Genomic DNA, 288,358 nt, shown 5'->3' with positions numbered 1-288,358 from the left:
TATATGGGCATAGTGACACAGATAACACTTATTTTAACAAATAAACATCACTTACTGCACCTTTCAAATGTTTCAAAAATAGTGAAAATAGCAGATCTACAAGCTCACAAAGCATGCAACGTGTTGTGAGCTTGTAGATCGGCTATTAGTATAACATAGGGCTTAAAGGGAGATTAAACCCTAGGCTGATTTAGTAGTTTCTTTTCCAGTTCAGGTTGAAAAAAATAGCAGGGTAAAAAAACATGTCAGGCTGTATTCAAGGCAGCTGCAGCTAATCAAAGCTCTACTATTTAACTTTGTTTTAGTGATTACTAATTATTTTGTCCAATATGTATGGTAGAGTATATTAATACCATATAATATTGTACAATTGGGGTGGTTGCATTTGGTCTCCCTGCTCTTCTATTGAGACATTTAGATCCCGTGTCTGGTTTGACACAACTGGTTGACTAGTGATACTTCCTGAAGGTCCAAATTCTATTTCTCCCCTGAGCAAGCAGGCTTTAGTAGCTCAGTGGTCAAAATTTCAGCACTTGCGCAGCAAAGTTATAGAAAGTAGCTTTAAATAAGGGTGTGTTGGCGACTGTCTATGTGCGCACATTGGCTCTGGGCACAACTAAATCTAACGCACACATTATTCATTTTATTAGCTGCAGCTGTGTTGCTTACTGTTATACACACCCTTTTCTTATATACCTCTATTGAGTTTTTTTTTATCATTCTTATGCACTGTAATTTTTCTGTTGTGTTTCTGCTTTTCATTTTTATTTTGGACGTTTTCAAAGGTCCTAGTATGATGTGTTTATTATTATACTCTCTCTCTCTTGATGTCTTCATGCTTGATGTTTTATGTAAAGCAGTGAGCACTACGAATTGATTTGTTGAAATGTGGTACACTAATAAATGTGCCTTGCTTTACTAGCCCGCCATGTTTTTAAGCTGCTGAACTGGAAAACGAACTACAAAATCAGCCTGGAGCTTCATCCCCTTTAAAGTGGTTATGGGTCAGTCTCCCAAGTTGGTTTGTTCGCCAACTTGTGGCCAGACAGGGAACTGAATCTGCATTCAGGTTGTGTTTCATTCCCCTGCGAGTGTGAGGGCAATCAAAGTACATCAAAACAAGCCAGGCTGGGCCTTTACTTGCTTGCCACATGTGTGTTTTGACATTCAATACTCTGGTGTGCCATGATGGATTAGCTTGTGTGTGCACTGTATAAAAGGTTGTTAATTGATTAACACAGTGAAGTGCGGATCCAGCGGTGCTGGTACCTGAGATGGGGATGCCTCCCAGTCCTGTGCTGTGCTGAGGGGGCAGATTTAGGTCCAGGAAATTACTGTGTGAAGAGGCGCTGGACGAGTGGTTCAAGTGCGTGAGGTTATTGCATGAGGGGATCGCCATCCAGGGGTGTCTGGACCCCTGCTGCTGCTGCTGCTGCTGATGATGATGACTGCCCTGGCTGTTGTGACTGCCGGGGAAGCTGAAGGAGCTATAGACTCTGTGGTGAAGGGGGAGGCGTGGGGGGCCACGCAAGTTGAAGGCGCCGTTGGGGTTCATGTTGGGGGGCAGCAGGCTGGGGCCGAGGTGGTGGAACCCTGGAGACAGAGGGCTCTGGTCCTGCACCGACAGCTCCTTCTCGATCAGATCGGCCAGCGCCTTGCGGGTGACGTCGAAGGGGTCGAAACCCAGGTCGTCGTCCTGCTGTTTGGTGGAGGAGCCGAAGCCAAAGGCCGCCTGCCAGTCTGTGGAGGATGCCACTGGTATTGTGTCTGAGAGGAGAGAGGAGGCCTTAAGCATTATTTCAGTACAATAAGTCCAACAACAGAATAAGCATCCTCAGTATAAATGCTGTGCCCACATCAAAAGCTACCGATGGCAGTGGTTAAAAGCCACAGTCCTGGGACGATGGTAATCAATCAACAAATATACCGCTGATACCAGAATGAAGATATCACATTTTAGCCTGCTTGACACGAGAGCAGTGTTTTCCAAACTTTCTGTGTCATAGATACACCAAAAGGGAAAGTCAAAATCTCATAACACGTGTTATCACACTTGTCACTCTGTACATGTTAATGTTAATTTGCTAATGCCAAATAAAGTTTGACCACTTACCATGTGACGCATTGATAACTTGTAGGTGCAAACTTTGGAAGTCAATCATAGCCAATCGGAATGGAATATAAAAAGAATCTGACTGATACATCTTGATCACTTGACTCCGGAGATAATGTATACCGATTTGTGTGAGTTTTTATTACAAAATCTGTAGTAGTAAAAAGTGTGAGAAGAAAATGCTAAATGGCAGAAAATCTAGTCTGGCACAAATGACGAGGGCCTACATTGCATCATGATCCAAAGACTCCAGGAGGAAAGGAATCGATTGAATAACCTACTGTTTCAGGACAAAATTAGAAGTGACCTCTTATAGCACCACCATGAGGCCAATTTGACAAATTTGTTGACGGTTCTTCCTTGGCCTACTGGGAGTGTGCAAAATTTGAGGGAGTGTGCAAAATTTCACACCGGTCGGTCCAGGATGCCGCAGATTAGCTGTTCACAGGCTGACAGACAGATACGGCGAACTTAGGCTGTCCAGCCTGGCGAAGATAATACGTTAAAATTGTTACATTTTCACCAGTAACGACATACCCAAAATAGGGATGCCAGCTTGTAAGTGGTTAAAATGTATTTTTAGGGTAAAAAATGTGGTTCTGTATTGGGAAATGAGTGTGCACAAAGTATTGATATATGAAGAAATAAGTCTTAACTTTTTTTTATAGTTTGTATAGTATATTGCAATAATAATGTGTGGTTGTCACAAAAAAAGGCACACCTGGACCCGTCTCTCGTCGCTTGGGAACCACTGCACTTTTTCAGAGCACAGAAAAGAGGACTATCGTAACACGATGAAGAGATTTACAACAAAATCCCCCCCCCCCGTGCGTTAACAAGCACCAACATGGACACACCTGACGTGAAGAGGCTCTGTGGTTCGGGGGTCATGGGCCAGTCTGAGCTGCCGCCGCGGGGGGAGCTGGGGAAGGGGGGCAGGCCGGCAGGTAGCGGGTTGGGGTGTCTGAAGTTACTGTTGTCGGAGAAGAGCGACTGGGATTCCGCCGCCGCGCCCTCAAAGGGCGAGCGGGCGGTGAGGTCTGACACACTGATGGGGACCACCAGGCTGGGCTTGGTCAAGCCCGGAGGAGGGGATGGGGAGTCACTGTTCGATATCTGCATGGGAGGGATTGACAGAAGAGGAAAGAAAGAGAGAGCATGAAACCTTCATGAGAATCTTTCTCTTGACCACTTAAGATAAGGATAAGGATAATTCCTTTTAACAGGTCGTTCATGAAAGTCCTTGCGGTCTTGTTTCCAATGAGAACCTGTGAGCAATTAGGGGTTAAGAGTCTTGCTCAGGGACAAATTTCAATTCATCGACACATATGCTGACCTGGCCTGGAATCGAACCTGGGGCAACCAGGGCCTCTGGCTCCCTAGGTGGGCTCACTAACCACTCAGCTATGGCCGCCCCTAAGACCTACTTTACTTAATACTTTACATAAAATATGAATAAAAACATGACAAATTAACCCATTTAGATCTGAGACCGATTCTACACATGTCTTCTAAATCCTAACAGTTTTCTGAAAAACTATTGTTGCTATATCAGTGGTGCTCAAACTTTTTTCATGCAAGGACCCCCAAAATTAGGCCTATATGTATTTGGCCGCCAACCCCATCTCAAAATATTTTGTTCCAGAAGCAAAGAAAATGTAGATCTACAAGCTCATAGCGCAACACTCGGTGCCACGCTATGAGCTTGTATATCTGCTAATTTTTAATAGCCAAAGTATAACATTTGGATAAAGTGCGTTCCCGGTTTGAATGGGTTAACAAGGGAAGAAAATAAAAGGCCATTTGAGGCCTTCTTCCACTCCACTGAAGGACTTGTGCAATGGCAAGATGCCATTGTCTGAGAAGAGAGTCTAGTGTCCTAGTTAACTCTTATCTTGCATCAATTATTTCTGTCCATTTCTGTTATCCTCCGAAGATCTCAGATGCTACTAAATTCCTTTGGCAAAGCTTTTAGAAGAGTATTTTTTTTATTCTGTTCTGCTTGTACACCATTTAACAAACCCACCCACGATCACCTCTTAAGTTAGATTAAATCACAAAGACAAGTTAGTAGGTTTAGATATTATTTCTGTTACCTGTTGTAAAGTCTCTAACCCGTTCACCATACTGTGTGATTCTGGAGGTTTATCACTGGGACTGGAGAGACAAAGAAACAAACACGCATGCACACACAGTTAAGTATAAAGTGAGGAAAAATGCTATGAGAAATGATACCTTCAGAACGCTTCATGCACAGTTGTGGTTTGCAGTACCTGTTACTGTCACAGTTGGAGGAGAAGGGGGACAAGGCAGTACTCTGTCCCATCCCCAGCTCTGTATCCAGGCCATCTGAAGTAATGCCTTCCTGGTCTAGATAGCAGTCTAGCAGCAGAGGGGACTTGCGGTCGTCTGAAAGCCCGTTGGCCAATTTACCATGCCCCGACAGTGTCGGCCACCCGTCTTTACTGGTGCCGTTGTTGGTTCTGTAGCACAACGCAAGTTTCGTTCATAATTTGCATCGTGACAAAAACATCGAAACATAATTCATTTAGAAAACGATTGCAGATATGATGACCAAATTATTTACCAACCACAATGTGGTTGTGGAAAAACGGTTTGTGCTACCTACAGGAGAGACAATGGCGGCGGTGTGACAACAAAATGTGACTGTTCAGCTTCAGTTATGCGAGGAAGGAAACAAGACACAATCGTTTTATACCAAATTCAGTAAGTCATCTGATCTGATATCCCAAAATATAGTGTTCCTCTGCAGTGCTATATTTTTGAACGAATGATTGTAAAAGCATATTTCAATCATATCTCAAATAAAGCACTTCTACCGTCTATCGCCGCTCATTTAAAACCAAACCATGGGAGCAGTAGATCTTATAAATCAGGTCATGACTAAGCACTGTTTTTTTTAAATATATCTGCATCCAGCATCTTTAAAGTGTAACAGATGTAAGGTAAACCCCACTGGTGGAAACTTGCATTGCAATATCAGTAACAGTATCGATATCCGTCAATAAGACCACAGAAATAATTGGTTATTGGCCAAGATTTAAATTAATTAATAACGTGTGTAGGTTAGATAAAACAAAAACAAAAAATAAGCAGGAATTAAAGAAAGAAGAGTAACATACCTCTGTGTAGCGTTGGATTTACTCTTTGACTTCTCTGTTGCACATGTTGGGGGTTGTAGAAAGCTAGGGTTCATCTTATAGAGGTCTTGGAGAAGCTTCTGTTCGTACTCTTGGTGTTTCCCCGCCTAAACAGTACAAACGGTACATGGTCACTGACCATATTCACATGGTGGCCATTTTGTTCCCATGTTATACTTGAAAGGTGGCAAACCCCAACACCAAGGTTTTTTAAGAATGGCGATCAGTTTAAATATCTTTATTGTTCATTCATTTCAATTAATAAAGAATGAATAAAACCACACCGCTAAATGCCCAGGTGGAGTGAAGCTGCTTTTAATTCATTTAGACCTGAGGCCGATTTTAAAAACACCTTCTAAATCCTGACCTAAGTGTTCTGAAAAACTTGAAATATTTATTAAAAAATAGAAGATAAATGTATGTTGCTATATAATGTACATAGCAACAACAACACCCAAAAGTGGTTCCCAGATTGAAAGGTATAGTTACGTATAGGGGGTTCCCGGGCTGAATGGGTTAAATAGGAGTGGAGGAAAAATCTCATTAGGATGACAATCTGTATCGATTCTTTAATGCCAAGAATCACAATTCTTTTGACATTCTGGTAGCCTAAGCTACCTGAACTTTGATTGGTTGATGAAAGTTTTATAAATATCACAAGGAATCGCAACAAAAATCGCGGTCAAACCGAATCGGGAGGTCCCTGGTGATAACCTTCCCTACAAAATAAGAGAAGGAACAACCAACAGTGAAGAAGATGGCCTAAATGTATTACCTGCATTTCCTCTTTAGTAAAACTAGCTGCCTCGTCCCCCAACTCGTGTAGATACATACAATCTGGTTTGGGACACTGCATACTTTTGAGAAAGTAACTGCAGTATTTTGTTGTCCCTAAAGAAGCCTGTAAGACAGAATACAGAGATAATGGGTAAGTGAAAAAATGGCTTGATGTACTTTGTTGCGCGCAATGTCACTTAACTGAAACAGCCAATCGACAAGCTCACAACGTGTCGCAGCGCAACACGCTCTGAGCTTATAGATCTGCCATCTCTGGTGTGCGACACAACGCGCAAACAATTATAAGTATTAAGCAGTGTGGCTCATAACCAGATAATCCTGTGTCCTAAAAAAACATATTGAGACAAGCTTTCAAATGCAATCAGTCTGATTCTACGATGAATAAATCCTAACATTTGAATCAATAATTGACCTTCTTGAGCCATCAAATTGTATCATAAATTGCACGGCGCACCACATGTCAGTTCTTGAGTTAGAGCTGTAATACGGTATATGAAGTTTCATGGCCTTCTGTTGTGATTTGACAATGATACAGTGCATTGTTACTGTGTGGAAAGTGATACACACACACACACACACACACACAGAAGACAGCCTCATCACAATAGTTTTACATTCACTTCACGGCTCAAGTAACAAAAAGGAAACAAGCAAGGCAAAGTTACCAATAACCTCTGCTGCTGACAATATACAAAAGAACCACATCATCAAATATATACAAAGACAGGAAATCAAGCAAAAAGTAGTATGTTAAAACTCACCTTGAGTGTTCTACCATCAACAACCACATTGTTCACACACTGTATTGCTCGTAGGGCGTCTTCAGAGCGGATGTAAGTAACATAAGCACTTGCACTAGGCCCCTGTGAACGACAGAAAAAAAAATGATTCATCTAAGTGTACCCAGCAGCCAATATGATTTTCAGCCCTCAGCTAACACAGGACGCCTGTCCATCCCTTTTATTCCCCACGGCACTCTGGCCAACGCCCCAAGCGTCCTAGACCAGGGTCTTCAACAAGGGGTCCTCAGAGTTACTACATTAACCACTTGAACCCTAGCATCCCTATTCTGAGGGGAACGTTAGGCAAAAATAGCAGACTTCTTTGGCTGTTCAAAAATAGCAGATCTACAAGCTCACAGCACAGCATTGAGTGCTGCGCTATGAGCTTGTAGATCTGCAATTTGTTTTTTTAAATCGTGGAAAATGTGTGCAAATCTTTGAATATATACATTTCTTACAGCAAACATGTTTTATGTTATCTTTGCTTCTGGGGGGGTCCCTGGAACAAAATATTTTGAGGTGGGGGGGGGGGGGGGTCCGTGGCCAAATACATATCATTTGGGGGGTCATTGACATGGAAAAGTTGGAGCACCACTGATATAGCAACATACTGTTAGGATTTAGAAAACATTTTTAGATATGCATTTGTCCGCGGCCAAGTATTTGGCTGCGGACCCCCCCCATCTCAAAAATATTTTGTGCCGCGTTTTGAGCTTGCATATCTGCTATTTTTGAATAGCCAAAATATGAAATTTGGTTAGAGGTTAAAATGACTGTGATGCCCCTGGGGCGCAGCGTGGCGGTCCAGGCACCCTAGGCTGCAATGCCAGCATGACAGCGTGTTGCGAGTTCGAGTCCCGATCCCGACGACCTTTGTTGCGTGTCACTCCCCATCTCTCTCCCCATTTCCTGTCAGTCTACTGTACTATAAATAAAGGCATAACCCCCCCCCCCCCCCCAAAAAAAAAAGACTGACGCTATATTAATTAATTTTGCTGGGGACCACCTGGTACCCCCCCAGAGGCCCCCTGGGGGTCCCTGGACCCCACTTTGATAACCAATGGTTTAGACAGATGCTAGGTCTGATGTTTACCTGGTATCCTAGTTACTTTGTAGCACTTTTTCCTTTGCACTCTACTTACAAGACCATTTACCCTGCCGTTTGTTGACTCCTGCCATTTACTCTGATTACTTTGTAAGCCACTCTGGATAAGTGCATCTGCATAAATGCCTAAATGTTAAATTCTAGTCATATACTGGAAGACTGCAAACATCTTACCTGTGAACCAGCATATGATGTGCTGTTGTTAATGACCACTTTATGGATTTTCCCAAACTTCCCAAAGTACTCTGGCCTTTTTAGAACCTGTGTAGTGTGGGAAAAAAAGAGATACAATTTGTATTATAACAAAGTCTGTAAGTATGTATGTATCCTGACTGGATAGTCAGGATACACTGTGTATTCTTATAATCCTCCACACAAACAAACTTTATGCTTGAGGCCGACTGAAGGCTCCAGTGAAATGTTGACACTAATAGATTTTTACACATGCATTGCAAGTCATTTACTATTGAAGTGCTAAATGCTTTTACATCATATGTGGCTGTCAGATGAGGCTGATGATACCGACAACAAACAGCTTGCCAATGTCCCAATCACACACACTAGCAACAAAACGACGAGAGATAATACATGTCCAAATGTAAACGAAACCAGCAACAGATTCTCGCATGCTACTGTCAGTCAATTGTCAAACCGCCTTGGCTCTTGACTCACCTCGGGGTCTGCGAGCCGTTGCGAAAGACCCACGACAAACACCAGGTTCTTCTGGACCACTCTCACGCTGGCCAGGTGCTTGCGGTTCTCCGTCACCTTCTGCTTCTTCTCGTTCTGCTTCTGCTTCTTCTCGTTCTTTATCCTCTGGATCTCCTCCTGTGTCAGGGGCTTGTACACAGCAGGGTCCTCCGGGTACGGCTGGACAGAGCACAAACAACATTGGGAATCAAGGACATGGCACCCCCTTACCCTCGGGACTTGATCCACCCCTACACGCCTTCCCAAACAACATGGGAATCAAGGACATGACACCCCCTTACCTTCGGGACTTGATCCACCCCTACATGCCTTCCCAAACAACACGGGAATCAAGGACATGGCACCCCCTTAACTTCAGGACGCGATCCACCCCTACATCCCTTCCCACTTCCCTGAGTGAACTTATATCAGTTCACTCAGGCGATTGTTGCTCCCCTCCCTACGATACCCTGGCAAAAGTTCCAAGTGCCCTAGACTCTTGTTCTCCCTCCTGGCCTCAGACCAGGAGAGAGAAGTGGACAATGATGGGGGAGACTTCACATCGCCCCCTAGCACTCCTCATTCCTTTCATAATTTCTTGTCGCCTATTATTTTATTGTTTTAAGATGGTAGTTTACCAGCTGTTATACTATACAGATATATACATATTATTTAGATGGACAGTGCTTGACCACACATGCTAAGAACGTTATATAGATACATTTTCTAGGTTTTATGTTTACCTGGTTTCCTTATTTCCTACTTATTTCGTAGCATTTGTTTTCTTTTGCACTCTAGTCTATGTGACCATTTACCTCGTCATAATGTTGACTAGATTTCAGGCCCTTTACTTCTGTGACTCCGCCATCCACTGTGGGAGGGGGAAAACAACAAGGTGGTGGTACTCCACCATAGCTGGTAAACTCATCTAGATACACGAACATCTCCGTGATAACTTGTGTTGCTTTGCCCGCTACCATTGCCCTGAAATCATAACCACCCTTCAGAAGACCTGCAGGTCTCCTCATAACTTCTGCTCCTCACCTTTCTGCATGCAGGGCAGAGGCCGTTCTCGTCTGTGCGGATGCGGTGCCAGCAGAAGCGGCAGATCTGGTAGCCGCAGGTGCAGGGGAAGAAGTTGACGTCATCTATCTCCAGCGGCTCCATGCACAACGGGCACTCCATGGGGTCATCCTTCATCTCGGGGCTGTTGGACATCCTATGGCACGGCAAAGTGTGGATTCTGAAGCCGATCACAGAGCTACGGGCTGGAAACAAAAGTACAGGCAACACTGAAGCAGAGTAACGAAGGCCTAGCACAGAACAATCAAATATAAATCTGCTGTTGTCGAATAAAATCCCCTTAATTTATTTTCTTTATCCACATGAACCTTAATTTCCTTGTAAGCGAATAAAAATATTCGGCAAAATAGCAGCTAACAAAGAATAAACGGTTTAAGTGGTTAATTGGCTGGGTGGAATTTAAAGCCTTTGGGGAGAAAATGCATTAGAGCATCAAGGTCAACAATGTGACAATAAACTGTCAACAGAGACAAATGCAGTTCTCTCATGGGTCGTATACCTACATTCCAGACATATCAGTGATGCAACCCTCAATTAGACATAAAGGGGTGATGGCCAATAGCGATGCTGAAGCACGCAGGAGTTATCATCATCATGAATGCTCTGAGTAACAGAATCCATGGGGTTACCCGAGGATAAGCTGGCACAGACAACAATGCGAGCCGTGTCGATGCAACACTCACACAAAAAAATATGAGCTGCTGTGAGGTGAACACTAGGCTGGTGACTGATGACAGACTGATTTTTATGTGATGGCAGCAAAACTCCATGACAGTCAGTTAAGCCACACAATAACATCAACTACTGTAGACTATCATAGACATATTTTATCGAGTCTGACTTAAAAGTCAGACTCAGATAAAATACATCTATGATAGTCTTGATCCAAGGCTACAACTACTGTATGATGACAACAACAAGGAACTGTCAATAGCCCCCCAAACAGCTGTCAACATGAGCTAATAAACTAAGAAACCAGCCATGAAAGATGGCTTTGAGCCTCTCTGGGTTCTTTAACACGATGGATCTCTTGTCAAAGTGGTGTCTGGATCCCAGTAGATCCCAGTATGCTGGTAGCTGCTCTACAACACAATCTGACGGCAGATCATGACAGATGTCAGTGAAGCTGTGGTGGGGTTTAGCTAAGTGATAGAAGCCGGCTCTAAGTACCCAAAACACAAGTGCAACATCCATCCACCGTTAGAAAAACGCACACAGATTCATTATTAGATGTTACCGTATCAATCAGAAACACGTACCTCGCATGACAGCCGTTCTCGTCTGAATAATAACAAGTGACAGCTTGATTTGAGGCTAAACGGTTAGCATTTGGGAGGCATAGGCTTAACGCTAGCTGCTGCGGCCTAGTAGTACACAAGCTAACCTACAGTATAGTAAAGTAGTTAGCATGTTAGCTACCGGGTTCACTGTATAAACCACTGACATCAACGCTACTGATACAGCTGTGTTGGCTGGTGTACATTGATCACAGAGACACAGGCCACTTTCTCTACTTATCGCGGGCAGTTAAAAGCTACGTAGATATTAGCCCATATTAGCATTTTGTGCTAACGTTAACGTTACTTACCCTTAGCTTAGAGGATTCCACACCAAAGGGAGTCACACCAAACTGGGTGGGGACTGCTCTGCTTTAAGCCCAGTGCTGTCTGTTAATGTCCAAAGATTATAATATGAGTATAGTCCCTTAAGATGAAGTTAGGTTTATTGATTATGATGTGATTATTAAGAGCTCCAGGGATGTTTTTTCTTGTCTTGGTTATTGAGGAGACAGTTGACGCTCAAACCACCATCTTAGCTAGCTTTAAAGTAGGGAGGAGGGAATGGGGCAACTAGTCAATCATGTAACTGAGGCTGCGCCAAAAACGACCCGGTGCCTTGTGGGAAATGGAGTTTCTAGTTAAATATAAATGTAGGGGTTATTACCATAGACTAGAGTTATAAGGTTATTACAGTTACAGAGTTGCATGGGGTTCTAAATTTACTACAGTAAAAGTACAAAGGTATTGGTATCAAAATGTAACAAAAAGTACCGAAAGTAAAAGTAGGCCTACTCATTGTGCAGAATGTCCCATTTCACAAGTTAATAATGTATAAAAAAAATATTCTGCACACTGATGCGACGCATTGTGAGTTTGTAGATCTGCAATTTTCAAATGGCCAAAATATAAGGGCTGAATTGGTTAGTGTGTTTTGTATCGAAATCTACAAAGTAACTAGTAAATTAAGTTTTCATATAATTGTAGTGGAGTAAAAGTACAATATTTTGAGATGTAGAGGGGTAGAAGTATTGAAATTTGTAAATACTGAAGAAATACCTCAAGATTTTAAGTACATGTACTTACTTTACAACACTGCATATCATAACATACGCGCCTTTCCACGCGCCTTTCCACTTAAAGCGATAATCCGTGACTCACTTTAATGAATAAAACGGTATTTGAACTAATTACGTACGTATGGTATTGTTATTGCGTATGTTATAATATTACAATATAACTAAATAGCACGTGCAGTGGTTGAGGTGGCCTCCCTCCCTACTCTTCCATTGAGAAAGTTCTAGACCCTGGTGTCAGGAGGAGTCAGGACCCCGACTGGTTGATAATGTAAATAAATAAAGTTATTTGAAACAGATGGTGCACCGGATTGAACACTGGATCCCCCACATCTTTATTGAAGTGTGGACTTGTCAATCCCCTCCAGAAGCATTCCACTGACCCAGTGTCCTTTCCAAATCAGTGCTTTCCAAATAACTCTAAATTGAGATGTAAGCTTTACATACCATCATTGGTATCCAGACCTGAAAATGTATTTTCTGTTTACAAGAGCTGGAGAGACAGGCAGACCCCTGTTACTGAATAAACATTCTATAGCATTCTAAACATTCTAATTACTATAAGAATATAGAGATGTTTAAAACTAATTAAAAAAACTAAATCACTTACACCACATAGCAACAACATGGCTCAAGCTTCCCCATTGCATTTTATTTCTCATAGTTATTACATTTTCAATTATAGATTAAAATAATCTTGATAGAACTGAAATTGTTTTGGTTGCTTATGTTTATATGGTTCTGAAAATTGTTTTTCCTATATTCACTCAATCACTTGCCATCCTGGTGACAAATTTGAAGGCCAATATTTGTAACATTAGAAATATATAAAAAATGCATTACAAAGTAATTGTCAAAAAGTATTTTCCATTCAAGAAAGTTTCATTAAGTACATTAAGTTCTATTATTAATCCATCCACATGAAGCTGGGCTCAGGCCAGGGTTGATTATGGGCCTTACTGGGATCCACAGTGTCAAAGGTGAGAATGGGGGAAATGGGATGTGGTGATGCTAGGGACAGTCGTGCAGCCAGGAGACCCGTTCGAACACAGCGGTTGGTATCTCCACCCCGGAGAATCCCAGCCATCATACCACCGGCAAGACTGAGGACACAGAAGAATGACGGCTCGTCTTACTTTACAGGAAATTCATTGACAGAGGAAATGTAACCGCTTGGTATGTCATAATAAGGGGGACATTCGGCGAAAATAGGCGAAGATTCCCCCCTCTTCCCTTTTTTTTCTATGGATATAACAAAAACAATAGAACATCGCACAAAATTTCACGAAACGAAGTAGGCTACACAGACAACCCAGGTCTAGAGTCTAGGGTTTCAAGTGGTTACAACCACCAATTATGGTATATGAGCTGTTTGAACTTGTGTGAGATGTGTGTCATTGATTTAGTACCAAAAATAAAGAACAAAGTGTGTTCCTCATCAGTTCAATACGGGACACGTCTTTTAGTTTCCAAATAAGGGACGATGCCTTATCTCAAGGGCTGGCAACCCTACCCCCGGGGGACCCCGTTCAACGAAGTATATAGGGTTTAAGTGGTTAAAGAGAGCTTAAATTGATGTGGAGAAAGGAAGGTGATGGTGAGGCAAATAGCAGCACCTGTCACCGGCTCCCGAGACGTTCACGGTTTCTTCTGTGTTCACATGCAACGATGGGTAATGCACCGCACAAAGTCGACCCCTCTGGAAACACACATCATACATCTTCATCAGGCATAAATGTGTGTAAATGAATGAATATGAAGCAACATGTAACTGAGAAACTGTATACTTATCTCTGTCTCACTCTCTTTCTCACTCTCTATATAAAGTAAATTCTCCATCTATATAGTAAATACTGGATATACTAAATACTGTATATTATATTTATATATAGATACAGTATATATAAATAACACACACACACACACACACACACACACACACACACACACACACACACACACACACACACACACACACACACACACACACACACACACACACACACACACACACACACACACACATCTTATCATTCACAAACGTACTTTAACCCTTACCTTGTTGTGTTTCCTTGGCTGTAGATTGACAGATCCAGTGTCATGCTCCCCACACACCAACACTCCCTGGGCCCCCAGTGTGACCACCAGACAATGTAGATGCTCCAGCAGGGGGCGGGAGAGAGCCAGAGCACAGCTCAGTACTTCCTTCAAGGAGCTTGGCAGCACTGCCACCCCCAAAGCAAGAACACATCCTCATCGAGAGTATATAACTATAAAGTAACTATTTAACAGTGAATAAATAGCATGGTATATGTGTGTGCGCGCGCGTGCGTGCGTTCGTGCGACTAGTGAGTGTTAAACCACGATCAACTAGCTTTCTGATTACATCTTGAGTATTATTTACCTTCAGGGGTTGGGAGCCCCAGGGTCTTGTTCATTGTACACAACTCCGCAAGGTTAGGGGATGTGTATGACAGAGACTTCCAGGCCTCTGAAAGGAAAGGCTTGCAGGCCTTATCACTATCAGTAGGCTCATACCAAACTGTGAAACACACAAATGACATCGCATCAAAAAAACGGTATCAGTGAAAACTACTGTTCAGCATTCGGGCGTTCTGCTTTTTCACGATTACCATTGATTCCATGCTTCTTGGCAATGGAACAAACATAGTCAATAGTGGAGACGGGGATGTTCCCGTCCAGACACACGAGAAAGGCTGACGAAAGCTGCGACTCAAACTGGGACACCTGGAGGAAGACATGTTAACGGTACACGTTAAAGAAATAAATTGTACAGTTCAGAGATTGAGAGTATGGTATATCCAGAACTAAAAGTAGCATTTCAAACATGAGAGCATGTATTTCTATGATATTCCATTTAATTGGTAAAATATTTGAAGGTTTGTATTTAGGACTGAGTTTGACCTTTGGTCAAATAATGTAAGCCAGAGAGAGATTTCACCCAACTTTGTGTGGGCTCAGCTGTAATGCAATCAGTTCAGAGTTCCTGGCCATTGTAGAGTCCAGGTAAGAGGTGAGAGGCACAACAGTAATTTTGATAAACCTTTTGTTCCTTGGTTCAGAGGCATTGACAACCTCTGTCTTGTCTTGATTATCAGAAGAAGTCTTTTGTATTCATTTAAACTAATCAGAGCAATCATTACTCCTTCCTGGGCATAGGTCACAGGCAGCAAATGTGTAGTGATGGGAGCCAGGTCAAGATGGCTAAACAGTAAAATATATACACTTTTATTATTCTTCAGTCTTAGGTCTGCAGTGTGTAGTTAAAATGATTAAAGTCTTGATAACTATTACCTGTGTTGTTAACAAAGAGAAATGTAATTTAAGGAAAATATTATGTCTTAAAGTAACTGTTGTCTTTGTTGAATCATTGTATTTCTAACTGCTGTTTGCAATTGTGAATGTATAATGTGTGTGGACTTAATTTGAAGCTAATAAGATGTTAAACAAAGATTTCATAATATGAGCGTGTGTAAAAGTATAGTTTTATAGATAAGGGTTAAAGTAAATTGTCACATGTTTAAATCTAGGCGGATGCTAATTCCTTGTGATGACTGAGAAAGGCTGGCCAAGAAGCCTTTTGTTTCTAAAAGCTTGTTTATGAGTGGTCGAGAAGGAGGACTGGGAGGAGGTCCTAAGTCAAATGTCTGTTTGTATAAAGTACAATGTTTTGGTGATTCAGATACACTGACACTCTGTGATTGGCAATGCAGGTGTCAACTTCTATAGAAATAAATACATTTCTGTGGACAAACCCTCTTTTAAACTGGATCCTTGTTCTTCTTGCACTCAGGGAATAGTTATGGAATAGTGTTTTTCCTGTCTGATCAATGGACCAATATACGACAAGAGCTATTGAAACACAAATATAGGTTGCCTTTTCCTTATCACTATACTCACATACTGCTCTGTGATACGCTGATGAATGTCCATGTCACCCAGGCCGAGACTCAGCTCACCACTCTCAGTGATAACAGCACAGTACGTGGCAGTCCGTTGCTCCTGAAGTCTGGCCACGCCATCAGTGTTCTTACACAAATAAGATATTAATACAGTTTAACACAAAATAATAAGTTAAAGGGATTGATAATGTTGCTTGGTTACAATAAAAAACGGATTACGCTCACATACCATGTGTTTACAGTGGTTCAGAACAGCATCACTATGAGAGTCAGTCCCAATGGCAGAGATGAACAGGGGTTTGTGGCCTAGTCGGCTCAGTGAGTCTTGAAGTAAAATAGTATCATGGGAATGAACATGAAATGATCTAAATTTATATCACCTTATTGATAGGAAAAATGCCACAGATATAATCAGATCAGGTCTTACCAGCAATGTTACGTCCTACGCCACCAAATGACTGACAGACACTTCCTGGATTAGTCTGCCCAAACTGCAAACAAATAATTTGGATCAACTTGGCCTATATGATCCGTTTGTATTGTAGATAATTTACTGTTGTGTGGCTAACAGGTAAGGAACCTTGTATCTCCATATTTCATCTTTATGCCCTATTTTATACTTTTTCTTATGCCAGTGAGTAAAGTAATGAAAATAGCCAATCTACAAGCTCACAATGCGATGTGGTTGTGAGGTTATTAGCTATTTTTGAAAATGTTTGATATGTTTCACCTATAATGACATGCCCAAAACAGGGATGCCAGATTGAAAGTGTGTCTGTGGGTTATGGAAATATTTAACCAATGAAAAGTGTTAACCAGAGCTTGTGACCAAATAATAACTACATTGGATCCATTGGAACACAGGTCATTTTTTCTGTTTTCCTGAAAAGAAAAGTATTTGGACATACAAGGTTTCTGCCTGACAGTGACGATATGTACACGTACCACAAGCTTCTCTGTTTTTCCTTTGGCAAGGAAATCCACATTTACTCCTCCGATGACGACCTGTGACAATTCATAACAGGTGTCGTCTTGTACAATACAGTAGGCAAAATATACATGGATGTACATAAGATGTACACATCTTTTGATTGTGAACGTGCGTCTTACGCCATGCAACAAAGCATTCATTGTTCATGTGGATTATTCATACTTACAATATTTGAATGGGAGTCTGAAGCATGCCTTTGGCGGGAGGGAGCAGCGTGCCTTAGCTTTTCGTCATTCATTCGTTTTGATAGCGCACAGGCTATCTGGCTGCCCACCTTTGCGTTATTATGAATAAGTGCTATGTCTTTGAACGTGACAGGTTATGGTTAAATTCATCAGTTGCAAGTTAGGTCAATGTTAGTCACACAGGCATCTCCAGAGGCCGTCAGGATCTAACATTGTCAGCCCTCCTCTCACAATGTGTAATGTTACACACAAAACTGCTGTTTTATTATTATATAGTTTGGGTATTGGGTCTAAGTGTTTACTTAGATGATAGGATAGAAGAGACACAGGAAATAGAGGCAGAGAAGAACATGCAACACAGGTCCTCAGAATAATACCGGGGATTTAGTGATTATGTGGTCAACACACTGTCTGCTCAGCTACCTGCTGTTACTTCAGAACACAGGCTGTTTATGACTGCTATAATACTTTTCTCTGATCATCAAGATGTAAGAAGGATACTGGCATGAAGGGACTTTCCTTCAGTAAGCTCATTGACCTTTTGAAGAATGAATGGCGTCACATCTCTTCCTGTAATACCTTTAACACTGGAGGAAATGAATGAGAAATATTTTGAGAAGAAGAACAGTCCAAATGGTCTACAGTGCTTGGTTAATTTCTTTGTAACCACGTGATCTCTTCTCAAGCTGTTATCTCTAAAACTTCAGACGATCTTCCCTGAATTGCCTCACCTGGCCTCTGCAACAGCAGTTTGTATGGCTTCCTCTATCTGCTGGCCAGTGGCTGCATGCTGCTCTGGGATGGGCACCGCAAGCAAGAGACCACTCTGGAGACCCAGAGACAGAGAGCCAGCTGAACGACACAACACAGAGACATTGAATAAAGTAGCTTCACAGAGAGGGCACGTTTAATTATTTATGTCTATGCAATGAGAACCAGAAGCAGCCCTGTGATTTCATTTTGAGGTAAACAAATGAATCACCCTGCCTTCAGCAATGTGCGGCAGCAGGGTAATCATAGTATTCTCATGATGGGTTTTACCACACAGTATTGCTCAATGCCACAGCTCATTGGACGTGATAGTTGTCATTAAATGATAATCACCTGCTGCTGTATAAGTGTCCAAGATAATTTCCTCCTGGGACAAAACAGTTTAACCAATCCTCCAATAAGCCCTATATATTACACTTCGGATATTCGAAAATACCTGATATACAACCTTACAAGCTACAGTAGTAGACAGCTTGTAAGGACATGAAAAAAATTGAAAATCTTCACCTATAATGACATGCCCAACATCGCATCTGCTTTAAGGTGGTTAAAGTAAAGTAAAGTAAAGTAAGGCATTTTATTACAAACACCTACTGTTTGCCAACAAGATGTCTGAGACAGAATACTATGAATAGCAATTGCTCTTGTCCTTGTATCTGTCTGTGAACGAACTAAATCACTGGCTGGATTTTCATGAAACTTCGTAGGAATGATCTGTAGTCGAGATAAGTAGAAGCAACATGCACACCAAATTGCTTTTTCTCTCCTGTGGTACTGTGGTGCAGGGAATAAAAATAACAATGCAAACTTGAAAGAAGAAATGAAATCCCTTGCACACTGGTTAACTCTGCATTGAAATTTATTATAAACACATTATAGTTTCGGTTGCAAGGACCTTGCACAAAATGAAGGTGTTTTGGATAATTTCAATTCAGAGGAAACCAATGATCAGTACGCTGCCCAAAGAGATGTCAACCAACCAATGTGTAGCAGGTATGTTTCATTATACTCATATTGTTAAGTGCTGTTTCTTCACATGAGTGTCAAAAGTCACAAGGAGGTTTATCTACCAATGAGTTCTGCCGCTTCCTCAGCATTGCAGATGTTGTATGGGGAAGTGAATCCACTTTGTGGAGAGAAGAATGCTGGGAAATTCTTTGACGGTCCATAAGTGGCCACACACACACCCTGGGTCTCCTGGTAGTAGATACATGACAGGAAAAGTTATCAGTTTTCAGTTTTTATCACCGTCTAACAAATGTCATACAGGATAATGATGATCATGATAGCAGGTACAAATTGACACTCAATGTCATCAAAAAAATGTATCAATCATGAACAATTTGCAGTCAAAAGTAGATGGACTGACGGACGGACGGACGGACAATTCCCAAGGGAAATTCGGTTGTCATAGCAGAATTTCCCTTGGGATCAATAAAGGTCCATCCAACTACATTATTGTAGCACAGTAACGTTGTTTTTATTCTTACAAGGAACTCCAGAGTGCGGCCAATGTCCAGAATGGACTTCACCCCAGCGGAGACCACTGTGATTGGAGTCCTGCCCAGCTCAGTCAGATCTGCACTAATATCCAGACCTGGGGGAATGATCATTTACTAGATAGAGACATACTGCAACAAAATGCCTCTGTACAAGCATTAGCAAATTCAACCCCATGAATATGGATGTGATGTCCTCCTTGGTCAACTTACTGTTCTCACCACCCCTGTGCACTCCTCCAACGCCTCCCGTTACAAAAACATGTATGCCAGCTTTGTGTGCTGCAATCATGGTGCCTGACACTGTAGTGCCTCCCGACAGACCCTGAAAATAAAGCACATATAAAACCCAAACAGCATAAAGAATACAGTACATGCACTAGAACGCGGCACACATCAGCATAAATGGGTTGTGGACTCACTTAAACCCCATGTACGTCATTAAACAGTGACTCCCAGGGGTCTTTTTTGTGTTATCCTTTTAGCCTAAATGTCTTACTGTACCTCGTGCTGTTTACATGTCTGAATAATAAAGTATTCAATCAATCTATATAGGCCCCCTTCTTTTTTCCTGCTATACCAAATCTCTTCACAGAAAATAGCAGATCTACAAGCTCACAAGGTGTCGCAATGTCTAGGAGTCCATTGTGAGCTTGAAGATGTGCTATTTTCACAGAATGCTGACTATTTCTGCCAAATGTTTGCCTATTATGACATGCCCAGAATAGGGACGCTAGGGTTCAAGTGATTAAAATGACACAAAGCTTAATGAGTTTCAGTGTAACCTTGCTAATAGCATACGGCAGATCACGACGGGATATTTTGAGGGATGTCTTGTTTCGGGCCAGGTGGTCTAGCTCCTCTGATGAAAGACCCACATGGACACGTCCCTGAATCACCCCCACTGTGGCTGGAATGGCTCCCTCCGCCCGCACTATGGCCTCCACCTCCTTTGCTGTGCTGAAAGGATGCATAGGCCATAGTGATGAAACGATGAAGATGAAGAAGAAGATAATGGTAATTTTTTCCTTTTCGTGCAATTCAAACAACGAGATGATAAGAGAACCTGCGTGTGGCCCTATCTGGATGGGGAAAAAAACACAAATCTGTTATTGCCAGAAAAGGCTGCGCAATTTACATAGGCAACAGCTCAAATCATATAGCACAACAGGGTGACAGCGAGAGAGAGAGAGAGAATCATTTATCTTTCCGTTCCCACAAAAATATACAGAGCCAATGGGCATATATTGGGCATAGTTACGAATGGTGATTATATTGTATAATCATATGTAAACATTGAGTCTGTGATGAACCCAGAAGTGTTTTAATGTGTTTTTTACATATGACAAATAAACTTTAAATTGAACAAGGTTATCTGCTGTTTGGCCATGTGAATGAATATCGTTATGAATGACTGAAGCTACAATGGAGGGAAATAACGGAACTAAAACATATTTGTTGTAGCTTTAAATCAGTGTATCAGCAGCTGGTATTTTCAGTTCATACAACAGCATTGTTTGGGTACCTCAGATTATGTGGATAGGGCATGCCATGGGTGATGATAGTGCTCTCTAGTGCTACCACTGGCCTGTTCTCTGCCACTGCCTGTGACACAGATGGATGAACTTTGACGAGTCCATCTAAGAAATAACATTGTGGCAAATAGTGAGAGACATGAAATGGGAAATATTCATGACATTTTTGTTTGACAATATAATGGTATAAACAGAATGATTTATAGTCTGCCTTTGAGTGAAAACCTTTACCATGTTTGCACAATCTGCTTCGAAATGTTGAAATTCCACGTCTCAGAAGATCCGTAGAGACTTTCAGCATCCTCGGTTCTAACCCTACAAGGGAGACACAGAATAGAGCATTGAACCAACACTGTTAAACATATGCCCTGACAAACATGGTCAGCTGCTCCTTATTGTCCAATCAACCAGTAGACACACACTGCTGTCACATCATTGTAGCAGGCCAGGTTGTTGTAAAGCCTCCTAGCAGATCAGTATACCTTTATACCTAACAGAGTTCATATAGCTTTAAGTTAGACCACAGTGGTTCTCAAAGTGGGGTCCGGGGGGGTCCTTGAGGGCGTTCCAGGAGGCAAAATAGCATAAAAATCTGTTTAATGACTTTAACCCTATAATTGGCTATTTGAAAAATAGTAGATCTACAAGCTCAGCTTGTGAGTTTGTAGATCTACTGTTTTCAAAACATCTTGACAAATGTTGAAAGTATATATTTTTGAAACATTCTAACAGCACAAATCTTGTATGGGGGTCTCTGGCACAAAATATTTTAAGATGGGGGTCTGTGGCCAAATTCATGAAACATGAAAATTAACCACTGAGTTAGACTTTGTTTTTGAAAGCACAAAAATGCATGCAATAACTGAATATCCTATTCAAAAGTTAGAACAGGGTACAGCACTAGTTGAAGGTGAGAAAGTTACCTCAATTTCCTTTTGGAAAACCAAAATAGTTTACCAAGGCTCCTCAGTTGTACGAAACCCTGCAGTGTGTTTTCTGTCACTGCAAAGGCAGAAATCCAACTCAGCCATTGTGAAGATTTTTCTGCTCTGGGGTGGTGCCCCAGCACCACCCACTTTCTGGGGGACAAATCCCCCCTTTTGAGTCACTCTCAAAAGAACCTAACTCCCACATTCCAGAGTTGTTCACAACATGTGAAACACTGCTAAGAGAACTGAGGGTTTTCCCTCTCCTTTTAAACAATTTTTGCCTCACTCTTTTTCCTGTTTCATGACATTTATGCATTATGCACTAAATTGCAAGAATGGATTACAATAGTCATGACTTAATTGTTTGGACAAGTAGAGGAAATCCAACAACTTGTTGGAAAAGCGATTTTTAGTCTTACGTCTAAATTAAATCAAAAGAAGAGAATTACAAAATGATATACAACATCTCATATATAGGTATTTAGGATTATTATAAAGGCATAGTCTTGTAGTCTTGCTACACGTTTGAAAACACTAACACATTTCTCAAAACAACATTTCAATAGGAGGACCTATTATTGGCCCGTTGATAAATTCCCTGGCATAAAAGTGCTCTAACTCCTATTGTATAAAATGCCTACAGTGAATTATTTAAAAAAAGTGTGTCTCCACTAATGCAGATCAGCGCTTACCTTCTGCAATGCGACACAAATGCACTGCTGATACTTTAACCAGAAAACTGAACTTTGACCCCCTAACTTTTTGTTTACACAGTCTTAACCTATGGAAGTAGTCCCCACTGGGTGAAATCCATTGACATCAAAATATCAACAACATACATAAACTAAATATCTAGAGAACTCAGAACTGCTTAAGATTCATACCAGTTTAGTGTGACTTCTGCCCACATATCACACCAGGCTATGAGCATTTTCCTGTTCTGTAACTCCCCATGCTTAGTGAGAAGCTAAAGTCTGTTCTACTGTGTTGACATTGTGTCATATGGCCATGGCGGTTGTCATTGTACTGCATGAGTGGTGGACAATACGTGGTGTTACCATGGCCATTGTGACAAACTGGCTGAGGGACAAGTTTATGTGTCTCCCCAGTAACTGCATGGGGATTGAAATCATTTACGGTGGGGATTTGGAGTTGTTATACATACTGTATCTGCTGGTCTTTGTCTTATGCTATGTGTATTAGATATCCTCAGACATCCTCTCTTGGGAAAATGTGCTTGTCTCCACACATGTATGGTGTGTGGTGACATCTTATCCAAGGATCTTTCAATTCATTCTCTGTGCCATTCTATCTGCTAGAAAGTGCTTAATACTCCTACCCCGCAGAGTCTAAACAGATCTAGGACTACTGCAATACCACACTTGCCCACCACGGAAATACCACATTTTGGCCACCAGGAAGGCCCAGAGCTTTATAATAACGTTTTTGTACAAGAGGACTCATGATGATACTTTTCTCTCTTGGACCACCACGTTCGCTTGTGGCAGCTGATGGTTATTATGAGTTAGTAGGATCGAAGGATATATATACCATAATTTGTGTTTGTACATTAGAAATGTTATACAGAACACACACTTCAGTAGTTATCAGTACTACTGTAGTTAAAATAATATTTCAAAATTGTTGTCAAACTCACCTGGAATAGAACATATCCTATAGTGTCCATTGTCTGGCTCAGGCAATTAAGTTAAAGATTGACAATGCAAATGTATGTCTGAGTTCTACCACGATCCCATCCAATAATGTGAGCTATATACAGTAAAAGACAGATAATGTTAAGTGTTCAGAGCTGATGTAGATATTACATTTTCTATGTTTAAATATACAGTATATTGTAAACTGTATATGGGTACAGTCTTACCTATTGCTGTTCGAATTCAGCTGGTTGCTGATCTTGAAATCATAATGCACACACATACTTTGATTGGTTTCATCCAGAATATGAACTTCTTCTCTGCATAAGCTGTATAAGCCTGCTGTGAATGTGAGTGAGGTTGTCACTGTAACATTTATCGAAGCAGATGGTGAATTCTCATACACACACACACACACACACACACACACACACACACACACACACACACACACACACACACACACACACACACACACACACACACACACACACACACACACACACACACACACAGAAGTCACATAAGATTAGACTGCATAAAGACCCAGGTTAAAATCTGCTGCCGAAGGTTAGGAACCTATGGTGAAATGAACCTGAACTACAGTTATGCACAGAGCCTAGAGAAAACACTAGCAGTCAGGTGCTGCTCTGTACATCACTAGTGCCCAGTCTGCCCACTTCAAACCACTGTGTCATATCACCTGATGATCACTGGAGGGCAGCAGTAGACAAATTTATATTAGTACGTTTGTAAAATGCACTTTGTTGATTGGAAAGAAGTTGACTTTAGGATGTTGTCTATAGGGCAACATTTTGAACCTTACATATACGATCTACAAGCTTGCATATCGGCAATTTTTGGCTAAAGTTCCCCAAGAATATGGTTCATGTGGTTACGCCCTGTTTTATACATCTACAAGCTCACAACGTGTTGCATTGTGGTGCATAAGCTTGTGGATCTATTATTTATAACAAATGTGATTTGTGAAAATGTTCAATTTGTTTTATTTAGCCTATAATGACATGCCCAAAATAGGAATGCAATGGTTAATGCGGTTAAGTTTAAGTTACAGTATATATTAACTTATAGCCTAACATCAATGATAGCAGCTGCCATCCAAGGACAGAAAACAAAACGGCCTCAAATCCAGCCAAGACCAAGCTTATGACAGTAAGCCTGAAAATCAGCTATTTACTGTTTGATCATCAAAGCTTAGCTTCTATGGAGTATCTTATGGCCTGTGCTGCAATACATTTAATATTAACACTTAAATCAAAGACATTAAGGCAGACATTGAGGCAGATCGGTGTAACCTGACCAGAGTCGAATGTGGTGCATTTGAATGCCTGCAGCATTATGGCAGCACACGTCTCAGTTCAAATACCACGAGTTGCCTTGATCCAAATCATGAATGTAAAAATAAATGTTTGGATTTAACCACAGTTACAGTATGTTCTCTTATTAGGCAAGTCCAGCGTTTCAACTGTTGCCAACATGATCTCTGCTGTAAGATTTTGGAACTTCTAGATACATTGTTTAGTGAACCAGTTGTCTCTGAAAAGACTCTTTATGCTTTATGTTCAAGCTATGGGTTTGCATAAGTCAAAATGATACAAACGTAAGACAGGTGGTGAGGCAGGCATTGCACTACTAAACTACCCCTACTTCACCCCTACATGGTGTGTGTGTGTGTGTGTGTGTGTGTGTGTGTGTGTGTGTGTGTGTGTGTGTGTGTGTGTGTGTGTGTGTGTGTGTGTGTGTGTGTGTGTGTGTGTGTGTGTGTGTGTGTGTGTGTCTGTGTGTGCGCATGCGCGCAAGTACTTTGTCATGACCTTCGCAGGAGTACTTGTCATGTCGTCTGACCTGTATTGCTGTGATGTCTTGTTTTTAACTCTATTGCTGAGTCTCCCATGTGCACAACAGATTTAATCTGCTAATAAGGTGCTAATAAAGGAACATGAACCTTGGTGTGGCATGTCAGCCATTGCTAGTGTTCCATAGCTTATCAACACCACATGACACATGACAGAATATCTGATAATAACTTACAACCATATTGTAGTTATTGTGTAATGTGTAAAATTCAACCGTGTATAATGTGTAGAGCTATACATACAACAGCGTCATCGTACACAATTAGAAAAAGTGTTTGAGAGCATTTATGTATAGTATGTGTTTGTGTATGTGTCGGGGAGTGCAGTGGACGGCTGCAGTGGTCGGCTGTGGACCCATGAGAAAAACATGCACCACGAGTTGAGGGCAATTAAAATAGTGAGCGTCAGACGTGATATGGGAGGCTATTTTAGCAAGCCAATCATATGCAGCTATGAATTCATCGTTCATTAAAAATGATAAAGTGCCTTTTCCTTTACTCCCTGCGGTGACACTGTGTTTGTATCTCCTATTTCTCTCACCTTTAAGGTAAGTCTTAATACAATAATCAACCTACTTTATGACAGATGAAGTTATTTATTATATGAATATAACAGTCAATCAAACGTTTTATAGAGCATTGAACTGGGCAGGTTTAACAGTCTTATATTACAAGACCTTGGGACAAGGGAACAGTCCGGTTTCTTGAGTGCTTGCCTCTACAGTACATCTGTGTGTTTGACTGGGACAAATGGAGCCATGCTATTATGTGGGGATTAGCTACGCTTGTATGTCACCATGGCCATGACACGGGTACAGCTGCATGTATTTGTGTAAGACAATCCCAGCTATGCCCCTGCTGCGTGTTGGGGTTTTAAATTGACTTTTTGAATAAGGCTCTATGGCTTTGACTGGTCTGACACTTCTGGACCCTTGGTGATCTCTTTTATCCCCAAGCAAGGAAATGTAAGCTGAAGCTTAGACCCTGCCAGTATTGTAGTGGCCAGTTGACCCACTGGGTTAGCTGAAATGTTGGGATGATTGGTGATGATGGCTTTGCTTGCATGAACTGGCAACCTCTTTCATGGGGAGCAAGGCTACAGAGTGACGAACTAAGATCATCTGCTGCCTTGCCGCGATTTACAGTACATTGACACCTTGTCATAACAGCTTAGTTTAAAATGGACATATTACTGTAATAGGCTGTGTCAGCATATATAAGATCGATAGATCGATAGATAGATAGACAGACAGACAGACAGACACACCGATCGATAAATCAATAGATAGATCAATAGATAGACAGCTAGATAGACAGACAGACACAGACATACAGACAGACAGACAGACGATAGATCAATAGATAGATCAATACAAATATATGTAAACAAGGTGAATGTACATTTCTGACCTCACAAAAAGATGTGATTTGATTATGATTCTTTCAGTAATTAATCAATGCGTCATGACAACCCTAATTTCACAATGATTCGATTCAAACAGATCCGGTTTCTCTTGCAACATAAAAGCCACAGCTGTTATCTTGGCCACAGTGAAGCATTGAAACGATGTAGGCTACTGAAATGTCACCATGCAACAGTTCACCTTGGCCTTTGATAACCCAGGAAGTGTTATGCAATTTTGTACAGATATTGAAATGTGTCCAAAACCCTTAAGGAGCCTAAATCAAATGATTAAGTTGAAAAAATGATTAAGTTGAAAAAAGTCTACATGACTACTTTTACTCTTTGTTAAGTTTGAGTTAAAAGAAACTGAAAAGTCAAAGTGACTGTTAGAACTAAGACATTTTGACAAGCTACCCTTTTTTGTCTACAGGGATTTAAACTACAGCCATGTCTGAGGGGTGAGTATAATGTTAACCCTCTCCTTAGGCAGTGAAGTTCAATTAACATGCATAGCATGTGTGTGAATTAAGTCAACAACTAATTAAGTCAACTACTAACCAACTGCAATATCACTTTTCCTTTTGTGTCCTGTGTTGCCGATGAAGACCGGTGAGTAAAAACAGATCTTCCACAAAATGATTACTAGAATGTACAAAAGATTTACATTTTACATTGACATACAATACTTTGGATTCTACTTTTAATGATTTCTTTATTATTGAAAAGTGTAGGTAGTGTAGGTTAAGGTCAAAACAAATATGTCTATAGATATCATTACTCTGAGAATATAACAATCCTCTGTCTATCCCAGAAAAAGCCGATATATTCAGCGACACGCCGATTGCATTTGAAGGTAGGCCTCACATTTTAGTAAAGGTCTAGTATCCATAATATCTGAGATGTATTTGAAAAAATATGGTGCTTGTTTATCAAAGAGGCTGTCCAACTTTCAGACTAAACTGCTGAAGAAAGCAACGTCTATGCTGGTGGCTGAAGCGGCTGACCTTAAACATGCTAGAGAAAGTACTCTGAATGAGAGAGTGCCTCCACTCAAGCTGACCGGCATGACTATGGAACAGCTCCAGGTAAACACTCAACCAGAACGCTCGCTCCAAAACACACTCGCCCCCAGCGGTTCTTGTATTAGTTTTACTGAGGTTGAGGTTAGGAACAAGTTTAGGTCAGGCATTGTTTTACTGAGGTTAAGTTTAGGAATACGGCTAGGTTTAGGTATAGTTTTACTGAAGTTACGTTTAGAAATACCCGGTGGTGACCACTCCGAGGTCGCCGGATTAGACCGGGGCGAGCGTGTTTTGGGGCGAGCATTCTTGTATTCTCAACTAGGGGTGCAACCGTTAATGGAACAAATCCATTTAATTGAAACATTTTTTAAATCACTTTTAATAAAATAACGGATTTATTTATGTAAATGTTCTTTTTGAGGGGGTTGAAATTGAATGCATCATTATATTGTCTTTCTTTCCAGGAATTCTGCAAAGACCTGATAAAAAAGAGTGATGAAGCAGATGATGCAAGATATGACATGGAAGTTAAGGTGGTGAAAAATGACAAGGAGGTACGTTAAATTGAACTTGAGCAAAAACTACTGCCAATTACTGTTCACTTTATTAACATAGAAATGTAATAGTCTTGTTCTTGAGTTTGTTTAGCATTTTGTTATGCACACTCCACTCTGCAACTATTGCATTGGATGTGGTCTCCCTACTCCATTCCATTGAGAAATTTAAACTCATTCACAATGTCAAAGAAGTTATTTGAAGCAGACGATGCAACAGATTGGAGAATAGATGCGCCGCCATCTTTATTGCTGTTGTTTACTGTTGTTGTTTCACTCTCCTTCAGGAGAGTGAAAAAACGTGTCATGAACAAGCTTTAAAGCTGCAATCCATAAGATTTATGTCCTTCTTGGGATTCCCACCCAGGTGGGAGATGACATTTCTACCAGTGAGCATCTTAGCTTGCACAATATGTCCTCTGCCAACTTGGACAGGGGAGACATTGCACTTTGACCAGGGTCTGAACTTAGGGAGACCACCTTCAACCACCGCAGGTGTACTAATTATATTATATTAAAATGCTTAACCATACATACATTATTGATCAAAATAATATTTTATTCACTAACAAAGTTGGCGATTTAAGGCTATACAAATAAAGTAACTTGACTTGGTATCAGACAAAAGGTCATGGACAATAGTAACAGTAAAATATATTTTACTGTAAAATATTTTTTTTTACAATAAACAATGTTATTTAATAGAAAGCAATATTTACTGTTATGCTGTTTAATTTTGAACATATTGAAAATGGACTTCTGGAGGATTAAGAGTCACTAACTACAAATCTTTCACTCCAATTCTTATTTGTAAGGTTATATTCTTCAAAAAGTGCATCATTAATTAGCATCATATGCTAGCTATGCTTTTCTCTTGCAATTTTCTAAGTCAGGTAAATGGGATACTTGGTTTCAGAACTCAGGGACAGGGGGAACTGAGGCCCACATTTTTTGAGGATTTACCTTGATGTTTGATGCACAGATTCAGACACTCGCCGCGAAAGTCTTCGAGTTGAAGGGAGCCAAGAGACCAAACCTGAAGAGGGTGAAGAAGGCTAGGGTTGCGGATGACATTGTCCCTGAAGTGTCCGCAAAATCCGACTTCAAGAGCGCTCTAAAGACAGTGAAGAAGGTGGAGGAGAAGGTACTGTAAAGTTACTGGCTGAAACACAATTGAGAAATGACTGATAACTAACAAATGTCTCATGTAAACACTGTCGCTTGCCAATACAGTAGATATTCTCAGCAAGCGGCATGTTGCATTACGGACTATAAATTAATCACATTAATAAGTAACCACATTAACCCATTATTTTTGGGTTTCAAATTTGAAAATGTATTAAAAAAAGAATCTTTCAAACGTTAAAAAATTCAATAGAAATTTTAAATTATTCAATAGCCACTCTACAAGCCCACAACGTGTTGTATCACAATGTGTAGTGAGTTTGAAGAGCGGCTATTTTATCTATTTTTCGTACAACAAAGTACATTATACAGCTGACATACAGTGTATATAGGGCAAAGTACATTCTTCCAAAAATATGTTTCTCCTTAGAAAATATGAGAGATGATTAAAAATGGTCAACATCTATTAACTGTGTCTCGATTTCAGAAAGAGGAGGCGGTTGATTGGCGTAAGAATGTGGAGGCCATGTCTGGTATGGATGGCAGGAAGAAGATGTTCAATGCTGGAAACTAGAAATATAATGACGCTACACAAGGTACAACAGAAATGTCTTCATTGCTCTACATTTGCAGTATTCACATGCATACCTGCAGTAGAACCTGCACTAGAATGACTCTAGGGCTGCAACTATCGATTATTTTATTTATTAATTGAATAATCAAGAATGGGGGGGGGTATACCAATTAAAAATGGATTAGACTATTAGATTAGATTATCTGTTTTTTGCTTTCTATTTATGCCACCGTATTTAAAGACACATGTAGAGTACAACATTTTTTACGTTCATTGTGTGTCATATATTCAACTGAACATTGAACATACAGTAGGATGGAAGACAGTCAATGATGTTAACTATGTGTTTATTTCAGCATTGTGTTTAAAGGGACTGCCTTCAAAATTCTATAGTTTTTTTATCTATTATTTTATAAAAATGTATATATTCTTTTTATAATTGATTACATTTTTAAGTTATTATTAACTGTTGCAGCCCTGGCCTAGATGACTCTCGGGTGACATGGACTACTATTGATACCTTACATTTTCTTTCTACTCTTTATTTCAGATTTGTTTTTCAAACTCACAGATGGAGGTCTCCAGTAGAGGTGAAATAAAAGCACTTTTGCATGGCCAGTCAGCCATGATGCTGTGTGTTTATAATCATTTCAAACAAACAAACAAAGACAGTCAAGTGGAAAACCTTAGGGACATTGTAGAAGGATTAATATATTGACAAAAATACTAATTATCTTAAGTTGTTTTTGATGTAAGCTTTGAAGTAAGAACTCCACAAATAAGCCAATTGTTTTAATAACTGTACAGTAAACAAAATATTGTATATATTTGTTTCTAAGAGAGGACGGTGATTCTTTTTTTTTTGCATGAAAGTGCAATATCCATATTATAGAGATAATCCTGTCATTTGTAATGTACATGTACAGAGTTTGCTTTCAATACATTTCTTCTGCATCAGGAACGTTATCTCCACACAAATGCTGACTCTGTGTTATGGAAATGATGGTTTCTCTGAATAAGCAATTTAGATTTTTGCCATGTATTCAATACTCAGTTCCAGATTAAAAAAGAATGGAAAATGTCACCCCGTTTGTGTTTCTTTTGATACTGATATCGTTGCTGTCGGGCAGAAACGTTTTTTTCATAAATTAATGCCCGACTTGATCACACTACAGCGCCGCACAAAAGTAGCAAAAGTAGCAGACCTGCAAGCTCAAAATGTGTCGCTTTGCGCCACGTTTTGAGCTTGTTGATCTGCTGCTTTTGATGTTTTTGAATTTGAATCCTGAAAAGTAACAGTTTTGGACATATGAGGTTTCCACCCGACAGAGACGATAAGCACTTTGCTCTTACATTACATCAGTGGTTCTCAAACGTTTTCATGTCAAGGACCCCCTAATTGACACTTATTACCCCGCGGACCCCCATTTGAAAAGATAAGCCAGGGACCCCAATAAGAGAAGGTTTTTACGGCTCTCTAGCAGTGATTCTCAACCATTTTAATTTCAAGGACCCCCAGTCTGACATGCATTAGGCTACGGACCCCCATTTAATGGCATTTATACCTCTATTCACCCCAATTCACATTGTAAAACCAATGTCAATTTAACTCTGATGGAAATGGATGGAAATGGAACCAAATGGACCCTAACGGGTCCATTTGATTCCATTTGTACACTCTCAGAGTTACAGACCCATAAGGGTCCATTTGGTTCCTGTCCATCATCTAGCTGGGGACCCCCTGGAACCCCCTCAAGTACCCCTGGGGGTCTCCGGACCCCACTTTGAGAACCAATGCATTACATGATCTAGAAAGTTTTCATTTAGTTATTATCACACCACCTCTGAATCTTACGTCATACACTTTATTTTAATTCAAAAGTTACGAAGCGTCTAGTAATCTAGAAATGTAAGCTTGTTCCATAGTTAAATGCCCCAGATGTAGTAAGTGTAAATATACCAGTGGTGGAAAAAGTACTCAAATGTTTTACTTAAGTAAAAGTATGAATACTGCAATGTAGAAGTACTCTGTTACAAGTTAAAGTCCGGAATTCAAAATTTACTTGAGTAGTAAATGTTAAGTAAGTAAGTGTTGGTATCAAAATTAACTTAAATTCAACGTGTCGCGATGCGACACGTTGTGAGCTTGTAGATTGGCTATTTTCAAATGTAGCCTATGTATAAAATATGGCTAAAGTGGTTAATGTATGTTTTATAATGTAATAACATCTGCAAAGTAACTAGTAACTAAAGTTTTCAAATAATTGTAGCAGATAATATTTGCCTCTGAGATGTAGTGGAGTAGAAGTAAAAGTATAGACAATTAGAAATACTGCAGTAAATCAAAAGTAACTCAAAATTGTACTTAGGTACAGTACTTGAGTAAATGTACTTTAAATATACTGTACTTTAGTCACGCCTTACTGTTGTACAACTTATGGTATGTGTTTATGTTTATGGCTGTTCCGTCACAGCAAAGAAGCATCCTGCCCCCCCCTTCAAGCGTTGAGTAATGGGTGTACAGAGCAAAACTCAGCATTGGGGGGATGCCATGATACACATGTGCTTTGATGCTATACACTGACTGTCAGGAAAGAGGGATCTATTTTAGTGAGCCACTCACAGAAGGCCATACAGTATAGGAGCCATAAAACTTTACTTGGGTTTATCCTGTGTATCCATTCCTTGTGTATCCAGTGTTGTCACGGACCGCACACCTTGCCAGCTTTTTCTGAGGAGACAAAAGGTATGTTTATTTAACTGTCATGATTGTTATGAAAGGTGTTAAGGGTACTTGTGGCTTAATTGAGATACACACATTTTAGGAGTTGTGGCATCCAGGGGTAATGGCTTTTGATCATTAACAGGTGTTTTGTTTGGCTGTGCAACATGTACTGTACTGTACTGTACAGCCAACAGTACAGAATAAACACCTAATGTTAGAAAATGTAAGATCTCCCACACCATAAATAAGACAATTAAGTGTCTGCTTATTTTGGATGATTTACGTTTAGGACTCATTTAGGTTTTCTTTAATACTTTACAGTATTACTGCTCCTCAGGTGCCTTATTAATGGCATCCACGGTCGTAATAGTTAGGATGCGTGAATCCTAACTATCACGTACAGTATCCGTACAGTGTATAAATGTACAGTGTCAAATATCCCAAAAGAAAACAACTAAATATGTAAACCATTTCACATACTGTATATTATTTTATACTGCATGACATTAGTTACAGTCAATTGCTTACAAGATATTACCAAGACCCATTTCATTGCTACATAATGAAATGGCACTGTCCAAGGGAACGTGTCACTCATGCATGTACAGTAACTGCTGTTAATTTCTGATGGATTACTGTCTGCTTGTTACCATACCATGGCTTGGATTTCTCAAATTTCTTAACTGCCTCACTCAATCAGGGAGCATGAATTTGACTGTACAGTATGCGCTTGTAGGACAAATACCAATTTGCAAATCATAATACAAAAGAACATTTATAGAATATAATGTAATGTTTATGTTTATAATTTTAAATAAACCAAACATTTTGAATGTGACATTGAATGTAACTGGACTATGTTATTTCTTTTTACTTTAGTGTGTAAGTGTCAGTGAATTGTGTTTCTTTATTTCAGAATACAGACTTTCAAGCATGTCTGAGGGGTAAGTTATGAGTTTGACAAAGTACTATAAATTAACATTCAGGAAATTACCTTTCATACTTCATATGGTTACCATTATCTTATGCCACTACTTATTCTGTGTTTGTTCGTTTTTTCATTCCCCTTCAATGTTTTCTTTTGTTGCTGAAATTCAACCACAGACCTGTAAGTTATGTAAATGCAGTGCAACTGAGCTTAACTGGAGAATCTTCATTTAAAGAAGATTCTCCAGTTTCAAGTTGAAAGATTTTGAGCTATTTCATGAAACTACACTTTGGTTTTTCCTTAAACTCTTGTCCTCTGTTTTATTGTTTAAGAAAAAATCGAAGATGCCTGCATCTCGCAGACTAGCTCTGAAGGTATTTTGTCTCCTGCGCCTTCATTATTAATGGGCTACACACAGCTCTTAACATTCACATCAGCTTCATCAGTCATGTACAAATAACGTAAGAAAAGGACAAGACAGTCACCTTTTAATAATCATTTCAGACAAAGCTGCTAAAAAAGGCATTTGCTATGTGGGAGACGGAGAAGGAAGAGAAGCGCCGAGAGAGAGAGACCACTCTGAGTGAGAAAGTACCTCCACTCCAGCTGTCTGGTTTGTCTTTGCAGGACCTTCAGGTATGTGCATGGAGGACAACTGACAAGCTGTTTCAAATGCTCTGTATGCTTGGATAATACAAAAAAAACGAAGGAAACATGCCATACAGCAGTGGTTCTCAACCTGTGGAGGGGGGGGGGGGTCCCCAAATGATTTTGGAGGGGTCCCCAGATGACAGTGAAGTGACAATTTAAAGACTTTTAAAGACCTTTTAATATAAAAGAAAAAAGACCATGCATCAAAAGTAACCAACAAACTATACTATAAAAACTGGTCAAACATTGGCCAAATTGTCAAATAATATAAGAAAGAGGCAAAGATTGTGAAAATAGCCGATCTACAACGATCTTCAGCAGCTTTGCTGTAGATCTGCTATTTTCACAATATTTATCTGTGGAACCCGAGACAAACTAAACGTAATGCCTCAACTCCTACATTCCAAGTGCTTGTGGGGGGTCCCCAGTTCAAATGTGATTATTTTGGGGGGTCGCGGCCTGAAAAGGTTGAGAACCACTGCCATAAAGTACATACCTGTACATACATCGCTTACCTTTAAAAATCACACCCTGTGTGAAGGTAGCGGCGCCTTTGATACATTTTGTGTCACGTGAAGCTTGACCAATCACTTTGTTGACGGGTCTGACCAATCAGAGCGTTGACGGGTCTGACCAATCAGAGCGTCGACGGGTCTGACCAATCAGAGTGTCGACGGGTCTGACCAATCAGAACGTTGACGGGTCTGACCAATCAGAACGTTGACGGGTCTGACCAATCAGAACGTTGACGGGTCTGACCAATCAGAACGTTGACGGGTCTGACCAAACAAGCGTTGACGGGTCTGACCAATCAGAACGTTGACGGACCTGACCAATCAGAACCTTGGCGGGCCTGACCAATCAGAACGTTGACAGACCTGACCAATCAGAATGTTGACGGAAAAGCCAGGTATAGAGCAGGACCGCTCTATACTATGTATAGAGCGGCGCCAGCGCCGCTAAAAAGGTATCTAAAGCACAAGAGCTAGCATTTATGATCGTCTACATTGTACGTATATGTTTAGCTGACACTCTTATCCATAGCAATCTACAAGACATCAGAAGCAGCTTACTCTTTACATATTACCTTGTTTATAAGCAGCTACAGTATCATGTATATCCCTAGAAACCATGGGTATACAGTATTTGTTAACCCATTCAATCCAGGAACGCATCTCTGTCATTTTAGATTTCTTTGGGTATTCAAAAATAGCAGATATACAAGCTGCTGTTTTTTTTTTTAATGGTTATAGCTACAATCTAAAATGACACAGATGCGTTCCCGGATTGGGTTAAGTGAGAAATGTTGTGCATGGAAAAACGTTAGTTGTTAGAACATCCAGAACATATTTGAATTAAAGCAGCTCCATCAGCAAAAAGGCCTTGTCCTCCACTGCAATCTAACATTGTACAGTAAATATCAAGCACAGCTTTACTTGTCCTCCGATCTCCTCTAATCCCAGGCTCTGTGTAAGGAAATGCACCAAAAGATCGACGCGGTAGACGAAGACCGCTATGACACTGACCTCAAGGTGACCAAGAATGACGTTGCAGTAAGTTATATTTACTTGGTTTGTTATTAACCCTTTAAGACCGGGAAAGCATCTGTGACCTTTTCTTTAACCATGGCGCTAATAGGGAAAGCATCTGTGTCAAAATAGCAGATCTACAAGCTCATAGTGCGGCACCGAGTGCCGTGCTATGAGCTTGGAAAATATTTTGTTCCAGGGACTCCCCCAGAAGCAAATATTGGAGTTCAATATGTTTGCTTTAAAGATATATATATTCAAATATTTGCACAAATATTTAAAAAATCACACCCTGTGTGAAGGTAGCGGCGCCTTTGATACATTTTGTCATCGAGTGTTTATAATGTGTTTATAGTCATGTGTCACGTGAAGCTTGACCAATCACTTTGTTGACGCACCTGACCAATCAGAGCGTTGACGGGTCTGACCAATCAGAGCGTTGACGGGTCTGACCAATCAGAGCGTTGACGGGTCTGACCAATCAGAGTGTTGACGGTGAACACGGACAAAGTGAGGTATAGAGCAGGATCCGCTCTATACCTAAAGGTATAGAGTGGCTAGCGCCGCTAAAAATATCACACCCAGTGTGAAGTGGGCGGTGTGGTCACAGTGGTCATCACAGTGATGGAAGTGCTTCACTTCAAAAAAACATAAAAGTGTTTTTTTTAAGTGCCATATTCCTATATAGGGCTGCACATGTGTCATGTGTTTCTCTAGCCAATCACAGTCCTGAATTTGCAAAGTCAGCCAATCACATTACAGCTAGTGGCGATGACACTAGCTGTAATGCGATTGGCTGACTTTGCTAAAGTATAGATTTGCATTGACTGTGGAAGGGTTAGGGTTGTAGACTGCGTTGTAGACTATTGGCCAATCACGGTGCAGGATTGGTCAATGTCCAAACCTCACTTATAGGGGGCGGTTACACCGCCCCAAAAATTGCAGATATACAATCTCAAGAGCTTGTATATCTGCTATTTTTGAATAGCCAAAGAAATCTAAAATGACACAGATGCTTTCCCAGTCTTAATGGATTAATGTATTGTGCGCATGTGAAAATCCCAATTATTATAAAAAGAAAAATTATGTTATGCTTATTATTCTATTTCGCAAAGATCGAAGCTTTGATTCAGAAGATCAATGAGCTAAAGGGCTCGAAGAATCGACCTGCTCTGAAGAGAGTGAAGATGTCAGCCGATGGCCTGCTGGGAGCTCTGTTGACAACCAAGGTCAAAGAATCTGTAGACTTCAAGGCCAACCTCAAGACTGCCAAGAAGAAGGAGGAGGAGAAGGTGAGGCTGTGTTACAGTATTAAACCACATGAACCCTAGAAGGTAGACCTTCATTATTAATCCTAGTGGGAAATTCAGTTTCAGCTTCACCCAGCTGATCAGATGCGCTGTTAGGGGTTAAGTGTCTCGCTGCTCAGGGACACGTCAGCACATACTGGGCGGGCCGGGAGGCGAACCGGTGATCTCATGATTACCAGGCAGCCTCTCTACCCACTAAGCCAGTGGTTCTCAACCTTTTCAGGCCACGACCCACCAAAATAATCATATTTGAACTGGGGTGGCTGGGGACCCCCCCACCCTAACAAGCACTTGGAATGTAGGAGTTGAGGGATTACATTTAGTTTGACTCAGGTTCCACAGATAAATATTGTGAAAATAGCAGATCTACAAGCGCACAACGCCTCGCAATGCGAGGCGTTGTGAGCTTGTAGATCGGCTATTTTCTTTTATTTGTGCGTCTTTCTTATATTATTTGACAATTTGGCCAATGTTTCACCAGTTTTTATAGTATTATTTGTTGGTTACTTTTGATGCAATTGTCACTTCACTGTCATCTGAGGACCCCTCCAAAATCATTTGAAAATCAAATGATTTTGGATCGAAATGATAGGGGATCCAAATGATAGGGGTCCCGACCCACAGGTTGAGAGCCACTGCACAAAGCTACGGTCACCCCTAGCATTCCTATTCAGAGCATGTCATAACTCAAAATAGACAAACATTATGTGAAAATAGGCACACATTCAACAAGAAGAGATTTGGTGTTGAGGGGAAAAAAAGTAGGGGGGCAATTATCGACCCCTGGGGGACCCCGGTCAATGAAGTATGTAGAGTTGTGGTTATGGTACTGAATAGAATGTAGTCCACATGGGCTACGAAAATATTAACATGTTTTATTTCCTCCTGAACAGAAAGAGGACGTGACGGACTGGCGTAAGAATGTGGAGGCCATGTCTGGGATGGATGGCAGGAAGAAGATGTTTAATGCTGGACAATAGATGCATGTTTACGGACAACAACCCCAATACGGACACAAACATACAGTATTTTCCTTATGGACAGTTTCTCAATGAACAGAGCCTAACCAATTTCAATGGACAAAAGGTCATCAGACATCGCACACAGGTAGCAAACCTGCTGTATGTAGTGTATTAGTGTAAGGTTTTATTGAACACCATACCTCATATTTACAGTTTAGCATGTATTTTGCATGTTGAAAAAAGTTGAGTTAAGCTATGACGAAAAACAAATGTGTTGGGATTTGGAGTGCTTTATATCTATACAGTGTCTATATCATACGCTCTCGTTTATCAAGACGCTACAGATCCAAGGAATGTCACTGTTGAAGTACAACTGTCATCACGACCACCTTGAGCCTTGAATATGCTTATTATCTTGTTTTCTTGTTCCTATTCATATCCTGTCTTGTCTCCTTCTTTATAATGTAATGGTAAACGGTAATGTGACTATACATACATACACATACATGTATACATAAATACATACATAATTTATATAGCAAATCAGGTGTTGACACTAAGGTGTACTAAAGTACAGGTCACGTTCTACTTGCCCAAAGGTCATGCCCACTTGCCCGAAAAGTAAATCGCCATTATAAAATGATCGGTACATTTTCAATTACCATTCATTTTACCACTTATTTTTTACTTTCTACTTGCGAATTCTGGGGCTGCATGATATGGACAAAATTTCATACCTCAATATTTATGCCAAAAATATTTCAATAGCTATACAATATGACTATGGATTCACACTTGTTATTTGTACTGCAGAAAATGTTAGCATCATATCCTTGGAGGCTGATTGTTATTTTCTTTGTTGCGTGTACTTAAAATGTTTTGAAAAGAAAGGCATTAAAACAAATCCGACTGATTTAAACACAAAATATTTGCTGTGTGTTTTCAATTAGACTAGTGCATTGATTCCATCTCATCCAGCTACCAGTGGTGGGCAGTAACAAATTCCATTTTTCAAGTATCTGTTTTTGATTTAACTTTCGATTTAACTTTTGATTTAACTTTTGATTTAACCTTTAAGATTTAGTCTTTAAGATACTGTACTTTTTACTCCACTACATTTCAATGAAGGTTGTTGTTACTCATTAATCTTAAGCATAGCTTTGAAGTTAGCTGTTCAATAAATGTTTCCTTTCTAAAATATGATTAGCCCTGTTTTTCTTCATTTGTGAGGAACAGTAGGCTACAGTAGAAGTCATTCCCGACAAATTGTTTACATTCACTGCAGAATTGCACTTCTTTTCGCCTTTAAAAACTGAGTGTGTACCTGAAATTATAAAAAAGAAAACACTGTATTATCAGGTTCGAAGTCTTTGCTTGGTTGTGAATCAACACTATCATTTAGTATTATATATACTTTATAATGCTTGTCTTTCTGAAAGCAGTGTTGTTGGGTCAGTTAAGCTATAAGTGGAACTGGGATTTGAAGGTACAGTAGGTTGATTTACTTCTTGTTTTAAAGGGAAGGAATCAGCATCTACAGCTGCGTGTGCGTGTGCGTGCGTGCGTGCGTGTGGAGTCTTGATTCAATTGCATTTTTGTGCTGACGTTTTAACACAGTAGGTGTTTCTAGGCTTTGTGTAGCGCAGTGATTTGTTCTACAAGCAAGTCAGTGCATTCATTAGGTCGTTCCAGAGAGTTACAGTACAAGGTTCTAGAAAAGCCTTGTGAAAACAATACAGCAGTGTAACTGCGGAGTAACAGTTGACCAGGAGTATCTACAGTGTGTATACTTTGACCCACGTAATGGGGTTGTGTACTTTGTCCACCACCGCAAGCAACTGATCACGATCATTCCTTGACTTGACAGCATGCTTCAGTGCCTTGTGCACAACCGCAAAGAACATCATCATAAACAAAGTTTGTAAATCAAGGAACACATAAAACTTAAATTAAGCCCAGTGAACTTTCCACAAATAACAGAAGCCATGGGGTCAAGGCTGATGTGTTCTGAATCCCAAAGCAGCTTGGAGTCAGATCACCAAGTAAGGCTCTGCCATTCCATCATTGACGTTAGTGAGTGGACTCACGCCAAGCCTCTGTTGTGTAAAATGACATTACTAGTACAGTATGTATTGTGGTGGTTGAGAAGTATTTCAAAGTTTACTATAGCAGATCTTCGACTGTGATATGACGATGACAACCTTTACATAACCAGACTTTATCCTCTCAGAACTATAGAGAAATCTGCATAGAAATACATTGGATATTTTGTAATCTGTACTATGTGGCTGGATCAGTCATTATAGTGTGATTGTCCCTCTGACTTCCTCTTCCACCTGTGACACAAAATGAACTCTGTCTCAGTTTACAAAGCATCCAGACTGACCTGCACCTGGCTAACAATGCAATACCAAATGTCACATTGTTAGCCTTGGCATTATTTATTTCTGCGGGTAGTAGACATAATGTCTGAATCTCAAATAAATTGACATATTTACATATAGACGCAAGATGTAGAAGCTAGAAGACTGCTGACTCCTCTCACCCGGCTTGCTCCTTATTCAAACCCCTCCTCTCTAGGAGAAGATTTCACAGCTTTACTGTTAGGTGAAGGACATCTAGCCTCAGGAACAGCACACATCTGAGGCAAACAAGCATTTTAAAATGAATATACTGTTGTGGCACAAAGCACTTTAGCATATATTTTTTATGTACTGTATGAATGCTCTTATATTAAGTTGTATTACTTCATGTTTTAATTAATTGTACACTATACTTATGCCTATAATATATGTATATGTATTAATAATGTATACATTATGCTTACTTAGTCAGTCCAAATGGCTAGATCAGACTTTAAGTCTACCTTTTTTTACAATATTTATTTTTATTTTTACCTTTAATACATTTGTATTGTAATCTCCCTACTCTCCTGTTTTTTTGTTTAGTTTTTTCATGCCTACTGCAGTGCTGCTATCTATCTTATCTATTTCTATCAAATTCCTTTCAACTGTGTTGACCTGGCAATAAAGGTATTGAAATAGATTTATTTGGGAAATGGACACGGCATGCAGCCTGTTAAATTTGCACTCCTTTTTAGTGGCGCAGTTAAAAATGCCCTTTCAACTTTCAGGTAATTTGGAAGTTACAAAGTTTCAATTTTCCCATGCTTCAATAATTGTAATGAAAGCTAATGTAGTGAATTAAATCCCAGACGGCCATTGTACTCTGGTTCCCTCTCCAGATGGTTTCATAGGTTGCACTCTATTATTAGATGCCCTTAGATTGTTCCAGTCAAGTGTTGTCTCAAGTTGAACCAACTTCATGCTATTGTTTTATTTCATTTTATGTTTTTAATACTTAATAGTGTCTTTATTTTTGTATGAATGTCAATAATCTTACATGAATACATACTGTCGCTATGTAGACACACCCATTGAGTTATTGCTTTATTTAACATGTTTTAGATTTCATATGTTTTGGCTGACTCCACACAAAGAAAACCCTGCTCTAAATTCCAGTTTAGACTTGTTTTGTCTGCAAGTGTAGGTCAATGTTGAATGTTTGACAATGACTCCCCCTAACAGGTGTCATCAAAACACATAAGAGTGTGAGTTCTACATCCTGCTGCACAAACATCTATCTATCTAAAGGCTTTTATTATACCATTCCTGTTTTAATATTGAGGGGAGGGGGATGGGCAGTGGCACAGACGTGGGTATGGGGGTGGTGGTGGTGTTGGTGGGGGGGGGGGGTTCTATTTTAGTTAACCATTCACATGAGACACAGAAACTATAAATCTGATTGATTATTCTCTAAGCTGTCTCAGCTAGTTGACGCTCACTCACACGCTTTTCCTCACTGCTAAGGTACGTGTTGATGAGCATTTCGGCTTCATTAACAGAGTTGCTAATATTTTTGATGCAATTGTGGGATATAGGATATGTTTGGTTTGATGGGTTCTGCAAACAAGGAGTATTGTGTAACTTATCTATGGGTTGGTAATATAATTCAAAACAATTAATGTCATTTAATTTTCTGTTATGACTGCAATATAAAAGAGCCCTGTAATGACTGTGCTTACTTTGCTTTTCTGCTGAAGTTTTGAAGCAGCATGAATCAATAGTTGCCTGACTTGCCTGTTAATTCGTTGGTCATTCACCTTTTTTGTCACCTATGCAGAGACTCTTGTTGGTTATGTTGAGAAATTCATTGACTCAGCACTGTGACATTACACGTTATTTCAGTAAGCTGAATTCAAATACAATTGGAAAGAAACATGAAAGATGCCATTTCCTGAGTAAATGTTAGATGTATTTAATTCATGTAAAATAGCAAAACAAATAACCGTATTTTCATTTAGAGTTTTGTGAGTGGACTTCACCAAAGAAATAGCGTTCCTATTCATGCAGCAGCCAGAGGCCTTGGTTGAACCTTTCCTACTACACACGTGACGTGATACAACAGAAGTGTACAATCAATCAACTGGTGTCGCCCGCTTTAATGTAACAGTATGCTCTAACTAGGTCAGGGACCACAATGCTGAAATGGTCCTCAGTCTCAGTATGCTATATGGTGAACAGGTGATAGGTATAAAAGAAGTAATGCTCTATTTCCACTGACATGCATAACAATGATTATAGCGCTCACAGAGCTTTTGTGTTTTGCCTGAAAAGTAGCAAACACTTTAATGTATTTTTCTTTTCCATTTTCAGTTGGTGAATTATCACAGCAATCATGGCAGATGCGTAAGTATAGTCACATCTAAGTTTGTCCTCATACAGTATATTCACTGGAAAATAAACATAATTCAATAAAATACAGTAACACATTTTATTACATTTTTCCCTGTGGTTCATGCTCCAACAGACCTGTTAAGTATGTAAGTATCTACATCTACTATAAAGTATTTACATTCTAGACCAGCAAAGTTACCTTATGATTTGTCTACTACTTGAAAGCTATTTACTTAGTGCAATAACATATGAGCCAATGTAAATTAGCATCTTTGCTAAATCCGGTGTATTTACATTACATCGATTGTATTGTTCATTAATATGCGGTGCCCCGTCAAAATTAAAGTCTGACAAACCATCTTTTAGTGTAAAGCCTAATTTATGCTTCATCATACAATGGGCATTGTGAGCCTAAAATAGCTCACAAGCAACAAGCTCACAACGCGTCATAAATTAAGCATTACTCTACTCATAACATCACGGTTTTCATTTTCCTTGTGTGATAATTCCAGGCAAAACCAGAGAAAAAGATCTCCTCTGCTCGGAAGTTGGGGTTGAAGGTAGGTATAACAGTGTAACGTTGTCAGCCATCTTTCTGTACAATACTACAACTATACTTTAAAACCTTCGACATTACAGACTGGCAACATTAGCTAACAAAGAACATTAGCCAATATAAAAGATGAACTGCTATCTTCTCAATATTAGGGTTATTTAATGGTACGCGACTACACGTATGTGAAAATATAGATGTCTGTGTGTGTGCGTGGCGTGTGCGCACGCGAGCGTGCGTGCGTGTCTAAGGATACATCAAATTGCCACAGTTTAGTTCGGTGGCCATTTTGATATTATGACAGGAAGTTGATCAGTTGTTTTTATATAAAATTATCTACATTAGATCTGGGAACTGAGAAAGAAAGTCTTTCTAGTTTCACCTTCATTTGACACTTTGCCCAGATCAGGCTGCTGACGGTAGCTGTGCAAATGCTGCAAGAGGAGAAGGACGCAGAGGTGAAATATAGGGAAGACACACTGGCAGAAAGACTTCCTCCTCTCAAACTGTCTGGTCTGTCAGTGCAGGAGCTACAGGTGAGCATCCTCTCATACTCAGATGACACCATCATGTGGGTTTCTGTTATCAATAGACTGTGTCCTCTACTCTCTTCACAGGATTTATGCAAAGATCTGTATCACAAGACTGATGTTGTAGATGAGGAGCGATATGACGTTGAATCCAAGGTCACCAAAAATGACAAGGAGGTGAGATAGTAGACAATAATGGGATGCAAATGATAAAGAAATAGAGAGGTCTACGATACGATGAATCCATCAACCACATGAACACTAGCATCCCTACTCTGGGGCCAAACATTCTGTGAAAACAGCTGATCTACAAGCTCACAACGCGAACTATGTTGTGAGCTTGTAGACTGGCTATTTTCGGTGAAGTGATTTGGTGTAGAGGGAAAATGAAGGTCAATTATGTAAATATGGCTAATTTGGTTAACAGCAAAGACAACCTAGAGGTGTGCATAGTTGAGCAGCATGATTCATCAACAGATGACCTCAGAATCCTTGAACGTTGACCACCAAATTGCACCGATATCAAATACTGAGGTAGAGATCTATCTAATATATGAAGTGTCATAGTCTTGTGTGGTGATTTGACGATGATACTGCGTGTTATGCCATTGTGGTGAGAGGGACATATTATTCTACACACTCAACTAATAATACAACTAAGTAAGGCTCACATTTGTAACTCTTCTAGTGCTAACAATTACCAAACACTGCCTCCTTGTGGCTGCAGTGGGAATACGCGAGCACAAAATAGAGCACAGGGATGCTGTGCAATTATATTTTCTTTTATTTCTTAACTTTTTATCCCACGATTTTGTAACCCATATGGGGTTAATGTCATATAGTCATTAATCATTTCTATATCTCTTGGCCAGATCGGTGATCAGAAGCTGAAGATCATAGAGCTTCAGAGTAAGTTCAAGAAGCCAACTCTGAGGAGAGTGAAGATCTCTGCAGAAGCCATGCTGGCTGTTCTGTTGGGCTCCAAGGGCTCTACAACCCACGACTTCAAGGCCAGCCTCAAGACAGTGAAGAAAGAGGAGGAGAAGGTACTGTACAAATACTGTACATGCTGTATTCTCTGCTTTGCAAAGAGGAGACTCTTGAGACAAACAAAAAAAGAAGAACCTCTGTGTCTAATTTGTGGTCAAATTATGAATTCCTGGTGTTGCCTGGTGGCTCAGCCAGTTAGTGCACTGAACGTAATGCTCCTTGTGAGTTGTGAGGACTCGAGTTTGAATCCGACTCCCATTGTGTTTCGCACGTCTTAGCTCTCGGTTTTCACTCTCTTTGTGAGGAGAGGAGAGTGTCTCCTATCTAATCAACCACTTCAAGGGATAGTTCACCCCTAAAATGACTTTTTCCTATCGATTAGTCACCCCATGGAGACTTGAATTCATGGATATATTTTTGTTTTGTTGCATTCCTAAGCCAATAACTTGAAGACCGACAGCGGTTCCGGTAGGAGACACAAAGAGTCTCATTTGTGTCTCCTACCGGAACCGCTGCCTACCGGTCCGCTGGTCATCAAATTATAGGCTTAATATCCATGAATTCAAGTCTCCATGAGGTGACTAATCGATAGAAAAAAGTTCATTTTTGGGTGAACTATCCCTTTTATTTTATACTACATTGTACGATGGTGTTTTGTGGTGAAAATAGTAGATCTACAATCTCGCATCGTGATGCGATGTGTTGTGACCTTGTATATCACTATTTTTGCTAATATATATTATATATTTGATTTCATTTTTTTATCGGTCAAAATTGTGGACAATTGTTGAAAATGTTTGCCAATAATGACATACCCAAAATAGCGATGCCAGCTTTTAAGTGGTTAAAGCATAACATTCCTAAAAAGACAATATATTATCAGTATCTTTTGTTTTGACTGATACATGATGTTCTGTTTCTCACCAGAAAGAGGAGGTGACTGACTGGCGTAAGAACGTGGAGGCCATGTCTGGTATGGAGGGCAGGAAGAAGCTGTTTGCTGGTGATGGAAACTAAAAACAAAACTAGAAAAAAAGTACCTGCAATTGAGTGTGTGAAGCCATAATATTGTCATAAATTGTAATTACATTGAAGTAACAATATTTTGGATGAAAAATCTTTCAAACAATCTTTCATGTTCGCTGATTTGTAAAGGTAAAAGAAGTTAACCAGAAGTCAATTATGTGGACAAGCACTAAAGCGATTTGTATTTTTTATATACTCGGTTCACATTTTTGATAACTTTACATAGATTAGAATAAACCCTAATTTGGATATTCTTTTTTGTTCCTTCTTTTTTTGAGAAATTGTACTTTATTTCTGCAATGCTAATATTTATTGCTAAAGTGATGTCAGGATTGTCAGACCAATGATTACATAGTTAACAATTTACAGTTTAGGCATTCAGCAGATACTCTTATCGAGAGAGACTTACAAAGTGCAAGATCAGAGTAAATGGCATGAACCCTAGTCAACAAACGACAGGGTAAATGGTCATGCAAACAATATGCCTATATAAATAACATATATAACATATGTGAACAAGTGACCAACTAGCAGTAAGGGAAGGGGGTGCCATACCCTTGATTGCCCTTAAACACAAGTTGTAGAAGTATTTCCAGTATAGCCTCTCAGGAACAGTTCTCTTTTCTGGCCATGTGATGGCAGCAGTAGCTTCCAAACTGACCACAAAGGCAACTTTAAACTGGAACAGCATACTGGTAGTGTGCAACCAGTTTAAACCCATCACCAGTAAGAAAACAATGTAACACTGTCTCAAGTCATTTGTTAGACAAGCTGTTTAGTGAGCAAAACATTACAGGGAGAAATATATTGGTATGTTTGTTGAAGCTGCAATAGGCCTGTATAAGATTCTTAAGCAGTTCATAAAATGCACAACATTGGCCCATTGCCAACTTCTTTTGTGATATCTTAAATAAAATTAAGCTGGTGTCCCGAATGTTTTTTGTTCAATGTCACACATACAAATGAAATTGATATGCAGTACATCACTAGCAAACATTTTCTCTGCTTTGCTGTAGACAGACTTTAAGACTCTATCACAGGTGGACAGTCAGACTAAATGTCTGAAGTATGAGGTGTGACATTTCTGTCAGACGTTGGGATGTGAGCAAAGCAGAAAAAGAAACGCAAGGGCAGAGGATCTATTTTAGTGAGCCACTCACAATGAGCACCAGATTCTATATATCTACCCTCTTTCTGTCCTTCTTCTGTCGCAAACACAGCAAGTAGCAATTTTTCACCTGCTATAAGGTAAGTTGTTTCTTGGCAAATATTCAGAGCATTAAGAAAGCAAACAGAAGGGTATCATTCCAAAATTCTTAAATGAATCTTCTTGCAATACTGAAAAAAAGAAAAGCCCTCAAAGATCCTTTTAATCTTAAAACAAAACTTTCAGCAAGCAAAGGTTTCATGCTGACTTATAACTTTTTTAAATAGCCCATAATGTGCTTTACTTTCATGTAAACAACATTTTTTGCAAGACTGGGCATCAAACACACATATATTGGATTTTGGAAAGAAGCTCTTCAAATGGCATTTGGGAGGAGTGCTTGTACTGCTGACAGCAGCTGGTTGCTTTGTACTGTACAGAATTCCAAGCCAAAGTTAAATAAAATGGGGCATAAATTGTGTATTAGATTAGATGCTTTGAAAACTATCTTTATAGAAATCAGCTGGATGGTATGTTCATTGGATGTCGTTCCAACATTGTTATAAATGTAACGGTCTGGTATAGGGGTTAAGCACACATGTCGGTCATTGTGAAACCACATACTACAGAGAAACATATTAATGGGCCACACTGTATAATTATGACCAGATGCAAAATATTAATTTTGTCCACACTGTTGTGTGGACACAACAGTGTGGACACAATTACTAGTCAAGGAAATAGTTTAAGTTTGACCTTAAGACTCCACTGTAGACTCCTCTATGGCTTTATATGATGTGAGGATTTAGCAAACACGTTTTTTTCCTCATTTCTAAGACTGTTTGCATGCTATATCCAAACTAGATCCAAGGTCATATTTTCAATACAATAAAAATGTTTCTTTTGAAATTTGACAGAAGATACACCAAACTGCAACCATGTCTGAATCGTAAGTATCTCATTCTTTATTGCAACTTAATAGTCACTCTGGTTAAGAGCATCTGCTAAATGCCTAAACTGTAACTTATGACTTATAAATGTCATTTTATCAAAATGTTACATTCCTGTGGAAAACATAAATGTAACAAAATGCATTCTTCTCTCTCTATGACTAATTGTGGTGCCGTGTTCATTTACTATAGGGTAAGTTTATGTCCCTGTCAAATCTAGAATAAATACATTTTCTCTAATGTCTTAAAGTAAATCATGAGTTCTATTGCAGGCCTACGGATCTAATAATGATGCATTATGAATAGTGGCTGCATTCTGCAGTCTGGAGTATTTGTGGAGATGATTTGATATTAAAATAATTAACATGACCTGAAGAACACTCTTTTTGTTCTATATTTGAATGTAGCTATTTGAAAAATGACAGAGATAAGGTCTCAAATTCCTCTTTTCCAGAAACCAAAGCCAAAAATCTCTGCATCTCGCAGACTGTACTTAAAGGTACAGTGTGTGTGTGTGTGTGTGTGTGTGTGTGTGTGTGTGTGTGTGTGTGTGTGTGTGTGTGTGTGTGTGTGTGTGTGTGTGTGTGTGTGTGTGTGTGTGTGTGTGTGTGTGTGGAAAAGATCATTTTAGATTGACTATTACAACTGACTTATTACTGAGCAAAACATTGCATGTGTTACTTTTAACGCTGAGTGTACAGTACAAATGGATCCAAATTGACATATTTTCTAGTCTCCCAAAGTTAAACTGAGGATTTCATTGTGTAAACAATAGTCTAACTATTGCTACCTGTATTCTGCAGCATTCCCTTCCTACCTGTACCTAATCATGCCTTGAAGGTCTCACTCTGACCAAAAGCTTGCATTAAATGATTTTTGCACAGATTTGAATTTGCAGATGCTTTTTTCATTTACCATGAAATCAATAATAATAATTAAAAAAACAACCGTCATTATAAATCGCATAATGGTGTTCTAGATGACACTGCTAAAGAAGGCTATGGCCATGCTGGAGATCGATAAGGAGGAGAAGAGAGCAGAGAGAAAGAGGGTCCTAGCAGAGAGGGTTACACCTCTCTCACTGTCTGGCATGTCTCTGCAAGACCTGCAGGTAACAGTACACACTCACACTCACACTATCTGGCCTGTCTCTGCTAGGCCTGAAGGTAACAGTACACGCTCACACAGCCTGTTTTGTAGGGGTGTTGGAAAAAAACGATTCATGTAAGAATCGTTTTTTACCAAAAAAAACGATTCTTATTACCAAAGATTCAAAATCGATTCACAATTTCCCCCAATCTTTTTTGCTGCTGGTAAAAGTTACAGGAGTTTTTGTTGAAATGTAAGCTTACAATAATCACAGTAAACATTATCATGTCTTCAGTCACATTCAAGGGCATGGGGAAATTTTTAACTAGCTCCAGTCACATTCAGTTCAGCACAGCTGAGGTGTGTGTGTCACTGTCCATCTGACGGCAATTATAATAGAGCTACACCTAATCTAAGATTCCATCAAAGCCAATACTTTTTACACGACCCTCTCTAGTATTACATAATATCTTGTTTGAGCTGTTGGAAATAACTAGGCTACACTTGGTTGTTAAAGTCCAGATGAAAACAATATGACTGTTGTGAATTAAAATACTTTAGAGAAAACTGATTGGGAATCATTTTCAAATGAGAATCGATTTTTGCAAATCGCTTTGAATCGATTTTTAATCGAATCGTGACCCCAGGAATTGGAATCAAATCGACAATTGTTTGATTTGAAAAATCGTTTTTTAATCGATTCGTGACCCCAAGAATCGGAATCGAAACGTGAGATAGCAGAAGATTCACAGCCCTACTGGTTTGCCTCTGCAAGACCTGAAGGTAACAGTACACACTCACACTTAGGGTTGGGATCCGGAACCGGAGGAACCGGATTCAACATTAAGGAACCAGAATCACACGCACACTGTCTGACCAGTCTCTGCTAGGCCTAAAGGTAACAGTTCACACTCACACTGTCTGACCAGTCTCTGCTAGGCCTAAAGGTAACAGTTCACACTCACACTGTCTGGCCAGTCTCTGCAAGACCTGAAGGTAACAGTTCACACTCACACTCACTGGCTGACCAGTCTCTGCAAGACCTGAAGGTAACAGTTCACACTCACACTGTCTGGTTTGATTCTGCAAGACCTACAGGTAACAGTTCACACACGCTCACACTGTCTGGCCAGTCTCTGCAGGTAAAAGTACACCTGCAGTACACTTTAGACTATCTCTTATGGACTGGTCCTGTATTTTAACCCATTAAGACCTGAGGCCGATTACAACAATGTTTTCTAAATCCTAACACTTCAAAAAAAAATATATATATATACAAAGATTTGCACAAATTTTCACGATTTTACAAAAATAGTAGATCTACAAGCTCGTAGACCTGCTTGAGCTTGTAGATCTGTTGAGCTTGTAGATCTGCTATTTTTGAATAGCCTAAAGAAATCTAAAAGTGACACAGATGCGTTCCAGGTCTATTTGTTTTTTATTTATTTTTTACTTTTTCCCCAAATCATCGTGCAGACCAGATTTGGCCCCTTCACAAGGGAAGGATGAATTAAGGCTTTATATAGCACTTTTCTCAAAAGTTCTTTACATTATGGGTAGTACATTCACCCATACATTCACACAGTTTCACACCAATGGCGGATGTTAAGAGAACAACCTGCTCATTGGGTTCAGTTAGGGGTTCATTGTCTTGCTCAAGGACACTTTGACACACATTGAACCGGGCACCTTCTGATTCCAAGTCGCTACGCTCTACCTCCTGAGCTCTGTCTACAGATCATCAAGCTAACTGCCAAGCTAAACACTAACCTAAGATCTGTTCTTATAAATGACTTGTCCCTATCCTGCACTGTCCCCTTGCAATGGATGTAAAACCCAGTTAACATGTATTAGAACATTCTGAAAGCTGGCAATAATTTGTATATATAATTTGTCACAAAGCCTAAAGTAAATGTTTCCTCATTCTATTCATTGTACGACCACAGTTGTCTGTGAGCAACATGGTTGTACAACAAGGTATACATTGAGCTTCATTTCTGTATTTTGTGATTACACAGCAATGCTGCTTCTGATACAAGAACTCTCTCCACAGAATATTTGCAAAGAGCTTGCACAGAAAACCGATGTTGTTGATGAGGAACGCTATGACATCGAATTCAAAGTGTCCAAAAACGATAAGGAGGTACAGTAATCGTTTTATCTGTTCATAAGGCTTTTGGTTCAGTTTGTTTTCATTTTATATAATAGTTGTCATTTATACATAATTTCCTATGTTTTCATATCTAAATATTATGATTGTTCTGTGCTTGCGCAATGCACTGTAAAATTCTGAGTCAACCACTTAACCACAAAGGATCTCTATTCTCTACATTTTATAAATATCTGATCGCTATCTGATGCTTTGTGAGCTTGTAGATCTGCAAAGAAATGTTCCAAATGATTCATTTTTTTTATTTTAAATTTTCACCTATAATGATGCCCACAATTGGGACTCCAGGGTTAAAGTGGCTAACCGCTTCAATCCGGGACAGCATCTGTGTCATTTTAGATGTTGCTATATTGTATAGCAACATAAGTTCTTCAGTAAAACTGTTGGATCATTTAGGGCGTTTTTAGAATCGGCCTAAGGTCTAAATGAACACTCAGGATTTTACTGTGCAGATTGTGGAGCTGTCTCAGAAGATCTTTGAGCTGAAGGGAAAGATGAAGAGACCAAACCTGAAGAGGGTGAGGGTCTCTGCCGATGCCATGATGAGCGCTCTGCTAGGCGCCAAGGTCAAAGAGTCTGTCGACTTCAAAGCCAACCTGAAGACCGTTAAGAAGGAAGAGGAGAAGGTCAGTGTTCTTCTGCGCTACAACTTATATTTAACTTCAAAGTTTACAAGCATACTTTTAAATATGTTAATATGACATTGGACTAAGGAGGGGTCTGTGTGACTGAAAATCAGTTTCTAATTATAACTGTTCTTAAAAACAAATATTTTCTTTTTTCAACTCTGACATGAAAATGTAATATGGACACTGGCATTAATATTCAAATATTTGTGAATTAATACAGAACAACTAGACACCTGTCCTTATGTTTGTGTATCTATGTATTTATGATCCCCCCCCCCCCCCCCCCCACACACACACACACACACAGAAAGAGGAGGTGACAGACTGGCGTAAAAACGTGGATGCCATGTCAGGAATGGATGGCAGGAAGAAGCTGTTTGATGGTGGTGCTGGACAATAGATGTATGCCGATTGATCTTTTTTTTTTTGCGTATTTAGTAATAAGTGGAACAACTGTGTCATGCAAGTGTTCAGTTCTTGTCAAAATGACAGCACAAAGACCAGTTTCATACATTTTTGGAATTTGTTGCTATCGCCTGGAAACCTCATATGTCCAAAACTGTTTCAAATTCAAAAATTCAATAGCAGATCTGCAAGCTAAGAAGTTTCTGCCCGATAGCAAATAATTGTTTCACATTTGAACCGTTTACTCATGGAAATTATAACACAGTGACCTCATAATTGTATCAGAATATGTAACTCTTTTGTGTAATGGATTATAAAGATGAAGTTGCCTTTATGATTTATTTGATGTCTTGAAGTATCATTTGGCTTTCCAATACTTGGCTTTTCCAACTTCAGGTTGTTGATGAACACAGATCAACAGCATTCGCTGATGTTGCTTTCTTTTTGGCTCATTGAATTCCTTGACAAACAAGTAACAAATCCATGTAATGCAATAATGCAGATGCACACTTAGTCTCGCGTGGCCAGACTGTTGCCTCCCACAATTCTCAAATGTTTCCGGTCATACAGTCTGGGACTCGAAAGCTCAGATCATGATTAAAATATAAAGCGGATGTGAAGCCTCCCTCCACTTCTGAGGTCTGACGCCTCTCATAACATAATAACAGTGGTGTAAAGTAAATCAGTATTTACTCAAGTACTGTACTTAAGTAAAATGTTGAGTTATTTCTACTTTACTGGAGTATTTCCAATTTTCAGTACATTTAATTCTACTCCACCACTACATCTCAGAGGCAAATATTGTACTTTGTCTTTTACTCCACTACTATAGGCTCTATGCACAGCAGCCATAGTATATCACTTCCTTCACAGGTGTTACCAATGATACTAATGAAGGCTCTGTTCCATTTAATTAGGCCTTGGCTACACGTACATGGATCTTTTACTAAACGGATATTGTAGTCCTCCGTTTTTAAAAAGAATCCCTGGCCACATGACAAAGATAAACAAAAATCCCTGTCCACACGTAGACGCAGAAACGCATCGATCAGCTGCATGTTTCAATTTTATATCAGATTTTATATTTACATTTATTTTATAATTATATATATGAGGGGCCAAATACAAATACATTTGTAATCACATGTTAAGGCCCAATACTGCAATAGCTGCATTATTTTAATAGCATACGTGAACAGCATACGTGAACATAAACGAAAACAACATTATTAGGCCGCAGCTGCAGCTCAAACAGTAGCCATGGTTCACATGACGCTGTCGAGTCTCTGGTTTATAGTGGTGTTCGTTTTTTTTTTTTTACATTGCCAACTCTCACATGTACATAAACGTTCAGATTTCAAATATAAAGTGCTTACCCCTGAGCCACGGATGTTACAAGGCAATCCGGACCGTGATAAGTACCCGTATCTCCCGTATTGTTCAATAAAAAGCATTTTAATCCCATCGCCAGCCATTTTCTTTTTCTGTTCTTTTATTTTGGTAATGTATCAGAGTGCAATACACCTTCCAACCATTGGTGTCGCATGGTTGAAAGCATCGGAGAAAATTTGGAGAAAATGGCCGACGATCGGATTAAAATGCTTTTTATTGAACAATACGGGAGATACGGGTACTTATCGCGGTCCGGATCGTCTTGTAACGTCCGTGGCTCAGGGGTAAGCACTTTATATTTGAAATCTGAACGTTTATGTACATGTGAGAGTTGGCAATGTAAAAACATCGAACACCACTATAAAGCAGGGACTCTCGGCACCGGGCGATTGTGTTTTAGGACGACAGACCCCACATTCAATCACCTGATTCGGATGCTGATAGATATGTTTTGTGGACCAGATTGATATGATCTAGAAATATCGATCTAACCAGTCAAATTAATATAGTGATGTCTTTTTGGGCCTGTACTTCAGTCTTTTAAACATGCCTTTTTGTAACTCTACTACACTTTCCCTACCAAGGCCATGTAGCTGGCCCCATATTTGCTATCTGGTGCTGGCTCCATATGTTTCCAATCAGTAAAAACCTGTCTTGGTCAACACTTTGTGATTAAATGCCAAATGACCTGTATCTGTGTAAGATGATCTGTATGACCGGGATATTGTCACTAATTTACTCTGTCAGCTGTCACCCTGTCACAGATAAAACCATACACATGTCCTATGATATCGAAGGAACAACTTGTTTATGGAACCGAGAATTGTACACAAGGACACCCTAAGATGAACAACAACTTAATATTAAGACAGCCAGACGCCTGTCCATCCTACGACTCCCATCCTACGTCTGAGGGTCTTAAAGCCAATCATAAGGATGCACCTATGTCTGATGTCATTGAAGTCCAACTGTGTATAAATACCGTTGTTTGTTAGTACAACTTGAGTGTGTGATTATTATAATTGTCTGTAACTTGTACTGCCTCCGTGTACACACTCGAGCAATACAGACTGACCATTTTTGGACGTACCAGGTGTCTGACTCTCATTTCTTTGGGTGTTGACTGGACGGGTATTGGGGGGTCTTAGTACCAAACCATCTTTTCATCTTTCTTGGGCTCTTGCCTTATTCATAGGGTTCAAATTTAACTCTATTAGATGCTATCACAATCTGTGTGCGCGCGCCGTGTGTTCTACTTGGCGCAGAGAAAGAGGGTTTTCGTCACACAGTGAATGAGCTACTTTTCCCACCACTGTCTTATTATTAAGTATGACATTATTTAGCCATAAATTAGCGTGCCTTGTTTCATAGACTGTAAGTGTTGCTCTCTCTCTCATTTATTATTATAATGACCATGAGCGGTCCGGTGTTTATGTATTATTGTATTATTATTTATTATTATAATGACCATGTGCGAATGCGCGATGACGTCATCGTTTCTCAAAATCTCCGGATTACATGTCCACACAGATCCACTGAAACGCATGTTTTGGAAAACCTTCACTTATTTATCCGTTTACAAAAATATCCGTTTTAGCGGCCAAAAACACCGTTTGCGTGTGGCTGAAAGGCCCAAACGCACACAAAAATGTGCGTTTAGAAAAAGATCCATGTACGTGTAGCCAAGGCGTAGCACAGTGGTTTCCACGAGCCCCTTAACTCTGAGAGTGTACAAATAGAACCAAATGGACCACACTCTCAGAGTTACACACCTGTAAGGGGCCATTTGGAAGCCCATGAGGGTCCCTGGACCCCAACTAGACCCACTGGTGTAGCAGAGTGTTTCCAGTGGGCCAACATGCACAATATCAGCACCCAGCTGACTCTGTTTGACCAGAATGGAACAGAGCCTTCATTAGTATCATTGGTAACACATGTGAATGTCTTCATAATATGGCTGCTGTGAGCCTATTATTTGAAACCTTTAGTTACTATTACTTTTACTTGTGTAACAGAGTATTTATACATGGCAGTTGATACTTTTACTTAAGTAAAACATGTGAGTACTTTTTCCGCCACTGATAACATGGGAAAGTAAATGACAGAAGCAAGGAGTAGTAACATAAAACCTTACAGGAGGACATGCGAGTTCTCTTCCATAATGTTGTTGAAATACATGCACGCCCATGTGCACACCACCAAGACCACCACCACGCCTTCTTTCAAATGTTGCCAGATTTTACGAGATAAATAAGCAACCAGGTCTATGAAAACAAGCCCACAATAAGCGACTATTATTAGGCCACATGAACACACAACGCATCGCATCGTGAACTTGAAGATCTGCTTTTTTCAAAGAAAAATCTTTTAAATACACAAATCTTGTATGGGGGTCCCTGACACAAACTATTTTCAGATCTGTGGCCAAATAATAGTAATACTAATTTTAATTTGGGTGTCCTTGTTTGAGAACCACTGATTTAAACAACATTTAGGACAGAAGCCCAAATAAGCAACTACACTTTAGAAACAAGCCCAAAAAAACACAACTACCAATATTTACAACTAGCAACTTTACAGAAAAACAACCCCAAAGTCGCTTATAATAAGCAGACATGGCAACGCTGCTTCTTTCTCCCGCAAAGCGTTAAATAAGTCCACATTCACACTTCGTCTTGCTACGGTGTCGTGCGCCTAAAATAGCCGACCTGGAAGCTCACAGTGCGTGGCATCACTACGCGCGGTGAACTTGCAGATCGGATATTTCCGCCGCGCGACTCCGTCCGTCGTACGACGGAGCATGGCTGTAGACTAGCTCTGGTCCTTCTGGTCCGTTAGAAGGAGTTCTCCTGAAGTAAAAAATAAAAAATACACTGTGGCTATTCACCAAACAAAGACGGTTTTAAGATGTGGAAAGCCTACTTTCCCTAGTGGGAACACTCGGAGCCCCCCACCTCACGTCTAAAATACACCTTTTGAGCAAAATGTAAAATAATCCACCGGAAGGGGGAAAAGAATAGTTATTCCACTGCGCCCCCTACAGATCTTGTCAATAGAAAAATTCAATTAACCAGATATGTAGGGGACGCAGTGGAGTAACTAAAACATTTGACCATCCGGTTAAATATTTTCTTTTTTGCTCCGAGTGTTCCCACTATAAGGAAAGTAGGCTTTCAACATCTTAAAACCGTCTCTGTTTTGGTGAGTAAGTGCATGTGGTACCATAAGAATGAATTGCTTTTATTTTCCACTCTGACAAACACTGCTAGTAGAGTAGGACATAGTGACGGTTGTCTCTTCACAAATGTATTTGTATTTTTATTTGTATTGTACTGTTGACTTTATTGCATTCATGTGGCATGACATTTTTCCCCATGTGTTATTGTTGTTTTGTATTTTCAATGATGCATGGCTAGCTGTACTAGGCGCTCATCCTTCCATATATGGACTTAACCTCCGGTCTGACGATGGTACCGCCCTTTGTGTTACATTGGCCGTTTTCATTGGGCGACGGGAATGTCAATCACATGACGTTAACCCCGCCCTCTCTCCATGGACAGTCCCGTTCCAAATAACTGTCAACAGTCACGTCTGATCAACAACAGGACTTGAATCACACCAGGTAAAACCACAATGTTGACATTATTTAGTTCATCGCTTGCAAATATGCACAATGCATTAGTTAAAACATATCGTAGTAGTATGCTAGTAATAATATACCTCGTCTACGTCTCGCTTTAGACGGCCATAATATCCGCTATACGACTCGTACTGTACTTTTCAATGCATGTGCGATCCATCCATCCCTAAATCCTGTCCCTTACTCCCTATTTAACAAGGATGCGAGTTCTACGTATGCAATCTGTACACAAACGTTTATTATATTTTACAATCTATCTATCGTACTGTAAAGTAGGCCTACAGTCAGCCTCATCCTCATATGGAAAACAGACTGCTTTTGATTGATCGACTGAGTACTTTATTAACAGTTTACAAAAAAAAGCACAGAAAGTACAGTTCTATACAAAAGGATGCTAAATGGATTAAACCCAAGAAAGCACTATGGCTTGTTTCCATTGGGGTCCTGTGTGCTGGCTTGTGGCCTGTCACTTAAACTGCTTAACATTTAAAGGCAACCCTTAACCTTTTGCAGAGTTGTTGCCTTCTCCGACAGATGCCAGGTCATTTGTAGACCTGGCATCCTATAGTGTGTGTGTGTGTGTATGTGTGTGTGTGTGTATAGTTTCAATGAACAGATTATTTATCTTTTTTGATATTATACTGTTTAGACTGATAATAGGTTCTTGGTTTACCTATGATCCTAGATCAGAGGTCTTCAACAGGGGGTCCGGGACCCCTAGGAGGTCCTCAGAGTTACTACAGGGGGTCCGCCAAATCTTTGTGTGATATGATTTTTCTTTTTACCTTAACCACTTTAACCCTATAGCATCCCTTTTCTGAGGAGAACTTTAGCAAAGAGGTTTGGTGTAGAGGGAAAAAAAGAGCAGACCAAGTAAACAAAAAAAGTATAATCTGAAACACAATGTTATACAATATAGAGGTGGGGGTCCCTGCTTCATCTCTCTCTCAGCTAGGGTGTCCTTGGCCTGAAAACGTTGAAGACCCCTGTCCTAGATGACTATTTCAATGCATTTGAGTTATTACCTCGTGTTTTCCTTGCTTTCGGTAAATCGCTCTGGATTAAGAACATCTGCTAAATGCCTAAATTGTAAGCACACATTACTAAGGTTAAGTCTGTGTTTATTACATGAAGGATGTTTGTTTCTCTTTGTATGACATCAAGGTTATTGCCGCCGCTGGTCCTTCGGATGTCCAAATACAAACTCTTTCTGCTGAGGCATGGCGAGGGGTCATGGAACAAGGAGAACCGCTTCTGCAGCTGGGTGGACCAGAAGCTGAGTGAGGACGGTGTGAAGGAGGCGCAAGCGTGTGGCCATCTCCTGAAGGAGCAGGGCTACGAGTTTGACATTGTGTTCACGTCGCTCCTGAGCCGCTCCACCCAGACGGCATGGCTGGTCCTGGAGGCCATGGGTCAAGAGTGGGTCCCCGTGGTCAAATCCTGGAGGCTGAACGAGCGCCACTACGGCGCCCTGATCGGCCTCAACCGGGCGGAGATGGCCCTCAATCACGGCGAGGAGCAAGTGAAGATATGGCGGAGGAGCTACGACGTCACTCCGCCCCCGATCGACGAGTCCCATCCGTACTTTAAGGAGATCTACGACGACCGCAGGTACGCCACCTGTGACGTGACAAAGGAGAACCTCCCCCGGGCGGAGAGCCTAAAGGAGGTCCTCGACAGACTTCTGCCGTACTGGGATGGCACCGTGGTGCCGGAGATAAAGAGCGGTCGGACGGTGCTCATTTCTGCACATGGCAACAGTTGCAGGGCCCTGCTGAAGTACCTGGAAGGTCTGGTCCTATTGGCTACATTGTTTGAGTTTTATTGGATTGCACAACAGCCTACTTGTAGGGCCTAGGATTCTCAACGATGGTTGTGGGGAACCAGGAACCACTGCTGGTGTTCCTTCTAGACCTGGAACACTATTTGAATGTGGTTCTATACTAGATGGAACATGAAGCATGCAGTTAACCATATGAATCCTAACTTCGCTATTCTGGGGGTGAACATTCGGCAAAACTAGAAGATGTACAAACGCAAAATGCATTGGGTTGCAAACTTATAGATCGGCTATTTTCGGCAAAGAGATTTTGTTTAGGGGGGAAAAAGAGAGACTAAATACAGACCCTGGGACCTGTAATAAAATATATAGGGTTTATACTGTAGTAGGTGGTTAAGCATACTCCGTAGTATGATGGTGTTGCTCGCCAAAAATCTGTTATTTTTGTCAAGTATGCGCTTTAGCTGTCTTGGTCCCTACCGTGGTATTACAGTAATGCATAATGCTACTGTTTCGCTACCAGAAATGGAAAGTTGAACTTCTGCAGAAAGGCCAGTGAGTTTATGTTACTGTACATTCATTGGTGGCTGTGATGAAGTCCAGTCCACATTGACCTTTCAGCAAACTCTGTGGACAGACACCACACGTCACTGTGACTGGACACTCTGAGACTTTATATAGACTGTTACATAACATCATACACAGACAGGATATGCTCTGCTTGAAATGTATTGACAATGGTACACATTTAGTAACATTATGTCATTCTATCTTTCTTTGTCATTTAAAGCTACGATCCGGGATTTATTGTAATGAATAAAACATTATTTTAACCAATCTGTATGGTAGAGGTGGTATGTTAATACAATGTAACTAGCGCATCTGCAGTGGTTGTGGTCTCCCTCCTCTTCCATTGAGAGTTTTACCCTGCTGTCGGGTAGCACACCGACTGGTTGACAATGTCATTAAAGTTATTTGAAGCAGATAGTGCACCGGATTGGACACTAGGTGCACCATCTCCTTTATTGTAGTATGGACATTGTTGCAATTACTTCTCTCCGTGGGAAGAGTGAGACAATGTACAAAAAACATAAGGAGTGTAGCTTAAAGAACAGTTTCTGTTTTTTTCAAGTGTCATTTGAATATACGTATGTATTGGTGCACTCATGATAACTCTCCTTCTTTCAAAAGGTGTATCGGATGCAGAAATCGCCAACGTGACTTTACCCACAGGGATACCAGTGTTGCTTGAGCTGGATGAGAACCTTCGCCCTATTGGGCCCCGGCAGCTATTGGGAGACCAGGAGAAGATTCAGGCGGCTATTAAGAAGGTGGAGGATCAAGGGAAAGCCAAGCCGTCCGCCTGAATGCAGTCAGCTGGCTGTAAGACTTGCAAAAGCCCTTTTCAGATTGCCTATATGCACAGTTTTATGAAAAAAATAACGATAGACTGCTTTAGTTAGATTCACAGGAAAGGTCCAAGTCTTACTGAAATACGCATTTCTTGAGTACCGGTATCTAACTTCCGTATGGTGACGTATTTCCAAATGAAACGGGATAGGCAGGTTTGATTTGAACATTGAAAAGTGGGCGTGTCATAACAAACATGCAGCATTACTGTTAAAAGTTGAAGATTGATTGATGGGTGGATGGATGTCATCCTATTTGTTGAAAATGGTTGGTTCAACGGCCCTACATAAGCACACGTCATAATTTTGTTTTACAGGAAGAAAACATGATTCGATTGTGATATAAGAATGCAAAGAAATAGTTATTTTTGTTGTTGCACATATTGATAAATAGGTGCACAATATGACTGAGGATGTGATCTAAAAGGTTAGCATCTTGACTTTAATTGGCTGAAACATTGGCATTGGCTAGATTGAGGTTGTTGGTACAACTATATAACTAGTCCGACAGTGAAATGAAAGACTCAAGAGCCTGGTACTGTACGTGTCTTAGCACTGTGATCAAATGTGTAGTATGTAAGCATAGAGGAAGTGTTTTAGATTTGATCTGAATTAGGCCCATATATGGAAACCCTAAGTTATCTACAGTGATGTAATAATAGTAACGTGAGGATGATGACTCATCCTATTTACTGTTTGTTGTTACTGAAGGATATTTAAAGCTTAGGTCGCTGTTACATTGATGCACTTTGGGAATATTCCAATGCATTTTCTTAAACATGTGCCTTTAGTATTAATTGGCTAAGAAGTTGAAAGTCAGTTACTTCCTAAAAGGGTTTTTACAAGTAAGGGCACGGTCACACCAAACTATGGCTGCCGGCTGATAAACTCAGGTTGAGCGCGGCCGACTGTTTTTTGCTTCCAGCGCATTCTAAAAAACGGAGTAGCTTGCAGCGCATTCTGCCCCAATAACCAGTGACGCACCTGTCGCTCACTTTCAGGACCCTCCCCGTAGCCTGCAGTTGCTCAATTGCGAGCACCATGTCGCGTCCTGAGTATTGGGGCGGTCTGCCTTGGACTCACCCGATTGGACAGAAGGGGAAAAGCAGCATCTGTCTCGAGCATTTATCTGCTTCTAATAGACATGGCGTATATAACTCATAAACGCAAGGTGTGCGCGACACACGGAAAGATGCACAAGACCATCAAACCATACCATTCCCATTGAAAAGCATTGGCAGAATCCACCCTCATAGGTAGAATGAAAGTGTGGTGTGACCGTGCCCTAAGACTATAAACCAGTCTTTAATGCGTTATTTATTTAAGAATAAAACCATTTTATTAACAAGTCTTACCTCATAGATCTCAATAGCCAGGCTTTTCATTCCAAGAGTGGAGGCTGATTCTGTGCCACAGAAATGCTGTATATATTATGTACTACTGAAACTCCATCCTATATGAGGTTATATTGCTATTATACATGCCCTATTTTGGTGAGCATGGTATTTTGTATGAAAGTAGTGCTCGACCAAATTAATTTGTCACAAAACTGATATTAGGGAGTAAAAAATATCAGATATCAATATATCGGCCGCAGAACAATTTCTAAATTATCTCAAGTATATTCTTCTGCATATTTTTTTTATATTGGTGCGTATGTGACAACATATATGCAGATACCATATATCTGTGATATCCAGTATATATATACCAATGTCTCGGTTGGGTATTTTCCCCATCAAGTAGGCTTAATATTTGTTGAGGTTTCACAATTCACATACCTGCAGGGGGACATGTTTGTTGCATCTGGGGTCATCCCTTTATTCAGTGCAACAATGGTCAATGGATGAGGAAAACAAATTTGAAAATTACCATTTAACAGTCAAGCTAAGAACTATTTAACTTCTATCTTCAGTGAATGAAGATAGATCGCCTCAGTTTTATAGTAAAAGCCTCAAGCTGCGTTACTGTTGCTCATGTACTGTATTGTTAAAGGTAGTGAAATATTTAAATCAAACTAAACGTTTCACACATTATCTTATCTAAGTCTGTTACGTATAATTGTGTTTTAGTATTTTGAGGTGTACTACTTATTGTATCGTATGTTTGTTTATGCAATTACTGTAACTATCCTGTGTGCCATTTGTGTCTTTACCTTGCACTGCCTGTGTGTTGATTTCACTGCCCTGCTCATTTTGTACACTATTCATTTTATGTTACACCCATGGGTATGATGATCAGATATAATCCTGCAGTCAACCTACTGTACTGTACATTATCTTCACTCAGATCTTAACACTTGATCTCACCACTTTGTAGTTTGCATGATGAAATAAAAGGGAAATGAAAATTTCCAACATGTGATGAGACTGTTTCCTATGGTGTTTCGGATTTGTTCTTTGCGGACTCGTACAGATCAATAAGGCATGTTAGAAACTACCGCAATAAAAAAATAATGTGAAATTAATGTGAGGGGACTTTATTTTGGGAAGTTAGGATCGAGCTGAAATTAAGTGATGAACAATTGAGTCTGATTCCTTACCACAGATGGATCATAGGGAGTGGTCCTTCTTTGCTTTACTATTTCAGTAATGTGCCCAAACCAGTGGCCCTATGCCAGGGAAAAACCCATTGGCCGGGTGGAATGTCTCTGAATAAGGGAGCCCAGCATTAATTTACTCTTCCCCTTTCTTTGGCAGTTATGTAATGCATCTTGATGTTTATGGAAATCTGTTGTTTCATTTGGGTGTATTATTTTTATCCCAGTCTAATTAGACAATCCAATATTGAGACATTGTCAAAGCTTTTGTATGCATTTATTTGGATGTTGAATTTAACTGCTGAAAGCAGAGGATAAATGATTTGATGATTTGAAACAAAAACTACTGTAATTTAGCTTTAATAATGTATTACCCAGATGATTATTATACAGTAAAGTGATAAGACTGGGCCACTTTCTAGTATCCCTATTCGAGGGCAATTGGGCAAACATTTGGTAAGAATAGCCAATCTATTAGTTCACAACACATTGTAGCCCGTTGTGAGCTTGTAGATCGGCTATTTTTGGTTAATAAAGATATTTATTAATGCCAAGCGAAAACAGGAGGAGGTCTAGTATAGAGTCCTGGGGGACTACAGTAATGTGGCTAAACTTCTGCTGGGACAGAACTCATCTTTTTCACTTACAGTTTGCTTTTAAAAATCCACCACAGATAACATACATTCGTATCTTTATCACCAAGGGGAAGTGCATGCAACCAGGGCCAACATCCCCACCTGGGCTAACATACAAAGAAAAACTCTTGTTTAAGCAGGTGTGAAATATCCAGCCATGCTTTCACTCGAGACACATTTTCTGGGTGTAATATCAGAACATTATTTGGAAAATTGGAAAAATGGAAGTCATTGCATCTGTCACCAAAGCTGTAGTGTCACTGTCTGTCAGTCAGTCATACAGCATGGTGAGAAAGGACTGCCTCATTTGAGAATATTACTCACAAGATGCAATCAATCATGCAAAGAAATACTATACACATCCAAACAGAAAATGCAAAGAGACATAATGAGAGAAAGACAGATCTCCAATGCACGCATGCACGCACACACGTTCCTAGCCCCATTACATTACGAACCTCTCCCTCAGCTGTACAGCTCCGAGATGAGGTCCCACTGTAGCGGCTACCTGTGTGGCGGCTACCGGTAGAGTGCGTCCAAACGGTCTGTGGATCACCTTTTTTGCCACATCGTATCCAAAAAGTGAAGGTAGTTCCCGAAATCTACAGATGTTTGAGAATTTTGCGGAAAGTAAACCTTTTAGGACGGGTTTGAAAAAAACGTTTAAATCGCTTTTTTAGTCAGTCTGTGTCATGTTTTCCCATTGTAGCCGAATCGGGAGCAGTACTGGCACCTGCCGTAGGGGGTTCTTCCGGGTTGAATGGGAAAACATGGCACAGGCTGACTAGAAAGGCGATTTAGACGTTTTTTTAAAACCCGTTCTAAAAATTTTAATTTCCGCAAAGTCCTCAAACATCTGTAGATTTCGGGGAATACCTTTACTTTTTGGATACAATGTGACAAAAACGGTGATCGACAGACCGTTTGGACGGACTCTACCGCTGCTGGAGCCGCTACAGTGGGAGTGGGACCTCATCATCTCGGAGCTGTAGCGGAGGGAGAGGTTCGTAATGGGGCGTTCCCAATGATAGTATAGTTTGATCTGGTCTGGACTTTAGGCTTTGTCAAATGTCTAATCAAACTTTAATAAAAAATGTAATGAAAATAAACGCATAATCCTAGTTTCAGCAAGTGCACAGATCCAGAACACACTCGCAAACAACAGTGGTGTAAAGTAGGCTAACTCATTACATTTACTTCAGTACAATTTTGAGGTACTTTTACTTTACTTGAGTAGTTTCAATTTTCAATACTTTTACTTCTACTCCACTACATCTCAGAGGCAAATATTGTATATATATTTTATTGTACTTTAGACTCCACAATTATTTGACAGCTTTGTTACTTTGCAGATTTAGATGATTATCACAAAACATACCCATACAATAACCACTTTCAGCCCTATATATATTTCGGCCATTTGAAAATAGCAGATCTTGAATTCCGGACTTACACTTGTAACAGAGTATTTCTACGTTGCGGTATTGATACTTTTACTTAAGTACAAAATGTGAGTACTTTTTCCACCACTGACTGGTGTGAACTAAATATGAGTGAATTTGCAGCCTACAGGACAGGACAGGAGGGGCTCTGCTATGCATGCTTGTGGTGTAACGGTTATAAACCCCTCGACTCCACATGCGCTTTATCTGTTGACTTCACAAGAAGAAGCCAGGTACCTTCTAGTCTGCAGAACTGGTAAGTTTTCATTTAAACACAGCTTTTAATGGTCTGCGTGATAAACTTTTAACATGAGAAGTTAAAGCAGTTCATATTGGATTGTTAAGATGCATATTTACACTGAAAGATATTTCTGCCTTCCAACAAGTTGTTCTTCAGTCTAGCAGCTGCAGATGTCATCGGGCTTTTGGTTATTTTATTTATCAGTTGAGTATGAAGGATAGTGATGAGAGTTGCATGTGTTTGCTTTGCATAGCAACACATCCTGCGATTCATTCCCTCATGCCATTGCCGAAAAATGACGAGAAAGGATACAGTAGTAGGCGTAGCTGATTAAAGAAATAAATGAGAACAATGTTTGAAATTCCCCCATCGTTGTCTTTAGGACTGGGTAAAGTCATTAAGCTCTAGCTGTGAATGATAAGTTTCCATTGATGTTCTAGTAATTAGCTTGATTTGTTTCCCACCATCCCTATCTTGGTCGTTTGATCACTACAGCTCTACACTTTTAAAGCCTATTCTTTAAGCTTTTGCAGGTACATTAGGCACTCAAAAGCCATATAGAAAATTGCTGGTTTATTTTCCATGCACATGGGGTCTAACATATTCCAGACTTTGTGCTATGATGAAGGTGAAGTCAAGTGCAAGTGTCACTTTTTTTCTCTTTCTTTTAATACCATATCTATCTAGCTCTTGATGTTTAAATACAATTTCTGGGGACCCAAGCCCCGTCCTAAATGGTTGGACTTTTTATTTTACTCAATATGATGGTGAAGGCAGAGAACCACAGAGTGGATCTAATTGTGAAAAGGCTTGGCATATTAATGACCACAGTATGGTTTCACAGGGCACACAAAATGCAAGGAAAATGCAGACAAGGTGAGGACAGAACAGCTGGGCAAGCTTTGCAGCAATCCTTGGTTCTCCTTGAAATCATGTGAAAGCCTTAGTTATGACATTATTTATTTCCACATCAGTTTGATTTAGTCTGACCAAAATAAATAAAAGAATACTTGCAACATTACATTACCCATGCAAAGTGAATTTTAATTGTATGTCATGTAATGGATCACATACTTCAGAAAGCACTTGCAATCATCTTGAGTCTGTGAGTCATTTCCTGAAAAGGCAGTCTTGGATTTAGACGATTAACATTTTTCTTTCAGCATGTTTTCATATGGGATACATAGACGGCTAATTGCAAGCCACTGCATCTTACCACCAAGTTGTAGTAGGCCTATTATATGGAGGACACTGGAAGATTTGAAACCTGTATTATATAGCTGTGCATAACAGGGGAAGACAGAAACATGATGCATTCCCCAATCATTAAGCAACGGTAAACTGAAACGCATGGATTTTGTCAATGTGCAAATTATGTTATAAGTGGCTTGCAGATGTTATTCTAGTAACATCAAAATCTAAAATTCCTCTTTTTCCTCTCCGAGAGGCGCAGTGCTTGCATCTGGTCTTACCCAAGGCAGAAGTGAATACTGTAATTTGACTTTACTTTGTGTTTGTCATACATTAAGCAGGCGTCTGGCTGTGGAAAAGCTGTGGGCTTGTGTTGGACATGCCAAGTCAGTCTCCTATTCCTTAGATGGTATTGAAGATAGAGGCTGGGTTGGAGTGTATTAGCATCAGTGCTGCTGATGAACAATGACCACGTCCCATGGGTGACGGGGAATGTGCTTTGGCTGCTTACAGAGGTCTCCTACCACAGCATCCTATCCTCATCCTTGGCATTGGACTCAGACTAAAGTCTAATTCATGCTTTGTTGTACGACACGGTCGTATGGTGAACTGTAAAGTAGCCCTAAAGTCTGTGATCATGATGTGAAACTAGTATGATGACACAGTCAGACAGTGAACTATTGATTAACCCTAAAGTGTGTGGACATGATGTGAAACGACAGTACCACCAGCCTCTCATGGTGCCATAATTAACACGATCTCTCACTACAACTGTATAAAGCGAGACAGCTTACAAATACCAATTTAATGACAGTTCCTCTGAATTACTTGCATGTCCGGTAAGAAAGCTGCAGCAAATTAGTTTCACCCAAACAGAACTTTGCACGGGGAACGATGATTGTTTTATGAGTTGACGGGAAATGTGGTAACTTGTGAAGTGGAGCGTGCACATGCAGAATAGATTTTAAACAGTGCGGGACCCTTGGTGAGTCAAATTCACCAAAGTGAGAAACTGATACAGGCCACAATTTCAGCCACAGGGATTTCAGTCTGCTTGAGCACAAATAGACCTCTGTAATCTGGATGGTGGTTTGGGCTCAATGAGGAGAAGGCTGTCTACTCGGTGGTTATACAGGTGTGACAGTCTAAATGGAGAGGAAATGCTTTTCCACATGAGCAAATTACAGGAGGGTGAGAGGTTAGCGTTAGTGCGCCTGGCATTAATGGACTCATTCATCAGCCATCAGTCTGCCATCCGCCCACTTAGATGTATGGTAGATATACAGTACATCATTGCCTATTGGCTCTAATAGACAGGCAAAGAAAGTTGAACCACTTAAGCCCTATATACTTCGTTGTGCAGCAACTAGTGAAAATAGCAGAGCTACAAGCGCACTACGCGTCACGATGTGACACAATGTGAGCTTGTAGATTTACAACAAATTCTGAACATTCTTTGGAATTTCTTTTCTTTTAATTTTTCCAACCAAAAAAGGGATGCCAGGTTCAAAGTGGTTAATTATTTTTTATTTTTACTGACACACGCCTGCTTTCAACATCTGATATTAGTTGAAATATAGTAGCTGCATGGGGCCCATTCTGTGTGCTGCAGACAGATGTTTTAGGTCAAAATTATGAATACCCCATACAGACATGATTCCATAATCTACCTTTGATTATTGACAGCTATGGTTAATTTCAAACACAGATCTGCCCTCCAGTCTTATTGTCTGCATGCTTTCCAGATGCTTTATGGAAAATTGGTTCAATGTGATCACAATGGAAACAAGTTATTCTTAGATTGCCCGTTTGGATAGCAGCAGGTATTTCCAAGAGCAAAGCACACTTTTGTCCATATGGCCTTGTGCCTCGCCAAGCTGGGACACTACAACCGACATTGGCTGAGTAGTACTTCCTTAAAAGGAGGGGTAGTAGTACAACTCATTTGATGGGCTGTGTACAGGGAGTTGCACAGTAGGACCCCACTTGAAGAGGATTTTTTTTTATTGTCACTGTCTCAATATATCTGATAATTTGGTCACTTTCTGACCAGTTTTAACCACTTTCACCCTAGTATCCCTATTTTGGACCTGGTAAAAATGTTCGATACTTTTTCAATAGCAGGTCAACAAGCTCTTGTGAGCTTGTAAATCGGTATTTAGGAAAAAAAAAAAAAAAAAAAAAAAAATGTTATTTTATTTTTTAAGTAGTGGATAAAGTTACATAAACGTTACGCAAGTTGGTCATCACAGATCAAATCCAAAATGATGGATGGAGTTGTGGCATTTGCTGACCAAAAAACAAGCCGGGTGCTGAAGTACTCCTCAGCAAACACAGGAAGATAAGATCACACAAGATGTTGACACTAGACGAACAGGATTTCCCTGCAAGTGCATTGTGCCCAGACCTTTACAGTATTGGTAGTAGATACTATGCTGTGACTGTCAACCACAGACACACACTCTTGTTCAAATGTACTGTACACAAACTCCGCTGTGCTATGTTATGTTGTGGCTTGCACACCGGTTGGAATCTGTGTTCTGGTCAAGGAGTTTTTCATATGTGACCATGTTTGGTCATGTGGAAAGCAGCTGGGCCTTCTTGATTGATTGCAAACGCCTTTTTGACGTCTGTTTATCTATAAGTGCGTGGAGGCCTTTTCTTTATCATTTAATGAGTGCTGTGTCTGATTTGGGGACATGTACCCAATGCCCTGTACATGTGAGCTCTCGGAGGAGAAACATTCACATACATTTTATGCGTTTGGCTTTCAAGTCACATAATTTAGTGCAACAGTTGAATAATTAATAATAATAATTTTAATTCCTGTATTTCCTACTTTGCATGTAACAAAAAGTAAGGAGTGCATTTGTGACTGTGACCCCTTAGACATAATATCGTTCTTATATTCTGATTGTGTATGCTGGAAATGCTGAGTAAGGTTATGTTTTCGACCCTGTCTTTCTGTTTCTGTGAGAATTGGGAGCTGATCTCGGACACTACCAGACCAATCAGCGCCAAATTTCGCATGCAGGGTGCCAGTAGGGCAAGGAGGTCACTCCACCCCCTATTTTTCAAATCGGCCTCATGGTGGTGCGATACCAGCCTGCATTACGTTTAGGCCTACAACTATTGAACCGTAGATCGTAGAATCAAGTACAATCATGTTATAGGAGCCTATTTTACCAAAAAAATAATAATTCATGAACTGGTCCGATTGACCCCAAATTTGAATCACTTAATGAAGGGCCTCTATACAACCCATATCGGCGCCACAAATGTGACAAATGTCACTGTTTGTTGCAGAAATATGATTCTTTATTTATTTCGATCTTCACCTAGATAGATGAATCTCCATGAATACAATACTCCATGAATACAAGCCTTCATGGAATGTGTAATTGATAGAAAATAAGTCATGTTTTGGGTGAACTACTCCTTAAATCTAAACATAATTTCAACTGCCTCCACATCCTGCCCTGGACATTTCCTGATGTGATTTGAATGCAAATCTTGCATTAGAAAAGGCCTTCAAAAGAACACAAGACTTCATCCAGCTGGTCATTACAAAGCCAGACATCATACAAAATAACATATAGCTTGTACACACCATTCTGGAATGGGCGAATTCACAAGGGAGAACTAAGTGTTGAAACTGTTATGGGCTTTTATTGGAAGTCTTTAAACTTCTATTGCACACTGTGGTACATTATTATCTCGTAACATTTATTAGAACCTGCAGAGGGCCACTTGAGCAATTCTTTGGCCAAGTCCGTAAGCAACAAAGGCTCTTTTCAGTTCTTTTTTTATGGACTATATTGGCACTGGTCACTTGTCTGACAAGTTAAAACAACAACTAAGTTAGGTAAATATAATTGACAGTTGATGAAGGGAATGATTCATAAAGCTATTCCAGGAACTAGACAAATATATTCTAGGTTGCTCTAGAATACATTTGTCTAGTTCACCTTTTATAGATTATAGGGTTCTTGACATGAAAACACTATAAACACATAAATGTCCAATAACTCTGCATGCGCTCTCTGCACTGCGTGCGTCCCCTGCCCTGCATGCAGCCATGCACCAACCCACTCAACTTCCAGGAAGCTTTCTCTTGCGGCTTTGCAGCTGTGGCGACTGGCGAGCACTTTATTATTGCTGTTGAATGTCCTCCTAATGTCATTTTCATGTTACGGTAACTGAAGAGTCCTTGGTAAATACATTAAATTTAGAGCAGGTAGGATGTCGGCAGTTTGAGAACATATGTTTTTATTATCTACTTAGTTCCAGTTGATTTTGGCTGATGATGATGGCATGTCCCAATGTAACATAATGTCCTTCCAAACTGCAGGACTTTCCTCTCCTCGTGCTGAGGCATTTATGCTAGAGATGTACCGATACTAGTTTTTCCTTCCCAATACCGTTTCCGATCGGAATCGGTCGATACTGAGTACCGATACAATACCAGTGTGTAATTTTAGAATAATCCAGGACAGCGGTTCTCAAAGTGGGGTCCAGGGACCCTCAGTGTTCCTTGAGGGGGTTCCAAATGGACCCTTACAGGGTCTGTAACTCTTACGGGTCCATTTGGTTCCATTTGTACACTCAGTTCAGTTAGAATTCCATTGATAATTGTGCAGCTACAAGTTAGTAAACTAGGCTAATAATGTAAATGGTACAGTAAGAGTAGAAAAGTCATGCAACATCAACTGAAACATTCAAAATATTACTGTAAATGAAATATCACCATGTGATAAATTACGTGGCATCAGAAATTGGAATGGGATAGACTGGCATACTCGCCAATACCGATACCATATTTGAGGAAGTATCGGCAGCTTTTCAGATACTGGCATCGGTATTGGAACAAATGTAATTTATACTTGTCGTATGACGAAAATAGGAGATAAATCACAACGTATTGCTTAGCTATGGGGGTATTACGGTCTTGTGTTTGTTTGTATTCATTGTAATGCTGAAATCCATAACTTCTTTTAGTGAACAAAATGTTATTTTCACCAATCTGTAGAGAATGTTAATACAATATAACTAACACAACTGCGGTGGTTGGAGGTGGAGACATTTAGATCCTGTGGTAGGGTAGATCCACTAGTGGTTGACAAGAGCTATTGCATTAAATTCAAAGGGGAAAATCTTGCCTTTCTAAACCAGCTCAGTGCTCAAGCTGGGGACCCGGGTTCTAATCTTGTGTAGGACAAGAAAATAACAGATTTAATTTGCAGCTTTAACTATGAGGATGCCATACGGAGGAAGGTGAGACCAAGAGACTAGTCTTAAAACTTAAAGGTCACCGTTTTGATCCCCGTGACGAATAATTGTGTGTCCATCAATAGCTGTTTGTGTTGTCAAAGTCTCCATGAGCAAGAAACGGAACCCCATGTCTCTGTAATGCAGTTTTGAATATCCTCAAAACACTGCAGACCAGCAACAAACCAAATCGTTTCCGACAATGGACTGATTGTAAGTTCTTGTTTGAATATTCATGAGCATGCAGTGCCTGGTGAGTGTGGTTGGAGTTTGCAAATGGTCAGCCAGTGATGAATGTCCAGTGGCATGAGAACAGACTGACCAGGGTGAAGTGCTGAGCGATGTAGGGGGGGGGGGGGCTGAGGGGAAGAGAGAATAAGAGAAAACAGTAAAGATAGCAGAGAAAGAGAGAGAGAGGAGAGAGAGAGAGAGAGAGAGAGAGAGAGAGAGAGAGAGAGAGAGAGAGAGAGAGAGAGGAGAGAATGGGTCCCGTGCCAGCTTGCTATCCTGTGAGTTTGAACAGCCAGGCCACAGAGGGGAGTTGCTAGGGCGACATGCCCAGAGAGTCAAATCAGTTACAGATGTATCATTTAGAATCTGTGCTGGCCGCCTGTCATTCGTGAAATGATTTGTGTATTTGACTATACCTTATGACAGGAAGACGGGGTACTACAACAGTAAGGAGGGGGGTTGGGGGGGGGGGGCGGGACAGGGGGGATGCTGAAGCAAGCTCTCCATGCATAAATGAGCAGATTAGGAGTATCTTTTACGGTTTACGTAAAGTGAGCTTTTTGGGGGGGTTTGTTTCCCTGTTCAAGGTAGGGAGACGCATACAACCCTGTTTGGTCAAAATTAGAAGGAGAATTCCACAGGGTAATGGGGGTCGCTTTGTAGAAAGCACACAGCAAAATCGGCATTTCACAGTTTATTGCGGTGCAGAGGGTAATATGATCATCATCATTGTGCTGTGAGCCTGTGAAGTCTTCCACTTATCCGGCTGACTCCATAGAGATGTGTTTTTGCTGTTTTATTATGTTATGAGATAGGAGGTGTTATTGTGCCAGGGAATAGGAGGTGTGAGAGGAGGGATAGATGATGCCAGGCCACACACACCGTTGCTCAAAACATCACCTGCTCCATGATGAATGGATACATGTTATCCATTCTGTAACATGATACGTGTGTGTGTGTGTGTGTGTGTGTGTGTGTGTGTGTGTGTGTGTGTGTGTGTGTGTGTGTGTGTGTGTGTGTGTGTGTGTGTGTGTGTGTGTGTGTGTGTGTGTGTGAGAGAGTGTGTGTGTGTGTGTGTGTGTGTGTGTGTGTCTGTGTGTGTGTGTGGCTAGGCGGGTGCATTGGGGCATGCGTGCGCGTCTGTGTGTATATGGGTGCTGCTGTAGTATGTGTGCAGTCAGAGACACATGTTAAGGCGGAGGGGTGTCAGGGAAAAGGGTGCATGTGTGTGTGTGTGTGTGTGTGTGTGTGTGTGTGTGTGTGTGTGTGTGTGTGTGTGTGTGTGTGTGTGTGTGAGAGAGCGTGTGCGTGTGCGCGTGCGCGTGTGTGTGAGTGTGTGCGTGTGCATGTGTGTGGCAGTTGCCTCCGGCAGCCAAAGTAGGAGTTTTCGAGTCCCGCACATGTGGAGCCTCATTGGCTTTCTGGACCGGAGCCAACCCAAACAGGACTGGAGCAGCACTCTGACATGTCTGTGAGCTGTTAGCCTGCAGGTCAGCCTTTGTCTGCAGCTCCATAACATCCACACTGCCCCAACCTCCAGGCTCCCAAACACAAACCAGCTTTTGTCACACCCCAGACCCTTAATTGGTCCCATATAAGAACAGCTGTATGGGAATGATGGATAGCAGTGTGTCACACATGTCTGACGAGGACTGGGGTCAGAAAAAGCAGCAGTGAATCGAACAGAAATGCATAGTCATTTGAATTATGGGAGGTTATGACTATAAATAATGATGATGAAGATGATATTTAAGATATTACTGACACTATGAGCGTTGGAAATGGTTAGGCTTAGACTATGAGCATGTTCAGTGGCAGGGCACAAGGTGCCCTTGATTGGATAGTTGACTGATGTTGTCTCTACATGCAGGGTAGGGAAGGGGGGGGGGGCACATAGCTGGAATGCCTCCACCGCTGAGAGGGACACTTTGTGTGATGATGGAGGAGGCAAGGCAAGGAGGCAGGGGTTGATTTGAGTCAAGGAGCACACATGCTAGCAAGGGAGGGAGAGATTGTACTTCGTTGTGTATGTACAATGGTAACTCTGGCTGGCCATCTGCACCTGTGAGCCCCTGGATTCCTGACCTTGTCAACCTGTAGACTGACATCTGACAAGCATCTTGGCAGAGTCCAGCGATAACATTCTTTACTCACATCTCTACAGCTGGAAAGTGAGGCACAGTTAATAAAAAAACACGTGTCTAATAAATCAGAGTGTAAATTACTCTGATTTAACTCAGAGTTGAATTGACACAATAATGAATAATCTGAATGTTGCTGTGTACTGATTTGTGACTTTTGAAAGAGAACTTGTTCATTAGTGTAAACTCTGAGGCGGATGTTGACAGCTGACAAAGATTTGACAAAGCTGTTATAACATTATGTCTTGATAGATTTGTTTGTGATATGAAGCCAGAAACACATTATAAACATACCTGGATGTTATTAACTTTTTTTAGATAATTTAACCTGCCAAAGTTGAAAAATAGCCAGGCCAGACCCCTCGCTGTCTCTGGCAGTCATTCTAACCTCTCATTCTTAGGCTCTAATGTACATATCATTATGGTTTAGACCTCGGAAATAACCACCTACTTCAAACAACTTGGATTTAGTATTGTTTTTTTTTTATAAATGTTGTCCAAAAATACTGCCTTGTAATAAATCTCAAAGTTTTTTTTTTCATGGGAATTGAATGTGCATAAGAGTGTCCAGGATGTTTTATGTGTACTTGTCTCGTAATGCCCGTGCTTGACATTTTAAAGTAGAAAAAGATCCCTTCTGGCCCATGGTGTTTTCAAGTCTCTGTGACTTTATATGGTATTGGTCATTGTGAAACTCTAAACCATCATACACTCGAGTCCCATTATCGGCCAGTGTTCAGCACTGGTGGGCTGCTCTTCAGATCTCGCAGATAAAAGGAAGGGGAGATGATGAAGCCTGCCACTTATAATACTGTATACTGTTGTGTACATGCTACACTACCTCATATGGTCAGTGTAAACAGAACCGGGCTCTGTGCTGGTCTGCCTTTGCACTGACTGAAATGTCAATGTTAGGGCCATTTTATGGAGTCGTGAGTTGAGCGGCTGCTCGCCCCTTCTTTGCTTTTAGAGTGTTGACAGTTTAGTGGCGCGGCTCTGATGTCAGCCCTCTGTGCAAAAAAACAAAACGTTTGCAGTCGTGCAGCCTTGTTATCAAGAGGACAGAAATCTCTCAATGCGAGTAAAACAATGAAATGGAATATGATGGGTTAGAAAAACATGACTCAGTCTCCTACAGTGTTTGTGTGAGTGAGTGAGTGAGTGCGTGCGTGCGTGCGTGCGTGCGTTTGGTTGTCTGTGTGTGAAAGGGAGCGAGAGAGATAAAGATTTGCAGCGAGTATGAATGTTTGTGTGTGTCAGAGACATGGGAGAGAGTGGGGAGAAAGCGATGGAAAAGCTCATTCCTGAATGCCAGTGCATCCCAGACAGAATGTGGCTTTCATCAGAATTCCAGATCCCGTACTCAGTCGGATTCCTTCGTCGTGTGCTGGGATGCTGAATGTTTTCCTTCACCACTGTCTACTCTATAGCCTCATCTGCATTACATGAACGAGACCACCCACACAAAACGCTTCAGCTTGGCCAATATTTGGTGTATCAACGTGACCCATCCCCTACCATTAGCGGGGGGCTGAGAAGGATAGTGACATGCTCTAGTAAAATAGGGAAGAGGTCTCACTACAGAGACAGAATAGAGAGGAATGTTCCCAGTGGAAGTCATCGTGCTCTGCTGACGTTGCTACTCTACAGCATGTGAGTACTGCTTAAAGGAATACTTCATCCCAAAATGGCCTTTTCCCCCTATCAATCACTTACCCTGTGATGCGTTGAATTCATGGATTGAAAATGTGTCATGAATTGAAGTAAATAGGGGTCCAATATTAACAACTGCAAAGTGCAAAGCTACGAACAAACTGGAAACCTATTGCAAACGGCAAACTTACCAACTCTCGAACCCCAGCATGCCAAGAATAGCAGAGATATACAAGCTCAAAGTACAGTTGTAACTCAGGTCCATTTTAATGATGCGAAGCCTGCAGAGCTACTGTAGTTCAGGGCAGGCCGACATCTCGAGGTAGCGTGCCAACGCTGATCAGGTGACCGTGATCAGTCACATGCACTCTTCACCATAGACATGTAAAGGTAGACGCCTCCTTCGGCTCTGAGGCATTCGTATCTGGGGCGCCATTTTAGAGGAGGCAAGCTTCCGTTTGTGTCACAGAAGGGGGCGTTCGGTAGGCCAATCAGAGGCAGGTGGGGGCGGGTCTTTTCGTAAGAGGCAGCCGCGCAGCAAAAGTCAGTTAGACGTGCTGTGATTGGCCAGTAGTCAACGCGCTGTGATTGGCCAGTGGTGAACGCGCTGTGATTGGCCAGTAGTCACTTTGAATGGTAGCTTGCCTCCTCTAAAATGGCGCCCGTGATACAGGCCGCTCCAACGAACTGCAGAGGCCAATGAGGTATCTAGGTTTCTATATCTATGCTCTTCACCTGATCAGGGCGGGCTATAAACCTCCCTGCCTACCTGATCATTACTTGCTTTGCCTCCTCGCTTTACTCACTGTACTGCTCTGCTGCTGCTGCCTCTCTGCTGTCCATTACCTCTGCTGTCTGCTGCTGCCTCTCTGCTGTTTTGCAATCCCATCGCCTCCCCAGCAACCACCTGTGGGCTCTGTTTCTACATTCTCCTTTGGGGTCTTAATTCATTCCCTGCTATTTCTATTTGGCACATCACTTTTCATTTTAAAATTGTCATGCTTACAGGGAATAGAATAAAAAGAATAAAAAGATTTCATTCAATCCTGACTGAACTAAGAATAGAGAGTTCAAGTGGTACAGTAAGTGTTATGTATCCAGTCATATGCTCAATACTTTTTAAAACAATACAAATTTTCGCTCACACGTTACCATTGTTTAAAACACTTCTGAGATAAAACAGTTTCACGCACGAATGAGGAGCGCACCAAGGCGAGTATGTGCACCCACAGGCGCGCTCCTCATTCATGCATGACACTGTTTACAGCATCATCTGAAACACATCATCTGAAATAATAATCCTCTGAAATAGGAACAGAGCATCGGGTATAAAATCACAGTGTCATCACAGTTAGTCAATCACAGTTAGTCAGTCCTCCTCGTGTCAAGCATGACAAAGTGTGCATGTGAATTCTGTAATGCATTACAGATAGTCAATCAGTCAGTCAGTCAGTCAGTCCGTCAGTCATTGTCTTGTCATCTACAATGTTCAGGAATGCATAATATGTAAGCTGAGGCTGTAAATAAAAATAACACACTGGCGCTTATGATTTATGTTCATTAGATTTGAAAAGCAAATTTTCCCCATCTTCTCTATGCGAACTAAAACACAGCCGGTAAAAATCTGGATAATTTTCATGGGCGTGCAGTCGGTCAAACTTCCACACAACTTGAAAAGAATAATTTTTCCAGTCATCACTGTCATCAGAATCGTTTGCTAAGGAATGGGAACTCATTTTTGAATCCTGTGTATTTTTTCCTCAGAAATCCGAGGACTGAACACAATATTACACCAGTCAATCACCACTGACAGCATATTCTCTGAACATTTTAGCCAATGCATCTCAGTCCAGCATATTCTCTATCAGCTAGTGAAAGGAGTTAGTGTCTTGGCCCAGGGTTTTATGATCTTATAACTAACTGGGATTCTGTAAATTACCCCCTGCCCATACAAACTTATAGAGATTTATTATTACTGTACTGGAGGCATTTGGCTACAGATTGATTGCTGCAGATTTAGATTGGATAGTGGATTATATACTTTGGCAGCGACATTCTAGAATTTTCCTTTTATCTATAATACGGTATCTGTAATGCATTTCACATGCATGCACACTTTTTCATGCTTGACAGTAGGAGGATACAATGTCATAGAGCCTCAACTGAAACTACAAAATAGTAAGACATGGAAAGGGAATATTCATTTATTTTATTTTTAAGCAGTGTGTCTTTTGTTATACTATATATTACGTAACCGATAATTATATACCTGTCCACTCTTAAAGTGAAACCTCCCAATTTTTAGTACATTACTTCTATATCTTTGCTGTCGGGCAGAAACACATATTTCATATTTTTATGTTTTTTTTCATAAATCAATGGCATAGTTTATGCCAAATTTGGCAAATGACAGTGTTGCGCAAAAGTAGCAAAAAAAGCTGATCTAGCTCAGCTCAGCTCAGCTCTACAAGTTAGTTAGTAGAAATGTTTGTTATGAAATGTATTTGCTCTTCTGAAAATGTTTGAAACTAGCTTAAAATATTTGCCTACTGTATAATAACATGCCTAGGGATACCAGGTTGAAAGTGGTTAAGTCTGTCTGTGAGTTTTATAAATATTTTTACCAATGAAAAGTATCAACAAGAGCTTGTGAGACCTGGCGATTAGTTAAGTTATGCAGTACTTTATTGTCACCTTGGGGAAATTTGTCATCTGCATTTGACCCATCCTCACTAGCAGTGAGCAGCCACAGTGTAGTGCCAAGGGACCAACTCCAGTTGCATGCCAGTACAGTACATTGTTCAGGGGCAATGGCAGGAGTATGTAGCTACAGTAGCATGCAGGTCTTTTGGTGTGGGAGGAAACCGGAGTACCCGGAGGAAGCCCAACGCAAACACGGGGAGAACATACAAACTCCACGTATAAAAGCCCCCTGTCGGGGTATGAACCCCTTCTTGCTGTGAGGCAACAGTCCTAACCACTACACCACCGTGTCGACTTAGGTAAAGGTCAAAACTGACTTAAATCTTCACCTCCTTGATTTCCAGCCTGGGATATTGGATGCTGGTTTTAGACGGTGGGGGTAATGGAGGCATTAGTAGGCTGAAGGACTTATTTTCTGGTAATACGGTATAGACATTTGAACAAATGATTGATAAATATTATAACCCTAGCCAGGACTTATTTGGTTACCTGCAGATACGACATTATGTTATATACAGCACAACATTAATGGACAATCCTGAAAGATCTGTTGAGAAACTGTTATTTTTAACAGCTGGAACGACGTCTTGCAGTTTATTTTATAAAGCTATGCGTCTTACACCCCCTGTCACTTTACAGGGGTTTAGGCGCATGGGAGAAGGAGCTATCTGTCAATTGAGAATGAAGATTGGAAAGATACAGAAACTGGAGACATGCTAAATCAATTTCAGTTTGCAGTCGTGCCAAAGCAATACAGTCTAAGATCATGCATATAATGTATATATCTCACAATCATAGACATCATTTTAACCTTATGATTTCTCCCATGTGCCTTAAATGCAAGACAGAAAGTCTAACTCACTGACATTGGTCATACTGTAGACTACAAAGTTACTGGTCTAATGTATTAACTCAAATAAATAAAATATTAGGTTTGAAACTGGAAATGGACCCGGTGTCCCTCATCCTGCCCCTCTCCCAAACAGATTATGTAACATAAACAAACAATAAGAGACCGTACTGTATTCTTATATATGATGTGAGTAAAAAAGGTTTTATTGCAGTGGATTAATAGCACAGAGTCCTGTTGGATTTGGTGCCATTAGAATACCTACATGTAGGCTTATATTATTCAAAAACACACCAATTCTATAAAGTTTGGGAACCCTGCTATCTGAATTATGTAGAGCCTGGTGTCTCTGCCATCATGCTACAGGGCTTTTATTGATTGTCCTTATCCACATACCTGATCTGATGGGTAGTTTTCCTTTCAATTACTCACCACACAAAGCCTTGAATTCATGGAGATTATTTTAGTTTTTGTCACATTCCTAATCTGATGTTCCAATATTGTACTGTACCTCTTTAAAACCTTTACTTTGTTGACCCGGGGTCCCCCAGGGGTCTACACTTGGCCCCCTCCCTTTTCCCCCACATCTACACAAAATGTCTTCGCCGAAAATAGCATGTTTTATTTTCGGCAAATGTTCACCTGAGAATAGCTAGGGTTTATGTGGTTATGCTGCAAATGAGTGTGTTTTAATGGCTTTGATCTGTGGGCAAGCTTATCTCGCCCTGCACAACTTGGCTAACAGTTCTGCTGGCAAAGCAGGCTGAAACAGAATAGGAGAAAGTGGTGTAAAGTAATTTACTCAAGTACTGTACTTAAGTACAATTTTGAGGTACTTTGACTTTACTGGAGCATTTTACATTTTCAGTACTTTTACTTCTACTCCAGTACATCTCAGAGGCAAATATTGTACTTTTACTCCACTACAATTATTTGAATTATTATTATTATTTTTATCTACTTTGTAGATTTTGATTATTATTACAAAACATACATTAACCACTTCAGCCCTACATACTGTACATTTTGGCCGATTCACAGTCTGCATAATGAGTACTTTCTACTTTTGGTACTTTAAGTACATTTTGATGCAAATACTTTTGTACTTACTCAAGTAAGTCGGAATTCCGGACCTTTTCTTGTAATTTCTACATTGCAGTATTGATACTTTCACTTAAGTAAAACATTTGAGTACTTTTCCCACCACCGATAGGAGGGAGAAGAAAGATGGAAGATGCTGCCGGTCAGTGGGGAACTTTGTGAGAGAAAGGGGTTCAGATATGAAAACACAAAAATAAATGCATACAGTGTATGTAACATGAGCTACTTTGGGTGGGAAGAGAGAAGATTGTGGAGGGTTTTTGAAATAATGGGAAAAGAAATAGACAAAACAAGAGAAAGTTGAGAGACAGAGAGAGAGAGAGAGAGAGAGAGAGAGAGAGAGAGCGAGAGAGAGAGAGAGAGAGAGAGAGAGAGAGTGTCAGAGGCAGAAGGAGGAGGAGGAGGGAGGCTGAGTAACACTGAGAAAGAGGAGGCAGGCTTTGCCTTTTCTGGTAGTTAAGGCTGTTGAAAGAGCAAGCAGGAATTCGTTGTGCTGCAGAAGGTTCTGAGATATAAACCAGACTGGAGAAGTAGAAACAGGGACAGAGGAGGGAGTGCTGTCCATGGACTAAACATCAGCTACTGTCAAGGTATTGTAAACTAGCAGGCGCTCTTTTAATTGCGTGCCATAATGCTGTCTTGGGTGGTCGCCTGGCTTCATGCGTCTCTGTTGACGTTGGAGCTCATCTGTTGCTTATGGTCTTCTTGCCTATGTGCTGTGCATGTCATTCTGCAATCAGGCCAGTCCTCGAGTTGTGCAATTAGTGACATTGAAATTGGACTTATTCTATTGCAGTGTCATTCTGTTACTGTTAAACTCTTCCTTTGTGTGCAATAGTTTGAGCTTCATGATAAAGAGAAGGCTTGGCACTGTACTGAGATGAAGTGACTTGGGGTTTTAAATGCACAGTCATACTAGGAGTCGTTCTACATGGGACAACAATGCAAAATGGTCTTGCAGTACTATGCTACATAATATGATAAATGTTTGAATGCCTGATTGGATGAATGAGATTCACTTGATTCATCCAATGAATAATTCATGAATTAATTAATTGATAACTTTTGGTACTGACATTGGTTCATGTAGATTTGTGTCTGATTTGTGTCTCAGCGTGAACACAGGAGAACCTTTGGACATCATGGACGATGACTTTGAACGCCGTATGGAGCTGAGGAGACAGAGGAGAGAGCAGATGCGGGTGGAGACAGAGAAGTGAGTGATCTACAAGGCTCATTTATAAATATAAAAAAATGGCATATTTTTGACATTTGCGCTAACACTTCATTGTATGATTGTTATAAATTCCTGTCCTTTGTGTCCTGAGTTTCATATTAGTTTGTCTTGTTCAGCCACTTTTTTGGGCAGCTCAGTTTTTCACTTCAGTTTGGCACTTAGATAGCTCTGTTAGTGTTGGGGGCCTAATTGTAAACTCAGTGAACTCACTCAGGACGTATTCCACAGTGTCTCACGTTGCTTATATTCAAAGACTGTGTTCCCTCCTTATTTTTAACTCTATGGCGCGTTTGTGAAGAGTAAGTTGCAATATTGTATAACTCATCATTGTCAAAATTGATGACAAACACACACGCACACACACTCTCACTCTCACACACACACACACACACACACACACACACACACACACACACACACACACACACACACACAGCTCTGGTGTCGTGTGGTGGTCATGTTCATATTGTTTATTTCTTAGATGAGGCATGAGTCAATAAAGTGTAAGTAATGGAAGTCTGCTTTCATGTTAGAAACACTTTAGATCACATACACATGGACGCGAGCATTCAAAGACTCTATCAGAGAGACGCGCATGCATGCACGCACGCACGCACGCACGCACGCACGCACGCACGCACGCACGCACGCACGCACGCACGCACGCACGCACGCACGCACGCACGCACGCACGCACGCACGCACGCACACACACACACACACACACACACACACACACACACACACACACACACACACACACACACACACACACACACACACACACACACACACACACACACACACACACAGAGAGAGACAGAACTGGGGACATACCTTTTTCATTATCCACAGCATCATAATTCAAAGCCTCATTAGTTTCAACGCTGTCTGGCTGACTCACTTTACTGCTCACAAACAAACGTGATGAATGTCTGCACTCTGCACCTCAGCAGGGCAAGATGTTGGAATGGCTGAGCCTTACATTCCACTACTTCTGGTGGAGAACGTCCCCATTTGCAATGTTTATTGGGCACAATAATCCCATAATATCCTTATGGATATTCATACATCATTCATTGAGGGGGTTCCAAGAGGTCCCGGGCTGAATTGTTGATGGTTAGGAACTAAATGGGCCCGCACAGGTCTGTAACTCAGAGAGTGTACAAATGGAACCAAATGGACCCTTTCAGCCCATTTGGTTCCATTTGTAGTTAAATTAGTACTGAGTTAAATTAACACTGAGGATTTTACTGTGTAGATTTGGGTCCCAGAGAAAGGAATCATATCTCTGATATGTGGCTAATACATACAGTATCAAAGTGTGCTGAAAAGAAAACAAGTGTAAATTAATTGCCATACAAGCCACTATGAAGTGTTGGTGGCAGACCACACTGATGCTTTTCTACTCACCTTTACTGTGGAAATGTACATTCCAAGTTCTTTTCACCAAACTCACATACAGACATTGCTTACACACTGAAAGTGAATGCTTGCACAAAAGCATCTAAACTGTAACCGTGCCTTAAACAAAAGCACCATACAAAAAAACACATTTTCTGCTCTGCACTTGGTTTGCAATTCTGCAACGCACTTCTTGCAAAACACTACGCTTTCTTACATTACACTTGCTTCAAAAGTGCAATCTCTTGGAGTCGTTGTGAAAACAAAATGCAAAACAGACCTGAGATTGGCAACAAACACATACACATGAAAACACTTTCACACTAATTGAGCACCTATCAGTCAGAGCCTTTGTGCTACAAATCGGGCCTCAGGTAGGCTCACCTCTTTTGTGAGAACTTTGCAAAACATTGAGGCAGCGAGAGAGAGAGGAAGAGGTAGTGGAAGAGGAAGAGAGCAGGAAGAGGAAGAGAGAACGGATGAGGACGAGGACATGAACAAAGAAGTCGACCAGGCAATATACAGATACATTTCTGATGACATTAGGGCCACTTAGGTGGATCATGTCACACATCATTGCCTAGCGATGAGGGAGGCTTGGCAAAACCTGACCAACCTGACCAACCATAACATGGACCTTTAGACTGAAGAACAGGTATGTCTTCAAATTTCTACACCAGACTGTACCTAAGTCTGCATCACAATACATTTTTTTTTGTGTAATGCTGTGGAATACATATAATATAGTTTTGATGTTATCGTGTATAGTTTCATGGTACAGTACTGTATGTACAAAAAAATAACCTAACCAATGACATCATGTTCTTGCATTTTCTACAGAACTTTCAGCCGACCTCCTGAGAGTGGAAGGCAACATCTGTTCCCCTATGAACAGGAACTGATCATTGTCAATATAGTGTTGGCAAATAACACTGTCCTCCTTCATCAACTATGAGCGCAAATATCACAGATCACGCAACGCTCCAAATCCGTGTCAGTCTATCAACGCTGCATCTTGCGTCAACACTTACAGCAGAGCTGTACACAGTTCAAGTCAAACAACATTCACTATGACTATGTGCAAGTATATGTTAATATGTACTGTACTGCGCTGTGATACAGGACCAGAACAATGGCCTGTTCTTGTACATCATGGCTGGGGGTTGTACTACATAAAGCCACCTCACGCTACAGAAACAGGAGATAGGTTCCTGACCTATGGGCCACATGTCTACTGTGTGTGTGTGTGTGTGTGTGTGTGTGTGTGTGTGTGTGTGTGTGTGTGTGTGTGTGTGTGTGTGTGTGTGTGTGTGTGTGTGTGTGTGTGTGTGTGTGTGTGTGTGTGTGTGTGTGTGTGTGTGTGTGTGTGTGTGTGCGCGTGTGCGTGTGCGTGTGTGTGTGTGCGTGTGTGTGTGTGTGTGTGTGTGCTTGTGTGCGTGCAGGGTAATGTCTATGGTGGCACCTGCCTTGTCTTGTAGCAGGTAGTTAGTATTATCACATTAAAACCATTGAATGTAATCTTTTCAAGAACTACTGCACTACCTAGTAAAGTACAGTTATTCAGTTCAGGATGGACCAAAGCAGGCCATGGTTTGTTGTCATCTGGGATCATTACGTTTACACCAGGTTGCTCTGGTCACTATCCTGGTTCTGGACTGGTTCACTAGCCACGTTAATTTCAAAGTTGTATACTGGCCCACGTACTCCCTATTTCTCTATCTGATTGAGGAATTATTTTTGGCTTGCCGTTGGAAAGTGAATGAACCACATGCCCACTTCTGCAAGCAGTGGAAGAGGCATGTGGAGACATTGAGGTGGGGTCAGCCCAGGCTTGGATACGGCACACATGGCGATATTTTCCACGTTGCCTAGCCAGGGATGACATTGCTTGTGATATGGATGAGGTGATTGTGGTCAGACCCTAACAGAATGCGGGATCCATAAACCATACATACACCCCATCCCTTACAATACTGTTTTGATTTGCCATGGCACGAATTTTACTGTAAATATTTTTTTGTTTCTGTGAGATTACAGTAACATATTGTATTGGTTACTGTACTGTATTTCTACTTTTCTTTGTGTGTTTTGAATTTATTGTTGTTGTAAAAAAACCTACATTGGGAAAAAAGTAGTAGTAGTGAAGCTTGAGTTCATTGAAATGTGAGTAGATGTACTGTACTGGAGCTGTCTTTCACAGAAGCCTGCATGAGAACATTAAAAACGTATCCAAAGTACTAAAGACAACAGTGTTTTGTATCAAGTACATCATCAGTGTGGTGTTTCTGCATTGAAAGAGACATTCAAATGATGCATGTCTTTATCATTCTGTTACAAAAATGCTATAGTTTGTTTTGACATTGAAGTGATATGTTTATCTCTCCAAGTGTTGTGTCCTATTTGGCTTGTGTGTAGAGTTTTAACACAATGAGCCAAATTCCTAAACAAGTGTGTAAGCAATCACAAAAAAAACGAATGTTTTCTATAACAGTTTTGACATGCAAATCAAGGATTCTCTCCTCACCAATTTACAATTTGATCTATTATCCTTATAAGGGCTTGGAAGCAGATGCAAAGTGATCAAAGCTTATATATGTAAGTTTGTATTTCTATATTTGAGTGAGCATGCGTGTGTATGTCGGTTCATTCTTTGCATAAGGGAACATTTGAGTTTGCGTCTGACCTCATCCATATGCTAAGTACATTGTGGAGCTGACGTGAACAGACGGGACTTGGACGGTGTTTCAGGAGATGACGGTCTAATGACCTCCATTGACCTGCACACTCGTTAGAGAGTTGTTTGCCTGTGCTGATGGATAACTGGATCGCTCTCTCACTGTCTGTCCATCTACCTCTGTTCTGTTACATCTCTGCTTTTCATTTAAAGGGTGATGTCTCACATACTGCAAACCATTGTCATCTGGGTTAATAGAGGCTGGGCTTCAGACAAGAAATGGCTCATGCTCTTTGAGGCCTCATCAATGCATTGAAAATCAAACTGATCCAGTGGGGATGCTTAGCGGCCAACAATAACGGAACGGAGGGTGAAAGGGTGAGGGTGTGCTCAACAAGCTCTTAAACTTCAACTAACAGAGCCTCCTGACTCTATTCATCTATCCATTCCTAAACCAGCCTACATGTCTCAAGGTAAAACTCATGGTAACCCTTTCTAAAATATCTCAAATGCATTATAAACATACTTATAATGCATTATAATCTATGTGTTTTATTGTTATAAAGTAAGGCCTACTTCTGTAGTGCGTATAGCTATAAATATACAGTGTTATAAGCAGGTTATAATGCAATATAAGTATGTTTTTAATTCATTATAGCCATGGGATTCATAGAAAGTGTTACCAAACACATATATTGAGTAGTTAATACGTTAAGTTGGATTGTATTGTTAGCAGCCAGTGCTGAAACAGCAAAACAGATGGCTTTATTTTCTGCCAGCACTGCTAAACATCTGTGTTATGAACAGCGCTGTTTCCACCTGTGTTGATGATCGGCTTATTCACTTAATTACTCAACCAATCAAACAAATGAACACACAGCTGGATGGGTAGACAGTTGTGATGAAAAGAAATGGCAGATTAAATTTAATGACATCTTACAACACGTTGCTGTGAAGTAACTTTCAGTCCCAAATGTGTGAAAACATCTGCGCTCCTCCGGGCTGATCAAAGAGAGCTATTAATTCAAATTGATGCTCTCAGATCTCAACCTCCCAATTGGACAAGGAGAACCAATTTGTCCGTCTTTATAGTTCAGCGAGACGATGATTGAATGATTGAAAACATGCCCCGAACAGTGAAAATATGTACAGTTGGAATGTGTTGACATGAAAGTGTCATATCCAGCTCGATCCTTATTCATTAAAGTGGTCTTTCTATCTTTCCGTTCTGAGGGAAATAACTTCTTTGAGGATAGTACCGCACAAGAGGATTAGCTATACAGGATTATTGATGTGGTATGTTGCCTTTGACATCCCCTATATGCTCTTCAGCTGCACGATAGGCCAATATGCAACATTTAGCTGCTTAAGCTAAATGAATACTATTCATACAATGAATAGGGAAAATAGCCGATCTGCAAGCTCACATTGTGTTGCAATGGGACACATTGTGAGATGTAGATAAGCTATTTTATTTTTGAAACAAATATAAAAATGTAAATCTTTTGACAATTTTTGAAAATGTCCCTAAGATAGGAATGAATACCAGGGGTAATGTGCTTAAGAGCTAAGGGAGACATTTTTGTCTGTGACCATATTGTTTTATATGGTCTGGGAGTCGTCGGGGTTCAAAATAATCATTCTCAACCCAATACATACAGTACAGTAGAATCAATCCCCTATTTGTTTTCTTTCAGATTAAAAGTCCAATGTTTATCATTTTAGAGGCCTTATCAGCTTTTCCTCTGCTGAGGGTCAAAGGGGCGTGCCCAACAGCTTTCTCACAGTCTGCAGCCAGAACCTAGCAACCCTGCCTTTCCTGGCCAGAGTCGCTGAGCCTCTGCCTCCCTTCTCTGCTCTGCACAGCAGGCAGGATCCAAGGAAACACTGCAGACACTGGAATGTTTTGACTGCCGTTTTTATTTCAGAGCTAGATATTCAACTCCCAATGTTCCAGCCTCTTGACAACTTGAGTGGAGTATTAACAGTCAGTCTCTCTCTCTCTCTCTCTCTCTCTCTCTCTCTCTCTCTCTCTCTCTCTCCCCCCCCCCCCCCCCCCCCCCCCATCTTTTTGCTCTGTCATTCTTTTTCTTTCTCTATCCTTTTTCTCTCACTCTTGCTCTCCCCCTCTCTCTCTCTCACTGTTCCATTGTATCCATCTCTTCCCCTCATTATTTGCCAAACTGAAGCTAGTTGGCTAACAATCTTAGCTAAATTTGCCAGCTGTGTTTTTTTCATCCACTTGATATGCTTCACCCTGACAGCCTGTCCTCGCTAACTGTGTGTGACATTTCAATGGGACTCTTACAGTAGACCTGTGTGATGCTGGGTGGAGTAATATTTAATAGAATTACTTCCTCTTTGGTTTCACCGAGAAAAAAAATCTATTCCATTCGGAAGAGCCTTGCCTGAGGATTCATAGGATTTCCGTCCTGTTCGGGTCATCGTTTCTGTTCCAGAGACAGAGAGGATTCTTGCGGTTCCCATCCTCGCAACATCTGTAAATCATTGTGTTGGGGATTCAGAGGAAATAATACCCAAGCTCGATCAATGGGCCATTTCAAGTTTTCTCCCCGCCTCTTAAAGACTGGTAATGCTTAGAGAGATACATCCTGGGCCTGGCACGTACTGCAGTCTGGACATAGACGCAATGAGAGGAAGATATACTGTAGACTGGGAGAGAAAGCAGGGATTGCTGGAATTGATTCAGAAACACTTTGTCATGCTTTAAATCCTGTTCTTAAATATTTCTTTCTTATGTAAGGACACTGGGGTCGTCAACTTTTATTTTCCCCTTTACTGAGCCTGACAGTGGGGAAAGCTGAGATAGGAGATACCACGAGGGAGGGCACAGGTTCTTGTGAGATGGCCAGTACTGACAGCATGTTATTTTGGGGAATGCAGTTCGTATTGTTTAATGTTTTCATTGTAACTTATAGGTGGAAATGTAGTCTTTTTTATCTCCCTTTTTCTTTTTCCTCTGTCCTTCAGTCATCTTGTTCACGTTCCCCATTCCTTCAACATGGATCTTACTTATGTTAATGCATTCTGACGTCCTGAAGGGATGCTCACTAGGTGTATTCTTTCTCTTTCATCAGTGTGACATTTGGATCTGAGAGACTTGAGACACATGCAGGGTGTGTTATTAAGCTTCTATCTCTAACATCCATGGAACCTCATCCTGTCTTAGATGGTTTCTCTTTGGAGGTCAGGAGGAGCGTATGGGACATGTGGATCAGGATATTGCATCGGGGCTCTGGCCATGTGGTCCCATGCATAGAGTTAATTATTTGACCGGCAAGAATGTTAAGTGTCAGTGTTTCACAGAGGACCGAGCCTTTCTCGTTCTTCTTGTGCACTCAAGTACGTTCTGAGACTGGTCAAGTTTAATGTGCATGATGTCATAACAGCTCTATATATGGACAAATGTGTTTAGGTTAGGTGATACGATGAAGAACTCTCCCTGTTGGAAACTGTTGTCTGCTACGGTGCAAGATCTCAGCTATGCTTTTCAACAGGCCTATCAATACACTTGATAGGCCGTTCAACCGAGGCTCAACAAAGAGTTTGTCAAACGTAATGAAAGGATGCCACGACTGCTTGCAAACAAAAGAAGAAAAACGTAACCAAGTATAAAATAATATACTAAAGAAACCAAGCAAAACCCCAAAACTGGACTACCAGAGATCTCCAAAACTAAAGTAACAAAAATCTACATAATGAATTATGCTTAATAAACTAATTGTGGGGGAAGGCTCAGTAATCTCAGCTCTCCTTTTAGCCTAATGGCTAATTGGCTGCAGGTGTTCTACTGCAGTATGCATTCAGGGCCACACATTAACCATACTCATTCAAGATTTTGATAATTGTAAGACTTGCCAAGGCTTGGCTGCTATCAGTAACTTGCAGGCTCTTTAGCTGTATAGGCTTTGTGGAATGTGAAAATAGGAGGTTTCTTTGTTATCTTAGACTACTCTATACTTATCTTACCTGCAAAAATAAGAAAACATTGGTGAATCCCAGAAATCAATGGCTACTAACAAAATATGAAAAAAATCATGGATAAGAGTTCTATATGTAGCCTGTGTTATTTCCTGCATGAGGTCTAATACTGTTTAGATTTAATAATAATAAATATTTGGTCCCAAATCCTTCGGGGTATTCTTTGCACATACTGTCCTCTGCATTAGGAGCAGTGAGCGCTATAGACCCTATTCATACGACGGCCATTTTGCTATGAAGTTAATGAAATGCCACCCCGTTGCCACCCCGTTCTTTCAATGCAAAATGCCAACACGGCTACCGTGTGAATATGGTCTATAAGTATAGCGTTTGGGAAGCAGTTAGGGGTTAAGTGTCTTGGTCAGGGACACTTCGACATCGACACACAGACCGGGCATGAACCGGGGACCTTCTGTTTCCCAGGCGGACTATCTACACACTCAGCTACAACTGCCCCACTTTTTCATTTAAAGTGAACTCTGAGAAGCTCTGAGTAATATTGTGCTTGGCTCACTACATATGGTTTAGTCTTACTACAGTAAGATGGAACCCTGAAAAATGCTATTTTATCACAAAAAATGTGGGAAACACTTAAGCTACAAAAATGTGTGGGGATCACTACCTGGCAACATGGACCCTTTTCACAAAGTTAGCAGGGCAAAGACATCTGCAACTAATTAAACATAATAACGAGTCTGTTTGATTTAGGTGTGCCAAAGAGGAAGCAGTAGCCAATAGTATTGTCAACGCTTGCTAACCGGTACACCTAAATCAAATGTACCCACTATTCAATTAGCTGCAGCTGTGTTTACGCTGAATGACACGTCTGTGAAAAGGGTCCATTATTTCTCTCAGTGGTTTGTAGCTGTTTCGCTAATATCATCCATTTAAATGTGAGCGTACGTTGTGCTGTCTCAGGCCGACTGGTGCCATCAATGACGATGACGACGAAGCTGCTCGGGAGGAGAGGAGGCGTGCCAGAGAGGAGAGGAAGAAGATGAGGGAAGGAGAGGAATCTGGCGGTGCTGAAGTCATCATCAACACCAACAACAGGTAAAAAGTTTTCATTTTCATTTTTGTCATACGACGACGACACAGTCGCTCAACAAATGACCCATAATACTGTACAGAATGTACTGTAGCATGTTATGTGTAATTAAAGGTTACGCTTCAGACCTCCTAATGATGTCATTACGTCATTAGTCCATTTTTAGCTTGAAGATAAGTTCTTGAGGGAGCCATACTGTACAGAATGTACTGTAGCATAACTTATGTTTGATTAAAGGTCACGCTTCAGACCTCCTAATTCAGTGTGTGCATTGATGTTTGCTGGACAACATTTAAAAAACACAGACAATTGCTTACTCCATTTTTAGCTTGAAGATAAGTTCTCGTCGGTAAGTGACACCGTCATGCAACAGAGTAAGATGAGTTAATGCTTCGGATGCTGTCAACGCACTGAATGGGACATTATCACGTTTAATCAGACTATTGATTGGTCTAAGTAGGTGGGATACTGACCTACCGACGAGGCTCAGTTGGTGTTTTGTTGTCATTCTGTGGGTTGATGAAAGTTGGGGTAAACGCTCACCCCAAAATATGATTTATGATTCTGTACATAACTCAGACGGCGCTGAGTTGGCTCAAGCGAACTTAGCAACGTTCAGCACGGCAACTCGCGCTCTTTTGCTCGCTCGGTGGTGCCTCTCGTGGCTCAAGTTCGCTTGAGACGGTGCGCCTCCGGCACGGTCCAAAACTATACATAATACAAAACACCTACTGAGCCCTGTCGTTAGGTCAGAATCTCTTGATTAGACCAATCAATAGTTTGATTAAACGTGGGTAGGTCAGTATGTAACCTACTTAGACCAATCAATAGTCTGATTAAACGTGATAATGTCCCATTTAGTGCATTGACAGCATCCGAAATGGGAATGTTGTGAATGAGTGTGGTTTATGTCCTTCTGGTAGCGTGACGGAGACGGAGACATCCACAGGGGGAGATGGTGGAGGAGATGATGAGCAGGTCTTGCTTGATGACCGTCTGGCCAAGAGGGAGGAGCGCCGGCAGAAGAGGCTGAAGGAGGCCGTGGAGAGACAAAAGGAGTTTGACCCCACCATCACCACCAACGGCACAGAGGAGGACTCCTCCGCCCACCGAGAAGCAGAGGAGCAGAAGGAAGAGGAGGAGGTGAAGAAGGAGGAGGAACCAGCTCAGGAGGAGGTGGCAACCTCCAAGACTCCAAACTCCTGGGGGACGGAGGAGGAGGAGGAGAAGGTGGAGGAAGAGTCTCCAAAGGCTGAAGAAGCAGCGGGTGTTCCTGAGCCAGAGGAGGTAGTGGAGAAGGAGGTAAGGTCCTCTATGTCAGTGGTTCTCAAAGTGGAGATCCGGGGACCCTCCAGGCGACCTTGAGGAGGTTCCTGGGGGTCCCCAGCAAAATGAGTTAATATAGGATACAAATAATTTCAACCACTTTAACTATATATTGGCTCTTTGAAAATAGCAGATCTACAAGCTCACAACGTGTTGCACCGCAAAGAGTTTTGAGCTTGTAGATCTGCTATTTTCAAAATAACTTGATTTTTTTGCCAGACCCAGGGGGTCGGCCTACAGGAGGCTTTGTCGGTCGGTCTGTCGGTCGGTCGGTCTGTCCCTCTTTTCCTCTGCACACACGTCATGCGAAGTCCTGCCATTCAGATTTCAACCTCTAGGGGTCTGGCAGAACCAGGTCTCCTGGTTTCTCTAGTTTAAAAACACAAACCTTGTATGGGGGGTTCCTGGCACAATATATTTTCAGATGGGGTCTGTGGCCAAATAAATATTAATTTGACATATATTGGGGAACATTTTGCATAAAGAATTTCCATTTTGGTTGTTGTTTTTATTCGTGGTGATATTCATTCCAGCTTTATCATTATGTAATATGTACTTTCATTTATGCTCTGTCACATGACCTGACACAAAATCAAAGATGATTTTACATGCAATTCAATTTTGTTAGTTAGTTTGAGATAGTTTTGCATTTTTTGTTCATTGTTTGTATTCAGTTTTCGTTTTGTTTTCCTGTTTTGTTTTAGTCTTAGTAAAAGTAATACAATGCAGGTCAACAAATAACGATTTTTAGCAGGCTCTGCTGGTCATTACCGTCACTGCAGGTCGTTCGTTTATTCCTGCGTTACCCAGAATTCCATTTGTTTTCATCAGAAGACGGTTTCAAAAAGCGTTCTTTTAATTGTTTTATACTATCTGTGGATCGTTTCTCTTAGCCAGTGGAGCTTTACTTACCGTGAGCTGTGTTTTCTTTTGCTGCTGTTTTTTGATCTTCAAATCCTACAATCTCTTAAAAACAGCATGAGATTCCTTTTTGTTATTAGCATGGTAGTTCCTGGCCAAACAGGAAACCGGTGCGGTAGTTCCTGGCAAAACAGGAAACCGGTGCATTTCCGTTTCCGTTTTCCGGCCGGATGACGTCATTTTCGCGGGAATGACTACCCAAGCCACCGTTTCAATAGAAAATAGTTTATAAAAGGCTTTCGGGGGTGAAATTCATGGAGTGGGTGTTGTGAAACATTTGCCACTCACAAAAGATGTACAATTTAACTTTAGTTTGTTGAAAAAGTTACCTACAGTAGTATTACTTTAACTGTAATAACCTAATGTGAAAATTTAGGGGTGACAAGTTGTTTTTAAATATGGTCACATTCAAGTAAATGTATAGAAAAGACATGCACCTTATCTTACCTTAGGAGGAGGTTGAGGAGGAGGAGCCTGTAGCTTCAGAAGCAAACATAGAACAATCAGATTTAGGAGAGAGAGAAACCGAAGAGGAAGTTGCTCCTGGTGCTGACACGGAAGAGCAGGAGGAGAGGAGGAAGAGAGAGGAAGAAGAAGACAAGATGAAGAGAGAGGAAGAGGAGAAACGACAAAATGAGCTGGAGGAGGAAATGAGGCAAAAGGAGGAAGAGGAGAAGCAGAAGAGACAGGAACTGGAGGAGAAGAGCCAGAGAGAGGAGGAGGAGAAGCAGAGGAAGGAAGTGGAAGAAATGAAGAAGAAAGAAGAGGAGGAGGAAAAGCGGAAAAGAGAGACGGAGGAGAAGAAGGAGAGAGAGGAGGAAAAACAGAAAAAGCAAGAGATGGAGGAAAAGAAGAAGAGAGAGGAAGAAGAAGAAGAGTGGAGGAAGAGAGAGGAAGAGGAGAAACAGAAAAAGCAAGAGATGGAGGAAAAGAAGAAGAGAGAGGAAGAAGAAGAAGAGAAGAGGAAGAGAGAGGAAGAGGAAAAACAGAAAAAGCAAGAGATGGAGGAAAAGAAGAAGAGAGGGGAAGAAGAAGAAGAGAGGAGGAAGAGAGAGGAAGAGGAGAAACAGAAAAAGCAAGAGATGGAGGAAAAGAAGAAGAGAGAGGAAGAAGAAGAAGAGAAGAGGAAGAGAGAGGAAGAGGAAAAACAGAAAAAGCAAGAGATGGAGGAAAAGAAGAAGAGAGAGGAAGAAGAAGAAGAAGAGAGGAGGAAGAGAGAGGAAGAGGAGAAGCAGAAGAGACAGGAACTGGAGGAGAAGAGCCAGAGAGAGGAGGAAGAGAAGCAGAGGAAGGAAGTGGAAGAAAGGAAGAAGAAAGAAGAGGAGGAGGAAAAGCGGAAAAGAGAGACGGAGGAGAAGAAGAAGAGAGAGGAGGAGGAAAAACAGAAAAAGCAAGAGATGGAGGAAAAGAAGAAGAGAGAGGAAGAAGAAGAAGAGAGGAGGAAGAGAGAGGAAGAGGAGAAACAGAAAAAGCAAGAGATGGAGGAAAAGAAGAAGAGAGAGGAAGAAGAAGAAGAGAGGAGGAAGAGAGAGGAAGAGGAGAAACAGAAAAAGCAAGAGATGGAGGAAAAGAAGAAGAGAGAGGAAGAAGAAGAAGAAGAGAGGAGGAAGAGAGAGGAAGAGGAGAAACAGAAAAAGCAAGAGATGGAGGAAAAGAAGAAGAGAGAGGAAGAAGAAGAAGAGAAGAGGAAGAGAGAGGAAGAGGAAAAACAGAAAAAGCAAGAGATGGAGGAAAAGAAGAAGAGAGAGGAAGAAGAAGAAGAAGAGAGGAGGAAGAGAGAGGAAGAGGAGAAGCAGAAGAGACAGGAACTGGAGGAGAAGAGCCAGAGAGAGGAGGAAGAGAAGCAGAGGAAGGAAGTGGAAGAAAGGAAGAAGAAAGAAGAGGAGGAGGAAAAGCGGAAAAGAGAGACGGAGGAGAAGAAGAAGAAGAGAGAGGAGGAGGAAAAACAGAAAAAGCAAGAGATGGAGGAAAAGAAGAAGAGAGAGGAAGAAGAAGAAGAGAGGAGGAAGAGAGAGGAAGAGGAGAAACAGAAAAAGCAAGAGATGGAGGAAAAGAAGAAGAGAGAGGAAGAAGAAGAAGAGAGGAGGAAGAGAGAGGAAGAGGAGAAACAGAAAAAGCAAGAGATGGAGGAAAAGAAGAAGAGAGAGGAAGAAGAAGAAGAGAAGAGGAAGAGAGAGGAAGAGGAAAAACAGAAAAAGCAAGAGATGGAGGAAAAGAAGAAGAGAGAGGAAGGAGAAGAAGAAGAGAGGAGGAAGAGAGAGGAAGAGGAGAAGCAGAAGAGACAGGAACTGGAGGAGAAGAGCCAGAGAGAGGAGGAAGAGAAGCAGAGGAAGGAAGTGGAAGAAAGGAAGAAGAAAGAAGAGGAGGAGGAAAAGCGGAAAAGAGAGACGGAGGAGAAGAAGAAGAGAGAGGAGGAGGAAAAACAGAAAAAGCAAGAGATGGAGGAAAAGAAGAAGAGAGAGGAAGAAGAAGAAGAGAGGAGGAAGAGAGAGGAAGAGGAGAAACAGAAAAAGCAAGAGATGGAGGAAAAGAAGAAGAGAGAGGAAGAAGAAGAAGAGAGGAGGAAGAGAGAGGAAGAGGAGAAACAGAAAAAGCAAGAGATGGAGGAAAAGAAGAAGAGAGAGGAAGAAGAAGAAGAGAAGAGGAAGAGAGAGGAAGAGGAAAAACAGAAAAAGCAAGAGATGGAGGAAAAGAAGAAGAGAGAGGAAGAAGAAGAAGAAGAGAGGAGGAAGAGAGAGGAAGAGGAGAAGCAGAAGAGACAGGAACTGGAGGAGAAGAGCCAGAGAGAGGAGGAAGAGAAGCAGAGGAAGGAAGTGGAAGAAAGGAAGAAAGAAGAGGAGGAGGAAAAGCGGAAAAGAGAGACGGAGGAGAAGAAGAGAGAGGAAGAGGAGGAAAAGCAGAAAAAGCGAGAGATGGAGGAAAAGAAGAAGAGAGAGGAGGTATCATGTGACTGTCTGTCAGGGCTTTAAACCGGCAACCACTCCCAAATCCCGGATAACTCAAATGAAGTCATTGATTTTACGCTCCCTCTTTGAAAAGTAACACAATACAGACGTTACAATGTAACAGAAACTCATCCTGAAGATGAAATGGCTTTGGATGGGGGCAACATTTGAGTTATCCAAGCTTCGTTTTGTTCTTTTTTGTTTTTTGCTCTCCCAATCCCATCATGCTTTGCATGACCTGATCTTCAAGCTAAAAACGCGTCGTGATCAGTTATTGTCAGAAAGCGACACTGTGACGCGATGACCTATTAATTGAGCTTTACTATGTTGAGATGTATGCTGAGACACTTGAGCCAATGTTTGTCTTGTTGAAAAACACCTTTTTTTGTAATGGCCAGATTTTTACGCCCCGCTTTTTAATGCCCAGAAAGTTAATGCCCCCTTTTTGACAAAAATATGAATGTTCCAATCTGAGAGCTTCTGAGCCAAAATGTAATAGTCATTATTACAGACTTAGAGCAAATTGACTAGTCGGTTATTATGGTTAGCCAGTGCTATTTGGCGAAAAGTGCATAATTTACTCACAATTTCATCTCAACTGTCTTACAGAACATACTCTTAATATCCCCCCCCTTTTCAAGAGGAAAAAAAAACATTAATGTCCCCCTTTTAATGCAAAAAGGGTCTTAAAAAAAGCCCCTACTTTTGTCTTTTCCTATGAACAGGCGCCTGCAGAGGAGCCATCAAGGACATCAACTGCCAGGGCCGGGGTATGTATGTCTGTTGCACTGTTACAGTTACATTCATTGCCAGGTATTAATTAATTAATTAATTAATTAATTCACCTTATTTTGAGTCTTTTCGACGAGCCACAGAATAATGTTTTCAACCCGGATGTAAACAAACAATGTCTCCGTGGAAAGACGAGTCTCTCTTCTTTCCACCGGGAAAAAAAAACATTGTAACCGCAATTGTCCGTTTTGTAGTTATCGGCAGTTGAATATAGCTTGTTTTCACCAAAAACGCTATCTGGGAAAAGAAATCCGAGGTACAGTAAATTTTATAAATCTGATAACATTGTAGTGGACGGGGTGAAAATGTTTTAGATGACGTAATTTCCGGTTGGATTCTTCTCTCGAAGTCAAGGCATCATTCATAGGTTGATGAAGAGCGCCCTCTAGCGTAATCACTAAAAACACCATGATGACGTAATATTGTCTTTGGCAGTCAATGTGTTAAGGTTTTGAGATTTTCAATACTTTCCCTTTTTTTTGTTGTTGGGTGTTCGATTTCAGTTTAGATTTAGTTAATTTTACGATTGCACAAGTAGTTTTAGTTTAGGTTTTAAGAAATGACAAGTTTTTGTTTAGTTTTTATTTAGTTTTAGTATTATGAGGAAAGCCTAGATTTATAGAAGCAGAAAAGGGTACGGTGAAAGAATGCATGACAACAGATATGATGGCGAAACGAAGTTTCATTGCATGTAAAATCAAAGATGATTTTACATGCAATTCAATTTCGTTAGTTAGTTTGAGATAGTTTAGCATTTATTGTTCATTGTTTGTATTCAGTTCTCGTTTTTGTTTTCCTGTTTTGTTTTAGTCTTAGTTTTAGTTAACTGTAATAACCTAATGTGAACATTTAGGGATGACAAGTTGTTTTTAAATATGGTCACATTCAAGTAAATGTATAGAAAAGACATGCACCTTATCTTACCTTAGGAGGAGGTTGAGGAGGAGGAGCCTGTAGCTTCAGAACCAAACATAGAACAATCAGATTTAGGAGAGAGAGAAACCCAAGAGGAAGTTGCTCCTGGCGCTAACGCTGAAGAACAGGAGGAGAGGAGGAAGAGAGAGGAAGAAGAAGACAAGAGGAAGAGAGAGGAAGAGGCAGAGAGGAGGAAGAGAGAGGAAGAGGAGAAACGACAAAATGAGCTGGAGGACGAAATGAGGCGAAAGGAGGAAGAGGAGAAGCAGAAGAGACAGGAACTGGAGGAGAAGAGCCAGAGAGAGGAGGAAGAGAAGCAGAGGAAGGAAGTGGAAGAAAGGAAGAAGAAAGAAGAGGAGGAGGAAAAGCGGAAAAGAGAGACGGAGGAGAAGAAGGAGAGAGAGGAGGAAAAACAGAAAAAGCAAGAGATGGAGGAAAAGAAGAAGAGAGAGGAAGAAGAAGAAGAGAGGAGGAAGAGAGAGGAAGGGGAGAAACAGAAAAAGCAAGAGATGGAGGAAAAGAAGAAGAGAGAGGAAGAAGAAGAAGAGAAGAGGAAGAGAGAGGAAGAGGAAAAACAGAAAAAGCAAGAGATGGAGGAAAAGAAGAAGAGAGGGGAAGAAGAAGAAGAGAGGAGGAAGAGAGAGGAAGAGGAGAAACAGAAAAAGCAAGAGATGGAGGAAAAGAAGAAGAGAGAGGAAGAAGAAGAAGAGAAGAGGAAGAGAGAGGAAGAGGAAAAACAGAAAAAGCAAGAGATGGAGGAAAAGAAGAAGAGAGAGGAAGAAGAAGAAGAAGAGAGGAGGAAGAGAGAGGAAGAGGAGAAGCAGAAGAGACAGGAACTGGAGGAGAAGAGCCAGAGAGAGGAGGAAGAGAAGCAGAGGAAGGAAGTGGAAGAAAGGAAGAAGAAAGAAGAGGAGGAGGAAAAGCGGAAAAGAGAGACGGAGGAGAAGAAGAAGAGAGAGGAGGAGGAAAAACAGAAAAAGCAAGAGATGGAGGAAAAGAAGAAGAGAGAGGAAGAAGAAGAAGAAGAGAGGAGGAAGAGAGAGGAAGAGGAGAAACAGAAAAAGCAAGAGATGGAGGAAAAGAAGAAGAGAGAGGAAGAAGAAGAAGAGAGGAGGAAGAGAGAGGAAGAGGAGAAACAGAAAAAGCAAGAGATGGAGGAAAAGAAGAAGAGAGAGGAAGAAGAAGAGAAGAGGAAGAGAGAGGAAGAGGAAAAACAGAAAAAGCAAGAGATGGAGGAAAAGAAGAAGAGAGAGGAAGAAGAAGAAGAAGAGAGGAGGAAGAGAGAGGAAGAGGAGAAGCAGAAGAGACAGGAACTGGAGGAGAAGAGCCAGAGAGAGGAGGAAGCGAAGCAGAGGAAGGAAGTGGAAGAAAGGAAGAAGAAAGAAGAGGAGGAGGAAAAGCGGAAAAGAGAGACGGAGGAGAAGAAGAGAGAGGAAGAGGAGGAAAAGCAGAAAAAGCGAGAGATGGAGGAAAAGAAGAAGAGAGAGGAGGTATCATGTGACTGTCTGTCAGGGCTTTAAACCGGCAACCACTCCCAAATCCCAGATAACTCAAATGAAGTCATTGATTTTACGCTCCCTCTTTGAAAAGTAACACAATACAGACGTTACAATGTAACAGAAACTCATCCTGAAGATGAAATGGCTTTGGATGGGGGCAACATTTGAGTTATCCAAGCTTCGTTTTGTTCTTTTTTGTTTTTTGCACTCCCAATCCCATCATGCTTTGCATGACCTGATCTTCAAGCTAAAAACGCGTCGTGATCAGTTATTGTCAGAAAGCGACACTGTGACGCGATGACCAATTAATTGAGCTTTACTATGTTGAGATGTATGCTGAGACACTTGAGCCAATGTTTGTCTTGTTGAAAAACACCTTTTTTTGTAATGGCCAGATTTTTACGCCCCGCTTTTTAATGCCCAGAAAGTTAATGCCCCCTTTTTGACAAAAATATGAATGTTCCAATCTGAGAGCTTCTGAGCCAAAATGTAATAGTCATTATTACAGACTTAGAGCAAATTGACTAGTCGGTTATTATGGTTAGCCAGTGCTATTTGGCGAAAAGTGCATAATTTACTCACAATTTCATCTCAACTGTCTTACAGAACATACTCTTAATATCCCCCCCCCCTTTTCAAGAGGAAAAAAAAACATTAATGTCCCCCTTTTAATGCAAAAAGGGTCTTAAAAAAAGCCCCTACTTTTGTCTTTTCCTATGAACAGGCGCCTGCAGAGGAGCCATCAAGGACATCAACTGCCAGGGCCGGGGTATGTATGTCTGTTGCACTGTTACAGTTACATTCATTGCCAGGTATTAATTAATTAATTAATTAATTAATTCACCTTATTTTGAGTCTTTTCGACGAGCCACAGAATAATGTTTTCAACCCGGATGTAAACAAACAATGTCTCCGTGGAAAGACGAGTCTCTCTTCTTTCCACCGGGAAAAAAAAACATTGTAACCGCAATTGTCCTTTTTGTAGTTATCGGCAGTTGAATATAGCTTGTTTTCACCAAAAACGCTATCTGGGAAAAGAAATCCGAGGTACAGTAAATTTTATAAATCTGATAACATTGTAGTGGACGGGGTGAAAATGTTTTAGATGACGTAATTTCCGGTTGGATTCTTCTCTCGAAGTCAAGGCATCATTCATAGGTTGATGAAGAGCGCCCTCTAGCGTAATCACTAAAAACACCATGATGACGTAATATTACGTCTTTGGCAGTCAATGTGTTAAGGTTTTGAGATTTTCAATACTTTCCCTTTTTTTTGTTGTTGGGTGTTCGATTTCAGTTTAGATTTAGTTAATTTTACGATTGCACAAGTAGTTTTAGTTTAGGTTTTAAGAAATGACAAGTTTTTGTTTAGTTTTTATTTAGTTTTAGTATTATGAGGAAAGCCTAGATTTATAGAAGCAGAAAAGGGTAGGGTGAAAGAATGCATGACAACAGATATGATGGCGAAACGAAGTTTCATTGCATGTAAAATCAAAGATGATTTTACATGCAATTCAATTTCGTTAGTTAGTTTAAGATAGTTTAGCATTTATTGTTCATTGTTTGTATTCAGTTCTCGTTTTTGTTTTCCTGTTTTGTTTTAGTCTTAGTTTTAGTTAACTGTAATAACCTAATGTGAACATTTAGGGATGACAAGTTGTTTTTAAATATGGTCACATTCAAGTAAATGTATAGAAAAGACATGCACCTTATCTTACCTTAGGAGGAGGTTGAGGAGGAGGAGCCTGTAGCTTCAGAACCAAACATAGAACAATCAGATTTAGGAGAGAGAGAAACCCAAGAGGAAGTTGCTCCTGGCGCTAACGCTGAAGAACAGGAGGAGAGGAGGAAGAGAGAGGAAGAAGAAGACAAGAGGAAGAGAGAGGAAGAGGCAGAGAGGAGGAAGAGAGAGGAAGAGGAGAAACGACAAAATGAGCTGGAGGACGAAATGAGGCGAAAGGAGGAAGAGGAGAAGCAGAAGAGACAGGAACTGGAGGAGAAGAGCCAGAGAGAGGAGGAAGAGAAGCAGAGGAAGGAAGTGGAAGAAAGGAAGAAGAAAGAAGAGGAGGAGGAAAAGCGGAAAAGAGAGACGGAGGAGAAGAAGAAGAGAGAGGAGGAGGACCAACGGAAGAAGAGAGAGGAAGAGGAGGAAAAGCGGAAAAAGCGAGAGATGGAGGAAAAGAAGAAGAGAGGGGAGGTATCATGTGACTGTCTGTCAGGGCTTTAAACCAGCAACCACTCCCAAATCCCGGATAACTCAAATGAAGTCATTGATTTTACGCTCCCTCTTTGAAAAGTAACACAATACAGACGTTACAATGTAACAGAAACTCATCCTGAAGATTAAATGGCTTTGGATGGGGGCAACATTTGAGTTATCCAAGCTTCGTTTTGTTCTTTTTTGTTTTTTGCACTCCCAATCCCATCATGCTTTGCGGTGTGGTCACAGATCACAGTGCGGTCGCAGTGTGTTGCTTGCCACATGGATAGACGGGCTGGTCGTCCGCGACATGTCACAACACTTTCACAGCACGCCGTGTCTTCAGCATCACTGTCTTACATCTGCACTACATTCACGGGCAGGCCTTTGGACGTGTTATGTATTACGGCTTCCCTTGTGGGCTTTGGCATTTTAATGTGTTTCCACAGAGAACCGCTGTTTTCATTGTTTGATTAATCTCTTTCCAATTTCCGTGTCTTCTCTGTCAAAAGGAGGAGAAACCCAAAAAGCTCGGTTTCAAGGAAAAGGTAAAATTGAAGTTACATACAGTCACAGAACATTCCCAGTTAATATTAAAGAACCATACCATTTTTACATGTTGGATCTTTATCACTCTTACTTAGATAGGATTTAATTCCTCAAAACCATTTTTTATATACCTTTCTCTGTTATTTAGATATATTATATCAGCTTATTAATTCTTGTTCTTGATGACTGGTGCCTCTCAAAACAAGATCTCATACAAAACCTACCTCACTTCATCAAAATTCTATTCTGATGTTGATTCAAATTAGATCTGCTATTTGGATTCAGCACCCAGATAAGACTCTCGAGGGAGAGTTGGATGTGTTCATTCTTCATTATTATAATGCTGTAACACTAATCTATTTCCTTTTAAGCTTGAACCAGTTAAACAGAATGGAGCTGTCCATGACAACAAACATAAGAAACCAGAGCGGACTTCAAGGTGAGGTTTGTTATACTGACCCTCGTTCCAGTATGTCAAACTGATTGATTGATTGATTGATTGATTGATTGATTGATTGATCATTAAAATATAAACTATGGCCCCTTTTGTCAGAGATACCCCAGATGCAGAAATCATCAAAAGGATAAAAAGTAGCTTCTAAACATATATAATTTTATTTTAAAATAAATTTCAATCACAATGCAGTGAATAATGTTAATCCAGGAACATTCAAGTATACAGTTCAGGTAAATTGCTGTGTTCCCACATTCCTCAATTGAACCAGGAATATCTTTAAACTACAATTAGGAAAGGGGTGTATTTTGAGTGTGTGTGTCCATAACTCTTGTTCCAGCAGACCTGTTGTCCAATTGCGTCCAAACTTGACACACAAATCATAGAGCCCATTCCCATTCTCATCACTACTGCCTCAGTCTGTGTTTGCTCATTGGCAGCTCAACACAACCCTCTCCAGAGGAAAGCATGTTTTTATTGTGGGAGATGAGTGAGGGGGGTAGTAACTGACAATAAGTCATTCATGCAAACAAATGTTTGTAATAACTTTGTTTTGGAAAATGAGATAACATTCTTCATTCATAATTCTCTAGTGACTTCTGCTTTTCAGAAATAAAACTACATTTGCTCACTACATCTATAAAGTATACATGATCAACAACGAATACAATCAAAGGTGACATTTTGGGGGAGGTGTCGACAGGGTCCGGGGGTACAGGAGGGCTTCCATTTTAGGAAGGGCTAAAGGCCCCGAAGGCCGGGCGCTTGTTTCTAGCCATCCTGTTAAGTATTGCGTCACAGCTCCTATTGACCTGTTCCTGTGTTGCTTTGCAGCCGGGAGAATGTGCACGCTTCCAAGGCGGAGGAGGCAGAGCGCCTGGAGGCGGAGCGGAAGCTGGCGGAGCTGAAGCGTCGGCGGGACGACGCAGAGACCGAGGAGCTGGAGAAGATGAAGGTGAAGCAGCAGGAAACCGAGGTGGAGGTGGGGGAGCTGAAGAAGAAGAGAGAGGAGAGGAGGAAGGTCCTGGAGGAAGAGGAGAAGCAGAAGAAGCAGGAGCTCGCTGACAAGAAGGCCAAAGAACAGGTGAAGAGCGACAAGCAGAAATGAAGGAAAGTTGTCATTTCTATCAAAAGAGGTTGTTTTCTTTTGCTTGAGCTCAAACAACCAGGAAAAGAGGTGCCTCCTTAATGCATAATGTAAATGGGTGTGACACTCAATTGGTCAGAAAGGCCTTCAGACAGGAGACATGCATTACAGCATAGTTAAGATGATTTACCACTCAGCCAAAAATCTTAAAAACTAAATAGATAAATAACTAGAAAAAGTGCTCCTCGGAGCACAACTCTCCGCTGTTGGGAATGTTGGGAATGTTCTATCTGTATAAGTGTCCTATCCGTCCTGTCTGTATAAGTGTCCTATCCCTCCTGTCTGTATAAGTGTCCTATCCGTCCTGTCTATGTAAGTGTCCTATCCGTCCTGTCTGTGTAAGTGTCCTATCCGTCCTGTCTGTGTAAGTGTCCTATCCAATTGTTACAGTATCCGCCATTTCGTGATTGTTCCTGTCTTACCTCACTCTTACCAGACTTGTGTTGGGAATGTTGGGAATGTTCTAATTCTTATGTTCTAACTGTCCTATCCATCCTGTCTGTATAAGTGTCCGATCCGTCCTGTCTGTATAAGTGTCCTATCCGTCTGTATAAGTGTCCTATCCGTCTTGTCTGTATAAGTGTCCTATCCGTCCTGTCTATGTAAGTGTCCTATCCCTCCTGTCTGTGTAAGTGTCCTATCCCTCCTGTCTGTATACTGTAAGTGTCCTATCCGTCCTGTCTGTATACTGTAAGTGTCCTATCCGTCCTGTCTGTATACTGTAAGTGTCCTATCCGTCCTGTCTGTGTAAGTGTCCTATCCGTCCTGTCTGTATAAGTGTCCTATCCGTCCTGTCTGTATAAGTGTCCTATCCGTCCTGTCTGTGTACTGTAAGTGTCCTATCCGTCTGTGTAAGTGTCATATCCCTCCTGTCTATATAAGTGTCCTATCTGTCCTATCTGCCAATTATGTATCAGCCATGCAGCCATTTCGTGATGGTTCCTGTCTTACCTCACTTTGACAGTGGCAAAGACACTGTCAAAGTGATGCCATGTATTTATACAGTATTTCACCGTATTGTCACGTGTCACGTGAGGCTTGACCAATCGGTGTGTCATATTTAGAAAGTGAAAACAATACTCTCCTGCGGAGAGTAAAAAGAAAGAAGGAAAGCAAAATTCTACAATTATTACTGCGGCTATACCCAAAAGAGGACTCAAGGGTTAAAGTGGTTACGGTTGCTTATTGGTTGGTATAGGAAGTCAAGTCAACATTTCATTGGCCAATAACTATTATATTGCAATTATTACTCTTCAACGTGTAAAATTAATACAAGAACAAGAACATACTGTAGATAAAACCGGTTGTTTCTAATAGAGAGGACGTTTCAATAGAGTCTCTCATCACTGTGTAAGAATAAGACACATTTTTAAAAGATTCTCAACTCATTTTGGAAAGAAACTCAAAACATAGCATAGCATATTATTTATCAGATGCAGAACTTGTGGAGTGGAGTGGAGACTACAGAAGGACTGTAGACTGTAATTGTTTAGATGTCATCTATAGAAAATGTGTTTTTTGTGACAGGAAGAGAGGAAGAGGATGAGGGAGGAGATAGAGAGGAGGAGGTCGGAGGCCGCGGAGAAGAAGAAACAGATGGAGGAGTCCGCGGGGGTGAAGCCCTCCTTCACAGTCAGTCCTAAAGGTTCCTCAAAGGTGAGAGTCTGAAGTCCCAGTCAGTTGGTTTCACATGGGGACCAGAATGCATGGATTAAAGTTCTCAGTCGCCACAACGATTTCAGTCATTTGGATTCCATAGAATCCAGCATGTCTTCTATGGAAGCATGTTGTGCAGCCTATCTACAAGCTCTCAATGCGTCTGCGACGCATTGAGAGCTTGTAGACAGGCTATTTATGGTTATTATTTTAAGCAACCAGGCTACTAGAGCTTGTAGACAGGCTATTTATGGTTATTATTTTAACAACCAGGCTACTAGTCCTTGTAGACAGGTTATTTTTGGTTATTATTTTAAGCAACCAGGCTACTAGTTACTTTGTAGATTTGGATTATTATTACAAAACATACCTTAACCACTTCAGCCCTATTTAAACTTTGGCTATTTGTCAAACACGTCGCATCGTGACGCGTTGTGAGCTTGTAGATCTGCTATTTTCAAAAGATTTGTATACATTTTAAACCTGTGAAATGGGACATTCTGCATAATGGGTGCTTTGACTTTTGGTACTTTAAGTATATTTTGATGCCAGTACTTTTGTTCAAGTACATTTTGAATTCTGGACTTTTACTTGTAACATAGTATTTCTACATTGCAGTATTGATACTTTTAATTAAGTAAAGAATTTGAGTGCTTTTACGTTTTACCAACACTGAAGACGAGTCAGTGCTGGCGCTGGAGGTTTGGAACACTGCAATAGATGTACTGTACATACGGGACTCCTAGGTTTTTGCGGCATTCCGTTAACTGCCTAATGCTGCCAGTATTTTTGTAGTTCCTTATGCTCTGTTTACAGTAGTACAAAGCTACGGTATCTGTTTTCACCATTTTACAGTCTATTGACTGTGGACACAGCCCAGTCTGTAAAAGTAGACGACATGGCAGCCCAGCGAAAATACATGTTTAAACTTGGTTCACCAACCATCGCAAAAACTGGTTTAGAATCTCCATGCAGGAAACGAGAATGTACCCCAGTAAACCCACTCGTGTGTTTTTCCCAGTTTTCGTCTTTTTTATTTTTTTATTTTATTTGCTTAATCCCACTTAATCCATGTGCATCTAATATTGCCTCCATGTTATTGAAGCTTGAGAAAAGGTCAGCATGGTCTGCAGTTTAATACTCTGTGGTGGTCTGTTTTCCAATGTTCCCCATTTTATTATCTGTTTCTAATTCCTCTGGTTTGCAGGCCTTATATTCTTAGATGACAGGGATAAAAAATGAATATGATGTTGCTGGCATCTAATCTTTGTTTTAAAAATATCTGTTTTCAAATGAGGACCATGACAGGGCAATTTTCTCACTGGGGTATTTTTGGAGGAATGTTGTGGATCGTGTGTGTGTGTGTGTGTGTGTGTGTGTGTGTGTGTGTGTGTGTGTGTGTGTGTGTGTGTGTGTGTGTGTGTGTGTGTGTGTGTGTGTGTGTGTGTGTGTGTGTGTGTGTGTGCGCGCGCGCGCACACGTGTGAGTGTGGTTCTATGAGTACAGATGCGTATCTGCCTTTCGTTCTTACAGTATGTACTGTACACGTAATTACTTCTATGTATGTTCAGTGTGTGTGTGTGTGTGTGTGTGTGTGTGTGTGTGTGTGTGTGTGTGTGTGTGTGTGTGTGTGTGTGTGTGTGTGTGTGTGTGTGTGTGTGTGTGTGTGTGTGTGTGTGTGTGTGTGTGTGTGTGTGTGTCTGTTACATCCAGTGAAAGTGTATAGCAGAAGCAGAAAGTCTAGTTTTACAACCCACATCCTACATGTATGGGCTGACAGCTCTGTGCTTATCCTGGCTCCCCGACAACCCAAACCTTCAGCAACCAACAGTGTTCATTTACCAGGCGGGGAACCTACTGGTTCTAAGCCTACTGGGTCTGAACCTACTGGTCTGAACCTACCGGGTCTGCAGAACCTACCGGGTCTGCAGAACCTACTGGTTTGAACTTCTGGGTCTGACTCTGAACCTACTGGGTCTGCCACTCTTTTCTGTCGTGTCCACTGAGGTTTTTTTCCCCGGCTGAAAACGCCATGGCGCTCACTTAAAATCGCTTCCGAACGCCAGAGTTGAAAATATTTTAGCTCTCAGCAAGCAGAGAAGAACGCACAGGCGAGCGCAAGGTAAAATGCCCAGCGCCACGCCACGCTGCTGGGGTTTCCAAAATAAGCGGCGCTCCCAATTATAAACAATTAAAAACATGCGTTGTGCTCAGGAAAAAAACGTCTTGGTGGACACGGGGCCTGAGTCTTAACTGGGAGACAGAAAGTGGAGAGCTGTTGTTTGTTTCCGTTTTTGTACGTGAGTTGTGTTTGTGAATGACATGTTGATATTACATCTTTAAACTATGCTGTTTTGTACAGATCGGAGAGAAGGCAGAATTTTTGAACAAGTCAGCCCAAAAAAGGTGAGCTACTGTATAAAGCCATTTTGTAACTTCATGTTCCATCTAAACTCAGTTGAAGTACAGTATACGCCCTTGATGATTATGATTTAACACAAGCATTCAGTGTTTCTGAAAAAGAGTGTGCATGAGCGAACTTTACCAAGACACTGAAAGGTTTCAAATAAAAAGATAGGCCGTCATTTTGTTTCTTTTTCTTTTCTTACGACTCAGTATGAATCAGGCTTTAACCATACTAAAGTCCACTTTGTTGCTCATCTCATCTACATAGTGGCACAGTCAGAACGTCCCACACCCCGATTGTCTCCAAGATAGGCAACAGACTGGAACAATACACTTCTGCCTTACAGGTGAGACACACCTGTTCATCTACAGCAGTGGTTCTCAAAGTGGGTTCCGGGGACCCCCAGGGGTCCTTGAGGGGGATCCAGGAGGTCTCCAGCTAAATTTGTCAATGTAGAATCAAAAATCTGTTTAGCACTTTAAATTTGGAATATAAAATAAAAACATTTTAACAACACAAATCTTGCATGGGCACAACATATTTTCAGATGGGGGTCCGTGACCAAATACATACAGTATTAATTTGGGGGTCTTTGACGTGAAAAAGTTCGAGAACCACTGATCTACAGCAGTGGTTCCCAAACTTTTTAGCTCGAGACCCAAAAGACCCAAACTAGTGACAACAGCAGATGTACAAGCTCACAACATGTAGCGATTCGACACGTTGAGCTTGTAGATCAGCTGGTTTCACTACTTCTTAAAAGTTTTGTTTTTGTAACTTATGGAATATCTTAGATTTATGAATTTGTTAATGAAATTCTTTTGAAAAAATGTTTGATTTTGTTTTTCATGTATGAACAATGCTTGAAGAAAATGTAGGAGACAGACGAAAAATAAAGGGATATTTAATCGCAACCCATAAAAATGTGTCCACGACCCACAAATGGGTCCCGACCCAGTGTTTGGGAACCACTGATCTAGGCTACCATCCTGATCCGGCTGCCCTTGACAACACACATGTACTGTAGTGCTGTACAGTAGCAGCATCAATGCAGAGTAATCCATGTTTCTTACTGTCTTTTCACAAAGTGTCAATGTATTTCTGCAGGGAAACAAAGATGTCAAATCCCCCAAGTCTGCTGTGGCAGACATTCCTACAGGAGGGACACGTAGCATTAAAAGCATGTGGGAGAAGGGCAATGTCGGCAGCTCCTCTGATAGCCCTGCTCCCTCTAATAAGGTAAGGGAATGACAAGACAGACAAACAGACAGACAGACAGACAGACAGACAGACAGACAGACAGACAGACAGACAGACAGACAGACAGACAGACAGAGACATATAGACAGAGAGAGTGAGAGAGAGAGATAGAGAGAGATACCTTTGACCACAAAAATGTTCTAAAGTTTTTGCAGATCTTTTCTTTTATTAAAGCTATTTTTGGGGGGCCTTTATTGATAGTTGTAAGTGGAGATGGACAGGAAACAGGGGGAGAGAGAGATGGGGAGAGACATGCAGTAAAGATCGTCGGGTACAGGCCTCGAACCCGCTATGCACTGTCAGGCTACATTGGAGCCTAGGTGCCCGGACCGCTAGGGCAGCGGACTGGGCCAGGTTTTTGCACATCTACAAGCTCAGAACACATTGCGATCCGAAGCACTGTGAGCTTGTAGGTCGGCAAATTTCAACGAAGGGCTTAAGGTGTTAGATACATTTGTTTAAAAAGATACTACTGTAAGTACTGTAGCTCTATACGACTGACCGCTGACCATGTCTCTCCCAGGATGCCGCTGGGATCAAAGTTGGTGTGGCTGGACGGGTCAACAGCTGGATGGCCAAGCCTGCGGAGGACAAGACACCAGCGCCGGCCCCAGAACCTGAACCAGTTAAACCAGCAGCAGTAAGTCCTAATCAAATGGCCCCTATACTTCCCACTCATAGGCGTTTCTTTCACATTACTGGAGGCACTTCTTGGTACAACAAATAGCGGAAAAAAACAATCTACTCACAAACTCACGACACATCGTGATGTGATGCACTGTGGATCATTGTAGATCGGCACATTTTGCAAATATTTGATTAAAATTGCTTTCTTATCTTTTCTATTATGAACCAATGGTTAACATGCATTTTAATTAAATTATTAAATTGAGATATTATCGAACATAAATATCAAACATATCAGACAGTGTACATTTCCCAAAAGGAAACACCATGTATTTAATTCAGTCTGGCCAGAAACATGGATAAAACCAGCCATAAAAACAAATGACGAATATGACGGGGATATCAAAAGCAGAGGCATGGACCCCCCCCCCCCCCAGCAAATCGAACCCTGACTGTAGTTACTCACACAACAGCGTCGTATCCCCTGATATTCTATACATGCTATCGTGTGCATTACTGTACACATCAACAACTTCACTGTTGTGCTTGTCCCATACACTTGACATAAGTTTAGTGACACCACATGGACAATTCCCTAGCCAGCATTTGAGAAAAACGATTATTATCCATCTGTCAAATGTTGGGCAAAGCCTCTCATTGTGTGTAACTCTATACAGTGCCTGCTTTGATTTTTTTTTTTGAATGGATGTATTAGTTTCTTATTTAACCACTTAAACCCTATACATAGCTCCTGGCCAGGGTTCTTCTACTGTAGGTCCGCTTCTTTTTTTCCCTCAGCACCAAATCTCACCCTCCCCGAAAAAAGCAGAACTTCAAGCTCACAACGTGTCACAATGCGGCGTGTTGTGACCTTGTAGATCTGCTATTTTCACCGAACCTTCGCTCCAGAATAGAGACGCTAGGGTCCTTAATGCTACGCTGCTGAAAATAATCTGATAAAACTATCTTGTTACCTACCGTTCAGTCCAACCGATAAACAGTACACACAGTGTTTCTCATGCCAGGTGGCTGAAGGCCAACATATCACCTTGCACTTCTGTTTCGGCACCCTTCTATGGACACAATAACTCACATTGACCTCGGCAGTTATTTTAAGATTAACTTACACCTCATTCTTTAAATTCACTGTATAGTCAAGTAGTCAAAACAGGACTGTCATTGTTGTTAAGCCTGTTTGACTGTCTCCTGTGTGCAAATAAGACTTTGCAGTCGTTGGGACTCCACGTCTGGCCTAACAGTCTCTCTGTCTATATTTGACGATCAGGGCACCACTTCCTTTTGAGGAATCCTTCAGCCAAGGGCAAACAGTCACACATAGCTTCATTTTGAAACGACTTCACCATTTATACAACAAACTAAGCCATTTTTTGTTGAAGATTCCGTAACACAATTGTATATGTATACCCTTCTTAAACAAAAAAGCGTGAGTTTCATAAGCATTCATACAGCAACAATTGTGAGTTGTTTCATTGCCTGGCAATGTAATGTAGTAATGGCTTAATACCGTCATAATCCATCATCATAATTTCTAAGGATTGTACGAAGGAGGCCATAGTTATGTGGTAGTCGACATTGTGTCGTGTTCTTTATTGGGGACTGCTTATGTACTGTTATACAGAGGACACACGTGACTACACTCTGTCTGCATGTGTAGGGGCATTGCTGACTGACGTGTTGCATTATTCCTACTTGAAAGTTACGAGGGAGATATCTTTAGTGTCGTATGCCCAGAGGAATTGTCATAACCTTGAGTTTACTTATGTTGCAACACTTCCACCCCATGGGAAGAAGTTGTACAGCAGTCTACTAGGACTTACACTTAGGACAATTACTACTACAATTTGGGCATTTAGTGCTAGATCAGAGTAAATGGCCTAGTCACTAAACGGCAGGGTAAATGGCCACATACTGTAAGTAAACAATTTAGTGCTTCAAAGAAACTAGGATACTTTATGTGACTGAACCACTGTGTTTCTGTTATAGTTGTCAAACATTGTGTTTACTGTCATGTGTTATTCTCTTCTACTTTGCTAGCTTTTCAGCTTTCTCTTTCTTCAGCTTCGCTTCCTTTCAGACTTTTCTGTCCTCTCGCTTCCTTACTGCTCACATTGGAAAAGGTACTGAAACCGTATGTTTACTAAAGTATAGAATACACTGTAAAATCTGGAGTGTTGATTCAACTCTGAGAATTACAGACTTGCAAGTGTCTTTTTGGTTCTCCACTATCAATCATTTAGCTGGGGACCCCCATGGACCCCTGGGGGGGGGGTCCCCTAGCCCCATGTTGAGAACCACTGTAAAAAGCTATTTTGCTAAAAGATGATAGATTAATCTAAGAAATATTAGAGTTTATCAGGCTTTGCCCCTGATGACAGGGGGAAAAACTGTAATGGGGATTGATATTAATCGTATCAGATGAGAATATTTGGATTTCAGGGTGGTAGCTTCAAGTAAGCCTACATATAATTATTTTTTGCGGTTCATCATCACAGGAAGTGAAACCCAGCGATGCTGGCAACAAGCGTGGCCCCTGGGAGACAAAGAAGACCTCCACACCTGCTAAGGTACAAAGAGCAAGCTGAACACAACCTGCAGAGTAACAATTTCCATCTTGTTGAACTTTAAAGTGACATGCTTGTTTGTTTTATTCAGTCTACCTAAAGGCGTGACTTCAGAGGTAACTGTTTTGTAACGTGGCTTTAACACAGTGATTCTCAACCTTTTGAATTTAAAGGACCCTCAGTTTGATATGCATTTATAGGCCCATTTTATACGATTTATATCTCTGGGAGACCCGTAAAGGTCCATTTAGTTCCTAACCATGTGTCATTTAGCTGGAGACCCGCTGGAACCCTCCACAAGGACTTCTGGGGGTCCCTAGACCCTACGTTGAGAACCACTGTCTTAGCGCAATGCACGTTCCACTCAGCACACGATGTGTGATCGCTGTGGTGATTACACAGGTTCCATGAACCCTACAACCTATCACAATGAAGTGTTGTGACTGCATCATGGCGTATTATGCATATTTGTAAATGCAACATACTGTATGTGTATGGCTATGATTATTTGCCAATAGGGCCTCAAGGAAATTTAATTGCATTCTGGGATCTGGAGTTCTGTGGAAACATCTCTGATGTGGTTTCTCAACTGGACCACGGACGGATCTTTCCTTGTCATGCTTGGCGGTGATCTATGCGATGTTAGGGGATAAGTTGGCTGCACGGTGCGGCAGTTTGGCATGGATAACTGCATTATAGAAACAATATAACGGTCAGAAATACCATATAGTTCATGTGGTTATGCTTTGATACAATACTGCACCTCGTGCAATTTTAAAGATCGAAGTCCCCCAGAAAACTGTTTGACATGCAATTTTCACCCAATACTCAACGTGTGTGTAGCTCTGTGTGTTCATGTATTTAAGTTTGCGTGGGATGGCTTACATCTGGTGAGAATTTTGCAGAATGCATCTGTCTTTAGGGAAATAAGAAGTGGCTTTCTTGTGGATTGCTTGTCTATAGTATGATCTCACCCTGCACTGCACAATCCTGAGTGTAAATTTAAATGAACACTGAGAATTTTACAGTGCACCCCACCTGAACCCACTCACTGCACTTTACACAGTAAAATGCCATGTGTTAATTTAACTAGGAGGGTGTAAAAATTGACCCATATGGTCATCGTTACACCCTCAGACTTAGATTTGCACCACAGATTTGACTGTGTACTGAATCGGATGATAGTCTTTTGGACAGCTCCAAAACTGGATTACATTAATCCTTAAGAAGGTGCAGTGAATAGCTTTTCTACGGTCAGCTCTAAATAAATTAACTTCCTCCTCCTTTCCAATGTGTTTACAGGTGCCCGTTGGAGGAAGGAGCAAGTTTGGCGCAAAATAATGGTAAGTAGAAAGTGTATGTGCTGCACATCAAACCAGGACCCGATTAGACCTAAAAATAGCAGGTGTCAGGAGAAAGAGAGGGTGTCCTTTACGTTAGACTTTGAGTGAAGGAGTGAGCCATGACAACCATTGTATAGCCCCCAGTGGGCAGCCATTACTGCTATGCCCCTACCAAACCCACCCTAGCTGTTCATCATAAATCAAACGTTCCTCTTGAACATTTTGACACCGGTCAGTTCCATGGTGTTATGGACTAACGTCACTGTGACCTTGTTTCCCAGTTTAAAGAACGTTCCAGTCTTAGTGGGATGGCGATCATAGTTCACCCCATGCCACCTGCATCCGTCCAATGCCACATAGCGTCGTTCCACACTGCAGCTGCTTGATTGTCACATTAAAGCGGTCTGCTGGGGAGGATTACTAACTCTTTAAGCAGCAAAGTAGCCTCAATCGCCAGGCTTATTCACTCAGTACTAATGATAAAGTCTTACAAAGCTTTACCACTTAAAAAGCTGTTATAGGAGAATTTGCCAACTAAGAAAAGTTGCAGTAGTAATGACGATAAACAACATTAAGTAATAATTGAGGTTGTTGCCACTACTACTGTGGCGCTGAGATAATACATCTCTTCCTTACTTTATCCTTAAGCGGCTTACCCTAAATGCCAATTTAAAAGTAGTCCTTATGCACTTTAACACCCCCCGCCCCCCCCCCCCCACCACTGGTTGTGCCAGAGCTAGAACAATACAAATGGAAAAGTGTTTGTCAGGTTTTAGTTTCAGCCCTAAATAGTGTTCCTCATTTGTAACCTCCCCAATTCTTGATCAGAAATAGACTCCTGAGGAATGAAGTGAAGGGCAAATGACAATGTTACGGCTTCCAAACACTCAGAGCAGAGTCGTGGCCTCTACTGCAGTTATGTGTCAACAGACGCAGCACTGGGATTGATCTACAGCGAGTCACACGCACATGTCATACACACACACACACACACACACACACACACACAAACATGTCTGTCACACACACACACACACACACACACACACACACACACACACACACACACACACACACACACACACACACACACACACTTTTGTTTGCATTACTATACTTGTGAGGACATCAAACGTTTAATTTTTTGTACCTTTTTTTTATGCCATGTTTAACCTTAAACATAAAGCCTTATATATGAGCCTTAAAACTTAATCATGAACCAGGTCCAGGACATTATTGTCCTCACAATGTCTACTTCTCAAATTCTACTACATTTGGCCCTCACAAGTATACTAATACCAGTGCGCGCGCGCACACACACACACACACACACACACACACACACACACACACACACACACACACACACACACACAGTACATAATAAGATTTACCTTTTGGTTACAACCGGGAGGTTAAAAATCTCTACTGGCACCTCATAAAGTTTGATGGGCTATGCATGGTCAAAAGCAATACTAACTGGTTCATTGAAAGGGAAATTCATCATTTCTCTCTGTCTCTCTCTCTTTCACCATCTCTTTCTCAGCAGGTGTGAGACTTTAGCCATCGGGATCCCACTTTGAAGGCCCAACCAAACCAAATATGAAAATCTAAACATTTTGATTCTCCTATAAAGGTTCTCACCAATATTGAGACCAGAGGGACCAGGAGAACAACTTTTGTGCTTCAAAAGTCTACAAATTCAATTTTTTAAAGTCGCTTTGGGCGTGGCCCTTTTAAATTAGTTTTGCGTGTAATAGGAATGTTCATTGATTTCATTGTTAACAATATAAACCTATAATGATGTATTCCCATTGCACCTGATCTTGATTTCTTAAAAGAAGTCATTCATTCAATTTCGTAGAAAGGGTTTCCCATGCCAGTAATTTACCTTTTCGGCCACTGTTGAAATATCAAATATTACATGAATAAAGGTTAGAAGAGTAGATGATGGCGCAGCCATCCATTAAAACGCTACGTATATTAGTTACCTATTATAACATGTTTTCAAAACTAAAATAGGAATTGTTGCAGTCTTAATTCATTCTAGTTGTTGTGTTGTGTGCTTTCTTTCTGGCTATGCAATACCTACAGTATTTCAGGATAGATTTATATAATTCATTAATTAACAGGATTTGATGATGTCACGTGGCTCATCCTGAGTAATATGCAACTACTCGGCTCTCAGTTTTATATTCCATATACCATCACAGCTTGTTCTGATTATATTAACCATGCTTTATTCAATGTGATATCCGAGCAGGCTGTATTTGCTGTGTCATGGCTAGCATTTTTGTTTGTGACAGTACAGTATATTACCAGTGAACTGAATGTGGTTTGACTTCCCTGTACATACTTGACTTTGTATTTGTTTTGCTAAAGAGTGGCGCTTCATATGACAGAGACCACGGGTAGAACATAATGTCACTGGCACATTCAGCACAGGACTGCAGCCAGAAAGAATACCACAGTTTGCAAGCAGTTGGCTTTGTGTACAACATGGGGGATGTCGCCTTTTCGACAGATTTAATATTGGATTTTATTTTTGTTTTTGTTTATACAGTCTGTTTGTACAAGTGTATGTACTGTAATATCTGTTAACCACATGAACCCTAGTGTCCCTATTCTGGGGAAAATATTCAGCGAAAATAGCTGATGCAAGCTCACAACGCATCGCATTGTGGCAGGAACAAAGGAGGGGACTGGTCAACAAAGTATATAGGATTTCAGTGGTTAACACAGTGACATTAAACAAATGCCTAAATTAATTTCTACATGACCAAATTCTACCAAATTTGGTCCGTTCTACCAAAAAGGAACCGTCATTCCTGCTTCTTGTTTACAATTGTCTCTTTGCAATTCTATTTGCATTGCAGCAGGAGGGATGGTTGATTGGACGAGGAAAATGTTCACCCTACTGTACCAAAGCCTGTATTGAACACATACTGTACTCTGGTGTTTCAGAGGAATGCCTTATTGATCTCTATGTGCTTGAAATCTGCCATAATGCATATTGTGGGTCTTTCAGATGAACTGTTGTAATGAACTGCTTTATTTTAAGGTATGAACTTCTACTTTGTACTTGCTTCAGCAATAAAAGAATGGAAGCCATGTCATTCGCCTTGGTTTTATTTTTGGTGACTGACAGGAGAGGCTTTTATTACCCTGCTTAACCAGTGATTAAATCATCTGGTGCTGAAATTCTGTATACCTTGATGATGAAAGCTGGGAATGGATGCCTGACATTTTTACCGGGAAAGGGTTATGGTTAGTGTGTACATACATCAATGTATGAGTGTCTCTGCATGCATGTACAATACTTGTATAGCATATACACAACTCGTCGTTAAAATGTTTAACATTTTTGAATGTACATAAAAAATAATTCAATTAATACATGAGAGGCAAGTTGGGTCTAGTTTAATTATATGTGTAAATATGTATAAATGTGTATGTACACCCAAGCACACATATACTGCAGACCTGTTCACACTGTCCTTTTGCAATGTTTGTGAATCTAGCCAACAGGGGAAAAAAACTTGGGGGACCCAAATTGTTGCTTAGCAACACAATGCCACTGACAAGGTCTTTACGTGATGTATTTGTGATGGAACTTTATCGTACACTTTTCTAACAATAGACAATGTCTCTCCCATGCTGCTCAGCCATAGGACAGTGTCAGTCATATGACTATGAAGGGTTGGACTATGTACAGTATCCTCAATCCTCAAAGCTGATCTTGTTGGAATTGTGAACCTGAAGGAATTGGAGTGTGTCTCCTGTTGTCTCTCTCTCTCTCTCTGTCTGTGTCACAGGTAAGGATTCTCTTATGTAACTATAGTGACATTCCTTTGATGTGCCGCATTTCTTTGAAATACAGCATCGTTTAGAAATGATTTAATTTTTTTCAAGTGCATGGTTTGTAAAAAAAAACTAAAAGAAAAAAATCCTGTATTTTTTGTTTGACTGCAGACTCATTGCAGATTTAGAGTTATTATAAGCTTAATTCCACAGATCTTATACATTCCTGAATTCTGTGTATTGTCATTGTATGTCTATTGTCTATGGCAAAAGTCTCAACATATAAATAGTCATCTTTTCTCAAAACATCGCACAGTAAAAGTGGTTGTCACCGCTCTCACAAATCATGAGGCAACATGAATCAAGGAACATAAATTTGGGTCAGCCTGTCAGTCACTCAGAGTAACAGCGTCTCTGAGTAGACAGGTGTAGACAGAGTTTGAGTCATTAGCATGACTGACATTCAAACAGACTATCTGTCCGTTTGTTTATCTGTTTGTTTATCTGTCTGTCTGTCTGTCAAGATTAGAAAGACTTTCCACTGAATTCCAGTGAGATTGTACAATACATACATATTTGTAAATTATGTAAATGTTTATTGGTATTAATGATCTAAAAATAATACAAAGTATGGGCCTACTGTCGGATAGGATAACCTTTTGTTAGGCTACAGTGTTACAGCAGCAGAGAGTAAAAAAAACAAGTAGCCTACACAACAATGAACAATAAAATACAGCAACAATACATGTGTACATACAGACACATTTTTCGCAGCTAGTGATTGTACTGTTGAACATGTAAAGGCTTGCTTGCTATCCTATGCTGTATCAGTTTAAATATACACAGTCAAATTCCCAGTGTTAATTTATCCATTTGTAACTCCTAGAGTGTACAAATGGATTTGGTTACAGTGCATTTGTACATGCTCCGAGTTAAATTAACACTCAGGATTCTGCTGTGTAGGCTAACGGAGATCTATTTTCCAGGGTTCATAAAACAAAATGTCTGACATAGATGACACAGAGGAAGTGATGGAGGAGGAGGAAGTTCAGTATGTTACCAACTTTATACTTTTAAGAATGACGATCAAATGTATTTATTCAATAACCACAGTTTATCTAATTCAAACATTTTCTCAATACATAATGGGATATTTTGTCTCTTTTCCACTGCCACTGCTTTAATGAAGGGAGGAAGAAGAAGAAGGTAAGATGACATCTGTAAACAACTGTCATGAATAGTAACACTGTAATTAAATTCGGTGGTGGACAATAACTAAGTACCTCGGCAGTGGCGTGCACAGACATTTTGAGGGGCAGATGCTCAAGTAAATTATACTTTTTGTTTTTGTTTACTTGGTCTGCTCTTTTTTCCCTCTACACCTATACCTCTTTGCCAAAAATAGCCGATCTACAAGCCCACAACGCCTCGCAGCGCGAGGCGTTGTGGGCTTGTAGATCTGCTATTTTTGGCTAAAGTTCTCCTCAGAAAAGGGATGCTAGGTTTCGAGTGGTTATGGTGAAAAGAGAAATCATATCACATAAAGATTTGGCGGACCCCCTGTAGTAACTCCTGTTGAAGACCCCTGCTGTAAACTGGGGAAAAAAAACTTTTTTTCAAAAGGGCACTTCTGGTCAAGAGGGCAAAGGGCAGGTGCTCTAGCACCACCTAGAGTCTATCTGTGCACGTCCCTGTACCTTGGCACCACTGGAAAAGAGGGTCTCAGCCCTCAAGTGTGTATTCCGAGAATTAGATAAACCTATGTTTACCTATGTAAACTTTTTGAGTATCTGTACTTTACTTGAGTATTTGTATTTTGGGGATATTTATGACTTTCAATTCACTACGTTTCAAAGACAAATATTGTACTTTTGAGCACATAAGCCCTATTTCAAATATAATGAAAATAGCCAATGTACAAGCTCAATATGTCGCATTGTGACGCGGTGTGAGCTTGTAGATAGTGAGCTTGTAGATCCTTGTGAGCTTGTAGATCGGCTATATTCGCTATTATTGATATTTGAGGATTTCTGGAAAATCTTAATTCGGGGACGGACAGACAACTTTCATTTATAGTTAAGTTGTACACAACCCCAGTACGTGAGTTTACTTTGACTGAGTACTTTGTCCACCACAATTGTATGTTTTTTGGGTTATCAGTACAAGAGGAAACAACAGAGGAAACAACAGAGGAAACGACAGAGGAAACGACAGGTAAAACATATTTTGTAGATTCCATAACCACTTGAACTCTATATAGCTGACCGGGGTCCCTCAGGGGTCTGTACACCTCCTTTTTTCCCTCTACACCAAATCTCTTGAAAATAGCCCATCTACAGGCTCACAACCGCAACAACCTCTATACAAGCTCAGGCCGCAAGCCTGCAACGCAATGCGTGGTGAGCTTTGTAGATCTGCTATTTCAACCAAATGTTAGCCAATGATGACATACCCAGAATAGGGACGCTATAGGGTTCAAGTGGTCAATTAACACTCCTTTACTCATTTAACATAGTTCCACAAAAAATGCTCTTGATAATCAATTCATTTATGTCTGTTCCTCATCACAGATGAATCAAAGGCAAAGCCCAAGCCGTAAGTTGCGATTCTTTCTTTTCTTTCATTATTTCTTTTTTTGTGCAAAGGTCAAGGTACTTTGTTACCCTAAAATGTACAAAGCAATTAAACTACCATTGATCATTTATATAGGATTGATCATGTTCTCATTCACACCAACAGGTTTATGCCAAATATTGCGGCACCAAAGATCCCTGGTGATGGAGACAAAGTGGACTTTGATGTGAGCTGATAAACACACACACACACACACACACACACACACACACACACACACACACACACACACACACACACACGTATGTGTGTGCACGCATGCAAACACATATTGTAGCTACTAAAACTCGAGCAGTGGAGAGAGTGCTAAGATTTTTTTAAACTTAAAAAGTAGCACAATGTAAAGTAAATAAACATTAACAATATTAAAACATACAAAAGTATTGGCTAAATACACAGTACCAAATGCTAAAAGTACTCATTATGCAGAACGGCCCATTTCACATTAACTAGAGGTTCAGGCTGCTATGCGGCCTCATGTAGCTCCATTGTCATTACAGAAGTACCACTCAAAAATGAATGTTGCCTGGTCCTAGTGGCCGAGTTTTCATTTTCAGATTGTTTATTCGTCACGCTGTACAGACTTTAAAGAGATAAAAGTGCAAAACATGCATCCTGAGATGTAGTGGAATTACATTGTCTCAAGTATTTTTTTTATGTAAATACTCAAGCAAAAGGCTTCCTCAAAATTGTACTTAAAGCTGTACTTTGTAACTTTTCTGTTCTACCCCGGATTTGAACACGAGTCTCCTGAGCAAGTGCTGAAAATGTTACCACTGAGCTAGCCTGTCTGCTTGCTCAGGGGAGAAAAATGATTTTGACCTTCAGGTAAAAAAAAATTGTCAAAGCACAAACAGGATCGTGTCAAAGGTTGTGTCAAACCTAGACACAGGATTCTAAATCTCTCAATAGAAGAGCAGGGAAACCAAATACAACCTCCCCAATTGTATTAGTTATATTGTATTAACATACTCTACCATACAGAACATTCTAGCATTTTATTCACAAAAAAACAAGCTACTTACTGTAATACAGCTTTAAGCTTTAAGTATTTGAACAAATGCAATCGTTAGCTACTGACTGCCCCCTATTGGTTCGTGCTGGTACCAGGACATCCACAGGAAGCGTCAGGAGAAGGATCAGGGTGAGCTGCAGTCTCTGATCGAGGCTCACTTCCAGCAGAGGAAGAAGGAGGAAGAGGAGCTCATCGCCCTCGTCCAAAGAATCGTGAGTTCCAATAATATAGAGCAGTGGTTCTCAAACCTTTTCATGTCAAAGACCCCCAAATGAATACGCATTGGCCGCCGACCCCCATCTGAAAATATTTGTGCCAGGGACCCTCCATACAAGGTTTGTGTTGTTGCCAACAAACTGACAATGAGTGAGCTTGCAGATCGGCTATTTTCACTCTATGTACAGTATGAAATACGCCTTGAGTGGATGCACTTTTTACCCTTCCTAGAAATGTAGTGGAGTGGAAAGTACAATATTTGTCTTTGAAGTGAAAGTCAAGTAAAGTATCCAAAAATCCAGATCCTCTCAAAATATACTCAAGTACAGTACTCATTGTAATTTACTTCATTACTGTCCACGACTGTCTAAAACTACAATGGCACTGAATAAGAAACGCTGTGTGTGTGTGTGTGTGTGTGTGTGTGTGTGTGTGTGTGTGTGTGTGTGTGTGTGTGTGTGTGTGTGTGTGTGTGTGTGTGTGTGTGTGTGTTCATTGTGTGTGTGTGGCCCTGCAGGACAAGCGGCGTGGTGAGAGAGCAGAGCAGCAGAGGGTTCGTGCTGAGAGAGAGAAAGACAGGCAGGCCAGACAGGCGGTAAGGAGATCTCACCGCACGGGTCTCATCTCACACGCCGAACTTGGAGCGTGCAGCTTTCGTTGGTTAAGTGTTTCTTCTTTGCTGGTGTTTTTGGCATACAGGAGGAGAAGGAGAGGAAGGAGCAGGAGGAGCACCGTAAGAAGCAGGATGATGACATCAAGAAGAAGAAAGCTCTCACTACCATGACCCATTCACAGAAGGTCAATCAACATCTGCTCCACATCTGTCACGTAGTCAAACCAAACGTCACGGGGAGGAAGCCGATCATTATGTCCAATCACTCAACCACTTGGAGAGATATATCGGTCTGCAGGCACGTGCAAAACTGGGCCGGGCCGAGCCAAGCTTTCTCTCAACCGGCAGAGAGATTGAAAGAGAGACAGAGAGAGATGTTCCTTATTAAGGACCTGATTCATTTTTATTCAACTTTTGCTAGTACTGTAACTTCAGCAATTCTTGCTTGCTAGGGCCCCCCCCCGAACATTTGTCAGTACTGTAATTTCAGCATTTCTTGCTTGCTTGGGGGCCCGCCTGGTGGCCACAGGGCCTTATGTGGCTGCTTAGCTCACTTAAGCCTCGGGCCGGTCCTGCATGCACATATAGGGCCAACGTACAGGCCCTTCGTGGGAGAAAGAGACCTTTTTTACACTTTACATACAGTACATAACTTATCCTGTTACTTCTCTTTTGTAGCAGTCACTCTCTGCCCTGCTCCCATTCAATACAGAATGGGCTACACAGTAAAATTCTTAGAATCAATTTAACTCTGAGAGTGTAGAAATAGACCGGCAATGGTCCATGTTTTCCAGGACGTGCCTATGTGCTATAGGCATGTCCTGGAAAACATGGACCATTGCCGGTGACATCAAGAAGAATGTCTACCCCAGGCACAGCACATAGATCTGCTATTTTCGGCACAATAAACCGTCATACTACAGACTCTGAGTATAAATTAAGCTTTATGTGTGAACTTGCTAGGCTCTGTTGACTCAGTACGAACCCTGGTGTCCTGCTTAAGAGTCCAGATTTCGAGGCAGTACAAGGCTACTTGTCAACCAGTAGTTGTCCTCCTACCCGGCACCAGATTTTACATTATGGAAGAGTATAGACCACACCATCCAGTCCACTACAGATAGGCCAATACTTGTTATATTGTATTAACATAATTTACCCTAGGGCTAGGCCTGCAGATTGGTTAAAATCTGGTTTTATTCATTCATTTTTAAGTACAGTAGCATTTTTTTCTATCGATTAGTCACCCCATGGAGACTTGAATTTATGGATATCTTTTTGTTTTAGTCACATTCTTAAGACAATAATTTGATGACCGGCAGCGGTTCCGGTAGGAGAAACAAAGAGTCTCCTTTGTGTCTCCTACCGGAACCGCTGACTACCGGTCCGCTGGTCATCAAATTATTGGCTTAGGAATGTGACAAAAACAAAAACAATATCCATGAATTCATGAAGTCTCCATGGGGTGACTAATCGATAGAAGAAAATATTTTTGGGGGGTGAACTATCCCTTTAACCTGTTTCAGTCCCGTTCACGTTTTTCTCTTCACATTTGACCACCACAGGGTGGTGAGGGTAGGAAGGGAGCCAAGAAGCAAACGGAGAGGGAGAAGAAGAAGAAGATCCTGACCGACCGCAGGAAACCCCTCAACATCGATCATCTCAACGAGGACAAACTCAAGTATGTCATGCAGTCAAATGTTACAGTTAACCACACCATGTGTCCAGTGGACACATGGTGGAGGGATAAAGTACATTTATTCTAGTACTGTACTCTACTGTACTTTTGAGATCTTTTTTTATTTACTTGAGTATTTCCATTATGTCCATCTCAGGCAAATATTTTCACTTTTTACTTTCTTACAAGTATTGATGTTTAGCTACAAGTTACTTTGTAGATTTAGATAATTAAAATACATCACACACTAATGAAAGGTTCAATGTACACTGTAAACGCCTGAGTTTGAGTCAATTTGTACACTGTTATATTAACACTGTGTAATGTACTGTGCTGTATATACTAAAGCTTCAATGTGTAAGCCTTATGTCCATTTTCTCCCTCTCCCAACGGAGAGAGGTCATTTCAACAATGCCCGAACTACATTAAAGATGGTTCAAATAACATTATTGATAGTTGGTGTCCTACCCAGGGTTTAGATTTCTCAATGGAAGAGGGAGACCACCTCCAAACACTACAGAGATGCTATAGTTATATTCTGATGATATAATCTACTTTATAGATTGGTTAAAATAACATTGTATTCATTCAAATTGTGCCAGGTTGTAGCTTTAGCACAAATAGGCTTGTAATGTGACACACATTGGACACCGAATTGTTTTGTTTGTTTGTTTTAGGGACAAGGCCACTGAGATGTGGAACTGGATGATGGAACTTGAGGCAGAGAAGTTTGACTTCACTGAGAAACTCAAGCTACAGAAATATGATGTAAGTGAAGACGACACACAACTCCCATGAAATTGATCACCTTCAGTCATTACACACATCTGTGACACACAGTGACCTCTGCAACATGCTACGTTTCCCAAACAATGGCTGCCTTAGAACCACGTAAATGGAAGGACCACGGTTTGTTCAAAATGAGAACATTATGGGTCGCTATTAATTAGTATTACATTGTTCTCCAGTCCAGTTCTCTCCAGTGTGTCTCCTCTAATGGTACATTTGTCTTATAGTTTTATGTTAAGTGAATATCCCCACACCGTGCCTCATATAGCATAATTGCCTAACTTATACTTTGAAGGTTTTCAGGAAAGAAGAAATGAAACATTTACTTTTTTGGGGACTTAAGCAAAAAAATAAAATCATTTTGCCTAAGTCATGTTTATCTCCAAGAGAAACCAAACCAGCACTCAGAGCAGATCAGTCATGACCTGCTGATTCATCCTGCCTTATTGCCTATGTTCTCAGCCTATCAGAATGCTTGTTATATTCAAAATAATTTCAGCCCAAGTCAAAAAGTTAGCCCCATAGCATAATTGCCCAAGTAACTTTTTTAACGTAACAAGCAGGCCTGGAATTTCGTTATTTTAGGGGCAAGGCCACTTGGCCTTTGGTGTTTTTTAGGGCACAAAGGCCAAATACCAGGGCAGGAAGGCCATTAAATAAAACAAGATTTTAGTCCATTGAAATAATTAATAGAATTTAAGGGTCAAAGATGATTTTAAATATATGTAGACTATCTGCAATGAAATAAATAAATTGTGGTATTTACAATCTGATCCATGCTCAGCCCTGCACTAATCAAAGTCACTGGATTGGTTTAAAGATGGGAATTCAGAGTCTCAACAAAAGACACTGGTGTCTACTCTACATGACAAGAAAGAGAGAGGAGAAAGTGGTACAGTCAGCTGGGGCATTAAAGGAGGAGTTCACCCAAAAAATGACTTATTTTCTATCAATTGCACACCCCATGAAGCCTTGAAATCATGGATTTATTTTTGTTTTTGTGGCATTCCTAAGCCAATAATTTGATGACTGGGTGTGTATCCGGTAGGAGACACAAATAATCTACTTTGTGTCTACATCTACATTAGCCAGTAGGAGACGGGAATCAAATTATTGGCTTAGGAATGCCACAAAAACAAAAATAAATCCATGGATTCAAGGCTTCATGGGGTGTGCAATTGATAGAAAATAAGTCATTTTTTGGTTGAACTACTGCTTTAAGGCCACTGTGGCCTCCGGGCATGACATTTTTTGAGGGGCACAAGGCCAAACTGAGGGCCTCGGAACGACACCCACGGCTTCCCTGAAATTCCTGACCTGGTAACAAGCATTTTGATATGCTAAGGACATGGGCAACAAGGCACAATGAAGCAGCAGTGTTAGGAGAGTAGAGTTAGGCAGAAATGTCAATTTGGCCAAAAAATGACGTAGGCAATTATGCTATGAGGCTAACGATGTGTGACGGTGGAAGTAGGTCGTTATTCCGGAACAGGAAACTGGGTATGACACCTTCTGGAAACTTGGGACTAGTTATGCACAGAGCCTTTTGTATCAACGGATTTCAGATTCTTGGGTTCCCGGTCAGATTCTTAGATGGACTTGAATGATTTAGTCATGCTTTTCTGTATCTTTACAGATAAATCAGCTTCTTGCTCGTGTCCGGGACCACCAGAGGTAAGCACAAGAGGCCAAAATATTCTAGATCTAGACCTTGCCAACATTGACAAAAGAGTTTATGAAACCAGGCTAGTAGTTACGTCTGCCATCGCCATTTGCCTCCCTCATTACTACTTCTAATCTCCATTAAGACCATGGTCATGAATGAATCAGGTCATTAAGGATCCACTTTTTTATTTGAACACATTCTTCAAATGCAAAAAAAAGCAAAAGAAAAGCAAAAACAATACTGTATCAAAGCAAAGAATGACCATGACATTCCACAAGGCTAATAATCAATCTGAAACCATGTCCACTGTTGGCATCATACCTTGTTCACGCTCAACACTTCATCCATTCGTATGTGTGAATGTTTGCATTGCACATTGCATGCAGTCTGCGCTGCAAGTTCTCAATGCATTTTCAAGGAGGACCAGACAGAAATGTGTGTGGGTGCAATACAAATTATAGTATAGTGACAGTCTGAAATTGTAGCAATACATGACACAAGGATGCCTTTTGGTTTATGGAGGGTTTTCCCTTTCCACATCAACACGGCCCAAAATAAATAAAACCCTGTTCACCGGTGACAGCACTGACAAAACAACATAAAGCATTATACATACTCTCACCCAAACCATTAGTCATTTTGACCCCCCCAGGCACCCGAGTGTTAAGTGCTGCTACCGAGTGATTTCCTCTGGTGCGAATAAGCGGTACTATGCTTGGCTTGAACATTGACCATTTCTGGTGCTCTTTACAGCGCAAAAGGCCGTGGAAAGGGCAAGATGGGCCGGGTAAGGTAAAGCAGATACCGGACAGGTGCAGGACAGACAATGACTCAGTCCGGGGATCGTCGGCCCAAGTGTCTCTTATGTGTTTTCATGTGTATATGCTCTTGTGTAGCCCAACATTTCTGTGTTGGGCTATGTGTCAAATAACATCAATGTATCAAATAAATGAATCATTAAAGATACTGTGTTGCTTTTCTGTAATTCCATACCGATTGTCTTATTGAAAGTTGCAGTGTGATTTTGTCTAAGTACCTTACCCTGCCATTTAGCTGCTAGCACATTGACTACTCATAAAACACCAAGCTGAACAGCATCCAGAATTATTCAGCAAGTGCATTTTGAATAAGGTAGTAGGATGGGAGGCCTCACAGTTATAAGTATATTGCGATATCATACAGAACAAGTACAGGACATGTAATCAAAATGACAACTGAAATTAGTCTGTTTTAGCTTTGTTACTCATCATGGAAGCTGAAAATAATTTAATTACACCTGTAACTTGAGACAATAAACTTGAAGGTGAAGGAAGAATGCATGACAACACTAACAGCATGTGGCTATGGCAGAGTAGTTCAGCTTACTGGTATAAACAATACAAATAACCTAAAAGGGTTGCATCATTTCTTAAGAAATATCCTCAGCACTCACGTTATGTCATATACTCTTAACAGGAAAACGAAAATGAAAAAGCATGAACACGTAGCATTCAAAGATCCAAAATATTTAATCTAGTCGGTTTGTCTGTAAATCTACAATATGGACAAACATTCCTCAGTTGAACCCCACATGGTGAAGCTTAATGTACTTACTGTACTACTTACATACAAGATGTGTGCATGTGCTATACAGATGGCGTAGGCTGGGATATTGATATGTGCTGCCTTGATGATGTACCTCAAGTCCATATTGTACATAAAATTATATTTCCATAATACACACATATTGATACCAGTGCATGTTGTGGGTTTGGGTCTCGGTGGACTGGGACGCTGGGAGACCATGTAGGAGGGGGACAGGCGACAGCAAGATAGTCCTCACCATAAATGAGTTTCTCTGATCTCTGCGATTACCTGGCTGGCTTTCTGCAACGCCTGGGGACAAGAATGAAATAGAACCGAGTGAACACAAATACATCACAGTTGTACATTCACTATAACCAAACACCCCGTATTGATTTAAACACTAAGCTCATACTTGGAGTTAATTTGGCTGCATACTGAATGTACAGTATTCTCAACCCCTTTCAACCTGGAGCCCCTATTCTGGGCAGGTCAATATAGGAAAAATAAAAAAGATAATTATTCATTTTTACGGTGTGGCTCTTGAAGAGGCTAGCCGTCTATGTGACTAGAGGGTCTGTGGTTGTGTGTGTGTGTGTGTGTATTTCTGTAGCTAATCTAGCAAACTGCTGGACTGATGCGCGTCAAACTTTGTACGCACGCTGCCAGTAGGCCACAGTGGTATGTCCACAATTTATTTCTAAACATTCAATAATCTTAAACAATAGTGAAAATCTCTGAATTACAAGCTCAAAACGCCTTACAGTGCAGTGTGCGCTTGTAGATCAGATGTTTTCACGCGACACTGGCGTACAACAAAGTATAAAATAGAGCTCAAGTGGTTCATTCTTGCGCTCGAAAATAGAGTCCAAGAGCGAAGCACGCACATCTAAAAAAAAATTGGTGCTGAAAAAGAAATACATACAATTGAGAAGAAGGGAAGTCCGCACACTGTTCTGTAGCTCCCAGTATAAAGGTAATATTACGGTTTTGCAAATACACCCGTGGAGTGCCAACAATCCCAAAAAACGTATATATACGGTTTTCTTACCTTTTTGTTTTTTTCCACAAGGGGGGGGGGGGCTAGCGCAGCCCTGGAAATTCTGGAATCACCCATGAACACTCTAAGAAGTAAGGGACAGATGGAACATTGGGCCAAAAAATCTGGCTCCCATCCGCTTCCATTCTATCTCCTTGCTAAAAACCTCTGTATCTCCTTCACTTTTTACAGTGGGCAAAACGAGTCCCGTTCGATCCAAGATTACTCCGCCATGGTGACTCGCGTGAGACATGTTGTTGTTCCAGGCTTTAGCCAGGACCATCGCGCACCCTACACACACGCATTGTTTTTCATGGATTGCTCGTCGTGGAGTCTTTAAACAACACAGCGCAGCGCAACGGTGAGATTTCGGGCACCGAACGTAATCTGTTATTATAAAATTCGGGCATCCAATGTGTTAAGACAACACCGTTTCGACTCGTGTGGGTCTTGTGTGCGGACTTCCCTTCTTCTTCATAGTTGCACTTAGCAGTAAAACATGGTTACCTTGAGCATGTCTGCGGCCTCGTTGCGTCTCTGGGCCATGTCCTCAGACTCTGTGAGGAGGTCATCCAGCAGGCCTGACTTGTAGAGCTGACCCACTAGCTCACTCTGCATGCAGTCCTTCACATGGTTGACCAGGAAGTGCATCACTGCCTTGGGGACGCTGGAGTTCAAGTGAAGAAGGACCCAGGAGGAGGAAGAAGACAACAAAAGGGGGTAAGGGCAATCAATACATTACAGATGTTTTTTTTTACCTCTGAAAATGAAAAAACACAGGTATAAGAGAAAAGGGAAAAAAATAGCTTTCTTTTAAGATAATATGTTGGATAATATCTCACTGTTCTGTTACAGTTATGGTGGCTGATCCCAAAAACTCAACAGTAGTCAAACTCCTTTTCACATAGGTCAGAACAAGCCTCTTGCTCGCACGTGAAAATAGAGCGAAAAAGGCATTGCATCGAAGAAACCCAAAGCAATGGAGAAAGAAAATAATTACAACCAGGAGACGGAAAATATGTAAAGAGACAGTGCTACAAATGAAATTGCCAATAGACCCCTTAACAGACGACGTCACACTGATAAGAACCAGTATGCGTGCAACCAGTATGCGCACAATGAAACCCATTCTATCAGGTCTCGCTAGGACCATTTATACAGTCTATGGCTAGGACGTGCCTCACTAGCCAACACACAAGAGGGGGTTGGGGTGCGCTGAAACCAGCGCAACCCGAAACAACAGGTTGAGAATTGATTGCGTGAAACAATCACCTGTGCGTCCAGTCTCAATGTTGATAAACAAATAATTGGTCTATAGGGGTCACTGTTAATACTATTTAAAATAATACATCTGAACTCAACTGCCCTGAGAGCAGAACACTCACATTTAAGCAACAATCCGGGGGCGATTTTAATATCATATCATATCAAACGTTATTTGAACCAATCCGTATGGTACAGTATGTTAATACTATATAAGCACACGTAGTCACTTACTGGTTCACAATGTCAGTTATTTGAAACATATGGCACAATGGATTGGACACTAGATGCACCGCTATTCTTATTGTAGTTCTGACACTGCAATTACCTCTCTCCAACGGGAGAGGGAAACAATGGACATGAAACTTACTGACTGTACCTTTAAAATGATTATAGTGGTGGTACTGTAGATGCATAAGGGGGTAAAGGTGTGTACCTATCCTGGATGTTTTTCCGCACGATGAGGAAGTAGGACTTAATGAGCCTCTCGATGACCTCGCAGTCCCTCTGCTCCCGAGCAGACAGCTTCCGGGTGACTGGCACAGGCTGGAAATACAACCATAACCCATCTAATTCATTAAAAACTGAAGAAATATGACAGAGCAGACAGGAATGGGACCAGGAATGCAGCAAAGTGTAAAACTACAACAGGAGAATCGTCATGAAATCCCTGTTTAGAAGTGTGTTGAAGAAAAGCAAAAACAATACTGTATCAAAGCAAAGAATGACCATGACATTCCACAAGGCTAATAATCAATCTGAAACCATGTCCACTGTTGGCATCATACCTTGTTCACGCTCAACACTTCATCCATTCGTATGTGTGAATGTTTGCATTGCACATTGCAGAAGTGTGTTGTGTGTGCTAGAACTCTCTGTCAAGGTCCTTGTTTATACAGTATCTTACTTCATAATTGTATTATCGCTGGTATGGGAATGATGGGTCATCTAAAACAAACACAACAATAAATGTATAACTTTAAAATCGTTCAAAGCTCAAGGGGGCTGGTGGAGTTCACACCCCAACTTTAACATCAGTGTGCATGCTCACATAATTAGCATTGTAGTCGTAGTGCTTGGTGTGCCCTTAACCCATTGAGACCTGAAGCCGATTCTACATGTCTCCTAAATCTCAACAGTTTTCTGAAAAACTTATGATTCTATATCAGTGGTGCTCAATCTTTTTCATGTCAAGGACCCCCAAAATTATATGTATTTGACCACGGACCCCCATCAAAATATGTAGTTCCGGGAACCCCCCAGAAGCAAAGATTTGAATTAAAAATGTTCGCTTTAAAAATATATATATTCAAAGATTTGCCCACATTTTCACGACTTTTCAAAAATAGCAGATCTACAAGCTCGTAGCGCGGCACTCAGTGCCGCGCTATGAGCTTGTATATCTGCTATTTTTGAATAGCCCAAAGTGTAAAATAATGCTTTTTAGCTCAAATCTAAAAATGACACAGTTCCAGGTCTTAATGGGTTAAACATGTGTACCAAGGCCTGGAGTACCCACCACGTCTAGCAGGTTGATAGCGTGGCCCTTGTGTGGGCCGGCAGATCCGGTGGCCCTGTCTAGAGGCATACCGTCCTCTCCCTTCTTCAGCATGCCCCTCCAGTTGCCGGTTCCCCCATCCACCTGTTCACCGACGTAGCCGCCCTGGGAGCCTCCTGCTCCTGCCTGCAGGGAGGAACGGACGGAAGGAACGCCAGTCAGATACAGTATCTGACTTGCCATGCATTTGAGCGATGCACTGGCACAAGGTGCACACACAGACAGGCAGTGACGAAAATACGTTTCGGTGAGGGATTCATAAAATAAAAGACAAATGAGTAGGCAATCAAATAGCACTATGACACAGGCCCTCTTTGATTTAATTGGAGAGATGTTATTTTCAACATGTTGCTTATTTATACAGTCTTCATTCTTGGCTCCAATGGCTCCAGTGTTGATCTCGGACTTCATGTGGCCAGCATCTGATCTCAGTCAACTATGAAATCTCTGTGATGTATGACTCCAAATGTGGGCACGTTTTAAGTCTGATCAGAGCACCGTTGACTTCCATTATAAAATAAAAAAGTACAAAAGCACGTGAAAAACAAGAATTAGTGGAGGTACTTCAATCTGTGGCCTACGGGCAGTGTGCTCAAGAAATTTAGCGCTGAATAGTTCCAGCGGTTTCCGAGGTCAACTCCGGACACACAGACACACAGACCATCTTATAGACGGCACAAAGACAGCATGCAATGGAAAGATACACAGCAAAATCTTCAGTGTTAATTAATCCATTTGTAACAGGCCCATTTGGTTACATTTGTACACTAGTGCTGCACAATTAATCGAAAAAAGATTGTGATCTCGATTCAGACACCTATGCAATCTCGATTTTAAATTATGGCGATTTCTTTTTCAATATTATTTTTTTTTTTTTAATATTTAAAAAAATATATATTTACAAGAGAATCGTGTGAGAATCGTGATCTTAATCACATTTGAGCAAGAATCGTGCAGCACTATTGTACACTCAGAGTTAATTTAACATTGAGGATTTTACAGTGAACGGTCCAACAAGGCCTTCATGAGAGAGTATGGTTATAAAGTTACAGTGTTAGCTGCATGGAGAACATCACAGGAATATGGACTATGTGTAAGAAGGGGTTGAAGGTTCTAGTTAGGCTGGGCTGGGGGGCAGCAAGACAAGTGTGGGGGGGGTGACCATGCCATCGGCAGGCAGTGAGGGCACACACCTTGGTGGCCTCCCCCTCAGGGGAAGAAGGCGCAGTGGGGGAGTAACCTGGGTCCTTAGACTAGAGAGAGAGAGAGAGAGAAAAGGAGGAAGAGAGGGGTGGACGGAGAACTAAAGAGCTTTATATATTTCGTTGCGTGCATTGTCGCGCACCGAAAATATCTGATCTACAAGCACACGATGTGTCGCGCTGCGAAGGCCTGCTATTTTCGGTGCGCTACACTAGCGCAAGTATAAATCTAGCTTAACAGGACCTAAAAGCAGAGGCAGGGACGCGCACGTGTCTCATTTACAGTAGGTCGAGAAAGTGTCCCCATAAGTTTGCTGATTAAATAAGCAATTGAAAAAAGTATTTGAAATCGTGTTAGCTTGGAGAAAAGAGAGCAGAGAAGAACAGGAGAGGAGAGGAGAGATCCTGACAGTACCTTTTCTCTGGGGACAGCGGAGGGCATGTCTCTCATTCTGTTGCGTCGCTGCTCCTGTGAAAAATTAGTGCAATGCAGTTATTCACTGGCCAACAGCAGAGCTGTTCTACTGTACGTTTCCCTCAGCGAATATGTGGAATGAGGTTAAATTCTTACTTCTATGTTATTGTTCATGACACCACAAGCGTCAGCAAAATCTGGATGCTTGGTGTTGATATAGGCAAGCTCAATTGCTACCAGATTATGAACCTGAAAAAAAAAAAGATACAATCAATTTGAGCCCAGAAAGCATCCATTAACAATACCCAGGCATCTTCAGAGTAAACAAACAGGGACTGACCATGTCATTGGTGACTGGTAGTCTTTTCCTTAGCAGGGAAGTGACCACTTCTACGATAGCATCGTGGAGCTTTGGAAACCTCAGCAACTCCTGCAGGGACCGACAAAAGGTATCACCAGAATAAAGTGTACAGTGCACAGAAAAAAAGCATTTCATCTACCTGTTCTATTGTATGCAGTTTAACACCACATTAAATCAAAGCAACATTTTCCTTCAATCTTAATGGTAGGCCAATCGCTAAATGTGGTGAACAAAGTTACATATTTGGGTCACATGAGCAGGAATGACTTACAGTATGTGATGATGACGATGTGCAGCGCCAGTGTTGCCAATTGTATGCACCAATAGGCTAGCATGCAAATTTCATAAGTACAGATGATGTTAAAACAGCTGTTTTTTTTATAGCCTACTGACTGTACTCCACTTTCCAAAAGTTACCATTTAATGTTTCATTCAGAGTCTTGCTTAAACTCCTAAGATGGAAAAGTCCAAGTCATATGTTTGCGACTAGTATGTTCCCACCTTTCATGCTGTATTGAGGAATTTCATGTACAAATTGATGTCTGCAATTATTGATTCCAAAGAAATTGATCATAATGGTCTTTGGCTGATCCTACATTGAGCGACAAGATATTCCCCCCGTTTCTGGAAACATTGGAACATGTTTGCATTTTTTGGACCCATGTGTGTCAACAAATAAAGATGAATTGAATCCTGCAGTCAGGTTTCTCTGGGCCATGATAAATTCATAACTCCATATTTTATGAAACACCTTTGTGCTGTCTCTATGGTAACCAAACTGAGCAAAATGACATCTGTTTATGTTGACAAAAAGGGAAATGGCAACCAACGATGTTATGATGCATCCATCTATGCCGTCTACATGCAGACACTACCTAATCTGCTCTGCTAATAGCTCTTTGAAGCTATCCATCTTAACAATATTTGCGAATTGTTGTAATTTCCATGACAACAGACTGCACTATTGGTCATGCTAACCAATCTTATTATACAACCTTTCATTTTTCTTGAGGTGTGCAACAGCTTGAGAAGGTCTTCTGAGACACGTTTTTTCCCTTTGAGATCACTTGTCCTAAAAATCTTAAAATTACCTTAACAGTGGAAGCCAAACCTTTCAGAGAGCAGTGTGTTGGTGAACGGTGTCTAAAAATGTCTAATAACGATTTTGACCTATGTGCTTTAGCTTTTTAGTCCTACCTGCGTGCTGTAGTTGCTGCAGTGTTGAATAATTCTCTGCATCTCCTCGTGCACCAGCTCCACACAGCGCAGACTGGGTTCTTCTAATCGTTTCACTTGCCTCTTCACCAGCAGCTCAAACGACACTTCAGGCACAAATAAAGCAGGCCTTGGACCCTGCACACACAAACTCCATTAACCCACAGCTATCTTTGACTCAAGTGAACCAGTGAAACTATTAACTGTTCATTTTCACTTAAGACGTAATCTAAAACAGGGGTTCCCTAACTTTTCCATACAAAGGACCCCCAAATAGTCATAGAATATGGCTAATGTCAAAAAAAGAAAAAAAGTGAAAATAGCCCATCTACAGTACAAGCACACAACGCGGCGCTTGTAGATCTGCCATTTTAGCTATTTTTGAACAGTTTTGACAAATGAGATGCCCAAAATGGGGGTGCCATTTTGAAAGTGGGTAAACACGCACAACAATATTATGAAAAAAATGTTTGTTTCAGTTCATTTCCGTTGCAACCCTAACTTACCGTTGCGTTTCTTATCGCTGTGAGCACATCTATAGTTGTCAGACCGCCCAGAGGATCTACGGATTCCAGCGTGCGTCCAAATGTCTCGTGGAAGATATAACAGATTCTTGCTCCACCACATCTAAGAAGAAGAAGAAGAATTCAGAAAGGGCCATTCATTGAGTCAGAACTTGTCTTTGCATTTGACATTTCCTGAGACCAATAGCACTAGCTCAGTGGGGTCCGGGGGGGGGGGGGGGGGGGGTATTCCAGGGGGCAGGGGGTCAGCAAAATGCTTTAACACAGCATCACGATAATTTAAACACTTTATCCATTTATACGTTGGCTATTCAAAAATAGCAGATCTACAAGCTCACAGCGTGTCACTGCGGGCTTGTACATCTGCTAAAAAATATATTGAAAACACAAATCGTCTATTCTGGGAGTCCAGGTCTATCTGAAAATATTCAGCGATATACATTTTCGGGGTTTCCTTGCCATGAAAAGGTTTGAGAACCACTGCACTAGCTCCCCTCAGTGGTCTATGAAGGTGCATGCATGCAGCAATCAGGGTTGCGTAACTCACAGTTCAGCTGTCTCGATGTACTTGGCTGTGCCCTCTATCGTGTGACAGTATTCTGCGGCAAACTTGGTGATGAGTTGCAGCAGGGTGGAACTCTTGTCCTCTACGGGTTCACCGTAGCTGCCCAGGAGGGACTGGTACTGGGCTGCCAGCACGTTGATCCGAGTCTTCAGCTCAGGAAGACAATCTCTGATGTGGTGCATGAGTAACCTGGCGCGAGGAAAGAAAAAGGATTTCACTTTTAATCACTTATAGATATAATGTGTAGATGGATAGACGTATATTGATCCCAAGGCCGGGAAATTCAGTTGTCAGGATTAAACAAAGGTACAGACAAGGGAAGAGAACAATTACAGAATAAGTAGAAATACTAGTAAAAGTAGGGTAACAGTATAAGGATGCCTTAACATCCAACCTGGCCCAGTCAGGGTGTATAGTGTATAGGCCACTAGTGGGTGGAAATAGAGGCTTAGGTAATGTGTGCTTTATCACAAATAAAATGGTATATAAATAAGACTTAAAAACCTAGTGACTGACCTGGCCACCTGCATTTGGACTGACCGGACATAAATAAACATAATGTGGATCAATATGTACATATTGTATAGTCATGAGATATAAATAAAAATAAATCTAGGCACAGGTATGTTCAGTATTTATTTATCTATCAGTAGTTCTGAGTGAGAGAACTGAAAAGTGGAAGAGTTTTAATTACATTGTTCACCTTACCTGTTCAATGTTCTGGCCAGATATTTGGTTCCATTTCTGTTAGCAAGGGAGGGGTACTTCTTCTGTAGGAAGGCATATTCATCACGAATGGAATCTGTCACCGACTTCTTGTTGTTGATGTCCAGCTGACTCCTAGGAGGTGGGTATCATCAAAACCAATGCAGATGAGTCATCCCTGACAGTCAATTATGCTTAATTTATGCACGGTGATGCCGAAAATAACAGATCTACAAGCTCACAATGAGTCACAGATGCAACGCGACTTGTGAGCTACAGATATAGGCTTTTGTTGTACCCCCTTTCCTTCTATCTATCGTTTCATGAATGAATGTCTTTATTGCAGACTCATGGTCCACAGAAAACAAACAATTACACCAACATACAAAAAAGAACATACATAAAAACAGTCCAAACAAACCTCATTTGAGAGATATAGTACACATAGTAGTAGTAGTAATACATAATAATAATAATCATCATGTCCCCTTTAGTTGTTATTTGCTACAGTAAATGTGCACATACATGGAATTTGTCCTGTGCATTAATCCATCCCAACTATTAGGAGCAGTGGATGCTATTAGATATGACTGATGGTATACGACAGTCGACGGTTACCCGTTCGGGGTGTTTCATACCTGTTGACAACACCGATGAGACCCAGTTTGACAGGAATAACTCTGCCCATCAGTACGTCCATGGCATCTGTGCCAGCGTCCATCAAATCAAGTTTAGTCACCACTGCTAATGTCCGCCTTCCTAAACATGATACAAATAAAGAAAAATTAAAAGAGCGAAAAGAAAACAAACCTAAATGAAACCAAAGCAAGGGAAAATAGAGGAGGGATGTTTACCATCGGGGTCAACCTCACGGGCCACCTTCAGTGCCTCGGAGGTGGCCATGTCTGTGTTGGCAGCGGTCACAGCCAGGATAATGCTGTTGGGGTTGGCGATGTACTTCAGGATCAGCTCTTTGATCTGGAGCTCAATGTCTTTGGGTTGGTCTCCCACTGGAACCTGTTTGGACACACACACAGTTACAGATACTTTAATCAATGAATGTACAGTCTACAGTTAGTCCATAGTTAGGCCTGTCACAATTATTATATAATCATCTAATCACAATTATTTGAGATAATCGCAATCATTTTTGCATAATCGTCATAAATCGCTTCCATGTAGAAAGATTTTCACACATTTTTAAATATAAAAAAAAGCTTACAACGCGTCACAAAGTGACACGTTGTAAGCTTGTAGATCTGCTATTTCTGCTATTTTTACATGTATAAAATTAAATAATGAAGTCAATAATTATTTCTTATATATTTAAGGGATTTGTCATATCTGCCCTGTGCAATTTTTGATTACGAAGCATAAAAGGCAAACAGAAATTATTTTTATTCATGTGTTCCAATGTTCAATGCCAAACACACAATTAAATCGTTAATCGCAATTATTTGAGTGAGAATTAATCATCAACTTAAATTTGTAATCATGACAGCCCTATACATAGTAGTCCAAATTCTATACAAGTCACTGGTCTTTGCATTACCTTTGTAATCCCAGGCAGATCCACCAACGTCAGGTTCACAACATGTGGTGAGAAGATCTTCAGGTGAATGGGCTCATCGCTGATCCCCTACAACAGAAAACGATTAGATCTCTGTCGTCATCTGATTAGTGTTGTCTCGCCATGTGGCTAATTAGCATACCTTGTTGTTTCCAGACATTCGTTCGGTTTCTGCTTCAATTTCTTGCCTGATCTCATCAAATTCTGTGTATATCTGAGGGGGAAAAAAGACAATTTGTGCTATTTTTTTATATTCTGCACAACTTTTAAATATTTTCACCACTAATAACATGCCCAAAATAGGGCGGCCAGGTAGAAAGTGGTTATTTGCATAAAGTATTGGCACTCAAACATTGCCAAGTGTGATCAATGAGTCTAAATCAAGCAGTCATTTTCTGAAACGTCCTGCAAACAGAATAACACATCAACATGGGATCGTACCAACACATCATAACAGGTATTCTTTGTTCAGACTCTGATTGACTACTGTACTTAGAACACTGAAGCAGAGAAAAGCCATGATTCCCTCGTGAGGACATTAGCCCTAGAGAAAATCCACAGTTATATTTTTAGCTGCTGCAGTGCTGTGCACTTCATTTGATAACAGATTGTACAAGTTCACATACTCCAGAAAACCACAATCGTGCCTCTGGCAGCTATTCCATGGCTGCCAATGAATCAATACAATATTATACACTGAGCAGGTTTCATTATCTAAGCTGGGTTATCAAATATTCAGAGGTTTCTATTCATAGACGTGGTCAGTAACCTACCTTATTTTTTGTGTGTAGAAATTTGCCCCATTCCTCTCCATCGATGCCTGTAAAACAAAAAAAAATAAGGAAAAAAAGTAAAGGAATCAGGAATCTTTCATCCTGAGAAGGTGTCAGTTATTGCTTGTTAGACATTATGTAGCTTTGAGATCAGATGTGATTGATTATAACTGTCGTCATGTTAAATGTCTCAGGGGATGATACTGTATGTTTGCTTGTCGCTTCAGCTGGGACGGGAATGTACTTTTTAGGCCAGAAAGCAATCCACAGCCAAGAGCCAAGGATATGAATAAACAACAAAGCTTTATATATAGCCCAACACTAATGGAAAATATCATCAACTGTGGAAAGTCTTAAAGGACAGGACCAACCAGGTCTAACAGAGTCTAAAAATAAAAGTAATCGCTAAAAAATTCAACTGCAATCAGCCGAGCTACACAACTAAGGAAACAAAAACAAAAGGGTGGAATCTGTTAGTCAGTTAGTTAAAAGTGGAGTTTGTTTAAAGGTAGGGTAAGTGATTTTCTTTGGTTAAAATAATTGTTAAATAGCTCCATATTCTGATAGTACTCATTGCTATAGAGTGTTTGTTCAGTAAAAGGAGTCTCCTTGTCTCTCCAGCTCTTTATTAAACAGAAAATGCATTTTCGTTTCAGTTTCATTTCCAATTTTATCCAATCAGGATTGGAGAACTAAGTCAGGATACAGATTAAACAAGTGAAATTGGAAGTGATGACACTAAGAAATGAGCAGACAAAATTGGAACTGGAACACTATAAAAATGAAGCTTAAAAATGGGTACTTTCTCCTGATTGGCTGAGAGTTTGACACCTACCGGAAAATGTATTTTCTGTTTATTAAAGAGCTGGAGAGACGGGGAGACTCCTGTTACTGAACAAACACTCTATAGCAATGATTACTATCAGAATATAGTGCTTTAACCTTTTAACAAAATACTTTTTGTTTTAATCAAAAAATATCACTTACCCTACCTTTAAGCGAATTGGAATCAGGTGAAGTGCTTAATTATCATGACTTTCAAAACTCCATGGTCATTTCAAACTGAAGACAATTTCTTTGATTGATTCAGTTAAATTGTTCAACTAACTTTGAATTAAGCAGAGACCAGCCTTATGGGGGATGAATGCATGACGAGCTGAATTATGCTAAACCACAATGCTGGGTAGCTTAATTAAGCCATTAAGACCGGGAACGCATCTGTGTAACCACTTTATCCATATTCTATACTTTGGCTATTCAAAAATAGAAGATATACAAGCTCATAGTGCAGCACAGAGTGCCGTGGTACGAGTTTGTAAATCTGCATTTTTTTTCCTCAAAAATCTTGCAAATGTGTGCAAATCTTTGAATATATGTTTTTTAAAGCGAACATTTTTAACTCAAATCTTTGCTTATGGGGATTCTACAAATGTTGTTTGTTCCAGGGCCGGCCCCCAGAAGCAAAGATTTGAGTTCAAAATGTATATTCAAAGATTTGCACACATTTTTACAATTTATTTTCAAAAATAGCACATCTACAAGCTTATAACACTGCACTGAGTGCCGTGCTATGAGCTTGTAGATCTGATATTTTTTGAATAGCGAAATAAATCTAAAATGACACAGAAGCGTTCCCGGGTTGAATGGGTTAAGGCAACACAAATAAGTGACAAAATGGGCATAAGAAAGGGAAGCTGCTAAATGTAGACAATAGACGGCATGGAAAAGGAGACCTCTGTAAAGGTGTCCATTTTTCCTGGAATTGGAGTCTGTGGTTCAGGAGAGATGAGAGGAGAATGGCGTTAGCTCAGGGACGTGCACAGATAGACTCTAGGTGGTGCTAGAGCACCTGCCCTTTGCCCTCTTGACCAGAAGTGCCCTTTTTTCCAGTTTATAGCAGGGGTCTGGGACCCCTAGGGGGTCCTCAGAGTTACTACAGGGGGTCCGCCAATTCTTTATGTGATATGATTTTTCTTTTTACATTAACCACTCGAAACCTAGCATCCCTTTTCTGAGGAGAACTTTAGCCAAAAATAGCAGATCTACAAGCCCACATGTAGATCGGCTATTTTTGGCAAAGAGGTAAAGGTGTAGAGGGAAAAAAGAGCAGACCAAGTAAACAAAAGAAAGGATAATTTACTTGAGCACCTGCCCCTCAAAATGTCTGTGCACGCCACTGCGTTAGCTTGGCTAAACTGCAGCTCTCTGGCACAGCACACTGCAGCAATGCAGTCCTTTGTAATCAAGGAGCCATTCCCAGAACACAGATAGAAACAGAATCCACAACTTGTGAAACCTTTTTAATCCATTAAGATCGGGAATCTGTGTCATTTTAAGATTTCTTTGGCTATTCAAAAAATAGCAGATATACAAGCTCATAGCGCGGCACCGAGTGAACAGGTGCCAATCAACAAGATGAGCTTGTAGATCTGCATTTTTTTCTGAAAAATCGTGAACATTTGTGCAAATCTTTGAATATATATATTTTTGAGGCGAACATTTGTAACTCAAATCTTTGCTTCTTAGGGTCCCTGGAACAAAACATTTTGAGATGGGGGTGTCTGCGGTCAAATACATTATCTAAAAAATGTTTTCTAAATCCTAACAGTATGTTGCTATATCAGTGGTGCTCCAACTTTTCCATGTCAAGGACTCCCCAAAATGATATGCATTTGGCCGCGGACCCCCATCTCAAAATATGTTGTTCCAGGGACCCCCCCCCCCCAGAAGCACAGATCAGAGTTAAAAATGTTTTAAAACATAAATATATTCAAAGATTTGCACAAATGTTCCACGATTTAAAAAAAAAATAGCAGATCTGAAAGCTCATGCTTTATAGCCAAAGAAATCTTAAAAATTATACAAATGCGTTCCCGGTCTAAATGGATTAAAGTTTTCAGCTGCTGGGTACGTCACCAGCACTCTCCTGTACTATACAGTAGATGCGAGATATTGCTGACCTCAATATCTGCTGACATAACATGACTCATTGCAGATGCACTTCTACATCATGCTCTGTGACTGTATTCACCTATTTCAATATGCCCAAAACACATTTTGGCCTAGTGTGCTATATGGTCAGAATCAAATATCATGGTATTTCTGACCAAATACCTTGTTGATATCGATATTGTGACCATAATATCATATTCATATTTACTTTTTTCCCCATTGTTTTTTGAAAATCTTTGACCATTTTTTAAAGTATAAAATAAGGCTTAAACTCCTTAAAGGGATAGTTCATCCCCTTTTTTTTCCTATCGATTAGTCACCCCATGGAGACTTGCATTCATGGATATTTTTTATTTTTTTGTCGCATTCCTAAGCCAATAATTTGATGACCAGCGGACCGATGGGCAGCGGTTCCGGTAGGAGACAAAAAGGAGACTATGTGGAGACTATTTGTGTCTAATCGATAGGAAAAAAGTCATTTTGGGGGTGAACTATCCCTTTAAGTATTTAAAACCAGGAAAAGACAACACTTATGCCATATCATATTACAATATCCAAAATTCCAGATGATATCTAGTCTCCTATCACAATTATTTAGGCCCATTTCTAGGCCTATAGCAATCATACGGTGCAATAATGAGACTCTTAAACCAGTGTGCTATCAATGCACCAAGACAGACTCGAGCGAAGGTGTCACCATCACGTGACAAAAAGAACAGATCTATAAGCTAACAACGTATCACTGCATTTTACCATGTTACATCTTTCACGTAATGTTGGACAAAAACAATGTACTTCGTTGCTGCAGGGCAGAAACCTCTTATCTCCATATTTGAACGTTTTTTTTTTATAAATGAACACCCTACTTGATCATACTACAGCTGTCACACAAATGCATCAAAAGTTGCAGATCCACAAGCTTGAAACACGACGCGAAGCTATTTTGCCATTTCTTTATTTGGATATATGAGGTTCCCTCCTGACTGAGACAACATTCAAACATTTTCCAAAACATTTCATTAATTCCAAACCATTTCCAGGCCTGGAAAACAGTTTTTCTAATTTAAAAAATGTCCAGGAATTTCATGACTGTGGGAGCCCTGAGCCTGGCAGCGAGTCGCGGGTTCGATTTCCAAGCCTGACGATCTTTGCTGCTTGTCACTCCCTGTCTCTCTGTCCCTGTTTCCTGTCAGTCTCAACTGAACTATCCAAATAAAAAGGCAGAAAAGACCCAAAAATATCAAATCAAATAAAATAAACCTGAGTATCGATAAAACAGGGCGAGGCCAAGTCAAATGAATTAACACCAACCTCATTATACACATATCTGGAAACAAACAGTTTCATGGTACTGTACATTGATTTAAGGACTCCCCAAGGAACTTAGTCTTTCATTATTTTACCAGCCAAATAGGGCATTTTGTTCTGCCAGCATTTGCCCAGTGACTGCCATTTCCCATCTTACAAACAGAAATCCCCCACAGCAGCCAGCAATAGGCGGAAACAGCAGGCGCAAAGACTTGTTGTTGTCGTTACCATTCTCCTCGCTGGTTTTCCTGCGGTCCTCTGGGTCTATGTGTACCAGCTGAAGGATGAGAGGCCTTCGGGTAACGACGCCAGTACCGCGTGGTAGGAGGTCTTTGCCAACGAGGCTCTCTAGCACAGAACTCTTCCCACTGCTCTGTAAACACAACAATGAAAGGTTACAAACGTATTAACACAAATATGAAAGCTACAGTACACAGTATGTATGACTCATTCAGCCATGTTCATAATACATAGCATGGGACACTCCTCTATGGGTGTTGTTCATTTCATGTTGGGTTTCACAAGTGGGCAGTAGTAACACCCAGGTCCTCCTGAGAACTGGCATGGCAAAACTTTGCACGTAGCCTGGCGGGATTTCCCTTTAATCGACTGGTAATTAAGATAAGGCTTGTTTGTCTGCATATGCAGTTCTAATGTGTTTTAGCTAGTGTAGTGGACTGTGGCACGCAATAATATAATAAGGGTTGGTGAGCTTCCTCCCGACATGGACACATGCACAGAGACATGGCATCTGAAATGTCCTGTGGCTGGCCCATACCATGTCACTCTATTTACAACCTCAGGCGTCTGTCAAAACATCTAAAACACAGGGACCTGTAAATGTACACAGTATTGCTTAATGTATTTCTATGTTTACTAAATTAATGAAGCAACACCGATGGCAAAATCAAGCTGCATGAGAAAGGAACTAGACAGGTTCCCCCGGGCCTGTCTGCCTGCGGCGTGAATGGAAAACAATGAAGTCAACACAAATGTCTGGTTTCTGAATAGCCATCATAATTTTCTAGAAAGAACTACTAGCTGTTGGACAGGAGTCAGGACAGTTAGTTAGTGTGTGTGTGTGTGTGTGTGTGGAATACAAATTATGAGATTTCTCTCTGTGGCCAATCTAAGGTAGCAAATTGCTGTGGGTTTCATTTTGAGGAAACTAATGTCAGATAATGTCATTATAACTGACATGGGATTCTCTCTGTCATGGTAGCCAAAATATTGCTTTAACACCATGAACATACATAGCCAAAACTATAGTCAGCTTTAGGGAAAACCGATCAAAAGTTGATATGGTTGTTCAATGTTTGTATACCCAGTGGTGGAAAGTAACTAAGTACATTTACTCAAGACAAGTACTGTACTTAAGTACACTTTGTTTTGAGGTATTTTTTACTTTACTGTAGTGTTTCCAATTTTCAGTCATTTTTAATTCTACTCCACTACATCTCAGAGGCAAATATTATACTTTTACTAGACTATAATTATTTGAAAACTTTACTTTGTAGATTTGATGATCATTATTACAAAACATACATTACCCACTTCTGCCATTTGAAAATAGCAGATCTACAAGCTCACAATGCGTGGCATCTGCTATTTAAGATATATTTTATACATTTGAAAAGGGACATTCTGCATAAGGAGTAGCTACGTTCTACTTTTGGTACTTAAAGTATATTATGATACCAATATGTGTGTACTTTAATTACAGTACATCTTTAATTCCGGACTTTCACTTCACACAGAGTATTTCTACATTGCAGTATTGATACTTTTACTTGCGTAAAAAAATGTAATACTTTTTCCACCACTGATTAACTGACATGGGATTGATTGTCTATCATGGTAGCCAAAATATGGCTTAAACACCATGAACATGGATAGCCAAAACTAGTCAACTTCAGGATAAACCAATCAAAATGTGATACGGTTGTTGGATGTTTGTAGAATGGAAATGGTTGCGTCTAAAGCTGAAATGTGAAACTGAAGGATAATTTAAGAGTCAATGAGCTGAGCAAGCAGCAGGTTAGCCTCGGTTAGCTTGCTATAGGTTCCTACCTGGGTTCCAACAACAGCTATCTGCGGTAGCTGGATGATATCCGCACCGACTGTATTAAATACATCTTGTAGTTTGTTTATGACGGGTATGAGGGCCTCCATAGCTGTGCTTTAAATAGGTACCCGTCAATAAACTGACTACTACCACACACACTATCGCCCAGCTATAAGCAGCAGCAGCTCGGGTACAAAGTCATTCAATGTCCCCCTCAAGGCTCCAAGCGTTGCTCTAAACACAGCCAACAACTGCGCACAAAATAAATCACCGTTGCATTGTGGGAGTTTGAGTTCAACATAACCTAAAGGTTCACCCACTCTATGGCAGGGGTCAGCAACCTTTTTGAGATGAAGTGAGTCACACATAATAGTTGTAAAGTAGACACAGAAAATATTTCAACAAACATTTTGGCAATATGCCTTTATGTATTAGTTCTTTCTTGTATGATACATATGGTATTGACGATGGGGTCCAAGTTTGAGTCCAAGGTATCAAGGATCTGTTTGTTTTCAATTTAAATACATATGACAAACAGATTTGCATAAAATTAAGAGCAAAGTGTAAAAATTGGCAATTTTCAAATAGCCAAAGTATAAAATAGGGCTTAAAGGTAGGGTAAGTGATTTTCTTTGGTTAAAATAAGTGTTAAATTGCTCTATATTCTGATAGTACTCTGCTATAGAGTGTTTGTTCAGTAACAGGAGTATCTCTCCAGCTCTTTATTAAACAGAAAATGCATTTTCAGGTCAGGATACCAATTGTATCCAATTGGGATAGAGAACTCAAACAGGATACAGATTAAACAACTGAAATTGGATGTCATGACACAAAGACATAAGCAGACAAAATTGGAACTGGAACACTATAAAAAATAAGCTGATAAATGGTTACTCTCTCCTGATTGGCTGAAATGTTGTCACCTACCTGCAAAATACATTTCTGTTTAATAAATATCTGGAGAAACAGGGAGACCCCTGTTAGTGAACAAACACTCTATAGCAATATTAGTATCACAATATAGTGCTTTAACATTTTAATAAAAACCTTTTAGTTCTTACCAAAAATATCACTTACTGTACCCTACCTTTAAGTGGTTAACAAACCTCAATTTAAGTATTCGAGATGTCATTTTGAGTTTTACTTGAGTCTCATGTTCACGTGGTTTTTACTTGTACTGTGAAAACAAAACAAAATTAAGAAGCAAAACTAAGTTCATTCTGATTGGCCTCAACCTTTTATTTTTCAAAACACACCAAGTAAAACACAGTATGCAAAAATGAAAGTGCAGTGGGTTCTTTTGTACAACTATTACAAGGATAGGTATGTTGAATACTTGATTCTAATTGGCCAATTATGGCATTCTGCTGACATTTCTGAGAGGAAAAAACAACAACAGACTGCTGTTCTGTTTATGTTGCAATGGATATGGTACAAATGGACAACTTATTATACCATTAAATCATTTTAGATAGATTTTTTTATGTCAACAGCCAGTCATGTTTGCAAGATAAACCTCTTCAGGGTTAAGGATGCATCACGCTGTTGGGGTTTATTTTGCAGTGATACATAACTGGCTCGCTGTACATTATCCTTAACTCATCCACTCAACCATCAACTGTACAAATAAAGACAGAGCTTTAAATATTGCACAACATAAATCTATAGAACTTGCTACTGTAACTGACAGGGATGAGGTAAAAGGTGATGCTCTGCCTTGTATGCACATCTGGGAGCTTACAGTTCAACTGGGTACTAGTCCACTGTGAATTTGGTTACACACATTAAATGGTTTGAGTTCTGTTGGACATACCGTACATCACTATCTCAACACAGTAAAATATTCAGTATTCATGTATCCATTTGTAACACTGAATGGACCCTCACGGGTCCATTTGCTCACTCTCAGGAGGATTTTACTGTCAACAAGGAGTAGTGAGAATTAAACATTTTAAACATAACTAGTCAAACAGGTGTGGTGGTCCTCTATATTTTGGCGGTTACACAATTGGTTTTCAAAGCAGTGGGCGTAGGTTTGTTACTACCTTGCATCTAGAAGTCCCCAGATGGACAGAGATCTACAGTACGACTGTCATGCAACCTGAGCCTACCTGCACTCTGTTGTTGATTACCCCGGATGGGGAAGAACCCCTGTTGATTTCGTCCTCATTACCCCTTCACCAATTTTAGAATAAATACTTTGTGTTTGGCACAGGTCTGCACAACATGTCTCTGTGTATTCCCTACTACACAGGCCAACATACATTAGATATGTTCACATGATTCTCAATTTCACAACCGTAACGGTACTGGTAAGCTATTGTGGTCTGCTTTTAGTTCTGTTTCAAGCTTATAAAAGGGCTTTTCACATGGGAAGCGATTGACGCGCATAGTAATTCATTTTCAATGAGAGGCTAGCGGGCATTAGAGAGGTGTGGGCATTCTGACAGGTGGAGCTACAAGGGAGCGCACTCCTGTGAAACTGTTGCGTTAGTGCTCGTTTCATGCACCTGCCCATCCGCGACAAGAGCTGGATTGTGGTCAACCTTTTCCCATGTGACGCGCAGGACAGTGATTTGACACACACAGATGAAACAGGCGTAGATTGCCTGCTGTTTACTTGCGGAGTGATTGTCTCTGTGTATTCACAGAAGTGCAGCTCGACCCGCTGATCCAAGCGAGAACGCAGGCGTTGTGATGCTCTCTGTAAAGTCCTTACAATTGAAACTGTAATATCCTTAATTTAACTCAGAAGAGTGTACAAATGTGTACAAATTGGTTCCATTTGTACAAATGGAACCATTGGTTCCAAAAAATACTGTGTAAGCATTGGCTGCTACAAACATCTACCAAGAAAGACAGAACTAAAAAGGTGACCACAACAACATCAAGACCATAGACATTTTGGTCAAACTAGCCTAGTCTAGTTTCTTCAAGACACTACCAAAACTACCAATGTCAAAAGAAGGAGATTATGAAAATACTGACATAATACTTTCAGCTTTCTGAGAAAATATATAACAATCCACTCACAAGGAAGAACTTTAACTGATAAATTATGCAAAGAACACAATTTCAGACAACAAAACATAGCTTATTTAGGCAGCTTGCAGTGTGGGCTTACAAATTCTGCAGTTCACTTTTTCCTTTTATTAATCGCCTCTACGCAGTAATTCTCACCCTTTTTAATTTCAAGGACCCCCAATTTATTATGCATTAGGCCACAGAGCCCAATTATATACATTTTGTTTTTTTATCTCTGGGACCTCAATCTAAGAAAATGTTTGTTTGACATGAATTTTCGTCCAGTATAGTCTGTCTTTTGGTCCTGAATTCCTTTACTGTAGGTATAGAGATAACAGTGAAACTCTGATCAAAATACCCATTATTGTACATTCTCTAGTTCAGGGGTCTTCAACAAGGGGTCTGGGACCCCTAGGAGGTCCTCAAGAGTTTTGACATTAACCACTTGAACCCTTTCACCGAAAATAGCCAATCTGCAAGCTCGCGTCGTTGTGAGCTTGCTATTTTTGCCAAAGAGATTTGGTGTAGAGGGAAACAAGAGCAGACCAAATACAGAGCCAAAGGTCAAGACGTTTAGTAAGGATTGAGGGTTTAAGTGGTTAAATATCTGAAAATACACATTAGCATAAGAAATGTATTAATAAACACTGATGATAGTGCTCTCAAACAAGTCTATGAAACTATCTATGAAATCAATGGAAATAAAGTTTAATATGAATACATTTAATATATGTAGTGGCCGGGGTCCCTGCTTCATCTCTCTCTAGGCCAAGGGGTCCTTGGCCTGGAAAACGTTGAAGACCCCTGCTCTAGTTGTATTTCCTTATACAGATTATCAATCATTTAGCTGGGGACGCCATGTTGAGAAACACTGGCCTAAGGCATTTTGAAGTCTTGAATCCTTTTATTGACCCCATCAGGAGCCGGTGCAGTCTGTGTACGTGGTCACCATATTTCCTCTGCGTTGCGTCACAGTTCTACAATGCTGTTTTGATGCACCTTGAAACGTACCATCCGTGTGCTTGGTGTGTCTTTCAAACGTAAACATTTTCTCCATGTCATCAAACATGTCATCAAAGATTCCAGCCTCAAACCCTCCTGGGAAGTGCTTCTTCTTATTATGTTTACTGTGCGCCTCCTGGTGAGACTTGGAATGGTCATCAAAATGTCTTCTGTGACGGGCATGCCTGTTCAGGCTGGAAATGTCAAAGTCTTTGAACATGTCATCAAAGTTGGAGTTGAATGGTTGGTGGACGTTGTGCCTATATCTACTTTGGGTCTCCGCAGTGAAGTGTGTCCCGTATCCAGAACGGTCATAATCTCTTCTTTTGTCCTCATCTGATAAGGTTTCATATGCTGCACACACACACGCACGCACACGCACACACACACACACACACACACACACACACACACACACACACACACACACACACACACACACACACACACACACACACACACACACACACACAAAACATTTCATTTCAGATCACATAAACAAAATAACAATAATGATATTATTCATAACAGCTATTACAAAGTAATATAATTAATAAATACATCAGATGGGGTGCGTAACTGCGCAATCAATTCATCAGTGCCTTTTTTTATACATAAAGGAACCCACAAGCTCAAAACTATTTAGGCATATAAATGGCATGACCCGCAGTCAAAATGTAGACTGCAAAGAAAAGTGCAACAGACTAACAGTACACATAAAACCTATAATATTTGTCCGAACAACATGCCATCTGAATAACATTCTTAATTTTTTTTTAATAAAAATAACCAGTCATGAATACGTTCAGATCACCTGCAAATTATAGATGGAGCCATTAACATTAACTTAAATTTTTACCTTAATTATTCATTACAGTAGTTCATTCAATCACTCATCATAGATCAGGCCCCTGAATCTGGGTGGTGAGAATTCTTTCACCAACCAATTATACAGCAATATATTAGACAGCAATACAGCAGGTCAAAACCTCACCAGGAAAGTAAGAGAGCAACATCCTAGTGGTCAAACTGATTTTTTTCATACCACCAAAATAAGAAGAAAACAATTCCAGTCTTACCTTCAGCAATTACCCTGAACTTCAGTTCAGCATCGGGGCTCTTGTTCTTGTCTGGGTGATACTTCATTGCAAGCTTGTGGAAAGCCTTCTTTATCTGACGCTGAGTAGCATCTTTAGGAACTCCCAGTATGTCGTAGTAGTCCTTCTTGGCGAGGATCAGTTCTGTTATCATTAAGATGCCCAATGCCAACGTTATGGCAGACTGTGCATTTGCCATGGTTCTGACTGATGAACGGCTGTATTTTAAAGAAAGAAAAAGAAAACAAGTTACATGGGAAACAGTGCCAACCACTGTACCACTCCAAATTCCAATAGCTATGGCTCTATGGATACAGGATAGGTGGGCACTAGGGACATCTCGGCACCTCGATGTAAAATTGGCTATTTTGTCCAAAATGTTAAAAAAATCTAATATTTGAAAAATAGTCTTAAGTAATGTAAAGTATGCATGATGTGAACATGCATGGTACATCATTATCCAACTTAATTCTATTCTTCAACTTCTTGTTTATGCCCCAACATGACTGGATAAACAGGTTTTGTAGCAATTGCAGAAATATTAGGCCTTATTTGTCGACTGTTTAAGCATGTTCTATCATGTATACTATTTCAAATATATATATATATATTTTTACATTTGGACAAAATAGCCAATTTAACATCAAAGTGCCAGACCTATCCTGTTACCCGGATCTATTAGGAGACCTGCTGATTGATAAGGTTTAAGTGGTCAAAGTCAAAGTCACATGATTGTTGCCAAGGAACAAGGTAACGTCATCGGCTTCAGCAAAACATCAAGGACCCTTTTCACAGACATGATTTTTGGTGGAAAAGGTACTCACATTTTTTACTTAAGTAAAATAATACTGCAATGTAGAAATACTTTGTTACAAGTTTAAGTCCGGAATGCATTACTTGAGTAAAAGTACAAAGCATTGGTATCAAAATGTACTTAATGTACCAAAAGTAAAAGTACTCATTATGCAGTATATGTCCCATTTCACACGTTTTCAAAAGTATAAAATGTCTAAAAATCCTTTGAAAGTAGCTGATCTACAAGCTCACAATGCGTTGCATCGCAAAACATCTGAGCTTGTAGATCTGCTATTTTCAAATGGCCGAAATGTATACTGAAGGGGTGATGTGTGTTCAAAATCTAGTAACTAGTTTTCAAATAATTGTAGTGGAGTACAAAGTACAATATTTGCCTCTGAGATGTAGTGGAGTAGTAGAAGTAAAATGATTGAAAATTGGAAATACTCCAGTAAAGTAAAAAATACCTCAAAATATTGTACTTATACAGTACTTGAGTAGATGTACTTATAGTTACCACTTACACCAGGGGTCTTCAACGTTTTCAGGCCAAGGACCCCCTAGCTGAGACAGAGATGAAGCAGGGACCCCCTCTGTATTAAATTGTGTTTCAGATTATTATTTTTTGTTTACTTAATTGGTCTGCTCTTTTTCCCCTCCACACCAACCTCTTTGCCAAAAAATAGCCGATCTACAAGCTCACAACGCCTAGCGCTGCGACTATTCATTCCAGCGGTTACAGTTGTGTTAGTTTGTGCTGTTATGACACGTTCTGTCTGTTCCATGAATTGCTCAGTAAAAAAATAATGATGAAAAACAAAGCGTACATTTTCACTCACCCTTTACTTTTCGGAGACCGAGACCGTTGGCTATTTAGTTAAACGTTTGCATATAAAGTAACATTACATATTATTATTATTAGTTAGTTAGTTAACTATAGTAACATTAAAATGATGAAATATCATGTAAGAGAAGAATGGCCAAGAAGTGCTGCTTGGCCATCTTCTTTCCCTCCAGTGTTGCCAGGTTTCGTGAAAGAAACAAGCGTCCAGGTCTATGGAAACAAGCCCAAAAGAAGCAACGTGAGCGCTTTGAAAATAACAGATCAACAAGCCTTAGCCCACAACGCGTCGCATCGTAGATCTGTTATTTTCAAAAGAATCTTGTGGGGAAAAAGTGTCAAATGTGAAATATTGTTTAAACATTTTATCAGTACATATCTCATAGGGGGGGTTCCTGCATAGAGGTATAATATAACGGGTTCCTGGCACAAATTAATTTCAGATGGGGGTCCGTGGACAAAATACACGTTACATTTGGGGTTGTTGACATGAAAATGTTTGAGAACCACTGATTTAAACAACATTAAGAAACAAGCCAAATAAGCGACTACACTTTATAGAAACAAAAAATCCCAACCCGCAACTACCAATATTTACAAGCAACTTTACAGCAAAAGAAGCCCAAAGTCGCTTATGATAAGCCAACATGGCAACCCTGCTTCTTCTTCTCTCTTTTATTGGCGGGTTACAACCAGCTTTCATGTGAACACCGCTACCTGCCGGTCGTGGACCGGGTATATAAGTGGCATTGAGTAGGTATTCACACTCAATTCTATGATTCTGTGTCTCTCTCTCTCTCTCTCTCTCGCTCTCTCGCTCTCTCGCTCTCTCGCTCTCTCTCTCTCTCTCTCTCTCTCTCTCTCTCTCTCTCTCTCTCTCTCTCTCTCTCTCGCTCGCTCGCTCCCTCGCACGGACACACACACACACACACACACACACACACACACACACACACACACACACACACACACACACACACACAGATTAATTTTGTTTTATATGCAACATATATGTTTATCATATATGTGACATATTCGAAATTGGCCGCCTGTATATATATCTGCATAAATGTGCATGTAAGCTATATATGAGACATATATTTCCTATATGCACATATATGAACCTGAATATGGCATATGCAGCATATATTCTGCATAGACTTGCCATATCGTCTTGGACTGTGCTTTGTAAATGATATACTGTGCAGGAGTCCAGAATGTTGATAGCACACACACACACGCATGCATGCACATTAACCATTTATTTATGTCCACACAAAGGAGAGCATACAAGGACACAAATATCAAAGGTGCAGTAAGGTATACATTCACAAAATCATGGCATATGTCTTCATGATACAATAAGCATGTCACTCAGTACTGCCAATTATAGCAGAGACAGCACAATACTTTGCCAGCCTTTTTGCCCCCTTTTTGGGCATCCCAAGTTGCTGGAACCCTCTAACAACCAGTCTGTGCTGCCAATATCGTGCATCCCTACTTAGAAGGACCACTTCTTACCATCAACTGTGAGGCAGGTTTTCCTATAGATGGCTCCTTCAGGATAGGCATTAAATAAACATCTATAGCAGCACTGGTCTGCTTTGGTCACATTCCTGACCACTATGGTGTTATTCTGCAATCCTGTGTCTTCAAACTCCATTTTCCCCTGAAAAGGAGGGTTGATATTGGTGCCAAAGTGTTTGTTACAGGTGGCAACTGTAACAAAGGTGGCAACTGTTCTTCCTGGTAACATTATTTGCCATGTAACTTGAAGGACGTTCTTGGATTGTGTGAGTAGGCAGGTGAAGCGGGCGTCTTCTCCCACCGTGGTTCTTACAGCATCCTGAGTTTGTATCATCTCTGATAGACCTAAAGGTGGTGAGGTGACAGGTATAAGAACACATTGACTGTATACTATACAGATACATAGTGCACACAAAGCCCTAATGGTGTCTGTGCACCTCGATTTTGTGATTTTCTGTCCTCTGTCAAATGTTTTCTACACGGTTTGTTTCATTTTTATTTTTTTCCTCACCAAACTAAACACATCTCAAGTACACCTGCAGTTCCACAACTCCTCACAAGAGGTCAGACTTAACATTTCTTAGGAGTAGGATCAGACAATCCATTTGTCAAGCACTGCTAAAAGAGGAGCACTGATTTACATGGACACATTTGAAAACCAGATGAAATAATATTGTAAGGATGAAATTGTTTTTATAGTCTTCCACCTGACTCATAACCTCCTACTTCAAACATCATTAATTTCCTGCTGTTTCAGAACAACTAAGAATAAGAATACAGTCACACATCTTATATACTGTACAGTGAAATCACTGGTGTTAATTTAACTCTGAAGAGTGTACAGTATGTCCATTTGGTTCCATTTGTAAACTCTTTGTAGTGTTAAGTAACACTACATATTTACTGTGTAGGGTTATGGTGAATTACTATTCTTAGACATCTATTTTAGCGCTGTGAGGAAAATAAACCTCAGTATTGGTGATCTTTACCATTCCATTCTCCACGTTCTTCACAGCTGTTCAGTACTATGACATGAATCGTCTCCATATTTAATATGGAGATGACTGACGTCATAGTACTGATGTCATAGAATTCACAGTTGATGTCCGAGGTAGCCTTGCAGTTGTTAGACCGCATCTTGTTCTCAAGATGACTCCAACAATGATGATTACACTGACACCAACAGCAGCAGCAGCAGCACAAATAATCATGTTAACTGTGAAAGAAAAGATGAGAAATGCTCATGTATGTCATTCAATATAAACAGTCACACACAAAAGTGTCCTAGGGTTCCCAAAAAGTATTTCTTTAAAGTATAAAATAATGCATCCTTATGCATTTATCTAGGCACACAAACACACAAAAAGGCTTAAAAACAGACACAGAACACAGAATACTACTCGGTGGCTGCAACACATTTTGAGTCATAATGAGTCATAAATGAGCAATGATTGTTGTAAAGGATGTGTATTTGAAGCCAATACATATTTGTTGCATTACGGTGGTCTCCATCCTCGTCTGTTTAACTACAATATAAACAGCCAGGATCAAAAAGGCACATAGATGATCAAGAACTTACTGAAACTACTCTGATCTGCTTCACTTTTCTCAAACACATCTGGGAAAAGAAAGAATCATATAGTAATTAGTAACATCATCAACCTATTCATCCAATAATCCACCCACCTACATAATTATCCATGAAGGACACTAACATTCAGTCTGTTTGTGGATCTGAACCTTGAATGAAATGGAAATGAAACCATGTCTCACCTTGTTTGTCAGAATAAATGACCCTGGACGCCTCCTTTACAAGCCCGGAGTAGAAATGCACCACACAGTGGACCTGCGTGCCGTTGCTAAAGAACCTTTCTAATGTGACAGTACTGGTCACTGTGATGGTACCGTTAGCGGCGGCTGCATGGACAGTGGTGTAGTTTGAAAAACCTACATGTCTGGGTAACTCCAAAGTTATCGTTGGAGCAGGATGTGACACAGCCGAGCAAGACACAGCCATCAGCTCTGTGCCGTTGGGTTTTGTTATGTGTAATATGGGCTCAGGTTGCTCTGCAAAACAAACAATAATTTCATCAATTTAAATTGCATGCTCCCTCTCTCTTGCAGTAGGCTACATGAACACAGTGTACACTTACATGATTGGATGTATTGATGTGACTTACATCAAGATAAAACAAAAATCACCCCTGTTTTTTACACACACACACACACACACACACACACACACACACACACACACACACACACACACACACACACACACACACACACACACACACACACACACACACACACACACACACACACACACACACACACACACGTCTTACCATCAACTGTGAGGCAGGTCTTCCTATAGATGGCTCCTTCAGGATAGGCATTAAATAAACATCTATAGCAGCACTGGTCTGCTTTGGTCACATTCCTGACCACTATGGTGCTATTCTGCAATCCTGTGTCTTCAAACTCCACTTTCCCCTGAAAAGGAGGGTTGATCTTGGTGCCAAAGCGTTTGTTACAGGTGGCAACATTCTCTGTTCCTCCTGGTAACATTTTTTGCCATGTAACTTGAAGGACGTTCTTGGATTGTGTGAGTAGGCAGGTGAACCGGACGTCTTCCCCCACCGTGGCCCTCACAGAGTCCTGTGTTTGGATCATCTCTGATAGACCTATAGGTGAAGGAGATGACAGTTATAAGAACATACATAATTGACTGTATAAACAGGTACATCCTGCCTACAAAGCACCAATGGTGTGTGTGCAGTGAACACAGACTTGCACACAGTGGTTGCTTTTGATTTGTGATTTTAAGCTTTGATTTTAAACTTGATTTTCAAGTAATACAGTAATATTAGTCTACTTTTCAGGAAAGTCAAGATGAGTAGTACAAGTCCTGTTTCACAATATTTGTTGTGTTCTAGATTTTTTGGAGCCTGGAGGGTATACTATAACTATCCCCCCCTAGTTCCTCCCACAGGCACGGAACGCACGCACGCGCGTATAATTAATTAATTAATGTTAAAAAAAAAAATCTGCCCTGCACAAACTCGGCCATGCCCACTCAGGCCCAGTTTCACAGTAACACTGAGTACACTTACAGTATGCTTTGTACTGATTTTCTACTGTTTCTAATGTTAATCTATCAATCATTTAGCAGGACACCTCCTGAAGACCCTAGGGGTCCCCGGACAACCTTGAAAACCACTGACTGTATACATTATTATGGGTCGCCTATCAACAGTTTTAAGGTTCAAAATGTATTTTCATTGGCAGCCCTTTGAACGCAGAGTAGGCCTACTACCTAGTAGGCGCCATCTGCTGGCGAAACTAAGAACAAAACGAATTCACAGTAGAGGGAGTTGGATCATATATAGTAGCTTATTAGTAGCCACAACAACCCCTGTGCACAACAACACCATGAAGCTTAGCTACAGTGAACCCAACCCACGGACCTTTTCACAACCAGGCGATGCCTAGCCATGGTTCACATGACGCTTGTATACAAGACAGTGACATGTTTCAGGGCTAGGCGATGCCCTACCTTTGTGACGGACTCAGTGATGAGTGATACTCACTCATTGATGAGTCAGCATTGCAGTGTCATGAGTCATGACTCGCAATGAATTCACTACTATACTAGCCTCTAGCCTTGTATCAATCAATACTGCCATAGATTTAATCGATTCTTTCTGACAACATAATCGATAAAAGAAATGTACAGTACGAGCAGTACGACAGTCTTGAGTTGACCGAAGGCTAACTAAACTAGCCTACGTTTTATGGTAACAGGATAGGTGGGCACACTATAATCGCATAATCTGATGGTAGTGACAATCATAAAACAGTCAGTCTGTCTGTCTATAACTACGCCTATAAACATACTTTTTACTGTTTACATTACAACAACCGTGTATACTTTTTACATGTAGCTACTAAGCATATATAATATTTCTTAGAAACAAATCATTACATTTTCTGACAAGGATTTAAACTGGACATTTAATAGTAGGGGAAGCAGATTAGGCGTAATAAGGAAACGCACAAAGAAAAGGAACATCTATGAAAAGTGTAGCCATTGATTGTATATAGGCTAAATATTAATTAATTTACCTTTTTGGAAGATTACCAATAGAAAAACACGTGTCCTCATGTCTGTTCTGTAACTTCTGATCAGATCTCTGAATTCTCGACCTCTTTGCTCGTAGTCCGATGATGTGTGACTGAGAAGGAATCTCACAATGCCCTTTTTTTATACATTCGCATGCAGGCTGCACGCGACATTTGTTTATGTTTTGTTTGTTGATGTTGAGTCATCATCAGTCGCGAGGACTCCCTCAAGTGAGTCAGGGACAAAAAAAAAATAGTAAAAACAGAAAAAGTACTCACACTCTTTACTTAGGTAAACGTATCAATACTGCAATGTAGAAATATTCTGTTACAGGCTAAAAGTCCGGAATTCAAAATGTACTTGAGTAAAAGTACAAGAATATTGGTAATTTGGTACTTAAAGGTAGGGTAAGTGATTTTATCCAACCAGGACACTCAATCAGGATACAGATTAAACAAGTGAAATTGGAAGTGATGACACTAAGAAATGAGCAGACAAAATTGGAACTGGAACACTATACAAATTAAGCTTAAAAATGGGTACTTTTTTTTTTTTTTGGGGGGTCCCCACTCTCCCCAGTTCAAATATGATGATCATTTTGGTTGAGAACCACTGGCCTGACAAAGATATTTAATCAATCTTTGCTATATCAAATAAAATAACACTTCATTCTTCACGTCGATGCTGTGTCCTGTGTCAAGACACCTATTATAATAAATGTTCCTGCACACTCTGGGAATAAAATCAAGTGGTCTTCAACTAATACGTGAGAAATCATATTGAAACAGTATTCAATTTTATTGCACCTCGTTGTAAAATCCATGCATCACACAACCATACATCCATGATCACAACATAAAAAATAAGACATTTTACATGTCTGTTCATTAAAGGAAACAACACATGCCACAGTAACTACCAATTTCCAGAGATGTCGTTTTCTAACCATATAACAAATCATTCTCTCATTTGTTCATTTGGACAATCATAGCGTTAACTATTTTTTGAACGATCAGTGCATTTAATATCACAATTTCAACTAAGTAGAAACAAAACGTACAAAAAGCATAAATATATGAACATCAAAACCCATGGGCGTTTTTTTTTTACTTTCATGACCTTCAGCAGCCTGAATATTCCATCATTGTAAACATTTCTACGTTAAATCTACAGTAGCCTCACACAACATTTTGCAGATTATTTAAATGCAAAACAGACAATTTTCAACTTTTCCAACAATCCAAAAACATAACCTGCACACAACTTGTACACAGAATATCATCAAGAGCACTACACCAATATAGCATTGTCCTTAGATCAATTCTCCACATGAACTCTAGCATCTCCTCTGGGCAGGTCATAATAGGTTAACTTTTTATTTGTATTTTAGAGTAGCCAATTATTTGTATCCCTTTGTCTCCCCAATGTAGTATTTGTCAAATTCCTCCCCACACACATTTCTGTGTGTTGTCACTGCTGTTGTATCCCACTGGCTCACCTGCCAGTGAGGAGCCCCCACCGGGAGGATGCAGCGCCTCCGACCCACTCCTCCCGCCCAACACTCCTTGCTGACATGTCCCGCTGCAGCCCGTAGGAGTATGCAGTGATAAATATCACCCATCATCTGTAAGACCAACCGATTCCATATATTTGGGTCCGATATTTGGTGTTGACCGATATTTTGTCAAAGTGTGAAAAACAAGTTTATATTTTACAAATGAGATCACATAACTTGAAGTAGCACTATGTAACTTTATTTTTTAAAGATTTTTTTGGGGGCTTTTTTATACCTTTATTTAGAGAGGGACAGGGAAAGTAGGCTGACAGGAAATGGGGATAGAGATGGGGGGTGACATGCAGCAAAGGTCGTCGGGAACGGGAGTCGAACCCGCGACACGCTGTCAGGCTGGCATTGCAGCCTAGGGTGCCTTGACCGTCACGCTACGGCCCAGGCCCCTATGTAACTTTTTTTTAATGAATACAATTTAATTTTGTCCAATCTGTACGGTAGAGTATGTTAATAATCTCTGTGTTATTCATGTCCTCACTGTTTTGCCAGATTCACTGCCTTTTGCTATTATTTTAATGTTGTTTTTTGCTTTTCTTTTTTTGCTTTATTGTTAAATTAGTTGTACTTTTTCTGTAATTGTATTCTTGCTCTGTAAAGCACTTTGAGCTGCATTTCATGTCATGAAAGGTGCTATACAAATACAGTTTATTATTATTATATTAATACAATATAACTTATACAATTGGGGTGGTTGTATTTTGTCTCCCTGCTCTTCTATTGAGAGACAGGATCTGAACCAGGTTCAAATCCGGGGTAGAAGAGGAAAGTTACATAGTGCAGCTTTAATTCAACAACTTAAGCACTATTCAACATGTAGATCAGCTTTTTTGAGAATCTTTGAAAACTTTAGCAAATTCAATCCTATAATGACATGCCCAAAATAAGGACACCAGGTTGAAAGTGGTTAAAAATCAGGATACATCCTGATAAGCAATACCGATGTCATCATAAAAGTCAAATAATGGTCAATTTATCAGCCAAACCGATACTGGTTGGGCTCTCGACACCATTGTAGATATTTTATATAATTTTTTCAGCCACTATTAAAGAATGTCTCCTCTATGACTTCAGTGAATCTCTCCTTCATCTGCTGACGGAAGCTGGTGTACCACTCCAGCAGCCGCCGCCTCCTGTCAATCTTCTGCTCTTGGCTCAGCCCTCTCTCCTTCTCCAAGATGGCGGGCAACTCCTTCCAATCTTTGACGAAGATGAAGGGCGCTCCGGCGGCCTTGAGCAGACGCAGTGGGGAGCTGGCGCCGGTCGTGCACGCTCCGGAAGTCTGGACGTCCTCCACCACGGGGATGGAGCCGTAAGCACACGCCTCGTAGATGCGGTAGCACTCCGCGTTGACGCCTACCGGGCAGAGCGTTAGCTCGCTCTGGGCCAGAGCCGTCTGGTAGTGCTTCAGGCTCTCTGGTGTCTCCTGGGGAAGCCACCTGAGACAGTACACAAGTACACAGTGTTGTGTTTACATGCAAGACACGTCAAAATATTATTCCAAATAATAGTAATACTCTGAAGGTAGAGCTGATTCTAGTTATCGTACAACTACCACAGACTGCCTTGTGAGCTTGTAGATACGATGAAGTACAGTATATATCAAGCAAAAAATCTTGATATATCTTTTACATGGGGGGGGGGTCCTCTTCAAAGGCATGCATTAACACCTGATGTGCCTGCAAAGCACACAGCCTCTGATTGGACACCAGACTCACAGGACAGCCAGAGTAGGAAGTACCGAAGTAAATAGAACAGACCTAACACGTGAGAGAGTAGTCGGCGGCTGCGAGCGAGCGCGTGTGTGCATTATAACATTATATTTCTGACCAAGTTTGGATGTGTGAACTGGGACTTTAAACCAGCGACTGTGTAATAACTTACTTCTCCCTGGCGGTGGTGATGCACTCTTTCTCCAGGTCAGCTCGTTTCAGCACCTGCATGAGCGTTTCTCTGGAGGAGTTTTTGTAAACAGTTCCTAGGAAATTGCAGAGGTATGGCCTGATGGTGGTGACCATCAGGGGATTAGGCCTGACCAGGGGGAACTGCCGATACCTGTGCACAGACAAGCATGAAAACACTTTTAAGACGTGTTATTCATCAAAATGTCTCAGTATTATATTATTGTATCTTGTATGTTAATACAATATAACTAACACAACGGGGGTGGTTGGAGGTAGTCTGCCTACTCTTCTATTGAGACATTTAGAAGCCTGTGGTCAGTTAAGACCACTACTGGTTCACAGCTATTGCATGAAATTCAAAGGCAGATATCCTGCCTTCCCAAATTAGCTCTCCATTATAATCTCAACACTAGAAATTTTAGCACGGGGGACCAGGGTTCAAAACACGGGTAGGACATGAAATTAACATTTTTAATGGTGTAAAATAAAAAAACAAAAATACTAAAGAGATGACATGACATACGTGGCAACCCCAAGTGGCCACTGAAAGATGTCCTTTTCATTGACCCAGGGGCTGTCATACACCAGGAACAGCAAGTCCACAAAACCTCCGTTCCTCTTCAGGTAGGGTCCGATCCAGTCGTTGGTGCAGTGCTCATCGCCTAGCAGCACCACAGCCACGTGGGACACCGTGCGGGCCTGGACCAACGCTTGGACGTGTTCCAGCCAGCGCGTGGAGTAGGAGATCTTCTGCTTCTCACGGCCGTTCAGAACTACAACCAGGCTCTTCATGTCAACAGGGACGTGGCCCTGGACCACAGCGGGACCTGTGTAGAAACTAGAGATGGTGTCAAGAAGGGAGACAGATGGAGAGAGTAGAGGGAGAAAGAGAAAAACTATCGGTGAAGTAGTTTGGTCTGACTTAGTCTCATGAAGCCAGACGATCGGAGGTATTTTTCTACAGGTACGTTTGGTGAACGTACCTGTATCTAAATTCAATGAATGGGCTAAAACTGAGTGGAAACATAAACATAAAAGGTAAACATTCTGTGAAAATAGCAGATCTACAAGCTCACAAAGTGTCACAATGTGATACGTTGTGAGCTTGTAGATGTGCTATATTCGGCAAAGAATTTGGGTGTCCAGGGAAAAATTGATGGGACCAAGTATAGACCCGTGGGGTACCCTGGCAAACAAAATATATAGTGTTTAAGTGGTTAAAAGTAACTCGGTTGCATCCTACCTGAAATCAATCTTCCCTGATTGAAGCTCCCCCTCTCTCCATTGCGCCACTTTGTCTGTTGGGTTGAGGGGTCCTTCTAGAATATGTTCCCACAGGTAAAGCCCTAAGGAGAAAAGAAGGCCAAATTACAATTAAAGGTTTGGTGTTAACATGACTGAGTCGTATAGTCATGACTGATGTATCATTTTATTTTGTTCAAAACTAAATGATGACAAGTGCATCCAAACTATGAGAATACATTAAAAACAATACCAACAAAATGGTGCTTAGTTCATTAGAAGAATCATAACTGATATGGCATATCACAGCTTCTAATCTGAATGTAAATTATAATTAATTTGCTGCCTTGAGTTCTCTGGCAACTATTAAGTTAGGTGTGCTAATAGCTTAATACGTTCATTAATTGAAATGTGATAAATAAAGTAGATATCCACACTTGTAGAGGATATCTCCACCTGTAATATGCTGAAATGTCTCTTGTGTACCACATAATGACTTGTTTGACCTTTTGAAAAGTTAAATTGCATTGTTGCTAAGATTAATTAATAAAATAGCCATCTGATTACGCAATGACAACTTAATGAGATTTCTGAGTTCTAGAAATGTTTATACATCCTATCATTTTGTGTCCATTTCCAGCTTTTCTATTCTTTTTTTTGACAAGACAAAGTATTATTACACAACAGCTTCAGGCAACTTACAATAAATGCATTTAGAAGACACTCTTATCCACCACAGCAACATAAAAAGCTCAGTAAAAACGAACATCTCGGGTGCAGTATAGTGACTGGGCATGTTATTTCTCTCCAAAAAAAGTTTTCTGCTGACAAAGGGTCCATTGGTCCTCACTAATGTTCATTTCTAAGATGATACCATTTGTGTGTCTCAATTGGTGGGCTGTGGACAGTTCTGAAACCTGCCTACCAATGACATCATCGATGGGGATTCCAAGCCAAGGTAGCATGCTGAATTAGAAGCCAATGTTCTTGTGTCAAAAAAAAAAGAAAAGAAAAAAAGTTTGAAATCTTTTTTGGAATAACCAAACCTGCCTACCGATGATGTCATTGGTAGGCAGGTTTCTAAACTGTCTACAGCCCTCCTCTGAGTGAGTAGACAGAAATGGTACCATCTTGTGATGAGCCTGGGGAGTTTTGCTGCTCATTAGGAAAGGTTACTTTCATTTTCATTCTGACCACTGTTTTTTAACAGTTTGTTTTGTCGAAAGATATGTTTTGTTTTGATACTCATAATAAAAAGCCCATTTCATGTTGCATCCTTGTAATATTATGAACAAAACTGCACTGACGGGAAATGTTTATGGGTATTATGATAATATCCATAAACATTTACCATCAGTGCAGGTTTTGACCAGGGGCTCAGGAGGTATTGTATGTGTTAATGTATGTTGTAATAATTAATGTTGTATTAATTGTTATCCAGTGGCTTAGGGTCTGAGCCCCCCTAAAGGTCTGATCCTAGAATCGCAGCTGTAATGAGCAGTAAGTAAGTAAGTCGGATAACAACACAAGCATACTCTCGTTGCAAAAGCTAGGGACAGGGAGGTGGTTATAGATTAAAGAAACTGCTCTAAAGGGAGACTTTCTGGATTGTCACTCTACAAGCCACTACATTTCCAAGCCTAAATGATGAAGTTGATTTTTTGCTGTTCTTATAGCTGATTCTCTGATACTGTCATGATTTTTTTTGTCTCCCCAGTTAAGTTTTTATTGGTGTTGGATTTGTCACTTATGGTGTGCATTATGTATTTATTGCATATTATGTATTTATTGATCTGCATATGATGACGTAAGTTGTGGATGCTAAGGCATCCTCTGATGTGTAATGCTGCATTCATTGGTCGGAATCACTTGATTGCCACCCACAGCCTTTACTTAAGAGTGACTAACCACCCTGATTGTTAGACCGTGTTGAAGACCCAAGTGCTGAAATAAGTCAGTCAGCTGTTGCCTTGCTCATCTGCAAAATATATATATATATATATTTTTTTCACCTGAAGACGGAGTGCTACTGTTTAACTGATGTTGTTTTGTTCTGTCTGTGTTTATTTGTTTTATATTTCTTCCCTACAGTCCTCCTCACCACAAGCAGAACTTTGGGTTCCTATGCTTCTATGCCTATTCCTGTTCCACTGAAGAGCACCTGTTTTGAGCCACTGTGATTGAACCTAGGCAGCGCTTCCCTTTCTTTTGTTTTAAAAGCTAGGGACATCTTACGCCCCATCTGTGACCACACCCCATCGCTGTAGTTCCATCCCACAGCGATGTGGGTGAGGTCACTCACAGATGGGGCTAGTGACATGACATGTTATGTATGCATGACTTACCTATGGCAGCTTTACCCCAGATTTGGACCTTGTGTCTTTTGGGTTTGTTCTTGTCCATTTGGGCCAGATACTGTCTGTACGCCTCCCTCTTCTTGTGCAGCGCCGAGTTGTATTCCACCTCCTCATCTTCCCATGGGTTCCACTCTTCATCTTCTACGAAAGGTGCAATAGCACCTCCATCTCTAACACCACCTGAAAATACACAGAAGAACATCTCCATTATGTGAAGACATTCCTAATGGTGTTTGAAGCAAAGGAAGGGGTTTAACCACTATATACTTATGTTTGACAACAACAACAAGTAGCAAAAACAGCTGATCAATAAGCTCACAACTTGAAGATCTGCTATTTTCAACAAAAAAAATGTACTTTTGCTTTTGGTACTTTAAGTATATGTTGATGCCAATACTTTTGAACTTTTACTCAAGTAACATTCTGAACAACAGGCCTTTTACTTGTAACAGAGTATTTTTATATTGTGGTATTGCTACTTTTACTTAAGTAAAATATCTGAGTACTTCTTCCACCACTGTAATCCTGTGTGTTATAAGTTGCTTGCAGCTAACAATAAAGATGAGTTGTTGAGCTATAATAGTAGTAGTAGTAGTAGTAGTAGTAGTATTTGTTTACCTCCGGGTGCACCATTCTCTTTCTTCACTACTCTGTGTACACGGGAAACCACTTTGGCACTAAAGAAAACACTATAAGCCGCATAGAGCGAAAATGCCACGTATGCGAAAATTATCAAAAGGAATAGTTTTCTTTTAGGTATTTTCATTTTTTAATTATTATTATTATTCATGTACTCTTTCTCACGTAACCATTGTGCAGCTTCTTCTCCTCCTCAGGTTTGCGTAACCACTTCCTTTCAGTGTTGCGAGGTTTTGAGAGAGAAACAAGCAACCAGGTCTATGAAAACAAGCGAGCTCTTCGCCATTTAAATATTGGTTATTTAAAAAAAAAAAGATCTTGTGGAAAATGTAAAAAAAAAAAAGGGAATATTTTTGAAAAATGTCATCAACACAAATATTGTATGGGGTCCCTGGCAGAAAACATTTCCAGTTGGGGGTTAAGGGACAAATACATAATGATTTGGGGGTCCTTGACATGAAAATGCTTGAGAACCACTGGTTTAAATAACAAATTAAAAAAATTGGAAACAAGCCCAAATAAGCAACTACACTTTAGAAACAAGACCAAATAAGCAACTACACTTTAGAAACAAGACCAAATAAGCAACTACACTTTAGAAACAAGTTGTTTCTAACAACGCAAGCATCTTTACAGAAAAACAATCCCAAAGTCGCTTATAATAAGCGGACATGGCAACACTGCTTCCTTCATTGTTTACACCACGAGGACCCCTAAATAAGCCTGCCCCGAAATGATCCCTGTACTAAATTGGGACGTTCTTTTAAAATATTCCACTTTAACAGCACGCTTGTGGCAAAAGGGCACCACGTATTGATATTGACAAAAAACTCTCGATTGTAAGTATAAAGTTAAAAGAAAAGAATCAGTAAATTATCAACCCCCGTCCGCATGCGCAGTACTGCTCCCGTTAATTAGCATTGGGAAAACATGCCACAGGCTGACTAAAACGGCAATTTAAACGCTTGTTTCAATCCGTCGGTAAAAATGTCTTGACCGCTAAAATGTAAAATATCTGAGAGCAGAGGGGGCGACCTTTACTTTTTGGATACGATGTGCGGAAAAGGGTAAGAATCAACCATATTGGCCACGGTTTGGCGGTTTCGCACTCTGCCGGCACACTACCCAGCGGGACCTCATCTCGGAGCAACACAGCGGAGGGAGAGGTTCCAATTGGAGTGATCGATTGAATATTCTATTGGGGGGGGGGGGGGGGGGGGAATTACATCACAATTACATTTATAATACTTTGTCTAAAAGGTCCGTCCAAAAAAGTCCTTGCGGTCTTGTTTCCATTGAGGTCCTTGGCATTCAGTTTGAGTTTGATTGATTGATTGATTTAATTGATTGATTGATTGATTGATTGATTGATTGATTGATTGATTGATTGATTGATTACTTTATTAGAAGTTTGCACATGAAAGTAAGTACAGTTCAATACAAGGTCAGCACAATAGGACTTGAAAAGCCCAAGAAAGCCATTGGCTTGTTTCTCAATTCATAGTGGGTACTCTGGGGAGCTATGGGGAACACGCGGAACGTTGGAGAGGCTGCGCAGGTTTCCAGTACGACAGAGCAGAGAGACGGATATTATCTTATTTAAGAAAGGTCGGCGTGGTGGGCGTGTCCTACAGGGGGTGTGTCCCGAACTCCATCAGATTGAAGACAGTTGCAGACAGTCAGAACAAAGCAAAGCCACACATTTGAAGGTGCAGAACAAAACAAAACAGAACAGATCAGATCAGATCAGATCAGAGCAGAGCAGTGCCACACATCTGGGTCCAACATGATGTCTATAGCCGTCCGTCGTGGCGGGGCTCTGGCCACGGCCCAGAGTCTGAAGATGCCCGGGGTGATCGCAAAGGGACCGGTGCCACTGCCAGCTGCTTTGGGTAAGGTTCTATTCAGTGCTGGTGGAAAAAGTACTCAAATGTTTTACATTAAGTAAAAGTATCAATTCTGCAATGTAGAAATACTCTGTTACAAGTGAAAGTCCGGAATTAAAAATGTACTTGAGTAAAAGTACAAAATGTTCTTTTATGCAGAATGTCCCATTTCACAATCAACAAGTGCACAATGCGTCGCTTGTAGATAGAATAGCAGATCTACAAGCTCAAGCTGCCTGGCTATGCAACCATTTATGACCTTGTAGATCTGCTGTTTTCGGCGAGCGACACCGTCGCACGACGAGGATACATCATGTATACATACCTATGATACATACTGTTATGTAATAGGACAACATGTCCTACTACATAACAGTAGGACATGTGTCATTTGCCAGGTCATAGGCATGGTGGAAGAAGTACTCAGTTGTCTTACTATATAAGTAAAAAATAATAATACTACAGTGTCAGTGAAGTAAAAGTAGGCCTACTCATTATGCAGAATGGCCCATTTCACAATCATATTATTTGGTTGTAAACTTGTAATTACTAATTAGTAATGCATAAATGTGTTGATTGGTTGATTGAATACTTTAATTAGAAGTTTGCAGAGAAAAAAGCACAGTTCAAAATACAAGGTCAACTAAATAGGATTGAAAAGCCCAGAAAGGCCTATTGGCTTGTTTCAATTGGGGTCCTCACTCAATTCATGGAGACACTAAATAACAGACAGATATACACTACTATGCAGAACAACATATAAACATTTTAAAGGTAAGAAAACAAAAAATATGTACAGTAAACAGTTCATCACTTTTAATGTAACTCAACGAAGTAAAGTACAAGTACATCAAAATTGTACTTAAGTACAGGACTAGTAGCTCCTTACTTTACCAGTTACAGGTGTCAATTTGGACAGAAATGTTGACATGCAGGGTTTGTGTCTGTCGAATAGCACCATGTTCTTGATTGCAGACATAAAGGTCCTTTGTAAAACGTGTGTTTGGAGGATTTTAGACCAAATGTGTTAGGATGTGGGGATATGTAGTAGTGTGATGAATGGCATGTTATGATGATAGTACAAATAAGTTATAGACATAGGCCTACAGATACATTTTTACACCCGAAGTTTGAGATACTATATGGGAAAAGTAATGTTTCTTACAAAAAAGGTATATAACTCATTTCAGTACAGTTCTATATACAGCTGCAACTTTCAATTTGTTGCTTACTTTTTCAAATCAAATAATGAAGCACGATTTATATATTATAGTTTTTATATATCAACACATTTTTACATTTTCACCTATAATGACACACCCAAAATATTGATGGCATGTTGAAAGCTGTTAACTGAAAGACATTTAACATTTCTTGCCCAACATCGATTATATTTTTGAAACAATTTGTAATCGATTAGTTAGATTAACTGTTGCAACCCTAGTTCTATATAATTTATCATCTTAATTCCCATTGGTATAAACAAATGCTACTGTTAGGCTGACAGCGCCCTGTCTTATTTGCAGCTCCAAGTGGAACCCGCCTCGCCCACACCGACATCAAGGTTCCTGACTTCTCAGACTACCGCCGCCCGGAGGTCCTTGACCCGAAAAAGTCCTCTCAGGACAGCAGCGAAGAGAGAAAGGCCTTCTCCTACCTCATCACCGGGGCCACCACCGTGGTGGGCGTCTACGCGGCCAAGACGGTGGTCACACAGTTCATCACCTCCATGAGTGCCTCCGCCGACGTCCTGGCCTTGTCCAAGATCGAGATCAAGCTGGGGGACATCCCCGAAGGCAAGAACATGACCTTCAAGTGGCGAGGCAAGCCTCTGTTTGTCCGCCACCGCACGGAGAGGGAAATCTCCATGGAGGCGGCGGTGGACATGGGCGAATTGCGCGACCCCCAGCATGACAAGGATCGTGTGGTCAACCCCCAATGGGTCATTGTCCTTGGCGTGTGCACACATCTGGGCTGTGTGCCCATCGCCAACGCTGGAGAATATGGAGGCTACTACTGCCCATGCCACGGCTCCCACTACGACGCCTCAGGGAGAATTAGGAAGGGACCCGCTCCGCTCAACCTGGAGGTGCCCTTCTACGAATTCCCCGATGACGGCTCAGTGGTGGTGGGATAGAGTCTATCCCACCACGACTGGGTGTCTGTCCGATAGACACTTGAAGCTCTACCTCTGTGTGAAGCTCGATTCATACTTTTTCGCGAGACAGCGTCACGCACCAAAAATAGCTGACCTACAAGCTCACAATGTGTTGTACACGCGACACATTGTGAGCCTATAGGTCAGCTATTTTGGTTGCTTGCAATGGAGCATACTGTATATTAGGCTTCATGTTATAGATCTGTGTGGTGATATGCAAACATCTCTTAATAAATACACATTTTAAGTTACTTTTGTCACTGTCTTTTCACTCTTCAAAAGGTAGATTGTAGGGTTGGGCACTTGGGCAATGAGACTTCTATTCAATATGATTATTTCAAACTTTTGCCTCCATTACGATTAATACATGATTATGAAAATAGCCGATGTAAGATACATTGGCTATTTTCACTATTTTTGTATGCCACCCACAACAAAGTATAATACAGGGTTAAGTGGTTAATCAGACTAATTGCTTTAGTCGATTATAAACAATGTATTACAATTTTTGTGTGTAGATTAGTTGATATATAAAACATACATTTTACAAAATAATTACCTACATTATTCGGTTATTGGTTCTAAATATTAGTACTGTATATTTTCGGTTAATTACCCAGCCCTAGTAGATTCAGATTGTTGAATAATCCAACAATCTGAATCTACCGTTTCAATTTGAATCTGCTGTTCAACTGGAATGCTGTCAGTTGAACAGCATTCTCTTCTGGATTACATCATTAACATTCAAGATTGGTGATGTAGTGCTCTGTAGCATATTATACACCATTTACAGCTGGGTGACATACTCTTTTTAATGTATTAACAAAGTGTACTCTACACAACAGTAATGGTTCATTTTTCCTTTATTACCGATCATCCACAACCATAGTGAGAAAAGGTTTTTAGCTTGTGGAGCTGCCATTTCTGCTTCTTTTTTTTTTCATTTTGAAAGTCAAAGTCGTAAAGTCTGTCAATTTTATTTAAACAATGATAAAGTGTTAACAAGAGCTTGTGACTAAACTACATTGAATCCTTTGGAACATGGGTTCTTTTTGTCCATTTCCTGAAAAAAACAGTTTTGGACATAAATTATAAGATTTCCGACCGACAGCAACAATATCAAAAAGGAAAGGTGGGAAAGCCACTTGAATGCACAATCAATTTCTTTAATGTATGCGTTATTTTGGTCAAATAAAGCTATAACCTGTAAGTTTTATGTCCGTTGTTTCCACCTGACAGAGAAACGTAATTGCAATGATGTCCGAACTACAACGAAGATGCCGGCGTATCTAGCGTCCAACCTAATGCACCGTCTGCTTCAAATAGCGTTATTGACATTGTCAACAAGTAGGTGTCCTACCTGACACCAGGGTGTAAATGTTTCAATGGAAGAGTAGGGAGACCACCTCCAAACACTGCAGATGTACTACGGTATTTATTAACATACTCTTACCATACAAAAGTAAAATAAAATGGACTGCAGCCTTAAGAGACAACACTAGTACTAACAGTAGGAACAATATAGTAGTATTAACAAGTCCTGGATTTGTTAATACTACTTGTTCATTGAAGTGGCTTCCCAACTTTACCAAGAAGTAAGAATCTCAGGTAAAACGTTTGCAGATGTGGTAATGTCTTAAATAATCAGTCAACTTATACAGATGGTGACAAACATTTCTGCCAGTCTCAACTAATCAGTTGAACAAATTCCTTCAGTTTAATACACTTGGCACCATAAATAAATTCCTCAGGCAAAAATGATTGTACAGTGTACACAATGCTAGCTACTACACTGTAGCTACCTTGCAAACAAATGTGCAATTTAGGCATTTAGCTTCTTATGCAAAGTGACTTGACGTGTGGTCTGAGTAAGCGCCAAACCACACGTCCATCACAACGTTTATAGCTATACATGTGATTATCAGCAATTGATATAAATAAATAAATAGATAGATAATGCACTGCTGGTGACATGGTGACTTGTGGCTAATCCAGTTAAACAAGAGCAGCTGATTTAAAGGAGAATTCCGGTCATTTTAAGTGTTATGTTTGATGTCTGTCAAATCACTTACCAACGTAGAAATGAAAATCGCGTTACTCCACAGAGCCCCCTATCAACCCCCACCGTTGGCATTATAGGAGGATATAGGATAGCCCAAATTCGCCTATTTTAACCAATGCAAAGTCTGTTTTTTTGCTTCTAGTACTCATTGTTGAGTCCCATGATAATGTAACAGGCGCTAAAACTCCCGACAAGCTAACGGCTAATAACAGAACGAGCTAATGCTGGTTGCTGGTTTCTCTCCCGACCTGGCAACCTGGGGCTGCCATGCAGAGAGATAAGCAGCCCCAGCGTTAGCTCGTTTGTTATTAGCCGTTAGCTTGTCGGGAGTTTTAGCGCCTGTTACATTATCATGGGACTCAACAATGAGTACTAGAAGCAAAAAAACAGACTTTGCATTGGTTAAAATAGGCGAATTTGGGCTATCCTATATCCTCCTATAATGCCAACGGTGGGGGTTGATAGGGGGCTCTGTGGAGTAACGCGATTTTCATTTATACGTTGGTAAGTGATTTGACACACATCAAACATAACACTTAAAATGACCGGATTTCTCCTTTAACATTTACAGTAAGACAATAGTTCTTCTTAGAATAATCTTTTCCACCAACATTGAATGTTGTGTCTATTATGTCACCTTAAGCAAACCTGACTGCATTTACTTGATATAAAGATGTCAACTTCCTGTTTATTTTACTATTTTAATTAGCCGGACTGGATCCATAGATACGGATCATCAAATAGTAAAATCAACATGTGGACATTTGTATAAAATTAGAAGAAAAACAGAAGTGTTATACATACAATTTCATACATGGTCAGAAACCAGAATCGTGGGGGTGCTCGGGTGGCGCAGTGCTTAAGTGCCTGCCCACCACCTCGGAGGTTGAGGGTTTGAAATTGAATCCACCGTGGTGCATCCGGCTTTGTCGAGCGTCTACACACTTACACAAGTGGCCGCTGTTCAGTGGAGGGAAGCTGGGCTGGGAGGGTGAAAATTGTCACTGCACGTAATCCTACAGGCTGGGACGGCGTCTGTCAGAAAGGAGTATTGGGCAGGAGGAGTAGGACGAAGGCTCTACGGCCTCCCGGTGGGGACTCCTCACTGACAGGTGAGTCACTAAGATACAAACAGCAGTGACAACACAGCAAGTGTGTGGGGAGGAACCAATTGGCACAACGAACAACTAAATTGGGGAGAAAAGGGGGTCCGGGGGGGAGAAAAGCATCCAGACTCCTTTGCATTTGTTTGTGTGCTAAAAGAGTGATTTGAGACCCGTTTCACTGTGCAATGTGGGTCAATGAGGAGACTATTTTGGAATTTCTAATCAACGGAGCAGCTATTGAAGATATTTCACCAATATTTGGAATTACATGATGGCAGGGTAACTATACAAACCAAACCTCCAAAAAAGGGTAATTTTGCTTCAGTAATAACAACCATGATGACCAGTTAACCCATTAAGACCTGAGGCGATTCTTTAAAAAAATCTAAATCATAACAGTTCAAAAAAAAAAAAATGTTTTCAAGATTTTTCAAAAATAGCAGATCTACAAGCCCATAGCGCGGCACTCGGTGCCGCGCTATGAGCTTGTAGATCTGCTATTTTTGAATAGCCAAAGACATCTAAAGTGACACAGATGCATTCCAGGTATCAATGGGTTTCAGACAAGGGACCAGTTCTCATCCAGACATAAGTCTAGTCCACATAATGCACCTCTGCCTGCAGTTCTTTGGTTACATATCCAAGGAGGGCACCAGTGATCTGCTGTTTCATGGTGCTGTTGCCCATCACCAAGGCAGTCAGCTGGGCTACGTCTGTCCACTGGACATCACCCAGAATGGCCATGACGTCCCCATAAAGCTTCTGTTGCTGCACGGGGGATAGCTCCATGATGATCTGAGGTAGAGGTTTGAACTGTCCACTGGTTAGCCAGCACCCCAGAAGACCACCAACAGCGCCCCCTGTTGGAGGGAGAGTGAGGTTAATCACAACTTCTTAAACCCTATATACTTTGATCGAGGTCCCCCAGGGAGGTATACTTGGCCCCCTCCTTTTTTCCCTCCAAATCTCTTTGCTGAAAATATCTGTCCCAACCAACGCGACGCGATGCTTGTAAATCTGCTATTTTCGTGGAACGTTTGCCTATTATTTCCAGAGACGCTAGGATTAATGTGGTAAAGGATGTGTGTGTCAAAGATATTGAAAAACATTTGAGGCTCTTAAGAGGGTAATAGATTTTAAAAGTCTAATACTTGATGGCTTTAATGCTTTCCCAGCTAGATTATTGACAGTTAGGAACCAAAAACTGCACTCTGAGTTAAATTAACACTGAGTAGATCGGGGTCCCAGAGATTAAAAATAATAATACATGTTTTTGTCAAATGCACATCAAACTGGGGGTCTTTGAAATGAAAAAGGATGAGAATCAGTGCTATGACAACATAGTGTAGTGTTGCTCCAATATGACCTGAAGCTGACTGGGCTGTGATAAGTTACTTACCCAATGCAATACCCAGAGGTCCTCCCATCAACCCTCCTGCAAAGGCCAGAGTCCCAGCTGCTGCTGCGCCCTTCCCTGAGCCCTTCACCGCTGTCTTTATCTGCTGATTGGTTGACAACTCACAACAGAGGCGCATGACATCATTAAGTCGATTCATTCTGTGAAACCAAGCAAGAAGAATTTAGATGTTATAGGTTAACAACCATCATAATAATAATCTCAAATTTATATAGCTCTTTACATGGGGGGGGGGCATGAGAAAACAAGAAAGAAAAACAACTTCATCAGGGGAAACAACACTAAGAAAAGGCTAAGACTGAGGAATAAAATCACTAAAAACAGTGGAATGAAGAGAAGGGGGGGGGGTTAGCTGGGGAAAGCTATATTGAAGAGGTGGGTTTTGAAGGTTTGGAGGGTGGGGGCGTCTCAGAGTATTGGGGAGTGCATTCTACAGGGTTGGATTTAATTAGAGCCACGGCAAGTTTATTTGTACAGCCCGTGTCACAAACAAATACAGTTCATATGTGTACATAGGCCATTAACAAGAACAAATACAAATTAAGTCATAAAAGACTAAAGGTCAAGTTGAACACTCATTCATATTATATTGTGTAAGAGCATTTATCGTATCCCTCTGTTCTGCAACCAACACGTGGAACTTACTATGACTGAATCATTCAGTCGTTTCTTACATCCGGGGACCCCCAGGGGTACTTTGGGGGGTCCCCAGCTAAACTTAACACATAATCATCAAAATCAGTTTAACCACTTTAACCCTATTTTATACTTTGTCTATTTTTGAAAGTTTGGGGAAAATCTTTTGAATAGTTAACTTTTGTTTTACATTTTCAACAACACAAATCACTTATTGGAGTCTGCATGGCCTAATATGTATCAGTTTGAGGGTACTTGATATGAACACTGAACCACCGTAGAACATTCCTAAATGGGTCCCAGGACCCCTCTGATCAGAGCTAATGTCCCTGACCCTGGGGGTTCCCAGACCCCTCTCTGATCAATGCTTATTAGTGTCTAAAGACAGACCAAGATGTAGTAGTGTAAGAATAAATAAAATAATAAGTATGATTAAATAAGTAATACAAATGTCAAACTTCCTCTGTGACAGCATTGTGCCGTGTTCAGGCCTTGTTCAACAGTCAATACAACAATGGTTGTGTGGAGTCATGTGATGCCATACATCCATGTGTGGTTGGTATGTATGTGTATTGTATTGTGTCTTGTCTTGTTGCATGTGATCTGACTGACTGTCACAATGAATCATGACACAGACGAAGTTTCCTAAAGAATCAATCAGTACAGCAAAGCCCTAGAAACACCAACTTTCGCTTCACAGACTAAAACTAAATATACCTTTGTTTAAACCAAGCTGATGTCCAAATAACAATAACATAAGTAACCTAGTTGAGCCAACATGAGAAGTGAATAACACAATAAAATAAATTATAATAATAACAATAACAACAACAACAACAACAGTCACTGACTGTGCACTGGATCACAAGCACCTCTAGCCCTAGAATGTCTGTGATCTTACATACATTTCATGTATTCCAAATATAATTAATTAGTGTTTGGAATACACGAAATGTATGTAATATCACAGACATTCTAGGGTTACTCTAGCCCTAGCCCTGAAACATGACTGTCATACCATGACGAGCGTCATGTGAACCATGGCTACTCTAGCCCTAGAATGGCTGTGATATTACATACATTTCATGTATTCCAAATATGATTAATTAATTAGTGTTTGGAATACATGAAATATATGTAATAATCTATCTCACAGCCATTCTACGGCTAAAGAAAGCACCTCACAATCACATACATCGCATAAGGGCACGTATAATAGTGGTATCTCTGGGGAATGTTAGATCAGGGGAGTTGCTTCTCCCAAAAATAGCGGTATTTACAATTTAATTAGAAGATCTGACTTGAATGACTAGACAATCCCAAAATGTGCCTTTAGTCTTTGCCTAAATACAAGGTCTAGGCCTAAATGTAAAAGGTATCAAGTGTTGACTCACCTGTTTTAGTAGTTGTTGTTGTGTCTGTGGGTGATTTCCAGATCTGTGTCAGACTGTGTGACAACATGACATGGGACAACCACATATCATGCTCGCATCGCAATGCCTGATGGGGGACAGATGCCCGAATATATTCTTCGTCGTACTGCGGTTTCGCGCACCAACAATAGCCGATCTACAAGCTCGCAAGGCGTTGCGGACGAAACGCGTTGCGTGCTTGTAGATCGGCTATTGTCGGTGCCCACCTTTGATTCGCCACTACGTGAGCCAATGAGCTGCAGAAGAAAAAATATAAATAAATAATATAAATGTTAAACAACATCCTCTGCGATAGCGTTGGATGGTTGATTAAAACTAATTCATAAAAAATGTAATTGTGCATAGCTATGGCGCATGGTGTGAAAATGATTGAATCAGTGAAGACCAAAGGCCATTGATTGACCTACTGTCTTGTCATATCATAAACAAATAATTACGTAACAATATCACGTGGGGGAAACACACCTACTTCTTTAAACTTTTTGATAAAGACGTCATTCATCAGCCACAGCCCACAGATAACCTGTTTAATCTTTGTTTGTCACGCTGACGTCACAGTGGTCGCATCTTGGGTGGTTGTGTATGTTAATTTGATCAATGTGATTGATTGTTTACATTTCGCATTGATTATTGATCCATTCTTCAACATTTACTCACAGCTCGTGTTTCTATTTACCATTCAAAGCTCAGATCCGGTTTAAAGCCCGCCTACTGTATCCGGCAATTTCCAGACATAACATCGGAGTACACCAAACAGTTTCCGTATCCGCTTTATATAGGATATGCAAATCACAACGTGAATCGAGCCCAGTCAAGTCCGGGGGGGCAGGGCAGACGTTATTCTCGCGAGAGCGCCGCTAGCCAAAAAAGGACGGATCTACAAGCCATCGACGCATAGCACTGCGACGAGTCGATGACTTGTAGATCTCTTCTATTTTGGCAAGCCAAATAGTGTTGCCATGTCGGCTTATTATAAGCGACTTTGGGCATATTTTTCTCTAAAGTTGCTTGTAATAAAATATTGGTAGTTTCGCTTTGGGTTGCGTTTTTTTTGGGCTTGTTTCTAAAGTGTAGTTGCTTATTTGAACTTGTTTCCTAATGTTGTTTAAATCAGTGGTTCTCAAACATTTTCATGTCAAGGACCCCCTAAAATAGTATTTGTCTGTGGACCCCCATCTGAAAACATTTTATGCCAGGGACAGATTTTGCCAGGGACAAACAATGTTTTCAAGATTCTTTTGAAAATAGCAGATCTGCAAGCTCACAACGCGTCGCTGTGAGCTTGCAGATCGGCTATTTTCAAATAGCCAATGTAATGTTTAAAGGGCAAAAGGCTCGCTTCTTTTGGGCTTGTTTTCCCAGACCGGATTGCTTGTTTCTCTCGCAAAGCCTGGCAACGCTAAAAGCGAAACCTCCGTGCTAATAAATGAGGTTTAACATGGCGCAGGGTCAGTGACGGAGGAAGAGACAGACAAACACCCCCACACAGGCTGAAGGAATATAATTCATGATTATCAACTATTGGGCCTTTTATTCCGTGGATTTGTTTTCATGAGGAACGCGCAGAGGTGGTGAAATGAGCGTGTGAACAGAAATGGTACCACTGTGGATAATAATCACCGCTACTACTGCTGCCCTATTGATGAATACGACTGAAAGAACGGCTTCTCTGTGGAACAACAGCTCCTATTGCATTCATAAACACTTCTTTAGGACTCACAGCCCCTGCTGAGCTGTTTTGTTTGCTGTTTAAAGCTTGTTCTTGGAAGCTTGTTCTTGTAATACGGAAAGAACGGCTTCTCTGTGGAACAACAGCTCCTATTGCATTCATAAACACTTCTTTAGGACTCACAGCCTCTGCTGAGCTGTTTGTTTGCTGTTGATCTTGTTCTTCTTCTTGTTGTTGTTCTCCTTGTTGTTGTTGTTGACATCGTAACATCTGAGCCCCGTATATCTGAATTGTTGACAGACAACACAACTACACACACGTGCTGGACAAACACACCAACACGCAACGATGACCGAGGAAAGTCAAGGGAATAATAATCACAATAATCTGAATAATGATGATAATGTGCAAGCTGAGCCTCCTCCTCCTCTACCGGGGGTTAACACACTTAGAAAGCAACACGAACAGGTAATAGCTGACTGTTAACACCATCGACCTTATGGCTTATCTTTTACTTAATTGTTATTAAACTTCTTTTGGCAGTATTTAAAAAAAGAAATCACACCTTTTTAAATATTTGTAATGCATTTGTTTTATTTTTATTTTTTCACATACAAAATGTATAATATATATATATACATATGAATATATTATTGATTTATTTGTTCACATTGCCACTAGCCACGCGGTGCGCACGCAGGTCTGCAGGAGCGATGTGGGGGGTTTAAATCCAACAAGATAAACTGGGGGTTTAAATAGCCCCGGTCCTGTGCTGTGCTATTCTCAAATTCCACTACAGTGTGAGGTCTCCAACTTTTAGTAAAAAAAACTATTTCGCTACTCATCGAAACAAAGGCAGTTTTGTTTTGTTGAATGTCTATTCTCCGGGGTGGGAAGCCACTCAGGACCCCACCTTCTCTGTATAATACACTTTTTGGGCAGAAAATAAAATATGTCCGACAGATGGACATTATTTTATTTACTCACCTGCGTCCTCTACAGTTCTGGTCAATGGTCATTTATATTGACCAGATCTGTAGAGGGCGCAGTGGAGTAAATAAAATAATTTCCGTTTTGCGGACACTTATTTTCTGCCAAAAAAGTGTATAATACAGATAAGGTGGGGCCCTGAGAGGCTTCCCACCCTGGAGAATGGACTTTCAACAACACAAAACTGCCTTTGTTTCGGTGAGCAGCGAATTATTATTTTTTACTAAAGTTGGAGACCTCGCACAGTAGTGGAATTTTCGGTCTATGAGAATGGCTTCGTGCCTGGCAGAGCGTTTGAGAGAACTCTGTAACGCTCTGGACCAGAGCTCGGGTTTAAATAGACCACGTGTTTAGGCTTTTTCAAATTTCAACATCTCAGCGTGTTGTTAACATTGTGCAGTTTTAGTTTATTCATTTGCTCGTCATGGGGTCCATTTTGGACAAGCTTCCATCCTTGTAAACCATCAAGTCACATGTTTCTGGTCGTGTTTTATTTGGTTTCCTCAATGGCTGCCCACATGACAACTTCAAACTTTATTTTGATGCTCAAAGCTTGCAGTGTTGTCATGTAGAATCAAAGGGACCTAAAATGATAATAGTGTGAATATGTTCAGATATACATACTTGACTGGTAACTACATTCTGTATGTGGTGTGTAGCCCCCAACAGCTGTGGGTGGGGGCTTCTTCCACTGATAAATGCATCTTATCTGACAACCCCTTTGGTTACAGTTGTAGGCTACTGTAATAACTCAGATAGCCTTGGATCAAGACTATCATAGATGTATTTTTTAGATTTTGACATTTGAATATCACAGATACGAAAGTAAAAGTCAGACTTGATGAAATACATCTATATGATAGTCTTAATCCAAGGCTACAATATAACCCAGACAACATACAAGTACAAAGGTTACTAAATGGACCCATTTAGTACACTCTCTTAGTTACATAAACTGATAAAATAACTTTATTGTGTACTACTACGTGTGTGTGTGTGTGTGTGTGTGTGTGTGTGTGTGTGTGTGTGTGTGTGTGTGTGTGTGTGTGTGTGTGTGTGTGTGTGTGTGTGTGTGTTTATGAACAAAGAACTGCACTGTACTCAAACTGTATCCTATTTGAAAATATTTGTCTTAACTCCAGGTTGTGAAAGACTGTGAAGGTCGGATTCAACACTGGTGAGTCTCAAACGCAAACACAGTCTGCTGCCACCATGAATGACATCCCATAATATCCAACATGTACCTGCCCCATAGCTACGGATTGCTGCACTTTAAAGTGATGCAGTATTACTTGAACCTGCTTTAATGAATTAAAAGTGAATGCTCGCATGGTGGGATTTTAAAACTAGCTTTGGAAGCGAGCCGTCGGTTGAAAGTGAGTTGTTTGGATAATGGTTTGGCATCTAACGGAAATGCTGATGTGTGGTGTTGCAGGAAGAAAGTGGCTGGGGACTATCAAGCGCTGGACGAACGTCTTAAAACGCTCCCAGATCAGCTTTCTTATGATGTCATGGTGAGTCCAGTCTGTCTGGGATGGCAGAATCTCCATGGCGCACACGCACGCACACACACCACTTTTACACTTAAAGTGCGACTTTGCCTTTTTGCACAGAACCAAACAGCCGCCACTTGTGTGTCTGTTTGTTTCTTTCTTTTTTACATGTATTGAAGTTTTACGCAACAGTGTCAGCGTTTGACAGCAGTTGTCGGTAGATTCTATACATTTACAACTATTTCAACTATACGCATTTATTTGACAAAATACCTACACAGACTGGATTGACAACATAGTTAATAAGCATATTCCTCCACCGAGCGACATCAAGACCGCTGTTTTTCCAGGTTTACACACAGTAGAAAGATGAGTTCTGACACTCCAAATAAATACAGCGATTGGCCTGAGAAGTAGCTCGCAAAAATATAAAGCCATATTCTGTACGTGTCTTTTGGTTTGACATTTGTCTGTTGTAATAAACTCATCTGTTAAAATAACTGGTGGTGACAGACATGACAAATTTACAACGAGCATTAATGTAAAACAATGATGGACAGAAACTGCCTTTTAAAAACACAAATACATTTTAAAGAGCTATCGTGTAGTTAAAAGTGAAATACCAACTCAATAACCGTCTCAGTTTTTCACAGGCGGGTTTTCACCAGAGGCAGTTTTTTTTATACTAATATCTATGCAGTGATATTATTAGTCTGGCCATGCCAGGCTATGAGAGAGGGACATACTGCGTGTTTGTGCGATCAGAAATACATTGGAGAAGAAATAATGAAGAGAAGCAGGGAGCCAGCCGTTCAGTGCAGAAAGGTGTGTGGAAACAGGCTTGACACTCCATGTGCTGTAATGGCTGTGTGAGTGTGTGCTGTAGATTTCAGCAATCTGAAGCCGATATTTGCATTTTGCACCATATCGGTAATCTGCTGCTAATAAATAAATAAAAGCAGATGCATTTATAATGTCGGTGGTGGAGATGGGCGTGACTCACAGGAGCAGTGCCATGGTTAATTGATCAGCAGGTGTTTATAATTGTCTAATCGTTCTCTCCTCTTTATAGTAGTTTGACCTAGAATAGCAGAGAGAGAGCTGGCGCAACACTGCAAAGTTAAAAAAGGACTTTGATTTAAACACATAGCAAGCTGCACACCCAAGGCTTGGACTACACTTAGAGACTCGGATTCATGAATATATGTGGGTGGGTGTGGTTAGTAAAGTGCAGAAGCTTTCATTACAAAACAGTCATCAATTTTGTCAGCAAGAATCCACGGTAGCACTCAGTGTCCTACAGTATATAATAGTGCCAACCGGCGGACAGGGACAGTTATGTGGCCTTTCTCATGCATTTTTTCTGCTCAGTTGGTTGATATATTGCTCTGAAATTGATTGAAGCTGATTTCTAACTTTTCCCAAATGTAAGTTATTAGCATTTTTGCCACAGGCTAATGAGATCTGTTGTGGCTGTTGTAGCCTACAGTCAGGGGTGTGCACATCTCCGGTATGGACTAGTAACTAGTTAATTATGGATTTTCGAATCTTTGACAGAGAGCTGAAAAAGGGGTTAATATTGGCATTCCTGTTCTCCAAAATATCATAATAGGTTTGACCTTAAAAAATCCAAATCGGTCAAATCTCTAAAAATGACCCCCCGTGGGGTGCTCTGGTGTTGCAGGGGTAACGTTCCTGCCCACCACCGGAGACTAGAGGTTTGAATCCTCCACCATGCATCTGCCCTGAGTTACAACTAACACAATTGGCCATGTTCACAGAAGGGGGCAACATTCCTGGATATGTAAAATGGCCTACATTACACTTTGTCTGTCTCTCTCTATCGCTAACTCTCTCTCTTGCTCATGCACTGTCTCTCTCTTTCTTTCTCTCACCTGCTCTGTGGAGAATAGGTTTGTTTTGATGGGTGTGTGTGTCTGCGTGTTTGGCTAGAATGAAATCCCTTAGCATATGGCAAAGTTCTGCCAAGTCTCCTGAGCTTTGCAGATGCGTGCCACTTTGTCGTAAACACATTTATTCTCAAGTGTTGTCGGTTAAAGTCATCAGATTGCTTTTGTTTCATAGTCACCCGTTACGCTTTAACATTTACAGTCCTACCAATGGCTTTATTTCAATCCCTTCCCTTTTGTTCTTTTTCCATTTCTATTTTACTGGCTACAGGTACCATTTGGTCCGTTGGCGTTTATGCCAGGGAAGATGGTCCACACCAACGAGGTCACAGTGTTACTGGGTGACAACTGGTTTGCTAAATGCTCTGCCAAGCAGTCTCAGAAGATTGTTGATCACAGGATGAAATGTACGTTTGGAAACTGTTTTACTTCCTTATAACGTCTGCAAACTCAGAATGTTTTAGTTTTTTTTCCATCTCTAAATGTGCATGGAATTTATGTTCTGGCTTTAAGAAATTATAATTCATGTAATTATGTTGCATTATATCCAAAATAATTCAATGAATTATAATGAATGAATTACAAGAACAACATCCTGTTTTTGCTCAGTAGTTCTCTTTTTAATCCAGCAGAGGGTGCTGTCATCTACATTCTAGACAAACGGTACATACCCACAATGAAATAAAATTACTCAGAAAAATATTTTAACAAAAGTATGTGGTCACTTGTCATAACTCAAAGTAGGATAGATTTTTTTCTTTCATTTTCAATTATTATATCTGCACTTGTGGTATTGTAGCACTAATAGCCCTAAGGTTTTTCAGGCCTCGTCTCTGGATTTTTATAACACTGGCACTGAAAATATACAAATACTGGTCCCTTTTGGTTCCATTTGTACACTCTTCAGAGTTACATTTCAGAGTTAAATAAGCACCAAGGCCTTAACAGTGTAGCTTGGGGTCGCAGAGAGGAAAAATAATTGTATCAGGTGGTCCGCGGTCTAATGCATGTCAAACTCGGGGTCCTGGAAATGGAAAAAGGTTGAGAACCCCTGTTCTAGCAGAGGCTACTGTATGTCTAGCCAATATATCCCCCCCCTCCCCATTCCAGGCCTGAAAACCTCATATCAAGTCAAATGAGCCTAAGTAAGGATCTGTGATGTGAACATTATTAGGGTGCTCATTGAAGCAGAAACGCGCTCCGTCCTCCTGGCTCATCCTAAGTGCTGTAATACAAACAGAACTGGCCTGTGCGATGTGACAGACAGCGGCTGAGTTGTCACGGCCTTCTGTGTTTGACCTTTCCCCATTTCCACTAGACGCACGGGCTGGAGGGGCTCGTCGTCGCCATGGCAACAGGGGCCCTCCACTCGCCATTAGTAAAAGGGCTTAATTGTTGTGAAGATTTAATGATCCGGAGTAGCACGGAGGGCAGGAGATGTTATGAACTGTTTGTGTCATCATTTTGCTTCTTTTTTTTATCCCCCCCTCCTCCTTTGCTGTCAACATGTCCCGAATTTTAACTGTTGAGCTGTCCGATTGGCTCGCTTCTCTGTTTATGTTTTATTCACACACCCCCGTTCCTAAACTAAAGCCAATAAATTGCCTCCCACACGCTCATGTAAATACATTATTCTGATGAGTGTGTGCTTGTTGTTCGCAGATGTTGAGGGTGAACTCGATGCCCTGCACAAGACAATGAAAAACTTTGAATCCAGATATGAGTTCACCAAAGGTCTAGAGGACGTATCGGGTGTAAGTGCATCTACTTTGGACATTTAACATACTTAAGCAAATATTGTATATTACATATTAAAAAAACTCAGGGACATGCTACTGACTTCCACTGACTGTGCTTTTTCTTTAGAATAAATATGACATCAGAGAAGAGGTTGCAAGCAATGAACCCGTCACCAAAGGTATTTTGGAAAGGAGTTGGCCTTTACTAGAGCCCAACCGATATATCGGTCTGGGCGATATATCGGGCAGTATTGACGACATCGGTGTCGGAAATGTATTATGCCGCCTATGCAGTGTAACAATTTTTAACCACTTTCAACGTGGCTTCCCTATTTTCGTACAAAACTAGCAGATCTACAAGCTCACAACACGTCACGATATGTGACACGATGTGAGCTTGTTTATAAGATTATTTTTACATTTTACAAAAAGCAAAACATTGGCAATCGGTGGGCTTGGACAGTGGTTCTCAACCTTTGCTCGAACAGGGCCAACTTGAACATTTCAAAAGAGAATCACTGGTCTAGGACTCAAAATCGGGCTCGGCATCGCACCCAAAAATCAGTCATCGGTCGGGCTCTAGTCTTTTCATTGCCTTCCTAGTTCATCTGTATCAAACATCATAGTTGCCGAGTGTTGTTATTCTGAGCACAGTATGCATTTCTGTCTTCTCCGCTGGTTTTCCTGTGAACAGGAAAGCGGCGCGTGGCCCACAAGCCCAACTCTAAGCCCAAGGTGGACAGCACCATTTTGAATCCGCCAGACGAGGAAGAGGAGAACGAAGACTGCAAATACGGAGGGGTCCTGTCCGAGGAGGAGCTGTGGACCCGGCTGGACCAGCTGGAGAAACTGGAGGAAGAGGAGGAACAGGAAGAACGTGAGGAATTGGAGAAGGAGCTGCAGAAACCAGAAGAACGTGACGGACAGGAAAGGTAGGTACACTCAGCATTTCTAAAGTGACACTATGATGATTTTCCTCATTATGTTGAGACGTCGTCCTTGCCCTTTGTGTTCATGGCAAAATACTAGTGATCTTTAATTCAGAAGATATGAATCAGGTTGATGTGATGGCTGAAAGAGACATATGTCAATAAGGCCTGTATTTTAAATATGATTGTTTCAATAGACCAGTGGTTCTAAACCTTTTCTCGATCAGGGCCCACTTGAAAATCTCAAAAGCATTTGCGGCCCACCCACATGACCTGACCACTTAACATGCTTAATATGAAAGGCTGCCATGTTAAGTGTTCCTTTTCAGAGCATGTTTATTTATTTATTTTTAAAAATATTTATGTGGCTTTTTTCTGCCTTTTATTTGAGAGGAAAGTAGGCTGACGGGGAATGGGGAGAGAGATATGGGGGGGGGGGGGGGGGGGGACACACGTAGCAAAGGCTGTTGGGATCGGGAGTCGAACCCACGACACGCTGTCAAACAGGATTACCAGCCTATGTGGTATGCTCCTGGACCACTAGGCCAGCGGGCGCCCCAGAGCATGTTTATTTTAATGATTGATCAATACATTGTGTCCAACCTTGGATCAATGGAACTAACGTAGAATAAGTTCTTATCGATATTTCTTTTAAATATTAAAAGTCTTAAGTGTTTTGCCAATTATTTGGGGGCGCACTTGCAATATCCTCGCCAGTGGTTCCCGGCTCACAGGTTGAGAACTACTGCTATAGACAATAGTGTCCCTTTTTAATTAAACGTAATAAATTCTTCCTTGTCCTGGCTCTATACTGACGCACCTTAAACGCTTCCAGAATGTCGGACACCGTTGACATAAACGGCGAGGACACCATGTCCTCTTCCTCGTCCGAGGAGGAGAAGGAGGGTGACAGCGCTCCACCGCAGATGCCAGGCTGGAACCGCGTTCCCCAAAACAAGCAGGTTAACGGTAAAGCTCCTCCGCCAAGCAGACACAAGATGGAGGAGGAAGAAGACGGAGACGGAGACAGCGGGCTGCCCACCATCTACTTCTCTCACACAGTCGAACCCAAGAAGGTTTGTGCGATCAAAGTCCTGACAGCTTCCTGTCTCGCAGTCCTTTTAAAATCACTTTGGTGGAGGTTTGGGTTGTGTAGTTATCTTGACATGATATAACTCCAAATATTGGTGTGATATCTTCCATGGTTTCTCCATTGATTAGAAATGGATATTCCAAAATAGTCTCCTCATTGACTTGGTGAAACGGGTGTCAAAGTCACTGTTTTACCACATAACCGAATGCAAAGTGCCAGTGTATAACATAAAAAAAAACTGGTTCTGTTATTTATTCTTTTTTTCAAATAAATGTCAACTTACTGTTGATTTGACTATTTAAAAATCCGGATACACCCATCCAGTTGGGTTCTTCTTTCTAATTAGAATAGTAAAATCAACAGGAAGGTTGGCATTTAAGATATCTGGTCAATGTTAGGAGTTACAGTACATCATGGCAAGGTAACGACACAACCCAAACCTTGACCAAAGTGTCATCAAGATTTAGCCACTTAAGCCTTAAATAAGTTTTGCCTATATTGACAAGCCCAATATAGGGAAGCCAGGGTTTATGTTGTTAATGACTGTCCCCGCCGTCACTTGTCTTTGTCGCTCAGGTGAGGATAAACACGGGGAAGAACACAACTTTGAAGTTCAGCGAACGGAAAGAGCAGAATTCAAAGAAGAAGAAGAAGAACGGTCACTGCAACGGCCACTCGCACCACGAAGTCCATAAAATCACAACACCAGCAGACATCTACAGGTTAATACTTTTGGTTATAACAAAAAGTTTATTGCTAAAAAGTTAGCGCTTTATATTCTAATAGTAATAATTGCTATAGAGTGTTAGTAACAGGGGTATACCCATTTCTCCAGCTCTTGCTGTAAAGGGAATATAAATCGGGATGCCAATTTCATCCAGTCAGGAGAGATCCCATTTATGAGCTCATTACTCTACTAATTTATTACTTCCAATTTCACTCATTTATCCTGTTCTCTCCGCTGATTGGATAGAATTGGTATCCTGACCTGAAAATGTCTTTTCTGAAGAGCTGCATTTTAGTAAAGAGCTTGAAAGACGGGGAGACCCTTGTTACTGACCAAACGCTTAATCAGTCTATGGGGAATATAGAGCTATACAACACTTATTTTAACAAAACATATCTCGTACGTACACCCTCTTTAAATACCAACATACACACACACAAAAATCTCACAAATCTGGTTCTCGGAATAAATAAATAAATGTTCGATCATCAAACTTTTTTGGATGGTTTGGCGTTTTCACAGGGTGTTTGTGGACGTGAGGAACGGCGAGCCCGTGCCCAGGAAGTCCATCCTGAAGTCTCGGAGCCGCGAGAACAGCGTGTGCAGCGACACCAGCGAGAGCAGCGCCGCCGACTTCGAGGAGCGCAGGGTGGTGGGACGCAGCTTCAGCCACGATGAGCACAGCGACACCAGCGACGGCATCACGGAGGAGGACAGTCCCACCGCGGTCGCATTGCACCCACCCAATCGATTTGAGGTACCGTCCACCATTAGGGATGCACCGATTTAATCCAGTGATTCTCCACCTGTAGGCAAGTGGGCCCCCACATAATTGGCAAAATAAATATAAAAAGATTTTATTGATAATGTAACATTTATGTAAAATCAACAGATGTCATTGCATTTTTTCTTTCAAACCTTGAAAAATTAGTTTTCATTTTGCGAATATGGAGTTATATACACACCCCATGAAGCCTTGAATTTAATGGAGATTTTTTAGTTTTTGTTGCATTAAGCCCATAATTTGATGCCAGTCAAATGGGTGGGTCGCGAACGCTTTCGAGATGTTCAAGTGGGCCCTCATCCAGCAAGGATTTTTAGTAGCAGACCTACAAGCTCACAACGTGTTGCGGATGTGCTTGTAGCATTCGTAGAGAATAATCGGATTCGTCTGAATTGCCCCTCAGACTCGTTAGTCTTGTCGATAAGCTGCAAGGCGCACAGGTTGATCAAAAACGGGAAACTAATCCCTGTTCCTTAACTGTTTGTGTGGTTGGTTTGTTAGGCGTTTTCAGGCACCGTTGTGGAGAAGGACCCCATGCCTTCAGCCGTTCCCCATCTGACCATCGTCCCACCTGCTCTACCCACAATACCAGAGAGGAAACAGGAGGAAGTGACTCCAGACGCGCCACCATCCCAGGAGGAGCCCCCGAAACGCGTGTCCAAGTTCAAAGCTGCCAGGCTGCAGCAGAAGTGAGCATCCATGAGCAAAATGTCCTGGTTTGGCTCCTTTTTTTTTATACTGTCAGTGGTCTTTTTTTTTCTCCTACAATCTGAGCTGGACAGATCACCACCTAGCAACCGTTATGTTCTTAAACATCCACTAGCTTGATATTAGTGCATAATCACCGCTGTCGGGCGGAAGCCTTGTATGTTCAAAATCATAGGTTCCATGGAAAAATGTATCCATTGTAGTTATTTAGTCTCAAGCTCTTGTTAATACTGTTCATTGGATTCATATTTATAAAACGCACAGATGGACTTAACCCCTTCCAACGTGGCATCCCTATATTGGGTGTGTAATTATAGGTGAACATTCCCCCCCAAAATTCAAAACATAAAAAGAATGTTCATGTTTGAGCTTGTAGATTTGCTATTTTTTTGCATGACACTGTCCTACGACAGTGTCGATGATGGAATTCTGCTATAACTTATAGCAGAAAAGAATGAAGAAATACATTTATGGAAAAAAAAACATAAAAGGTGAGATATGGTCATATGGACATGCAATGTTTTTGCCTGACGGCGATGAAACACAACTGTTCTGTTTATTGTAATATTAGGAAAGCAAATCAATTATAATCTGTTGTTTCATCACTACTCTGTACGCGGCATCCTGCTCTTTATAGCAAGCAGCACTTAAGTTCAGAAACATTAAATTTAATAAATATGTAGTTTATTTAGCTTATCCTTTCCTGCAATACTATGACACTTAAACACTAGTCCACCTTGGCGTTGTGCTCGTTTCGTGGTGGTTGTTCTTGTGCTGGTGTCTTTCTCATACTGTGAAGGCCAGTGTCTTATCCAGGGTTTGATTTGCAGAAGGGGGCGGGGTCCATACCTCTGCTTTTGATAAATCGCCACCCGGGCCATTCATTTTTATGGACAGTGGGGATATGTTTGATCCCTGCTTATGGACAGACTGAATTAAAATACCTGCATTTTCTTTTGGGAAATGTAGACCGACTGATATGTTTATTTATGTTTGATATCTATTATCAAATTTAGTGAATACAGCTGATCTACAAGCTCACAGTGTGTCGCATGGCGATCTATTGTGAGCTTGTCGATCTGCTACTTTTGCTATTTGTTATATGATGAAGTATGGTTTCTAGTGGTTAACAAAATGGACCCCCCCCCTTTGTTTTTTCCCCACAAATCGAACCCTGGTCTTATTGATCTACTGCTATTCTGTTCATCCAAGTTATTGCCTGCTGTAGTGCAACATGCTTTGTCTACCGTTTTTGAGTTTTTTCTCCTTTATTTTTTCTATGATTGGATTAGGTGCTAACAGCCTGTCATTTAACCTTCTCTTGATTCTGTTGAATGTAGGTTCACTTCTGTGACCAGCTTTATGTAAGAACAAAAAGAGAAAAGAAATCTTGTAAAATTGAAAGGTTAATAAATGACTTTGACTATTTTTGTTTGCTTTAAGTTGCCGTTTATGGCACTGCTCCTAGAAAGGGGTGAGCCGTCTAGAATAGGGTCTGTCTGACTGTACGAATTTCTGACTGGGTTAATCTCGCAAGCTGGACTAATCTCGCAAGCCACTTGAACAATCTGTGCCAAATGTCTTGTGCTCTCTGCCAGTAGTTCAAGGATGCCGATCCCTGCATATTTTCTCGTATTGTGAAAAATACATTTTGTGTGATTTATGTTTCACATTTTGTAAAGGGGTGTCAGACGTCTGATCCACTGTCCCTCCACAGATTGGTGTTAAAGATAATCTAATATTTGGTATTCCATGAATACAATTCTACTGAGAATGTATATGACAGTTTGAATGTTTTGTTTTAGTGAAACTGACAAGACATGGATTTCACTCATTTATTAGATTCTATAGAATCCAACATGTGTTTTTCTTGGCTTTCTCTAAAGCAGGGGTCTTCAATGTTTTTTTCGGGCCATGGACCCCCTAGCTGAGAGAGAGATGAAGCAGGGACCCCCACTATATATTGTATAAAATTGTGTTGCAGATTAAACCTTTTCATAGATGGCTTCATAGACTTGTTTGACAGCACTATATCAGAGTGGTGTCAGCAGTGTAGAACAGCAGGAAAATAGCTTTATAATGACACCAAAACATCATTTTACATATTGTGATAATTGTTTGGGAAACAAGGGTGGGGGAAACTTTCCTTTCACGCTGTTGCATACATCATAGATGGGATTTTTAACCTTACATTTTTCAGTCTGAGATTTTGCTTTAATCCATGCAAGACATCCATCCATCCTACTTTGGATGAAGAATGTTTCTCTCTCCAGAGTAGGCCTATCATTAATTAACCACTTAATCCCTACTTTGTCATACAATGAATAGCTAAAATAGCAGATCTACAAGCTCAGTGAACTTGTAGCTGTTTTTCCAAAAGCTACAGCTTGTAAGGTGGTGGTAGTGCAGGATTCTGATAAGAAGCTTTCAGAGGGGTCCTGAGTTGACCCTCCCATCCCCGACCTGATTCCCACTCATCAGGATTATATGAAATATGAAAATCCAGGTAGCTTAGCCGATGCTTAACATGGTAGCGTTGCACTGGCGAGTCACAGATCAATGGGTTTACGTGAGTTAAGCTGAAGAGGTATATGCTGGAATATAGGCACCACTTAGCATTTCAAAGACATCTAGAACGTGAACTACGTAATAGCCCGAAACACAACAGAGATCTGCATTTCAGGGATTAAGAGGGATTTTAAGAGTTGTGTGATGGGGGTTTCAAGCAGGCATTGTTGTCCAGACAGGTACTCAGGTCTGAGAGGGAGAAAAAAAAAAAAAGAAGTTACTCATATTTCCAAGTGTCAAAACTACTGGATTAAACTGCACGCTATAAACCTGCTACATTATCATGTGTTTATAGATCCAACATCAAAATGCTTTGCACAGTGTCATATACTATGTGCTATATTCTTGTGGGCTTTGTGAGGAAATGTATTGTTAGGTTACTGGCTGTTTACTTTGCTTATTTGTTTATTATTTATTATGTGATTTAGTAGTGTGAAACATTTCACATCTTAAACCTACAGGTATATACTTAGTGAACTGGGGCCCCCCAGGGCTCTAGGCCCGCAAATATTTCCATATACACCAAATCTAAAATAGCCGATCTACAAGCTCTTGCTGAGCTTGTAGATTGCAAAGGTTCAAAGTGCTTAAAGTGTTGTCATATGTTGTTGGTCATATTGCTTAATGTGCGATGCAATGTGAGAGTGCGGACTAGGTGACACCAACTCTGGACAAACAGGAGGAAGGAGTAGGGGGGTGAGAGGGTGGGGGTGGTGAGGGTTGTGGGCATAGAGGGTGAGGGTTGGTTTTTGCTTCAACTATTATGCCACCCCACACACACACACACACACACACACACACACACACACACACACACACACACACACACACACACACACACACACACACACACACACACACTCTCCTGGACCACACCCGTTCCTGGTGCCTGCCACAGTGCCCTGTCAGCCTCATCCTTCTCTCCCTGACTAGAATTGTAGAGTTGAAGTGGTCCGCCCAAAGTCCAGTTCTCATAAATGCCACTTGAGAAAGGAAGAAAAAAAAGAAAGACGTAATGAAGATGATGCATTGTGAGTAGTTTAGTCATTGCACATTGGACAAAACCAAAATTCTACTTTGGAATAATCTTACATTGTCAAAATACTTCCTAAAATGGGAGCCTCCCTAAAAAATGCAACGTGTTTATTTTTGTTTGGTTGAGGCCACCCACAAATTAACCACACGTAATTCTGGGCTTGTCATAGGCAAATATTCTGCCAAAACAGGTGAACATTCTGCGATTGTATGATCGGCAATGAGGGAAAAAAGGAGGGGGCCAAGTATAGACCCCTAGGGGAGCCTGTCAACTGAAGGATAGGGTTTAAGTAATAAAAAGTGTTGAACCTCAAGGTCATACACATCATAGATAAATGGGGTACAGAGCCATAGAATGAAAATATGTTTAGTTCTTGAAATAATAACTAAAGTAACGCAGCACCTGTCTGTGACTTGTTGATATTTCATTAATTCGGATCATATCCTTGTTATATATTTAGGCTCTGCATGTAATTGTTCCTTTGAACTGCAGTATGTGTGCTTGAAGCACATGCACATTTGGAGTTAAGACTCAGAGAGCACTATCTCCTTTTCATGGAAGATGATCCACAATGGGGATCAGTGTGATGACAGTTATCAGTGATATATCTTATAAGCATCTAATTAAGCTGAAGAAGCCGCTTAATACATGCTAAAATAATGGAATCAGAGAGGTACTGTAGACCAGTGGCTCTCAAACATGTCAAGGACCCCCAAATTGATAGGTATTAAATCCTGGACCTCCCATTTTAAAATATTTGGTGCCGGGGACCCCCATAAGAGAAGATCTTATAGGGAATTCTACAACGGGGGGCGCCGCTGGCCTAGCGATTACGGGAAATACCACATATAGGCTCTAATGCAGCCCGACAGCGAGGCATGGGTTCGATTCCCGAGACCGACAACCTTTGCTGCATGTCGGTGTCACTCCCAGTCTCTCTCTCTCCCTGTTTCCTGTCTTTCTCTGTGTACTATCAATAAAGGCAGAAAAGCCCCAAAAAGAAAATATATATACATTTATATTCAAAAACAGTCATTCTACAACTTTCTATTCTGTAGTTAGTAGGTGGGGATCTGAATAGTCATTCTTATACAGTACATTCTCTCATTGGATTACCTTGGTGAAATTATAGTGAAATGAACCACTTTCAACCTGGCATCTCTATTTTGTGCATGTCATCAAACATTTTCAAAAATAGATGCGGAACGTTGTGAGCATGTAGATTAGCTAATTTTGAAATGCAATTTAGTTTTTTCGTTTCTGCAAGGGACCCCCTGGAACCCCTCTCAAGGACCCCTGGGACTCCTCGGACCCCACTTTGAGAACCACTAGCTGTTGTAGCATTCCACTCTTCTCTGTATTATGGCCTGGGAGTGGGACAGCTGCTGAGATTACAAGTGGTGCCATATTCACAATGCTTCCGGTCAGCATGAACTAAATCCTAATCATAAACATATTTATGATCATGTTGGGGGCATGAATGTTCCTCTTCTGTCGCTGCAAGAAAGAAGAACAAGTCACCCATTCCAGTAACAAACAAGCACACTTGAGTCTGTCAATATACTTCGTAATATAAATTATCTTGTAATTAAGCTGGTTAAAATAAATATACATAATTCACTTCTCCCTGCATGCAGAGAAGGTTAATATTGTGGTGCTTACGGGCATATTGCCATGTGTTGCTGTTTAACATAAATGTGCTGTCTGGCATTATAACATGTAACTGCATAATCAATGCAGGCATGCTGCATAAGAACAAGGACTGATGAAGACCACACATCTTGGAGACCAGGGGTCATCGCCATGTTGGCTTGTGGTGGACATTTTTGTCAAAATTACATTTTTGCCACAGACATACAAAATGAGTGGACAATAATATTACCATAGACACATAGAGAGCTAGCCCTGAATGACCATAATATGTCTGTAACTCTCTAAGAGTTAAGGGGGTCCTTGCAAATGAAACATTTGAGAACCAGTAAGTACTAGTAGCCTACTAGTGGACTCCTAATGTGCCATGCATTGTGTCATAGTAAATCAGTGTCATACATATTCTGAAGAAAACCTGGAGACTTGACATTCAGTAATTGGGCATTATAATCAAAATAAGAACATTATAATGGTGTGTAAAAAAATCATTTAGGCCAAGTCTTTGCCATGGACAAATGTGTAAGGACATATTGATGACCCCCACTGCTGCTGCATAATTGTAGCCTACTTTGTAGCCTTTTTCAATGCATCACTGTGTTCATTTTACAGGCGAGCATTTGTTATCCATAGGGGTGTTGGAAAAATAAAGTGCCCCCTTAGGAAAAATACATGCCCCCCCCTGCTGATATTTTTGCCTGGAGCCGGCACTGCCCCTGTTGGAGACACAAATGCGCATTTTACGCACGCGGGCGTCTATTTCCACACTTCACGCCAGTTGCCAGATGAGGGAGACATACCGCTTCGGGATAATAATTATGTCCAAGTATCCCCGAGTCATTTTGTAGAAGATTTCATTACCGCTTTACTTACTGAACTGGGATTATGAGTGAAAACACACTGCGGCAGAACGCGCTCTAGCGTCAGTGGAAGCGACAGGAGTCCAAGGCGACGCTAATGAGAAAGCGAGAGCGTTACAGTTAGTATTCTAGTCTGTTGTCACCCATCAGATCGTCACGGAACTCCAGCTGTCACTTTCGTGTCCTCTTTGGAGCGCCCAGGTAAGAACATGGGTGTCACTTGATGTACTTTGTAGCATCCGTAGAAGTGAGTATTTTAACTTTCAGAGTGAGTCTAATTCTACTTTAACGATTATAAAGGGAGTTCAAGATCAACACTGCACACACAAGCAGCAGTTCCAAAGCTACCGCTGCTGTTTTCCGGTGAAAAGTAAGTAATATGGCGAGCAGCACTATGTAATTATAGAATATTATAATTCATTCATTGTCATATCATTGGGTAGCCAATTATACATTTTAAAACCGTTTTTTCGACTATAGGCTGTTGTTGCTCAATGGAACATTGACATACTGTAGGCTATACGTAGCCTACCACCTGATAGCACTCATGTTTGATGAGAGAGGCTTTTATTCCAAGTGGTTTCGAAATCAACGAGCATTCAATTAATGTCTCCTCCTTACATCAAATGATGTTATGTTTAAGAACATAATGCTCTTTTTAATTGTGTTAATTGTTATGGTTATTTATGTGTGTGTGTGTGTGTGGGGGGGGGGGGGGGGCATAAACACATTGTTTGTTTGTTCCAAAGATTATTTATGGGGGGGGGGGGGGGGGGGCATAAACACGTTGTTTGTTCCAAAGATTGGGAGTAGGACTGTCATTCGGAGAGGATGTCACTCACTGTGAAATTTTCGATGAATTGAATACACAGGACCCCAATGGAAATAAGCCATAGCGATTTCTTGGGTTTAACTGTTATTAAAGTATTCAATCAATCAATCAATCAATTAAAATGTCATCGTGTTATTTTTATTTGATTGATTACAGCCTATATTCAGCCATAATAAATCAAATGTCAAACACTCCATAGTGTTTGTTTGTAAGTTGCTACACTTCTAAGGTGTCAACCGTTTTGTGCCCATCATCCATAGCACAGGGAGGGTGTCCCCTTTATCAGCATCATCAGTACCTGTGTGTGTGTGTGTGTGTGTGTGTGTGTGCGTGCGCGTGTGTGCGTGCGTGCGCGCGTGTGTGTGTAGTGGCATAATACTTGAAGCAAAAACCAACCCTCACCCTCTATGCCCACAACCCTCACCACCCCCGCCCCCCCTCTCACCCCCCTACTCCTTCCTCCTGTTTCCAAATGCTCTCCTTTGAAGCGATGATGCCCCATCTGTCATATGTGAGCAAGGAGAGACCATGCTCTGCTCTTCTCAATTACTGAATTCTCCTCTTGCCAGCTCCTGTGGGACTGGATGGGAAGGAGGAGAGCAGGTGGGTGGCAGTGGCTGCGATCAATCAACATGAAATATTCAGCTTTGAATGTACACATCATTTACTTCTGCGGCTGCTGCTGAGGCTGAGCTGCTTGCTTCCTTGTTAGGAAAAACCCCAAAAGAAAGAAAGAAAGAAAGAGGCAGGAGTTTAGTGTTTGATGTCGGATGTGTTTGGTGATCGGAACTAAGGTGTGAGTTGTGACGGACACTGTTTCTGGTGTGGTCGTCTTGGAAAACTGACTGGGTACAGGTGATGAAAAATCCACTTAAATCGAATATACTTAATTCACTGGGGTTCCTGTTCCCCTCAACACCAAATCTATTCACCTAGTAAAATAGCCGATCTACAAGCTCACAGGTGGTTTTCAAAGTGTGGTCTGGGGTCCCCACTTTCTCCTTGAGGCGGGTTCTGATTTCCAGGTGGTAAACCACCTGGTTTACCACCAGGGGGTCCCCAGTAAAAATGAGGAACAGTTTAACGGACCACTTGAACCCTATTTCAGAAATAGAAAAAATCTACAAGCTCACAACACGTCGCAATGCGACGCTTTGTGAGCTTGTAGACCAGGCTGAATGTTCGCCCTCAGAATAGGGATGCTAGGTGGTTGATTTAACTCTGAACTCTCAGTCTCACAAATGTGTAAATCAAAACCGAGGATTTTACTGTGTGTATTAAACACAGTTGCGTAGCCCCTCCTCGTTATTTTATGCTGCAGGAAAGTCACTCAGCTTACAATACAAAAGCTCTCCTTGGCAACTTTTATCCCCTGATGGAAGCACTTGTTTGAACATGAAGCACATGATTTGAATATCTGTAATCCATGCTCAAATCAACAGGCCAGATGAACTTTTTGGCACCCTCCCTCACGCCAACCACATTAAGTAGGATTTTCCATCCCAAAAAATGTGTAAGCTATTTGGATAAGGCTTAATATCACTTTGAACAAGAGCTAGGTGAAAGTTCTGTGAGTTGGTTTTCCCCTCCGGTACGTGTGGGCCTGTTGAAATCCGGGAATTGTGTTTTAAGCACTTGAACCCTAGCGTCCACATTTGGCAAAAATAGCCGATCTGAGAGCTCACACCGTGTTGCAATGTGAGCTTGTAGATCAGCCATTCTTGATGAAGAGATTTGGTGTTGAGGGAAAAAGGAGCAGACTTACTATCAGAGCCCTAGGTGGGGTGCATTTCTCCTTTCCGACATGTCGCCTTTCCGACGTTGACGAACCCTATACCTAACCCTAACCCTAACCCTAACCGCACGCGGAAGCCACTAGTCGGAGTGGTGAGATGTCGGAATGGAGAGTGAACACCCCCTAGGTGAACCTGGTCAATGTGGTGATTTTGCAGCTCTGCAATGTACCGCAATGTTACGGCTTGTGAGCTTGTAGATTGGCTATTGTAATCAAAGAAATTTGGTGTAGAGGGAAATACTAGTATCTAGGATCTAGTATAGAGCCATGGGGGACCCCAGTCAACTAAGTATGGGTGGTTTTCAAAATCATCATCTGTAAAAGCTCAATCATTGCCAACTCTTTAGGAAAGTTTGTCGATCTCATGAGTGTCTGCCTCGTGATAATAATTAATATCTCTATGATGTTGCCTCGTGAAATTTGCCAGACTACCATCATGGCCCTAAGTGTTTGAGCTATGAGGCAACACGGTGAAAAGCGTAGCCCCCCTCATATGAGAACACAACAGTGAATAATTAATAACCTTGCTCCCAATTCCAGGAAAACAATAGCATATTGTAGGAACGCTGCGCTAATTTAACTAGAGGGGTGGGGGAAAAAAGCAACGAAAAGAAAAGAAAAACTCGACAGCTTCAACAAATTGAGAGTTGCCATTGTTGTGAAGTACATCTAGGCAGAGATGAGAAAAACATTATTGTGTGTTTTTTAAAATTAATGATGCCACTGTATGTTTTGGCATCTGTTTATGGATATAGTGATGTATGAGTGTTAAAGTCATACTGTGTAACTTTTTCAATTAAACAAAAGTCATTTTTGATATGATCATTCACTGATATATTTTTCACAATAACCTTTCCACATAAATGTGTTTTTTTACTTCTCTGAGCGTTATTTTTTGTAAAAAAAAAGCCAAAATGGCGCAAGCACCGGAAATGTTCCGAAAATGTACTTATTTATCTTTTTTAAATTTAATACAGTTTCTGACAATGCTGTTATTTCTTTCCAAAATATCCTCAGCGCTATAGTTTTGGTGCTTTAGCCTACTTCCATGGTTTTGTTTCAGTTCTAACGGACCACAGGGGCCGTTAGGGGTTAATTGTCTTGCTCAGGGACACTTCGACACGTAGCTTGGGCGAGTCAGGGGTCGAACCGGCGACCTAACGAATCATAGCCTCCATAAGTTAAATCAACACTGTTACAGTGTTAGATTAATCAGATTAACACATAATAATATAATACTATATCGTATGTCATATGCCCAAAACTGTTACTTTTCAGGGGTCAAATTAAAAAGTAGCAAAAGTAGCAGATCTACAAGCTCAAAACGTGTTGGTTCGCGCCTTTCAAGCTTGCAGATCTGCTACTTTGGATGCTTTTGTGTGACGCTACAGTAGTATGATCAAGTAGGGCATTCATTTACGAAAAAACTCAAAAAGTTTAAAACATGGAGATAAGAGGTTTCTGCCTAACAGCAACAATATAGTGTTATAGTGTCAGTTTAATCAGAAGAAACCAGTAAATAACCTGTACATTCGCCTGCTGGCAGGACATGGCGTGGACTCCGTGGAGGCCGGGTGCGCGTTCAGGAAGCCATTCCACCAGCAGACCTTGTTCTCCTGGCTGTCAGCTCCCATTAATCCATTAAGTCCGCGAAAAGCATCTGTGTCATTTCTTTAGATTTATTTTGGCTATTCAAAAAATAGCAGATATACAAGCTCATAGCTTGTATATCTATATATAACTCATATGAGTTTGTAGATCTGCTATTTTTTGAAAAAATCGTGAAAATGTGTGCAAATCTTTGAATATATATATTTTTTAAAGCAAACATTTGTAACTCAAATCTTTGCCTCTGGGGGTCTCCTGGAACAAAATATTTTGAGATGGGGCGTCCACGGCCAAATACATATAATTTTGGGTGGTCCTTAACATGAAAAAGTTTGAGAACCACTGATTATAGCAACATATGTTTTTTTCCCCAAAAAAACTGTTAGGATTTAGAAGATATATGTAGAATCCCCAGAAGCAAAGATTTGTGTTTTCAAGAAAGAAAAAAAAATCAGCATTTTCAAGATTTTTCAAAAATAGCAGATTTACACGTTCGTAGCACGGCACTCGGTGCCGCACTATGAGCTAATCTGCTATTCTTGAATAGCCAAAGAAATCTAAAATGACACAGATGCTTTCCCGGTATTAATGGATTAAGGGGGGAAGGTGTCATATCTGTAACACAGCTGAGTGCAGATGGCAGAGAGAGAGAGAGAGAGAGAGAGAGAGAGAGAGTGGAGGGGACGGCTCACCGATTTAAACAATGATTAATGAACAGAGATGGAAAACAAATTACATTGGACTATCGGAGGCAGGGAATTGTTTTTATGAAAACGTTAATTGTGTCTGCCAGCCTGATACCAGGAGGGGTTTGGAGGGGGGTGGGTGGGCGGTAGAGGGGGGGGGGGGTTGTATGGGTGGATGGAGGTCCTGATAATATGAGGTCTACTCCTCTCCCAGCTCAGATTATCAGCTTGTCTCAGCACACAGTTTAATACCGCACCTTGGCTATAAGATCTCAGATGCACGTAACTTTCGAGGTGGGGAGTTGATTTTTTTTTTTACGATGAACTCCGTGAAGGATTGCCCCCCTCCCCTCAACCAACCAGCGCGCCAATTAGCGTTATCTCTAATAATAAGTGGTTGTAAGTGACGAGAGAAGGCGCCCTGCTCTATTTGTAATTATTGCAGGCGGGTGCAGCTGCACTACTTAGGGAGATGATGATAATTATTTTGAAAGAAGAAGAAAAAAATGCCTTCCATCGCGGGTTGATTATTTAAGAGCATCATACACTCATCAGAGCAATCAGGAGAGAGTGATTAGTGGAAATCCACGAGGCTAACAACAGCTGCCACATTAAACTCTTGCCTCTGTTGCCAACACACAGACAGAAAGCCTCTTCCACGGGAACGGACAGAGAAAAGCTCTTCACCGCCGTCTCCCACATGTGTTTGGTAGAAAGTCAAGGCAGAGGGCAACGCAGAGAAAATGAGCAAACAAGGGTGCTCCATGAAAAGCCATGTTGTTGTGTTACAAGGTCAGTCTTCAATGCTTTTAATTCACTCCGCAGGAGTGTACCGGAGCTAAGGGGGAGGAAGACATCTTGATATGACATTTTGGCAGTATTGGAATTTTAGATAAGTGTGGTGAAATGTCCTTCACATCCCCCTGAATAGCTCTCTGTTAGAGTACAATAAGGTTGGATCTTTTAAAACTTTGGAAACACTCCTCAGGGACGACTGAATGATCTGGCTCTTGAGCTAATGTACAATCTAATAGAAGAAGCCAAAAAGTGATGTTGAAGCCGTTCATCATGGTCACGGCCGGTGTGCACGCTGCGATGCCTGCCACTGTGTAAGGCCTGCTACACTAAAGGCTAATTCTCTTATAGCCCAGATGTTGCCGGAGATCCTACTGGGCTGATGAGCTCAATCACTGAAATGATGAAAAGATGATTTTGTCCCTGTAATTACAGTGTGTAAACTACTTAGCTAGGATTGCAAAGGAAGTCATTTTCTAATTATGCCGGTACCCCGTTGCCTAATGGTGGATGTTTTGTTGTTTTAGAGAGAGGGGAGAGAGAGAGAGAGAGAGAGAGAGAGAGAGAGAGAGAGAGAGAGAGACATGGGTTGGAGAGAAAGAGAGAGGGGGAGAGAAAGAGGGAGGAGAGAGAGAGAGAGAGGGAGAGAATGAGAGAGGGGGAGACAGAGCAAGGGAGAGAGAGGGGTGGGAGAGAAAGACAGAGAGAGAGGGAGAAAGAGATAGTCAAAGAGACCTTATGAGAAGTGACTGTAAAAAGACCATCACAAGGGCAACATGGCTGCCAAATGAGAGAGTTCATTGAATTATCAGCCAAGTTAATGTGCCTTGGATTATGCTCTTTGTTTGTTGTTGTTTTTTGTCTTTCCTGTAGATGCCATAGCTTAATGAGATACTGTAAGTGGCATTACCAGACCCCTGCTGTGATTTTGTGATGACTCGTTTAATGACTTTTGTTTTAGTGCCTCAGAGTGCTTTAGCAACTCAAAGTAGACAGATTCATATTTTTGGGCAGCTCGGTATGTTTAGAAATGCAAAATAAGTGCAAAATAAAATAGAAAGTACATCAAATAAAATATATCATGCAAATGAGGAGTCAAAATGACACGCTGGGAACATTATTTTCGTTTAAGCAGTTGACGCTTTCCCTGAAATGCCTCTTTTAGAGAAAGAGACATATGTCACGGTGATGCAGAGTTCTTTGAGTTGTGAGTGAGCGCTATTGGAGATGCTTGCTACCCTGCAGGGCCCAGCCATCTGATGGAGCCTTCTACCCAGCAGCCCACACTGTTAGAACATCCCATCACACGCCAGCGCCCCGTTTGTGTCCAGAAAGAACAGGTGGTCAGTGCAAACAAGAGCAACTGTTTACACATTGGCTATTCAAAATAAGTTATGCCTGTGTGTGTGTGTGTGTGTGTGTGTGTGTGTGTGTGTGTGTGTGTGTGTGTGTGAGTGTGTGTGTGTGTGTGTGTGTGTGTGTGTGTGTGTGTGTGTGTGTGCGTGCGGGAGTGTGTGTGTGTGTGTGTGTGTGTGTGTGTGTGTGTGTGTGTGTGTGTGTGTGTGTGTGTGTGTGTGTGTGTGTGTGTGTGTGTGTGTGTGTGTGTGTATTATGAGCATGTATATGAGAAATTGTTCAAGCATCAGTGTGCGACATCATATGTTCTCGCTGTGATATATATTCACACTTCAACTTTTATCACTGCTAGAGACCTCAGGAGATTCGTAGAAATGTGACGTATCGTTGCTGTCGGGCAGAAACCTTAATAAGGGAAAGTGGTTAAGTCTGTGGGTTTTCATAAATGTTGAACCAATGAATTTTGGTGAGATCTGACGTTCATAGTGACAGAACACTATGCAAAAAAACAAACAAAACCTAAGTCTCACTAGACGAGATTGAAATCTTGAGATTTCGATCTCGTCTATTAAAATACGCGATCTAGCGCAAGGCCTATTGGCGCACTGTGGCGGACCCGGGATGGAGTTATTTTTCTACTGTAGGCCTACCATTCATCCTAAGATATCATAACGTCATAGAAAAGGTAAGAAAACCTGAGAAAAAAAGAAAAGAAAACCTAGTCCAAAATTCCCCTTTAACAAGAGCTTGTGACTATATAATAATAACTACATTGGATCCATTGGATCTCAGGTTCTTTTTCTCATTTCCTGAAAAGTAACAGTTTTGAACAAGGTTTCCGACAGTGACGATATGTACATACTTATGTACATAACATACGTACATATACGTAGATAGGTACGTACATGCATACATACCTACACACGTAATATGCATGTACGTACGTATGTAATATAATCATCAACACTCAGTTTTTTTTATATTTGAGCCAGAAAGTGACAAGACAACATTCCCTTTCATAGAAAAAAAGGATATGATTTTTTTTTGTGCAAAGTGTCACAGGTGCCCACACAGCCTGGCATCGCTTTAGGCACACCCATTCCCGGGTATCTGACTGCTGCTCTGTTGCTTGTGTGTGTGGTATTGTCCCCCAGCAGCCATTGTGCTCATAGCCGCTTAATGTGCATTATTATACAGAACAAAATGAATGCAAAGAATTGTTTTTACCCCCCAAATGTAAAATAGCTGACACCCCCGAAAGAAGAAGGCTGTACCACACACACAGATTTATTTTTACAGGGAACACGGCGGATTTTGATAGTTCTAAAAAGAGTGGCATAGATTTACGGCGACCACAACGTGTGTGTATGTGTTCCTTTATGAGTTCTTTGGCTATTACTCATGAGGAGCTAGTTTGTCAGCGCTGTGTGTGCTGTTTCTGCGCGGTGTGCTCCTCCAGTAATGAATGGCGCTGGTGAGACTATTCTGTCTCCGTCAGGATTTCTTTTTTTGGGGGGGTGAGTGGGTGGGTGTGGGTGTGGGTGTGGGTGGGGAGGGAGTGGGGGGTCCACAGTGAAGCTCCTATAGGGTTTCATTAATCCGGCTGTCAGAAAGTATATGGGTGTGTTATCTTCTGTCTGGGTCATGGTGGCCAGCTGTGTTACCACTGCCCTCTGCCTTCTACCAGCGCTTCAACTCTTGACAGGACAGCCAACAGGCTGACTGGGTGTGTGGGTGGGTGGGTGGCTGGGTGGGTGGTGGGTGGCTGGCTGGCTGGAGGAACCAGTATGTGCATGACTATGAGTTTTTCCACCGACTTACCCCATGACGAGATGAACAATATGTTACAGAGAATTTTGAAAACCATGGAGAAAACTCCCTGATCTGCTTTTCAAACTACCTTGTGGTTTCCCAAATTCACTGTGACATACATTATACTCTTCCTCTTGTAGGTTAGGGGTTAAGCCCTATTTAAAAAAAACAGCAAAAAATAGCTGATCTACAAACTCGCGACATTGTACACGTTGTGAGCCTGTACTGTAGATCTGCTATTTTAGCTATTTTCGAAATCTTTTGAAATCTTTTTGAAATGTTTTGCCTAAAACAACATGCCCCAAATAGGGACGCTAGGGCTCAAGTGGTTAAGGTATACTTTATTAGAAAGTAAAGTAAGCCTTGCCGAGCCATGTGGCTCATAGGGCAGGAGCCTATCTCCTGTTTCTGTAGCGTGAGGCAGCTTAATGTACAAATATCTCCTGGACATGACGCTAGTATGTCACAGGGACTTAGCCCCAATCCAGCCCTTGAGGCTGAATGGCATTGGTCCCATTTTTACAGTTTTTGGTACGACCCGGCTGGGATCGAACCCCGACTTCCCAATCTCAGGGCGGACATTCCTGCCACAAGGCCACTGAGCTGGTCTATTGCCGGTATATATACTTTATTAGACCCCTTGTAAAATGTTGCCCACTACAATTGACCCATCCAAACTACAGCAGCCACAGTGCAGCGCTCAGGGACCAACTCCAGTTGTAATGCCAGTACAGTCATCAGGAGGCAGCGGCAGGAGTATATACTGTACCCCAGTGCTTCTCAAACCTTTTCATGTCAAGGACCCCCAAATGCACACTTATTAGCCCGCGGACCCCCATTTGAAAATATATGCCAAGGACCCCCATAAGAGAAGATTTTTAATGCTCTAGCAGTGATTCTCAACCATTTTAATTCAAGGACCCATTTACTGGCATCTCTGGGATCCCAATTTGTATTGTAAAATCTGTGTTAATTTAACTCTGAGCGTGTACAAATGGGTCCATTTGGTTCCTAACTATCCATCATTTAGCTCGGGACCCCCTGGAACTCCCTCAAGGACCCCTGGGGGTCCCCAGACCCCACTTTTAGAACCAATGCTGTACCCAGCATGTATGTCTTTAGAAGTGGAAGGAAACCGGAGTACAGGGAGAAAACCCCACACAGACTTGAGGACAACATGGAAACTCAGCACCGAAAGGCCACCTGCCAAGGTTATAATAGTGGCTATAATAGCAAAAAAAGAAAGGAAGGTCGAGTGGTCTAATAATTCATTGCTTCTCATTGTCAGGTCTGGGGACTACCAGGGGTCTAAATGGACCCTTAGGGGTCTGTAACTCTGAGAGTGTGCAAATAGACCCTTACGGGTCAATTAGTGGGGGCTATTGTAATTAGATGAGGCACTAAACCAAACACTGTACTCTAACCTTAACCTTAAAATTTTGGGGGGGGGCATTGCATTTAGATTTGGCCCTCTACATGTACAGGGACATGCCTAGATTAAGCCTGGGCTTGGATTCATGTGAGTAGGGTACATTTTGGTTCCATTTGCACACCCCAGAGTTAAAGAGATATTTCACTTTCAAACATTTTTGGGGTCATTTTAACATCTCCTCAGGCTTTTGTGAGCACCCCAGACAGTTTTTAAGTTGCTTGATTCAGTATTTAGATATTTGATATTAATTTGATCAAACACGCCCCCTTCTTATGCAAACCCATTGTAACGCCAAACTCCATTTTAATCATGATAGATTCATCTAAAACACCCGTCCTTGGTTCTGGTGACTGATATTGTCAACATGGTGTTTTTTCAATTAGCCTACTTTTTGGGGAAAATGTGTGAAAAAAAGTAATCAAAAAAACATGGCCCCCTCACGTATTAAGAGGACAGTATGAGTCACCAGAACCAAGGACGGGTGTTTTGGATGAATTTATCATTATTAAAATGGAGTTTGAAGTTACAATGGGTTTACTTTGTATAGGAAGGGGGCGTGTCTGTTAAAATTAATATCAAATATCTAAATACTGAATCAAGCAACTTAAAAACTGTCCGAGGTTCTCACAAAAGCTAGAGTATGTTAGAATGACCCAAAACATGTTCGAAAGTGAAATATCCCTTTAAATAAACACTGATGATTTTACAGTGTAGAGAGAGAGAGAGAGCGAGAGAGAGAGCGAAAATCATGTCAACTGGGTGTCTGTGGTCTAATGCACATCAAACTAGGGGTACTTGAAATGAAAAAGAATCAGTGGTGTAAACACTGCCGCTGTCACATTTCAAATGATTTTGAGCTTGTACAAAGTGCTCATGAGTTTCTATTGGTCTTCATTGCAGCACGTCCTGTGCTCAACCACATTGGCCCTTGTTCATGGAGGCCTATATTCCACCTGATCATGACTCATGCATAAGAGCCTCTCTCAGCATGCAGCTCGCTTCGATTCTCCCATCGAGTCTCGTAGCTTTCGACGAGGTAACACCTAACAGCCTCGGCCTCACCTCAACCGCTTGAACACACACATACACACACACACACACACACACACACACACACACACACACACACACACACACACACACACACACACACACACACACACACACACACACACACACACACACACACACACACACACACACACACACACACACACTGATACGCATGCAAAGACACACACACACACACACACACACACACACACACAGACACACACACACACACACACACACACACACACACACACACACACACACACACACACACACACACACACACACACACACACACACACAAACACACTCATTACAGAGAGAGAGAGAGCGAGCGAGAGGGAGGGAGAGACACACACACACACCCACATACATTCTTATGTGCCATGGTTTCATGTTTTAGTATAATACCCATCGCCTGCAAACATTCCAACATAATTCCCCGCTTCTCTCCTGTCATAGATGATTAGGTCGAGACCTGGCATCGACAGGCAGATAACACGGAACACGCTGCCTTAGAGTGGATCACGCTGACCGTTTTCTATCTGTGTGGTTTTTGTGTACATCATTTTCATGACTGACCGAGGTTTGCAGTCCAGGATGATGTAAGCCTGTGTTCATTCTGCGTTTGGACACTGCAGCCTTTGTTCTGTGCCCTTTGGTGCTGCATAGAGCTGAGCAGGGCTTGTTATGTGACCTCTACCATTGTAGCGCCCATGTGAATTTGAAGCTTTGTTTTGCAGCTACAGAGGAATTGAAAAGAGAGTCCAGGGAAAGGGGAGACGTGGCGGAATATTTCATGTTTCCATTTTCAAACTTTCATTGACGCAAAAGTGTCAATGAAAGTTGTTGTTCCCCCCCTGTCCCTCCCCTTCCTGTGACATTTTTTTTTATCCCCGGTAAAAGTTTAACCACTTTGAACCTGGCGCCCCTATTTTGGGCATGTCATTATAGTTGTCAAATTGTTTTTAATCGCTAAAGCTCAAAGTTCAAAACGTGTCACGTTGTGTGAGCTTATAGATCGGCTATTTCCGCTATTCATCAAATGCCGAAGTATATACATTAGGGCTTAAGTGGTTTAAGTCAAACAGGCAATAGATCCAGCAGTCCTTAACGTGCTTCAGTTTAAACTCAGTTTCTTAAATGTTTCATGCATCTGAGAGAGGCAGGAAGACCTGCAATGTGAAAGCAGACAGCCTTTGATGTGAATGTTGCCTTAGTGTTGTATGTCTGAACAGAATGAGATCAGAATGAGACACATTCTTTTTTTTTCTTTTTCTTTTTTTACTGTATAGCCTTAACTGAGAATGAGATTTATTTGTAGAGGAAGCCTTTGAGGTTAGACTTAATCAGCGTTTTCACTGTCTCCAACAATAATGTAAAACCACAGGTGTGCTGCTTACCACAGGATGCTTCGCTCTGTTTCCTGACCTATTTGAGTTGCATCATCGGCATCGTACAGCCGCTGGTGGAAGTTATTCGAGTGCAGATTTAAAGATTTACATCGTTGCTGTCGGGCAGAAACCTTGTATCTCCATATTTCAACTTAACTGCCCTACTTCGTCATACTACAGTGTCACACAACATTTCTGAAAACAGTTGATAGTGGTTAAGTCTGTCTCTGGGTTTCATAAATATTTAACCAATGAAAAGTATTAACAAGAGCTTGTAACTAAATAATAACACAGGTTATTTCTTTCCCCATTTTCTGAAAAGTAACGGTTTTGGACATACAAGGATTCCACCCGACAGCGACAATATGAGACTGTAATACCCCTTAACAGTTACCACTCTTATTTATCAATTCCGTTTTTTAAGCAAATGTATTACGATGCTTTTTCTTGCAGAATTTGTTTGGACCGAACTACTACTTGTATTCTCACAGTCGTTCCCTTTATCCTCTTTTCAGGACGGGGCTACAGCTTGGATGTTCACAGAAGCCGAGCAGAACAACATGAATCCAACGCCTATTTCATCTGCATAGTTTTTTTACCAACCGACATACAGTTCACTGCTAACCCCCCTGCCAGGAGCAGATTGCCATCGCTGACCAACATACTGTAACATCAACCAATCCCTGAAAGGAGAGCCTCATTACCCCAGCCAGCCACCCAATTAGGAACCAGATGGCGCTTCTGGCCAATCAACTCATGGATGCTAGGATTCTGAGCAGTATGAATGGGAGAGTTGAGCTCCCCCAGTTTCTGAGGGCCCCCAACCAGGGAATCGTCCCCCAGATGAACTCCGGCCAGGAAGACAACCGTAAGAACAGGAAGTACCCCTGTCCCCTGTGCGGGAAGCGTTTCCGCTTCAACAGCATCCTGTCTCTTCACATGCGCACGCACACGGGCGAGAAGCCGTTCAAGTGCCCTTACTGTGACCACAGGGCCGCACAGAAGGGCAATCTCAAAATCCACCTCCGCACCCATAAACAAGGCATTCTGGGCAAAGGCCGCGGGCGGATCAGAGAGGAAAACCGTTTGCTTCACGAGCTGGAGGAGAGAGCGATCCTACGGGATCGGCGGCAGATGAGAGGCGGACAGGGCGGCCAACTGCGGACACCCCATGTGGCCCAGCTTCAGCATTTGCCACCGACCATCCCCGTGCATCCCCAGACGTCCCTCACATCTCCCGGCTCTGCGGAGAGCCCGCCGCACGCATCCACGCCCCCTAAGGTCACCGCCCGCGAGGACCCAATCCACCACCCGCTCGCTGGCTTCCGCTGCTCGTTCTGCAAGGGCAAATTTAGGAAGCAACAGGAGCTGGAGCGCCACATCCGGATCCTGCACAAACCCTACAAATGCACGCTGTGTGAGTTCGCCGCCTCGCAGGAGGAAGAGCTCATCGGCCACGTGGAGACCGCCCACATCACCGCGGACGCCGCTGTGGGGCAGAAGGCCGCCACCGCTGGGGGCGCGGACAAGGGGAAGCCCGTGGGCGAGTTCCCATGCGAGGTGTGCGGCCAGACCTTCAGCCAGGCCTGGTTCCTGAAAGGACACATGCGGAAGCACAAAGACTCCTTCGAGCACCTCTGCCAGATCTGCGGCCGTCGCTTCAAGGAGCCCTGGTTCCTCAAGAACCACATGAAAGTGCACCTCAACAAGCTGGCCGCCAAGAGCAAACCCCCCGACGAGCGCAACGCGCCTGTCAGCATGAGCAACGTCCCGCAGGACCCCCAGACCAGCCTTTACTCCCAGTACATCTCCAGCATACATAGCAGGTTCCTCTCAGCTGAGCGAGCTGGCCAGCAGGAATATAACCAGCTCCTGGCCACAGCAGGCATCGAGGTGAAGGTTCGGGAGATGTTAGGAAGGATGATGGTGTCTGGACAAGGCGTGTTGGCCGAAGGAGACAGTCCCTCCCTGCTGGCTCTGAATCACCTTTTCCCGACAATGAGCTCCAACAGGCTGGAATACCTGCAGACCGCCATGGCTGACAGAGATGCACTCAATGGCAGTGGCTTCCCCGGCTGGCCGATCATGGCATCGGGGCTGGCTGTGGAGCCGCAACTGTTCGGTCCTAAAGAGATCCAACCGCCGTGTTCATACTTGTCTGAGAGACGTCGTTCCGTAGATGAAAGGAAAGCGTGCCTCGGCGAAGCGGACGCTGAGGTCATCAGCAGGGCCACGACCCCGGGGAGCCTGACGCACCACGAGCAGTCAGAGATCGCCTCGGAGACAGGCCATTCCCATTCCGGCATCGCCCAGGACAACCACCGACAAACCGTGTCTCCGCCTACAGGTAACTGAGTTATCACCGTTGAATGAAAGAAAACATTGATGCACTAGAAAGAGAGCGACCACGGCAGTCTTGTGGAAAAATAAAAAGCTTTTACTTGTACGGCTAATGCTTAGCAACGATTATTCACACACCTACGTGTTGCAATACACTGGCCTTCATCAGGGTGACAAAAAAATCTCACCCTGATGAAGGCGGCGTAGGTGTGTTTTCCTTGCTTTGCAAACAAATAAAAGCTTTTTTATTTTTGTACGAGACTGCCTTGGTTACTATCTTTCTTGTGCATCAACTTTATCACCTTTATACCAAAGGGCACCATATTGAATTTTACTCATCTGCCAAAAAGATGCGCTCCTCACTCTGAAAGAAAACTTCATTTTGATTCTCACCGCTTGATTGTTTTTGCAGAGAATTTAGACAGAGAATCTATGCAATTTTGTCTAAACCACGAGACGGTTATTTATACTATATGACGCACTGTGCTGCCAACAAACAAGCCCAAACTCTCAAGAATCTATTATTAATGTACTCGCCTCACTGTCCCTGAGCTGCCTATTGTAGTGTACAACTAGAGAAAACGTTGGCGTGGTGTCAGAGATCCACTTAGCATAGGTGGTCCGCAAAGCACAGGGTCAGCAGCACTCTGCGATGAAACCACCGCAAATATTGCTGTCATCTCCAAGGACTTTTGTCTTCCCTTTTTAAGTGTAATGGCGTCGTGTTGAACGGTAGGATAATTAGTACCCTCTATTTTATATCCTCCACCTCCCCACCCCTCGCCTACGGGGGCACAAGATGTTAATGCACGCCATCTGGTGTTTTTAATGATTTGATCTATACCACCCAGTGATTTTTATGATTTGATCTACCACCTGGTACTTTTATTGATAGTCTTCTGTTCCACCTGGTGATTCAGATGATCTGGCTCGGTGGGCAAATGCCTTTCTTGTCATGGCGTCCTGCTAACATGCTCTCACCACTCTAAATTGCTGCCATAATAGTGTTTTACGTATGTGTGTGTGTGTGTGTGTGTGTGTGTGTGTGTATATATATATATATATATATATATATATATATATATATATATATATAAATTCTTTGCTTGGAGAGCTGATGTATCTGAGTGTCACATGCTTGCGTGGGATTCGATCCAGCATCCTGGTAAATGATGGCCGTATCGCACAGATAAATGGATCGTGTCTAATCTCATTAGATCTTTTGTGTCCATATTGTGCACACATACGGATGTATACGTATTTACATGTAAATGCTGGCATTTTATGGACAAATCCCTGTCTGGCTCGCTCTTTATGAAACAAGCTTAGTTGTTGCTGTTTTTTTTGGGGGGGGGGGTTCACTTCCCCACTATTTTCCGAACTGGTTCACTATACTGTATCGTTCCTACCAAACGCTTATGAAAGCTGGCGAGCTTAGTGAGTTCTGGGATGGCACGTTCAGGATGAGACTCTAATTTCAGTCAATATTAAGCATGGAAACTAATTCATTGTAAAGGTCAGGCGTCATTGCTTTAGTCAATGATGGATCCGGCAGGCTCTCTCCCTCTCCTCGCTGTTCTTAGTCCTGTGTAATGGTAGACTCACTCTGGGGGCTTAGCACCGCATTGTTTAGCTCTGACAATATATCCCAGAGACCTCTGCAGCTGCTCCCTGCGCTCACAATGACAGATTAATTAACACAATCACACGCGGCTGGCCTCGACTCAACACACAGGTCTGCCGCGAGACAGATAGGTAAATCCTACACATATGGAGAACACGCACCACTTGATGAGGGTTTAATAACAGGGATAGGGTTTTTTTTTTCTTCTTCTTTTGTCGGGGTGGAAGGAGGGTTTTTGTACAGTAACTGATCAAGTCTGTCTGTGTGGATGGCTGGCCTTAGAGAGACAGAGTATTTTCTAATTCAGGGGAGCAGAGAGCCTGAGCTGCCAGATGTTCAGCTTGAGGAACATTGATTAGTCCAGAATTAGCGGTTGCATTATTCATTATTCCAGACCGGGGTGGTCGTGAAATTATTGACGTCTCCAATATGGATACAAATATAGTACAGTCTTACTTGTGGCTGTCAAAATTAAGAGACAAGCACTTGATACAACCAGATATAGCACTGGATTTAGATTTAAATACAAACATCAAGCCAAGCTGGATCGCAAATGCTCTTTTGGTTTCGATGGATACACTGTAGATGTAGTCTGTATACAAAAAAAAAATGCTGCTTGCAAAATCTAATCCAAACAGATTTGGAGATGCACTTTGACTGTAATTATAATCTTATGTATAATCTTATGAATAATGATTCTTTCAAAAATGTTAAACTAACGAGGGGAGCATGCCTGAAGGCTTCTGACCTATATTAGACCAGTTGGAAGAATGCTAAACACGCCTAACGCCACATAAAATGCTCTGACAGTTATTAATTAGATCCATTCAACACTCTTAACCCCGGGGTCAATGAGCAGACACCATGTAATGATGTTGTCCCCACTTGTCTTTTGTCCCTCATGCCCTTCTTTCACGCTAGTTCCACTGTATACGCACCAAGCATTTAAGATAGCCCAGAATGATAAGCAACTGTAACATGGTGAATGGGAATGTTGAGCAGTGGTTAAGAAGCACGGATTAAGTAGCTAACGGAAGTCCGTGTGTCAGGAGACTGCTGGGTGGTTTAACTGACAACCACACAATTCATCCATTTGTAACTCTGGGAGTGTACTAATGCAACCAAATGGACCCTAACAGGTCCATTTGGTTGCATTTGTACACTCCCAGAGAGACATACTGTAACATCTTTTAAAGGCAGATTCAGTGGTCCAAACGTAAACAAATGGACAGCCCCACCTCCGAAAATAAAAATTCAGCATTGCAGACATGTTTTTTTTAATTCCCTAGGTGATTGACTCAGCTCTTGACAGAAGGACTAACTCTACAAACAACAGATATATCTTCTTCAAACTGTTATTGTTGTATTATGGGGCTGTAATTGGTTTGCTGACGTTGGTATTGTTTGTAAACAGGTCTGCAATATATCGTGATTTATGATGGGGTGAGAAATTTCCAAATAGCATATTTCCTCATCTACAATCAAACTCTTTAAGGGAGTATTAGCCTAATTTATATGACGGAAACAGTCAGATTAGACCTTTAAACTCACTGGTCCTCACAAAGCAGGCTCCGGGGACCAACAGGAATCCTAATGCAGTTTCAGAGGGTCCCCGGCATCAAAAGTAGTTAATATAGAAATCACTTTAACCCTATCTTATACAGTACTTCGGCTATTCTAAAATAGCCAATATACAAGCTCACAAGGCTGCAATGATGCAACGCACTGTGAGCTTGTAGATTGTAGATATTTTTGAAAGATTTTGAATAATTTTGCACATTTTTAACACAACACAAACCTTCTGGGGTCTGCATTAAATCTTTCAGATGGGGGTCCGGCAGGGCCAAATACATGGGGGTCCTTGACAAGAACATGTTTTAGACCCACTGCGTTATCACATTCTATCCTGCTTTATCACATTAACTTACAGGGCTTTTATCTTACTGGGTCTTATATTGGTCTAAAGCAACTGTCTAAACTGATTACCTGTTGGATCCCTCCACTGCCTCTCACTTCTGTCTTTTTAATCCTCTTTTTAATTATTATTGCAGATATGAGGCTCAAATTAAGCTCAAAATGCTTGTTTTCCTAGCATGCAGATAAAAAGATTTATCCAGGGAGTTCCGAACACCTGCCTTGAAATATTGTTCCACCGTCTCCTGAATGCCATTTGGCTTAATTGACTTGGAAACGTCCCAAATGCGTCATTGACTATGTGGTCTAATTAATATTAATAATATATGCTATTATAAACATCAAAGAACATCTGGTGCCCCTGTTTTTCTCACCAAGTCTTGTGCACAGCGAAATCCAGAGTGTCGATTTAAGCTTGGAGAGTGTAGAAATGGACCCGTGCAGGTTCATTTTGGCTCTCTCTGAGGTTAAATCGACACTCCGGATTTTGCTGTGTGTGTATGGCTCCCTCTTGCTCAGTCTGTTTCATCTGCAAGCAGACCAGTCACCATATAGCAGAGTTTAGTATTTCAGGTGCTTGAATGTACGTAGAGAGAGATGAGGCTAAGGCTGTTCAGTTTATTGATATTATCGTCTGGGATTTTGGATGTCGTAATATTGCTTTTCCTGGTTTTACATAAGCCTTATTTTATATATTGTTTAAATAGCGCGAATAGCCGATCTACAAGCTCACAATGTGTTGGATCACGATACGTTGTGATGCTATTTTTTATATTTTTTGAAAGATTAAAAAGAACAATTATATTATTGTCACCATCCTCACAATATCGATATTGAGGTATTTGATTTGATTTTGTCTGTATGGCCCAGCCCTAGATGAGGCTTCCACTGTACACTGCGTAATGTCTACAATGTAACTGCCAAAAGGCCTATTTTAGTAATACAGTAGCCTATGAGAGTCTGCGATCGCGCTGAAGCGTGATGCACGGCTGTAAATCATGAAGCCTATTTCCATATGAAATGAACCAGCCGCATGGCTTTTTTTTTTTACCACAGCCACCAGCTCACTGGAGGTATTATATTTATTTCATTATTTAAAATATCCAGTATGCAAGGATGGCTCATATGCATCACTTCATTAGATGCCTGTGTGTTTAGGTGAGAGAGGCTGGGTTTGTAATGATGCAGTAATTGGAGTTTGGGGTTGATAAATCTAAGCTCTAAAATTACTCTCCTCACATAATGCGAGCCGCGGCACTGTAAGTAAATCTTAAACTGATTAAGTTAGCATGAACCAGGCAATCACAAAGATGGCAGCCATCCAAAAGACGAGAAAGGGGGTGGGGGGGTGGGAGGCTTTCTTCAGTCTTTGTTTTGCGTGTTTTTTTTTATTTTTTGTTTTTTTCAAGCGCTCATGAAGGGAGGGTAAATGGGTTTAGGGAAGTCTGCCGTTGAAAGATGAGGTCAGATTTGTGTGTTTGGTACGTTGGGAGCTGGCCGGTAATGTCATCGTAATCCAAGCCACAGAATAATTGAGATATAGAGTGTTGTCTGAAAGACTTCCATTAAGCTGTTTGGATGTTTCTGTTTGTTACTGGAGACAGGGGTGTGGCGTTCTGGAAGGCTGTTTCCCGCTCTTGCGCACGCACGCACGTGCGTGCAAATTGGCAACGCACACGCAAACGCACATTCAGCCACACAGCCAAAACGTCCACACACACATGCATAAGCATGCACACACACTGCACACATGCACGCACAAACACAAACTGACTTGTGGTAGGGTTCACACGGCTATAAAATGCACAAAAACACAAAAAAACACACACACACACACACACACGCACACACACGCGCACACACACACACACACACACACACACACACACACACACACACACACACACACACACACACACACACACACACACGCACACGCACATGCACAGGCACAGGCAACTGCATTTAATTTAAGGACATCTATTGAACACGATGGCATTTCAGCTATGCTTTTATTGGTCAAAGCTCTACTTAATTAATCTCTGCGTTCTATTTTGTGGTTTGGTTATTGGAATATCGAAACTAAGGCCTCTCTTTACTGCCCTTCAGCCCATTACATAGCAAATAGTTTATGCATTAAAGTTGTAGTGACTTCAAGACAAGGAACTATAGATCACTGGGTTTAGATTTACCTCTGAGAATCGCCTCGGGGTCGGGTTCCGAGGTGTATGAAATTGATATTTCTCTGGCAGAGATGAATCGCCGTTGTAAGTCAGATATTAGTCCATTAAAGAAGAACAATACGGCATCAATATGCATAGAATTAAATTAATGGTGGTGGCTTTATCTTCCCATCCCAGACGCATCCCTAAAAGACACAGTATAATGTATGACCTGACCTTCAAATGCCAGGAGAGTGTTGGGCAATAAACTGCCAATATTTGTGGCTTAATGGCGTCAGATGACTTTTACTGTAATTGGAATGGCAGAGAAACAGCTGGGCTGTTTAAAGACAGTGTGAGGCTGAGGCCTCCGACAATCATTAACTCAAAATGGTGGCAGGGAGTGTGTTTAACCCTGACGTTACATGTTGATGTTGAGTGTTTTTAACTCTTAACATTGCATGCTGAAGTTGGGTGCGTTAAACTCTAATGTTACATGAGATGTAGTCCAATGATTCTTAATGTTTTGAATTGCAAGGAGTCGGACCCCTAGTTTGATAAGCATTAGGCCACAGACGCCCTCTAGACTTTTTTTTATTTTCTTTTTATCTCTGGGACCCCAAATTACACTGTAAAATACTCAGTTTTAATTGAACTCTGAGAGTGTACAAAGGTACAAAAATGTTGTATATTCTCAGAGTTACAGAACCATTCGAATTTAACCACTTTCAACCATGGCGTCCCTATTTTGGGCATAACATTATATCCATCCTACTGTATATAAAATTGCCTTGTGGGTGGGTGGTGGACGTCACAAACGTAACATGCCCATTTATGGAGACCTGAAAGTGTAGATGTGAAGGGCGCATAGCGGCCTGAACATCACCTCTGTACGTCTGTACCTCCATCTAATAGTTCACGCGTCTCGAGAACTTTCTGTCGGACCGTCTTCAAACTCGCCGTGTGTGTCGCCGGCGACCAAGTGACAAAAAATTGCTCCACAATGCGATAACGCTTTTCTGCCATGCATTTCTTTTTTCAAAAATTGTTTATTTTAAGATATTGTATTGATAGTTCCAGTGGATATTGACAGGAAACAGGGAGAAAGAGAGAGAGAGAGAGAGAGAGAGACGGGGAGTGACACGCAGAAAAGGTCGTCGGGATTGGGATTCGAACCCGCGGCGCGCTGTTAGGCATTAGAGCCTAGAGCATACGGTATGTGGCCAGCTAAGCCAGCGGGTGCCCCGTCTGCCATGCATTTCTATGGTAAACACGCACTGGAGCGCCCCGCTTCCTAGTGCTCAGCGTTGTGTTGCAGCGCTCTTGGCGTCCAGCGTTTTTTTGGCGGAGCGCTCTGGAAATCTGCTGAAAATTGTTCAACTTTTGAATAGTTCAAGTGACACTCATCAGTGTCACATTCCTATGCAGAGGGTTGGAGAGACACGTCACACGCCCACAATCATTGAGCAGAGGTGTCTCGCTCAGTGCATGTGCAGCGCTCTGGACATGATCTCCAAAATGCTCCGGAGCTCAAAACGCTTTATGTGGTGGATACGGCCCCTTAAGTGGTTAAAGCTCCAATCCATAACTTGTTATTGTAAGCAATCTGTACAGTATAGCATGTTAATACAATATGCCTATAAATTACATGTGCAGTGGTTGGAGGTGGTCTCCCTACTCTTCCATTGGGACATTTGGACCCTGCTAGGACACCTACAGGTTGACAAGAGGTATTGCATGAAATTCAAAGGGAAATATCTCATCTTCCTAAATGCGTTCTCCGTTATAGCTTAACAGCAGCAATTTTGGCGCTCATTCGGGAGAACCCGGGTTTGAATGCCGGGTAGGATGTGGAAGTTACGGATTGCAATTTTCAACTTCATATTTGAACGGAATGAAATTCCGCGAAACACCTGTAATTAAAAGTATCATATTGTGTATAGGAGGATGAAATATGAACATTTAAATGAACTCAATTCATGGTCTGAAAAAAAAACAAAAAAACAGAACAAAGCAAAAATCCTTTATTACTCTGCATAGTAATTCGTTTTGCACTCTTTGAATTATATACGCCTGACGAAACATTTATTTCCTGGTACGGAGCATAAATAAACTCAAGTGCACGGCGTAAGTTATTCAAAAAGTATGCACCACATGTTACAGTTGGTTATTTTTGACTGGGAAACCCCGTTACTGGTTTTGATGGAATGAGGTTCCTGTCTGCGACATCTGCCAACCCGCTCGTTGCTTTGCGGTGTGACTGGGTAATTATTGGAGGAAGAATCTTGTTTGGTGTTAACATCTTTGAGTGTATTTATTGCACATGGAGGAGTCGTATCCATACTGTGATATGATGGATCACTGGAGCTGAAAGCTGATTACAAGCTTGATTTACTGCGGGTGCAGGGCTTAAATCATTCAACTCAGCCTTGTATGGGATTGCAACATTTTTCATGTTTGCAGAACGGTGTGTTCGTGTGTTACTTACTGCACTGTGTATGCGCTTCCCAGGAAGAAGATAAATAAAATAAAAGAAATCAGTATGCTTGATATGCACATGCTTAGTATCAAAATGTGAGTTGGGATCTGTTATGTTTTTGGTGTGAGTCTCTGTATTAGGTGAGAAGGCCAACCCCCCAAATACTGTACCTGATTCTCAATCACTTACAATAAAGGACCACTTTGCCCATTACATTCTCCCATAATGGCACCATTTCTGTCTACTCACTCTCTGTCTCAGAGGAGGGCTGTGTAAAGTTAAGAAACCTGCCTGACATCATTAGTTGCAGGTTTGGTCATTTCAAACAAGATTTAAACTTTTTTTATTTATTTTTTTGATGCCAGAACAATGGCTTCTATTTCAGCATGCTAACTCTCCAGGAAGAGAAAGACTGTAGTGTCTATTAGCTTGTAATCCACATCGATGATGTCACTGGTAGGCAGGTTTCTAAACTGTCCATTGCCCACCAGTGAGACACAGAGTGAGTAGACAGAATTGGTACCATCTCATAATGAGCATTAGCGAGGAGGACATATGAAGAAGATATGGTTTAAAATAGGTGAAGTGCTCCTTTAAGCACTTTATTCTTATTTTATACTTCATCATACAAATAACAGATCTACAAGCTCACAACGCGTCACATTGTAATGCAGTGTGAGCTTGTAGATCTGCTATTTTTAAGGGGGAAAAGCGGAATAACTCCAAAGTTGGTCTTTTTAGTCTGATCAGAACCCCATTGACTTCCATTATAAGTAAAATATTTCGCCTACTGGCAGTGTGCACAAGACATTTGGCGCCGGATCAGTCCAGCAGTTTGCAATATTAGCTCCTGTCACACGGACACACAGACATGCAGACACGCAGACACACAGACCAGACCATCTTCTAGGCGGCTTGCCTCTCAGGGGCCACGGTGTCAACATCTTGAATTGTGCCCAAAATAGAGTCACCAGGTTGAGGCAAAATCTGATTTTTATCAATTTCTGTTTTTTTGCTGTGACTGTGTGTGTGACAGGTGAGAAGGCCTACCGCTGCACGCTGCCCAGTGACTACACCAGCACACAGCCAACGTCCCTGGGTTTCCATATGGACCGCTACCACTTCCCTCACTGGCAAAGCAGCAGGGATCTCTCATCACCACTGCAGCCTCCGGCGAGCACCAGCCCGGCCGGGCCCAGCCCAAATCCCACGCTCAGACCCAGATCCAGGGAGAACTGGAGCCCGGACGCGGGTCTCTACCTGGCCGCGGAGAGCCACGCCGGTGACGACGCCCTGCACGCCAACACGCAGCATGACCTCAGTAGCCAGGTCGTGAGCGGCTCTCTAAAAGGCCAGACGGGGAAATGTGAGTACGAGCCGTTGGATCTGTCGGTCCGTCCAGAGTCTGTCATGTCCCACGCGGACAGGTGTCCTGGCGTGCTGGTGCCGGCGGCGGCCAGTCTCTATGGTAACGGAAACTCCTCGTCTGCCACGACTCCCGGGCTGCGAAATTACTCAGATGAGCCCGGCGTGAAGCCGGTGCAACAGTGTGATCTGCTGGCACGAGGAGCCGGAGAGGACTGCACGATCCAAACTCACAAGAACTATGCGGGCCTGCCTCATTGCGACCCTGCAGATCAAAACGGAACGGGTGGATTTGAGGACGCGGCTTTTGACCCGGAGGAAGAGGAAGAGGGCGACTGGATGATGATGACGAACAACAACGTGGAGCCAAAATCACAGGTTCCCACTGACTTCCAGGGGTCCGACGAGGCCCTCCCACCTCCCCGCGAGAAGCTGCGTGGGTGGGGCAGAGATGTCACCGAGTCTCCCATCTCCTCTCTGGAAAAAGTCACGCCAGGCCAAGGCCATCCACTGCAGCATCACAGGAGCCTGCTGTCCGTCCTGAGGTCCTCTGGGGGCCTCAACGACCTGATATTGTCCCCCAACGGTCACACTGCCACTCTGAACGCTGACGGGATCCTGGATAAAGAAACCACTTCAGGTTAGTGTTGTTAACTTATGTGTACTTAAAGTGCAGCTTTATGTGTCACTCATAACTCCATACAGACACCATTGTCCCATTATGCTGATGCCACCTTTATATTTGAAAGAGTATGCTGCCATCTACTGGACAAACGCAGGTACTCCACTGACTTTAACTTCAACCAATTTCAACCTGGTTTCCCTATTTTGGGCATGTAATGTCATAGGCGGAAATTTGCGCAAATGTGCAACACTTTTTTTTTTTGTTAAAAGTTTTCACAAATAGCAAAAGTAGCTGATCTACAAGCTGAGTTGTTATCTTGTACATCAGATTTTTTTTCTATTCGTACACATACAATGAAATATATATATTACAGGGCTTAAGTTGTTAACCACTTAAACCCCCGCATTCGTATTCTGGGAAAACCTTCGCAGAAAACAGCCGATCTCCATAACCACACCATCTGACTATGATGTACCCTGGTTTGCTGAGGAACATTAGCACAATATTAGATTCCTTTTGTGTAGTTTTCTCGCCAAATACCTGATTCTCAATGCAGGGTTGTGGTTGGTGCATAGTATTAACAACCATCAGGCAGGCACTTGGGCCATCCAGCTTGTTACATGAAAGGGGTGGTTCCAGGGGGGTCCTCAGCTAAAAAAAACGTTTTAAATAATTGCATCAAAATCAGTTTAACCACATCGGCTAATTGAAAAGAGCACATCTATTATAGATCTGCTTTATGACCATGATTTGCCTCTGTCCCTCCCATGTCCTGCTCCTAATTCCCCTCGGCCAATCACCTCTCCCCTCTCCTCTGTGGCTAGAAGACTCTGATTCCCTGAGTACTGTCACCTGTGATGACCATCTGACACTGGTTGGGTGACGTGACGTCATGAGTTCCAGAGACTATATAAAAGGACAACTTAGTTTTAGTTTAAACTGTGTCCTTGTGTTTGTTCAGTGCTGGATGTGAGTCAGGTTCTTTGTTGCCAGTGTCATGTTTGAGTTCAGTTTTTGTGTTCGTTACTCATCCATTTCAATTTGTATCGTTCTTAGTAAAGTCAAGTTATTGTGATCCTCATCTCCTGCGTTTGTCTGAGTTCCTGCACTCAAGGGTCCTACACCTTCCATTCCTGACAGATCTAAACCTATATCCTGTATCAGCTGGGATCTGAAGTGAGGAGAAAGACCCTTTGGTTTATATACTGTACCACCACTTAATTTTGATCATATTTATCACTTACGATCTCAAAACAAGAGCTGAAGGAAGTGCAGGTGGAGTGTGCTAATGATTACCAATACACTTTAAATGTGCTGTACGTGATATTGTTTGTTTTAAAGAGAGTTTATTGTTAAAAAGTTAAAGCTCCATATTCTTATAGTAACCATTGCTATAGTGTTTGTTCAGTAACACAGGAGTCTCCCCATCTCCCCAGCTCTTTAGTAAACAGTAAATATATTTTCAAGTGTGTTGCCAATTTCCTCCAATCAGGAGAGGGAATCCCACAAAGATCATTTATCAGATCAAATATTATAGTATTCCAATTTTGTCTGCAAATGTTTGTGTTTAACGACTTCCAATTTCACTTGTTTATTCTGTATCCTGAGTTCCCTATCCTGATTGGATGAAACTTGTATCGCAACCTGAAAATATATTTACTGTTTACTAAAGAGCTAATGTCTGTTTTAGAGCTGGAGAGACCTGTTACTGAACAAACACTATAGCAATATAATTACAGGCACACTTTAATGATTACCACTACACTTTAATAATTATCAGTACACTTTAACCACTTAGACCCTATAGTTAGTTGACTGCGGTCCCCCAGGACTCTACACCTCTCTTCTCCGGAAATACGCTCAGCGAAATACAAGCGAAATACAAGCTCCCATTGTTCTGCGAAAATAGCCGATCTACAAGATCACAACGTTATGGGCTTGTAGATCTCATCTGCTTTTTCCGCCGAACGTTCGCCCCTCCCAGACAAGGAACGCTAGGGTTCACGCGGGTTAAGAGGTGATATAATCTCTCATCTCCTGTGATGGGTCACAAATCAAACCAAACCTGATGGAGAGGCTTATAGCTCAACGCTCCGGTGTGATGTGCTGCTCGCCGAGTGCAGATTTAATAATGCCGTCTCTCAAGAGAGGGAATCTAACAGCTGGGGCCTTTGATATGCATGTGTTACGAGTGCAACGCGATACACCTTCCCTCTGATCCCCCCTCCCTCTCTCTCTCTTATTCAGAAACTCAATATGCTCATGTGAAAGACAGGGAAGAGCCTGTCAGCTCCATTAGGGATTAACATCTGTTCCTCTTTCTTTATGATTCTAACAGCAAGATGTAGTTTTCCATTTGAATGTATCCTACAGATGGTTATTATAATACCCCCCCCCCAACTCCTGTCATGGTCATCATACTGTTCATACAATGTTCCAAGTCTTCTGTTTATTGCACATGCTGTAATGGGTAGGGCTGGGTGTTATGTACAAAATCAAATATCACAATATTTTTGACCAAATATCTCAGTATCTATATTGTGAGGATAGCCGCACAAAATGTCAATTTTGTTTTACATTTTTCAAGCATTTTTTAAAATGGCAGATCCCGATCAACAATCCCAATTATCAAGCTCAGAATTCTTCGTGATGCACCACGTTGTGAGCTTGGAGATCGGCTATTTTAGCTATTTCTGAAGAATTTTGAATGCAGGACAAGACAACACTTACTGTATGCCATATCAGGATATTGCAATATCCCAAAATCCCAGATGATATCTAGTCTCCTATCACGATATTGATATAATAGTGATATATTGCCCAGAGGCCATTTGAATGAAAAATACATAGGATTCACATAAGCAGCCATAGTTTGGGGTAATCTACGAGTGAATCTGATAAATTCCTCCAAAATTCTCAGGACAAAGTGCAGGCAGAAGTGAAGGTTGTGTTTCATTATCCTATATACTGTATCAATATCCTGATATTTGAGACTAGATTATTTAGTGGCATTTTGGATATCGTCTCTGTTGGGTGGAAATGTCCACAACTATTAGATTCATATACAAAAATTGCAAAAGTAGCAGATCTACAAGATGAAAACGTGTCGCTTCGCGCCGTGTTTCGAGGTTGTGGATCTGCTATTTGTTATGCTTTTTGTGACGCTGTTAGTATACTGTAGTATGATCAAGTAGGGCATTCATTTACGAAAAAACGCAAGTTAGAATATGGAGATAAGAGGTTTCTGCCCAACAGCAACAATATCATAATATTGTGATAAGTGCAGAGTGATGTCTTTGGAACTTACCTGACTGTTCTAGCTGTTCTATTATTTGCCTTTATCCACTTAGTTATTATATAGGTAATGTATTAAAAATAGAATCACATGGATCTCAGGATCCACATGGGAAAGCGTGGCTCCAATGTGGATCTGGGACTTCATGTGACCGGCCTGTGACATTAATCAATATCACTGCGTAGATATTAGTCTGGAATCTCTGTGTGGAACCTGCATTTTCAAGGGGCGAAAAAAAAAAGAGCCCCATATCTGCATACTGGGCCCTGATTGGTGCCCCACAACTTCGGGGGCGGGGAAATGCAATCACAACCGAGCGGGGCCAGACCAAATCTGCCAAGGGCTATTTTTTTTGTTTGCGCTGGCAGATTCGTCTGGTTTCCAGGCTAGTGTGGACGTACTTCTATGGCGTACGGGCATAAGACATTTGGCGTTGAGCGGTCCAGAGGTTTACGTGATTAGCTCTCAACCACAGACAGACAGAGCTTATAGGCTAGACCCCTGCGGAGCCATGCCATAAAAATGTCATTGTTTATGAATATGAAAGCACCAATAGTCATGCCCACAACATCATCACTATAGTGATATGGAGGTATTGGGCCGAAAGAGTAAATATAATGTGACGTTGGATTTTGACACCCAGCCCTAATCAACCGCACTTCATTCACTCATCCATTCATGTAGAAAACATTTTAGTTGCTAGGAGTTCATGTGAATAAAATATGAACCCTACAGTATTCGTCGTACGATGAATAGCGAAAATAGCCAGATCTACAAGCTCACAATGCATCGCGGTGTGAGGCGTTGGGAGCTTGTAGATCAGTGAATGTTTTTTCTGTTTTTTTTCCCCAAATGTTTGAAAGAATGTGCCTATAATGACATGCCCGAAAGAGGAGCACCAGGTTGAAAGTGGTTATAAGTGTACAGCTTTAACCTTTCTCCACCCCCGCTGTCCCCGCTATCTCCCCGCTATCTCCAGTGAATATTCAAAGAACAGACACTGAACATGTATTTGAAAATTAATATTTATTGTTAAAACAAATGTCATTACAGTGTGTGTGTGTGTGTGTGTGTGTGTGTGTGTGTGTGTGTGTGTGTGTGTGTGTGTGTGTGTGTGTGTGTGTGTGTGTGTGTGTGTGTGTGTGTGTGTGTGCGCGCGCGTGCGTGCGTGCGTGCGTGCGTGCGTGCGTGCGTGATATGATGTACAATATATACCGACTGTCATCTTTTCTTATTCTCTCTCCTTCAACATACCTTTCTGATCTTGTGCTGCATCACAGACCATCCAGCCTTCTCAGCTCATACATTTGCTTTGCCTTGGCAATTTGAGAATAATACATAAACATAGTATTTTTTCCATCTCATTGCTGAAAGACCAATTATGTTTTCCTCCACAGTACGCTTTTGAATATATTACATTTTATTTTTATTTTCTTTGGGGATTTTGAATAGTTTACTCACTTAGACACCTGTGGTGTCTCGCCTCCACTGCTTGCAAAGTGCTTCCAGACAACTGTGTGGCAATGTGACCTGTTGTGGTACACGGATGTCTAAACAATTGCTTTATTGTGTGGCACCAAAGGGACCAGCCATCCAGAATAGAACTGTGTGTGTGTGTGTGTGTGTGTGTGTGTGTGTGTGTGTGTGTGTGTGTGTGTGTGTGTGTGTGTGTGTGTGTGTGTGTGTGTGTGTGTGTGTGTGTGTGTGTGTGTGTGTGGTTAACTTTTCCATGTACTGAATATAGTTCTATCCAGTCTTATTTTTGACCGGGAATATTTTTGACCGGGAACACAAAGGTGTAACAAAGTTGACTCAAAAGAATACTGTTAAATAGCTCTATATTCTGAGGATAATCATTGCTATAGTGTTTGTTCAGTAACAGGGTTCTCCCTTTCTCTCCAGCTCTATAGCAAAAGAAAGTTAAATACATTTTCAGTTCGGGATAACAATTTCATCCAGTCAGGAGAGAGAACTCATACAGCAGGGTTGCCCACTCTTTTTTTTACTGGAGATCTACTTTTAAAATGACCAGCTCAACAAGATCTAGCAACCCCAAAAAATAATGATCCCATTTCTGAAAATACTTAGAACATGTACCTGAGGGGGATTTGCAATAGCGGTGCTGGCGTTACATAGTAAATAGTGTGGGGGGGGGGGGGGGGGGGGGGGAAATGTAATGCTATAGAAGCCGTGAAGTGAGCTGACAGGCCCTTCTTGATGTCAACCAATCAAGTCACCTTAAGTCAAGTGGCAGATGCCAAAAAGAGGAGGAATTTTAATTACTGTACATTTTTTAGGGGCATGTCATGTGGTCTGGTCTACCTGTACAGCCTTGTTTGTGATCTACTGGATCTATCTTTTGATAGTGTGTCATACAGAATGCAGGGTAAACAAGTGAAACTGGAAGAGATTAAACAAATGAAGGAACAGTCAAGACTGGAACTGGAGCCCAAGCTGATAAATGATCTTTGTGTGGGGTTCTCTCTCCTGATTGGATGGAATTTGACACCCATCTGAAAATGTATTTTCTGTTCACTAAAGAGCTGGAGAGACACAGGTCTCCTAATTTGTACTTTTGAATACTATGACTACTTATTTGAGTGTACACTTTGTCCACCGCTGCGCGTCGTCAAAGACGATGTGACACGACGGACATCCGTCAATCATCCATTGACCCAACGCAGAGACAAGCTAATTGACATTGGGCGTCCACAGAGTCCTCGTCCTCTACGCGCGGACGAGGCAGGTGGTCCGACATTGTTCTCATCCCACCAGCCTGTCCTGCTCCGCAGTGCTGACCAGGTGGCTTTGTCAAGGGCCCTGCCTCCTCCTGTCACCCTCCCCCCCCCCCCCACCCCTCCCGTCCCGTCCATACTGTATGGCACGTCTAGTGGCACAGTGACATATTGCCGGGCACCGTGGACATGGAGTGATGTGTTTGTGATGACAGTTCAGGTCGACTCCAGTGTGCCAGCAGTGGTAATTGGCCAGATGGTGACCCCTGGTTGAACCTGTCTGCATGCTCATTAGTCGCATGGAGCTGTTCCCCTTGTTGTTTAACAGCAATCACTCCTTTTTTTTGCATGCACTGCTCAGAAGCGGCCACCAGATGGAGACGGATACCACTATAATGTTGCTCTCTATTAGCAATGGTTTGGTTTGCTGTCTTTAACCGCAGCTTATACCCTATTTATACTCTGGCTATTTTCAGGGGGGATAAACATCTATTTTTTTTTATATGTATACATACATATATATATATATATATATATATATATATATATATATATATATATATATATATATATATAATATAGTGAGTCCTTTCCATCATCATTGGAGTGTGTGGTCCCTTCTTAAGAGAAACAATGGGAGGTTTTCTGTGAGGTTTATATATACATATATATTTTATATATAAGAAAAACACACTGCAGAGTATTATGTCATCACACATCTATTTTTTAGAAACACGACTTGATAGCTTAGTCCTCATTAAAGGAAGGTGGGCGGCTTTGATCGGAGGTGGCAGAGTTTTTGTCTAACTTTACCAGGCAGCCAGGCAACCAGCTATCATGAATAGACCTGACTGTCCCCGCCTCCACATATGGGAGACATCAGATCAGGGCTCTGAGACACACCAACACAAAGTGAAAATGAGACGATCAATAAAGAAGGGATTAAGAATGAAAGAAAGATAGAGACAGAGAGGGCAGATTGAGTGTGCATGTGTGGGGGAGAGAGAGAGAGAGAGAGAGGGAGAGAAAGGAAGAGAGAGAGAGAGAGAGAGAGAGAGAGAGAGAGAGAGAGAGAGAGAGAGAGAGAGAGAGAAGAAAAGGGCTGATCTGAAAGGGGTGAGTCATTAACTCATTGTCTGACCGCTGGGTACCCTCCGCGGCGCGCATGACAGCGAGAGGCCGAAAGAGCGAGAAGTGAGAGAGACAGAGAGAGAGAGAGAGAGAGAGAGAGAGAGAGAGAGAGAGAGAGAGAGAGAGAGAGAGAGAGAGAGAGAGAGAAAGATCACCATAGATGGAGATAGATGGAGAGACAGCGAGGTGAAAGAGTGTCCGTCCCTGCGAGCAGATGTCGTTTGAGGGCAGCGAGAGGGCAGCGCGGCCTGCCTTTTGTGGCCCGGCGTCTCCCCATTGAGATAATGAAGGGTGGAGCATCCAGGGGATGGATGTGCACTCATCACTCACTGTCTGAGCGCCATCAGAGCTCAGCGCCGTGTCATCCGTCACCATTCAGCTCTGCTGGCCCGCCCCCCCCCACACCCTCTCCCCCCACACCCGGCCCCGCCACTGTCATCATGGTCATTATCTCAGACTGTGACCCCCACCACGTGCATGGCCGCCGCAGAACGCGCACGCGCGCACGCCACAATGCCACAGGGTGGAAAGAAACTGAGTATTATGTTTACTCACGTACTGTACTTAAGTACAATGTTGAGGTGTTATTCATTTACTTTAGTGTTCCCATCGTTTTGCTATTTTATATTTCTACTCCACCACACCTCGGAGGCAAATATTGTATTTTGTACTCCACTGCAATTAGTTACAGTATGAGTTACTTTTAATGCAGATTTGCAGACTTCGCAACGTAATGCGTTGTACTGTAAGCTTGTAGATCGGCTATTTTTTAAAGCAGTTTGTCAAATTTTAGTACTTTTTCTTTGGTACTCTCTATGGATTTTGATGCCAATACTTTTGTACTTTTACTCAAGTAAATATAAGTTTTCTTGCACACTGCTCAGAGATGACGCATGGCTGTGTATGAATACACAACTTGCACAAAGGTGTGCACAGTAGTTTGTGTGTGTGCGAAATGTGTTTCACTTCCTCTTCCTCTCGCATTCATCCATCTCCCCCATCTCTCTCTATGTCTCGCTTTGTCAGACGCGCGCACACTTAGATGTGAGCTCGGACGTGCACACACACACACACGTGTTCCCGTATGCGCACGCCGCTAAGAGCCAGAGATGCTCACATTACATGACTCCCCCTCCTCCCCTCCCACCCCTCTCGTTTCCTGCTAAACGTGTGTGTACATCTGTGCAAGTAAGTGTGTGTGCGTGCGCACGCGCGTGTGTGTGTGTGTGTGTGTGTGTGTGTGTGTGTGTGTGTGTGTGTGTGTGTGTGTGTGTGTGTGTGTGTGTGTGTGTGTGTGTGTGTGTGTGTGTGTGTGTGTACTGTTATTACTGTACTTGTGAGGGCCAAATGTCCCCACAAGTATAGTAGAATTTGAGAAGTAGACATTGTGTGGGCAATTTTCCTGGTCCTCACAAGGTTGTTTTATGGTTAAAACAAAGATTTTCAAAGCTAGACTTCAGGGTTAGGGTTAGGATTAGGTATTTAGAGGTTATTTTTAGGGGTTGGGGTTATGCCTGATTTATATTTTTTTAAACGTTGTAGTGGGGGTCCCTGCTTCACCTCTCTCTCAGCTAATGGGTCCAGATTTTCTTAGCGGAAATAGACAATATAAAAGCTCACAATGCGTCGCAGGGTTTAGGGTTATGGTTCAAAATGGCAAGACAAATTGAAAAACAATATTCACAGAATCGCCATCCTAAAATGTTGATGTCCTCACAAGTATAGTAATACAAACGTGTGTGTGTGCGTGCATGCGTGTGTGGGTGTATGTGCATGTGTGTGTGTGTGTGTGTGTGTGCGCGTGTGTGTGTGTGTGTGTGTGTGTGTGTGTGTGTGTGTGTGTGTGTGTGTGTGTGTGTGTGTGTGTGTGTGTGTGTGTGTGTGTGTGTGTGTGCGCGTACATGCGTTTGTGGGTGTATGTGAGTGTGTTTGTGTGTGTGTGTGTGTGTGTGTGTGTGTGTGTGTGTGTGTGTGTGTGTGTGTGTGTGTGTTTGTGTGCGTGTGTGCGTGTGTGCGTGTGTGTGTGTGTGTGTGTGTGTTTGTGTGCGCGTGCGCGCCTGCAGCTGTGTGCTTGTGGTCGGTCTCTGCCTGGCTGTGTACAGCAGCCTATGAATGGATGATGGTGCGGTGCAGAGATGGATGGCTCTGGGCCCGCTGCTGTCTCCTCTAATTGTAAAATATTAGTTACATTAGACTCTGGCCGGTGATTAATGGAACTTATTTGGAGGCTGCCCTCTGCTGGACCTGCCTTCTCCTCTGGTGGGAGGAGAAGAAAGAATGGCCGGCCCCGGAAGAGGAGGAGGAGGAGGGAGAGAGAGAGAGAGAGAGAGAGAGAGAGAGAGACCCACACAGCCGGACCAAAACAAATCATTTGATGTAGACATGAGAACTCGTGGCTCATGCCTGATTTATATTTAGTTGCTTGCCGGTGTCGTGCATCGAAAATAGCCGATCTACAAGCTCATAGCTTGTAGATCGGCTATTTTCTGTGCTTATTGACTTTTTTTTTTCTTACCTCAGTTACGCGATTTTTATGGGATCACGGTGAGTCGTTAGGTGTCGAGAATGGCTACAATTTCATGGTTGCATTGTGTAGGTTAATGGCTAATTTATGGCCAGTCGTATGACGGTGTGCCCTGAAAATAGCCAATCTACAAGCTCGGAAGTGACGTGTTGTGAGCTTGTAGATTGTCTACGTATTTTCGGGCACGTGACACCATCATTTGTCGAAGTGTGAATCGAGCTTAATATAAGATCAACCAGTAGGTGGAAGAAAGGCCTCAGGAATTCCTAGGTGGATTTTTTTGGTTTTGTTTTGTTTATTTTTCAAGCTGTCCGTCCGCCCCCTCCGTTTCCTCCCAGCGCACACGTTTACCGAGGCAGGGGAGAGCTGGGAGTTTGCAGACGTGTGCAGCAGATGAACGTTAATATTTCATCGCTGTCGTGCGGAAACCTCGTATGTCCAAGACTGTTACTTTTCAGGATTGAAATAAAAATAAATTTGAGCTTGTATATCTGCTATTTTTGATACTTTTGTGTGACACTGTAGTATGGTCAAGTAGGACATTCATTTACATAAAAAACATAAATCGTTTAAATATGGAGATACAGGGTTTCTGCCCGACAGCGACAAGTTTGTTTTCTCTTGTGTACCTGGATACTGACAAAGCTTTTCCTTTACTATTGTTCCATGCACACAGCTCCCTGCTTTCATGGACCGGGCCCCCCCCCCCCCCCCCCTCTCTCACACACACACACACACACACACACACACACACACACACACACACACACACACACACACACACACACACACACACACACACACACACACACACACACACACACACACGCCAGTCAACAGGAAGGTCTGACACATCTGAATACCATTGAAATGACAGACAAGCCTTTGTGTGTGTGTGTGTGTGTGTGTGCGTGTGCGTGTGCGTGTGCGTGTGCGTGTGCGTGTGTGCTCGCACGTGTGTGCGTGCGTGCATGTGTGTGTGAGTGTGTGTCCTTTATGGCCAGCAGGTTATTATACACCAACAGATGGAGCATTACTTTTTATCACTCACACCTTCTGTGAGCTTTCTCACTCCCCCCCCCTTCCAAAAAACTTTTTTTATGTAGATATGAAAGAGACTGTTCAGCTCTGTACAGCTGTCCCTCTCTCCTGATGATGGGAGAGAGGGAGAGAGAGAGAGAGAGAGAGAGAGAGAGAGAGGGGGGGGGGGGGGGAGGGGGAGACAGACAGAGAGAGACAGATATAGAGAGAGAGAGAGAGAGAGGAGAAAGTGAGATAGAGAAAAAGAAAGAGAGAGTGAAAGACAGAGAGAGAGAGACAGGAGAGAAAGTGAGAGAGTACATGGGAGAGATACAGAGAGAGAGACAGGGGGAGGGGGGGGGGGGGGTGAAGAGGTTGTGACGGATTCAAGTTTTTGGGGAAGTGATGTTCGGTGACATCATCACTTAATGGTTTACTGTAAGCCATGAATCATGAAAAAACAAACCACTCAAAGATGACACGCTGAAATATTAGACAGAGAGACTGAGAGGGAAAAGTCATTATGTGAGCTAACCCACGCTTAAAATAGCACCGCGGTGAACAAGGAGGCACAGCCACATATGACAGTGTGCTTTCACATATTTTTATGTCAAAGACCCCCAAAATCAATAGGTTTTCCATAAGAGAAGATCTGTCGACATATTTTTCGAACATAGCATGAACACAAGCTCAATAGGAGCTATGTGGTTAAACTGTTCCTCATTTTGCTGGGGACCCTCTGGAACCCACTCGAGGACCCCTGGGGGTCCCTGGACCCCACTTTGAGAACCAGCAACTTGGAAAGCCAGGGCTTAATTAATGACTAGTCCAGTACAAAGCTCTCTATTGATCTTAAAGCCACTGGAATTATCCATGACGCAGGTGGGTCCCCAAATTATACAACTTCAAAGGGACTTTAAAGTTGATTTGAATCAAACTAACAAACAGACCCGCTATGTTTCTGTTAGATCTCACCAGTGGTGGGAGAAGTAATCTATTTTTTTTTACTCAAGTAAAAGTAGCCACCACATGTAGAAATAGCCTACAACATTCAAAAATGTACTCAATTAAAAGTGCAAAATTATTGGCATCAGAATATACTTACAATACTAAACGTAAAAGTACTCATTATGCAGAATGTCCCTTTTCACAATCATATTATTATATTGTAATTAGTAATGCATTCATGTGTCACTTTAATGTTGCAGCTGGTAATGATAGGGCTGATTTTAATTACTTTATGTGCTGCTGGGTAGCTTAACATATAATAACACATAATTATTTATTACTTAATGTATGTTTTGTATTAATAATCTAAATCTGTAAAGTAACTAGTAACTAAAGCTGTCAAATAATCGTAGCCAGAGTAAATAGTACTGCACAATATTTGCCTCTGAGATGTAGTGGAGTAGAATAATAAAGAATCAACAAATGTTACACTCATGTAAAGTAAAAATGCTTCAAAATTATACTTAGGTGTAGTACTCGAGTAAATGTACTTACTTTGCACCACTGCATGTTAGTTGGAGTGGAGAGTAGTTCCATGGTGGGAGGGAGGGGACGAGAGGAGCAGACAGGAACTACGCCTGCTTGTCATCGGCCAGCTGCCACATGCCTGTCATTCCTCAGTCCAACACTCACCCCACATTTTATGTGCGTTTATGTTTGTGCACTCGCTTGGTGTGTGTGTGTGTGTGTGTGTGTGTGTGTGTGTGTGTGTGTGTGTGTGTGTGTGTGTGTGTGTGTGCGTGTGCGTGTGCGTGTGTGCGTGTAATACTATAGGTGTAAGGGTCAAATGTCCCCACAGGTACAGTAGAATGTGAGAAGTGGACACTGTGAGGACCTGGTCGTCACAAGAGAAATGCTTGGTTTAACCCATTAAGACATGAGGCCGATTCTACAAAATATACCTTCTAAATCAGTAGTTCTCAAACCTTTTCGTGCCAAGGAAGGCCCTTTAGGCTTACAATTAGGAAAAGTTTCAGGTTGGGGTTAAGGTTAGGATTAGACATTTATGGTTTAGTATGTTGTTAGAGTTGTACCTGAGTTATACTTAATTGCGTGCCCAGGCTTCAGGATTACTGGACATTTATTTATGGATGTATTTTAACGTTAATACATACTGTACTGTTTCTGAAAATACTGTATATAGGGGTAAAATGGCCAAAACAAAAACTGGCCAAACTCATGAAATTGCTGTCCTAAAAAAAACAAACGTGGGTGCTTGTGCGTACGTGCGTGTGTTTGCGTGTGTGTCAAACGTCCATGTATGGGCGTGGACAATAAATCTATTCTTAATTCTAACTTGCCGGCATTCCTTAAGAAAAGTACAAAAATAAACCGCCCACTACTGACTAACATACGGCTGTGAAGTATCACTGCCATGATGTCACTGTTTGACACACGGCAGCTTTTCCTGATAAATCACAAAACGGTGAATGACGCCAGTAGATTAATATCCCCGGCACATCGGAGCGTACGTGAGACCTTATGTTATGCATCCGTCCGTCTGAAACGGAGCCGTTGATTGTCCCATTAATCAAACGCATTAAGTCATAACTTAAAGAGTTGGAACTGTAGATGAGTGTGTTGTCTGTAATGGCTCTAGTCTCTACAGAGTGAACCACATGAGTGTTAATTTAACCGTTTGTAACTCTGAGAGTGGACAAAATGTACCAAATGGACCCTTACGGGTCCATTTGGTCCATTTGGTAAAGATGGATGCCTTTTTGGAGGAGTGGTAGCAATTTGGAAATATGAATTGCTGCTTCAACACTCGTTTACTGTACACTGTACTATGCGGCCAGTGGTGGACAAAGCACTCAACCGCAGTACGCAAGTCAAAGTACTCCTGGTCAAATATTACTCAACTAAGAAAGTTGCTCTGTCAAATGTTTAGTTAAAGTACTAGAGTACAGTACTTGGATTTCTTTTAAGCATTCAAAAGTACAAATTACTTGACACCTTGGCATTTGCTGTAAAGTAAGAGCTTGTTTATTGTATTCCCCCTGTTTTACTTTGGTACACACACATATGTGCGCACGCACGCACGCACGCACGCACGCACGCACGCACGCACGCACGCACGCACGCACGCACGCACGCACGCACGCACGCACGCACGCACACACACACACACACACACACACACACACACACACACAAACACACCGGTCAACAGGAAGGTCTGACTCTGACACATCTGAAATCTGAATACCATTGAAATGACAGACAGGGTGTGTGTGTGTGTGTGTGTGTGTGTGTGTGTGTGTGTGTGTGTGTGTGTGTGTGTGTATGCACGCATGTATGCACGTGTGTCCTGTCTTTGTTTTATCTCATGTGTTAATTTATTCATTCGTTTTTTTGATCATTGACATGTACAGCACCTGTGTTGACCACAGTCGTTTAAACTGTGCTTCATAATTGTCGCTGTCGGTTTGAATGTATGCGTTATTATTCAGTCACAAACTCTTGTTAATACTTTTTACTGGTTAAATATTTATAAAACCCACATACAGACTTAACCACTTTCAACCTGGCCCCCCCCCCCCCAAAAAAGAAGTATCATAAACAGCAAATCAACAAGCTTGTACATCTGCTATTTTCAATACTTTTGCTCGACCCTGTCATGCAACAACGTTTAAAAAAAGGGCATTAAGTTATTATGAATAAAAAAAAGAAAAAGAATGAAATATGGAGATACAACTACTGCCCGACGGCAACAAAATTAAATTAGAGTTGGGTTGAGTCCACATACTGAGAGGGGGGTGTTATGTGTCATTGTGTCCCTAGGTGGGAAGCCGTTCCGGTGCAGGTACTGTCCGTACAGCGCCTCTCAGAAGGGCAACCTGAAGACCCACGTCCTGTGTGTTCACCGCAGGCCCTTCGACAACAGCCTCTACCCCGACCGCCGCCTGCGCCGCTCACACTCCTCCTCCTCCTCCTCCTCCTCCTGCCGCCAGCTGTCCACGCCCCCGCCGCCGCTTGGTCTCGTGGAAGACACGCCTCCCACGCCAGGGAGAGAGCAGCGGACCACCGCGGTGATGACGTCACTGTGTGGCACTTGATGCTGCTGTCGTGGCAACGGCAGATATACAGACTTACGTTATGAATGTTGTTTGAGCATCATGGTCACGGAGGAGGGGGACTGAGAACAAAAGATGACAAGTTAACAAAAAAAAAGAGAAAAAAAAGCATAAATCTTGATGTACATTCCAGTGTTCACTTGAAGAGACACCATATGTATTTATCTGTAGCAAAGAAGCTGTCTATAATAAAACGTTGTGACGTGAAAGTGGACAGCCAGAGTGTTTGGTGTCAAAAGAGAGTATTTGGTGCGAAATAATAAGAATAAGAATAACAGTAGCAAAACATTTTTAAATAGAAGATCTATAAGCTCACAAGCTGTCGCAATGCGACATGTTGTGAGTTTGTAGAATGGCTATTTTGGTTATTTTACGTGACACCGTTGCATAGTTTTTTAAAAAAGGGCTTATGTGGTTATTCAGACTAATCAGATGATTTAATCGCTTATAAAAACATTATTTGAACTTTTTCACATTGATTCCTTGATGTAAAAAATATGCTCTTCTTAATTATTCGATTAATCTAAAAAGTAATCAATAGAATAATTGCTAAGAAAATAATCAATAGTTGCAGCCTTATATATTTTTCTTCTTGGTAAAATATCTCTCGATTTCCCTTCCAGTCCACAAGTGTTGTCTATCTGTCAGAATATGGCACCAGATGTTCAGGCTGTAATCGTGGCAGATGTAATGAAGTAGAATGCTTCCATTTGTTCTGGATACCACTCTAGGGAGAAAGCCTCGCGCACGTATAATTATTGGCCATTAACTCCAATGCTTCATACCCTAGCACTGGAACAATGCTCAATTAAGAGGAACCAAGGAGATGGGGGGAAAAAGCTGAGATTCATTGATAATGCACTCTAATGCTTTATTTCCTCTGCTCTCTTTAAATGGAGGAAAGTCTGTATTATATATCTTCTACAGTACAATAAGGCCCAATCTACACAAAAAGAAAGCAAGCGCGTGCTGCCTGCTTCTGCAGTGATTTTAGCACAATCATGAGTACACTACATACACCCCGTTTAAGGGGATATAAGTGATATGTTTTTGTAAAGAAGAAAAAGTCATACTGTGTCATATTCATTTTAGTTGTCTTTTTGGTAACACGTCTGGTACATGGTAGCTCCATCGTTATTACAGTGTCTCTATGGTCTGTAAGAACTGCAATTCCCAGAATTCAGTTCGATGTCAGTATCAATGTCAGTATCATGTGACATGATATTGACCATGATACTGACTGACCATGATACTGACATGATACTGACCTGATACTGACCTGATACTGACCATGATACTGACATGATACTGACATGATACTGACATGATACTGACCATGATACTGACATGATACTGACATGATACTGACCATGAGACTGACCATGGTAACTGAACAAACACATTTTACTGATGTTACTGAACAACCACTCAACACATACTTTACCAAAAAATATCACTTCCATCACCTTCAACTCAGAAAGAGTGCAAACATGTGCACACTCTCTGAGTTACAAATGGATAAACAGACACTGAAGGATTTTACTGTGCAGCCGTGGACCGGCGCGCCAACATCCTGCCCGTACGACCAGAGATCACCTTGGGCAGCTGTGCGGCGGTGCAGCTGTGGCCTTGTAGCCACGGTCGGCGTGAGCTTGACTGACAGTCCGCCTGACAACTCCATTCAGGCGCCACCTGCTAGCTGTCAATCAGGGCGGCCATCCCGGGGCTATTGACGGAGCTGTCAGCCCGCGTGAGACATGTCTGTCAAAGCCCACCCACCCTCTCTCTGTGTCTCTGTCTCTCTGCCTGGGTAGTCTGACATCCGTTTACTGTCCTTCCAACTCCAACACTCCCCCTTCTATTTCTCTCTCTCTCTCTCTCTCTCCCTCTCTCTCTCGCTCTCCCCCAGCTCCCTTCAGAGTCCCTCGCCGCCACCGAATCCCAGATCCCATCACAGATACTTTGGGTTACATTTGTCATCTTCAAGCGCTCCTCTTGTTTTAATGGAGTTCAACCAACAAACACTTCCCACAGGTGTCTCTGTGATATCTCGGCGTCGACTGTCACCGGAGCCTCTCGTATTTGTATGTGCGTCCCGGGCGCCGAATGTCATCGTCGCCGCCGGTGACATTCTCTCTTCCTTATTCCTCCTAGGGCGCTTTCTCTCTCTCTTTCTCTCTCTCTCTCTCTCTCTCTCTCTCTCTCTCTCTCTCTCTCTCCCTCCGCTACCAGCATCTTTCTCTTCCACTCTCTCTCATCCTCCCCTTGAGCTCCGGCGCTCCCTCGGCTCACTCATCCTCCATCTCTCCACCTGACAGGTGACACAGGCCGTGGCCCTCCAGCTGACTGGCTAATCAGAAGGCTGTCATACCTGTCAATACCTTTTCTGAGCCGTGCCGGGCCAGGGCGGGCCAGACCCAGACCACGTTCGCTGTTAGGAGTGGTAGGACCAAGGGCATGCAAAGTTTAGCGCTGCACTTCTCAAAGTCAGGGGTCCGGGGACCCCCAGCCAGGCGTCCTTGAATAGGAGTGGGTTCAAGGGGGTCCCCAGCAAAAGGAGTTTATATAGCATGAAAATCAGTTTAACCTCTTTAACCCTATATAACCTACAACCTATACCTATATAATCAGCTATTTGAAAATAGCCAATCTACAATCTTGTAAAACCGTGTATATCTTACGATATACAAGATATACAAGCATTTGTAGATCTGCTGTTTTTAACGAAATAGTTTTGTAACATTTTAACAACACAAATCTTGTATGGGGGTCACTGGCACAAAAATATTTTCAGATGGGGGTCCGCAGCCATATACATATTAATCTGGGGGTCCTTGACATGTGTTGGGAGGAGAAAAGGCAACACAAACTAATAGATAGATAGATCTGCAGAGAAATGTCACTTGTGACCCGAGCAACGCTGCCCCCTGGATGTGAGTCATCCCCATGGCCTCATCCTGTCAAAGCTCCTAATTAAGCACTGTTTCCCTCAAAGCAGGTCCCCATTAATTAATCCTAGAGAAGTTTATTAATTACACCTAATGGTGATGAATGTTGCAGTTGACATCTCACTACCTTAGCCAATGTCGTGCTGAGAGTGCTGCAGTTTTTTTTTGCGTGGAAGGGATGATGTTTCTGTTATGTATCAGAGTTGTTAATGCACAGGAAGGTATACGTTTTTAATACAAGGAATAATGATATCACAGAATGAAGGAGGCTGCTGTTCCATTAGTGTTACGTCCGTTGCCTCCCCCCTATAATGAGAGATATTGCAGCGATGTCTGCAATACAGATGTACATCTATTGGGTCCAATCGGGTACACCGTCTGCTTCAAATAACTTTATTGACATTGTCAACCAGTAAGTGTCCTAACCGACACTAGTGTCTAAATGTCTCAATGGAAGACTATCGTGTTCAGTATCATGTCAGTGTCATGGTCAGTATCATGTCAGTATCATGTTCAGTATCATGGTCAGTGTGATGACAGTATCATGGTCAGTGTCATGTCAGTATCATGGTCAGTATCATGGTCAGTGTCATGTCAGTGTCATGTCAATATCATGTCAGTATCGTGGTCAGTATCGTGTCAGTATCATGGTCAGTATCATGGACATGATACCTATGTCAGTATCATGGTCAGTGTGGTGTCAGTATCATGTCAGTATGTCAAGAGTAGGGAGACCCAACCACTGCATGTACTACTGCTAGTTACAGTATATTGTATTAACATTACCATGTAGAATGGTTAAAATAATGTTTTATTGTAGCTTTAAAGATGGCATTATTAGCCTGGTTCATGCTTCATGTCTGTGAGGCTTTGACAGTGAGGGTATGTGTAATGTTGTAGTTATTGCATCAGAGTGGCTTCATAGATGGAGTGGACCTCCTGATCACCATAGCAACGGACTTGCTTCTTCCGCTTCTTCTGTTAGTTGTCTTTGCTGTGTTTTTGTAGTCTATTAGTGGTATGCATCCAATAATGTCAACGACACGGTCGGGGTGGGGGCGGGGGCAAGTTTAATACTGACATGATACTGACAATGATACTACCCATGATACTGACATGATACTGACCATAATACTAACATAATACTGACCATAATAATGATATGATAGGCTACTGACCATAATATTAACATAATACTGAGCATAATAAGGACATGATAGGCTACTGACCATGATACTGACCATGATACTGACATGATACTGACCATGATACTGAACATGATACTGACCATGATACTGGCCATGATACTGACCATGATACTGAACATGATACTGACCATGATACTGACCATGATACAGACATGATACTGACATGATACCGATGTCATGGTCATTATCATGGTCAGTATCATGGTTAGTATCATGTCAGTATCATGGTGTGTTAATAAACACACCCAGTTTAATGTAAATTCTGATATTTGGAAATCAATTAGATGTTTTATAAATTATCTAACCAACACAATAGACAATGAAAATAAAGCTTACATTTTAATTGGGTGTGTGTGGGGGGGGGGGGGTGGTAAGGGACCTGGATATTGGATAGGGGCACTGGCCCAAAAAAGGTTGAAAAACACTGATCTAGGAGGCACACTTAGACCTCCCACAAGTCCCTCTGTGTACCATGGCACTGAGGCTGCCATTGTCTCATATTGCCCCAAATGCCACGTACACCACACAGTCGGCATGAAGCATGTAGCGGGCTTATGAAAGGTTAAGGTCTGCTGTGGCTTTGCAGGCTGACTAGCGTGACTGAAATGTTATCCCAGACAGGTGAGATGTAGAGATGATAGGTGGGCTTTAGCTCAACCCTGGCCTTTTGTTCAAAGTTACACGCTGTTTACCTTCAGTAAGTCAATCTTCATTTCCCCCACCTGGAAATAGACAGATGGACCTCACTCTCACAGACAGTCAATTGTTCACTGGCTGTTATGGCATAAAAAATCTCTCTCTTCCGAAAGTAAACATTTGAAGTTGTGAAACGGCTAAACAATTTTTATCCAACCATTTGGGATCAAATCTCTCTTCTTTATACCGCCATTTTGCTGTTTTGAATGCAAAGTCTTTCACATTAACCTTATTAACGCCTGTTTGTCTATTCTGTGACCACCTACATTGTTTGTGTTCATTCATGCTCCCAACCTATTGTTCTAGGTGACCCCATGACCTTTCCTGTAGCACCACCCTCCGGCCATACATTCAAATGAACAACCTGGGAAGATTTTTAGGCTACTCAGTAGTGTGAATGCTTTTCGGTACAGATTCTCATGCAGTGCATTATAGCCAAGGTAGGCCAACTGAGAGCATCGCTATCCACCATTGGATATCCTTTGGCTGAGACATTTCTGCAATTTTATAATTTCCGTGTATTTATGAATTTAATTTTGACCAAACTGCCTGAGCTTCAAAGTTGATGCAGTGATTAACTGCAACATCTCAGATCAAATAATTATCACAAGTATTTGGGAGTGTTAATGGATGACCCTGCACTGCCCAATGTTTTCTTTGTCGTTTTAAAATTGAACATTGGAATATTAGACAATGATTATGATTGCATTGTCTTATTTTTTGTCTGCATTTAGCCAACAGCCAACATTAACAACATACACAGGTTTCAGGTGAGCTAATGAAGATTGGAATTCTTCAAAACAAGACCTGCTTTGACATGTTACAAGCAAAGTCACAATAGTTTTGAATTTTATTTAATTTTCAATTTAATTTAGTTGTTAGCTCTATTCTAGCTCTAACTAACAAATAAACAAAAGTAGCCCTGCTAGCAGTCCCTTAGTCTCACAGTCATCAGTTGATTAGATATCAGATAACTATATTAAAGTGGTTAAGGATAAGGACCACCCAAATAAGATAAGAGAAAATGCATGACAGACATTGATCAACCACAGACTTCCATCACAGCCCAGCCAATCAGAGGCTTGTAGCTGTCTGTCTGTCTGTCTGTCTGTTACATTACTATTATAGTAGTAGTAGTAGTAGTGGCAGTGGCAGTGGTACAAGTACTGTACTTAAGTACAATTTTGAGATATTTTTACTTTACTAAAGTATTTCCAATGTTCTGAACGTTTACTTCTATTCCAATACTGTACATCTCAGAAGGAAATATTGTACATTTACTCCACTACAATTATTTGAAAACTTTATTTACTAGTTACGTAGTAGATTTTGATTATTACAAAACATGCATTAACCATTTCAGCCCTACATACATTTCGGCCATTTGAAAATAGCAGATCTACAAGCTCACAATGCGCCGCGATGCGATGCATTATGAGCCTGTAGATCTGCTATTTTCAAAATATTTGTATACATTTGAAAACTTGTGAAATGGGACCTTCTGCATAATGAGTACTTTTTACTTTTTCCACAACTGAGTAGTAGTAGTAGTAGTACAGTAGTATTTACATCCTCAGCAGACTTGGTCTGAGGTCTCTCTCAGGCTCAGTGGTAGAGGCGGGTCATGTACTGCTAATCAGCCTGAATAAGTAAAGGAAACACTGTGACAGAGCAGGTAATGAGAAGTAATGAATCACTAATCACAGCCTCTTTACAACCCTTGGAGCACAGATGAAAAATTAACGGTAATTAGCTTGTGCAGTTGTGAAAACAATATTTAAGACCGTTGGTGTCACGTGGCACAGATTTAACAGATTTCCTTTAAAGCTCCAAATAAATCAGAACCGCACACTTAAAAATCAAAAATCTCGAGCAAGTTGGTTTAAAAAAAGGTGAGGTTGGTGTCTGGCTTTTTCTCGTCTGTCTTCTTCTCTTTAATTTAGTTTCTGCTGCAGGAACTCTGAATGGTGAACCAGTGAAGTGTGAGATAACATTCACTCTAGAGAGAGGAACACACACACACACACACACACACACACACACACACACACACACACACACACACACACACACACACACACACACACATGCGTCTTCTATCGTCTCTGTCGGGTAGAAACAGTTACTTTTCAAGATTTCAATAAAAAAATGGTAAAAGTTGCAGCAGATCTACAAGCTCAAAACGCATCCCTTCACGGCGTGTTTCAAGCTTGTAGACATACAATGTTTTAGAAGGCAATTTATTTATTGTTTTACCTTATTTCTGTGTGCCATATTTAACCGTAACCCATAAAACCTGAGTTGTACTTAGTTTTTTAACCATAAAACAACATTTCTATTGTGAGGATCTATGGGTCGTCGTCACAATGTCTGTTTTTCAAATTAATTGCGAGGACATTTTGGCCTTCACGAGTAGTAATTCAAGTACACGCACGCACGCACGCACGCACACGCACACACACACACACACTCACACACACACACACACACACACACACACACACACACACACACACACACACACACACACACAGAAAATGTATGGTAATTCACAGACGCTGTGAACCCCTTGTAGCTCTCCATGGTTGCTGTGTACGTGCGTTGACAGACACGCAGGCGGGGAGCAGAGTGAGCGATGCTTTTGACAGAGCCCGTGTTTGACACGTCTGCGTGAGACTCAAAGTACAGGATCCAGACACGGGCTGTCAATCAAAGCCAGCCCATCTCCCGCGTGAGACGTGCCAGTTTAGTCACAGTTACAATGGAACTAATACGCGTTAACTGGAGCACGGCACACATATGGGCTCGGTGCAGGCGCACAGCCGCAGTATCCCGAGGCCCCGGATTGAATGGATGCCAAAGAACATAAGCGCTAAGATATAAAAAGAATTACAAGGGGACAAATAAAACGCGGGGATTATGTCAGTGTGAGAAATGGAGGTGTTGTAATTCTCGCGGCGGCTCGCCTCTCCTGTTACAGCGGCCTGGGCCTGTGGGCCGCAGCCCGACAGGCTTGCACCTGTGCTCGGAAGATCCAGGGGCTTTAGAGACACAGAATGGAGAGGAGACCGTTTTATCGTGGTCTATATGTGAGAATGGGTGAAAGAGAGGGAGAGAGAGAGAGAGAGAGAGAGATATGATGATGATGATGATGCTGATGATCGTGTTGCTGGAGACAGAATTCATGTCCCACAGAATGGCGGATCTGACGTCCCGTGCCAAATGAGATGCCAACACCCATGTTTGTATACCCGGCATATGTTTTGGAGATTAACCTTGTCTCCATATTGTGCGGTACACATGTTCACTCAAACAGCGATGACAGATATTGAGCAGATTTGAGTCCGGCACTTTACAGTGCAGTTACTCCGATGCTCAGCCACTCATGTCACATTATCCTCCAAAGTCCATTTGAGTTTTGAAAGCTTTCTTCTTTTCTGCTATTCGCTGATAAGCACCGTCTTGCATGGCAAACATTTGCGCTGCCACGAAAACTCCATTAAAATCCCTTCATGGCAAAGTGAGAGTGCCTGAAGTTAAAGACTATAATTGAAATACATTTGACAAACCGCGCATCGTTAAGCGTCAATAGTCAAGCTGCGAGGCTCTCACTCGAGTTATTCACCGGAAATGTTTGTCTGCGTTTCATTCGGTGCCTTGTGTGGTTTTATTGAACAGGACATCTCTGAAACAGTGATTCTCCCACTTGTTCTATGCTAAGGATCCATAAGCAGATACAGCCTTTCAATTAATATTTGCATGGATTTTCTTGCAAGAGTGGCAGTTTTATTATTATTTTTTTGCAAGCAATTCAGATTCAGAGCTGAGCAGCCCAGGGCATCCATTCCCACTGCCGCCCTGCCCGCCCATCAAGCCAGCAGGGTCCGATGTCACTCATATAAGGCCCGATTGCAGCATCCACGTACTGTATAGACACTATAGGCCTGCGGACAGCTAGCAGACAGAATGTGGTTGTGATTATAGGCTACTACTGTATAATTGTTGTGTGCAGACACGAACACGTTCCAGAACAAGAGCAATGTGGGCTGCACTTAATACAAGACGGTAATCGAATGACCATACAGACAACTGAAAGATTTGTGAGAAGAGGTCTACTAGTCCAGGCTCTTAGGGATATTTTCACGCTAATCAGTCTGAAAGCACCGAATTAGGCCCAGATGTAGCCCAGGGCATGCTCTAATGTTTTAGCGGGGGCGCCCGAGCCAGTGACCTTCGGGGTTGCCATAGCACTAGGGTTATCCAATATGGGTGCCAATATGGGTGAAAATGGTTTTGGTTATAACTTTTGAACCAGATGAGCTACAAATAAAAACCTGGTGTCTATTTCATGTTCTTAGACACTTGTTGGAATGCTTCTCCTTTAGATTCGGTGTCTGAACCCATAATTTGCACCATTTCCAAGATGGTGGCTATTTAGAGCGAGCGACCGCTCCTCCTCCATCCACTTCAGTTCAATGGACAGCTGGCACCATCTTGTGAGGTTTTCAGCTATTACTTTCAATGGTGTGAGGTCACATTATCTTTCTATAAATGAAAATGTGTTATAACAACTTTTGACACTTTTGGAAAACTTGGTGTCAATTTTAAAGGGTCTACACCATGAATTTTAACTTTTTCTTCATTTTTGTGTGTTTTTGGTCTCCCCCACCTCTCTTCTGTTCCAACAAATACCCGACTTCGAGCATGCAGGCTTTCATAGGCTATCTGTGGTTTTTATGTAAATTGGTCTGAAAACAGTCCGTCAGATTTGTTCCCCCACCCTACGTCACGTCTGGGAACAATTCCTCCCGTTTTTCAGTTCTAACCAAAAAAAAAAAAAAAAAAAAAAGCTTTTTTTTTTTTTTTTTTTACTTTTTCCACACAGAACCAGCAGGACATAACATGCATACAAACTCGCTCAATAGCGCCCCGTGCCAAACAGGACAATGTGGTATTGCAGGTGAAAGTGCTTTATAAGCCAGAGAGAAGTTAGTTGGAATGAGTATATCTGAGGCTTGATTTAGGCTCAAACCTTTTGAAAAACGTTTGAGGGACATAAACAATATGATATCAAATATTATTATTATTTTTTAAATTCATGGTGTAGCTCCTTTAAGTTTTTGGAGCATTAGAAACACATTGGAATGCTCAGATATATGATGAAATATATCTAGATTACTCTAAATTGCTTACAATAGCTGATGCGATGCAAGCTTGTAGATTGGCTGTTTTCGGATAAAAAAACTTTTCTTTCAGGGGAACGCACGACAACCCCTGAACCTCACTTAGACCCTCCATACTTAGTTAAACGGATTTGCACTGTATCCAAATATCTTCGCCAAAAATAGCTGATCTACAAGCTCACAACGCGTCCCCAACGCGCTGTGAGCTTGTAGATCGGCTATTTACGGGGAATGTTCCATCCAGAATAGGGATGCTGGAGGGTTTCAAGTGGTTAAACATGCATCCGCGAGCGGAGGGCTTGCTGTTGATACGATCCGAGGTCAGAAACTCTCTCTCTCTACTTGGATGCTTCTGTCTGCAGATTTGAAGAGACAGCCACATCCTTGACAAATACACCTGTCACTGGGTCAAGTCACATCGCATTGTCACTTTCACAGCAACGAGACTGAGGAGGTGTGAGTGTGTGTGTGTGTGTGTGTGTGTGTGTGTGTGTGTGTGTGTGTGTGTGTGTGTGTGTGTGTGTGTGTGTGTGCGTGCGTGCGTGCGTGCGTGTGCGTGTGTGTATGTGGGGTTATAAAGATGCATCAAGCTTAATAATACTACAACTGTACCATCACATAGTAGGCAATTCATCGTTTGGTTTGCTTTTAGTTGACCTATAATTTTTCATGTGTTTTTACATTGAATCAGTTAATTCTCAACATAATGATAAGCACGTCTCTCATACAGCCTTTCATGTGTATGTTTTTTTAAAATAATATTTTCTCTAAATTGTATACAGTATGGTAGACTTCTAACCAGTCTAGGAATATCAACGAGGCTGGTCTGTCTGATTGTATGTGGGATTTTTTTAATACATTTGTCAATGAAATAAACAAATGTAATTTGTTGACAAAGTCGTATGACTGTCAGCCGGCCCGAGAATTTCTTTAGTCGAGGGCAGCACTAAATAATACGCTGAATCAATATTTATGTTGCAGGATTTATAACTTTAAAGTAAAACATACGTACAAGAGTGGAAAACGCCTTGAAGCTACAAATCTGTAATTTTTATGTCCTCTCCCAGCAAAGAGGTAATAGCAACTGTAACACACAGGATTTTAACGCAGGTCTCTGCATGGGAAACAAAACATCTACTGTTCAGGCAGGAGTGAATCCAAGCATGACCAGGGGAGCTATTGGGCTTAATATGAGCATAATAGGCAGGGCTACTTGTCAACCAGAAGCTATCCTACCTTAAACCAGGGTCTAGATGTCAATGGAAGAGTAGGGAGACCACCTCCAACCACTATAGATGTAATAGTTAATATCTTGTTAATATCTTGTATTAACATACTCTGGCTGGTGGCTGGTGCTCCGGCATCTGCCATCAGACCTCTGGAGCTTGTTCAGAAAGCTGCGGCTCGTCTGGTGTTCAACCGCCCCAAGTTCTCTCACACAACTATCCTTCTCCGTTCTCTGCACTGGCTCCCCGTAGCGGCTCGCATTCAGTTTAAAACCTTGGTGCTAGCCTATAAGGCAGTGAAAGGAACAGCTCCTTCTTATCTCCGTGTTTTGGTCAATGCCCACACCCCTGCCCGACCACTCCGGTCTGCCACCTCGGGGCGACTGACTCCCTCGCCACTCAACGGTCCTTCTGGTCGATCGACACGGTCACGACTTTTTTCTGTTCTGGCCCCACAGTGGTGGAATGAACTTCCCACTGATGTCAGGACAGCAGAGTCACTGCCCATCTTTCGCCGCAGGCTGAAAACCCACCTCTTCAGGAAACACTACCCTTCCTCTTTGCCTGGCCTACTTGTTAACTAGTTGTAGGAACTATTGTTGTATTGTTGTATTGGATTTATGAGCTCGTGCTCATTTGATTTGGCTATTTTATCTTTTATCTTATCTTTTACCTTAGCGCTAGGTATACTCTTGGTTGCTTGTTTTTACGGGAAATGCACTTACGTCCTCTGGTGATTAGTAGTTTCGTTCCCTACCTATGTTGAATGCACTTATTGTAAGTCGCTTTGGATAAAAGCGTCTGCTAAATGACTGTAATGTAATGTAATGTAAATACTCTACCATCAGCCTGGTCGTCAGAAAAAAAAAAAAAAAAGTTTCTGCAAAGTGCAAAAAAGCTTTGAAACTGGAAAAAAAAAAGTATCGCTAAAACGTTACGTATCAACATGCCTATGCATAGTATGTTGACTCAATCCCAGTGGTGTAAAGTAACTAAGTACATTTACTCAAGTACTGTACTTTACTAGAGTATTTCCAATTTCCAGTACTTTTACCACTACATCTCAAAGGAAAATATTATACTTTAAGTATATTTTGATACCAATACTTTAGTACTATCACTCAAGTACATTTTGAATTCCAGACTTTTACTTGGAACAGAGTATTTCTACATTGCAGTATTGATACTTTTACTTAAGTAAAATATGTGAGTACTTTTTCCATCACTGCTCAATCCCAGATTTTAAGTCTGACATCACTGCCACTAGAGGCCACTATCCCCGGGGTCACAGAGATATTTTTTCTATTGGAAATCCCATAGGGTCACCTTAGATTGCGTCTGTGTTCCAAAAATAAACAAATCAGCCCGATTTTACTCATTTGGATTTGAAGCATTAACTGACGGTGATAAAGTACTAATTTATCCAAAGAGTAAGAACATAAATACATTTTCTCCAAACACAGACGTTTTCAAACCTAACTCAATATCATAAATGACACAGAGTCACATACCTGACAGAATTGCGGGGCTGATTTTGTTTCTTTTTGGAACACAGTTCTTATATGAGGCGATATACAGTATATATATATATATATATATATATATATATATATATATATATATATATATATATATATATATATATATATATATATATACACACAGTACGTTGCAGTATTGATACTTTTACTTAAGTAAAACATTTGTGTACTTTTTCCACCACTGACTGCACCCACTTTGAGAAAACCTGCCATAGAAGCCAGGTTTAATATAGGCTCTATGCACAGCAGCCATATTATCACTTCCTTCACAGGTGTTACCAATGATACTAATGAAGGCTCTGTTCCATTTAGTGTAGCACAGTGGTGTCCACAATCCCCATTACTGAGAGTGTAGTACAAATGGAACCAAATGGACCCTTAGGGTCCATTTGGTTCCATTTGTACTACACTCTCAGAGTTACACACCTGTAAGGGGCCATTTGGAAGCCCATGAGGGTCCCTGGACCCCAACTGTAGACCCACTGGTGTAACAGAGTCAGAGTGTTTCCAGTGGGCCAACATGCACAATATCAGCACCCTGACTCTGTTTGACCAGAATGGAACAGAGCCTTCATTAGTATCATTGGTAACACCTGTGAATGTCTTCATAATATGGCTGCTGTGAATAGAGCCAATTGCTCCACACTCTTATAGGAAGCAGGGGGGGGCAGGGGGGGGCGAGGCGAGGCTATTTGATCCACAAATTATCGGGCCCGCCCCCTCTCTCACAAATACACCGACCGACAAACACACACACTCACAGACACTCAGGTCTGCAATGTTTCGAAGTAAAAAGAGTGAACTAAACAACTCATAATGTTTACCAGGGTGGTAAAAAAAAAGCTGCTAATACCAGACCGTGGAAACACAATGAATTATCTCCAACCGACAAAAGCTGAGGTGAGTTTCTACAGTAGCCCTGAAACTAGCCCTGAAACATGACTGTCATACCCTGAAACATGACTCGAGTCATACCATGACAGTCATGGAACCACTTGTTCCTGGTTTGCGATTTTTTTTTAACATTTACAACAATCACATCTACATTAACGTTCCGATTTCAAATATAAAGTGCTGACCCTCAAGCTACTGATGTAACAAGTTGGGGCGCACTGTACTCGTATCTTCCGTATTGTTCAATAAAACGCATTTTTAATCCGATCGGCGGCCATTTTATTTTTTATTTGTAATATATCAGAGTGCAATACACCTCCCAGCCGATAGGGGCGCGTAGTTGAAAGCATTGGAGAAAATGGCTGGTGATCGGATTAAAAAGCTTTTTATTGAACAATACGGACGATACGGATACTTAGACCAGTGCACTTTAACTGGTTACATCCATGGCTTGGGGGTCAGCACTTTATATTTGAAATGTGAACGTTTATGTAGATGTACGGCTTGTAAATGTCAAAAATTCGCAAACCAGGAACAAGTTGTTCCATGACGCTTGTGACAGACGAGCGTCATGTGAAACATGGCCATTCTACAGGTGTGATAGCTTAGCTAATTAGCTGTTCAGCATTAAGGAATTGATGGAATTGTGTGTAATTTCACTTTGATGTTCCTTTGGAAAAGCAACAACTAGTAAGGATGAAGAGCTATGTTGTGTGATGTTTGTGAAGGGAATATGTTGTATTATTGAGCTGTGTTTGTTTGTGATGCTGAGACACTGAGTGCCGCGCTATGAGCTTGTAGATCTGCTATTTTTGAAAATTTGTGAAAACCTCTGAATATATGTATTTTTTTAAAACAAACATTTTTTACTCATATCTTTGCTTCTGGAGGTACAAAACATTTTCAGATCGGGGTCCGTGGCCAAATATATATCAAATTTGGGGTCCTTGACATGAAAAAGTTTGAGAACTACTGGTGTAGTTTGTAATGTATGTGTGCATGTGTATGTATGTATATATGTAAATACATGTACAGATGGATATATATATTATTCTTTTTTGTACTTGATTGGGTTTTAGATTGGTATTACTGTATTTTAGAAAAGCTTCCTGTGGACAGGTGTTGAAAATTAGCACTCGTGCTATATACACTGTAAACAATGCATCTGGTTTTGTCCAATGTAATTGTGATGTCCATATCAAATAAATAAAACATAACATAACATAACATAACATAATGTTTAGAGGTAGTATGTTTGTAGGTTAGTGGTGTAGTTTGTAGGTTAGTGGTGTAGTTTGTAGGTTAGTGGTGTAGTGTTTAGAGGTAGTGAGGAAGACGTGTGCTGGCAGTGATGATGAGATACATTATGGATGTTTCAATGGGCTCTATGAACAGAAGCCATACTGGAAATAAATTGGGCCTCTTCCTTACTTCCTTTTACAGGTGTTACCAATGATACTAATTAAGGCTCTTTTCCATTCTGGTCAAACAGAGTCAGGGTGCTGATAGTGTGTTTGATGGCTCACTGGAGACACTCTGCTACACCATTGGGTCTCAAAGTGTTCTTGAGGGGGGTTCCAGATGGCCCCTTATATATCTGTAACTCTGAGTGTACACATACAACCAAATGGCCCCTCACTGGTTCATTTGAACACTCAGAGTTATGGGAGTCCTTGAAATTAAAAGAACCACTGTGCTACACTGAATGAAACAGAGCCTTCATTAGAATCATTGGTAACACCTGTGAAGAAAGTAAGTCAGGGGCCCAATTAATATGGATACTATGCCGTGGTGGAAAAAGTACTCAATGTGTTTACTTAAGTAAAAGTCTCTATACTGAAATGTAGAACTACTCTTGTTACAAGTAAAAGTCTGGAATTCAAAATGTACTTGAGTAAATGCACTTAGTTACTTTACACCACTGCTACTGTGCATAGAGCCTATTTGTATCCAGGTGGACTGTTCAGCGTTGTTTTGTTGATGCCGCCAGTATGTCATGTTTCTAATGTAATGTAGTTGTGTATTTGGTAGTGCAAGACCGCCAAGGTTCTTTGATCTCTAAGAATGCTTTACATCATTGGTTCTCAAAGTGGGGTCCGGGGACCCCCAGGGGTACTTGAGGGGATACCAGGGGGTCCCCAGCTAAATAATTTATAGGAACCAAATGGACCCTTATGGGTCTGTAACTCTGAGACCCTAACGGGTCCATTTGGTTCAATTTGTACACTCTCAGAGTTACATTAACATTGATTTTACAATATAAATTGGGGTCCCAGAGATAGAAATACCATTAATTGGGTGTCCGTAGCCTAATGCATGTCAAACGGGGGGGGGTCCTTAAATTACAATGATTGAGAATCACTGCTAGAGCCGTAAAAATATTCTCTTATGGGGGTCCCTGGCTTATCTTTTCAAATGGGGGTCCGTGGGCTAATAAGTGTCAATTTGGGGGTCCTTGACAGGAAAAAGTTTGAGAACCACTGCTTTACATAACCGTGGGGACTTTTATTTTGTTCCAAATAAAATAAGTAATAAATTGATCTAGCATATTGAAATAGGATTTTGGTATGCAAACTGGAATAGACTGGAATAAGTGAATGCATTTTGCATATATATATATATATATATATATATATATATATATATATATATATATATATATATATATATATATATATATATATATATAGTAAAATTGTGTCGCAGATTAAAGTTTTTCCATGGGTTTCATCGATAGATTCATTGACTATCAGTGTTGTGTGAATGAATGGTAGACATTTAACCACTTAAACCGTCAACACTTTGTAAACTTGACCTTTGGCTCTGTACTTGATTTGCTCCTTTTTCCCAAAACCACTTTGCCATCTGCTATTTTCGACTAATGTTCCCCTCAGCATAGGGATGCTATATAAGTTTGATTAGATAAACTATGCTGTGTACAGGATACAGTATACATATATATCTGGTATTTATCTGGCTCTCGGTCACTTGAATTAATGTATGTTTGTTTGTTTGTTTGTTTGTTTCTCAGAGTGGAGACGGACTGTGCCGAGGTTGCGCCATAAATGCCCAGAAGACTGAGGTTCTCACCTGCAGTATACAGTAACACCCTCCCAGAACATCCACCTCTAATGACGACGCAGAGGTGATCTGGTGAAGCTAGCCAGATGTACGTAGGCCTGTCACAATTCTTACATAATCGTCTGATTGCAATTATTTGAGATAATCGCAATTATTTTGCATAATCGTTGAAGTATTATTATTTGTATGACAATTAATCGTCAACTTAAATTTGTAATCATGACAGCCCTGGACGGACGGACGGAGGATGGAGATGACGGGATACGCCGCTGGAAGGCTCAACCCGAGGATGCCCTAGAGATCGAGAGCTTGGAGATCTCTCTCTATCCACGGATTTGTCTGCATGGGGCGGGGGGGGATTCCTCTGCGGCGCTGGCCCTGGTCTGCCTGCGGTGGTCTCCATCCGGTGTATCGATCGCTGATTTATCACATAATTCCACTTCAGTGTGTTTTGTGCACACGACAGTGTGTCACGACAGTGTGTATGTGTCTTCGTTGATGCATAAATCCACGACAGTGCGTTCTGTGCTTTTGTATCCACCTCGATGTTAAACACCGGTTGGTTTCCGCCGCCGAAAGACCCAGGTCGGCCGGGGGTTTCCTCTGAAGACGGCTCAAAGTAAGGAACCTCTTTAGGGCTGTCACCATTATGACGTTGAACTTGGCGATAAATTGTCGCTCAAATAATTGCGATTTAACTATTTAATTGCGTCTTACTGACATTTTGAATAAAACTTTGTCTGGCTTTTTTTAGGCTTCGTAAACAAAAGGCGAGCTACACGCTCAAAACGCATCACGTCGTGATGCGTTTTGAGCGTGTAGTTCGGCTATTTCCACAATTTTTTGAAAATGTTTAAAAAATATATGAACATTTTTCAACATGGAAACGATTATGACTATGATCCCCAAAAAAGTATTGCAGTTATCTCAAATACTTAAGATTATGTAATAATAATTGTGACGGTCCTACCTGGTAATTTTTCCTTTTCCTTTGCTGGATGCTGCAGTTGCTTTATGCTGCAGTTTGTTGGATGATGCTTGTGGTGAATACAGCTATGCTGTTCGTGTTGGATGCCGTTTGGGTCGTACGTGTGATGATGTGGTTAAAGATTTTTGCTCTTTTTTTCAGGTTTGAAGGCCGACGTTGAATCTATATGACTATGTTGGTAGTGTAGTTTTTGTTTTCATCTGCCTCTGCAAATCCAGGCTGTACCTGGTCATTTTGAAAAGGTCCATAAGACCTTGTTCATTTGTAAGGTCACTGTTTGGTAGGTACCAAAAGGACACTGTTTGGTAGGTCCCAAAAGTCACTTTTTGGTAGGTACCAAAGGTCACTTTTTTCTGGCTGGGTTGGGGGGAACTGTGTAAATCCAGGCCTGGACCTGGTCATCTTAAAGGTGTGTGTGGGGGGGGGAGGGGTCACACGATCATCAATTTCAAACCAATGGAGCAACTATTTTTTGTTTCTCGCCCACCTGAGTTACATCACGGCAAGGTAACTATACAATGCAAACATCTAGCAAAGTTATTTCATGATATTTTATGAACAATCTAATAATGAGCATTTTTCTTTTTTTTTGTTTGGTAGCTTTATTTTTTTCAGAAGGAGAAGCCATTCCGGTACACTTCGGTGAAAAAGAGAAGGCACGTCCCCCGATGTATTCGCTATGGGGTCGGGTGAAGGCCAACAGGAAGCCCGACCCCAGATGACCCCGATCTTCAACGCGGAGCAGCTCTGTTGTGCACAGCGGCCACTCGATCCTGTAGGTTTACACTCTATAACACTCGAAGGATCAGACCCTTCCTCACCCAGGAGTCAGCCCAGCTCCTTATCCAGCCATCAGTCATATCAAAACTTGACTATTGTAACTCTCTCCTTGCTGGCCTCCTGGCATGTGCACTTAAGCCTCTCCAAATGATCCAGAATGGAACTTTTGGTCTTCAACCAGCCAAAAAGGGTCACATGTCTTCATCTTCTCCGCTCCCTCTATTGGCTCCCAGTTACTGCCTCGCACAGAGTACAAAACACTGACATTGGCCTACAAAGCAACCAAAGGTATGGCACCCCATATCTTCAAAACCTGATCCAACCCTACAACCCCCCCCCCCCCCCCACTCTCTCAGATCAGCTAACACAGGGAAGCGGTCAGAACCTTCGCTAAAAAATCCAGGACAACGCTCCACACGTCCCATACTCTTCTCCCTTCTGGCTCCCAAACTATGGAATGAACTCCCCATTGCAATTAGAACTGCAGACTCACTCTCAACCTTCTGCCATAATCTGAAGACTCACCTCTTCAGACTCCACCTAAGCCTGTAGCACTTGCCCTAGCCTTGACGACCTTGCAGGCTTATGCAAAGGCTAAAATGTAACTTCGATAGGATGTTATGTAATCAGATGGTAATTGTTGACCTGGCATCCTATAGAGTGTATAGTTTCAATGTACATGCTGATGATAGGTCCTTGGTTTACGTATGTATTAATTACGTTTATGTATTAATCGCTCTGGATTAAGCATCTGCAAAATGCCTACATTTTAAAGCTCCTTCCTCCACCACCTCCTTCCACCACCACCTTTTACCACCCTCCTTCCACCACCTCCTTCCACCACCTTCTACCACAATTTACAATCTAGACATTTAGCAGACGCTCTTAATCCAGAGTGATTTACAGTAAGCAAGGACAACACAAGATAATGCATCAAATGCATCGAAATGGTAATCTAATAATAAAGTAATAAATAAGTAAACTAATAATCTAATAATAAAGTAATACATAAGTAAACCAATAAACTAATACATAAGTAAACCAAGAACCTATCATCAGCCTGTACATTGAACCTATACACACTATAGGATGCCAGGTCAACAATGACCTGGCATCAGTCTACATAACATGCTATCTAACATTTTAGCCTTTGCATAATCCTGCAAGGTTGTCAAGGCTAGGGCAAGTGCTACGGGCTGAGGTGGAGTCTGAAGATGTGAGTCTTCAGATTAGGGCAGAAGATTGGGAGTGAGTCTGCAGTTCTAACTGCAATGGGGAGTTCATTCCATAGGTTGGGAGCCAGAAGGGAGAAGAGTCTGGGACGTGTGGAGTGTTGTCCTGGATGTTTTAGAGAAGGTTCTGACAGCAGTAACTGGGAGCCAATGCAGGGAGCAGAGTAGGGGGAGACCTGTGCTAAGTTTGGCTGGTTGAAGACCAAGCGTGCTGTGGCATTCTGGATCATTTGGAGAGACTAAAGTGCACATGCCGGGAGGCCGGTAAGGACAGAGTTACCATAGTCCAGTTTTGATATGACTGATGTCCGGATAAGGAGCTGGGCTGACTCCTGGGTGAGGAAGGGTCTGATCCTTCGAATGTTATAGAGTGTAAACCTACAGGATTGAGTGGCCGCTGTGATAGTGGCTCTTGAATGAGAGCTGACTGTCCAGGACAACACCAAGGTTCTTGGCTGTTGGAACCAAAGTTACCAGGGCGTTGTCTATAGAAATGGTTAGATCTTGCATGGGGCAGGACTTAGCTAGGAAGAAGTGAAGTTCAGTCTTGTCTGGGTTCAGCTTGAGGTGGTGTGAAGACATCCACTGTGAGAAGTCAGCCAGACATGCAGTGATGCACTCTTCCACCTGTTTGGCAGACGTGGGGGAAGGATGGAAACATTTGAGTGTTATCGGCATAGCAGTGATAAGATAGATTGTGCACAGAGATAACAGCGCCAAGAGATTTAGTGTACAAGGAGAAAATGAGGGGGCCAAGTACAGATAGCTGGGGGACCCCGGTTCGGAGGGTGCGGGGAGAGGAGAGCAAATCTTTCCAAGAAACCTGGTAGGTCCGGCCAGTTAGGTAGGAGGAGAACCCAGCTGGTGGTTCACTGTGCCAAATGCTGCTGATGGGTCTAGAAGAATCAGGACTGCAGAGTGGGAGGCAGCCTGGGCAGCATGTAGTGCTTCTGTGACTACAAGGAGTGCAGTTTCCGTAGAGTGGGCCGGTTTGAATCCTGACTGGTTGGGATCAACAGGTTGTTCTCTGAGAGATGGAGAGAAAGCTGGTTGGAAACGACACGTTGAGAGAGAATGGAGGGGTTTAGGGACCTCAGGTTACGTCAAGTGGTGACGGTCTGCGGGTGAGTAGGTTTAGAAAGAGAGAGGGAGACGGTTATGAAGTGATGGTCAGAGTTATTTAGGGAGGTAACAGAGAGGTTAGAGGGAGAGCAAGCTCTGGAGAACACAAGGTCCTACACACCCTCCTTCCACCACCACCTACCACCCTCCTTCCACCACCCCCTCTTTCCTCCACCACCACCTCCTTCTACTAATCTCCTTCTACCACCCTCCTTCCACCACCCTCCTTCTACCACCACCTACCTCTATCACCCTCCTTCTACCACCTACCTCTATCACCCTCCTTCTACCACCTACCTCTATCACCCTCCTTCTACCACCTACCTCTATCACCCTCCTTCTACCACCACCACCACCACCACCACCACCACCACCTCCTTCATCCACCTCCTTCCAGGTCTCACTTCTGTTTGTAATACATGTTTCCTGTTTGTTTGTAATTCATGTTTGTTTGTAATACATGTTTCCTGTTTGTTTGTAATTCATGTTTGTTTGTAATACATGTTTCATGTTTGTTGTTTGTAATGCATGTTTCATGTTTGTTTGTAATGCATGTTTCATGTTTGTTTGTAATACATGTTTCATATCTGTTTGTAAGTCATGTTTGTTTGTAATACATGTTTCATGTTTGTTTGTAATACATGTTTCTTGTTTGTAATGCATGTTTCATGTTTGTTTGTAATGCATGTTTCATGTTTGTTTGTAATACATGTTTCATATCTGTTTGTAATTCATGTTTGTTTGTAATATATGTTTCATGTTTGTTTGTTTGTAATGTATGTTTCATGTTGTCTCGTCAGAGTTAGTCTTGTCCTGTCCCCACTCTCGGCCTGCACCTTGTCGTGGTGAGTGGGCTTTGAACCAAGACAGGCCATTTAACCCATTACAACCTAGTGGTGTAAAGTAAGTACAAATCTGAGGCAAATATTATACTTTTACTCCATTACATTTATTTGAAGACTTGAGTTACTAGTTGTAGCCCTATGTATACATTTCGGCCATTTGAAAATCGATCTACGAGCTACGAGCTTGTAGATTTGCTATTTTCAAGTTATTTTTTTACATTTGAAAAATTGTGAAATGGAACATTCTACATAATGAGTACTTGGTACTTTAGGTAAATTTGTATACCAATACTTTTGTACTTTTACTCAAGTAAATTCTGAATTTCTGACTTTTACTTGTAACAGAGTATATCTACATTGCAGTATTGGTACTTTTACTTAAAGGGATATTTCACTTTCAAAAAAACTTTTGGTCATTTTATCGTCTACTCAGGCCTTTGTGAGTCCCCCAGACAGTTTTTAAGTTGCTCGATTCAGTATTTAGATATTTGATATTCATTTTATCAGACATGCCCCCCTTCCTATACAAACCCATTGTAACTTCAAACTCCATTTTAACCATGTTAGATTCATCGAAAACACCCGTCCTTGGTTCTGGGGTCTCACCCTGCCCTCCTAATGCATGAGGGAGCCGTGTTTTTCCGATTAATTTTTTCATTTATTTTATAATTTTTTTTTTTTTTTTTTTTTTCATTTTACAATTTTTTTTTTTAAATAAATGAAAAAAGTAATTGTAAAAACACGGCCCCCTCATTAGGAGGGCAGGATGAGTCACCAAAACCAAGGACGGGTGTTTTTGATGAATCTAACATGATTAAAATAGAGTTTGAAGTTACAATGGTTTGTATAGGAAGGGGGCATGTCTGATAAAATTTATATCAAATATCTAAATACTGAATCGAGCAACTTGAAAACTGTCTGGGGGGTTCACAAAGGCCTGAGTAGACGATACAATGGCCAAAGGTTTTTTTGAAAGTGAAATATCCCTTTAAGTAAAAAAGAGTACTTTGTCCACATTTTAGATTTTGGCTATATACTGTATGTATATAAAGGCCTAAGTTTTTCAGAAACTATTAGGATTTAGAACAGTGGTTTAGAAACATACATGTATGCATGCATGCATACACACACACACTAGGGCTTTCACCAACTAGTCGACTAGTATAACCACTAGTCGACCTTGTTGGTACTAGTCGAATAGTTGATCAAATAAATTGCCATTGTTTTAATGCCATTACTACTATTATTATTATTATTATTATCCTCCTGCCTTTATTTTTATCAAAAGGGGGTCAAAAGTATGCCCAATAATAGGCTATTATTGGGCAATAACCCCCTTTTGAGGATCCTTGGAGACACTGCTGTGCTGCTGTGCCAGAAGCGCTTCCCTTGAAATGGCATAGAAATAAAGGAAGGAGGATAATAACAATAGTAATGGCATTAAAACAATGGCAAAAAAAAAATACCACTGGGTCAAATTAGTCGACCAGTAAAAATCTCTAGTCGTGAAAGCCCTATTTGTGGATAGCCTAAGGTTTGGTCTTGATGAGCTGGACCCACCTGTGACCTTCAAGCTAAAGTTCAAATGAAACAAACAGCGACCGCTCATCACAACGTGTACTCAAATAGTTTAGACTCATTTCCAGACGTCACACTGATAAGAACCAGTATGCGCGCTTACACGCAGGCCCGAGCACTCATTAGACGTAATGTAAAAGTGGTCACAGCACTCATGCAAATCGTGCCCATCGTAACTACATTTTAGAGGATACCTAGTATGGGTGTATTTATTTATTCTCTATTTTGCGTTTACAGGAATTAATTAAAAATCTAATTTTAGGGACCTTTGATATAAAAAAAATACACAAAAGTAGATCTCATTATGACCACAGGTATACTCTAACATTCACACTCTCAGAGAGAGTGAACGTTAATATGTGGTTTCTTCAACCTGTAAATGAGTCAAAGAGGTAAAAGACACTGGTATGGCACTTCTGGTTCACTAGGATGGGGTTCAACTCCCTGCGGTGTCCTGCTGATTGCATTTACAGGTTAAAGGTGTATTTAACCAGTATAATCATCACACAAGTCAAGCCATAAACCTCGTGTCAGGCTTTCCACCACGTAATGAAATGCACAGGGGCGGCAGTGGCTCAGGGGTAGAGTGGCCGGGTAGTGTGAACTGGAAAACCGCAAGGTTCCCAGTTCGATCCCGGGCTGGGGGGCTCCCCTAGAGTTAGTGTCGAAGGGTCCTTGAGCAAGACGCTGAACCCCTAATTGCTCCCGATGAGCAGGCTGGTGCCTTGCATGGTTTCCTCCGCCATCGGTGTATGAATGTGTGTGTGAATGGGTTAATGGCACAATCAATGTAAAGCGCTTCGGATAGAAGCGCTATATAAATGCACCATTTACCATTTATTTTTTACCACAGCCATTCATGTCGCTGCTAACTAACCTGATCCTAGGTCAGCCTAAAACCTCGCACAAGTTAAAGGGCAAGACCGCTTTGGTAGAGGTTTGGGTTGTGTAGTTTTTGGTCATGTACTATGGTCGGAGTTGTTCATGTACTATCTGATTTTTTACTTGGTTGGTTATGCAGGACTGAAGTTACTGTACTGTATTCATTTGCTGTGATGTGTTTCACTGTGAAGCCCATGTTCTTGTGAGACAGCCTTGCATTAGCATAACCTGTTTTGGCTTGGTACATTAGATCAATTCACTTTAAGATCCCCTCCCCCCTTACCTCCCCCCTTACCTCAAATGTCTGGAAGTGTGGGGCAACACATATGAGAGTAACACCATTCCTTTGGTTATTTACAAAGAGGATTTCAGAGCACATACTTTTTATTTTATCAGGTTTGTTGAAAATAATGGATCTAATTGAGCTACGAACATTATTAGTCGTGTACAAAGCGAAATACAGAGGGTTGCCAAAACAGTTACAGAAGTTATTTAATTTGAACTCGCAGGAAGAGGCCAACAGAAGAGATGATTTTAAACATCTGTTTGCTCGAACAACATTAAAACAAATGTGTATCTCTGTTACAGGTATACAATTATGGAATTTGCAAAGCAAGGAGTTGAAGAGTTGTACAACAGTGTTTCAGTTTAAGAGAGTGTTCAAAAGGGGGAAAATGATCAAGTATGAATTGGATGGTTAATCTTCATTTTTTTGGTCGTTGTTGTTGTTGTTTTTAAGTTTTTTTGTTTGTTTTTTAGTTCTGGTTAAATTTTGTGTGATTTTCTCATGCTCTCGTACTTTGTTCTCTCATTTCTTTTCCGTTTAGTTTTCTCCTTTTAGTTTTAGTTTTTGATGAATCATGATGTACTGGTTGGTAGGATATTTGATGATTTTAATGGTAGAAAGGGGCAGGTATAAATAAGATTTATCTTCTAACTGCTCCTTTTCAGTTATGGAATATGTAAAAAAAAATATGAATGTGATCATGTAAACCATAATTGAAATAAATAAAATGAAATGAAAATCTCCCTCTCTCTCTTACCATCTACATTAGCTTTTGGTACTTTAAGTATATTTTGATGCCAATACCTTTGTACTTTTACTGAAGTAACATAGCACTGGTTCAGCTGGAAGTGAGATGCCCCATTCTGTGTGTAGTGTCTAGTGATCACATACAGCCATCTTGTCAACTGAACCGGTAGTCTAGTGGTTATTGAGATGTTTCTCAAAGGTGAGAGGACCGGGTACGAATCCCGCTTGGGTTCCATAGAACCTTGGGGAAAATGATGAAGTGTTTTCTTTTTACTGTACTGGAGTATTAGTGCACTTTTACTTCTACTCCATTACACCTGCAAAGGCAAATAGTGCATGCTCTGAGGAAGGCTCATAGCCGAAACGCGTAAGCGTTCACTTTATTGGTGTGCCAATAAAAAAGTGGAAATGTGAGTAATTTGTCCTCCATTTAATTGACATTTTTGGATGTGCTACCTTTTTGGAATTTTTTAAAATTCCTTTTTTGATATGTATACTGACTTTGGGTCTAGCACTCCACTGAGAAAACCCATTGTTGATGCGCAACCTCTTTTTCTTATTTAGTGTACTTGTACTCCACTACTACAATTATTTGAAAACTTTAGTTACTTTGCAGATATAAATTGTTATATAATAAAACATACATATTAACCACTTTAGCCCTATTTTATACCACAGCCATTTGAAAATAGCCGATCTACAAGCTAGATCGGCTACTTTCAAACATTGTAGTACTTTAGCTTTTGGTACTTTACGTATATTTTGATGCCAATACCTTTGTACTTTTACTCAAGTAACATAGCACTGGTTCAGCTGGAAGTGAGATGCCCCATTCTGTGTGTAGTGTCTTGCGATCACATACAGCCATCATGGCAACTGAACTGGTAGTTTAGTGGTTAGTGAGATGTTTCTCAAAGGTGAGAGGACCGGGTACGAATCCCGCTTGGGTTCCATAGAACCTTGGGTAAAATTATGAAGTGTTTTCTTTTTACTGTACTGGAGTATTAGTGCACTTTTATTTCTACTCCACTACACCTGCAAAGGCAAATAGTGTACTTTTACGCCACTACTACAATTATTTGAAAACTTTAGTTACTTTGCAGATATAAATTGTTATATAATAAAACATACATATTAACCACTTTAGCCCTATTTTATACCACAGCCATTTGAAAATAGCCGATCTACAAGCTAGATCGGCTACTTTCAAACATTGTAGAACTTTAGCTTTTGGTAAGTATATTTAAAAATAAGTAAATATAAAAATAGAGTATTTTTATATTGTGGTATTGCTACTTTTGCTTAAGTAAAATGTCTGTGCACTTCTTCCACCATGAAACACAGTTGTGTTTAAAGAAATAATTGCTTTTCAATTCATCCTAAGGACTCATTCCCTTATTTTCTATGTTTACAAAAAATAAAAATAACATTCACTTTTAAATGCATTCACCCTTCCCCTTAGGCCGTGTGGTGACCCACCAAAAAGTGCCTAGAAAATGAATTTCGTTCCCACATCTTGGATCTACTTTTTCAATGCATTTTTGCATAGACAATACCCTTGTGGACTTTGGGTTAAAATGTCTCCGCACAAAATCCTGCAGTAGTTTTTTACAAGCCAGAAATGTATATAACAGTGAATAACCAAAAAACTAAAATCTTATGCTGCTGTTTTTGCTTGTAAAATGTGTTATATTGTTTTTGGCAACACAAAATCTTTCTCAAATGTCATAAATACATGTGCCTAACACCTGAAACAAGTATTGGTGCCTTAGTATACTCATATTTGAAATGTAGAAAGAAAACGCTTCTACTGAAGTGATTGGCGCCCAGCACAATGAAACATACACATACTGTAGTACATTTAGCTAAAAGCTTATATTTCATACATAGAAAATGTCACAACTTACTGTGTACTGAAAGGTAGGAAAAAAAGCAGCACTCCTTGGCCCAAAATGGCTGAGAATCAGCCCCCTAGATTGGAATAATGCCAAAAATGGACTAGACTAAAATAAATACACTAAAGCTCCAAATTATTACAACACATGGTATAAAATATTTATTAAAATACCACAGTGTGTCCCAGCATGTGTCATTTGTACATCAACCCTCCCACCCACCCACAAGATCAGGCCTTCTGTGTCACTCACAGAGAAATGTTGGTTGACAGTGCAACGGCAGCAAAATAGTATACAAATATGACAAAATATGAAAGTGCAGACTGCATCTCCTCTGGATGACCACTGATGACACCATTCATGGATTTGGGGCACCAACTTGACTCATTGAGTATGTCTTGCAGCCTTGCATCACCAAACCTTTTTCCTAAAATACCTTGGAAGGACATGTATGTATGTTCAAGTGTATAGATAAAGATGTATTCACAATGATAGCCAATTTAGTTTAAATATACTCTCATAGACTTGTTTGTGATGGAATACATATACTTTTCAGCATAAATGTTTTTGTTTTGTTTCCCAGAATTGTCAAAGACACACATGGTATTTGAGTTACCTGTAGTTTGAAGCATCAAGGTCCTCATGCTTCTCCACTGTGTTTACGAACATCCTTCGTAGATGGTTTATTTTCAGCACCTCTTGGTCAACTATAAGCCATGGCGGATGACTCTCTCACAGAAGATCTTGTAGCGGTCAGCGAAGGGTGGTTCATTTCCCCCCACACACACACACACACACACACACACACACACACACACACACACACACACACACAGAGAGAGATTTTAACCATTTATTTATGTCCACATAAAGGAGAAACATACAGGGACACAAATATTATACTGTAGGTGCAGTAAGGTCACATTCACATAATCCTGGCATATGTCTTCACAATACAATAAACATGTCACTCAGTACTCTATATGGGTATAAGTAACACCGTCTCCGCCATATATGGCGGCTGCCAATTACAGACAGCACAATACTTTGCCAACCTTTTTGCCTCCTTTTTGGGCATCCCAAGTTGTTGAAACCCTCTAACAGCCAGTATGTGGGTATGTCCTATAGGCTGCCAAATATAAAAACAAATAGGCTGCACCTAATAGCCCAGCTCTGAGATGGTATGTAGGAGTGGTTGGTATTTAATGATCTTGGTCATAAAGGCTTCCTCTAGGCTAGAGTCAAAGGTGCAGGTTATCTAATACAGACACTTCCCTGGACTCTTTATCAATCACAACATCTGGTGTATTAGCTGTTAACGATGTAAAGATGTCTGAGTTAAAACAGAGATGGAACATGGATGAAATGACACGGGAATGTTTAAAATACAGTAATAGCACCCATACAATCATAAAATGACAAATCAATATTTGACAGTCCAATATTGACACGCATGTTTTGTTTACAATCTCTTACTTGGCCATATTGCCAATTAGCTTATGGGCTTTATCAGCACTGGTGAGATGCAGTGGTGGACACTCACTTGAGTACTGTACGTTTTTTTAGTACCTGTACTTTCAGTGGTGTAAAGTAACTAAGTACATTTACTCAAGTAGGCTACTGTACTCAAGTAGAATTTTGAGTTAGTTTTACTTTCACAACGTGACGTGTTGTGAGCTTGTAGATATGCTATTTTCAATAGATTTTTTTCATGTGATAACATAAAAAATGATTTCAGTCCCATGTTAAAATGTGTCTCCCCCAAAATAAATCTATTGACAATAGCAGATCTACAAACTCACAACGCGTTGTGATGCGTTGTGAGCTTGTAGATCTGCTATTTTCAATAGATGTTTTTATCTGATAACACAATAAATTATTTCAGTCTCTCATGTTAAAATGCTTACCCATGGCCATGGATGTTACAATTATGTACGGGCCCAGAGAAGTACCTGTATCTTCCGTATTGTTCAATAAAAAGCCTGTTAATCCGATCAGTGGCCATTTTCACCATATCCTTTAACCACGCGACCCTATCGGATGGGAGGTGTATTGCACTCTGATACATTATAAATCTATGAGAAAATGGCCACCGATCGGTTAAGAATACTCTTTATTGAACAATACAGAATATACGGGTACTTCTGCGGGACCATACAGAATTGTAACATCAATGGCCATGCGGTAAGCACTTTATATTTGAAATCTGAACGTTTATGTAGATGTACGGGCTGTAAATGGAAAAGTGCAAACACCTGGTTGAAGTTCGGTCGGGACAGACGACCGTCGTGTATCCATGGCTTGTTGTACATGTATCCCATCTTGTCCGTGTAAATTCCTGAACCTCTTTCTGGACAGACATGAGATTCATATAGCATCGTTTCGAGTCCTTTTGACGTGCTTTTGAAGGATATTTTCTTTGTTTTGATTTATTTTCTTCGGACGTTACCGTTGCTATGGCAGATTGGCAGTTGTTGCAGGAAATGGTGAGGCGGAAGAGGCGACCCCATTGGTTGTAACGGGAATCACGTGCCAAAAACCGCACCACCCCTTTGAAAGTATTACTGCGCTGCTAAGAAAATGGTACCGACTTTTAAACTCTGATTATAAAAATACTGCGCCAAATCAGATGTCGGTAATTTTTTTTCTTACTTACTACCAATAGATCTTTTTTAAGAAGCAGAGATTATTTAGATCCACTTGATGGGAACGAAACTGAAGGAAAAGGGGCTAGACAATACGGCCTACCTGTTGCTAATAATGTACTGTAGGGTTCATGGACTCACATGCGCCACATGGTGGCCGATCAGCCACACTACACCTTAAAAAAAGGTGTCAAATGTGGCACCACCAAGTAGTAGTGGCGCCTCTGTGGTACCACAGAGGCACTCAGATGGTATTACTGCCATTATCAAGTGCTAACCACTGTAAGATCTCCCAATGGGATTAGAAAAAAAAATACTTCTGTGACCCAGGGTTAGCGAGAGTGACGTGAGGACTTCGGTACTCTATAACAGTGGTTCTCAAACTTTTTCATGTCAAGGACCCCCAAATTGACACTTATTAGCCCGCGGACCCCCATTTGAAAAGATATGCCAGGGACCCCCATAAGAGAAGATTTTTACGGCTCTATAGCAGTGATTCTCAACCATTTTAATTTCAAGGACCCCCAGTTTGACATGCATTAGGCTACGGACCCCCATTTAATGGCATTTCTATCTCTGGGACCCCAATTCATATTGTAAAATCAATGTTAATCTAACTCTGAGAGTGTACAAATGGAACCAAATGGACCCTAGAGTGTACAAATGGAACCAAATGGACCCATTAGGGTCCATTTGGTTCCATTTGTACACTCTCAGAGTTACAGACCCATAAGGGTCCATTTGGTTCCTGTCCATCATTTAGCTGGGTACCCCCTGGAACCCCCTCAAGTACCCCTGGGGGTCCCCGGACCCCACTTTGAGAACCAATGCTCTATAATAACTAACCCTAAACCTCAATGTTGACATGCAACGTTTCAGTGGGTTTGCAGAAATGTCCAAGGGTACAGTTTTTCCTCCGTCAAATGGATTGCTACCATACAGATTGGTTAAATAACAATGTATTATTCATTCGAATAAGTCCAGATTGTGGCTTTAATAACTATACGGTAGAGCAAGATCCCATAGCCACTTGTGCATGTGTGCATTTTGGGCATGCGGCATGAACACGCACACCTGTGCAGTGCGTTAGTGCAGCATGAGGCCAGGTAATCTCTCTCTCTCTCTCTCTCTCTCTCTCTCTCTCTCTCTCTCTCTCTCTCTCTCTCTCTCTCTCTTTGCAGCAGTGTGGTAAGTTTTAGGGGAGGGGCCGGTTATGGGGACTGAGGGAGGAGGCGGGTGATGAGCTGCTGCAATAATAAGCAGATTTTAATGATTTACTATAAATCAGCCGGCGAGGCCTCTGCTAGGGGAGACTGAGGGAGATGACAGCGCCTGACTCACACACCTCGCAAATGCCTCGCTGATGATGTGTGTGCGCTTCAGCTCATCAATCACTGAGCTTAGTGTGCATGCACACAACACACACACACACACACACACACACACACACACACACACACACACACACACACACACACAGTGTGACACACACACACACACACACACACACACACACACACACACACACACAGACACACACACACACACACACACACACACACACACACACACACACACACACACACACACACACACACACACACACACGCACCCACACACATGCGCACAATGCTTGCAAAAACACGCTTACACACGTGTACAGTACATACACAATGGTGTCACATATGTTTGCTCACACACGCACGCGCACATGCACACTCACTCACACACACGCACGCACGCACGCACGCACGCACGCACGCACGCACACACACACACACACACACACATGTTTCTTGTCTCTAATGTCTCCTTTCCTGTGGCAGAGGACAAATCAATCATGGGTACGAAGTTCAAGGGGGTAAGAGATTGTCTGGTCGGTTTTTCCCTATGCTATTGATCCCATTTTACTGGCATCATCGCCAAGCTGTCGCACAACCCCCAGGACGGCGATGGATTGGAAGTGGATGATTGAGAGAGGAGGGGAGGGTGACATTCATTGTAATCTCAGCCATACTGCCATCACACACACACACACACACACACACACACACACACACACACACACACACACACACACGACAACACGCAGACAGACCATCACAATGACATTGAAAGTTAGACTTCAACCAGGGAGTGTTTTTTTTTGGGGGGGGGGGGGGGGGGGGGGGGGGGGGGGGGGGGAGTATCGTAACCATCAGGTCATATCTTCCTTACACACTTATACAAAGACGTATAGGCCTACGTCACTGCGTTCCTCCATGGAGGCTAACGGTGTTTTCATTTCTTCTCCTTTTTTACCTCACGTTCTCCTGTCTCTGCACATTTTTCCGCCAGGCGTCATCATCCAGTATGTCTGACTGTCTGACGGTGCAGTGCTATCTCTTGTTCGGTGATTTGATGAAAATGACACTGGAGAGAAGAGAGAACACTTCCCCGACAACTCATGCTCATCCTGATGTGTGTGTGCGTGAGTGAGTGAGTGAGTGAGTGTGTGTGCATGCGTGCGTGTGTGTGTGGGAGTACGGAAGAGTTGACACAGAATATTCTGTCCTCACACTTTGTGTCTCTGTACAAAGGCTGCGTGCCAGCACCCAATAATAAAGTCATTTCTTGAAAAGGGTATAACATGGTCTTTATTGTGGTTAGGGTTTGACCTTGTAAAACTTTAAATAGTACAAAGGAAATTAGAGTAGACACTTTCAAACAAACCCACTAATATAGTGTTTGATTAGTAACAGTCTCTGCAGCCTTTTAGTAAGGCTGAACTTTTAGTAAATCTCTGAACTTTTAAAGGAGTACAATTCTAAAACTATTAAACATTTCAAAGATTCCTTTTCAGGCAGACATGTCCACAGTAAGATGAACATTTTAAAGTATGAATGAGGTTACTAGGCGTAAGTATGTAGTTGTAAGCCTGCCTTTAAATATCCATTACCGCATTGACAATGCATTGGGCGCTTAAAGTTAAATATCTCCAAAACTACAAATGATTTCAAAGAAAAAATCTCAAGCATGCATGTCCACAGTAAGGTGGAATTCTAAAATTGTGAATGGAGTTTCTAGGTGAAAGTTTTTTTTAGTTTATTTTTTAGGTGCCAAAATCCTCCATCGACCTCCATTATAAATCTCTGAACTTTTAAAGGAGTACAATTCTAAAACTATTAAACATTTCAAAGATTCCTTTTCAGGCAAACATGTCCACAGTAAGATGAACATTTTAAAGTATGAATGGGGTTACTAGCAGTAAGTACGTAGGATTAGTAGCCTGTGTAAATGTCAGTGTCCGCATTGACAATGCATTGGGCGCTTAAAGTTAAATATCTCCAAAACTACAAATGATTTCAAAGAAAAAATCTCAAGCATGCATGTCCACAGTAAGGTGGAATTTTAAAATTGTGAAAGGAGTTTCTAGGTGAAAGTTATTTTTTGTTTATTTTTTAGGTGCCACAATCCTCCATCGACCTCCATTATACATCTCTGAACTTTTAAAGGAGTACAATTCTAAAACTATTAAACATTTCAAAGATTCCTTTTCAGGCAAACATGTCCACAGTAAGATGAACATTTTAAAGTATGAATGGGGTTACTAGCAGTAAGTATGTAGTATTAGTAGCCTGTGTAAATGTCAGTTTCCGCATTGACAATGCATTGGGCGCTTAAAGTTAGATATCTCCAAAACTACAAATGATTTCAAAGAACAAATCTCAAGCATGCATGTCCACAGTAAGGTGGAATTTTAACATTGTGAATGGAGTTTCTAGGTGAATGTTTTTTTTTGTTTATTTTTTAGGTGCCAAAATCCTCCATCGACCTCCATTATAAATCTCTGAACTTTTAAAGGAGTACAATTCTAAAACTATTAAACATTTCAAAGATTCCTTTTCAGGCAAACATATCCACAGTAAGATGAACATTTTAAAGTATGAATTTGGTTACTAGCAGTAAGTATGTAGGATTAGTAGCCTGTACTCGTTTCCCTTTGCCGCATCCACAATGCATGGGGCGCTTAAAGTTAAATATCTCCCAAACTACAAATGATTTCAAAGAAAAAATCCCAAGCATGCATGTCCACAGTAAGGTGGAATGTTTGAACTGTGAATGGAGTTTCTAGGTGAAAGTATTTTTTTGTGTTTATTTGAGGTCCCAAATTCTTCCATCGACCTCCATTATAAATCTCTGAACTTTTAAAGGAGTACAATTCTAAAACTATTAAACATTTCAAAGATTCCTTTTCAGGCAAACATGTCCACAGTAAGATGAACATTTTAAAGTATGAATGGGGTTACTAGCAGTAAGTATGTAGTCCAGAGCTCGATGAATGTTAGGGACCAAAAAAAGTCACTACAAAGGGTACTACCAACCAACTCTAAATTGCCTGAAACGTACTCCTAACAGGTTTTTGGGGGGACGATTTTGGCCTCCACACTTACTGCTTTTTTCGGATTTAACTTCCGTTTCGGTACAAACTTTCGTTTCGGTAGTGACACAATGGTGAATTTTTTTTTTACTCTACAAAGTACTACCAATCAACTCTAAATTGCCTGAAACATACTCCTAACAGGTTTTTGGGGGGACGATTTTGGCCTCCACACTTCCTGCTTTTTTCGGATTTAACTTTCGTTTCGGTACAAATTTTCGTTTCGGTAGTGACACAATGGTGAAAAAAAAATGTTACTCTACAAAGTACTACCAATCAACTCTAAATTGCCTGAAACATACTCCTAACAGGTTTTTGGGGGGACAATTTTGGCCTCCACACTTAGTGCTTTTTTCGGATTTAACTTTCGTTTTGGTACAAACTTTCGTTTCGGTAGTGACACAATGGTGAAAAAAAAAATTTACTCTACAAAGTACTACCAATCAACTCTAAATTGCCTGAAACGTACTCCTAACAGGTTTTTGGGGGGACGATTTTGGCCTCCACACTTAGTGATTTTTTCGGATTTAACTTTCGTTTCGGTAGTGACAAACTTTCATTTCGGTAGTGACACAATGGTGAAAAAAAAAAGTACTCTACAAAGTACTATGAATCAACTCTAAATTGCCTGAAACGTACTCCTAACAGGTTTTTGGGGGGACGATTTTGGCCTCCACACTTAGTGCTTTTTTCGGATTTAACTTTCGTTTCGGTACAAACTTTCGTTTCGGTAGTGACAAAATGGTGAAAAAAAAAAGTCACTACAAAGTACTACCAATCAACTCTAAATTGCCTGAAACGTACTCCTAACAGGTTTTTGGGGGGACGATTTTGGCCTCCACACTTAGTGATTTTTTCGGATTTAACTTTCGTTTTGGTACAAACTTTCGTTTCGGTAGTGACACAATGGTGAAAAAAAAAAGTACTCTACAAAGTACTACCAATCAACTCTAAATTGCCTGAAACGTACTCCTAACAGGTTTTTGGGGGGACGATTTACCGAAACTTCCGTTTCGGTAAAAACCGAAACGTTTCGGTAAAAAGAAAATTGACTAAGTCCAGAGCTCGATGAATGTTAGGGACGAAAAAAAAAGTCACTACAAAGTACTACCAATCAACTCTAAATTGCCTGAAACGTACTCCTAACAGGTTTTTGGGGGGACGATTTTGGCCTCCACACTTAGTGCTTTTTTCGGATTTAACTTTCGTTTCGGTACAAAATTTCGTTTTGGTAGTGACACAATGGTGAATTTTTTTTTTACTCTACAAAGTACTACCAATCAACTCTAAATTGCCTGAAACGTACTCCTAACAGGTTTTTGGGGGGACGATTTACCGAAACTTCCGTTTCGGTAAAAAGAAAATTTACTAAGTCCAGAGCTCGATGAATGTTAGGGACGAAAAAAAAAGTCACTACAAAGTACTACCAATCAACTCTAAATTGCCTGAAACGTACTCCTAACAGGTTTTTGGGGGGACGATTTTGGCCTCCACACTTAGTGCTTTTTTCGGATTTAACTTTCGTTTCGGTACAAACTTTCGTTTCGGTAGTGACACAATGGTGAAAAAAATGTTTTACTCTACAAAGTACTACCAATCAACTCTAAATTTCCTGAAACGTACTCCTAACAGGTTTTTGGGGGGACGATTTTGGCCTCCACACTTAGTGCTTTTTTCGGATTTAACTTTCGTTTTGGTACAAACTTTCGTTTCGGTAGTGACACAATGGTGAAAAAAAAAATTTACTCTACAAAGTACTACCAATCAACTCTAAATTGCCTGAAACGTACTCCTAACAGGTTTTTGGGGGGACGATTTTGGCCTCCACACTTAGTGATTTTTTCGGATTTAACTTTCGTTTCGGTAGTGACAAACTTTCATTTCGGTAGTGACACAATGGTGAAAAAAAAAAGTACTCTACAAAGTACTATGAATCAACTCTAAATTGCCTGAAACGTACTCCTAACAGGTTTTTGGGGGGACGATTTTGGCCTCCACACTTAGTGCTTTTTTCGGATTTAACTTTCGTTTCGGTACAAACTTTCGTTTCGGTAGTGACAAAATGGTGAAAAAAAAAAGTCACTACAAAGTACTACCAATCAACTCTAAATTGCCTGAAACGTACTCCTAACAGGTTTTTGGGGGGACGATTTTGGCCTCCACACTTAGTGATTTTTTCGGATTTAACTTTCGTTTTGGTACAAACTTTCGTTTCGGTAGTGACACAATGGTGAAAAAAAAAAAGTACTCTACAAAGTACTACCAATCAACTCTAAATTGCCTGAAACGTACTCCTAACAGGTTTTTGGGGGGACGATTTACCGAAACTTCCGTTTCGGTAAAAACCGAAACGTTTCGGTAAAAAGAAAATTGACTAAGTCCAGAGCTCGATGAATGTTAGGGACGAAAAAAAAAGTCACTACAAAGTACTACCAATCAACTCTAAATTGCCTGAAACGTACTCCTAACAGGTTTTTGGGGGGACGATTTTGGCCTCCACACTTAGTGCTTTTTTCGGATTTAACTTTCGTTTCGGTACAAAATTTCGTTTTGGTAGTGACACAATGGTGAATTTTTTTTTTACTCTACAAAGTACTACCAATCAACTCTAAATTGCCTGAAACGTACTCCTAACAGGTTTTTGGGGGGACGATTTTGGCCTCCACACTTAGTGCTTTTTTCGGATTTAACTTTCGTTTTGGTACAAACTTTCGTTTCGGTAGTGACACAATGGTGAAAAAAAAAAAGTACTCTACAAAGTACTACCAATCAACTCTAAATTGCCTGAAACGTACTCCTAACAGGTTTTTGGGGGGACGATTTACCGAAACTTCCGTTTCGGTAAAAAGAAAATTTACTAAGTCCAGAGCTCGATGAATGTTAGGGACGAAAAAAAAAGTCACTACAAAGTACTACCAATCAACTCTAAATTGCCTGAAACGTACTCCTAACAGGTTTTTGGGGGGACGATTTTGGCCTCCACACTTAGTGCTTTTTTCGGATTTAACTTTCGTTTCGGTACAAACTTTCGTTTCGGTAGTGACACAATGGTGAAAAAAATGTTTTACTCTACAAAGTACTACCAATCAACTCTAAATTTCCTGAAACGTACTCCTAACAGGTTTTTGGGGGGACGATTTTGGCCTCCACACTTAGTGCTTTTTTCGGATTTAACTTTCGTTTTGGTACAAACTTTCGTTTCGGTAGTGACACAATGGTGAAAAAAAAACTTTTACTCTACTAAGTACTACCAATCAACTCTAAATTGCCTGAAACGTATTCCTAACAGGTTTTTGGGGGGACGATTTTGGCCTCCACACTTAGTGCTTTTTTCGGATTTAACTTTCGTTTTGGTACAAACTTTCGTTTCGGTAGTGACACAATGGTGAAAAAAAAATGTACTCTACAAAGTACTACCAATCAACTCTAAATTGCCTGAAACGTACTCCTAACAGGTTTTTGGGGGGACGATTTTCCAAAACTTTCGTTTCGGCAAAACGTTTCGGTAAAAAGAAAATTTACATAGTCCAGAGCTCGATGAATGTTAGGGACGAAAAAAAAAGTCACTAAAAAGTACTACCAATCAACTCTAAATTGCCTGAAACGTACTCCTAACAGGTTTTTGGGGGGACGATTTTCCAAAACTTTCGTTTCGGCAAAACGTTTCGGTAAAAAGAACATTTACAAAGTCCAGAGCTCGATGAATGTTAGGGACGGAAAAAAAGTCACTAAAAAGTACTACCAATCAACTCTAAATTGCCTGAAACGTACTCCTAACAGGTTTTTGGGGGGACGATTTTCCAAAACTTTCGTTTCGGCAAAACGGTTCGGTAAAAAGAATATTTACTAAGTCCAGAGCTCGATGAATGTTAGGGACGGGAAAAAAGATCACTAAAAAGTACTACCAATCAACTCTAAATTGCCTGAAACGTACTCCTAACAGGTTTTTGGGGGGACGATTTTCCAAAACTTTCGTTTCGGCAAAACGTTTCGGTAAAAAGAAAATTTACTAAGTCCAGAGCTCGATGAATGTTAGGGACGAAAAAAAAAGTCACTACAAAGTACTAACATTCAACTCTAAATTTAAAATTTACCGAAACTTTCGTTTCGGTAAAGAGAAAATCGTTTCGGTAAAAAGAAAATGTATTAAGTCCAGAGCTCGATGAATGTTAGGGACGGAAAAAAAAGTCACTACAAAGTACTAACATTCAACTCTTTTTTTTCGTCACCAGCATTTTTTCGTCACCAGCATTTTTCGTCATTTTTCGTCACCAGCATTTTTCCGTCACCAGCATTTTTCGTCATTTTTCGTCACCAGCATTTTTTCGTCAGCAGCATTTTTCGTCATTTTTCGTCACCAGCATTTTTTCGTCACCAGCATTTTTCGTCATTTTTCGTCACCAGCATTTTTCGTCATTTTTCGTCACCAGCATTTTTTCGCCACCAGCATTTTTCGTCATTTTTCGTCACCAGCATTTTTCGTCATTTTTTCGTCACCAGCATTCTTTCGTCACCAGCATTTTTTCGTCACCAGCATTTTTTCGTCACCAGCATTTTTTCGTCACCAGCATTTTTCGTCATTTTTCGTCACCAGCATTTTTCGTCATTTTTCGTCACCAGCATTTTTTCGTCATTTTTCGTCACCAGCATTTTTCGTCATTTTTCGTCACCAGCATTTTTTCGTCACCAGCATTTTTCGTCATTTTTCGTCACCAGCATTTTTCGTCATTTTTCGTCACCAGCATTTTTCGTCATTTTTCGTCACCAGCATTTTTTCGTCACCAGCATTTTTCGTCATTTTTCGTCACCAGCATTTTTTCGTCACCAGCATTTTCCGTCATTTTTCGTCACCAGCATTTTTTGTCATTTTTCGTCACCAGCATTTTTTCGTCCCAGCATTTTTCGTCATTTTTCGTCACCAGCATTTTTTCGTCACCAGCATTTTTCGTCATTTTTCGTCACCAGCATTTTTCGTCATTTTTCGTCACCAGCATTTTTTCACCAGCATTTTTTCGTCACCAGCATTTTTCGTCATTTTTCGTCACCAGCATTTTTTCGTCACCAGCATTTTTCGTCATTTTTCGTCACCAGCATTTTTTCGTCACCAGCATTTTTCGTCATTTTTCGTCACCAGCATTTTTTCGTCACCAGCATTTTTCGTCATTTTTCGATGAATGTTAGGGACGGGAAAAAAAGTCACTAAAAAGTACTACCAATCAACTCTAAATTGCCTGAAACGTACTCCTAACAGGTTTTTGGGGGGACGATTTTCCAAAACTTTCGTTTCGGCAAAACGTTTCGGTAAAAAGAAAATTTACATAGTCCAGAGCTCGATGAATGTTAGGGACGAAAAAAAAAGTCACTAAAAAGTACTACCAATCAACTCTAAATTGCCTGAAACGTACTCCTAACAGGTTTTTGGGGGGACAATTTTCCAAAACTTTCCTTTCGGCAAAACGTTTCGGTAAAAAGAAAATGTACATAGTCCAGAGCTCGATGAACGTTAGGGACGGAAAAGAAAGTCACTAAAAAGTACTACCAATCAACTCTAAATTGCCTGAAACGTACTCCTAACAGGTTTTTGGGGGGACGATTTTCCAAAACTTTCGTTTCGGCAAAACGTTTCGGTAAAAAGAAAATTTACATAGTCCAGAGCTCGATGAATGTTAGGGACGGGAAAAAAAGTCACTAAAAAGTACTACCAATCAACTCTAAATTGCCTGAAACGTACTCCTAACAGGTTTTTGGGGGGACGATTTTCCAAAACCTTCGTTTTGGCAAAACGTTTCGGTAAAAAGAAAATTTACATAGTCCAGAGCTCGATGAATGTTAGGGACGAAAAAAAAGGTCACTAAAAAGTACTACCAATCAACTCTAAATTGCCTGAAACGTACTCCTAACAGGTTTTTGGGGGGACGATTTTCCAAAACGTTTCGGTAAAAAGAAAATGTACATAGTCCAGAGCTCGATGAATGTTAGGGACGGAAAAAAAAGTCACTAAAAAGTACTACCAATCAACTCTAAATTGCCTGAAACGTACTCCTAACAGGTCTTTGGGGGGACGATTTTCCAAAACTTTCGTTTCGGCAAACGTTTCGGTAAAAAGAAAATTTACCAAGTCCAGAGCTCGATGAATGTTAGGGACGAAAAAGCAAGTCACTAAAAAGTACTACCAATCAACTCTAAATTGCCTGAAACGTACTCCTAACAGGTTTTTGGGGGGACGATTTTCCAAAACTTTCGTTTCGGCAAAACGTTTCGGTAAAAAGAACATTTACAAAGTCCAGAGCTCGATGAATGTTAGGGACGGGAAAAAAAGTCACTAAAAAGTACTACCAATCAACTCTAAATTGCCTGAAACGTACTCCTAACAGGTTTTTGGGGGGACGATTTTCCAAAACTTTCGTTTCGGCAAAACGTTTCGGTAAAAAGAAAATTTACATAGTCCAGAGCTCGATGAATGTTAGGGACGGGAAAAAAAATCACTAAAAAGTACTACCAATCAACTCTAAATTGCCTGAAACGTACTCCTAACAGGTTTTTGGGGGGACGATTTTCCAAAACTTTCGTTTCGGCAAAACGTTTCGGTAAAAAGAAAATTGACTAAGTCCAGAGCTCGATGAATGTTAGGGACGAAAAAAAAAGTCACTACAAAGTACTAACATTCAACTCTAAATTTAAAATTTACCGAAACTTTCGTTTCGGTAAAAAGAAAATCGTTTCGGTAAAAAGAAAATGTATTAAGTCCAGAGCTCGATGAATGTTAGGGACGGAAAAAAAAGTCACTACAAAGTACTAACATTCAACTCTTTTTTTTCGTCACCAGCATTTTTTCGTCACCAGCATTTTTCGTCATTTTTCGTCATTTTTCGTCACCAGCATTTTTCGTCATTTTTCGTCACCAGCATTTTTCGTCATTTTTCGTCACCAGCATTTTTTCGTCACCAGCATTTTTCGTCATTTTTCGTCACCAGCATTTTTTCGTCACCAGCATTTTTCGTCATTTTTCGTCACCAGCATTTTTCGTCATTTTTCGTCACCAGCATTTTTTCGTCACCAGCATTTTTCGTCATTTTTCGTCACCAGCATTTTTCGTCATTTTTCGTCACCAGCATTCTTTCGTCACCAGCATTTTTTCGTCACCAGCATTTTTTCGTCACCAGCATTTTTCGTCACCAGCATTTTTCCGTCACCAGCATTTTTCGTCATTTTTCGTCACCAGCATTTTTTCATCATTTTTCGTCACCAGCATTTTTCGTCATTTTTCGTCACCAGCATTTTTTCGTCACCAGCATTTTTCGTCATTTTTCGTCACCAGCATTTGTCGTCATTTTTCGTCACCAGCATTTTTCGTCATTTTTCGTCACCAGCATTTTTCGTCACCAGCATTTTTTCGTCACCAGCATTTTTCGTCATTTTTCGTCACCAGCATTTTTTCGTCACCAGCATTTTTCGTCATTTTTCGTCACCAGCATTTTTTCGTCACCAGCATTTTTCGTCATTTTTCGTCACCAGCATTTTTCGTCATTTTTCGTCACCAGCATTTTTTCGTCACCAGCATTTTTCGTCATTTTTCGTCACCAGCATTTTTCGTCATTTTTCGTCACCATTATTCTTTCGTCACCAGTATTTTTTCGTCACCAGCATTTTTTCGTCACCAGCATTTTTCGTCACCAGCATTTTTGGTCATTTTTCGTCACCAGCATTTTTTCGTCATTTTTCGTCACCAGCATTTTTCGTCATTTTTCGTCACCAGCATTTTTCGTCACCAGCATTTGTCGTCATTTTTCGTCACCAGCATTTTTCGTCATTTTTCGTCACCAGCATTTTTTCGTCACCAGCATTTTCCGTCATTTTTCGTCACCAGCATTTTTCGTCACCAGCATTTTCGTCACCAGCATTTTTCGTCATTTTTCGTCACCAGCATTTTTTGTCATTTTTCGTCACCAGCATTTTTCGTCATTTTTCGTCACCAGCATTGTTCGTCATTTTTCGTCACCAGCATTTTTTCGTCACCAGCATTTTTCGTCATTTTTCGTCACCAGCATTTTTTCGTCACCAGCATTTTTCGTCATTTTCCGTCACCAGCATTTTTTCGTCACCAGCATTTTTCGTCATTTTTCGTCACCAGCATTTTTTCGTCATTTTTCGTCATTTTTCGTCACCAGCATTTTTCGTCATTTTTCGTCACCAGCATTTTTTCGTCACCAGCATTTTTCGTCATTTTTCGTCACCAGCATTTTTCGTCATTTTTTGTCACCAGCATTTTTCGTCATTTTTCGTCACCAGCATTTTTCGTCATTTTTCGTCACCAGCATTTTTTCGTCACCAGCATTTTTCGTCATTTTTCGTCACTAGCATTTTTCGTCATTTTTCGTCACCAGCATTTTTTCGTCACCAGCATTTTTCGTCATTTTTCGTCACCAGCATTTTTCGTCATTTTTCGTCACCAGCATTTTTCGTCATTTTTCGTCACCAGCATTTTTCGTCATTTTTCGTCACCAGCATTTTTTCGTCACCAGCATTTTTCGTCATTTTTCGTCACCAGCATTTTTCGTCACCAGCATTTTTCGTCATTTTTCGTCACCTGCATTTTTCGTCATTTTTCGTCATCAGCATTTTTTCGTCACCAGCATTTTTCGTCATTTTTCGTCACCAGCATTTTTCGTCACCAGCATTTTTCGTCATTTTTCGTCACCTGCATTTTTCGTCATTTTTCGTCATCAGCATTTTTTCGTCACCAGCATTTTTCGTCATTTTTCGTCACCAGCATTTTTTCGTCACCAGCATTTTTCGTCATTTTCCGTCACCAGCATTTTTTCGTCACCAGCATTTTTCGTCATTTTTCGTCACCAGCATTTTTTCGTCATTTTTCGTCACCAGCATTTTTCGTCATTTTTCGTCACCAGCATTTTTTCGTCACCAGCATTTTTCGTCATTTTTCGTCACCAGCATTTTTCGTCATTTTTCGTCACCAGCATTTTTCGTCATTTTTCGTCACCAGCATTTTTTCGTCACCAGCATTTTTCGTCATTTTTCGTCACCAGCATTTTTCGTCATTTTTCGTCACCAGCATTTTTTCGTCACCAGCATTTTTCGTCATTTTTCGTCACCAGTTTTTCGTCATCGGTAGTGTCACTACCGAAACGGAAAGAAAAGTACTAAGTCCAGAGCTCGATGAATGTTAGGGACCAAAAAAAAGTCACAAAAAAGTCACTACCAATCAACTTTAAATTGCCTGAAACGTACTCCTAACAGTCTTTTGGGGGGACGATTTTGGCCTCCACACTTAGTGATTTTTTCGGATTTAACTTTAGTTTCGGTAGTGACAAACTTTCGTTTCGGTAGTGACACAATGGTGAAAAAATAAATTTACTAAGTCCAGAGCTCGATGAATGTTAGGGACCAAAAAAGTCACTACAAAGTACTACCAATCAACTTTAAATTTCGTCATTTTTCGTCACCAGCATTTTTCGTCACCAGCATTTTCCGTCATTTTTCGTCACCAGCATTTTTCGTCACCAGCATTTTTTAGTCACCAGCATTTTTCGTCATTTTTCGTCACCAGCATTTTTCGTCATTTTTCGTCACCAGCATTTTTTGTCATTTTTCGTCACCAGCATTTTTCGTCATTTTTCGTCACCAGCATTGTTCGTCATTTTTCGTCACCAGCATTTTTTCGTCACCAGCATTTTTCGTCATTTTTCGTCACCAGCATTTTTTCGTCACCAGCATTTTTCGTCATTTTCCGTCACCAGCATTTTTTCGTCACCAGCATTTTTCGTCATTTTTCGTCACCAGCATTTTTTCGTCATTTTTCGTCATTTTTCGTCACCAGCATTTTTCGTCATTTTTCGTCACCAGCATTTTTTCGTCACCAGCATTTTTCGTCATTTTTCGTCACCAGCATTTTTCGTCATTTTTTGTCACCAGCATTTTTCGTCATTTTTCGTCACCAGCATTTTTCGTCATTTTTCGTCACCAGCATTTTTTCGTCACCAGCATTTTTCGTCATTTTTCGTCACTAGCATTTTTCGTCATTTTTCGTCACCAGCATTTTTTCGTCATTTTTCGTCACCAGCATTTTTCGTCATTTTTCGTCACCAGCATTTTTCGTCACCAGCATTTGTCGTCATTTTTCGTCACCAGCATTTTTCGTCATTTTTCGTCACCAGCATTTTTTCGTCACCAGCATTTTCCGTCATTTTTCGTCACCAGCATTTTTCGTCACCAGCATTTTTTCGTCACCAGCATTTTTCGTCATTTTTCGTCACCAGCATTTTTCGTCATTTTTCGTCACCAGCATTTTTTGTCATTTTTCGTCACCAGCATTTTTCGTCATTTTTCGTCACCAGCATTGTTCGTCATTTTTCGTCACCAGCATTTTTTCGTCACCAGCATTTTTCGTCATTTTTCGTCACCAGCATTTTTTCGTCACCAGCATTTTTCGTCATTTTCCTTCACCAGCATTTTTTCGTCACCAGCATTTTTCGTCATTTTTCGTCACCAGCATTTTTTCGTCATTTTTCATCATTTTTCGTCACCAGCATTTTTCGTCATTTTTCGTCACCAGCATTTTTTCGTCACCAGCATTTTTCGTCATTTTTCGTCACCAGCATTTTTCGTCATTTTTTGTCACCAGCATTTTTCGTCATTTTTCGTCACCAGCATTTTTCGTCATTTTTCGTCACCAGCATTTTTTCGTCACCAGCATTTTTCGTCATTTTTCGTCACTAGCATTTTTCGTCATTTTTCGTCACCAGCATTTTTTCGTCACCAGCATTTTTCGTCATTTTTCGTCACCAGCATTTTTCGTCATTTTTCGTCACCAGCATTTTTCGTCATTTTTCGTCACCAGCATTTTTCGTCATTTTTCGTCACCAGCATTTTTTCGTCACCAGCATTTTTCGTCATTTTTCGTCACCAGCATTTTTCGTCACCAGCATTTTTCGTCACCAGCATTTTTCGTCATTTTTCGTCACCTGCATTTTTCGTCATTTTTCGTCATCAGCATTTTTTCGTCACCAGCATTTTTCGTCATTTTTCGTCACCAGCATTTTTTCGTCACCAGCATTTTTCGTCATTTTCCGTCACCAGCATTTTTTCGTCACCAGCATTTTTCGTCATTTTTCGTCACCAGCATTTTTTCGTCATTTTTCGTCACCAGCATTTTTCGTCATTTTTCGTCACCAGCATTTTTTCGTCACCAGCCTTTTTCGTCATTTTTCGTCACCAGCATTTTTCGTCATTTTTCGTCACCAGCATTTTTCGTCATTTTTCGTCACCAGCATTTTTTCGTCACCAGCATTTTTCGTCATTTTTCGTCACCAGCATTTTTCGTCATTTTTCGTCACCAGCATTTTTTCGTCACCAGCATTTTTCGTCATTTTTCGTCACCAGTTTTTCGTCATCGGTAGTGTCACTACCGAAACGGAAAGAAAAGTACTAAGTCCAGAGCTCGATGAATGTTAGGGACCAAAAAAAAGTCACAAAAAAGTCACTACCAATCAACTTTAAATTGCCTGAAACGTACTCCTAACAGTCTTTTGGGGGGACGATTTTGGCCTCCACACTTAGTGATTTTTTCGGATTTAACTTTAGTTTCGGTAGTGACAAACTTTCGTTTCGGTAGTGACACAATGGTGAAAAAATAAATTTACTAAGTCCAGAGCTCGATGAATGTTAGGGACCAAAAAAGTCACTACAAAGTACTACCAATCAACTTTAAATTTCGTCATTTTTCGTCACCAGCATTTTTCGTCATTTTTCGTCACCAGCATTCTTTCGTCACCAGCATTTTTTCGTCACCAGCATTTTTTCGTCACCAGCATTTTTCGTCACCAGCATTTTTCCGTCACCAGCATTTTTCGTCATTTTTCGTCACCAGCATTTTTTCGTCATTTTTCGTCACCAGCATTTTTCGTCATTTTTCGTCACCAGCATTTTTCGTCATTTTTCGTCACCTGCATTTTTCGTCATTTTTCGTCATCAGCATTTTTTCGTCACCAGCATTTTTCGTCATTTTTCGTCACCAGCATTTTTCGTCACCAGCATTTTTCGTCATTTTTCGTCACCTGCATTTTTCGTCATTTTTCGTCATCAGCATTTTTTCGTCACCAGCATTTTTCGTCATTTTTCGTCACCAGCATTTTTTCGTCACCAGCATTTTTCGTCATTTTCCGTCACCAGCATTTTTTCGTCACCAGCATTTTTCGTCATTTTTCGTCACCAGCATTTTTTCGTCATTTTTCGTCACCAGCATTTTTCGTCATTTTTCGTCACCAGCATTTTTTCGTCACCAGCATTTTTCGTCATTTTTCGTCACCAGCATTTTTCGTCATTTTTCGTCACCAGCATTTTTCGTCATTTTTCGTCACCAGCATTTTTTCGTCACCAGCATTTTTCGTCATTTTTCGTCACCAGCATTTTTCGTCATTTTTCGTCACCAGCATTTTTTCGTCACCAGCATTTTTCGTCATTTTTCGTCACCAGTTTTTCGTCATCGGTAGTGTCACTACCGAAACGGAAAGAAAAGTACTAAGTCCAGAGCTCGATGAATGTTAGGGACCAAAAAAAAGTCACAAAAAAGTCACTACCAATCAACTTTAAATTGCCTGAAACGTACTCCTAACAGTCTTTTGGGGGGACGATTTTGGCCTCCACACTTAGTGATTTTTTCGGATTTAACTTTAGTTTCGGTAGTGACAAACTTTCGTTTCGGTAGTGACACAATGGTGAAAAAATAAATTTACTAAGTCCAGAGCTCGATGAATGTTAGGGACCAAAAAAGTCACTACAAAGTACTACCAATCAACTTTAAATTTCGTCATTTTTCGTCACCAGCATTTTTCGTCACCAGCATTTTCCGTCATTTTTCGTCACCAGCATTTTTCGTCACCAGCATTTTTTAGTCACCAGCATTTTTCGTCATTTTTCGTCACCAGCATTTTTCGTCATTTTTCGTCACCAGCATTTTTTGTCATTTTTCGTCACCAGCATTTTTCGTCATTTTTCGTCACCAGCATTGTTCGTCATTTTTCGTCACCAGCATTTTTTCGTCACCAGCATTTTTCGTCATTTTTCGTCACCAGCATTTTTTCGTCACCAGCATTTTTCGTCATTTTCCGTCACCAGCATTTTTTCGTCACCAGCATTTTTCGTCATTTTTCGTCACCAGCATTTTTTCGTCATTTTTCGTCATTTTTCGTCACCAGCATTTTTCGTCATTTTTCGTCACCAGCATTTTTTCGTCACCAGCATTTTTCGTCATTTTTCGTCACCAGCATTTTTCGTCATTTTTTGTCACCAGCATTTTTCGTCATTTTTCGTCACCAGCATTTTTCGTCATTTTTCGTCACCAGCATTTTTTCGTCACCAGCATTTTTCGTCATTTTTCGTCACTAGCATTTTTCGTCATTTTTCGTCACCAGCATTTTTTCGTCATTTTTCGTCACCAGCATTTTTCGTCATTTTTCGTCACCAGCATTTTTCGTCACCAGCATTTGTCGTCATTTTTCGTCACCAGCATTTTTCGTCATTTTTCGTCACCAGCATTTTTTCGTCACCAGCATTTTCCGTCATTTTTCGTCACCAGCATTTTTCGTCACCAGCATTTTTTCGTCACCAGCATTTTTCGTCATTTTTCGTCACCAGCATTTTTCGTCATTTTTCGTCACCAGCATTTTTTGTCATTTTTCGTCACCAGCATTTTTCGTCATTTTTCGTCACCAGCATTGTTCGTCATTTTTCGTCACCAGCATTTTTTCGTCACCAGCATTTTTCGTCATTTTTCGTCACCAGCATTTTTTCGTCACCAGCATTTTTCGTCATTTTCCTTCACCAGCATTTTTTCGTCACCAGCATTTTTCGTCATTTTTCGTCACCAGCATTTTTTCGTCATTTTTCATCATTTTTCGTCACCAGCATTTTTCGTCATTTTTCGTCACCAGCATTTTTTCGTCACCAGCATTTTTCGTCATTTTTCGTCACCAGCATTTTTCGTCATTTTTTGTCACCAGCATTTTTCGTCATTTTTCGTCACCAGCATTTTTCGTCATTTTTCGTCACCAGCATTTTTTCGTCACCAGCATTTTTCGTCATTTTTCGTCACTAGCATTTTTCGTCATTTTTCGTCACCAGCATTTTTTCGTCACCAGCATTTTTCGTCATTTTTCGTCACCAGCATTTTTCGTCATTTTTCGTCACCAGCATTTTTCGTCATTTTTCGTCACCAGCATTTTTCGTCATTTTTCGTCACCAGCATTTTTTCGTCACCAGCATTTTTCGTCATTTTTCGTCACCAGCATTTTTCGTCACCAGCATTTTTCGTCACCAGCATTTTTCGTCATTTTTCGTCACCTGCATTTTTCGTCATTTTTCGTCATCAGCATTTTTTCGTCACCAGCATTTTTCGTCATTTTTCGTCACCAGCATTTTTTCGTCACCAGCATTTTTCGTCATTTTCCGTCACCAGCATTTTTTCGTCACCAGCATTTTTCGTCATTTTTCGTCACCAGCATTTTTTCGTCATTTTTCGTCACCAGCATTTTTCGTCATTTTTCGTCACCAGCATTTTTTCGTCACCAGCCTTTTTCGTCATTTTTCGTCACCAGCATTTTTCGTCATTTTTCGTCACCAGCATTTTTCGTCATTTTTCGTCACCAGCATTTTTTCGTCACCAGCATTTTTCGTCATTTTTCGTCACCAGCATTTTTCGTCATTTTTCGTCACCAGCATTTTTTCGTCACCAGCATTTTTCGTCATTTTTCGTCACCAGTTTTTCGTCATCGGTAGTGTCACTACCGAAACGGAAAGAAAAGTACTAAGTCCAGAGCTCGATGAATGTTAGGGACCAAAAAAAAGTCACAAAAAAGTCACTACCAATCAACTTTAAATTGCCTGAAACGTACTCCTAACAGTCTTTTGGGGGGACGATTTTGGCCTCCACACTTAGTGATTTTTTCGGATTTAACTTTAGTTTCGGTAGTGACAAACTTTCGTTTCGGTAGTGACACAATGGTGAAAAAATAAATTTACTAAGTCCAGAGCTCGATGAATGTTAGGGACCAAAAAAGTCACTACAAAGTACTACCAATCAACTTTAAATTTCGTCATTTTTCGTCACCAGCATTTTTCGTCATTTTTCGTCACCAGCATTCTTTCGTCACCAGCATTTTTTCGTCACCAGCATTTTTTCGTCACCAGCATTTTTCGTCACCAGCATTTTTCCGTCACCAGCATTTTTCGTCATTTTTCGTCACCAGCATTTTTTCGTCATTTTTCGTCACCAGCATTTTTCGTCATTTTTCGTCACCAGCATTTTTTCGTCACCAGCATTTTTCGTCATTTTTCGTCACCAGCATTTGTCGTCATTTTTCGTCACCAGCATTTTCCGTCATTTTTCGTCACCAGCATTTTTTCGTCACCAGCATTTTCCGTCATTTTTCGTCACCAGCATTTTTCGTCACCAGCATTTTTTCGTCACCAGCATTTTTCGTCATTTTTCGTCACCAGCATTTTTCGTCATTTTTCGTCACCAGCATTTTTCGTCATTTTTCGTCACCAGCATTTTTCGTCATTTTTCGTCACCAGCATTGTTCGTCATTTTTCGTCACCAGCATTTTTTCGTCACCAGCATCTTTCGTCATTTTTCGTCACCAGCATTCTTTCGTCACCAGCATTTTTTCGTCACCAGCATTTTTTCGTCACCAGCATTTTTCGTCACCAGCATTTTTCCGTCACCAGCATTTTTCGTCACCAGCATTTTTTCGTCATTTTTCGTCACCAGCATTTTTCGTCATTTTTCGTCACCAGCATTTTTTCGTCACCAGCATTTTTCGTCATTTTTCGTCACCAGCATTTTTCGTCACCAGCATTTTTCGTCATTTTTCGTCACCTGCATTTTTCGTCATTTTTCGTCACCAGCATTTTTCGTCATCGGTAGTGTCACTACCGAAACGGAAAGAAAAGTACTAAGTCCAGAGCTCGATGATTGTTAGGGACCAAAAAAAAGTCACAAAAAAGTCACTACCAATCAACTTTAAATTGCCTGAAACGTACTCCTAACAGTCTTTTGGGGGGACGATTTTGGCCTCCACACTTAGTGATTTTTTCGGATTTAACTTTCGTTTCGGTAGTGACAAACTTTCGTTTCGGTAGTTACACAATGGTGAAAAAATAAATTTACTAAGTCCAGAGCTCGATGAATGTTAGGGACCAAAAAAGTCACTACAAAGTACTACCAATCAACTTTAAATTTCGTCATTTTTCGTCACCAGCATTTTTCGTCATTTTTCGTCACCAGCATTCTTTCGTCACCAGCATTTTTTCGTCACCAGCATTTTTTCGTCACCAGCATTTTTCGTCACCAGCATTTTTCCGTCACCAGCATTTTTCGTCATTTTTCGTCACCAGCATTTTTTCGTCATTTTTCGTCACCAGCATTTTTCGTCATTTTTCGTCACCAGCATTTTTTCGTCACTAGCATTTTTCGTCATTTTTCGTCACCAGCATTTGTCGTCATTTTTCGTCACCAGCATTTTCCGTCATTTTTCGTCACCAGCATTTTTTCGTCACCAGCATTTTCCGTCATTTTTCGTCACCAGCATTTTTCGTCACCAGCATTTTTTCGTCACCAGCATTTTTCGTCATTTTTCGTCACCAGCATTTTTCGTCATTTTTCGTCACCAGCATTTTTCGTCATTTTTCGTCACCAGCATTTTTCGTCATTTTTCGTCACCAGCATTGTTCGTCATTTTTCGTCACCAGCATTTTTTCGTCACCAGCATTTTTCGTCATTTTTCGTCACCAGCATTTTTTCGTCACCAGCATTTTTCGTCATTTTCCGTCACCAGCATTTTTTCGTCACCAGCATTTTTCGTCATTTTTCGTCACCAGCATTTTTTCGTCATTTTTCGTCACCAGCATTTTTCGTCATTTTTCGTCACCAGCATTTTTTCGTCACCAGCATTTTTCGTCATTTTTCGTCACCAGCATTTTTCGTCATTTTTTGTCACCAGCATTTTTCGTCATTTTTCGTCACCAGCATTTTTCGTCATTTTTCGTCACCAGCATTTTTTCGTCACCAGCATTTTTCGTCATTTTTCGTCACTAGCATTTTTCGTCATTTTTCGTCACCAGCATTTTTTCGTCATTTTTCGTCACCAGCATTTTTCGTCATTTTTCGTCACCAGCATTTTTTCGTCACCAGCATTTTTCGTCATTTTTCGTCACCAGCATTTGTCGTCATTTTTCGTCACCAGCATTTTTCGTCATTTTTCGTCACCAGCATTTTTTCGTCACCAGCATTTTTCGTCATTTTTCGTCACCAGCATTTTTCGTCATTTTTCGTCACCAGCATTTTTTCGTCACCAGCATTTTTCGTCATTTTTCGTCACCAGCATTTGTCGTCATTTTTCGTCACCAGCATTTTCCGTCATTTTTCGTCACCAGCATTTTTTCGTCACCAGCATTTTCCGTCATTTTTCGTCACCAGCATTTTTCGTCACCAGCATTTTTTCGTCACCAGCATTTTTCGTCATTTTTCGTCACCAGCATTTTTCGTCATTTTTCGTCACCAGCATTTTTCGTCATTTTTCGTCACCAGCATTTTTCGTCATTTTTCGTCACCAGCATTGTTCGTCATTTTTCGTCACCAGCATTTTTTCGTCACCAGCATTTTTCGTCATTTTTCGTCACCAGCATTTTTTAGTCACCAGCATTTTTCGTCATTTTCCGTCACCAGCATTTTTTCGTCACCAGCATTTTTCGTCATTTTTCGTCACCAGCATTTTTTCGTCATTTTTCGTCACCAGCATTTTTCGTCATTTTTCGTCACCAGCATTTTTTCGTCACCAGCATTTTTCGTCATTTTTCGTCACCAGCATTTTTCGTCATTTTTTGTCACCAGCATTTTTCGTCATTTTTCGTCACCAGCATTTTTCGTCATTTTTCGTCACCAGCATTTTTTCGTCACCAGCATTTTTCGTCATTTTTCGTCACTAGCATTTTTCGTCATTTTTCGTCACCAGCATTTTTTCGTCATTTTTCGTCACCAGCATTTTTCGTCATTTTTCGTCACCAGCATTTTTTCGTCACCAGCATTTTTCGTCATTTTTCGTCACCAGCATTTGTCGTCATTTTTCGTCACCAGCATTTTTCGTCATTTTTCGTCACCAGCATTTTTTCGTCACCAGCATTTTCCGTCATTTTTCGTCACCAGCATTTTTCGTCATTTTTCGTCACCAGCATTTTTCGTCATTTTTCGTCACCAGCATTGTTCGTCATTTTTCGTCACCAGCATTTTTTCGTCACCAGCATTTTTCGTAATTTTTCGTCACCAGCATTTTTTCGTCACCAGCATTTTTCGTCATTTTCCGTCACCAGCATTTTTTCGTCACCAGCATTTTTTGTCATTTTTCGTCACCAGCATTTGTCGTCATTTTTCGTCACCAGCATTTTTCGTCATTTTTCGTCACCAGCATTTTTTCGTCACCAGCATTTTCCGTCATTTTTCGTCACCAGCATTTTTCGTCATTTTTCGTCACCAGCATTTTTCGTCATTTTTCGTCACCAGCATTGTTCGTCATTTTTCGTCACCAGCATTTTTTCGTCACCAGCATTTTTCGTAATTTTTCGTCACCAGCATTTTTTCGTCACCAGCATTTTTCGTCATTTTCCGTCACCAGCATTTTTTCGTCACCAGCATTTTTCGTCATTTTTCGTCACCAGCATTTTTCGTCATTTTTCGTCACCAGCATTTTTCGTCATTTTTCGTCACCATTATTTTTCGTCATTTTTCGTCACCAGCATTTTTTCGTCACCAGCATTTTTCGTCATTTTTCGTCACCAGCATTTTTCGTCACCAGCATTTTTCGTCATTTTTCGTCACCTGCATTTTTCGTCATTTTTCGTCATCAGCATTTTTTCGTCACCAGCATTTTTCGTCATTTTTCGTCACCAGCATTTTTTCGTCACCAGCATTTTTCGTCATTTTCCGTCACCAGCATTTTTTCGTCACCAGCATTTTTCGTCATTTTTCGTCACCAGCATTTTTTCGTCATTTTTCGTCACCAGCATTTTCCGTCATTTTTCGTCACCAGCATTTTTTCGTCACCAGCATTTTCCGTCATTTTTCGTCACCAGCATTTTTCGTCACCAGCATTTTTTCGTCACCAGCATTTTTCGTCATTTTTCGTCACCAGCATTTTTCGTCATTTTTCGTCACCAGCATTTTTCGTCATTTTTCGTCACCAGCATTTTTCGTCATTTTTCGTCACCAGCATTTTTTCGTCATTTTTCGTCACCAGCATTTTTCGTCATTTTTCGTCACCAGCATTTTTTCGTCACTAGCATTTTTCGTCATTTTTCGTCACCAGCATTTGTCGTCATTTTTCGTCACCAGCATTTTCCGTCATTTTTCGTCACCAGCATTTTTTCGTCACCAGCATTTTCCGTCATTTTTCGTCACCAGCATTTTTCGTCACCAGCATTTTTTCGTCACCAGCATTTTTCGTCATTTTTCGTCACCAGCATTTTTCGTCATTTTTCGTCACCAGCATTTTTCGTCATTTTTCGTCACCAGCATTTTTCGTCATTTTTCGTCACCAGCATTGTTCGTCATTTTTCGTCACCAGCATTTTTTCGTCACCAGCATTTTTCGTCATTTTTCGTCACCAGCATTTTTTCGTCACCAGCATTTTTCGTCATTTTCCGTCACCAGCATTTTTTCGTCACCAGCATTTTTCGTCATTTTTCGTCACCAGCATTTTTTCGTCATTTTTCGTCACCAGCATTTTTCGTCACCAGCATTTTTCGTCATTTTTCGTCACCAGCATTTTTCGTCATTTTTCGTCACCAGCATTGTTCGTCATTTTTCGTCACCAGCATTTTTTCGTCACCAGCATCTTTCGTCATTTTTCGTCACCAGCATTCTTTCGTCACCAGCATTTTTTCGTCACCAGCATTTTTTCGTCACCAG

At 41.1% G+C, this 288,358-nt stretch overlaps 16 protein-coding genes across 26 annotated transcripts in view; 9 read left to right on the top strand and 7 right to left on the bottom strand.

The window, feature by feature from the left end:
• The window catches only part of cnot4a (CCR4-NOT transcription complex, subunit 4a), an 18,290-nt gene extending 6,736 nt beyond the window's left edge, over positions 1–11,554 (bottom strand). Inside the window, exons 1-12 of one of the 2 annotated variants that reach the window (XM_084060530.1) lie at positions 11,321–11,554; positions 9,694–9,917; positions 8,632–8,829; positions 8,134–8,220; positions 6,834–6,935; positions 6,050–6,175; positions 5,764–5,781; positions 5,257–5,381; positions 4,387–4,596; positions 4,210–4,270; positions 2,971–3,229; positions 1,270–1,767 (exon numbers count right to left, since the gene is read on the bottom strand). In XM_084060530.1, coding sequence (XP_083916656.1) covers positions 1,270–1,767; positions 2,971–3,229; positions 4,210–4,270; positions 4,387–4,596; positions 5,257–5,381; positions 5,764–5,781; positions 6,050–6,175; positions 6,834–6,935; positions 8,134–8,220; positions 8,632–8,829; positions 9,694–9,867 — 1,858 coding nt within the window. In that variant the 5' untranslated portion in view covers positions 9,868–9,917; positions 11,321–11,554. The remainder of the gene's footprint in view (positions 1–1,269; positions 1,768–2,970; positions 3,230–4,209; positions 4,271–4,386; positions 4,597–5,256; positions 5,382–5,763; positions 5,782–6,049; positions 6,176–6,833; positions 6,936–8,133; positions 8,221–8,631; positions 8,830–9,693; positions 9,918–11,320) is intronic. The other variant, XM_084060531.1, reaches the window with a different exon arrangement.
• Positions 11,555–12,780: 1,226 nt separating this feature from the next.
• On the bottom strand, positions 12,781–56,022 carry LOC311047708 (uncharacterized protein). Its single transcript, XM_084060523.1, has 21 exons — positions 55,986–56,022; positions 51,935–52,021; positions 29,394–29,544; positions 21,221–21,304; positions 20,980–21,094; positions 20,240–20,414; positions 19,668–19,779; positions 19,446–19,552; positions 19,026–19,152; positions 17,916–18,036; positions 17,686–17,771; positions 17,166–17,302; positions 16,954–17,013; positions 16,436–16,499; positions 16,238–16,332; positions 16,007–16,135; positions 14,719–14,833; positions 14,490–14,627; positions 14,144–14,310; positions 13,702–13,784; positions 12,781–13,188 (listed from the first exon to the last, which is right to left on the bottom strand). The coding sequence occupies exons 4-21, from the start codon at positions 21,288–21,290 to the stop codon at positions 12,993–12,995; spliced, it is 2,097 nt and encodes a 698-aa protein (XP_083916649.1). The 5' UTR covers positions 21,291–21,304; positions 29,394–29,544; positions 51,935–52,021; positions 55,986–56,022; the 3' UTR covers positions 12,781–12,992.
• Positions 27,671–31,114, top strand: LOC311047709 (troponin I, fast skeletal muscle-like). The gene is made up of 6 exons (XM_084060524.1): positions 27,671–27,707; positions 27,808–27,939; positions 28,341–28,430; positions 29,413–29,574; positions 30,043–30,151; positions 30,680–31,114. Exons 2-5 carry the CDS (start codon positions 27,835–27,837, stop codon positions 30,127–30,129), a joined length of 444 nt encoding a protein of 147 aa, XP_083916650.1. The 5' UTR covers positions 27,671–27,707; positions 27,808–27,834; the 3' UTR covers positions 30,130–30,151; positions 30,680–31,114.
• On the top strand, positions 30,137–52,454 carry LOC311046862 (troponin I, cardiac muscle-like; the record flags this gene model as incomplete). The annotated part of the gene is made up of 6 exons (XM_084059436.1): positions 30,137–30,151; positions 34,115–34,156; positions 34,287–34,418; positions 35,897–35,986; positions 51,878–52,051; positions 52,362–52,454. 6 exons carry the CDS (start codon positions 30,137–30,139, stop codon positions 52,452–52,454), a joined length of 546 nt encoding a protein of 181 aa, XP_083915562.1.
• Positions 40,220–46,927, top strand: LOC311047864 (troponin I, slow skeletal muscle-like; the record flags this gene model as incomplete). The annotated part of the gene is made up of 6 exons (XM_084060813.1): positions 40,220–40,276; positions 43,483–43,530; positions 43,928–44,059; positions 44,141–44,230; positions 44,926–45,099; positions 45,971–46,927. 6 exons carry the CDS (start codon positions 40,220–40,222, stop codon positions 46,058–46,060), a joined length of 591 nt encoding a protein of 196 aa, XP_083916939.1. The 3' UTR covers positions 46,061–46,927.
• Positions 56,023–57,398: 1,376 nt separating the features above from the next.
• bpgm (2,3-bisphosphoglycerate mutase) lies at positions 57,399–63,029 on the top strand. The gene is made up of 3 exons (XM_084059765.1): positions 57,399–57,473; positions 58,656–59,281; positions 60,463–63,029. The coding sequence occupies exons 2-3, from the start codon at positions 58,681–58,683 to the stop codon at positions 60,636–60,638; spliced, it is 777 nt and encodes a 258-aa protein (XP_083915891.1). The 5' UTR covers positions 57,399–57,473; positions 58,656–58,680; the 3' UTR covers positions 60,639–63,029.
• A 2,407-nt stretch (positions 63,030–65,436) lies between these two features.
• On the top strand, positions 65,437–116,773 carry cald1b (caldesmon 1b). Of its 6 annotated transcripts, none has more exons than XM_084060165.1 (18): positions 65,437–65,552; positions 81,790–81,891; positions 90,911–91,045; positions 91,964–92,342; positions 96,958–97,002; positions 100,163–100,207; positions 101,161–101,634; positions 102,150–102,185; positions 102,558–102,625; positions 103,475–103,724; positions 105,315–105,443; positions 107,806–107,849; positions 108,118–108,196; positions 108,958–109,089; positions 109,634–109,750; positions 112,251–112,322; positions 113,622–113,662; positions 115,209–116,773. In XM_084060165.1, exons 2-17 carry the CDS (start codon positions 81,818–81,820, stop codon positions 113,658–113,660), a joined length of 2,118 nt encoding a protein of 705 aa, XP_083916291.1. In that variant the 5' UTR covers positions 65,437–65,552; positions 81,790–81,817; the 3' UTR covers positions 113,661–113,662; positions 115,209–116,773. The 6 variants fall into 6 exon arrangements, 5 of the variants coding, with proteins under 5 accessions (XP_083916291.1, XP_083916293.1, XP_083916292.1 ...); XM_084060167.1 differs by lacking the exon at positions 65,437–65,552 and adding an exon at positions 81,121–81,265 and having other exon boundaries at positions 101,167–101,634; XM_084060166.1 differs by lacking the exon at positions 65,437–65,552 and adding an exon at positions 81,121–81,265 and having other exon boundaries at positions 115,212–116,773.
• A 3,210-nt stretch (positions 116,774–119,983) lies between these two features.
• Positions 119,984–126,921, top strand: tnnt2d (troponin T2d, cardiac). Its single transcript, XM_084060640.1, has 9 exons — positions 119,984–120,058; positions 120,203–120,263; positions 121,208–121,324; positions 121,846–121,923; positions 122,028–122,126; positions 123,504–123,619; positions 124,294–124,384; positions 126,042–126,079; positions 126,825–126,921. The coding sequence occupies exons 2-9, from the start codon at positions 120,207–120,209 to the stop codon at positions 126,865–126,867; spliced, it is 639 nt and encodes a 212-aa protein (XP_083916766.1). The 5' UTR covers positions 119,984–120,058; positions 120,203–120,206; the 3' UTR covers positions 126,868–126,921.
• Positions 126,240–145,383, bottom strand: dnm1l (dynamin 1-like). Of its 2 annotated transcripts, XM_084060636.1 has the most exons (19): positions 145,155–145,383; positions 143,313–143,457; positions 138,825–138,871; positions 138,194–138,265; positions 138,034–138,120; positions 137,336–137,498; positions 137,120–137,240; positions 136,485–136,616; positions 135,759–135,965; positions 135,194–135,314; positions 134,670–134,825; positions 133,452–133,541; positions 133,268–133,360; positions 133,112–133,165; positions 132,688–132,747; positions 131,456–131,620; positions 130,373–130,482; positions 129,181–129,340; positions 126,240–127,946 (listed from the first exon to the last, which is right to left on the bottom strand). In XM_084060636.1, exons 1-19 carry the CDS (start codon positions 145,254–145,256, stop codon positions 127,890–127,892), a joined length of 2,142 nt encoding a protein of 713 aa, XP_083916762.1. In that variant the 5' UTR covers positions 145,257–145,383; the 3' UTR covers positions 126,240–127,889. The 2 variants fall into 2 exon arrangements, with proteins under 2 accessions (XP_083916762.1, XP_083916763.1); XM_084060637.1 differs by lacking the exon at positions 132,688–132,747.
• Positions 145,384–146,624: 1,241 nt separating this feature from the next.
• dnajb9a (DnaJ heat shock protein family (Hsp40) member B9a) lies at positions 146,625–152,069 on the bottom strand. Of its 2 annotated transcripts, none has more exons than XM_084060638.1 (3): positions 151,907–152,069; positions 150,255–150,490; positions 146,625–149,529 (listed from the first exon to the last, which is right to left on the bottom strand). In XM_084060638.1, the coding sequence occupies exons 2-3, from the start codon at positions 150,469–150,471 to the stop codon at positions 149,090–149,092; spliced, it is 657 nt and encodes a 218-aa protein (XP_083916764.1). In that variant the 5' UTR covers positions 150,472–150,490; positions 151,907–152,069; the 3' UTR covers positions 146,625–149,089. The 2 variants fall into 2 exon arrangements, with proteins under 2 accessions (XP_083916764.1, XP_083916765.1); XM_084060639.1 differs by lacking the exon at positions 151,907–152,069 and adding an exon at positions 151,592–151,719.
• A 1,115-nt stretch (positions 152,070–153,184) lies between these two features.
• On the bottom strand, positions 153,185–157,666 carry LOC311047391 (OX-2 membrane glycoprotein-like). The gene is made up of 6 exons (XM_084060090.1): positions 157,564–157,666; positions 155,784–156,122; positions 155,209–155,502; positions 155,015–155,053; positions 154,425–154,651; positions 153,185–153,780 (listed from the first exon to the last, which is right to left on the bottom strand). The coding sequence occupies exons 1-5, from the start codon at positions 157,601–157,603 to the stop codon at positions 154,506–154,508; spliced, it is 858 nt and encodes a 285-aa protein (XP_083916216.1). The 5' UTR covers positions 157,604–157,666; the 3' UTR covers positions 153,185–153,780; positions 154,425–154,505.
• A 674-nt stretch (positions 157,667–158,340) lies between these two features.
• On the bottom strand, positions 158,341–165,468 carry rxylt1 (ribitol xylosyltransferase 1). Of its 3 annotated transcripts, XR_014600996.1 has the most exons (7): positions 165,250–165,468; positions 164,620–164,811; positions 162,276–162,378; positions 161,556–161,870; positions 161,013–161,183; positions 159,527–160,567; positions 158,341–159,312 (listed from the first exon to the last, which is right to left on the bottom strand). XR_014600996.1 is itself a non-coding variant. In XM_084060185.1 (6 exons), exons 1-6 carry the CDS (start codon positions 165,395–165,397, stop codon positions 160,165–160,167), a joined length of 1,332 nt encoding a protein of 443 aa, XP_083916311.1. In that variant the 5' UTR covers positions 165,398–165,468; the 3' UTR covers positions 158,341–160,164. The 3 variants fall into 3 exon arrangements, 2 of the variants coding, with proteins under 2 accessions (XP_083916311.1, XP_083916312.1); XM_084060185.1 differs by having other exon boundaries at positions 158,341–160,567; XM_084060186.1 differs by lacking the exons at positions 164,620–164,811; positions 165,250–165,468 and adding exons at positions 162,977–163,172; positions 163,325–163,428 and having other exon boundaries at positions 158,341–160,567.
• A 1,490-nt stretch (positions 165,469–166,958) lies between these two features.
• Positions 166,959–169,411, top strand: LOC311046817 (cytochrome b-c1 complex subunit Rieske, mitochondrial-like). The gene is made up of 2 exons (XM_084059388.1): positions 166,959–167,162; positions 168,683–169,411. Exons 1-2 carry the CDS (start codon positions 167,057–167,059, stop codon positions 169,291–169,293), a joined length of 717 nt encoding a protein of 238 aa, XP_083915514.1. The 5' UTR covers positions 166,959–167,056; the 3' UTR covers positions 169,294–169,411.
• A 3,630-nt stretch (positions 169,412–173,041) lies between these two features.
• On the bottom strand, positions 173,042–176,033 carry LOC311047378 (protein C19orf12 homolog). The gene is made up of 3 exons (XM_084060075.1): positions 175,930–176,033; positions 173,882–174,039; positions 173,042–173,342 (listed from the first exon to the last, which is right to left on the bottom strand). Exons 2-3 carry the CDS (start codon positions 174,036–174,038, stop codon positions 173,077–173,079), a joined length of 423 nt encoding a protein of 140 aa, XP_083916201.1. The 5' UTR covers position 174,039; positions 175,930–176,033; the 3' UTR covers positions 173,042–173,076.
• A 1,353-nt stretch (positions 176,034–177,386) lies between these two features.
• Positions 177,387–189,438, top strand: uri1 (URI1 prefoldin like chaperone). Its single transcript, XM_084059932.1, has 11 exons — positions 177,387–178,105; positions 179,770–179,804; positions 180,063–180,141; positions 182,302–182,437; positions 183,693–183,784; positions 183,897–183,948; positions 184,464–184,701; positions 185,534–185,774; positions 186,368–186,513; positions 187,041–187,275; positions 187,804–189,438. The coding sequence occupies exons 1-11, from the start codon at positions 177,986–177,988 to the stop codon at positions 187,993–187,995; spliced, it is 1,566 nt and encodes a 521-aa protein (XP_083916058.1). The 5' UTR covers positions 177,387–177,985; the 3' UTR covers positions 187,996–189,438.
• An 18,178-nt stretch (positions 189,439–207,616) lies between these two features.
• On the top strand, positions 207,617–234,257 carry LOC311046861 (uncharacterized protein; the record flags this gene model as incomplete). Its single annotated transcript, XM_084059435.1, has 3 exons — positions 207,617–209,231; positions 218,440–219,408; positions 233,891–234,257. The coding sequence occupies 3 exons, from the start codon at positions 207,617–207,619 to the stop codon at positions 234,163–234,165; spliced, it is 2,859 nt and encodes a 952-aa protein (XP_083915561.1). The 3' UTR covers positions 234,166–234,257.
• Positions 234,258–288,358: the final 54,101 nt, after the last annotated feature.

The sequence above is a fragment of the Gymnoscopelus microlampas genome (genome assembly GCF_963454915.1).
Source record: "Gymnoscopelus microlampas genome assembly, chromosome: 6".
Lineage (NCBI taxonomy): Eukaryota > Metazoa > Chordata > Actinopteri > Myctophiformes > Myctophidae > Gymnoscopelus > Gymnoscopelus microlampas.
Note: the sequence above shows the minus strand (reverse complement) of the source record. Positions and strands in the feature narration are given on the sequence as shown.

Excerpts from the sequence above, each read along its gene's own strand:
- LOC311047708 (XM_084060523.1), bottom strand. The coding sequence starts at position 21,290 with ATGCTGAAAGTCTCTACGGATCTTCTGAGACGTGGAATTTCAACATTT. Across the intron at positions 19,153-19,445 it reads GCCGCACTCTGGAGTTCCTT|GAGACCCAGGGTGTGTGTGT; the intron begins GTAAGAATAAAA and ends ATCTACTACCAG. Across the intron at positions 14,834-16,006 it reads AGCGTATCACAGAGCAGTAT|GTGTCCCAGTTTGAGTCGCA; the intron begins GTGAGTATAGTG and ends GTCTTCCTCCAG.
- LOC311047709 (XM_084060524.1), top strand. The coding sequence starts at position 27,835 with ATGCTGGTGGCTGAAGCGGCTGACCTTAAACATGCTAGAGAAAGTACT. Across the intron at positions 27,940-28,340 it reads TGACTATGGAACAGCTCCAG|GAATTCTGCAAAGACCTGAT; the intron begins GTAAACACTCAA and ends CTTTCTTTCCAG. Across the intron at positions 28,431-29,412 it reads TGGTGAAAAATGACAAGGAG|ATTCAGACACTCGCCGCGAA; the intron begins GTACGTTAAATT and ends TTTGATGCACAG.
- bpgm (XM_084059765.1), top strand. The coding sequence starts at position 58,681 with ATGTCCAAATACAAACTCTTTCTGCTGAGGCATGGCGAGGGGTCATGG. Across the intron at positions 59,282-60,462 it reads CCTGCTGAAGTACCTGGAAG|GTGTATCGGATGCAGAAATC; the intron begins GTCTGGTCCTAT and ends TTCTTTCAAAAG.
- cald1b (XM_084060165.1), top strand. The coding sequence starts at position 81,818 with ATGGACGATGACTTTGAACGCCGTATGGAGCTGAGGAGACAGAGGAGA. Across the intron at positions 101,635-102,149 it reads AAAAGAAGAAGAGAGGGGAG|GAGGAGAAACCCAAAAAGCT; the intron begins GTATCATGTGAC and ends CTCTGTCAAAAG. Across the intron at positions 105,444-107,805 it reads GTCCTAAAGGTTCCTCAAAG|ATCGGAGAGAAGGCAGAATT; the intron begins GTGAGAGTCTGA and ends TGTTTTGTACAG.
- tnnt2d (XM_084060640.1), top strand. The coding sequence starts at position 120,207 with ATGCCAAATATTGCGGCACCAAAGATCCCTGGTGATGGAGACAAAGTG. Across the intron at positions 120,264-121,207 it reads GAGACAAAGTGGACTTTGAT|GACATCCACAGGAAGCGTCA; the intron begins GTGAGCTGATAA and ends TGCTGGTACCAG. Across the intron at positions 122,127-123,503 it reads CCATGACCCATTCACAGAAG|GGTGGTGAGGGTAGGAAGGG; the intron begins GTCAATCAACAT and ends TGACCACCACAG.
- dnm1l (XM_084060636.1), bottom strand. The coding sequence starts at position 145,256 with ATGGAGGCCCTCATACCCGTCATAAACAAACTACAAGATGTATTTAAT. Across the intron at positions 133,166-133,267 it reads TCATGAACAATAACATAGAA|GAGCAGCGACGCAACAGAAT; the intron begins GTAAGAATTTAA and ends AATTTTTCACAG. Across the intron at positions 127,947-129,180 it reads AGGCCGCAGACATGCTCAAG|GCGTTGCAGAAAGCCAGCCA; the intron begins GTAACCATGTTT and ends TCTTGTCCCCAG.
- dnajb9a (XM_084060638.1), bottom strand. The coding sequence starts at position 150,471 with ATGGCAAATGCACAGTCTGCCATAACGTTGGCATTGGGCATCTTAATG. Across the intron at positions 149,530-150,254 it reads GTTCAGGGTAATTGCTGAAG|CATATGAAACCTTATCAGAT; the intron begins GTAAGACTGGAA and ends GTGTGTGTGCAG.
- LOC311047391 (XM_084060090.1), bottom strand. The coding sequence starts at position 157,603 with ATGAGGACACGTGTTTTTCTATTGGTAATCTTCCAAAAAG. Across the intron at positions 155,503-155,783 it reads GACCTGCCTCACAGTTGATG|AGCAACCTGAGCCCATATTA; the intron begins GTAAGACGTGTG and ends TTTGTTTTGCAG. Across the intron at positions 155,054-155,208 it reads CATTTATTCTGACAAACAAG|ATGTGTTTGAGAAAAGTGAA; the intron begins GTGAGACATGGT and ends TTCTTTTCCCAG.
- rxylt1 (XM_084060185.1), bottom strand. The coding sequence starts at position 165,397 with ATGAAAATACCTAAAAGAAAACTATTCCTTTTGATAATTTTCGCATAC. Across the intron at positions 162,379-164,619 it reads CTGGGGTAAAGCTGCCATAG|GGCTTTACCTGTGGGAACAT; the intron begins GTAAGTCATGCA and ends TTTTCTCCTTAG. Across the intron at positions 161,871-162,275 it reads TCAGGGAAGATTGATTTCAG|TTTCTACACAGGTCCCGCTG; the intron begins GTAGGATGCAAC and ends CACCATCTCTAG.
- LOC311046817 (XM_084059388.1), top strand. The coding sequence starts at position 167,057 with ATGATGTCTATAGCCGTCCGTCGTGGCGGGGCTCTGGCCACGGCCCAG. Across the intron at positions 167,163-168,682 it reads GCCACTGCCAGCTGCTTTGG|CTCCAAGTGGAACCCGCCTC; the intron begins GTAAGGTTCTAT and ends TCTTATTTGCAG.
- LOC311047378 (XM_084060075.1), bottom strand. The coding sequence starts at position 174,038 with ATGAATCGACTTAATGATGTCATGCGCCTCTGTTGTGAGTTGTCAACC. Across the intron at positions 173,343-173,881 it reads ACCTCTGGGTATTGCATTGG|GGGGCGCTGTTGGTGGTCTT; the intron begins GTAAGTAACTTA and ends TCCCTCCAACAG.
- uri1 (XM_084059932.1), top strand. The coding sequence starts at position 177,986 with ATGACCGAGGAAAGTCAAGGGAATAATAATCACAATAATCTGAATAAT. Across the intron at positions 183,949-184,463 it reads CAATGAACCCGTCACCAAAG|GAAAGCGGCGCGTGGCCCAC; the intron begins GTATTTTGGAAA and ends TCCTGTGAACAG. Across the intron at positions 187,276-187,803 it reads ACCCACCCAATCGATTTGAG|GCGTTTTCAGGCACCGTTGT; the intron begins GTACCGTCCACC and ends TTGGTTTGTTAG.